Genomic DNA, 262,269 nt, shown 5'->3' on the forward strand with positions numbered 1-262,269 from the left:
TTGATTCTAGGCTGTCTTGGAATGAACAAGTTGGACATGTTATGCAGTCATCGTTTTATCAACTGAGAATATTGATGAGATTGAAATCGATGCTCCCAGCTTTTGAGTTTAGGATTGTGGTACAGGCTTTAGTGTTTAATAGACCAGATTGTTGTAACATGCTCCATTTTGGGGGGGATGGGAAAAATGAAATCGAAAGCACTGCAGATCATTCAAAACTTGGCAGCCAGGATGATTTTGAGCCGCTGCCAATTTGATCATATTTCAGCAAGGTTGAGGTAGCTTCAGTGGCTGCCGGTGGATTTCCATATACAACTTAAAGTCCTTGTGTAAATGTATCAGTGTCTGTATATGTTGGCTTCTGCTTGTTTACAACATCTAATTCAGTTGCATATGCCAGCGTGCAGCTTGCGATCTGTGGCAGAGACAACTGGCAGTGCCAGATTTGTGTATAGTGCAATAAGTGGACACAATGTCATGTACTTTTCCTGTTGCTGGCCTACGTTTGTGGAACAGTCTGTCAGGATATGTTCATTTTAGTGCATCTTTACAGCAATTCAAAAAAAAGTATTGAAGACCTATTTATTTTTGCATTCTTTCCCTTGTTCATGTCACCTTTGAGTGTTCGGTACTGAGGAATGAGCTGACCAATGTGCAAGTCTTGTAAAACATAGTAACATAGTAGATGACAGCAGATAAAGACCCGAATGGTCTATCCAGTCTGCCCAACCTGATTCAATTTAAATTTTTTCTTCTTAGCTATTTCTGGGCAAGAATCCAAAGCTCTACCCAGTACTGTGCTTGGGTTCCAATTGCCGAAATCTCCGTTAAAACCTACTCCAGCCCATCTACTCCCTCCCAGCCATTGAAGCCCTCTCCAGTCCATCCTCCCCCAAACGGCCATATACAGACACAGACCATGCAAGTCTGCCTAGTACTGGCCTTAGTTCAATATTTAATATTATTTTCTGGTTCTAGATCCTCTGTGTTCATCCCACGCTTCTTTGAACTCAGTCACCGTTTTCCTCTCCACCACCTCTCTCGGAGCGCATTTCAAGCATCCACCACCCTCTCCATAAAGTAGAATTTCCTAACATTGCTCTTGAATCTACCACCCCTCAGCTTTAAATTATGTTCTCTGGAAAAGATTTTGTTCTACGTTAATACCCTTCAAGTATTTGAACGTCTGAATCATATCTCCCCTGTCCCTCCTTTCCTCTAGGGCAGTGGTTCCCAAACCTGTTCTGGGGGACCCCCAGCCAGTCAGGTTTTCAAGATAGCCCTAATGAATATGCATAAGAGAGATTTGCATATAATGGAAGTGACAGGTATGCAAATCTCTCTCATGCATATTCATTAGGGATATCTTGAAAACCTGACTGGCTGGGGGTCCCCTAGGACAGGTTTGGGAACCACTGCTCTAGGGTATACATATTCAGGGCTTCCAGTCTCTCCTCATACGTCTTCTGGTGCAAGCCTCCTATCATTTTCATCGCCCTCTTCTGGACCGCTTCAAGTCTTCTTACGTCCTTCGCCAGATACGGTCTCCAAAACTGAACACAATACTCCAAGTGGGGCCTCACCAATGACCTGTACAGGGGCACCAACACCTTCTTCCTTCTACTGACTACGCCTCTCTTTATACAGCCCAGAATCCTTCTGGCAGCAGCCACTGCCTTGTCACACTGTTTTTCACCTTTAGATCTTCGGACACTATCACCCCAAGGTCCCTCTCCCCGTCCGTGCATATCAGCTTCTCACCTCCCAGCATATATGGTTCCTTCTGATTATTAATCCCCAAATGCATTAATCTGCATTTCTTTGCACTGAATTTTAGTTGCCAGGCATTAGACCATTCCTCTAACTTTTGCAGATCCTTTTTCATATTTTCCACTCCTTCTTTGGTGTCTACTCTGTTACAAATCTTGGTATCATCTGCAAAAAGGCACACTTTTCCTTCTAACCCTTCAGCAATGTCACTCACAAACATAAACAGGATCAACCCCAGCACCAAACCCTGAGGGACTCCACTACTCATCTTTCCTTCCTCTGAGCGACTTCCATTAACCACCACCCTCTGGCGTTTTTCTGACAGCCAGTTTCTAACCCAGTTCACCACTTTGGATCCTTGCTTGCCCTTGGTATCATGTAAGTTGTTACGCTGTTTTATAATAGCCTTTACTTTAGCTAGATTGTATTTTTGATTTGTTTTGGACTCCTTAACTCAAAAAAGCTATAGCAGCACTAGGAAAAGTTCAAAGAAAAATGACCAAGGGGATGGATATCCTCTCGTATGAGGAAAGACTAAAGAGGTACTCAGGATTTTGTAGACTTCAGTCATATGTCACCTCAACCATCTCCTTTCCAAGCTGAAGTCTACAAAATCCTGAGTGGTGCAGAATAGGTACAAGTGGATTGATTTTTTACTGCATCAAAATTTACAAAAACTAGGGGACACTCAATGAAGTTAGAGTAATACTTTTAAAACCAAAAGGAGGAAATATTTTTCACTCAGAGAATAGTTAAGCTCTGTAATGCATTGCCAGAGGATGTAGTAAGAGTGATTAACGTAGCTGGTTCAAAAGAATAGTTTGGACAAGTTCCTGGAGGAAAAGTCCATAAACTGCTGTTGAGACAGACATGGGAGAAGCCACTGCTTGCCCTGGATCGGTGGCATGGAATGCTCTACTATTTGGGTTTTTGCCAGGTACTTATGACTTGGGGGGGGGGGGGCATCCACTGCTCCATGGGATGGTGGATGGCCTTGTCCCCGTGTCCGCAGTGAGCACTTTTTCCCCCCATTGAAATTGTCATTTTCTACCTGGTACAACAAAATAGTGGTGCTCTCAATAAAGAGGCTGACTAGGAGTCTAGTCAACCACAGAAAAGTTAAGCTGTCTCTTGCCCAACATCATGCTGCAAGTTATGTCTTCACGGTGATGACATCATACATGCTGATGTCACTAGGAACTCTCTAGAGTTAAAATTAAAATTAAAAATCAGAAAGTTGAAAGAATGCACAATTTACAAGTGGTTCCAGACTTTTGCACAACACTGTAAATAAATATGAGTATAGATAGATATATAAATATATATTACTGCCTATGAACTTCATTTAAATTACTCATCTTTTTGAATTCTCTTTCCAAGCACATATGTCTCTGTGTGCTTTGTAGTTAATCAGATAAAAAAGTTTGAGTCAGGCCCTGATTTTACTATACTAGCAGTAGTGTGGAGATGGGGAGCAAGGGGAAGACCACCCCAGGGGCCATCTCCACCTCTCTGCCCCCCCCCCCCCCACGTACCTTTTTATATGTTCACTGGCGCGAGCAGCGTCTTCTAACTGCTGCTCACACCGGCTTTGGTTCCCTTCTGACATCACCTTCTGGTTGCGGGACCAGGACGTGACATCAGAAGGAGGCTGAAGCCAGCATGAGCAGCGGGTGGAAAATGCTGCTCACACTGGTAAATGTTTCAAGAGGTATGCAGGGGATGGGCGCTCGAGCGGCAAGGGGTGGGGCGCTCAAACATCGGGCAAGAGCATGGGGGTGCCTGACAGCCGGGTGCCAATCTTCCTAGCTATGCCACTGTATACCAGGTTTACATCTTCATACTGCTCCATAGAGCAAACCACATGACAGCAATTAGTCATATCCACTGAAGGTACCACACGAGATGTTATAGTTGTCTAATTGCTTGCATTAGCAGATGGTTTGTCTTATGTCTGCCAAGATCGTCCTTCCTGTGAAATTCCTTTGATGACAAACATTTTTCATAATTAAACTAAATGTCAAATAAACTCTGATGACTTATTTGCAAATCAAATTTGGTACTTGTAAAACAAAGTCCTAATTACAGTGCTAAGAGCTGTGAAACGCTACTTCTGGCTGTTTTGTGTAGTGCAAGATTTTCAGGGCTTCCTAACTAAGATTGCCAGGGACAGACTGGTATGCCAGTCCACTACATATGCTTTGGTTCTTTTCTTTGGAACATGAAATTGTTAAATCCATTACAACTTGAATGAATTGTGATGATACTTTAGAAATATGACTTGTACACTTCATGTAGACTTTTTGGGTAAACTGGCTAGCAATGACAGGAAGACAGGAGGATGGGGAAATACATGGGAGGACAAGAAAGCACAGTTACTTACCGTAACAGGTGTTAACCAGGGACAGCAGGCAGATATTCTCACATGTGGGTGATGTCATCCACGGAGCCCAGATGCGGACAGCTTTGCAAGCATAATTGCTTGTAGAACTTCAGAAAGTTCGCGACTGCCGCACTGCGCATGCACGATTGCTTTCCCGCCCTTGCCTTCTCTCCTCAGTTCAGATAGCTAGCAGAGAAGCCAACCAGGGGAGGTGGGTGGGTTGTGAGAATATCTACCTGCTGTTCTTGGATAACACCTGTTATGGTAAGTAACTGTGCTTTATCCCAAGACAAGCAGGCAGCATATTCTTACATGTGGGTGACCTCCAAGCTTACCAAAATGGGATGGTGGGAGTGTTGGCAACTTAGGAGAATAAATTTTGTAAAACTGTCTAGCCAAAGTGGCCATCCCATCTGGAAAAAGTATCCAGACAATAATGAGAAGTGAATGTATGAACCGAGGACAAAGTGGCAGCTTTGCAGATTCCTCAATAGGAGTAGATATGAGGAAGCCTACTGATGCTGCCATGGCTCTGATTCTATGGGCTATGACTCGACTCTGTAGATGCAGTCCAGCCTGAGCATAGCAGAAAGAGATGCAAGCAGCTAACCAGTTGGAGATGGTGTGCTTGGAAATGGGATGTCCCAACTTATTTGGATCGAAGGAGACAAAAAATTGAGGTGCAGATCTATGTGGCATTGCAAGTAGAAAGCCAAAGCACGCTTACAATCCAGAGTATGAAGAGCTGTTTCTCCAGGGTCAAAATGAGGCTTTGGGAAAAACACTGGAAGTGCAATGGATTGATGGAGGTGAAATTCTGAAACTACTTTAGGTAAGAATTTAGGATGAGTATGGAGGACCACCTTGTCATGATGGAATAAAGTGAAAGGTTGGTCTGCAACTAAAGCTAGTAGCTCACTGACCCTGCAAGCAGACATGAGAGCAATGAGAAAAATCACTTTCCAAGTGAGATATTTGAGATGAGCCAAAGCCATTGGTTCAAAGGGAGGCTTCATCAATTGAGCAAGAACAACACTGAGATCCCTAACCACTAGAGGAAGTTTGAGAGGTGGTTTGACATTGAAAAGTACTTTCATAAATCTGGAAACCACAGGATGAGCAGAAAGGGGTTTCCCTTCGATAGGCTGATGAAAAGCAGTAATTGCACTGAGATGGACTCGAATGGATGTGGATTTGAGGCCTGAATGAAACAAATGGAACAGGTAATCTAAAACTGAAGACAAGGTGGTAGATTAAGGCTCCTTGTGATAAATGTTGCACCAAGCAGAAAATCTAGTCCATTTCTGATTGTAGCATTGTCTAGCAGTAGGCTTCCTAGAAGTCTCTAAAATGTCCTGTACAGATTGAGAAAACTGTAGAGTGGCAGTTAGGTTGAGAGGTACCAAGCTGTCAGGTGTAGAGACTGCAGGTTGGGATGAAGCAGAGATCCCTGACTCTGTGTAAGCAGAGAGAGAAAAACTGGTAGAAGCATTGGCTCCCTGCTGCTGAGTTAAAGTAGAAGGGAGTACCAAGGTTGCCTGGGCCACCGAGGAGCTATCAGAATCATGGCGGCATGTTCCTGCTTGAGTTTGACAAGTGTCTTGAGAATGAGAGGGAATGAAGGGAACGCATAGAGAAATTGATTCGTCCATTCCAGTAGAAAAGCATCTGCCTCCAGTCGGTGAGAAGAGTATATCCTGGAGTAGAACTGGGGCAGGTTGTTGTTGTGGGGGAGACGCGAAGAGATTTATCTGGAAGTCCCCCACTGAGAAAAAAATGTAATGAAGAGGCGAGGAATTGAGTGTCCATTCATGAAGCTGTAGAAGATGACTCAATTTGTCCGCCAGACAGTTTTTCTCTCCCTGAATGTAGATAGCTTCGAGGAAGGTGTTGTAAAGGATGGCTCAATCCCACAGCTGTAGAGCTTCCTGGCAAAGAGGGAGAGATCCTGTTCCTCCCTGCTTGTTGACATAGTACATGGCGACTTGGTTGTCCGTCCAAATGAGGACTACCTGGTCGTGAAGAAGATGCTGAAAAGCTTTGAGAGCATTGAAAATCATTCTGAGTTCCAACAGACTGATGTGACACTGACGATCCATGCTGGACCAATGGCCTTGAGTCCAGAGACCATTGAGATGAGCCCCCCAAGCGTAGGTTAAAGAATCTGTCGTGAGAACCTTCTGATGAGGGGGTGTTTGAAAGAGTAAACCTCTGGAGAGATTGGAAGAGAGCATCCACCAGTGGAGATACTGTCTCAAGGAAGAAGTCACTCTGATGTGTTGAGAGAGTGGGTCGCAAGCCTGTGCCCACTGAGACACCAGGGTCCACTGAGGAATTCTGAGGTGAAGTCTGGCAAAAGGAGTCACGTGACTGAGGAGAATCATCATGTGTCTTGCTGAAATTGTAGTCAAGGAAGATACTTTGTGGAAGAGATGAATGAGAGCAGCCTGACGTTGTTGAGGAAGGAATGCTCTGAGTCAGACAGTTAGAACAGCTCCAATGAACTGCAAAGTTTGAGAGGGCTGTAGCTGGGATTTGGGAAAGTTGATTTCGAATCCCAAACTTTTTAGGAACCTAGTAGTCCATTGGGTCACTACAATAACCCCTTGAGATGTTGAATCCTTGATGAGCCAGTCGTCCAGGTACTTGGATGCCATGGTTCCGTAGTGCTAAGTGCTGCCACTACCACTAGGCACTTAGATAACACTCTTGGAGATGAAGCCAGGCCGAAAGGTGGCATTCTGTACTGAAAATGCAGATTCCCCCATCCGAAATCTGAAGAATTGTCGAGAGGCTGGATGAATGGGAATATGAGTGTAAGCCTCTTTGAGATCTAGAGAACATAACCAATCGTTATGATCTAGAAGGAGGTATAGAGATGCCAGATACAGCATCCGAAATTTCTCTCTGACCAGAAATTTGTTGAGGGCTCTGAGGTCCAAAATAGGTCACAGATCACCCGTCTTCTTTGGAACTAGGAAGTAACGGGAGTAAAAACCCCTGTTCTGCTGTTCCAGCAGAACCTCCTCGATGGCATGGAGACGAAGCAGAGCTTGAGCTTCTTGAAGAAGAAGGGTGGTCTGAGATGGATTGGAAGGATACTCTTTTGGAGGCAGATCTGGAGGAACCTGGATGCAATGAAGAGAGCATCCTTCCCTGATGATGGATAGCACCCAGAGATCTGATGTAATGATCTCCCAGCGGTGGTAAAAATGATGGAGACGACCTCTAATAGGAAGGGGAGAGGACAGAGGCAGAATGATGGAGGTTATGCTCTGTAGTAGATGGTCAAAAAGGCTGAGAGGCCTTAGGCGCAGCAGGAGTCTGAGGTTTCTGTTGCCTCTGCTGCTGCTATGGTTGTTTCTTAGGAGATGCTCTTGTATAAGGAGCTTCTCTCTGTGGAAAACACCTCTGATAAGATGGAAGAGGTCTGAAGCCTTTAGAAGTAGAAGTCTTAGGACGAGTGATGGAAGCAAACGATTTTTCATGTTCAGACAATCGTTTAGTAGCTGCCTTGATGGAGTCATCAAACAATTCATTGCCTTGACAAGGAATGTTGGTCAGATGATCTTGAAGATTACGGTCCATGTACATAGTGCGGAGCCAGGCAATCCTGCGCGTCACTACTGAAAAGGCAGTGACCCTCGAGGAAAGCTCAAATGCATCATAGGAAGATTGAAAGAGATGCATGTGGAGTTGAGTCAGAGTGGTGATCGTCTGCTGAAACCCTGGAAGACGATGTTGAGGAATATATTTGAAATATTCAGGCAGTGTGTCAACCAAATGCTTGAAATAAGAAATGAAAAAACAAAGTTGTAATTCAAAACTCTAGTTGCCATGAGAGAATTTTGATACAACTGGCGACCAAATTTGTTCATGGTCCTGCCAGTGGCATAAACTTTGGCAGGATTGGTCTTTTTCAGAGAAGACTCCGCAAGAAGGGACTGCTGGGATAACTGAGATTTCTTGAAGCCCTTGAAGTGGACCATCCAGCTTTCCTGGGACAGCAGGAATAGAATAAGGTGTCTCGAGGTTTCTCTTGAAAGTTTGAGAAAGAAGTCTATTAATGGGTAATTTGTGTGACTCCGCAGGAGGGCGAGACATACCCATTTCTTCTAAATACTCCTGAGAGTACTTGGAATCAGAGTCCAAAGTAATATTGAGTTCCTTACTCATTTGAAAAAGGAAAGAAGAAAAAGATATCTGCACCAAGGAAGGTTGACCTCGAGGAGAAGGTGATCTTGAGGTGCCTCGCAAGACAGAGAATGAAGGTGAAGCTTTACTTGAGTACTGATATCTGAGGTCTGAATATGCAGGTATAGACGACTCACTGAGAGAGTGGACAGAATCCCTCGTAGGAGAAGAAGCAGCGGTATCTGAAGTGGTGTCCTTGATTTTGGAGTTGGAGGCCTTGAAGAGTCTTGCCTCAAGAAGAGGACCTGTGCCTCGATGAATGCCTCAACTGGTGTGGAGAACTGTGCCTTGAACCAGGCAGGTCTCGAGAAAGTCGAGGAGTCTTTGCCCTATGCCTCAGGAAGGGCGATGCCTTATACGAGGAGGGAGGGCTGGAGGCTGGAGATCGAGATCGAGATACCAAAAGGGATTGAAAGCCTGGTGTCGAGGTATCTCGAGGCACTGACAAGGACTCAACTCCTTGAGTAGCATGTGTATTCTCCAGACGAGACACTCGCAAAGACTTGACTCTTTGCATAGAGTGTGAAGAGTCCTCTTGAGGCACTCCCAAGGACTCGACTTCTTGTGATACTGCTAAGTACTCAGGCTGGAATGCAGGAAGCAGAATCAAGGTAGGAACATGTTTGGCAAGCATATTACCAACTGATGATCCAAGATGGTCTGGATCATAGTCTTCAAATGTGACACTGAGACTTGAGGATCTGGTACATTTAGTGTGGCTATAGTCTCCAAGGAAGAGGAGGAAGAATGACTCTTCAACTTGGAGACCTGCTTCTTTGGTATCTTTATAACCACTGCTGGTACCTGACCTGAAGGAGGCAGCAAGGCAAGAGTCTCTTCAGGAGAAGACTTAACAGATTTACTCGAGGACGAGGACCTGCTGAACGAGGATGGCTTGATTAAAGTTGAAGCCAAGGTCAAGGCAGAAGAGGGAACTCCTGTAAGCTTGATTGGATTCGAGGTCGAGACCGGGGCAAGTGGATCCATACCTCCGAAGAGTTTTTCCACTTGAACTCGATGATGTTTGCGGGCATGAGGTTGAAGGGTAGCACAGCGAACACACGACTCTGGACGATGGTCAGGTCCCAAACACGGAATACACCACCGATGTGGATCAGTGAGGGAGATTGCGCGCTGGCAATGGCTACACTTCTTGAAGCTTGTTACTGGCCGGGACATATATGGGAAGTCGAAACCCGCCAGCTGAGGCCGAGATGTAGGCCCTGCTGTGACTGAAAGAAAAAATAAAGTCTCTTTTTTAAATGAAACGCGCAAGAAATACACAGCGACCCTAAAAAGAAATAAACACGAGCCGTGGTGAGAGAAGGCACAAAGTAGAACTGAGTCTAGTGGACGTCGTATACCTAGACTTCAGCAAAGCTTTCGATAGTGTCCCGCATCGCAGGCTGTTGAGCAAGATGAAATCAATGGGGCTGGGAGAAACACTAACTACATGGGTCAATGACTGGCTGAGTGGCAGACTTAAGAGGGTGGTAGTTAACGATACCCTCTCTAAAACATCAGAGGTGACCAGTGGAGTGCCGCAGGACTCAGTCTTGGGCCCGCTCCTTTTCAACATATTCATAGGGGACCTAACTCAGGGGCTTCAAGGTAAGATAAAGTTATTCGCTGATGACGCCAAACTATGCAATATAGTGAGAGACGGCAATTCACCCGATAGTATGACACAGGACCTTTGGTCCTCGACCTGGCAGCTGGGCTTCAATGCTAAGAAATGCAAGATCATGCACCTCGGCAGCAGAAATCCGTGCAGAACTTACACCTTGAATGGTGAGACCTTAGCTAGAACTTCAACAGAACGAGACTTGGGAGTGATCATCAGCGCAGACATGAAAACTGCTGATCATGTGGAGAAGGCTTCATCTAAGGCAAGACAGTTGTTAGGTTGCATCCGCAGGAGTTTCGTCAGCCGGAAGCCTGAAGTCATAATGCCATTATACAGAACCATGGTGAGACCTCATGTGTGCAATTCTGGAGGCCACACTACCGAAAAGATGGGCTGAGAGTAGAGTCGGTGCAACGGATGGCCACCAGGATGGTCTCGGGGCTCAAGGATCTATCATATGAGGAAAGGCTGAAAAATTTGCGGCTGTACTCACTCGAGGAACGTAGGGAGAGAAGAGACATGATCGAGACGTTTAAGTATATTACCGGCTGTATCGAGAAAGAAGAAGAGATTCTCTTTCTCAAAGGACCCTCAGCCACAAGAGGGCATCCGCTCAAACTCAGGGGCGGGAAATTTCATGGCAACACCAGGAAATATGTCTTCACTGAGAGAGTGGTTGATCCTTGGAACGAGCTCCCGGTGCAGGTGATCGAGGCAAACAGCGTGCAAGAATTTAAGAGCAAATGGGATGCCCATGTGGGATTAAGGGTTAAGCCAAGGGAACCTGTCACCAGGAGTGGGATCCCTAGGATAGTAGACTTGGGGGTAGGTCAGTAGAGTGGGCAGACCTGATGGACTATGGCCCTTATCTGCCGTCATCTTCTATGTTTCTATGAGCGTCAAATATAACAGAAACATAGAAACATAGAAATTGACGGTAGAAAAGGGTCATAGCCCATCGAGTCTGCCCATACCAATGACCCACTCCCTGACTTTTACTCCCCTATAGATCCCACGTGAATATCCCATTTTTTCTTAAAATCTAACACGCTGTTGGCCTCAATCACCTGCTGAGGCAGCTCGTTCCAATGATCGACCACCCTTTCGGTGAAGAAGTACTTCCTAGCATCACCTTGAAATTTCCCTCCCCTGATTTTCAGCGAGTGTCCTGTGGTTACCGAGGGCCCTGTAAGACTGAAGATATCATCTTTCACCTCTATACGCCCCGTGATATACCGTATTTGCCGGCGTATAAGACGACTGGGCGTATAAGACGACCCCCCCAACTTTTACAGTTAAAATATAGAGTTTGTTATATACTCGCCGTATAAGACTACCCCTTCTTCCGCACACCTTCTCTACCGCCCCGGGTGCAGCACAGCCGGCCAGGTCCCCTTACTTTTGTGGCACTTCCCCGACCGACCGACAACAGCCCCGGTCCGACAAACCTCCCTGCCCTTAACCGCGAATCTAAATTACCTTCTTACAGCTGCTGTAAGAAAGTAATTTAGATTCGTGGCTACAGGGCAGGGAGGATTGTTGGACCCGGGCTGTTATCGGTCGGTCGGGGAAGTGCCACAAAAGTAAGGGAACCTGGCCGGCTGTGCTGCAACCGGGGCGGGGCGGGCCGCCCCTCTCCCTTGGTAGCCACTCGAACCGCGAGGCTACTCTCCTTCTCCTTATCTGCCCTGCCTGCAGCACAGAGCCGAACGGAAGTCTTCCCGACGTCAGCGCTGACGTCGGAGGGAGGGAGGGCTTTGTTTAAGCTTTGTTTAAGCCCTCCCTCCCCTCCGACGTCAGCGCTGACGTCGGGAAGACTTCTGTTCGGCTCTGTGCTGCAAGCAGAGAAGGTAGGGAGAAGAAGAGCCGCGTACATCCAGAAGACTGAGTACATCCAGCCCCGCAGGAGCCCCGCGACCCTCGGAGGCGTCCCCATGGGATCCCCGCGACCCTAGGGGGCGTCCCCACGGGATCCCCGCGACCCTAGGGGCGTCCCCGTGCAGCTCTCTAATGTAAAGTAAGGGCATGTTAACAGTACCCAGCGTATAAGACGACCCCCGACTTTGGGGAGGATTTTAAGGTACTGAAAAGTCGTCTTATACGCCGGCAAATACGGTACTTAAAGGTCTCAATCATGTCCCCCCTCTCTCTTCACTCCTCCAGTGAGTACATCTGAAGTTTTTTTAGCCTTTCTTCATATGTGAGATCCCTGAGCCCCAAGACCATCCTGGTAGCCATTCGCTGAACCGACTCAATTCTCAACACATCTTTCCGGTAGTGTGGTCTCCAGAATTGAACACAATACTCGAGATGAGGTCTCACCATGGATCTGTACAGTGGCATTATGACTTCAGGTTTTCTGCTGACAAAACCCCTACGGATGCAGCCCATCATTTGTCTTGCCTTGGACGAAGCTTTCTCCACATGATTGGTAGCCTTCATATCATCGCTAATGATCACTCCTAAATCACGTTCCACCGTGGTCCTGGACAAGGTTTCACCATTTAGTGTGTAAGTTCTGTGTGGATTTTTTTTGCCTAGGTGCATTACTTTACATTTTTTAGCAGTGAAGCCTAGCTGCCAAGTTGATGACCACTGTTCCAGCTGCCGTAGGTCCTGCATCATAAAGTCAGGCACACTGCTTTTGCCTACTATGTTACATAGTTTGGTGTCGTCGGCAAACAGTGATACTTTTCCTCCGCAGAAAACTGAGAATTGAGGAGAGATGCACAATACGCAGAGCAGGAAGGCAATCGTGAACTTTCTGAAGTTCTACAAGCAAGTCTGCTTGCGAAGCTGTCCGCATCCGGGCTCCGTGTATGACGTCACCCACATGTGAGAATATGCTGCCTGCTTGTCCTGGGATACACTGTATTGTACTGATGGGCTACATCTTACTACAGCAGGAAAAAGAATCCTTGTGGAGAAATTTAGACAATATAGGGCTCATAATCAAAAAGAAAATACATCTAAAAACCCGCCTAAATAGGCACTTGGACAATCAAAAAGACAGGTCGTCCAAGTACTGATAAGAGTAGCCTTGGTATCTTTACAAAGGCCCATTTCAGAGGGAGGGGTAAATTTTCTCAATTTTTATAGGTATCATCAAGCCTATATTTTGCGCCAGGGTATGTATTGGGTCCTCCCAGAGCTCATGGAAAAACTCCCAGATTGGTTGTGGCTTGAATGGCAACTCATGTCTCCTTTGCGCCTTTGTCATGTGCTCAGTATCAAAATGCCTAGTTACAGTAAAGATAACAGAATATTAGCTGATACATGGAAAACATTGCGTTATGTAAGTCATTTAACAACAATTCCAGTTCACAAATCTACAAATCAATCTATATGGCTGAACTCCAAGATTCAAATTGGCGGAGAAAGGCTCGCCTGGAAGCATTGGATGATAGCAGGAATATGTTTATTAGATGATTTTATCTCTAATGGTAAAATGCTTGAATTTTCACAGTTGCAACATAAATATGGTCTTAATAAATCAGAATGTTTTAGATGGTTGCTACTGAAGCAGGCCATTCAGGCGGGGTTCCCTGAATGGAAAAACCTTAGTAATCATTTTAGTATGGAGTTCTTATGCTTTCAGGTGGACTTCTTGGGTCACCAGGCCGCCCAGTGGTATAAATTGCTGACTGGATTTATTAAAAAGAAACTAAACACTGGTCTGAGAGACATTTGGAGTATTGAGATTAAGCACCAAATTACTGTGTCTCAATGGCCACGAATTTGGACTTGGAGGATGAGATGTACAGTGTCGGCATCTATGAGACAAACTTGTTTTTTTCTGTTACATAGAGCATTATGGATGCCTGTTCGATTACAAAAATTGGATAGCTCTAAGTCTAATAAATGTTGGCACTGTCATCTCAAAGCAGGGACTTTAGATCATTTATTATTCTATTGTCCATTTATAATGAATTTCTGGAAATCAATTTGGGACCAAATTAATTGTTTATTAGACAACCCAGTGGCATTATCATATGATACTGTGCTATTTGGTATGGCAATAAGAGCAAAAAGTCAGATTTCTACAAATAATAACAAATTATTACTTATATTGTCTGGGGTTGCCATTCAACAAATTACGTATAATTGGAAAAATTGGAGTAGATTAAATTATAATTTCTGGTGGAATTCCTTATGTCATGTTTATAAAATGGAAAGATTTATTGCAATACAGCGCGGTTTTTCAGGAAATTTCAGGATGTGTGGGAGCCATTTACAAAGTATTGTACCGATTAGATGACATTTTATTTTAATGTTTTTTCCCTTAAATTTACAAGTTTGATTGTGAGGGGGGAGGGGAAGGTAAATTTATTGTTACATATTGTATAAGGTATTGATTATATGATAAGAAAGGGTGGGAAGTGTGGGAGATAAGAGCATATTATTTGTTCCATTGATGATTATTAAGTGTTATATTTATTGTTAATTTGTTTGGATATATTGTTACACTTATTGTAAATTTGAAAATGAATAAAGAATTAAAAAAACAAACAAACAAGTACCAATAATCGAAACGGGTTTTAGATGTATCTAATAGCAGCTTAGGCCTTTTGACTGCCACTGTGCGCCCAGAGTGAAAAGGGGCGTTTCTCTAGGAGTGGTTAGGGCAGGAGGTAGGCAGGATGTGGGCCGACCTAGACTTAGTCGTCTGGAAGCGATAATCAAAAGTTTAACAGGTTGCTTTTACGGAACTTATATGTTTTGACTTAGACCAAGTCAAAACAGTTATAAGTTCCGGATTGGGCCGCTGAGCTGATCTCAGCGGCTGCGATAAGTTCAGTGGCCCAGGCAACCCATCCCCCCGCCCATGTAACAATTGCGGCAGGAAGGATGCCTGTTTCCTCCTGCCAGAACCTGCCGTGACCCCCCCCCCCCAGCAAGCATCATGACAGGAGGGATGCCCAATATCTCCTGCCGACACCCCACTGAAAGTTCACTGGCAGGAGGGATGCCCAGTTCCTCCTGCCAACACCCAACACCCCCCATAGGTAGCCCACCAGGACCCTCCCATGCCCACCCACACCGAACCCCCCTAATCTTCTTTACATGGCTGGATGGATGGATGCACTGGGGAGGGGCATAAAGTCCTGATTGGCCCAGTAGGAGGGGCCTTAGGCACCTGGGCCAACTGGAATCTTAGTCTCGGGAAGGGGCAGGTTCACCATTCCAGCGAAGGTGGGCCTATCGGCTGGACACAGGAAGGACCCGTCGGCCCGCCATCTAAAAAAGGTTAGGGGGGTCCAGGTATGGTGGGCTACCTTTAAGGGGATGGGGGGTGTAGGCAGGAGAGACTGGGCATCCCTCCTGCCGGTGAATTTTCAGGGGAGGGGAGGTGTCCAGCAGGATGGACTGGGCATCCCTCCCACTGGTTGTATTAAATAATTAACATTATTTATCATAAAGAAGATTTGATGGAATTTTGACCTATAGATGAAATGAAAAATTTAGTTTTTTTCTGGGTTTAGTTTTAATTTGAATTCTAACATCCATTCTTCAACAATCCTAAATATCTCCTCTATCATATGTTTAATGTGTAGAATAGATTGAGAAAAGAGCAAGATGATAGTGATATCATCAGCATAGATGAATAGTTTTAACCCCAAAGAAGTCAACTTTGAACCCAGAGAAGAGAGATACACATTAAACAGTAAGGGAGAGCGTGGGGAGCCCTGCGGAACGACACTTGGGCTTTTCCATTTTTCTGAAAATTTGTTATTAAATTTAACTTGATAAGAACGGGAGGATAGAAATCTTTCAAACCAGTTGTATACTTTTCCTTGTATTCCAATTGCTACCAAGCATTCCAAAAGTTTATCATGATCCACTAAATCAAAAGTGCAACTCAAATCAAACTGCATAATCAAGGCACTAGAACCCTTGCTTAACAGCTTATTCAAGGAATCTAAAATCAAAGCTAAGACAATTTCTGTACTATACATGGTCGAAAGCCGGACTGAGAATCGTGCAAGAGTGAATGAAATTCCAGATAATCCAAAGGCTGAGAGTATACCAGACCCTCCACGATACTATGGGTCTATAATTATTAACTGACAAAAGAGAATCTTTTTGATTCTTAACTATCGGTGTGATTAAAATATGACCCCCATTTATAGGAAAATACTTCCTCCAGACGATAAGACAATCAACTGAATAGATCAACTTTGAAATCCAGTGGAGTAGCTTTCATAATTTCTGGAGGACATTGATCTAGATGGCTGAATGTCTTTCCATATCTGCTACATAATTTTGTGAAAAGGTCCCAATTTGGTTCTTCAAATTCTTTCCAAAGCAGATCTGTATGAATTGCATTAGTTAAAGATGGTAACAATTGAGTTTCAGTGAAATTCTTTTGAGTGTTTGATACTCTTAAGTTATTAACTTTCGCACTGAAATAATGAGCTAAATCAGTCGATGTTGGAAGCTAAATGTGTGCTGATTGTTTGAGTTGAGAAAGATTAAATATATTAGATACTAAATGGAACAATTTTTTAGTGTTAATTATTGGAGACCCAATTTTAGCTCAGTAGTAAACTTTACGTTTTTCCTTAATTAATTTTTTATATAGATGAACATTTTGACCATGATTCTATAAAGGGCACCTAACGCTGAGCGGGCCTTAGGCATCCAAACTAAGGGCTAGATTCACAAAGCAAACTGATTGTATACCGATCGGTTTGCGACCCCTTAGCGACCAAATTCCCCTCCGGCCCGATTCACTTACCTCTCTGCCGACCATCCTCTGATCCGCGCATGCAAATGAGGGGAGTGACATTCAAAAGTAGGGAAGGCAGTGATTCACTACACAAAATTCTCGATCCGATTGGGCTGGCCGATCAACTCCTACAGCGACTGGTGGGGACTAGTCACACATCTCTCTACATACTCTCTTGCTCCATTGCCGCTTTGCACTCTGCTCTGCTCTCTGCTGCCCCTATCTCGCTGCCTGTTCCAGGGGCTGCAGAAGCCCTGGGGCAGGGGGGAGAGCAGTGCCTGTTGGCTCCCTGACTTCCAATTATGCTGCATCTAGCAGAAATCAGTATTAGCAATATTAGCAGCCTTCCCTGCTGTGTGAGCCTCTGGGTTTAAAGCGTGGCTGCACACCACAGTGCAGCCCCGCTTTAAACCCGCGGGCTTGCACTGCAGGGAAGGAGGGAAGAGGCTGCTGCTGCTGGAGATAGGAGCAGGAGAGTTGGACCCAAAAAAACCCAGTTAAAAAAAACCCAAAAGGACACAAAATGCATGCAGAGAAAGATGCTCTGCGCATGCGCGGGGATCGCACACCAGCGATCTGGGCAGGCAAATTCCTCTGATTGCCCTCATCTGCATATTTTTCTTTTGTAAATTTGTCAGACCTGCCCAGATCAGGCCCTATCGGGCAGGTTAGTGAATCTGGCCCTAAGTAGTTAATGAGTCATTTAAGGATCTTAACGAGCGATAATTGGCACATTGATGTCCAAAGGATGGGATGTCACTTTGTAGGTGCAGCCACAATTTCATGGACACCCGTTGGGAAAACTCACACCTAACGGAATGGGCGTGAGTGTGGAATGGGTGTGGTCTGGGTGAGGCATCAATATGGGTATCCTTCAATTCATTTGCTTAACACTGAGTGACCTAGGGCGTCCATCTCATGCCTACATTGTAGACGAATAAAACCAGGTCTACTTTTGAGCACAGTTTGGGCTTCAGATAGATCTGAGTTCTATGGACGGAACTTAGGCACAGTTTGGATGTCCTTAATGTGATCTACTAAATAATAATAATAATTTATTCTTATATACCACCTAGCCATAAAAGTTCGAGGTGGTTTACAGTAAGAAGTACCAGACAATCAGAAGAAATTTACAAATCGTTTTTATTTTTGCTTTATTAAGCTGAAAATACATTTAATAAGGCACTAAGAGATTGAAGGAACTAGGCAAAGAGGGTGACCTGCAATCAGATGGCTGGACACTTTGAAAACAGCCATGGGGATGAGGCTGGAGGACTTTACCGGATTAGCATCTGTAATTCATCAAGTTGCTAGGATTCAAGCACGAGTCGATGGCACCTAAGAAGTTACATAATACAGCAGATCCATGCCTAATTAAGGTGTGGGGATTTATACCAGACCTCACTTGGTGTAAATCCTTGCGCCTAAAGGTTAAGTGTAGATCACAGCACTAGATGTTATTTCTATAAAAGGCACTCAACTTGGAGTGCCATTTATAGAATAGTGTTTAGTGTTCATTTTTTCTTGGCACTGATTTTTCCAGTGATGTACTGGGAACAAATTTTCTTTTTCTTCCTTTTTTGTTTGGTTAATACTAAATTGCAGCTGTTTTTCTGCAGTGGTTTCAGTTAAAGGGAAAAGTTGTCATCGGTGGTGATGTCATGATGCTTCGTGCAAGAACGCTGTGCTTGGCGTGGTGAATGCCTGATCAGGAGAGTAATTTAACTGAATGATGCACGAGAGCTGCAAATTGCTGGTGAGCCTTTTCTGGGACATTTTCTTTCTTTTCCTTTTATTATTTTTTTTTCTCTTGCTTTAGTTGTGTGCTACTATGAGCAGAACAAATACCAGAACTCTTGAGACAGTTGTGGGCAAAACAGGGCCACTGTTGAGTCTGGCTGGTTAAACTTCGGTTTGTGAACTGATTTCTTGCAATGGAGAGTATTGCTTATGTTGAGATTTGTCCTACAGTACTTTTGTGTTGAAGAACATTGTTTTGCAATCCTTTTTGAATGATAGTTTTGGATATATGCACTTTGTGGAATTTTTTTTGAGAGAAATGACTGCATTGTAGCCCCCATTTGCACGATTTGATGTGCTGTGATATGTGGGGGTCATTTTTCTGAGGTCTTTTTCTCCACTTTTATGTGTGATTCCAATAAATCTCTCATAGGGGGCATTTACTATATAAAGTGATTGGCTATTCTGGTATGCATGTATTTATATATATATAGTTTAGTTCTTTTGATATTCACTGATTTTTCAGTACCGTGTTTAGAGTTTAGTTCATAGCACACAAAATTCTGCTTGCAGGTTATAGAATACCTACAGTTGCACGCATAACTAATTGACAAATTAGCTGTTAACTGGCACTTACAACCAGTTATTGGTGATAATTGAAGTTAATTGGTACGAATTGGCATTAATTTTGTGCATAACGACACGTAGTCTGTATTCTCTAACCTTAGCGTGCAAATTTTCTAACCTAGGGCTAGATTCACTAAACTTACCGATTCTGTAACGACGATCGCATAACCAGTTCCTGATCAATCTCCTATCTGATCCGATCCACCCATGCAAATGAGTAAAACCCTCCATGCAAATCATTTGTATGCAAAAAAGACAGTGAATCAATCGCTGTTTCAAAATCGACCAGGAATCGGCCAACAGCGATTGAATCGCTATCTTTAGTGAATCTGGGCCATAGTGTGTAATTGCAAGGGAAGATGGATATAGGAAGAGCATGGGTGAGTCGGGGCATATCCAGAACTTACATGTTAGATAATACCGCAAACACCTGTAGCAGCTGTTCTTCAAGGACAGCAGGCATATATTTTCATATGTGGGTGATGTCATCCACACAATCCGGTGCAGACACTGCCAAGAAGAAGGAATCTTTAATATATTTGAACCTTGGTCTCTGTAGCATACTTGACAGGAACACTAGCAACTCCTTCAAACATCAACCAGTCATTTATAAAAATAAATATTGCTGCGCTGATGAACTACCTCTTAAGTAGAGGTAACACTCATCAACGCAGCAATATTACTTCAGGTGAACATTGCCATCCAGTGGCAAAAACTGGAATCTATCCTCCGTTAGTCTGAAACACTGATGCAGCAATAAATCTGCCCTTTACTGTCCAGTAAAATCAATCACATTATTAACTTGAACAATAATGAATCACACAAGTTACTGTATATCAGTTTATTGCAAACTGTGCCGCCAGACGCTGGTGAGGAGAGGTGCTGGCTGACTGCTTACAGGATATGCCTCTCACGGTTACTTTGTGCAGCTAGCCTGTCCCTTCCCAGTCCACTGCAGGTCTACCTTAGGTCCACAGTGGTCCAGCGGTGATGCGGGGTAGGAGTGATCCCTTTACGCTGCTGTCCAGCAGTCTCCATAGTGAAAAAATGACTGCCACAAGATCCCACAGCAAACTTCACCGGTTTATTGACTTTTAAATATAATACAACAAAGGAATGGGTTTCACTTTTATTTATTTCCAAAACAATCACATGTGTACTTGGGGTGGCTGGTCTGCAGATAATAATGGTAATCTTTATTAATTTGTTTAGCTATCAGTATTGTAAAAGAGCGCCACCTGCTGGGTATGAAACACATGCATGTACAGTAAAACGTTTGATAAGAACATAAGAACATAAGAACTGCCATCTCCGGATCAGACCTTCGGTCCATCAAGTCCGGCGATCCGCACACGCGGAGGCCCTGCCAGGTGTACACCTGGCGTAATTTATAGTCCACCATATCTTTATATGCCTCTCTTAAGGAGATATGCATATAGTTTGCTCTTGAAGCCTAGGACGGTCGATTCCGCAATAATCTCCTCTGGGAGGGCATTCCAGGTGTCAACCACTCTCTGAGTGAAGCAGAACTTCCTGACATTAGTCCTGAACCTGTCCCCCCTTAGCTTCATTTCATGTCCTCTAGTCCGTGTCAAATTGGACAATGTAAATAATCTTCTCTGCTCTATTTTGTCGATTCCTTTCAGTATTTTGAAGGTCTCGATCATATCCCCACGCAGTCTCCTTTTCTCAAGTGAGAACAATCCTAGTGTTATAAGTCTATCCTCGTATTCCAGTTTCTCCATACCCTTCACCAGTTTTGTTGCTCGTCTCTGCACCCTCTCCAGCAGTTTTATATCCTTCTTTAGGTAGGGAGACCAATGTTGGACGCAGTATTCCAAGTGCGGTCTGACCATTGCCCTATAAAGCGGCATTATAACTTTCTCCGATCTACTCGAGATTCCGTTCTTTATCATGCCCAACATTCTATTTGCCTTCTTTGCCGCTGCCGCGCATTGTGCCGACGGCTTCAGGGTCCTATCTATCAGTATACCCAGGTCCTTTTCTTGTTCACTCTTCCCCAGAGTTGCACCTGACATTGTATACTCGTATTCCTTATTCTTATTGCCTAAATGCATTACGGTACCTTGCATTTCTCCACATTGAACTTCATCTGCCATTTCTCCGCCCATGTTTCTAACCGACACAAGTCGCTCTGGAGTTCCTCTCTGTCCTCCTGCGATCTGATTGCCCGGCACAGTTTTGTATCGTCTGCAAACTTGATGATCTCACTGGATGTTCCTTCCTCCAGGTCATTGATATAAACATTAAAAAGGATCGGCCCAAGTACCGAGCCCTGGGGTACACCACTAGTCACTTTCTCCCAGTCGGAGAACTTCCCATTTATGCCCACTCTCTGCTTTCGGGTTTCCAGCCATTTTCCTATCCATCTTTGTATATCTCCCTCTATGCCATGGCTTTGTAGTTTCCTGAGAAGTCTTTCGTGTGGAACTTTATCGAACGCTTTCTGGAAGTCCAAGTATATTATGTCCACTGGCTTCCCACTATCAATTTGCTCGTTCACGGTCTCAAAAAATTGGAGTAAATTCGTCAAACATGATTTCCCTTTCCTGAATCCATGTTGACTGGGTTTCATCAAGTCGTGTGCGTCCAAGTGCCGGACTATGCTATCTTTGATCAGTGCTTCAACCATCTTGCCGGGGACAGACGTAAGACTCACAGGCCTATAGTTGCCCGGTTCCCCTCTCGATCCTTTTTTGAAAATTGGCGTGACGTTCGCTATCCTCCAGTCGTCCGGTATCTGTCCAGTTCTGATTGTCAGGTTTGCAAGTTTTTGCAATAACTCTCCGATTTCAACCTTCAATTCCTTTAAGACTCTCGGGTGAATTCCATCCGGTCCAGGGGATTTGTCACTTTTAAGTTTGTCGATCTGATAGTATATCTGGTCTAAGTCCACTTCAACTGTGGTGAGGCTATCTTCTATTTCTCCTGCAAACACTTTCTCCGCTTCAGGTATTGTTGAGGTGTCCTCCTTCGTAAAGACGGACGCAAAGAAGGAATTTAGTTTGTCTGCGATTTGTTTATCTTCCTTGATGTACCCTTTTCTTCCCTGGTCATCCAGGGGTCCCACTGCCTCTTTTGCAGGTTTTTTCCCTTTCACGTATCTAAAGAAGGGCTTGAAGTTTTTGGCCTCCTGGGCTATTTTTTCCTCATATTCCTGTTTTGCATCCCTCACCGCCTTGTGACATTTCTTCTGATCATCTTTATGTTTGTTCCAGGCTTCGGTTGTCTTTATGCATTTCCATTTTTTGAAAGAGTCCTTCTTTTCTTTTATGGCTTCCTTCACCTGTATGGTAAGCCATGCCGGTTCTCTTTTGCTCTTTGTTCTCTGATCTTTGGGAATCCTCGGAATGTAGAGATCTTGTGCTTCTGTGATAGTATTTTTCAGTAGGGACCATGCCTGATCTACCGTTTCAAGTTTGTCCACCATCTTCTCAAGTCGTTTTTCTACCATGGCTCTCATGCGATCGTATTTACCCTTTTTAAAGTTTAAGGTGGTGGTTAAGGTTTTGGCATGTTTCCCTTTTCCGATGTTAAGTTTAAAGTTGATTACATTGTGATCACTCGTTCCCAGTGGAACCATGACTTCCACTTCTGTTATCGGTCCCGTGAGGCCATTTAGGACCAAGTCCAAGGTGGCGTTGCCTCTTGTCGGCTCTTTTACCATTTGTTCCAGGAAGCAATCCCCTAGCACCTCCAGGAACTTGGCCTCCTTGCCGCAGTTGGAGGTTGCTAGTTTCCAGTCTATCCCTGGGAAATTGAAGTCTCCCAATATAATTACATTGCCTGTCTTGCATTCTTGTTTGATTTCTTCCATCATTTCTGAGTCAATTTCCTCCGCCTGTCCTGGGGGACGATAGTAAAGGCCAATTTTCGTGTCTGCTCCATATTTACCAGGAATTTTGATCCAGAGTGACTCAAGCTTCTCTTTCATTTCTGTTGTAACCATTTCAGCAGAATCTATTTCCTCCTTAACATATAGAGCAATACCTCCACCTTTCTGCCCTACTCGATCTCTTCTATACAGTTTGTATCCCTGTAGTACTGTGTCCCATTTGTTTTCTTCATTCCACCATGTTTTTGTTATGCCAATGATATCCAATATGTCATGTCTTGCTATTGTCTCTAGTTCCCCCATTGTTACCTAGACTTCTAGCATTCGTATACATACATCTAAGTTCCCTTCGTGTTACCTTTTTGGACCTTCTACTCTTGGCCATTCCTATAGTTTCAATTACGGTATCCTTTACTGCTCCTGTGTTATCACCCTTGTTTGCTGTGTGGTCATCCCCTTCTGTGTCTGAGTTGTCCCTTCCTGCTTTTTCTCCCTTATTGGCTGTGAGGTCGTCTTCTCTTGTGTAGGAGTAGTAGTCCTTGGCTTCTTCGTAAGTAAGTAAGTAACTTGGTTTGCAAGACAAGCAAAAAATTTTATTTAAATTTTAACTTGATATACAAGCAATGTCTTGTAATACAAGTACATACAGTATACACACATCACAACTGAGCCAATGGTTCTTTTCTCTCTGATGCTGCGAGAGTTTAGTGACTGTTCTAAACAAGCAAAGTCTTGCAATACTGTACATACAATATACACGCGTCACATCATCGCAACTAAGCCGATGGTTCTTCTCTTTCTGATTCTGCAGGAGTGTAGTGACTGTTCTAAATGAGCGAGGTCTTGCAATACAAGTACGTATAGTATTTTGTATTAAAGTTTTTGGGTTGTGGAACGAATCGTCTGAGCTTCCATTATTTGCTATGGGGAAATTTGCTTTGATATATGAGTGCTTTGGATTACAATTATGCTCGCAAACCAAGGTTTTACTGTACATTCTTTTATAAGCAGTGTTTTTTCTAGACGTACTTTTGTTTTTGAGTTTGTTTTGAGTGGACCATATTCAAAACATTTTAAACTATTTTTATATAGTTTTTTATAGTTTGATATAGTTTTTATGTTTAGCAATCTTTATTGCTCTTCTCTTTTGAGTTCTCTGCTAAGAGAATCATGAGATCCAAGGAACATTTATTTATTATAGCGCACCATTTATCTAAAAAACTTTGGTTATCCAAAAACATGTTTGGTGCCTTCCTGATCCTTAGATCTATTGGTATGTTCTTTGAGCGACAGTAATCGATGAGTCCAATGAAATGTTCATAATGGACATTGTTTTTTTTGAGTTGTATAAGCTCTGACCATTGTTCTTCTATTGAAGTTTGATCAATGTCTAAGTTATCATTCAGCAGCAATGATTCTTGTAAGAGTCTTTGCAAATATTCCTCATTAAAATTCAAAACATTATCTCATGGTTGGAAAGACATGTTCCTATCCATGCAAAACTAAAGGGTCCTTTTACTAAGGAGCGCTAGCCATTTTAGAACGCACTAAACGCAACGGGAAGGGGCAGGCGTGCCATTCAGATGAAGGCAGACCTATAGACCTGAAGGCATACACGTCCGTCCATCAAAAAAGGTTAGAGGGGGGTCCTTGTGGGGATGGAGGGGGTGTCCAGGGGTGTTTGGCAGGTTGGTTGGGGGGGGGGGGTGTCCGGCAAGAGGGAATGGGCATCCTCCTGCTGGTGAAGAGCGCTTTGGGGGAGGTGAGATTGGGGGGCATCCTCCTGCCGGTGAAGAGCACACCAGTGTGTGTGTGTGTGTGCCGTCACCCTTTGCATTAATTTCAGGCATATTGCCTTACACAGAAATCTTAAAAATAGACAAAAAAAAAAAAAAGCTGTGTGTTAAGTTTGTAAGAATCTAGTCCAGATGTTTTACTTTTTTAGGCTCATGAATATACCTAGTCGGCCGCTTCCTACTTTGTAAAAACACTGTTGGTATTCGCTCATTTCCCCTTAGTAAAATACAACTTACAACTTGTGAAATTCTGATGATCAAGGAGTCAACTGCTTTTATTAATGTCGAATTCCACACAAGTAAAAATTAATAATTATTGACCTGGAACCACTAAGAATAAAGCTCATAAAACTTATTAACATGGATCAGCGGCATGGAATGCTGCTACTATTTGGGTTTTTGCCACTACTTGTGACTTAGTTTGGCATCCGTGAAGCCGGGATACTGGGCTAGATGGACCATTGATCTGACTCAGAAGGGCTATTCTTATGTGCTTATTTTGTACAGAAGCAGCTTACGCTTGTAATAACTTACAAATAAACTCACTAAAACATTTGCTTCGTCTAACTGTAACATAATCCCAGCCAATTTGCTTGTAAAAACCCTAAGTAAATCTTAACCGGCGCATGCGCACTCTACCGTACCGCCATGACGTCTTACTTTCAGACGCGAGCGCTGAGAGGAGGAGCCTGGCGGCTCCTTGCTAGATAGATAGGTTAGAGTTCAGAGGTGGTCTGTTTTCAAATATGGCGGCGCCCGTGCTGGAGGTGTGTCACGTGGCTTGCTGCGCAAACCGGACGCCGGGTGCCGTTTCCTGGGGCAGAGGAGAGGGGGCGCGCGTGGCTGTGGCCTCGTGCCACTCCATAGCCCTCTACGATCCTTGGGTAAGGGCGCGCTACACGACTTCACAAAGTGGCGTCTAACAAAATAAACTGCGGACGGTGGGAAGTAATGGGAAACAACGGGGATGTTTATTCCACTGATTTCAAAAGCATAGGATTTGGAAGGTGCTTTATTTGGGATATGAGCTGTATCTTGGATAGGTGGTTGGAGTGTAAACATCCAGAATAAAGAGAAGGGAAGGAGAGACATTCCTCCTTAGTTTTGGATCTATGTATAAGAGAGTCCAGAGAGTTGTTGATAATCATAGGCGTTTGGAAGGTTGGTTCCTATGCATATACCCCCAAATTCTGTATATGACGTTTTACATCGTGCATGCAAATTGGTACACAGAGCCGATTTGCATGCACAACTTAGGGCTAGATTCACTAAGCAAACCGATCAGTTTGCGAGCCCTTTACAACCAGATTTCCCTCCTGCACTATTCACTAACGCCTGTACCAATCCGATCCTGATCGTCCCATGCAAATTAGTAAAACCCCATGCAAAATAGCCAAGCGATTGATTCACTAACAATTGCTTGGCTATTTTGAGTCGGGTTTTACTATTGACAAACCAGACTGCTGCAGACCTGTCCTAACTGAGTTACCGTCGGGTCTGCAGGCTTTTTGACAGGCCTGCCTGTCTTTTTTATTCATTTTTTCCATGGCACAGATATTTTGTGTGTGTTACACACGCAAAATATCTAACCCATAAAAAAGTCAGACAGGCCTGTCAAAAAAATATGTACCCTCTCACTAAAACACCCCCCAAGCACAGCCACCCCCCCCTCCGACCTGCATGGCCCACCCCCGGCACCAAAAAGCTGGGAGCAGGAGGGGTGTTTGGTCCCTCCTGCTCCTAGTCCTCCCACCCTCCGGCCCACCCCTGGTTGGCCCATGCGGTTGGGCCCAGCCCATCCACCCTGGTACCTTTGCAATAGTAAAGTCTTCCTGCTCCCCGGGGACGCCACTGCCCAATAGTGGCACATCATCTGATGCACAGGGAGAGGCCTAAGGCCCTGATTGGCTGAGGTGCCTCAGGCTCCTCCATTTGGAGGGGCCTGGGACACCTCAACCAATCAGGGACTTCCTTAGACTCCTCCCTAAGGAAGATTTTACTCCTGCTCCCGAAGATCGTCGTAGGAGCAGGAGGGTCCGGACACCAGTATTCCCTCTAAGCGGGCGGGTGTTGTGAGCAAACTTTTTTCACTGTGAGCTAAAAATATCGGGCGCCAGCAAGTTATGAGCCAAATAAATATGTTGTCAAAGTTGCTGATACATGAGGACGAGGTATTCAAAGGAATTTTAGGCCTACACGCTAAATTAAATAAGTATAAATACATTAAAACACCCCCACCCCGACGTCCGATTCCTCCCCCAGCCTCCCCTTACCTTTGCGACGCGTTACATGGACTGCCAGCTCGCCTGCCTGCAAGCACGTGTGTGCGCTGTGACGAGAAACTTGTGCGCTGCGATGTAATATTTTGTGCGCCAGCGCACGCCAGCGCAGCTTAGCGGGAACACTGCCGGACACCCCTCCTGATCCCAACTATTGGAAAGGTACCGGGGTGGGTGAGTCAGGCCTGACCCGACCCCCTGGGCCGACCAGGGGTAGGGTTGGAGGACTAGGAGCCGGGGGTGGGTGGGCCGTGCAGTTAGGGGGATGAAGGCCAGTGTCGAGCAGGGCTGGTGTGTCGGGCCAGTTCCCGATCTCTCTTCCCTGCTCGCCGGATTCTCCTACTCTGCTGCCATTCCCCGCAGTGCAGGCCTGCTTTAAAACCACGGGCTTTCACTGCAGGGCACGGCGGCAGAGAGCAGGAGAGTCTGGGAGTAGGCAAGAGAGGGCAGGCAGGAGAGATCGGGGCCTGGGGGGTGGTGTCGGGCAGATCTCTCTTGCCTGCTCTTGGACTCTCCTGTTCTCTGCCGCCGTTCTCCGCAGTGCAGGCCCACTTTAAAACCATTGGCTTGCACTGCAGAGAACAGCGGCAGAGAGCAGGAGTGTCCGGGAGCAGGCAAGAGGGATCTGGGCTGGGCTGAGCCCTGACAGCAGTGACAGGAAGCTGCTTCTCCTGTCACTATTGTCAGGGTGTGCGAATGAGCGGGGATCGCTCTGGCTGTGGGTAGGGGGGGCGTGTTAACAATCATCTCCATTTGCATGTAGGCCTTTACTGAATTGGTCGGCCGGCTTCAAACAGATCGCATACGGTTTGGAGGTTTAGTAAATCCTGCCCTTAATTGTTTAACAAGCCTAATTGGCAATTAACACCTCATAATTGACAAAAATTAAAAGTTATGTGCTCAGCTTGGAAAGCATGATTCTATAAAAGGTATACACTTCTCCCTCCGTATTCGCTGTGATAGGGGATTAACAGACCCGCGAATGCAGAAAAACCACGAATAACTTTTTCATATGTTATTCGCTGTTTTCTATTAAAAACCATCGTGAATATGGTGAAACTGCGAATAACATGGTGGGAGACCTGGCCTATTCCTGAAGGAGAGGCAAAACATGGTGAAGAAAGTGCCCGTAAACGCTTGGAATCAGCAATTTCTCTATGCAAGCTTTTGTAATTTGGGGGGGAGGAGCCAGCAAGCTAAACACCGTGAATAATCGAAACTGCGATTGCTGAATCCGCAAATACGGAGGGAGAAGTGTACATGCGTTCTAGTTTATGAATCTGAAAAGGGGGCAGGGCCAGGGGAGGAGTGTGAGCAGATAGTGGACATTCCTAAAAGTTAGGTGCATTGTCAAAAAATATGCCTGGTGTGCGCACAAGTTAGGCACAGGTACTCAGGCCTGGTTTTTCAGAAGTATGATGCACACTGGTGCTTAGCACAAGTCTATAAAAGGTACATACGTCTTGTAGAATGGCGCAGTTGCCGCAACCAGAATTGCGGCCAAGGACCGTAGGTGCCGGAAATGTAGGCAAGGGTTTTGCAGGCCTACATTTCTGACACCTAGGGTCCTTTCCTGAATCGTGGCTAGCATCGCCTAGTGACACCAAAGCCCAGTGCCAGCCTTAAACATGCCCATTTTCAGGCTTCAACATCACTAGGTGATCCTAGGTGCCAAGGACCTAGGTGTCTGTCTGAGAAGCCACCTAGTGTCACTTAACTTTTTTTTTTTGATTAGGTATTAATTAGTTTTTAGTGGTGTGACCAATTAAACCCCTTAAATTAGTCAACGGTAGCTGTGATCAAAGTGCCTGCTGGCGACTAATCTTTGGCCAAATATAAACAAATATAAACAGACTTGAAACAATTTCCAAGAATGAGTGATAAAAAGACGTATGTTGAAATAAAGAAATCACTCAATGATTATGTTTGTAAGTGAGCTGTGCTGATGATATAGATGAATCTACAAATTTTTATGCTCAGAATCATGGAGGGGGGTGCTGGGGATAAACCCCAGGACCAACCACCTCACTGCCCAATCATCGCATGTGAAAAGTAGACAACATTTTATATCATGTAAAAATGTTTTTTGTTGTGAACGTCTACTAAATCAGTGGTTCCCAACCCTGTCCTGGAGGAACACCAGGCCAATCGGGTTTTCAGGCTAGCCCTAATGAATATGCATGAAGCAAATTTGCATGCCTATCACTTCCATCATATGCAAATCTCTCTCATGCATATTCATTAGGGCTAGCCTGAAAACCCGATGGCCTGGTGTTCCTCCAGGACAGGGTTGGGAATCACTGTACTAAATTATTAAGAGACTCAGCAAACTTATCTGTTAGCTTGCAGGTCCCGACGCGCACGTTTCGCCCCTGCCTCAGGGGACCAACGATAGTATATGAAAAAAACAATCATGCGGTGGGCTCAGAGATTCAAAAACAGCACTTGCCTTGCGCAATGAAGCGAAAGACAAGTGTCACAGCTTATATCTTCAATGTAGATCCACATTGAAGATATAAGCTGTGACACTTGTCTTTCGCCCACGCGTGCTCGACTTTAAGAATAAATGGGACATCCACGTGGGATCCCTGCGAGGGTCGAGTTAAGGAGCTGGGTCATTAGCACTCAGACTTAATGGGGTGGGTCAGTAGAGTGGGCAGACTTGGTGGGCTGTAGCCCTTTTCTGCCGTCATCTTTCTATGTTTCTATGTTTCTATAATCTTGCCTAATGGTTAGACTGCTTCTGGCGATCTTTTTCTTTTTCCAGTCTTCCACAGATTTATACAACTGTTTCAAAACGTAAAGTGTCTGAATTTTTTTCACAATTTAGTCATCCATAGCTCTCCAATCCTCCCTCTTCTAGTGCAGAGACTGTGGTAAGATCTAACTCAGTGGTCTTCATTGCAAGACCCTCAAGCCAATGGTGGCCCTCCAAGATCTGTGTTCCAGTCCATAGAGCCTGTGCAGAATATCATCCCCCCCATTGGACTGTTTCCAGCACTTGCAGTCCTTCACTCTTCTGGCCACGGGCAGCGTGAATGAAGTAAACATGCTGCCTTTGGCGGCCCCAGAAGCTTTCCCTCTGCTTTAGCTTCCTACTTGTGGAGACAGAAAGCTGTAGCAGAGGGAAAGCTTCTGGGGCCACCAAAGGAAATTTGTTTACTTCATTCATTCTGCCTGCAGCCCAAAGAGTGCAGGACTGCAGTGCTAGAAACAAAAAGTTCTGGATCCCAATGAGGGATTGGGGGAAGGGAAAGCGGAAAAAGATGCCATCTCTGAGAGAGGAGATGGTGCACATGGATGGAGAGGAAGGGAAACACAGAGAGGAGATGGTGCACATGGATGGAGAGGAAGGGATGGGCAGAGAGATGGTGCACATGGATGGAGAGGAAGGGAAGGGCAGAGAGAGAGGAGATGGTGCACATGGATGGAGAGGAAGAGAAGGGCAGAGAGAGGGAGGCCTAGGTACTCAGTGGGAGAATTTTCTGTGCCAGAAATTTCAGCAGAAGCCGAAGAAAGTGGACTTTGCGTCCCCGACGAAGTACAGCTGCATGCCAGTGGACAAACACCATAAGCTAGCATGGAAGACCCTGCCAGGACCCTCTGAGCAACATGGACAGTGGTTTGCTCCCAAATTCAAACACATGTATGAAGCCTTTTTAGGTTTCAAAAGCCAACCTAATCCTGCAAGAGTCTCAGCAAAGGTAGAAACATAGAAAAAAGCGGCAGAAAAGGGCTATAGCCCACCAAGTCTGCCTATTCCAAGTATCCCCTCCCCTGAATTTACTCCCTTAAAGATCCCACGTGAGTATCCCATTTTTTCTTGAAATCCGTCACGCTGTTGGCCTTTATCACCTGGAGTGGGAGTCTGTTCCAATGATCCACCACTCTTTCGGTGAAGAAGTACTTCCTGGAGTCGCCATGAAACTTCCCTCCCCTGATTTTCAGCGGATGCCCTCTGGTGGTCGAGGGTCCCATGAGCCAGAAGATATCATCTTCTGACTCGATGCGTCCCGTGATGTACTTATATGTTTCAATCATATCTCCCCGTTCTCTTCTTTCCTCAAGTGAGTACAGCCGCAATTTTTTTAGTCTTTCTTCATACGTGAGATCCTTTAGCCCCAAGACCATCCTGGTGGCCGTTCGCTGAACCGACTCGATCCTCAGCACGTCCTTTCGGTAGTGTGGTCTCCAAAACTGAACACAGTACTCCAAGTGAGGCCTCACCATGGCTCTGTACAACGGCATCATAACTTCAGGTCTCCTGCTGACGAAATACACCCCATCATTTGTCTTGCCCTGGAGGAAGCCTTCTCCACTTGATTGGCAACCTTCATGTCCTCACTAATGATCACCCCTAGGTCACGTTCCGCCGTGGTCCTAACCAAGGTCTCACCATTTAGTACATAAGTTCTACGTGGGTTTCTCTTACCCAGGTGCATTATCTTGCATTTTTTAGCATTGAAGCCTAGCTGCCAAGTAGTTGACCATTGTTCCAGCAGCAGTAGGTCGTGTGCCATATTATCAGGTAATAAGCTTTTGCCTACTATGTTGCAAAGTTTGGCGTCGTCGGCGAACAGTGATACCCTTCCTCTTAAGTCCTTGTGTCATATCTCTTATGAATAAGTTAAATAGAATCGGGCCCAGGACCGAGCCCTGCGGTACTCCACTGATCACGTCCGATGCTTCGGATGGGGTACCGTTCACCACCATCTTCTGAATTCTACCGCTCAGCCAATCCCCAACCCATGTAGTTAGAGTGTCTCCTAATCCTATCGATTTCAGCTTGTTCAGTAATCTTCGATGAGGGACGCTATCAAATGCTTTACTGAAGTCCAAATATACCACGTCCAGTGACTCTCCGGCGTCCAGTTGTCTAGTAACCCAATCAAAAAAGCTAATCAGATTAGATTGGCAGGATCTACCCTGGGTGCCAAGATTTTTAGTGAAAGGTTCAGGATCCACCTCAGGGAGCCATTTAGATTTCATGGAGACCCAAATTCTGGTGGAGTCAAGAGGGTGAAGGTTCTGAGTCCATGCCTTTAATTTCTGATTCAGGGTCCTCAGCTCTGGGAGATTCAGCATCTCTGCTGGGAGGGTCTGTCCATGATCAGATGGCAACCCTGGATCTTGGAGAGGATCTGAGGGTGTGAATGTTATTCAAATCCTCTGATCTGCAAGGTTTGATTTGGGATGCGATAGAAGCCTCAAGCCTAAGTGGTTCACAATAAGAGGCAACTGACAACCAGGGAAGTACAAATGACGAGAAATGCAAAAGCAGTTATAAAATAACAGGGAAAAGAATACTAAAGGAAATTATGAAGGGAGAAATTTATCAAAAAGGTAGGTCTTTAACAATTTCCTTAAAGATTGATAGGAAAAGGCCTTTGAGATTGTTTCACTTAACCAAGTATTCATTTTGTCATCAGGAATGCCATTGTCCTATTTAAAAATCTCTTAAAGTACAAAGCAGCACAGAGTATGTATGGTTTTTTTAATTCTTTTCTTTTTAATTAATATCCAATAATGTCTTCCACAGAAGAAAACAGTGATTGCCACTCTAAATGGTCACACGGGAAGAGTTAATTATGTACGTTGGATTCAGAAAAATGATTGCAGTAAGTATACTGATCCTTTTAGTTATAGTGTCTTTTATGCTTCCTGCATAGATTTTGGGATATGTGGGATATAAATGTTTTAAAATAAATAAATGTTGGAAATAATTATGTAATGGGGATCCATATCTGTGAGAAGTTGGCACATAAGATTTTGCAAAAGGTACATCAAACTCAGTCTCCTGTTTTTATCAGTTGTCAATTCAGGCCATAAAGACTTGACAGGATCACAGAAGGTATATAAATTTCATGCTGCTTACCTCCAGGGATAAGTTGTAGATTTCCACAAGTCTATTGTAATGTTTTATGGACTTTTCCTCCAAGAAGTTGGCCAATTTTTTTTTTACCCTGCTATGCTTACTGCTTTTACCAAGGTAGACAAATCAGCTGCTCTATGGCTATCACGCAGAGACCATGTTCTAACATCTTCCTATATTACAGGGTAAATCTATACCTGTAACTTTAGGTTTTCACTGTGGTGCTTTGTTAAAATTTGCTGAGCAGATTAATTTAGTACCAAAAGCTAGCTACTTTCACCTGAATCTGATAAGGCAGTTGAGGCCTTTTCTGATAAGAGCAATTTAGTTAAACTAATTAATACATTTGTTAACAGCAGGTTAGATTATTGCAACTCTTTATTTCAGTAGTGAAGACATAGGATTCTGTACAGTAGCTGTTGCTTTCCATTAGTCATGAATATGCAGAAGCGTGTCACTCTGCACGCCTTTCCTTCTGTAGTGGAGAACAGCTCCTTCTTCAGTTTTTCCTTCTGCAAGCAAACTCGGAAGGTGTGTTCTGATCTGCTCTGCTTCTTTTTATTATTTTGGGGTATTTTTGCTGTCGGTCTTTGATTTTTCTCTGTGGTTTTGGTGCTTGGAGGTTCTCTTCTTGGACTTACTCTGCCGGGGAAAAAGGCAGTCCCACATGGGTGGACTGCTGCACCCAAACCAATCTCTTTGAGTACCCGTATAGCCAGCCTGCTTGGTGTCCCTTCAAGAACTTGGGGTCTGTTTCTCTGGGAGCCTGCTCACCTGCTGATTTATCAGAGGTTTGAGCATAGGCTGTGGGTCCCCTGTGAAACAATCCTCTGGGTATCTGGGAGCTAGCTGCAAAGTTTCTCCTCCCTCCCCAGTGCATCGTGTGGACTTTCGGGGGTGTGAGTTCATGGTTGGGGTCCTCCTGACCAGCAGCCAGAAAATCTCAATCAACAGACTTGGGCTGTCTATCTGAGGCAGAAATCCTTTCCTTGCAGACAGGCTGATGCAAGCTGTCAGACACCAGAAGTCACAGTGTGTACACCCATTATTCCATATGGGGAAAATCAGGGGGAGGTCTAAAAAACCTAGTTTTGAGGGTTTTGGGGATTAGGTTCCCCCACTTCCAAAATCTCTTTATTGTTATGTTTTGTTTCTCAGTTAAGCTCCCAATAGGCCGTTTTTGGTGTTAATTTTCTGGCAGCAGCCATCTTGGTTTTTTAGTGATTCCCCCCCCCCCCACAAGTCCTTTTTTCTGCCTCAGAAGCACATGTTTTGCCTAGAGATAATCTGTAATGGATGCCCCAGTTCAATCCCTTCATGCCCCAATTCCTTCATTTTTTGTGCAGCTTTACTGGCTGAGGAGTGGCCATGTTCCACATACTGTAGAGCATGTGAGGAAGAGGTGGGATCTTTGGGGACAGCCTTTAATCAGTCCTCCTGGGCCTTGAAACTCCATAAACCTTGGAAAGCCTGGTCTGCGTGGAAGAGATCCCTCTCGGAGACAACGAGAAACGAGGAGGTGAAACGCAAGCTCGTGGTGGAGGAGGCCCTAAATCCCCAGTCTGGGGTCAAGTACCTCAACAAGTTGATACTATAAAGCCTAAATGGAGGAAAAGATCTCAGATGCACCACTTAGGGAACATGTATGATTCTCCCTAAAATGTTTGTGGTGTTAGATTTCTTTCATTGATCAAAAAACCTCCATCCTATCCTAAATTGCTAATCATCAATGGTATATAATTTTTTAGTATTTTTTCATTTTCTTTTTCTTAAATTATTGATAGCATACGTAACAATGTTTGAATGAATTTGAACACAGGGGCCACCAATAATTCAACATATAATGCTCAAAAAAGGCTCCCTTCAATATATCGTAAGGAAATGCAGAAAAAAGACAAACACTTATCTGCAATTGATGAATCAAAATGGAAAATCTCTGAACGCTCTCAATGTCCGCACTGCATAGAGATAAAGTGCTAAGTGATGTATTGCTCGACGGGTCCCGTTTCGCCCTTGTCTAGCAATACAGTATTTAGGCTTTATAGTTGAGTATCAACTTGTAGGATTATAGGATTTCAAGTGTATTTGAATGCTTAATTGATAAATGTCAATATTGTACTTGATTTAAGATTTGAAATGAATAAAGATTAAAAAAAAAAAAAAAGTATCAACTTGTTGCGGTACTTGTCTTTTGATTGTTGATACATATCTTTCATCAAGTTTTCAAGTTTATTATATTATTTGATTAAACGCTTTTCAGGATACAAAGCGTTTTACAAGAAATAAAATTGGATTTCTTAAATCACAAATACATCGTAAATAAAAATAATTACTTTAAAATTAAAAAAAAACGAACTGGGGTAACAAACACATGAAACAGTAGGAAAGGAGGGAAAAAGAAAAAATACAATCAAAAAAAAAAAAAAATGTGTTAATCAGATTAGGTTAGAACATAAGGATGGTGTGAGGAAAAGAATTTAAGAACAGGAAAATCTAAAGAAAGGGGGTAGATAATCTGAATTTAATTGTTTTTGGCTTGCAGGGGTTCTCAGGGCCTCCGGTACAAGGCTTTTACTATTTTGTCAGCAATTTATGGAAAGCCTAGTTAACGGGCCCGGTTAGCACTGTACCTCCTCAGGGAGATCCATCAACATAACTGGATTGTTTCTGTAATTTCTATTCACATCTAGAGTGGGTGGGAGGATGGAGGGAATACTTTAGTATTATATAAGATTAAGATATTGAAAGTCTAAATATGTATTCATTATTGATTATTAATTACTTAATAGAAGGGTGAGTGAGATAAAGATACTGAATGTGCATTTTGTGCTTTATTCTCTGATTGTTAATATGTGTATTGCACTGTTATGTTTTTTGGAAAATTAATAAAATATTTATAAAAGAAAGGGAGATCCATGTCCCAAGCAGTCCTCTCCACCTCATACCACGACGGCTCCTAGTGTCAGTGACCTTTCAGAGCAGAACTTGGATGATTGGAAGTTTCTTTCCACGCCCTTATTGTCACATGGATCCTCTGCATCTGTGGGTGATTTGGGATCCCTTTCGGGGTCTGGAGGTCAAGATGCAGGAGCAACTACGGATCACGGTGATGATCCCTCAGTGCATCACCTTTTCAAAATCAGCTTCTGTTTCAAATGTCGTTTCTGACACCCTCTCTGCATTGAAGCTTGATGCCCAGCAGCCCTCCACCTGTTCCATTATGAGCAGTACTAATGCACAGACGACCTTATTTCCTGCTCATCCAGACATCATCTTCTTGGTCACTGACCAATGGGAGTTGCCTGAAAACTCTAAAGGTGGCCAAAGCTATGGCTAGGCTCTATATGGTAACTCCGGGCTTCCAGCAGCTATTTTTGTAGCTGAAACCTTGGCTTCTAATTCAGCCACTCTCCTTCACTCGTGGCTTGTCATCTATGAGTGGATTCACTTCATCCTCCATGTTCCCATTTCTGTTCTGTAGCTCCTGCAGTTCAGTATTAAGAGAAGTAAATCTCTTTTCCATGCTGTCCAGCTTATCTAAAATCAATAGCAACTGTTTCCCAGTTGAATGTTCCATTTCTGCCTTGACCTCCATCATTATCTTTGCCACACATGCTGGGCTAGGTGTGGGAGAGGGTGGTGAATTTTTATCCATCATTTTAAGATTGATTTGGAGGCCATCTTCCAAGTTTGTTGATGATCTCCAATACCTGGTAGCTATCGAGAGCAAACTCAATAAAATTAAGGTCAAAGTGGAGTCCAGTCGTGCTACCTAAATGCAGATTATATCGGGAGTAAAGGGAGCAGCAACCTCTGCAACCTTACTGCTGCATGCCGCTACTGGAAGTTCACCATTTATATTCTTTGTAATGGCCTTACTGTCCCTTAGTGCTCCTTTTGCCCATTGATCATTTAATTGTCCATCTGACTTTCTCAGAATTTTCTGGTTTTGAATGTACATGAAAACAAGTTTTGTCTCTAGCAGGTTATTTTTAAATTCTTACATAGCTATGTTTTGAATGGTACACCGTCAAAAGTGTGCCGGACAATTGCGCCCCGTCAAATGCGCACACCGACATGTGCATGCATGAAGGGAGCGGGATTTTCAGGGCGGAATTGTAACTGTGTTGGGAGAGTTAGCGCAATCGAGCACATTGGCATGAACCTGAAAGAGGGCGAGATTGTAGTGGGGCGGGGGTTCCCCCCACACCCCCCCAGAATGGAAGAGCAGAAAATAAGTTTTTGCAAGGAGAGCGGGAGTTTTACTGTAGTGAGGGGGTTCCCACCCACACCCCCCCTCAACGGGAGCGTGAGTGTATTAGGAGGGGTTCCCCTCAAACCCCTCCTCAGAGCGCAAACGGACAGGCCTGGAAGCGGGTACAACGGCGGCGCGCATTTGACCTGCACACAGATGTCGGCGCGCCATTGTCCGGCACGCTTTAGATGGGTCACCGTTTTGAATGCTGTGTCAGTTCAAACAGACTCCTTCAGCTCTGAGTTGCTGTCCTTAGCTCCTTTTCTGGACTGGACTCTGAAGGAGCTGAGGAGAGCAACTCAGAGCTGAAGGAGTCTAGTTGCCATGTTGGCAAATGGCTCTCCCATGCTGAAAAGATAAGTTTTGCTATTTTTGAATTAAAGGACAAGAATTACAAAACTAATTTTTTAAAAATATCTTTATTCATTTTAAAACCAAAAATAAGTGCAATATATTTTACAGACATTTTACACTTTAACAACACTTAACTTCTATCAAATTATATTTATGACAAATACATATATCATCCCCCCCCCCTTTATACATATCCAACAATTGCACTCTAATTAAAAATATCTCCCCACCCACCCTGGACGTGTATGATCAAAGGGCAAAGTCAACAATCACTCCTTACAGAATTCTGTCAATGGCTCCCAAACATCCATATATCTAATATAATAAAACCCTAAGTGCGCATGAGCACTCCCACCTGCGTGTTCCGTTTTCCATGAGCTGTAGGTCTCTTGCAAGTAGGAGTGCACCAGGATGGTCTCAGGACTCAAGGATCTCCCGTATGAGGAACAGCTGGGTAAGTTACAGCTTTACTCACTCGAGGAACGCAGAGAAAGGGGAGACATGATATCACGGGCGGTATCGAGGTGGAAGAAGACATCTTCTTTCTTAAAGGGCCCACGGCAACAAGAGGGCATCCACTGAAAATCAGGGGTGGGAAATTTCATGGTGACACCAGAAAATATTTCTTCACCGAAAGGGTGGTTGACCGCTGGAATAATCTTCCACTATAGGTAATCGAGGTCAGCAGCATGCCAGATTTTAAGAAAAGATGGGATTGGCATGTGGGATTTCTTCATGGAGGAAGTTAGGGGGTAGGTCACATGCGTGGGCAGTGGGTAGACTAGATGGGCCGTGGCCCTTTCCTGCCATCATTTTCTATGTTTTTATGAGTGCGCATGTGCGCCTAGCTGTGCCAGTGGCCTCCCTGCTTTCCACCTTGCGCAGTCCGGAAATAATGCCCTACAGCCCGAAGTTTATTTTCAACTCAAAAGACGCCACAACAGCTCCTCCCACGAGCCGCTCCTGCGTCGGAGAAGGCTTCAGACACAGGCGCGATCGTGAGAGAAGCCACCCGGCACCCTCAAACCCCAAAATAACATCTGACCTAGGAAACTTAAATGTATCAACGGGTCTGTGGGAAGGGGGGGGCGGTAAGGGACTAAGGGAGCCACGGCGCTATCCTATCGGCTTCCAGACACAACCTACTCCTCCCACGGCCCGGACACCGAGCTCCACAGATGCAGTGTGGGCAAACCAGCTCCCCGCGGCCCAGCAGAGGCCCCACGCCAGAGTGCGTCGGCAACCAATGCAGAAGTCAGCTCCCCCGGAGCCCAAATCCCACCAACGCCAGAAGGAGATAAGCTAAAGGGGAAATGGGATCTTGAATATGGTTAGGTAAAAGGAAGGGAGAAGGGCTACTGCTGGACAGGGGGAGCAGGGAAAGGGTACTACTGGACAGGGGGGGAGGTAAAAGCAAGGGAGAAGGGCTACTGCTGGACAGGGGGAGCAGGGAAGGAGTGCCGCTGGACAGGGGGGAGAGAAAGAAAAAGAAAAGCCTAAGTCTACACATCTATTCTAGCACCCATTAATGTAACGGGCTAAAAAACTAGTTTCTTATAATGTCCCTGTTGTAAGGCCATCATACGCTCCATTTTAAAAATGTGGCATAGAGATTCTCACCAGAAAGTATAATTTAATCGATCCCAGTTTTTCCAATTCCTCAATATAAGTTGTATGGCAACCCCTGTCATAATACAGAGAAGTTTATTATTATGGGAAGATATTTGGCTTTTTGCCCTCATTAACATGCCAAATAGCACGGTATCGTACGTCAGTGCCACTGGATTTCCAATAATTTATTCACTTAATCCCAAATGGATCTCCAAAATTTAAGTATCAATGAACAATAGAACAGTAAATGATCCAATGTCCCTACCAAGCTAAGCAATGTAGTGAACAAGAGCACAACAGACAATAATTCAATGGCAGATGACATGATGCATGACCTACTTCTACTGGAGCACTGGTCTAGGTCCTGGCAACTCAGTTTCAATGCCAAAAAATGCAAAGTCATGCACCTGGGAAGCCGAAATCCACGCAAACTTTACACCCTAAATGGCGAGATCTTGACAAAAACTGAAGCAGAAAGAGACTTAGGAGTGATTGTCAGGGAAGACATGAAGTCTGCAAATCAAGTTGAGCAAGCTTCATCCAAAGCAAGGCAAATCATAGGTTGCATACGCAGGAGTTTCGTCAGCCGTAAACCGGAAGTCATTATGCCACTGTATAGATCCATGGTGAGACCGCACCTGGAGTACTGTGTACAATTTTGGAAGCCACATTACCGCAAGGATGTACTGAGACTGGAATCGGTCCAGAGAATGGCCACCAGGATGGTCTCGGGACTCAAGGAGCTCCCGTACGAGGAGCGGTTAGGGAAGTTGCAGCTCTACTCACTCGAGGAACGTAGAGAGAGGGGAGATATGATCGAGACATTCAAGTACCTCACGGGTCGCATCGAAGTAGAAGAGGATATCTTCTTTTTCAAGGGTCCCGCGGCAACAAGGGGACATCAGTGGAAAATCAGGGGCGGGAAACTGCACGGTGACACTAGGAAGTTCTTCTTCACAGAAAGGGTGGTTGATCGCTGGAATAGTCTTCCACTTCAGGTTATTGAGGCCAGAAGCGTGCCAGATTTTAAGGCCAAATGGGACAAACATGTGGGATCTATCCGCAAAGATAGATAGGGAGGGTCATTGGAGTGGGCAGACTTGATGGGCCGTGGCCCTTATCTGCCGTCTATTTCTATGTTTCTATGTACCTCGAGATGACAGTGCCAGCCTCTATTAGACTTAGAACTATCCAATTTCTGTAAATGAACAGGGGGTCCAAAAAGCTCTTTGTAACAAGAAAAGCCATGTTTGTCTCATTGATGCAGTTGCTGTACATCTCATCCTCTAAGTCCAAATTCGTGGCCATTGAGATGCAGAAATCTGCTGCTTTATCTCAATGCTCTAAATGTCACGAAGACCAGTCTTTGGTTTCTTATTCAAAAATTCTGATTAATTTATACCACTGAGCGGCCTGATGTCCAGGAAATCTGTCTGGAAGCATAGGACTGGCAAGTTATACTGATTTTTTAGATTTCGTCAATCAGGGAACCCCTTCTGCATGGCTTGCTTCAACTGCAACCACTTATAATTTTGAGACTTTGAAATACCAAAAGATTGTTGCAGTTGTGAAAAATCAAGCATTTTCCTATTCAGAATAACATCATCTAGTGTACGTATGCCTGCCTTCATCCAATGCTTCCAGATGACCTTAAATAAAATGTACATGACTAAGATGAACTCACTGTGCTTTTTGGATTGATGAGGAAGTGATATTTGACCAGGTTTGTCTGTATGAACTTTTACTGACAATGGTCTCATCTGAGAAGTCCTTAAAGAAAGAGCATTTAAGTTAGTATAGTAGGATATACTTGTGTGGGTGTGGCTATAGTTAAGAGTGATCCTACTCTAAGAAGTTTTCTGACCTTCAACTGGCATTTCTTTTTTTAAAGGCATCCATCTTCCTGTTGATTCACAATTTGGTGTGTTATATTCCCCAAGGTTCTGCCCTTATGTTATTCAATCACCAGTTTAGTGAAGATCACATATGTGTATTCAAACAGCTTAATTTTAAAACATACTTGTTATTTTGTGGTCATAATAGAGGTGTGATTTGGAGTACAGCAAGGTGTGACAGTTATGTATTGTATTATTTGCTCATATTACTGTGTTTTTTTTACATGATGACCACTTGCTGAGCAGCTAATGCTTCAAAATAAATATGTGATATAGGAACACTACGGTACAACCACATTCAATGTACTCTTTAGGTTGTTTTTTTTCTGCTTTATAACTGTCTGATGTTCTCTTCTGTTTCTTTGTGTCAGGTCCTGAGACAGAGCTTGTTTCCGCAGCATCTGATAAAAAAGTCATCCTTTGGGAGATCAGAGAAAGTCAGGTCAGTGCACTCCATTTATTCTGTCTTGACTCTTGTAATTATTGCTACCTTATTATATGTACTGGACCAGTCCAGAACCTATGGAGATGGAGCAACAGATGGAGGCAGAGAACAAGAGCTTTGAGCTCTGCTTTATAAGAGCATTTTGCAGTATTTCAGAATTTCTTTGTCTCCAACAGATGGTGATGTTCTAATCATGCAGCCTCTGGACTGAGCTTAAACTATTGAACTAATATAGTTGAAGAAGTGGGAGTTCAGTAGAGCTAGGGGGTGATACCATCAGGGAATAGTGCTCCATATTTAATTAAAAAAAAGAAAACCTGAAGATTTAACTTTTTGAAAGAGTTAGAGCAGTCTGAAGAATAATTCTACTCTCGCTCACCTTTTGTCTTCCAAAATAACATGAGTATGTTTTTCTTTCTCTGGAGAGCACTTCTTCTTTTCTCTTATTTATATTTTTCGAATTAGAAGACAGTTCTTACACTGTCGGCAGCAAAGTTCTCGGAAGGAAGAATAATCCTTTTCAGGAAAATTTGTTGCTGCTAGAGTTTAGACAAATACTGGGGGCTCTCTTCTGTGCCTCTCCGAGGGAACTAGGGTTTGCGCCGGCTAACCGGCAGTAAATCGCATTTTCATTCCCAACAGCTTACCGTATTTTTCGGACCATAAAACGCACCCACCTGTAGAGGAGGAAAAACCAAGAAAAAAATTTGGTTCAGAATTTTCTTCTTGGTTTTTCCTCCTCTACATGTAGGTGCCTCTGGTGGTCTGGAGTGTCTGGTGCTGGGAAGCCCGCAGCCTGCCACCCAAAGCTGCTCACAGTCGCCAGAAGCCACCAGAAGTCCTAAGCCACCCACAGCCATCCGCAGCCACCAGAAGCCTGAAACTGTCTGCAGCCGCCCGAAGCACCTGAAGCCACCCGCAGCCACCCGAAGCCTGAAACCGCCCACAGCCACCTGAAGCCTGAAACCACCCGAAGCGCCAGAAGCCCCCCCGGTACCTTTTTTTAGTGTTGGTCCAGCGTGGTCTCCGGGATGGCCGCCTGTGTCTTTAGAAGAACGACGCAGGAGCACGACCTGTGCACTTCCTGCCTGGTCCCGCACCGCTCTGTGATTGGCTGATGGGAGAACAATGTTAGACCCATGTTCTTAACAGCTGTGTGGTCTTACAAATATGGCAACTGTTCTATCAGACTGAACAAGAAGTGGGGTGGGCTTAAGCTCTGTGGTTGCAGCCTACCTCTCTGGAGAAGCAAAGCACTCTGGGGATTTAAGTCCACAGGACACACTTTACTCATGCATCTTAGCATAAACACTTATACTAGTTCTTATACAAGAAACTGAGTAAATGCCCCAATAAAATGGGGGCAGAACAGACATTGTAGCTGTGAGGAATTTTTTGCACAGTTAAAACCAGGAATGTGGCATTGTTTGGTGTCTTCAAATCCTTCAGATGATAGTATATTGTAGAAGTTATTGATAGCTCCATTTGTACAATAATTCCTGATTTAAATTTTGTTGGAGCATTGTTCTGCTTTAAAAAATTTCCTTGAATATATGTCATGTTTCAAAGTAAGCTCTCATAAAGAGCAAATCTGATAATACTGGATGTTATGCAATTAACATAGCTTTAAGGGTGACTGACCTGTATCTCCAGATTCTGTGCTCTCACAGTTCTTTTCTGTGGTAGAAATCTACACTGTGTTTGTTTGTGTGTGGGGATGTTAAATTGAAATATATATTTTTACATTTTCATGGAAGTTTTTGGTTTTTTTTTAGTGTGTTCAAGCCACTCATCTGGAAGGCCATTCTGATGCAGTTTGTGCTGTAAATGCTGTCTACTTGAAGAGTGGTTCTGAGGCAGATCTTCTGGTAGCTTCTGCAGCCTCAGACTATACTGTTAAAATCTGGACCAGACGCAGTTCAGCAGGTGAGTGACAAGGTTGTTACGACACTGTTTGTGACATGTTTTACAAAGAACTAATGTACATGACGAGGTAGACCCTGAAATTGTGGGGTATGCACGGCTTGCTTAGGTCAAACAGTTAAAGCAATGACAACTGCAGAACAATGTTCCTATAAGTGTAGGGAAATCGTGGGGGGGGGGGGGGAGGGAGAAAGAGAAGAGAGGGTAGGTTGAGGGATCAAAGAGGTGTAACTGACAGGTTTGATAGAAAAGGTCATGGGATAAGGGGGGCAGTGAAGTGAGAGCAGAAACTAAGGAAAGGTAAAAATGGTCTGACCAGGAAAGTGCCTGGCTAAAAAAACTGGTAGGTAACGACGAAAAAAAACAATAGCCATAATATGTCAAGGATGTGTCAAACCTATGACAACCTGAATTAGAAAGGAAATCAGCATCAGAAATCAGGATGGACATTGGAGTTTTGAGATAAGATAGCAGTATATTCTAAACAAGATAGATCCTACTCTAAACCCTGATAAGAGAGGGAGAGAACCCCAATGAATAAATGACACAATGCAAAAAGGATACTGTATATTTCATTACTTATTAAACAAAAGGATTCTATATTAAGTATTCTTGTGTGAAAAAAATATGTGAACTCTTTATTCTGTAAATGGTGGCACCTCCTTGAGCAGCAATAACTTCACCCTAAACTAGTCTTATAACTGTATCTCACATCACCATTGAAGTACGTATTTTGGCTCGTCGTTCTGTGTAGAACTATTTTCACCCGCCATTTGGGACCTTCCTTACATGAGCAGCTAGCTCGTTATAGATCTTGCTAGGGTTACCTTATGGCTCCAGAAAAAGGAGGACAGATTGAGACATCTGGGCTTTATTTCCATTGTAACATCTTAATTGATTTTAGATTGGTAGTTTAGGTTGGCCATTCAAATACACAAATGGGTTCATTTTGAGCCAATGGCATTTCAGGTTTATTAAAAGAAAAAACACAAACAACAACCCCCCCCCTCCACACACACACACACACACACACACTGCCATCAGCTAATTTAGACCCAGATGTTTAGTACTGGGCCTTATCAGGTATTGTGTCATTTATCAGGGCACTAACGTACTGTTCCCTCTAAGCCAGTGGTTCTCAACCCTATCCTAGGGGACCCCCAGCTAGTTGGGTTTTCAGGATATCCCTAATGAATATGCATGAGAGAGATTTGCATATAATGGAGGAGACAGGCATGCAAATATGTCATGCATATTCATTAGGGATATCTTGAAAACCCAACTGGCTGGGTTGAGATCCACTGCTCTAAGCGGAATGTGAGTCATCCAACAGCATTGTTGCCAATGGAGGGGTGGTGCTTCAAAATTATGTTTTCAATCTCTAGGGACAGGCATGGTCTATGAAGACCTGCAGAGCTTTCTTATCTCTCACTATTGAAAATGTGAAGGTGAAACAGCACCCTCCGCTGGCAGGGCTGTAGGTGGAGGACACTTTCTCAGCTTAGAAGGAACAGTGCAGCAGTGATACCTGGGAATTATGCAGTCACGGCCAATATTTAGTGCTCTATCCCCATAGCTAATCAGACAAAGATAGGACTGGTGTTTGCCTGGTGAGCTATGCGGGTGCCAGCATGGAATATTACCAATACCAGCTTAACTTTTGGCTTTGCCTCTGCACTGTCCCAGCATTGCTAGGCTGGTGTAGAGGGCAGTCAGAGAGGATATTCAGCTGCACTGAACATCTCTTTAACCAGGTAGGAGCCTCTTCTACCTGGTTATTGTTTTGATTTCTGGGCCCCAGTCATTCTGTAATAGATTTGTTGCATGACTTGCTTTCAGCTCTCAGTTTGGTAGCCTAGTATTTTGTAGAATTTTCTGATATAATTTTATATCAGAGTTCATTGTTTCATATGGCAAGCTGTCAAGATTTTGATGCGCTAAAGCAGGGGTGTCCAACCTTTTGGCTTCCCTGAGCCGCATTGGCTGAAAAAAATGTTTCTGGGGCCGCGCAAGCGCTGCAGCAAGGCAGAGGAGGGAGCCGGTAAGATGGTAAACACCCGAGGGCAGCAGAAGAAAACACTGCATCGCCCTCGACCGGGGCTGCACAAAAATACTTCATGAGGCCGCAGGTTGGACACCCCTGCGCTAAAATATCCCTATCCAGTGATACCTTCAGCTGCATGTTTGACAAGATGAGGTTCTTTCTTTTAACATCAGTATTTGGTTTTTAACAAAGCATTTATTATGGTGATCAGAAAGTTCAGTTTTGATATTTTATGTTAAGGTGTTGGTTCACAAATCATTTTTTTTCCAATTTTTTATTGAAAACTTTTCAAAATACAGCCAAAAATATCATATAACAATATTTCTGTTATCCCCCTCAGCAATATTCACTAACCCTCCCCTCACTCCCATCTCCCTGAATTTGACCACTAAGCTAAGTACTTTTATACTATTATAAATAACTAGTATTTTAGCCCGTTACATTAACGGGTGCTAGAATATATGTCTGTCTGTCTTTATTTCTATCTCTCTCTCTCTGTCCCGCTCTCTTTCTTTCTGTCTGTCTCTCTCCCTGGCCCCCTTTGTCTGTCTGTCTTTCTGTGTCTCTCCCTGTCCCTGTGTCTTTCTTCTTTTCTTTCTGTCTCCCTTCCTCCCGCTGGTGGTAGAATATATGTCTGTCTTTCTTTCTGTTTCTCTCCCTACCCCTGTCTTTTTCTTTCTGTCTCTCTTCCTCCAGCTGAATTTCTTTCTGTCTCTCTCCCTCCCTGGCCCCCTTTGTCTGTCTGTCTTTCTTTCTCTCTCCCTGCCCCTGTCCCTGTGTCTTTCTTCCTATCTCCTTCCCTACTTCCCTGTGTAGCAGCCGCATCATTCCCTCTCCCTCCATTTACTGTGAGAGGAGCCTACACGGATTGAACAGCCCGAGCCCCGACCAGTGTAACTTTCTGGCGGCTCCTCTCACGATCGCCGCCTTCTCCGACGCAGGAGCGGCTCATGAGAGGAGCCGCTGCAGCGTCTTTTAAGTTAAAACAGAAACTTCGGCCTGGCCTGTAGGTCAGGGGTTTCTCGGGCTGACCACCACCCGCTGCTGGTGGCTCCGTGCTCACCCACCACAGCCTGCATTCACCGGCAGCCGACAGCCGCCACGGCCTGCAGCCGCCGACAGCCACTGCGGCCTGCAGCTGCCGACAGCCGCCGTGGCTGACATCTGCCTCGGGGGAAGAGAGAAAGAGAGAGAGATTTGCGCACATGTGCACTCCTAGCTGCGGTGCTCTACAGCGCACAGAAAACGGGAGCACGCATGCGCGGCTTAGGGTTTTATTATATTAGATTAAAATTAAAAGGGTCTGATGAAGAGTTGACACATAAAGCCTTGGACTATGAAAGTTTATTGAGCCAAATATAAGCAAACACTTTTCTGTTTAACAGGCGAAAAAATGCCCGGGCGATCACAATTGGCAATTCCATGAAATACTAAAGTAATTTGGGTAATAATAATATTTTTATGGCTGCAATACGTCCCATCCACCCAAGTGTCATCCCCTCCCATCAGTCTAATTCTTGAAACAACTGATGCTGAAGATCCGGGAAATTGGCACTGAATAAGTTAGCGAGATCCGCTGTCAACTGAACACCCAGGTATTTAATAGCTTTACATGCCCACCTAAAGGGGAATTAAGATTATACCTCTTGAACCTGCTGCAGATTTAGGGTAAGATTTAAGATTTCTGATTTTTTCATATTAACACGGAAACCCAAGGCCTGGCCATAGTCTGAAAGGACCTATGTCAAGTGGGCTAGAGATGTTGTCGGGTCACTGATAAACAATAAAACATCGTCTGCAAAAAGTAGAATCTTATATGATGAATCATTCACCCTTAAGTCGGGTATTTCATCATTGTTTCATATATAACCAATCATAGTCTTAGGCCAAACACAGTGCATCCCAGATGCACTAGGAAGGGGAAGGCTCGCCATTTTGAAGAGGCGGGCCTGCCGGCAGGAGGGTGTAAGCTTCCCTCCTGCCGGATAGTTATGTAAAAGCTACGGGGTGTGTGTGTGTGTGTGTGTATGTGTTGAGGGGGTTTCAAGGGTAGGGTGTTGGGTGTTTGAGGGGGGTGTTGAGAGTTTTGGGAGGTCCCGGTGGAAGGAGGTACTACTCGAAAGGGTCCAGAGAAGAGCGACTAAGATGGTTAAGGGGCTGGAGGAGTTGCTGTACAGTGAAAGATTAGAGAAACTGGGTCTTTTCTCCCTTGAACAGAGGAGATTGAGAGGGGACATGATCGAAACATTCAAGGTACTGAAGAGAATAGACTTAGTAGATAAGGACAGGTTGTTCACCCTCTCCAAGATAGGGAGAATGAGAAGGCACTCTCTAAAATTGAAAGGGGATAGATTCCGTACGAATGTAAAGAAGTTCTTCACTCAGAGAGTGGTAGAAAACTGGAATGCTCTTCCGGAGTCTGTCGTAGGGGAAAACATCCTCCAGGGATTCAAGACAAAGTTAGACAAGTTCCTGCTGAACCAGAATGTACTCAGGTAGGGCTAGTCTCATGGTGCTGGTCTTTGACCAGAGTACCGCCGCGTGAGCGGACTACTGGGCACGATGGACCACTGGTCTGACCCAACAGCAGCAATTCTTATGTTCTTATGTGGGAGTGGGCATCCTTTCTGCTGCTCTGTAAAAGGTGGGGAGTTTGTGAGGAGCCCCAGCGGCAGGAGGGAGTAGGCATCCCTCCCGCCAATTTTTATTTTTTTGAAGTTTGTGGGGTGGGGGCCATCATGGAGGTAGATCCCAGCATGTGGTTTGTTTTTTTAAAAATTTATAATGGGAACAGATATTGTGCTTATTTTAACGCTACTCGCACCTCCAGACGTGTCAGAGATTCTGAAGCGATAAAAATAGTGCTTTATTTTGTGCATCTTGTGGGCATTGATTGGAGTGCTCATTTTAATATTGATGAGCCCGTTTAATATAGTTCCATACGATTATTGGACGCTGCTACAAACCACGGAAAAGACCATGATTACCATTTTGTGCATCAATAAATACAACATTTCATCACTAAACCTGTTAAAACTGGTTTACTGCTACTACTACTACTACTACCATTTATCACCTATATAGCACTGAAAGGTATAGCAACAATCATTAAACGCACGGTCACTTTTATGCATATAGGCTTGAATGAGAGAGACATATGTTTCTTATGATCAAATATATTTTATTGAGCAATCCAGAAAAACAACAGAATGACACAACAAAGTCAAAAACCCAGCTCAAAAGAATTTGAAATATCCCCCCACAGAACCTCCCTCCCCCACCCCCAACCCAATACACCCCCCTCCCCCTCCCAATCCCACCCCTGGGTCCTCCTTCCAATTACCAAAAAGAAACAAAGAACAAGCTATACACAAAAGAAAACAAACAATATACACAACAAAAAGCATCAATTAAGTATCCGGATACGAGCCAGAGGGGTCAAAGTAGTCCAGAAGGGTTCCCAAGTAGTCTGGAAAAGGCGACCCTGACGAGAGGACAAATCAGTCACATCCTGTCGCTCCCACATCAAAAGAGCAATCATACGGCTCCTCCAAAGGGAATAGTCTGGAGCCTCAGCTTCAAGCCATTTCAGCAAGATGCATTTCAAAGCAATCATGATAGACCACTTGAGAAAATCTGAAACTCCTTTGGAACATGGAAAATAGGGAGGAACAGTCCCAAACAAAAGCAAAGGGGAGCTGCGGATTTTAACATGCCAAAGATTCTCAACAAAAGCAAAGATGGTAATCCAAAAATGCTGCACCTGAGGACAAGTCCAAAACATGTGTCCTAAACTGGCTTCCAGAGCCTGACAGCGAAGGCAGGCTGCGGTTAGATGAAAGTGAGCCAAATAAGCCCTTTTAGGAGAGATATATAAACGAAAAATCAATTTAAAATGTTTTTCCCAAAAGGTGGTATAGTTACGAAATGCTGGTAAACGTCGGACAGCCTGAATAAGTATGTCCGAAGGCAAGTCTACAGCAAGATCACAAGACCAAGCATCTCGCAGCCGAGAATGGTCAAACAAAGGGCATTCATCCTTCAAGTGGCGATGATGGAACTTGAGGGGGACCGGCTCCTGTGAACCAATGGTAAAGGCCGTAGACAACGACTCTTGGCAGGAAGCCTGTAAAGAACTAGGAGGTAAGGAAGAAATGTAATGATGGATTTGCATATAAGCAAAAAAGTCGGAAGGGGGAATATCAAATTCGGTTTGCAATTGAGCAAAAGATTTAGGTGTACCATCATCATTAACCAAATGAAATAGATAGTGAATGCCCTTTGCTTCCCACCGAACAAAACTCGGCCCATCAATCCCAGGCAGAAAAGAACCATTAAAGCGAAGAGGTAGAAAGGGAGAGACAGAGGAAGAAAGAGTGTGAAATTTACAGACCCAACGCCAAACCTTCTTCAAGGGTCGATGCAATACTTTCATAGAAAGAGATTCAGGTAGAAGAGAAGGGACAGAATGTAGATAGGCACTAAAGTGAGCAGAAGAAAAACAAGAAAGTTCTAGAGAAGTGTTAGTGAACGCTGAAGTACCCCTAAAAAGGTCATTAATATGTCGCATGCCACAACCAATTGTCAGATAACGGAGATTCAATAAGCCCAAACCACCTCTATACCAGGGAGTCGCCGCCCGCTTATAAGACAAACGAGGTCTCTTACCCGCCCAAAGAAATTTCTGGACTAGGTGCTCCAGTCTACGCTCGTCGCGAAAAGTCAAATAAAGGGGAAGGACCTGAAAAACATAAAGCCAACAGGGAACTAAGAGCATGTTATACAAGTGTACCCGGCCCAGAAGCGAGAAAGGAAGAGATTCCCAAAGGTGCAACTTATTTTGTAAAGCCTGAAGCAGCGGCGATACATTCAACCGGTACAGATCAGATAAATCTAGCGGAATGGTAACCCCTAAATACCGTAAAGTGGAATCAGCCCATCGAAGAGGGAAAACCCCCCCTCCAGGAAGTGCGTAAATCCGGTGGAAAAGGTAAGGCCAAGGATTTATCCAAATTAAGAGAGAGCCCGGAATAAAACCCAAATTCAGAAATGAGATCCAGTGCTGCCGGGAGAGAGTCTTCAGGGCGGGTAAGAATTAAGAACATATCATCGGCATACGCCAGGGTCTTAAGTTCGAGGTCTCCAACTGAGAGACCTCTGACCTCCGCGAACCCCCGAAGAGTGCATAACAAAGGTTCCAAAGAAAGAAGAAACAGAAGAGGGGAAAGAGGGCAACCCTGTCGGGTTCCACGAAGAATAGGGAAAGAATCAGAGCGGGTCCCATTAACAAGCAAAGAAGCATGCGGATTAGAGTAGAGTGAACTCACGGCAACCAAAAAGAACCCTCCGAGCCCCACAAACTCCAAGGTGCGAAACAGAAACGACCAATGTATGCTATCAAACGCCTTGGATGCATCCAGGCTAACAAATAACGTCGGAATATGACGAGATTGGCACTGAGCAAGAGCAAGAAGAACCTTACGGATATTGTGGACAGACTGGCGGCCCCTAACAAAACCAACCTGATCGTCGTGTATAAGCTGTGGTAAATGAGGAGCAAGACGATCAGCCAGCATGCGGGCAAAGAGCTTTAGGTCAACATTTATGAGAGAGATGGAGCGATAGGACCCGGGCAAATCCGCATCCTTACCCGGCTTCAAGAGTAAGGTAATAAGGGCCTCATTCGCAAAGTGCGGAAAAGAACCACGGGCAATCGCAGCATTAAAATAGGCCAACAATGGTCCATAAAGAGAAGGAGAAAGGATCCTATAGAAGTCACCCGAGAATCCATCTGGGCCCGGAGCTCGATCAGAGCGGAGTGATTTAATAGCAGACTCCAATTCAACCGCCCTGAACGGACTATTAAGAGAAGAAATCGCAGCCTCCGACAAACGAGGAAGTCCAGAAGAGTGAAGATAGTCCGTCACCATCTCCAGAGAAGCGTCGTCCGGAGCGTCATATAACCGACGAAAAAAGTCAAACAAAACCCCGGAGATTTCAGAAGTTTGAGACACCACCCCACCGCCCTGGGTCCGCAAAGACAAAATCGGTTTCCTCCCAGTCGTAGCGTTAACCAAACGAGCCATAAGGCGTCCGGGTTTATTCCCATAACGATGAAAACGATGCTGATAAAAGGCTTTACTCTTTTGAAAACGAGAATGAAGAAGGGAGTTCAAGGCCACCTGAGTAGACAGATAACAGTCTCGAGTCTCCTGAGAAGGGTGAAGAGAAAAGGACCGCTTCGCCAAACGCAAGGCCCGTTCGAGAGTAACGATCCCCTGGTTAATACGCTTGGTACGAGCACACAGAAATGAAATGATATGACCTCGGATCACCGTCTTCCCAGCCTCCCAAAATAAAATAGGATCATCCATGTGGGAAGCATTATTCGTGGAATAGTCCTCCCATTGGGCCTGCATAAAGGTACGGAATTCCGTATCCCGTGCAAGATAGAAAGGAAACCGCCAGGACGACGCTCGGAGATACGAAGAATCTAAGAAAACATCTATCCAAATAGGGGCATGATCCGATATAGACAAAGGGCCAATCTCAGCCGATTGAACGGAAGGAAACATAGAGGAAGACAAGAAGATATAATCCAAGCGAGACCAAGTGCCATGGGCACGAGAAAGATGAGTGTAATCGCGAACTTCAGGGTGCAGGAGGCGCCAAGGGTCCACAACCGAAAGAGAGTCACAAAAGTCCGAAAGAAGGTGACCCTTAGAACCCAAGGAAGAAATGGGAGATCCGGATTTATCCTGATCAGGAGTCATGACCAAGTTAAAATCTCCCAGGAGAAATAGAGGATCACCAGGAAAACAGCTGAAAGTCAGAAAAGATGCGAGAGAAGAAAAAGGAAACCAAAAGAAAGCCACCCCAAGGGCCCAGCCCCCCCCAGAGTAGCAGTATCCGCTTAAGGAACACAATGCAACAAATGAGAATCAGTAAATCACAGCAAAAATAAGGCAAACATAGCGAAGGAGGACCCCCCAATACCAATCCCACCCACACCCGAACCTCCCCCATCCCAAGCCTCCCTCCCGTCCACCCTCCCTAGACCCCCCAAAATCCCCAGAAAGTCCCACTACAAACATACACCCCAGTCAACGGACGTGGAGTGAGAGAAAGTCACACAAAGATGGCAACAGGGCCCCCAATCCCCCCACCCCCCAAAGCAGTAAAGAGCAAAATCCCCCCACACACACTGGGAACAACCCAGCAGAACCACAACACAACAGTCCCCCTTCACAAGAGCAGAAGGTCCAAACAACCCTAAAAAGGGAGAAACCAGGCAAAAGAATACCTGAAAAAAAACCCCTTCCCCCCCAGCAATCAAGTACACACTCAATCCCAGGCAAAACAATAAGAAAAGACAGAAAACCCCGTTCCACAGGAGACAAAGAGCCCAGAAAGAAAGATACCCTGTAAAAGCCCCAAACCCCAAACAACCCCCCATACACATCGCAAACATCCAAAACAAGCAACTGTCTCCTCCAGATATCAGAGCTCCCCACCAGAACATCAAAAACTCTCATACCCTGTACATCCATGAAAGAGAAAGATGGGGAAGTTTTTATTAGGATTTTATATACCGCCTATCAAGGTTATCTAAGCGGTTTTTACAATCAGGTACTCAAGCATTTTTCCCTCTCTGTCCCGGTGGGCTCACAATCTATCTAACGTACCTGAGGCTATGGAGGATTAAGTGACTTGCCCAGGGTCACAAGGAACCAAATTGGGTGCCAATAACAAGTAAAAGCAAAGCGCCGTAGGGGCGGGCAAAGATGGCTAGGGCACATCATAAACTCCCCAACTTTAACAATCCCCAAAACAGACCCTAAACCCCGTCAAGGGAGTCCACATAAGGCAAGCAAGGTATAGGGGACACCCAAAATCCAACAGTAAGCCCAGGCAAAGCTAGAACTGTCAGCCTGGCTCAGCAGCCAGGGTGGCCCAAAACACAAAGTCAGCGCCCCAGTGCTCCAGGGAAAAAAGGTCACCGCACAGGAATGTCAGAGGCCAAATCTTCGGCCGGACCGGAGATGGGCTGAAAACTGTCTGCCCGGCTCCGCAGCCAGGGTGTCCCAAGGCACAGGCACACCGCCCCAGAACCTCGGGGAAGGAGAACACTGTACAAGAGTGTAAGGGGCCAAACCTCAGGCAGGACTCCAGGTGAGATTAGAACCGCCTGTCTTGCGCAACCTCCAGGACGGTCCAATACACAGGCTCACTCCGCAGCACCCCAGGAAAGAGGGACACAGTACAAGAACGGGAGATGATAAACCACAGGCAGGATTGTAACAAAGATCCCATACAGGAAGCAAACTCCAAGTAATCCCAAAAGAACCAATGCAAACAGAAACCATCACCAGGACTCCCAAAACCTCAAGGCGCTGATGACGGGCCAGATTCCCCAGGTAGGGCATCCAGATAGGCCTGTGCTTCCTCTGCTGTGGCATAACTCTTCCAGCCGTCGTTCGTCCAAATCTTCAGGAGGGCAGGATAGGAAAGCTGGAACCGATGTCGACGTTCATAGAGGGCCGAGCAGATCCTGGAAAACTTACGACGCCGGTCCTGCAGTGCAGGGGAATAGTCCTGGAATAAGCGGACTGTGGCCCCGTCAAAAGCAAGCGTGTTTCGTTTCTTTCTATAATGTCGCATCAATTCAGTCTTATGTGCTGAATTCAGCACTTTGAAGATAGTCACCCGCGCCCGGGTATGGTTGTCAGACCGCCGCCCCAGGCGGTGCACACGCTCCAATCTGAGGGGCCCCATCCCAGCAGGGAGCGGCAGTTCCGATTGCAGCCAGGCCTCCAAGGTGGTAAGTAAACCGGCATCCGAGACCGTCTCAGGCAGCCCAATGAGACGCAAATTATCCCTTCTAGAGCGGTTTTCTAAATCCTCCAGCTTTTCTTCTTGGCGCTGAAGCAAAGTTTTTAAAGAGGAGAGTTCCGCTGCCGAGACATCGTGGGCGTCTTCCACGTGGGCCACGCGGTGCTCCAGCTCCCCAGTGCGTCTGGTAGTATCAGCGATTGTAGATTCTAGGGAGGCTAACTGAGAGAAAAGTTGGTCAAATTGAGCTTCTAACGCCCGCACCACGGAAGCCGACAGTTCTTCTATATGCGCCGCAGAAAGCGGGAGTGTGGAACCCGGCTCAGCTCCCGCCGCCATCTTGGTGTCCGTGCGCGAGGATCTCACCTCCCGATCTTTGTGAGCACGACTAGATTTCCCGCTCATAATAGGGCTGCCCGACAGAAGAAAACGGTCCATACACCACAGAAGCACGAGCCACTACCAAAATTATGGAAGTCCAGGAAGAAACGGGTGTAGGGGGATCTAGGGCCCCGGAGCTCGAGCAAAGCACGTCTTGCCCGGCTCAGCACATCACGTGACCTCCGACATATGTTTCTTATATGTTCACTATAAATTTTAAAGGCACTTCTGAAGGTAAAACCTCTTTACCTCCTGGAAGTTATCCAAACCATTTGTAAACCTTGCTATACTAATTGCTTTTAGCATATTCTCTGGCAAGGAGTTCCAGAGCTTAACTGTATATTAAGTAAAAAAAAATAGTCATCATGTTTTTTGAACAACTGGCCCAAAGTTGCATTACTAGGCTTACTCTTGTGCTTGCTTTGATGTGCATGCAGCTGTAATTCAGTGGCTTCATCAGAAGCCCTATGGCACTTCCGAGCAGGTAGCAGCCTCTGTTTAATAGTTTCAGGAAGTTTATGGAGTCACTTGAGGATGCATGTTAAACTGGCTTGATATGCACATTGTTTTGTGGTACATAATAAAAAATGACACAGGAATACTACGGCTGAGTGAGTAGATTAATTTTCTGCCTGTAGTCAACACTTTTATCTAAGACTTCAATAGAAATAATGCTGCATGTTAATTTAGCAGTGTTTGGGTGCCAAATTTATTTCTCTCTCCTTTTTTTTTTTTCTTCTTTTAATCAGTAGAATGCCTTCAGACATTGCTGTTTGGAAATGGATTTATACTGGATGTCTCCTTATCCTTTTTACCTGAAAGTGGTGGTAAGTGTCTAACTCCATTTCGGGAGAAATCTATGGCCAGAGAATATATGAACTATCAAAGAAAGGTTCTAAATTCACAAAGTGAAACACAAAATGAAATAAGAAAAGATTTAGAACTAATACTCTGTACATAAGCCGCTTTTCCAATCCCAAATGAAAGCCACAGCAGCCATATTCAGTGAGGAAGACAGCATGAGCAAGAGCGTGTGAGAATAGCTCCTGTCCTGACTCTCTATTTATTTGTTATGTACTGTATTTTTTGTGCGATAAGACGCACCTGACCATAAGACGCACCCATCTAGAGGAGGAAAAACCAAGAAAAAAATATTCTGAACCAAATGATGTTCCCTGTAACCTGTCCCTCCTCTGGTGGTCTAGTGGTAGGCTGGGACAGGGTACAGGGCACAACTAGTGGTGGTCACGTCTAATGGTAGGCAGCCCCAAGCCAGCCCGCCAGCCACAAACCAGCCCACCGGCCAGCCAGCCCCCAGCCAGCCAACCCCAGGCCCAGGCCCACCAGCCCGAAGCAAGCCAGCCAGCCCCAAGCCAGCCAGCCAATTCCAAACCAGCCAGCCCGAAGCCAGCCAGCCAGCTCCAGGCAAACCAGCCAGCCAGCCCCAAGCCAGCCAGCCAGACCCAGGCCAACCTCGTGCTGCTTTCTGAATGGCTGCTGTAAGTTCTCGCAAGTCCTTCGAGAACCTACGGCAGCTATTCGGAAAGCAGCGTGGGATCGAGCGGGAGATCGTAAAGCTTGCTCCTGACGTCCGCGCTGCTGATTTGTTTCGCCGCTGGCCAGGAAATAAGATGAGGGAGCTGGATTACCAGGTGAAAAAGGGGAAATGGCGATGACAGACGGATGGACGAGGGGCTAAAAAATGGTGGTGTGGCTGCAGGCAGGCGAGTGGGTTTAAAAAGGTGGTGCAGCGGGCGGGTTTTACAATGGTATGGGGGGAGGGTAACAAAATTTGTACCTTCGCTTCATAAGATGCACCGAGATTTCCACCCACTTTTGGGTGAAAAAAAGTTTGTCTTATGGAGTGAAAAATACGGTATATATCGCCTACCAATGGATGTTATCTAAGCAGTTTACATTCAGGTACTCAAGCATTTTTCTTTATCTGTCACATCAGGCTCATAATCTATCTTAACCTGGGAAAATGGTAAGCTGGAGGGGGAGGGTGGCAAACAGGCTTATGGGTGTGTCAGGAGGGGCTTCTCTCTCTCTCTTTCTCTGTTCCAGGAGGGAATTCTGGAAAACACAGGAGAAGCTGAAGACTACTTGAGTGTGGCTCAGAGGTTAAAGCTAAAGCCGCAGCACCCTGAGGTTTTGGGTTCAAACCTGCACTGCTCCTTGTGACTCTGGGCAAGTCACTTAATCCCCCCATTGCCCCAGGTCCATTAGGTAGATTGTGAGCCCGCTGTGACAGACAGGGAAAAATGCTTGAGTACCTGAATACGTAAATCAATATAAACCATTCTGAGCTCCCCTGGGAAAGCTAATGTCAAAGATAGACGCAGGGCAGAAAGTGAAGAAGAAGAGAAAAACTGTCAGTGGATAAGAAGGCCCCGGAACACAGTTAAGGGCACAGACAGAAGGCAGTGCAACCAGAGACTGGGAAAGGATGATTAGAAAAATAAACCACCAGTCAACAAAGGTAGGGAAAATGATTTTCTTTTCAATTTAGTGATTGAAATGTGTCGGTTTGAGAATTTATATCTGCTGTCTATATTTTGCACTATATTTGTCTACTGGTTGACATTACATATTTTAAAGTCATCTGCTTTGATCTCTTTGAAAAAAAACAGAATGCTTTCTGTAGTTTAGTTTTGGGGTTATTATGTATTGTTAATAAGATTATATTGTATGTATATGAAAAATGAATGGAAAAAATTGCATTACAATTAGTACTATTACTGTGGGTCTGGGGTGGAGCTTGGGCAGGGGTACTCAGTTGATATTTGTTAGACCTAGGGGGTACTTGGCTTAAAGAAGTTGAGAAACACTGTTCTACAAGATTGTTTTTCAGCTTTTAGGGCGTCTGTAAATCAAGGTGAGGAATTAGTTGATTTTTTTTTTTTACGACGTAATGTTGCAACAAAGTTGAGGGTTTGTTCTAATGCGTTTTTCCAGCTGTTGAGTAAAGCTATGAGACTGGTAATAGTAGTAGTTATAATTTCAGCAGCTTTGTTCCAGAATTGGCTTGTGCTAATCTTACCTCTTTTTAGAGGTTTCTCAGTGGTAATCTTGATAGTAGCTTTTTTCTTGTGGCGGTTGAGGTTGAAGGATGATAAGTAGTGGTGTGACCAAGGGACTGTTGTTCAGTTATTTTCTGTTATAAGCATAGGGGGTTTTGAAGATATGAAGTCCAGGGTGTGACCTTTGTTGTATGTTACACGGAAATACTTTTAAAACCAATAGGAACTCGGACCCAAGTGGGAGCGTGTAAAGCTTAGCCCTGACCGCCGCGCTCCTGACTCGTATGCCTGCTGCCGGGAATACAGAGCCGGACACTAGACCACCAGGCTTGGAAAAAGGTTTTGTGGTGGCAGCGACGACAGCAGCGGGGGATTTGTTTAAAAAAAAAAAGGTAGTGCGGCTGTGGCGCGGGGGGGGGGGTCTTTTGGAATTGTACTCTTTTGGAATTGTACGAGAGGGTCGGCAAGCGGTGTTGAAAGGTGGTGCGATGCGGGGAGAGGGGCTTGCAGTTGTACTGGGGGGGGGCAGTGGGCAAGGTGATGCTGCTGGTGCATGGGGGGGGGGGCTGATGCAGCTGTGCGGGGGATTCAAATTTTGCACTTTCGCTTCATAAGACACACCGAGATTTCCACCCACTTTTGGGTGGAAAAAAAAGTGTGTCGTATGGAGCGAAAAATATGATAAACTGGATGGAGTCGGTTCAGAGGAAGGCAACTAAAATGGTTGAAAAGAAAAGTAGAAAAGAGAATGTCATAAGATGTACGGGGACAGACTTAAAGATCTCAATGTGTATATGTTGGAGGAAATGCGGGAGAGGGGAGATATGATAGAGACATTTAAATACCTATATGGCATAAGTAAAGGAGGTGAGTCTCTTTCAATTGAAAGGAAACTCCAGAGTAAGATAGCATATAATGAGGTTAAGAGGTGATAGGCTCAGGAGTAATCTAAGAAAATATTTTTTACAGAAAGGGTGGCAGATGCATGGAATATTATCCCAGTTGAGGTGGTGGAGACAAAGACTGTCTGAATTCAAGAAAGCGTGGGACAGGCATGTGAGATCTCTTAGGAAGAGGAGGAGATAGTGGCTTCTTCAGATGGGCAGACTGGATGGGCCATTTGGCCTTTATGTGCCATCATGTTTCTATGTTTTTATTTTTCTAATAGCATTACAAGGAATCAAATACATCCAGTCTGCTCGTCTTCATCACCTGCTCATTTCTACAATTGCTTTGAGTATCCTCTGTGCTGGTCTCACATTTTCTTGCATCCTTATCCTCCACTGAGGGGGTGACACGGAAAGCTATCATGATCAGAAGTGTACCTTTACAGCAAGGTGTATATATTATGAGAATTTGATATACTGCCTTATCTAGCAGGTCAAGGTGGTTTACAAATACAGTATAAATATTAGAAAAGAGAATGGAATGCCATAAGATTCAATAGGACAGTGTCTTTGAAGCATACAAGCTAACAATAGAGAAAGGATAGATATTAATGGGTACAGAATATAAAAATGGGTTAGAACATAAGCATTGCTGTACTGGGACAGACCAAAGGTCCATCAAACCCAATATCCTGTTTCCAACAGTGACCAATCCAGGTCACAAAGAACCTGGTAAGATATCAAATTTTATGCTGCTTATCCTAGAAACAAGCTGTGGATTCTCCAAAGTCCATCTTAATAATGACTTATGGACTTTAATTACACATTGAGTGAAGATATATTTTCTTCAATTTGTTCAGATTTACTACTTAATAGCTTCATCGCATGTCCCCTAGTCTTGTATTTTTGGAAAGAGTAAATGAGCGATTCACATCTATCTGTTCAGGATTTAACTCTCACAGTACATATGAATGCACAGTATATTAAAATGTATGGTAATGAGGCCATTAGATCATCTGCTGCAGTGCACATTGTGTAACAAATTTACTGCCAGGTCTGAGGCAGCATAGAAGGGTTGTTTAAGAGGATTTATTGCCAGTTTCGAGAATTAACTATTGTTTTTTTCTCTTTTTCTGTGACCATAGCAAGTAGCAGCAACTTACCTAGAATTCTGGAAGGAACTAAAGATATTCCTATTTTCACTATAGTCACTTTCTTACCCTTCACCCCTCCTTCCTAAACCAATATTATCCCAGGACAAGCAGGCAGCATATTCTTTACGCATGGGTGACGTCACCGACGGAGCCCCGGTACGGACCTTTTTAACTAGAAAGTTCTAGTTGGCCGCACCGCGCATGCGCGAGTGCCTTCCCGCCCGACGGAGGAGTGCGTGGTCCCCAGTTTCTTCGTTTCCGTGGAGCGAAGAAGACGCGTGTATCTCAACGACCGTTGAATCCACCTTTTTTGCCTTCCCGCTCGCGATTTTCTCCTATTTTTTCTCATTTGCCCTTCGGGTTTTTTCTTATTTCATTTCTCAAAAAAAAAAAAAAAATTTTTGCTTTTTTTTTACTTTGTTTTCGATTCAGCCCCGGCGGGGCCTGTTGTCACCATACAGGCCTCCGGGTTTGATTTTGCGGAGGCCGTGTTTCCATTCATGCCCCCGCAGCCGGGTTTTAAGAAGTGCCAGCGGTGTGCACGCCCGATCTCCCTCACTGACCCACACAATTGGTGCCTACAGTGTTTGGGTCCTGAGCATCGGGCGGACTCCTGCACCCGCTGTGCCACTCTTAAAAAACGTACTCTGAAGAATCGACAAATCCAGCAGAACATCCTCTTCGGCACCGCATCTGCTATTGAGCCGATTCCGTCGACTACGGTACCGCTATACATGCTGTACGACTAAGTCTAAGCCGGTCCACGTCCCGCCCAACTCCTGCCCTCAACACACCTCCCAAAACGCCCCGTTTAGCTTTGGACGTTGAGCGGCACTATGAAGGCCTAGGTCATTTAGAAATACATCCAAAACCCGTTTTTATTTTCGGCACTTGGACGTTTTTAAGAAATGTTCGTCCAAGTGCCGACTTAGGCCGTTTTTTGGACATTTTTCTTCTTTCGATTATGAGCCCCATAAAGTTTGGAGACAATGAGAGCTTTTAGAGTCTTGAGTTGTGTCGCTGAGGTCTTGCAGAAATGTTAATGAATGAAATGAAGGAAGCTATTTAACTCTTCCAGCCGATAAATTGAGAGAATATAACATAGCATAATCATGAAATACAATCTAAGCACTGCAATAATAATTTAGATATATATATGAGGAAAAGTTTGGTTAAAAAGCAAGTTAAACAACGTGGAGGGGCATAATCAAAAATGTGCCTAGGTCTGAGGTTGGACGTTTTGTGCAAGATGTCCACAAACCCAGCAGGAAAAATGTCCATTTTCAAAGCTGCCACATATCTTATCTTTTATTTTTGAAAATGAGCCAGGTATAAGTTTTGGTCCTTAGGAAAGCTACCTTTTTAGTCCATTTTCAAAAATAAAACCATCCACTTGAAAACGTACAAAAGCAAGTTTTGTAGACGTACCCACCAGCTCTTCCAGGTCAGCTTCAGTGCAGGTGGAGGGCAGGAAGGAGGGCATGGGGTGATTGAGGAGAAAGGGAGTTGGGAGAACCGCACAGTGCCGCGTACCCCCCACAATCAGCTCACGTACCCCTAGGGGTACGCGTACCGCATGTTGAGAAACATTGTTTAGATTGACATATAAAAGGTTAAAAAAAGCAGCATAGAAGCTAACTCTTTGGATGCTGTGAGTGCTTCAGTATTCCTAATTTTGAGCAAACTGCTTGACAGTGTCCAGGGAGGAATAAATAAATTCCATTGGGTTTAGGACCCCCAGTTATTTTAAAAAGTTGGTTTATATGAACACAATTTATATATAGTGAAATAACTATATACCATCATATTGTACTTTTAAGTATGTTTGATCTCATTTTACAATGTTTATGTTTTGTTTTCAGTACACTGAATTAGCACCCAAGAAAAGGATCTGGGTATCATTATAGATCCTTCTGCTCAATGTGTGGTGGCAGCGAAATAAGCAAACAGGATGCTAGGAATTATTAAAAAAGTGATGGTTAACAAGATTAAGAATTCTTTAACGCCTCTGTATTGCTCCATGGTTTGACCTCATCTGGAGTATTGCATTCAATTCTGGTCTCATTATCTTAAGAAAGATATACCCCCTCTTCTACGAAACTGCGATAGCAGTTTCAAGCATGGGGAGCCGCGCTGAGTGGCCTCGCTGTTCCCGACGCTCATAGGAACTCAATAAGTGTCGGGAGCAGCGCGTCTCTCTGCACTAGAAACTGCTATCACAGTTTCGTAGAAGAGGGGGGATAGTGGCGCTAGAAAAGGTTCAAAGAAGAGCGACCAATATAGTAAAAGGGTTGGAACTTCTCTCGTATGAGGAAAGACTAAATGGTTAGGGCTTTTCAGCTTGGGGGAGATATGATTGAAGTCTACAAAATCCTGAGTGGAGTAGAATGGGTACAAGTGGATTGATTTTTCCAAAAATTACAAAGACTAAAGGACACTCGAAGCTACAGGGAAATACTTTTAAAAACTAATAGGAGTAAAAAAATTTTCACTCAGAGAATAGTTAAGCTCTGGAATGCTTTGCCAGAGGATGTGGTAAGAGCGGATAGCATAGCTGGTTTTAAGAAAGATTTGGACAAGTTCCTGGAGGAAATGTCTATAGTCTGTTATTGAGAAAGACATGGGGGAAGCCACTGCTTGCCCTGTATCGGTAGTATAGAATATTTCTACTCCTTGGATTTTGGCCAGGTACTAGTGACTTGGATTGGCCACAGTGAGAACGGGCTACTGGGCTTGATGGATCAATGTCTGACCCAGTAAGGCTATTCTTATGCTCATATAACATCAATTGTAACATCAATTGCGCATGTATTGTAACAGCATTATAGAAGCTCATATTTGCACCTCAGGTGTAGTAACACCATTACCAAAGCTCATGAAACGTAACACCTTATACAGACTGCTCTGAATTGACTATCCTGTCATTAGTATAATATAGAGCACAGGCTAGTATTTTTGTTTGATAACTTTGACCTTATGTTTTTATTTTTTTCAGTCCCAATATTAGCTTGTGGAGGCGATGACAGCAAAATTCATTTATATGTGCAGCAAGATGCAGAGGTAATTTATTGCTTTCATCTGAAATAATTCCTAGTATCTGAGTGTAGCTCTTCTCAAGTAGAACATGTTGCTTGTACTGGTTCACCCTCCTGTGCTACTGCTTTTACCAGTATCACATCATGATTTGTGGATGTTTTGTTTAATAGTGTGGGCTTTGATATTTTATTGTGCATGCTCTTCTGTAATAGGTGGATTATATGTTTGTTTATATAGTTTAGAAACTTATCTCCCTTCTGAAGACCACCAATATCCATTATAACTTCCATTACTGTTCAGTGTGTTGGCCACTGCTTAAAGATGTCCTGTTAAGTTATGCAAATATATTTAAGCATATTTTGAGATGATTGGAAAGTAACGAAACTGTTTTTTTTTTTTTTAAATTCAGAATCAGAAGACTCCACAGGATCTGAACATTTCTCCTTTTCAAAGTAGCATCTATTACATTCTCTCTTAAAAAAAAAAAATATTGAATTTTCATTCTTTATATCAAGAAAAAAACACTTGTACGGAAAAAATAATATAGTCAAATACATATCAGGAAAAATATTTTTTTATGAGACTAAATATTTGCAAGTCCTCCATTTTGGATCCAAGATTACAAAGAGTAGAGTTATTTAAGGAAATTACTAGATTACCTAGAAAAGAAAGAAAGGAAATATATCATCTGAGGCCTAAAAAACAGAGAAAAACAAACTTCTAATTCTAAGAGCTCATCTATCATACTCCTTCAAGACGTTTCGTGGATAGAAACACAGGTGACATGGTTCAAAGAAAACATATTTCAAAGATTGATATCTCACTACAATCCTCCCTCCATATTCGTGGTAGTTAGGGGCAGAGCCCGCCCATGAATACGGAAAAATCACGAATAGGTACTTTCCAAGACTCAGAACTCAGTTATGTCCTCTCACTTTTCTGGAGTGCGGCGGCGAGTGAGATGGGTGCACTGTTTACAAACAAGGCAGAATGCCTGGGGTTCCTGCAACACCCGATGCACATGCCCGAGCCCAGATCGCGGGTTGCAGAAAGCTCCTGACCGCGGTCTATGCATGGCAAGGATGATCCCCCACACGGCAATGGTAAGCAGCTCTTCCACTCTGGTGAGTCTCATAGCCGCCTCAGGCGCTCTGCTCCTCCCTGTCTTGCACGTTTCCTCTCTGATCTCCAGGTGTGTGTACACTCCACACTTTCCCACTCTCAGATCTCAACCCGGGCGACTGTTTTTTTGCTTTTTTTATCTGCATGCTGAAGGATGACTCTGGGATGATGTCATTTGGGGGAGGAGCCAGCAAACTCAAAAAACGTGAATATTCGAAACCACGAATATGGAGGGAGAAGTGTATACATTTGCATGGTTATCTTAAATAAAAAGTTCCACCAATCCGAGTACCTGGTTTCAAAAGCAAAAACTAACTTCTTCACTTTTGTGTATCTCGAGACACATCTGGGAATATCTGGATCTTAAAACCGCCAAATTGTCTGTTTTTAAAGAACATTTTTAGAATCCACATCTTGTCCAGCAAAAGTGCCACAGAAGCCACTAATGTTGAGGATTTAGCCACCTTTCTATCAGAAGTTTCCAAAATAGTTGAAATATCAGGAGATGCTTCATCTTGATTAAGATTTTGTTCTTGCAAACTTTTTATTGGTAGGTAATAAACTTGAGATAAAAGAATTGTTTCTTCAGGAACTAAAAATTTCTGAGACATATCTTTTCAACATTTCTCTAGGCCAGGGGTCTGCAACCTTTAAGACATAAAGAGCCACTTGGACCCGTTTTCGAAAAGAAAAAAAAAACTTGGAGCCGCAAAACAAATCTAACACTGCATATATTGTTTCTTATCTTAATGCTATATACAGGATCACTAAATTGAAAATAAAATCATTTTTCCTACCTTTGCTATTTGGTGATTTCATGAGTCTCTGGTTGCACTTTCTTCTTCTGACTGTGCATCCAATCTTTCTTCCTTTCTTTCAGCCTCCTGTATGTTTCCTCTCCTCCAGACCTCATTCTCTCCCCCAACTTTTTCTTTCTGTCTCCCTGTTCCCCCTTCTTTCTGTCTCCGTGCCGTCCCCCAAGCCACTCGGTTTGCTGCCACCGCAATCGGGGAACAGCCCCCAAGCCACCACCGTCCCAAGCTTTCCCTGCAGAAGTGTTGCGCTGACCAGCATTCCGCTCCCTGACGTCAATTCTGACGTAGGAGAGGAAGTTCTGGGCCAACAAGGCATTTCTCCTCATTCCATCCAGCCTGAGCCCCATCTCTCCTTGATCCAGCATTTCCCTTCTGTGTCTGTCAGAATTACCATTCCACCTATTTTCCAGCATCACCCTTCTTTGTGTCCATCTCACCTATATCCCTATCTCACCACTTTTTCAGAATCTTCATTTGTCTCTGTCCTTATCTTTACGCCATGTTCACCCTTTGCCCTTTCAATGTCTTTATCTCCCCCCACACACTTTTTCAGCATTACTTCTATGTCTCTATTTCACCTCCTCTTCATGTCCCCTCTGTATCTCTATCCTTATTCAGTAGGTCCTGCTTACCCTTTCTCTTCTTTGTGTCACTATCTCCATTTTCAGCTTTCCCTTTTCCTTTGTTAATGCACCCTGTAGCCAGAATCTTTCCACCCTCCCTCCACTCCGGCCCAGCCCAGTATGAAATATTTCCTTTTGTTTCCCTCCCCTCTCTCTTTCTCTCTCTCTTCTGCTCCCTCACCCACGAGTCCTGCATCTGGCCCTCTCCCTTCTACCTGCACCTGGCAACACCCCCCTGCTCCGCGGCTCTCTTCAGCAACTCGTCAGCAGCAGTGATCAAGACAAGCTGCCGACATCGAGGCCTTCCCTCTACGAGTCCCGCCTTTGTGGAAAAAGGAAGTTGAAACAAGCGGGACTCACAGAGGGTAGGCCCCGACGTCAGAAGCTGCTGCTGAGTTGCCGAAGAGAGCCGCGGAGCAGGGGATGTGGCCGGAAGCAGGTAGAAGGGAGAGGGAGATAGGAAGGCTGTAGATCTCCGGAGCATGACACCGACCCCGGCCAGGATGATTTCTTTTTCAGGCACCTTACAAGCCCAGCGTCGCGGCGGGAAATAGCCATGCTGAGCAGTGAGCTCAGCACTACACAGATGAAAGCCTTGCTTGCTGATTGGTCCGGCGGCACGGCGGGGCGGGGCCGCCGGACCAATCAGCAAGCAAGGCTTTCATCTGTGTATGTGCTGACTGCTGAGCTCACTGTTCAGCATGGCTATTTCCCGCCGACGCCGGACTTGTAACTGCATGCCTGCGTGACACACTACCGGAGCCGCAGCAAAGGTGGAAAAGAGCCGCATGCGGCTCTGGAGCCGCAGGTTGCCGACCCCCGCTCTAGGCATTACTGAGAACACCTGAGGAAAATTCAAGAAATGTAAATTATTATTTTGAGAACTATTTTCTAGTGATTCTATTTTTCTCCTCCAGTTAATATTATCTTTTACCATAACTTCTTGTATCTGATGTGTCTCACTTAAGTCTTTATTAACATTGTCAATTTGAGATTTCAAAGATCATATTTCAACTTTCACTGCATTTAAGTCTTCTTCATGCTTTTTTGTTCTTTCCTCCAGACATTGGAATTTGGGGACACAAAGATTTCCCCAGATTTACAACTAAATCCCATAGTGAGTCTAGTGTTACTTCTGAAGGTATAGTCAAGGAAAATTTTGGCAGGCAATTGTAAAGTTGTAGTTTGCTCATCACCCTGTGATTTCTCAAATACTTCCAGTAAAGTCCAATATCTCCCTCGGATGCTTGAAACTTCACAGATTCCACAGATGAAACAATATTCTCCAGCTCAGGAAACTCCAAACCCGCAGACAATTTTACTTGAACCTCCGGATCGGAAACTTTCACCAGCCTCGGTGTTTCCTGAACCTGCTGCAGGAAGCTAGCATTCTGCGGCTGAGGGGGAGGAGCTCTATAATTGGGGCTTAGCATCATATCCAGCCCAGTGAGATCAACTGTGCCTTCACTCTATGCTGGCGTCTCCAGCAGGCCACTGATAAAATCTCTGTTTGTAGTCTTCTCAAAAAAATTCTCAATCGAATCTGAAGCCGCAGGTTCTGGGCTTCATAAGTTGCCAGCAACACTCTTTCTTTGCCGCTTCGGCATAGGAAATACAGAGTGGATGTGGCAGCTCGAGAGGATGCTGCTTTTGGGACCTCGGTACTGTGGGCAGGCTCATCAGTCCCTCCCTAGATGTCTGGCACTGCTCTAGTACGTTGGCTATGGTACAGAAACCTGTGTCTGCTACAGAATGGAAGATTAGGTTCTTACCTTGCTAATCTTCTTTCTTTTATAAGGCATAGGATTCTGTTTTTATGGCTTCTACTAGTTGCAATTAGCCGGTTGGTTCCTAGCTACTTATGTGCTTAATTTGTTATTCAGAGTTGTTGTCAATTGTTGATAATCATTGTTATTTTCTCATAAGTTACAGAGCAGACCCCCTCCCTTCTCCCCCTCCCCCTCCCTTCTTCCTCTCCCTCATATTTAAAGGAGGCAGAGCTTAGCAAACAACTTGCTTTTTCAAAAGCTGCTGTGTTCTGCCTCTCTAATGAAGGTATTTTTGTGTCCTTCCTTACAGACCCCTCATCTCCTGCTGCTGGACTGAATTCTTCTGATAACTTGGCAGTGGAAGTTGAAGTGCTCAAGCATTTCCCCGGCTGCTAGGAGTTAGGCGAGAGCGCTTTTATTATAAATCTTTATTCATTTTCAATTTGAGAACAGTGCATTAAAATATACATACAATTAACTTTATAGACAGCACTTACAACCGATCAAAGAATACTACAAAATATTCCCCCTCCCTCCCCCCCTAATTCGAGAACAAAAACAAAGTGCTTTAAATTATGCATACAATCGAATGCATACTTGCAATCGATGAATACATCAAAATATATTACCCCTCCCTGGATGTGCAATCAAATAAGAAATAAAGGCATAATCCAACTAATCAGAGTTATTGGAGGGAAAGTGGTATGGCAATTTTAAAATAAAAAATAAGTCATGATTGCTGCATTCTGTCTCTGCACTGTGTAGTCACTGAGGCTCCCTTCTACTGTGGGAACTGCTTGGGTGTCATTTGACATCACTGCCAATAAGGAATAATCTTACAGTCAATTCCATAATAGCAATGGTGATTTCAAGTTTCTACAGCACACTAATTTTTCTCAGTGCTAACAGGTTATAAGTCAAGTTAATGGTTCTGGTGCCTCTACTGGATCTCTGTACTCATACTCCTGATTCAGTGTGTCATTGCTTAGTTTAGTGCATACTTCTACCCAGCACTTCTCCATGGATATCCTAAATCTATATTTAATGAAACAGAATGCAAAACACAGTTAGTTGTATGAAGTTTTCATCTTCTATTTTAACTTGTTCTTAAACAGGCTGTGTTCAGTTTTCTCAAGGTTCTTTAATACTCTGGCTAGGCAGTCTCCCAATGTTTAGTTGGCCCATCCTCCCTGGTTACCATCTGCTATCATGATATTTCCCTATGCACAACCTTTGAAATGTAGAAAGCTGTATTGTCTGATGGCAAGATGGATGAGGAGAAGTGGTGGGTGGAAAGGGTTTCCAGAAACATAGAAACATGATGGCAGACAAAGGCTAAATGGCCCATCCATCAGCATCCACTATCTCCTCCTCTCCCTAAGAGATCCCACATGCCTGTTCTATGCTTTCTTGAATTCAGACACAGTCTACCGGGAGACTGTTCCACACATCTACCACCTTTTCTGTAAAAATGTATTTCCTTAGATTACTCCTGAGCCTATCACCTCTTTCCTTTCAATTGAGAGACTGGCCTCGTGTGTATTTATACCACCTAGAGGCACTTAAATATCTATCATATTTCCCCTTTCCCGCCTTTCCTTCAAAGTATACATATTGAGATTTTTGAATCTGTCCCCATACGCCTTATGATGTAGAACACTGACCATTTTAGTAGCCTTCCTCTGGACTGACTTCATCTTGTTTATATCTTTTTGAAGGTGTGGTCTCCAGAATTGTACACAATATTCTAAATGAGGTCTCACCAGAGTCTTATACAGGGACACCAGGGTCTCCTTTTTCCTTCTGACCATTCCTCTCCCGATGCACCCAAGCATCCTTCTAGCTTTTTTGCCTTTGCCTTTTCAACTTGTTTGGCCACCGTAAGATCATCACATACTATCACACCCAAGACTCACTCTTCTTTCTTGCAATTAAATTCTTCATCCCCTAAACTGTACTGTTCCTTCGGGTTTTGGCAGCCCAAATGAATGACCTTGCATTTCTTAGCATTAAAACCTAGCTGCCAAATATCAGACCATTCTTAAAGCTTCACTAGGTCCTTCTTCATGTTATCTAATCTAATCTATTCTGGTATTTGTGCGTTCACAATACCTATATAGGCTTTCCATCAGGGGTGTCTACTCTATTGCAAATTTTGATATCATCTGCAGAGGCAAATCTTACCAGATAGCCCTTCAGCAATATCATTTACAAAAATGTTAAGGAAAGACTAAGGGCTCCTTTTATGAAGGTTTTTAGTGCACGCACCGGATTAGTGCGCGCTAGCCGAAAAACTACCACCTGCTCAAGAGGAGGTGATAGCGGCTAGCATGCGGGGCATTTTAGCGCGTGCTATTCTGCGCGTTAAGGCCCTAACGCGCCTTCGTAAAAGGAGCCCTAAAAGATGAAGAGACTAGTCAAAGTGTTCTTGTCGAAGTCTTGCAGGGCTGAATTGATTGAAATATCAGGCCCTTAATTGAGGACATTTTTGTTCATACTGTTGTGCTCCAGGTGCATTTAATATCAAGTGTGTTTTATAACAAGAGATTTCATTTTAGTTTCAGAAAGCACAAATTCTCCATGGACATGAAGACTGGATAAGAGGTGTTGAATGGGCGATATGTGGTCAGTATATGAATCTACTAAAGTATATTGAAGTTAAATGAAATTGCTGCAGTTTTATCTTTTTCAGATTGTATCTACATGAATTCTTGTATTTTGTCTAGTGACCTTCCTCCTTTGCTTGTGCGAGTCCATTCAGAAGAGAGCTGTAGTTGAGCTTTTTCATTTCAGAGAGTTATACATTCAGAACTCATCTTTGGTTTGGAGAGCAAAAGTATTTGCTTTACTCCAGACATTGTCACTTCCATTCCAGCCTGATGTTATGAGCTATATCTTAATTTGTCCGAGATCTTTGTCAGGATAGACAGCTCTACTGCTCGAGTGCATCAAATGGATCTAAATTTTTTCCAAATATATTTGGTTTACAAACACAGGGGCGGATGCAGAAAGCTATCCCAGGCAGAAGTGTGTAGTTAATGAGCAGGATGTGTACATGCTAAGGGGCACATGATGCAGAAATGGGTTCAGTGCAGGGGTTAGCTCACAGCATATTAAAATGGCTATCAGCTGTTCTGTCCCAATGCAGGGAAATACAAAGAAGATTTTAAGAGAAGCACAATCCAAGAAATTTATCGCCGAGTCTGAGGTGGCATAGAAAAAATTAGGGATACTTTTACTAATCCCCCTCTTTTACGAACACATAGCGCGGGTTTTAGCGCTGACAGCGGCAATAACTGCTCTGACAGTCATAGGAATTCTGTGAGCGTCGGAGCAGCTACCGCCGCTGCTGGCTCTAAAACCCGTGCTATGCGTTCGTAAAAGAGGAAGTAAGTTTGGTAAATGCTAGCACACGCTTACCATAGTGTAAAATGCTGTTCTGAAGGACATGTTAAATCAGCATGCGCTAACAGCATACTAAAAAATATTTTAAATTTAGTGGAGCATGTCTTGGGGTGGAGAGTGGACTTATCTGCAGTAATCGACTACCAAGTGAGACCTTACTGTCTGCAAAATAGGTGTCAATAAATGCTAATGTGGCAGTTTTTTTGTTTAATGGCTGTGTATTAATGATAATAGTAGTGTATGACCATTAATCCCCCCGCCCGAAAAAAGAAAAATCAATCATTTTATTGCTGTAGTAAAAATGGCTTAGTACGCAGGAAAACCTGCATAAGGACGCTTTAAGGTCATATTATACTACAACTTAGAAAAGGGACCCGATAGTTTGGCCTTTTGCATACTGCAGTAAAATTAGTAAGCCTAACCCACCACACCACTGGGCCCCTAGATTCCCCCCCCCTAAAAAAATTTTCCTGGTGTCTGGTGGCATACATAACCCCCACCTCCCAGTGTACCTTCAAAAAGAGGCAGGAGCGATGCCCACTCGTTCTTGCTGCTGTCTTTGAAAAAATTGGCATCTGGTTCTGCTCAGCACATCCTGGGGCTCACTTTGTAGGGTCGCAACCCCTTATGCTGTATTGGGTTTTTTCCTAAACATCCCTGTTTGTCAATGCACGAGCCAATCACTGCTCACACACTGATAGAATGAGGAACATTTTACAATGAGTTGCAGATTACCGCTGTAGCGTACACTGTTTTACTCTGACAAATCACATATTTTAATGCATCAGGAATTTGTATGCCCATTGGCTATTGCATCTCAGCAGTAAATTTTGCAGAAAGTTCATGATAGAAACGTGTGGTCAGTGCTCTCGCACGCATCATGCGTCAACCCCACAGTTAATTTGGTGATGCAAAGGAGAACGATGACAGAGTTCAAAAAAGCATGGGATGAACACAGAGGATCTTTAATCAGAAAATAATGGGTATATATTGAAGAATTAAGGCCAATGCTGGGTAGACTTGCATGGTCTGTGTCCCGTATATGGCCATTCAGTTGAGGATGGGCTGGGGAGGGCTTTGACGGCTGGGATGAGCTTTGATGGAGACTCCAGTAGATGGAACCTAAGCATGATATTGGGCAGAGCTCTGAGTTTCTGGCCCAGAAATATCTAAGAAAAAGGACAATTTAAATTAAATCATTCATTTATGGAGCATGTACGGTTGGGCAGACTGGATGGACCACTTGGGTCTTTATCTGCTGTCATTTACTAATGTTACTAAGTTAATTTGTTTTTTCATTTCTTTCCAACCCAACAAAAGTTGGAAAGAATTATACAAAATTAAAATTAAATGCAATGAGATGAGATGAAATTTGGAATATGGGGAAAAAACTGGTGGAAAGAAATATTGGGTTCAAAATGGGCCAAATTAGACTGGGAGTTCCAGAAAAGTAAACCCCCCTTCCTAAAAAATTGCCCAAGGAGGAAGTGACGTCATCCCAGCGCATGGCTGCCTAAATCGGGAGCTCCGTAGGGGCTGCGGCGAAAAAGTGCTTTTCAAGCTTCTAACGCTAAAACGCGCTTCTTCACTGGATCGCATTTCGCGGGTGAAGCTATGGCGACGCGGAAAAAGTTAAACAAATTCAAATATTTCGGCGACGGAGGGGAGAAAACAGCGAGTGAGGCGCAGGGGAGTGCAGGAGACTCGCTCAAAATGGCCGCGGGGCCGTCGGCGCCGGCGGAGCTGCTTGAGGCTGGGACTGTGGCGCTGTCGGGGGAGCTCAGTGAGACAGTGAACAAATCCTTCCAAACGTGGTTCCAGGACCTGAAGGATGAAATGGTAGGAGTGAGAGTGGATGTGAAAGCTGCTCTGGCAGAGCTCCGTGCAGATGTGGGGGAGCTGGGAGCCCGAGTGTCAGCCTCTGAGGAGCACGTGGAGGCCTTGTCTGCCACGGTAACCGGGGTTAAAGAATCCACAGCCCATTTATCATCTGAGCTACAGGAGTTACAGGCACAAGTGGAAGATCTTGAGAATAGGTCACGCCGGTGTAATCTGCGCTTTAAGGGAATCCCGGAGGGAGAGGCATATCGTGATTGCAAGAGTGTGGTGCGAGAGTTCTGTCGGAGCCTACTAGGTGTGGATGGAGCTGAGATGCCTGAGGAGATTAAGCTGCAGAGAGCGCACTGGAGCTTGGGTCCTGTGAGAGGTCCTGGCTTTAAAGATATCATCGCCTGTTTTGCGGATTATTCCCTTAAAGAGAAGATTTTGCAGCTGGCACGGCGCCATCCCTGTTTTCGCTGGAATGAGTTGGAAGTGGGCGTCTATCAGGACCTGGCTTGGTCTACACTACAGAAGCGCAGGGCGTTCAAGGAGGTCATGCAAGTGCTGAGGGATGGTGGCCACAAGTACCGCTGGCTGTTCCCCTTTTGGGGTCTGGCTTACTGTCAATGGGAGGTCTCGAAAGGTGGCTACGGTCACGGAAGTCTGGTTGGCTATGAAAGAGCTGGGTTGTGTGAATGTTCCAGAGACGGTGCCGGTGCCTGCTACAGCTAGCACTTCGGGAGTACCTGGCGCTTGGTCTACAGTTCTGCGCTCTGGCAAGCGAGCAGCTAAACAGGGGACCTGATGATGAAGAAGACTTATTATCTCGACTGTTCTTTACCAGGGCTACCTTGAATGGCATGGACTGGGAGAGGTACTGAGTGGTGTGCTATCTCCGGTCTGGCTCTTGGTAAGAGACTCTGCACTTTCTAATGTTTCTCTTTAACTTTACTGGCGGCTTGTTTTGCTGCAGTTTTTGGTTCTGTGTTGCTGTCATGGGGAGCTGCTTGGGTTAGTCGCCTGGGGTACTTTTCACTTTCTAAGGGCTGGCTAGACCTTCATTGAGGGGGTCAGCTTTGGGTACGGGGGTGGGGGGGGTGGGGGGGTTTGGGAGGGAGTAAGAGTAAACTTCTCACTATTGGATCATGGAATGTAAACGGTTTGAACAGTCCGGGTAAACGTAGTATAGTATATTGTGAATTGAATAGATTAAAATGGGATATTTGTATGCTTCAGGAAACCCATTTGAGACCCAGACATGTGGGGGTCTTGCGGTCATCTCACTTTGAGCATGTATGGACGCATCAGAGTGTTCAGTCTGCTAAAAAGGTGGGTGGACTGGCAATTCTTATCCGCAAAGGTTTGGGTTTTACTGTTCTGAGGGTATATAGAGATTCTGGGGGAAGGTGTTTGGCACTGCAGGGTACATTGCAGGGCCGTCTTATTACTGTGATTAATATTTATGGTCCTAATGGGGGTCAGGCGGCCTTTTATGGCTCTCTTAAAGAAGATTTAGTCAACTTTGTTGGGGGGTCTGTATATTTGGGGGGGGGATTTTAATGTCACTCCTGATGTGCTGCTCGATCACTCTCAGGGAGGACTTCGATCATCTTCCCGAGCTTCTCGCAAGGCTTTTCTTGCCCTGATGTCCTCCTTGGGCTTGATTGACGGTTGGCGCTTGCAACACCCTTCCCAGAGGACGTATACACATTATTCTTCTGTTCATTGTTCTTATGCTAGGATTGATAGTATTTGGACTCATCGTAATCAGTGGGGGGGAATCAGAGCTGCTGAAATTGAAGCTATACATATCTCTGATCATGCGCCTGTCTGGATAGCTTGTGAAGGCTATTGAGATGTGGGGCATCATCGGGCCTTTTGGAGAACATAAGAACATAAGAAGTTGCCTCCACTGGGTCAGACCGAGGTCCATCTCGCCCAGCGGTCCGCTCCCGCGGCGGCCCATCAGGTCCGCGACCTGTGAAGTGGTTTCTGCCTACTTCTATAACCTACCTCAAGTTATATCTGTACCCCTCTATCCCCTTATCCTCCAGGAACCTATCCAAACCCTCCTTGAACCCCTGTACAGAGTTCTGGCCTATCACATTCTCCGGAAGCGCGTTCCATGTGTCCACCACCCTCTGGGTAAAAAATAACTTCCTAGCATTTGTTCTAAACCTGTCCCCTTTCAATTTCTCCGAGTGACCCCTAGTGCTTGTGGCTCCCCACAGTTTGAAAAATCTGTCCTTATTCACTTTCTCTATGCCCTTAAGGATTTTGAAGGTTTCTATCATGTCCCCTCTAAGTCTCCTCTTCTCCAGGGAGAACAGCCCCAGCATTTTTAACCTGTCAGCGTATGAAAAATTTTCCATACCATTTATTTGTTTAGTTGCCCTCCTCTGCACTCCCTCGAGTATCGCCATGTCCTTCTTGAGGTACGGTGACCAGTATTGAACACAGTACTCCAGGTGCGGGCGCACCATTGCGCGATACAGCGGCATGATGACTTCCTTCGTCCTGGTTTTAATACCTTTTTTGATGATGCCCAGCATTCTGTTTGCTTTCTTTGAGGCTGTCGCACATTGCGCCGATGGTTTCAGTGATGTGTCGAGCATCACCCCCAGGTCCCTTTCAAGGTTACTCACCCCTAGCAGTGTTCCCCCCATTTTGTAGCTGAACATCGGGTTCTTTTTCCCTACATGCATGACCTTGCATTTCTCTACGTTAAAACTCATTTGCCACTTTTTTGCCCAGTCTTCCAGTTTCGTTAGGTCCCTTTGCAGGTCTTCACAGTCTTCCGTGTTTCTAACCCTGCTGCAGAGTTTGGTGTCATCAGCAAATTTGATAACCTCACATTTTGTCCCTGCCTCCAGATCGTTAATAAATATATTGAACAGTAGAGGTCCCAGCACTGACCCCTGTGGAACTCCGCTCGTGACCCATTGCCATTCTGAGTATTGGCCTTTTATTCCAACCCTCTGCTTCCTGCCCGCCAACCAGTGTTTGATCCATCGGTAGATATCCCCTTGCACCCCGTGGTACCACAGCTTTTTAAGTAGCCGTTCGTGAGGTACCTTGTCGAAGGCTTTTTGGAAGTCAAGGTAAATGATGTCTATGGATTCCCCTTTATCCATCTGGCTGTTTATTCCCTCAAAGAAGTACAGCAAGTTCGTGAGGCATGACCTTCCCTTGCAGAAGCCATGTTGGCTCGCCTTCAGTTGTCCATTGTTTTCTATGTATTCGCATATTGTGTCCTTTACCATTGCTTCCATCATCTTCCCTGGAACCGAGGTCAAGCTCACAGGCCTGTAGTTTCCCGGGTTACCCCTTGATCCCTTCTTAAAGATGGGCGTGACATTCGCTATTTTCCAGTCCTCTGGGATCTCCCCTGTTTTTAGGGAGAGGTTACATATTTGGCGAAGTGTCTCTGCTATTTCGTTTCTCAGTTCTTTTAGTACCCTTGGGTGGATGCCGTCCGGGCCTGGTGATTTGTCGCTCTTTAGTCTGTCTATCTGTCTGAGGACATCCTCTTTGCTCACCTCTAGTTTTACCAGCCTTTCATCTTGATCTCCGTTTATAGTCTCCTCGGGTTCCGGAATATTGGTTGTGTCCTCTCTGGTGAAGACTGACGAGAAGAATTTGTTTAATCTGTCAGCTATCTCTTTTTCCTCCTTTATCGCTCCTTTCCTGTCTCCGTCATCCAGTGGTCCCACTTCCTCTCTGGCTGGTTGTTTCCCTTTCACATACCTGAAGAAGGGTTTGAAGTTTCTTGCTTCTCCTGCCAGTCTTTCCTCATATTCTCTCTTCGCTTTCCTGACCTCTCGATTACATTCTTTCTGGTGTCTTTTGTGCTCTTCCTGGTTTTCCTTTGTTGGTTCCTTTTTCCATTTCTTGAAGGATGATTTATTGTCGCTTATAGCCTTTTTAACTGCAGTTGTTATCCATGCTGGGTTTTTAGTTCGATTTTTTTTGCACCCTTTCCTAAACCTTGGGACGTACAGGTCTTGTGCCTCGAGCACTGTGCCTTTAAGCAGTGTCCAGGCTTCCTTTACGGTCTTCACCTTCCCTGAGCTGTTGCTGAGCTTTTTTCCTACCATTTTCCTCATGTTCTTGTAGTTTCCTTTTCTGAAGTTGAGTGCTGTCGTTGTGGTTCTTTTCACCTTGGATGTTCCCATGTTTAATTTGTACTGGATCATGTTGTGATCGCTGTTTCCTAACGGTGCTAGTACCACCACTTCCTTTGCGGGTCCCTCTAGCCCATTGAGGATTAGGTCTAGTGTGGTATCCCCTCGCGTTGGTTCCGTGACCAGCTGCTCCATGAAACAGTCCCTTATTGCCTCCAGGAATTTAGTTTCTCGCGTGCAATTTGAGTGCCCAATGTCCCAGTCTATTCCCGGATAGTTGAAGTCCCCCATAACCACCACTTTTTCACTTTTGCACACCTATCTCAGTTTGGCCTCCAGGTCCAGGTCGTTTGTTTCTGGCTGTCCTGGTGGGCGATAGTACAGTCCCAATTTGATGTCAGCTCCTTCCCCTCCTGTCAGCTTAACCCATAGTGACTCCAGACTGTCTGCCCTTATTGTTGTTTCAATTTTGGATGAAGTAATGGAGTCCTTTATATACAGTGCTATTCCTCCCCCCTTCTTGTGTGCCCTGTCCTTCCTGTAGAGTTTGTACCCTGGCAGGGCCACATCCCATTTGTTGTCCTCTGACCACCATGTTTCTGTGATTCCTATTATGTCTATGTCCTTATTTCTGGCTATAACTTCTAGCTCCCCTATTTTAGTTCTTAGGCTTCTAGCATTTGTATATAGGCAATTTAAGTCCCAGTTTGTTACCTTTTCTTTTGGATCTACTCTTGATTTGTTGCTCCTGCTGGTCTCCTCGCGTGTTGCCTCCTGCGGTGTGTCTATTCCGTCCTCTGCCCGCTTCTTTGTTCTTTGATAGCCCTCTGGTTCCGGCTGTTTCCTCCTTGTTTTGCTTTTTAGCTCTAAATGCCCCTCGGTTCCCTGTGCTGCATCTATGGGTTTATGTCCATAAAGTGTCCATTTTGTCTCTAGTCCACTATTGCCAGTTCCTGTCTCAGTATCTTTGCTCGATACTGTGGTCCGATGTGTCGAGGTCAGATCGACTATCGGCTTTCCCCTTGTTATCAGTTTAAAGTCATGTCTATGCAGGTCTGGATGTTACGTGCCAGCATCCTCGTCCCAGCCGTGCTCAAATGCAGACCATCTCTCCTGTAGAGCTTGTTTTTCCCCAGGAAGGTTGACCAGTTCCGTACAAAGAGGAAACCCTCCTCGTCACACCATCGCCTCAGCCATCCATTTGTTGCTTGCATCTCGGTCTGCCTCCTCGCATCTGCCCTTGGTACTGGCAGGATCTCTGAAAAGGCTATCTTCCCTGTCCTCAGCTTCAGCTTCCTCCCCAGGATCTTAAACTGTTCGGTCAGTGTAGTCATGTTGAAATTCCTTCTGCTGACGTCATTTGTTCCGACATGGATTATCACTGCTGTGTCCTCTGTCTCAGCTCCCTCCATGATTCTCTCGATTCTGTCGGAGATGTCCTTTGTCCTCGCCCCTGGGAGACATGTCACTAGGCGATCCGCTCTGCCTCCTGCTATGTGACTGTCCACCTCTCTCAGGATTGAGTCTCCCACCACGATAGCAGATTTTCCTCTCCTCAGCTTCCTCCTGGGTCTCAGGTCTGTGTCGATGATGATTGGGTCCTCCAATCCTTCCTTCTCCTGGTTGGTTCCTCCGCAAGGTTCCTCTCCCTCGGCTCCTGGTGGGTCCTGGTGGCTCCTGGCGGGTCCTGTCCTCCATCCGTTTGTTCCCTTCTGAAGAGCGGGTGATCCTCCTCGATGAATCTTTCGAGCTCTTTGACCTGTTCATTGAAGTGGTTTTCTCTGGTGGTGTCCTCAGTTGGTTCAAATTCCCCTGGTTCCTCTATGGAGCGGAGTCCCTCTAGCTCCTGTACTTTGATCTGCAGTCTCCCGACCTCCTTCTTGAGGCTAGCCAGTTCCTGACATCGACTGCATATGTAGGCCTGCCTCCCGGAAGGGAGGTAGACATACATACGACAATCGATGCAGTATACTGGAAAGCTTTGCTGGCCTTCTGCTGCCTCCATTATTCCTTCCTTGTGACTAAAGTTGGAGCGCTGGAATGTGCCCGATGTGTATCTGAAGTCCCTTGGTGTGTAGGAGTGGTACACGGTGTGCAGCTAGCTGAAAAAAAGATAGATAAGAGAAGAATGAGTACAGAAGAAAATAATTTTTTTTTTTTTTGAGTTAGTTAGAGTTTGAGTTAGAGTTTGCTGCTGGGCTGCCTGTGCTTCTGGCTCCTTCTCTAGGCTCCTTCGCAAAGGCGCTCTCACTAAGGCGAGATGAATGGAGGCTTAATGAATCACTGTTAAAGCATACGGAGGTGGACAGGGAGGTGGGGGAGGCTATTACTAATTATCTACATGATAATGATAATGGCATGGTGGGTGACTCCATATTGTGGGATGCTCTTAAGGCTGTGATCCGTGGGGTCTTTATTAAATGGGGGGCACGCCTTAAGCGACAGCGGGAGCGCAGAACTATATCCCTTCGGGAGACTTTGATTTCTCTGGGGAGGCAACACCAGTGTTCTCCTGATCCAGAAGTGTTTGCACAGCTTTTGAGAGCGCACCATGAGCTTTCTCTTCTACAGATGGAGGAGATTGACTTTTATAGACTAAGACTGCTCCAGACGATATATGAATATAGCAATAAAGCTGGCTCGCGACTTGCTCGATACATTAAATTGAAACAGGCCCGAATCGCTATTACCCGGATTAGGGATATGGAGGGGAGAATGCAGTGTACTGATGGGGCTATTAAGAAGGTTTTTCTTTCCTTTTACACCAAATTATATGGGAAAGTGGAGGGGGTACAATTGGACTCTATCATGGCGTATTTAGATAAAGTGACGTTGCCACACCTGGGAGACTCTGACATAATATATCTTAATAGTCCTGTGTCCTTGGGGGAGATACTGGGGGTTATTGCTAGATTGAAATTGGGAAAGTCCCCGGGTTTGGATGGGTATACTAATAGTTTTTACAAACAGTATTGGGTCGCTCTAGCTCCTCTATTGGTACGGGTTATTAATGGGGTGAGGGGAGGGAATTCACTACCGCCATCGATGGGAGATGCGGGTATTTCGATATTGCTCAAGCCGGGGAGAGATTCTGATAGCTGTGGTGCATATCGGCCCATTTCATTATTGAAAAAATTACCCAATATATTCTAAAGGAGAAGGAGTTCCAGTTTCTCTAACAGTGAAACATAGCAGTTAGGGAATTCTTCTTTTCACACCGCTTCTCCTTTTCACTGTTTTCCTACCCCTCCCCCCCCCCCCAAAAAAAAAGTACCTCTATACAAACTGCCCCACCTTCAGATATTCATCACAACTGCCCTGTCATACCACACCATGCTATGCCACATCATTAACTGCTGCCACATCCTAAAATATCCACCGCAACTGTCCCACACCTAAAAATGAACCCTTCAACTGCTGCTCTAGGTTGCCAACTGCCCTATTATCCCAGAAGTTACCTCCACAAACTGTCCCCTCTCTCTGTTAACGTTTTCTGACACATTCAAGTTTTCTTTCATTTTGCATGAATATTCAGTTGATCCTTTTTGGGAACTTGAGACATTCCAGTTAGGCATGCTTCAAAATAGTCATTTGATTTCACTGCAGCCGTTTATTTTTTTTGATAGGTCCCAGAAAATAGTTCTCATGGCTTTTAAGAATTGCAGTAAATGTGAAAAGACCATATCTGGGGTGGATACCTACAGTTGCTGCATAGAAGGGTATTACAACCAGAACGAAAGAAGTTATCCTGCCGCTGTACCGGGCAATGGTGCATCCGCATCTTGAATATTGCGTCCAGTATTGGTCACCGTACCTTAAGAAGGATATGGCGTTACTCGAGAGAGTTCAGAGGAGAGCGACACGACTGATTAAGGGGATGGAAAGCCTCTCATACGCTGAGAGATTAGAGAACCTGGGTCTCTTTTCCCTGGAGAAGAGGAGACTTAGAGGGGATATGATAGAGACTTACAAGATCATGAAGGGCATAGAGAGAGTAGAGAGGGACAGATTCTTCAAACTTTCAGAAAATAAAAAAACAAGAGGGCATTTGGAAAAGTTGAAAGGGGACAGATTCAGAACGAATGCTAGGAAGTTCTTCTTTACCCAACGTGTGGTGGACACCTGGAATGCGCTTCCAGAGGACGTTTATAGGGCAGAGTACAGTTTTGGGGTTTAAGAAAGGATTGGACAATTTTCTGCTGGAAAAGGGGATAGAAGGGTATAGATAGAGGTTTACTACACAGGTCCTGGACCTGTTGGCCCGCCGCATGAGCGGACTGCTGGGCGCGATGGACCTCAGGTCTGACCCAGCAGAGGCATTGCTTATGTTCTTATGTTAATGCTGTAGAATAGATCACAAACCCTTTCAGTACCCTTGGTACTACTAAATGACAAAAAAAGAGGATTCGTGGTAATTATGAACAATGTGAGAAATTTGGTGCTTTAAGGTATGTTCCATTGACATCAGCATCATAAGCATCAGTTTTTTGTGATCCAGAAGCTAAATCAGATTCTTGGTATGTATCAACATTGTGAGTGCATCAGTTATCCTTAACAATGAACATTGATTGAGCCCATCAGGACCGGACATCGACCAAGTCCTTTTTGGAGAAGAGGAAGGACATTAGAGTGGGAGCCTTCCAGGACAGTTAGAGAAAAATGCTTGAGTACCTGAATAATTTGTAATTCGTATAGAATTGTAGGATATATGGAATATAAATTATAGAAAAAAAATTTTCCTAATTGACACAGGGGTATGAATCCAAGCTTTCCCCCATATAATTAGTACAGGCCTGCATAGTTTATTAAGGGGAATGGGGCTCTGCTGGCTTATCATCTGAGTTTGCTCCTTCCCATGAAAGGAAAAAGTCTCCACTTGAGGAACTTTCATTTATTGAGTTTGTTAAGGAAATAGTAGAAGCCGTTATATTTAAGTTGAAATCATAAGAGGAACCTGGGGCAGAAATATTGGATGTTTTCTAATTTCTTGACCTCCCAACAAAGTTGTGATACAATCTATTCACAGAAACTTCAAAAATGCACAGATAAGAATGTGGGAGACAATCACATATCCACGTATCCAGTAAACATAGATGGTGAAGCCTATATACAGAGTTCAGAAAACTGCCTGATTCTAGAAGCAGTAGCTCTCTTGCCACACTGTAGTTTTCAAAAGAGCCAAGAGTTCCAAGTTCCTCAGTGGCTCCATAGGGAGGCCTGGACATTGGACACTTTTTTGGGGAGGAAGGTTTTTCAGAATGCTGTGGTCACTTCTTCAATTACTTTTTATCAGCTGATTGTGAGCCAGTACATATGAAATATCATTCACCACATAGAGAAATTCTCAGACTTTGCTGCACTGGGTATTGGAACTCAAAAGCTCTCATGTCTATATGCTTCTGATCTCAGATATGATGCACAGGAGAAACTTGCTGGTTTTTTGTTTTTTTTTAATATGGATTTGTATACCACCTTTTTATAGTTTTACAACTACACTCAAAGCGGTTTACATACAGGTATTTCAAGCATTTTCCCTATCTCTCTCAGTGGGCTCACAGTCTATCTAATGTGCCATAAAGAAAATATCTTTGAGATAAGGAGGGCAGTTTTCCTCATTATGGAACACTGTAAGACCTTTTAAGTCCCTCTCCTGGTCTAATTCCAACCCAGCTACCTCTTCTTCCAGGAGGTTTACAAGTAGGGGGAAAAGGAGAACCTATTACTCTTGCAGATGTAGGTACCCTCCTCTTCCTCCTTTCTCCAGCCAGACACAACAGTGATTTTCTCTTGTACCAGACTGCAGGGAACACGGAAACCACAGTATGTACCCTAGGGAAACATAACCAGCTTTCTAGTGACCTTGCCAGACAACCATCCAGTAGGAGGGAAGCTGAGGATTTTCACAAACTGTTGGCAGCATTGCAGTTCTTATATATGGTGCACAGGCATTATATGTGTGGCAGCAACCTTGTGGAACAACTTACCCGCTGTTCTCGGGATGGTGGGGCCTGGGAATGGAATATGTACTTAGAGCCTTGCATGCATTTACAAATCTATTCTGCTGCCCGTGGGCCTTGAACAAAGTCTATTTTGATAGGAGATAGTAACAGAGAGGGGGCTGTTGGGAGGTTGCCAAATGAAGGGAACATGCACCATTGTGTCATACTAAGGAAGCTATAATAGAAGAATCTAGACCTGTAAATGCAACATATACAAGTCAAGATTGCATATATCAGCAAACAGCGATTTTAGAGTGTCACTATACGCATATGTAGAAACCTCTGGGCACAGAGATTTAAATGGGGCATGATAGGTGTGGTTTAGGTGTGCTGAAAAAAGATGTATGCTTTTCATTTTATAATTTGCAAAACATCTTGTTTTTAAAATCCATATTGGCTTTTACACCTGCTCTGAGGCATACATAAGTGTCAGTTCCCAGTTGAGACTTCAGGTCTCAGTCAAGGTGCAGTTATAAGAGCTGATGGCACTGTGCTCATTCACATTCTTCTTATGTGGCAGCTTGACCCATCATGGTACTTCCATAGTGCTGTTACAAGGTCAGAGAGACACTATTTTTTGAACCTGACACTCAAATGACCAGGAGTAATTGGGGTTTACTCCTGCTCCCCATTAGACACTAGGGATACCTCTAGTGTCCCAAGGTTTCCAGAGAATGTGACAGGTCTGCTGGATGTTAGGCAAAGGGGTGGAGTTTTCAGGGGAGGTATAAACCGTTTTGAACTTATGGTATAGCGGTATCTAATATAATAAAATGCTTGGCCGCGCATGCGCATTCAAAAGTCGTGTTCCCTGATTCGTCGCGAAAACACGACTGCGCATGCGCGGCCCCGGCTGTGGCGGCGGCTTTCAAAAAAAAAAAAAAGTTACACAGCTGCGGCAGCCTTCCTCACCCCCGCCTCTCACTCTACATGGTAACATAGTAACATAGTAGATGACGGCAGATAAAGACCCGAATGGTCCATCCAGTCTGCCCAACCTGATTCAATTTAAATTTTTTTTTTTTTTTCTTCTTAGCTATTTCTGGGCGAGAATCCAAAGCTTTACCCGGTACTGTGCTTGGGTTCCAACTGCCGAAATCTCTGTTAAGACTTACTCCAGCCCATCTACACCCTCCCAGCCATTGAAGCCCTCCCCTGCCCATCCTCCTCCAAACAGCCATACACAGACGCAGACCGTACAAGTCTGCCCAGTAACTGGCCTAGTTCAATCTTTAATATTATTTTCTGATTCTAAATCTTCTGTGTTCATCCCACGCTTCTTTGAACTCAGTCACAGTTTTACTCTCCACCACCTCTCTCGGGAGCGCATTCCAGGCATCCACCACCCTCTCCGTAAAGTAGAATTTCCTAACATTGCCCCTGAATCTACCACCCCTCAACCTCAAATTATGTCCTTTGGTTTTACCATTTTCCTTTCTCAGGAAAAGATTTTGTTCTACGTTAATACCCTTTAAGTATTTGAACGTCTGAATCATATCTCCCCTGTCTCTCCTTTCCTCTAGGGTATACATATTCAGGGCTTCCAGTCTCTCCTCATACGTCTTCTGGCGCAAGCCTCCTATCATTTTCGTCGCCCTCCTCTGGACCGCCTCAAGTCTTCTTACGTCTTTCGCCAGATACGGTCTCCAAAACTGAACACAATACTCCAAGTGGGGCCTCACCAATGACCTTTACAGGGGCATTAACACCTTCTTCCTTCTACTTACTACGCCTCTCTTTATACAGCCCAGAATCCTTCTGGCAGCAGCCACTGCCTTGTCACACTGTTTTTTCGCCTTTAGATCTTCGTACACTATCACCGGCTCCTCTCTCGAACTGCACCAGACTCTGCTGTTCTTCGGTCTGCCCTCCTCCTTGCCTTATTATATTTTTAAGTTGAAAGACGAGGCAGCGGCTCCTCTCAGGTTCCCCACCTGCGTCGGAAGTCCAATGCAGTTGGGGATCTTGAGAGGAGCCGCCGCCACCGTGTCTTTCAAATTAAAAATATACTAAGGCAAGGAGCAGGGCAGAACGATCTTCAAAATGGCGGCAACTCGATCTCCTTTCCTCCGGGGGGGAGGGGGGGTCTGGGAGGAGAGGGATCGCGGCCACTCAGCGCACCCAGCGAGGAGCCCAGCGACTTTCCGCTGCCCGGGACCCAAGTCATTTGCCGCCCCCCCTCTTCCCTTACTGCGGGCCCGACTGTCGATTTAAGCAGCATGTGCATCAGTCTTCACACGCTGCTTCGGGCCCTTCTACTGCCCTGATTTGCTCCGGATGTGCCAGAGTAAATCAGGGCAGTAGAAGGACCCGAAGCAGCGTGTGAAGACTGATGCACACGCTGCTTGAATCGCCATGTGTAGTCGGACCCGCGGGAAGGGAAGGGAAAGGAGGGGCGACAAAGGACTCGGGTCCGCATTTGTAGTCGCCACTGTGGGAAGGGAAAGGGGGTAGAGGAAATGCTAATGCTGCTGCACAGGGAACTGGTGTGGGGGGAGGGAAATGGAAGGGGGAGGGAATGCTGCTTTGCACAGACAGACAGAGGGAGGAAGGGAGACAGAAAGACAAAAAGAAAGGCACAGGGGCAGGTGCACAGGGAACTGGTGTAGGGGGAGGGAAATGGAGGGGGAGGGAATGCTGCTTTTGACAGACAGATAGAGGGAGGAAGGGAGACAGAAAGACAAGAAGAAAGACACAGGGCCAGGTTCACAGGGAACTGGTGTAGGGGAGGGAAATGGAGGGGGAGGGAATTCTGCTTCAGACAGACAGACAAAGGGAGGAAGGGAGACAGAAAGAAAAGAATAAAGACACAGGGGCAGGGAGATATACAGAAAGACAAACAGACAAAGGGGGCCAGGGAGAGACAGAAGGAAAGACAGCGGGAGTCGCGTCAGGAGGGGTGCGGGATGCCGCAGAGGGAACTTTTCCAATGGGTGCAACTGGGCGGCTGTCGGGAGCCTCTGATCAGGGGCAGAGCAAGGTAAGTGTATCATAGGGATAAGAAGGAGGAGGGGGGGAGAAAAAGGAAGGGACGCCTACTGCTGGACAGGGGGAGAAGGAAAGAGGTGCTGATGGATAGGGGGGTGAAGAAAAAGGAACGGAGACCTAATGTTGGACAGGGGGAGAAGGAAGGTGCTGCTGGACAGGGGGGAGGTAAAACAAAGGGAGAAGGGCTGCTGCTGCATAAGGAAAGCTGTGAAGGAGTGGTGGTGGACACAGAGAAGGTAAAAGGAAGGGAGAATGGACAGGGGGAGCAGGCAAGGGGTGGTGATGGACAGCCAAGGAAAAAGAAAGACAGAAAGAAAGAAAGCGGCTAAGGAGAGAGAGAGAGAGAAAGAAATAAAGAGAGACACACACACATATATTCTAGCACCCGTTAATGTAACGGGCTTAAAGACTAGTATAAGAAATAAAATTATTATTGTTACTTGAGATTGAAGAGGGAGGAGTAATGTGCATTTTACCCAAGTGAATAGCATCTACCTGCCTGCCTATTTATCTTTCCAGACACACAGGCACAAAGACACAGATGCATGCAGAGATGCATTTTCCTGTATATTTTTACACACAGATCCCATACAGACAGATATACAGGTACTCGTCGACTTACGACCTATTCAAGTTACGACTGTTCGACTTTACGACGCGTTTACTACAGTTTCCCTTGCCAGCTGTTAGCAGTCCCAGTCTCCCGCACTCCCAATTCTCGCTACACAGCAGTAATAATATAAAGAGGAGGAGGCGCCATAACGAATGTTCACCACAAAGGGACTGTGCTGTACTTGACTTAGAAAAGTATGAAAATGTTGATAAAATATTACTTTAAGATGATTACAATATCATTACCCAGTCTAATACAATATTCTTACCTTAGTCTAACATAGGCCGACTTACGTCCCGATCAACTTACGACCTGTCAGTCAGAACCAATTACGGTCGTAAGTCGACGAGTACCTGTATATGAATTTGCAAATGAAAGAAGAGGAAACTTGCCATTTTGTCACACTGTAAGTGTGCACTTTTCAGCTTGTGTCTGCACATTGTCCTAATGTGTTTAACAAGAGGTTATGCATTTGGTAGAACCTTTTGTAAATTACCGGGAGAATTGAGCATGTGCTGATCTGGATGTCTCGATTCCTCTCTTGGTGTCTTATGCAAGATGAGGCTTTATGAATATATGTTACAATTTGGTTTTCTTTACTTCAGACAGAGATCTGTTTTTGGCCAGCTGTGCACAGGATTGCACGATAAGGATCTGGAAAGTTTATACAAAGCCAGTGACACTTTCTGAAACTGAAGATTCTGCTTCTGATGACAGCACTATCAAACTAAAGGAAAAGCTTCTTACTGCAAGAAGTCAAGGTAAGTGATAGAGAACATTCAGTATTTTCTTGCTTTCACACTGTGGCACTTGAATTGCTTTAGAGTTAAAAATGTAAAGGTAACAAGAAGCTTACTGGGAAAATCCCTTCTCTTCAAAATCACAGGTCTTTGGAACGACCTCACCACCCCGCTGCGGAACCTGAGCTCCCTTCAGTTATTCCGCAAAAAACTGAAAACCTGGCTTTTCAGCAAATTGTAGCTCTATCCTTCCCCCCTTTCTCTCCCCCCTTCTACACATAAGTTCATGTAATCCTTTTTCTTCTTCTCTACCCACTATTTTAAGTTCTTGTAAACCGTGTCGAGCTCCATTCTCATGGAGATGATGCGGTATATAAATTTAAGGTTTAGATTAGATTAGATTAGATTATGCCTGTGCTAGCTATTCTCTTCAAGGAAAAGTCAATGAAAATCCTAGTCCAAAGAGAAATAGAACATAAGAATAGCCTTACTGGGTCAGACTAACGGTCCATCTAGCCCGGTAGACCGTCTTCACGGTAGCCAATCCAGGTAACTAGTACCTGGCAAAACCCCAAATAGTAGCAACATTCCATGCTAACTGATCCAGGGCAAGCAGTGGCTTTCCCCATGTTTCTCTCATTAACACATTATAGGCTTTTCTTCCAAGAAATTGTCCAAACGTTTCTTAAAACCAGCTACATTAACTGCTCTTACCACAACTTCTGGCAACGCATTCCAGAGCTTAATTATTCTCTGAATAAAACGTATTTCCTCCTATTTGTTTTAAAAGTATTTCTCTGTAATTTCATTGAGTGTCCCATTGTCTTAGTAATTCTTGACATAGTAAAAATAATCAATCCACTTGTACCAATTCTATATCACTCAAGATTTTGTAGACTTTAATCAAATCTCCCCTCAGCCATCTCTTTTCCAAGCTGAAGAGCCCAAATCTCTTTAGTCTTTCCTCCTATGAGAGGAGTTCTACCCCTTTTATCATCTTGGTCTTTCTTCTTGAACTATCATATTTTTATGAAAATAGATGTGATTATGCTTAGTGTGTCAATCTTTTTGAAATTACTAAAATACTGCAAAAGGTAAAGTGGGGAAATATAAATATAATACTACAAAAAATCTCCACTTAGGTAAAGCTGAGAGCCTGCTTTAATGGAAGAAAAGCCTAAGGTTTTATCGACAGAGCTCAAGCTCAAACCACCACATCATTGGCAAAAAACTTCCATAGAGTGACAATCTGCTCAGGTTTAAAATTGATTGGGGGTGGTTGGTTTGGTGGGACACCACTGTGTTCCAGAGCCCGCTTGCTGGGACGGTGCTCTGGAGTTCCCATGGATTTTTTTTCTCTTAGTTTGGTGTTTTTGTTATCTGTTTTTCCATGGTTCGAGTGGTGACTTGGAATGTTGGGGGGGTCATGTCCCCGGTGAAGCGTACTAAAATTCTTCAAGCTTTACAACGCCTCAAGGCAGATATTGTCTTGCTACAGGAGACGCACCTTACTGCGGTGGAGCATGCTAAACTCCAGCGGGGTTGGGTGGGCATGTGCATGGTGGCTGCGGGTTCGAGTCGGAAATGCGGGGTTGCTATTTTGGTTCATTAGGGGATTGCTGCTCGTTTGGATACTGTGGTGGCTGATTCTGAGGGCCGATATATCTTTTGTAAGGCCCAGATTGCGGGGTCGGGGGTTCTTTTGGGTAGTGTTTATGCTCCAAACACATACAATCGGAGATTTTATATGCGTTTACAGGCGATTCTTTCACCCCATCAGGGTCTACCGCTGTTGTTGGGGGGATTTTAATTCGGTTTGGGACCCCTCTCTGGATAGATCTACTGCGATCCCTAATCATCGGGCTCAGGATGGTAGGGGGCTCCCTTCCTTCTGTCAGTTCTTGGAGTTGGAGGATGTTTGGAGGATTTTACACGCGACTGAGAAAGACTTTACTCATATGTCGCGGGCGCATTCCACGCAGTCCCGTATTGACTACTTGCTTCTTTCGTGGGCTGTTTTTTCTCAGGTGGAGCGAGCGGAGATCGGTCCCTACGCGATTTCAGATCATGCTTGGGTGTGGTTGGAGTAGACGCCCCCGGGGCAGTCCTCGCAGTCCCATCAATGGAGGTATCCTCTTTGGCTTGGCCAGGACCCCCAGTTCTATGATTCGTTGGTGGCGCGTTGGAATGACTATTGCTTTCATAATGATCAGCACCGGGAGGACCCTGTTCTTTTTTGGGAAACCGCTAAGGCGGTTCTTCGCGGTCATATTATTAGTTATGTCGCGCAAGCCAAGAAGAATCGAGATCGGGAAATTTTTCGTTTGTCCCGGCATCTGGGGACTCTTCGTCGTGCGTATGGCCGTCAGCCCACGGATGTCAACCGGCAGGCTTTGTTGGACGTGCAGGTCGCTTTGAATGAGAGGCTTCATCAGTGGGCTTCTAAGAGTCTGGCCTATTACAAATATCGTCTTTATGCTTATGGCAATAAATGCGGTCGTCTTTTAGCTCGGTTGATTTCTCACAGAGAGAGCAGACAGAAAATAGTAGCCCTTACCTCTTCGGACTCCAGGCCTCTTACGGCTGATGCGGATATTTGCCAGGCTTTTCGGGACTATTATGCTGAGCTATATGCAGAGCCTTCTGCGCAGGGTCTCCCGGGGGAGCTGTATTTGGAATCTTTGGATTTACCTGGTTTGGACCCGGCCCATTTGGAGACACTGAATACCCCGTTGTCGGAAGCGGAGGTGGATTCGGTTATTCGTCAATGCCCGACTTTGAAGGCGCCGGGCCCTGACAGCTTTCGGGTGGAATTTTATAAGTTGCTGCGGGTAGATATTGTTGTGCTGCTTACGGCTATGTTCAATGTCATGGTGGATGCGGAGGCTATGCCAGCCTACCTTAACTTGGCTCAAATTATAGTTCTGCCTAAGCCGGGGCGAGACCCCGCCAGGGTGGAATCTTATAGACCTATTTCCCTGCTCAATTGTGAGGTGAAGATCTTGGCTAAGGTTCTGGCCAATCGATTGGCTGGTGTTCTTCCTGAGCTTCTGCATGAGGCTCAGGTTGGGTTTGTGCGGGGCCGTTCGGTCGAGAAGAATTTGAGACGCATTCTTGCCTCTTTGGAATTTTGTGCACGTCGCCAACAGCCCTCGCTTCTGGTCAGCTTTGACGCAGAAAAAGCCTTTGACCGGGTGCGTTGGGACTTTTTATTTGCCACCCTGGCCAAGTATGGGTTTGTGGGCCGTTTTGTTTCGGCGTTGAAGGCCTTATATGCTTCTCCATCAGCGGCCCTTATGGTGAACGGTTGCAGCTCTTCGTTGTTTGCTATCTCCCGCGGAACGAGACAGGGGTGTCCTTTGTCCCCGCTTTTGTTTATTTTCACTTTAGATCCCCTGTTGCGTGCGATCCATTTGACTCCTGAGGTGCAGGGGGTCCCTTTTGGTTCCCTTTGTTTTAAGGTGGCGGCTTTCGCGGATGATTTATTTGTTCATCTTACAGACCCACAGAGCTCGTTGCCGGCGTTATTAGAAATGATTCAGGAGTATGGGGACTTTGCGGGTCTTCGCCTGAACTTGGGGAAGTCGGAGGCTTTGTCTACTTCGCCGGCCTTGCGGAATAACTGGGGGGTTTCGTTTCCGCTGCGTTGGGCGACTGATTCTTTTTGTTATCTTGGGATTCGGCTCCCGGCGTCTCTTGGTCGTCTTTATTCTCTTAATGTCGGGGCGCTTTTGGATCGCACGTCGCAGCAGTTAGATCGTTGGAGAGATCTCCCCCTTTCCTTGTTGGGGCGCGTGGCGGTGATTCGCATGGTCATTTTTCCCCAGTGGCTTTATGTGCTCCAGATCCTCCCGTTGCGCCTTCTTAAGAAAGACTTGAGGATCCTGCGACACGTTTTGGCTTGGTTTTGTTGGCATGGGAGGAAACCTCGGTTGCGTTATGATCTGCTGGAGGGGGGGTGGCAGCAGGGTGGTTTGGATATCCAGCATTTTGGTTTGTATAATTTAGCTTGTCTTTTGCGGCACCTTAAAGATTGGTTGCTTGGGGATTCTCAATATACTCCCACCTCGCTTGAGACTGTTCTGTATGCCCCGTATTCGCTTCTTGCTTTGCTCCACATGCCTGGTGGGGCCTTGCCGTGGGAGGTTCGGGGCACAGTAATTTTGGCTTCTATGCGTGGGGCGTGGGAGGGCCTTGTTAGGCGCCTGGGGGGAGACCCGCGAGTGTCTTCTTTGTTGCCCTTGATGGGCAATTCGGATTTTGTACCTGGCTCGGACAATTCGAGTTTTCGTCGTTGGAAAATGTTGGGCTTTTTTCTGGTGGAACATCTGCTAACCGTTGATGGGGACCTGCGTACTTTAGAGGATCTGAGGGATCGGTTGGGGCGCTGCTGGGGGGACACTTTTGCTTATTGTCAAGTTAAACATTATATTCTCAAGCTTCCCCGGCTTGCCCTTCAGCACCCGTTGGGGGCTCGCATCCGGGATCTGTATGCCCAGATTGAGCCTTATCAGACTTCGGTGTCCGCCTTATATCGGGCTTTGCTTCAGTTGAGGCCCCTAGAAGCTGTCTGAGGGTTCGGGACGGCTGGGCCTCGGAATTCCATCTGGACCTAGCTTCTTGGGAGGTCTCCCGGAGTCTGGCGGGTTTGCCGCGTTTAGTCCGAGGAGCCGTGCTGCAGGAATGTTATGCTCGTATTTTGTATAGAGGGTATAGTACCCAAGCTCAACTATTCAAATTTGGTGGTGTTGACTCTCCCCTGTGTCTCAAATGTGGTCGGGATCCGAACACGTTTGCGCATGCTTTGTGGACTTGTTGGTGTATTCAGGCTTTTTGGGATGAGGTAGTCTCTTATTTGAGCTCCCTTTTGGAGACGTCTGTAGCGGGCACGGTTGAGCAACTGGTGCTGGATTTACCGGGAGCTTTTCGATCTTTAACTCTGGCAGCTCGTTGGCTGTGTCGTAAGGTGTGTCTCCTGGCCCGGCGTTGTATTATGCAGCAGTGGACCTCCCCGACTCCTCCGTCTTTTTGGCATTGGAGAGCTCTTCTTCATGAGTTGGTTCTTCAGGAGGCCCGGGAGGTAGGGGGTTCTTTTAAGCGTCGTCGGAGCTTCTTGTTGATATGGGATCCTTATTTCAGTTCTTTGTCTCCTAGGGGACGTGGCCTTCTTCTGAACACCTTGACTTGAAGCGGCTTACTCCTGGCTAGTTCTGGATCTCGACATCTCTGTGCTCTGCGGTCTGGGGTAGGGGGGGGGACTGGTGTGGGGGGGTTGGAGGGGTTCTTTTTTTTGAGGGGGAGTGGGATGCTTAGATTGGTTTGCTGTCCTAGGGTCATCAGAGTCCAGACCCTGGGGGGGGGGGAATTAGGTTTGTGCCTTTCTTTTTTCTGCCTGGCGTTCCACTTCCTTAGGGGGGGTGCTGGTGGGGGTGGGTTGGGGGAGGTGGGATTTTGGGGTGGTTGGGTGTTTTCTGGGCAGTTATATTTGACATGCTGGTGTATGGTTGTCTTTGTTTATGCAACCACTGCTTCTTCTTTCTGTGCTGATAGTTGTTGCTGTGTTCAATTTTGCGAGTTTTTCTTTCATGTCAATAAAAAATTGTTACAACCTAAAATTGATTGAGGACAGAGATTTTTGTGCAAACTGAAACCACTGTGATTAAATTAAAACAAGTTTGTAATTCTGCCGACGTTTCACGGCACTAAGCCCGTGTTCTCCCTAGCGCCTTTTAGCTGGGCGCTCCACCCGGCTAATTTAGGTGAGCGCCCAGCTGTCATTTCGGTTGCAAATTCGCCTAAGCCTGACTTTTTTTTTTTTTTTTTTAAGCCCAGCAAGCTGGTTTTCAGCTTTACTTTAAAAAAAAAAATTTCCTACTGCTGGTTAGTTTTTACAGTTGCAGTTAGAGGCAGGGACTGCAGGCTCATTATGACGAGTGCGCCTCTTTCTGATTGGTTTCATTTTATTCTGATTGGTTTTGCTCATTATGATCGAGTGCGCCTCTTTCTGATTGGTTTCGCTTTATTATTCTAATTGGTTTCAGTCATTATGACCGAGTGTGCCTCTTTCTGCTGCTTATCCTCCAAGACAGGCTGGACATTGGTTCTTCAGAAAGAGGAGAGGCGGAAGCTAGTAGCTGCGTGTTTCAGTAACTGCTGCTGGCACACAGAAAAGGAGGGAGAAGGTGCCTAAGAGGAATAAAGCAGGTCTGAGAAATAGATTCGCTACAGGATAAGGCGGAAGATAGATCAGTGATGGAGGGAAGCTTGCTTGCTTCGGGCCTTCCTCACTGCCGGGTCCTGCCTATTTTCTGTTTCTCTGAAGGCAGGATCCGGCAGCGAGGAAGGCCCGAAGCAAGCCAGCTTCCCTTCATCGCTGACCTATCTCCCGCCTTAGCCTGTAGCAAATCTGCCGACCGGTGGGGGGGGGGGGGGGGTGAAGAAGATGCCAGAACAGGGGAAAGGAAGGAAGGAGGGCCCTTGCTCATGTGACGGTATTTTGCGGCATCTTTGGAAAAACTGTGGGAAAGTAAGAAGCTTTTCAACTTGGCAGGGCTATGGCAGCGTCCTGGGCAGAGGATTTGCAATGCTCTGACAGCACAGCAGGTGCAACAAGTGTTAAAAAATATCAAGAAGATATCCATTAATGTTAATCACTGGGAATTACAATTAAAGATTGTTTTGAGACTATATATATCATCTGAGCGAGCATCCCGGATGGGAATCACTCCCCACCATAATTGTCCAAAATGTGCTCAAGCACACGCATCTTTGGGGCACATGTTCTGGACTTGCCCCCATATTCTGCAGTTCTGGCATAGTCTTGGACAATATACTACAACTATCTGGGGCAGGCGATGGTCTCCTATGCCGAGAGCACTATTTGGTTATTATAACATAGCATCGCCAAAGCCTAAAGGGATGACAGCCTTTGTGACAAGAGTGTTGCTGCTGGGGAAAAAAGCTATATTGACTAACTGGTTGTCCCGGGACCCGCCCACTTACAGTCAATGGAGATCCTTGATGATTGTACATGCCTCTTTGGAGAGGAGACAGGTTGGCGATCTGAACCGTGGTCCGGGCCGCCGCTTCTGTCAGACTTGGGAACATTTTTGGAGAGACCTTACTCCCCATGCTCGAAGTAGATTATTGAATTTGTGAAGCTGACCACATGCTTCCTGAGATGATACTGGACTTTATTTCTATACAGGTTGGGGGGGAGGGGGGCTGGGGGGAATGGATTGTGCACATGTGGGAGATTTTGCTGAATATTTCTGTATATTTTCTTGCACTTTGTTGGAAATTTAATAAAAATATTTAAACATAAACTTGGCAGGGCTAAAACATTATCCAGTGTACCAGTCTGATGAATCAAATTATTTATTTCTTACACGTTAGTATCTCGTTTAAGCTGAAAGGGAAAAAACAAAACACCTCAAGAACAGTAGAAAAACGTGCAGGCTGTCAGTCAAGTCAAATTCTGTAGCTGCTGGGATATTATTTCTATGGTCGTCTTAAATGTGGTGTTTTTTAAATTATTATTTCATTTACTATTTTTGCTCTGTCTTCACCGGGCTACACTTGAGAGTCTGAGTAGGTTAGCAGCAGAAGAAATGGGACAATGCCTTGATTTCTCTCGGGTCGATACAGTATGCCACCTCACAATGACATTTTGTGTTAAGGTCACAGCTGTGCAAGGAATATTCCTGGGGAGTTTATGCAAAAATAAAAGTACTGTGTAAAATCCTGTATGTTTTAATTGTAATAATTCTTAAGCAGAATTCTCCCATGTTCTTCCCTGCCCTAGATTTGTGCCATACTCATTATTTTTCATCCTTTTCCAGCAATCAGTCCTTAAGGGCCAGTGTAATAAAATGTGGGAGGTTATTCTGAGTTCTATATTAGTATAATAGGTGTCTACTAATTTTGCACAGTGGGATTGTGTAGTTTTTGCCCATTCTTGGCAGAATAGCCCAGTCTTGTTCAATTTGACTGAGGATTATAGCAATCTTGCAGTCCTAACACTGATTTTCTGTTAGATTCAGGTGTTATGACTGGGCTATCCAATGACATTCACTTATGGTCTTTGACCTAAGGGCCGCTGCACATGCAGACTGCTGGGCACGATGGACCACTGGTCTGACCCAGCAGAGGTAATTCTTATGTTCTTATAAATAAATGGCTAGATTGAACCTAATGACTTCATTAACGTATTTCCCTTTTTTAAACCTCTATACCAGTGTTCTTCAACCGCCAGTCCATGGACTGGTGCCGGTCCACAGGGCTGGCACATGCATCAGGTCCCAGACAGTGCTCTTCAGCCGCTGGTCCACGATGCGATCGATGTGGCGTTGTCTTCGGGCCTGCTCCCTCTTCCTCAGTGCTGCAGTGCACAGAGCCGTGGGCAGAGGCTCCTATGCGCGTCCTGTGCCTGAACTGGAAGCCTTCTCTCTGAAGTTGCAACGTCAGAGGGAAGGCTTCCAGATGAGGCGCGGGACCTGCGAGGAGCCGCTGCCCAAGGCTTTGTGCACTGCAGCACTGAGGAAGAGGGAGCAGGCCCGATGATAACACCGGGGAGCAGAACAGAAAGCAAGGCACAGCAGGGAGAGAGGGAGACAACAACGGTAGGGGGAATGATTTTATTTTTTAATTTAGTGATTGATTTACATCTGCTGTCTGTTCAGGAAGAAATGCATTTCTTTCTTTTTCTCTGGGGTTGTACTGCAGGCAGAGTCTTGCATCTTAGGGTTTGTTTGTATATATTAGTACTTTTAGTTTTTTGTGTTCTGGTAGGAATTAATATTGAGAAGCATATAGTGTGCTTTGTGTAGTTTAATTTAGTGGTTAACCATTATGTGTTGTTAGTACGATTATATTGTGTGTGTGTGTGTATATATGAAAAATTAATGGAAAAAAAATGGTGTTACAATTATTTTATTTCTGCCGGTCCATTGGTGTCAAAAGGTTGAAGAACACTGCTTTATACCATTTGAAAGAGGGCAAATATCTAATTATTCACTTCTAGAATTGGATACTTCTTAAATTTTATAAAAATATTCTGGCACAAGTGTCAAACCTTAAAAAAGGAAGTCATATTGAGCATTGGAAAATAATTAATAAAAATTAACTAGTAAAATAGTACACATTTAATTTTCCCCACCACCAAATTTCCCCGTCCCGCCCCACCCGGCTACTTTTTTATGCCACCCGGCTGAAAAAAAATTTCTGGGAGAACACTGAAGCCGTTTCTTCAGGGCTATTCTGACCTTGCTTAGATTTTCACAGAGTGACAGCGTTGTGCTCACAATCTCACCAGTGTCTTACATACTGAACCTCAGAGACGTTGAGGTTCAGTATGTAGGACACTGTCAATTCTTCATCTAATTAAACTTTATGTTTAAAAAAGACTTGATTTTATTAAACTTTACATTGGCTGGAAGACATTGTGTCAGACCGCTACTCCTTTGCTTCTTTAGCTCTTCAGCTTGGAAAAAAGATGGCTCAGAGGAGATAAGAAAGAGGTCTACAAAATTTTAAGTGGAGTTGAACAGGTAAATCACTTGTTTACTCTTTCCGAATATATTAGGACTAGGGGGATGTATAGAAGTTATTAAATAGTAGTAGATTTAAAACAAGTAGGAGAAAATATTTCTTTACTCGACATGTAATTAAACTTTGGAATTCGTTGCTAGAGAATGTGGTGAAAAAAGTTAGCGGGGTTTAAAAAAGGTTTGGATAACTTCCTAAAAGAAGTCCATAAGCCATTATTAAGATGGATATGGGGAAATCTACCAATTATTCCTAGGATAAGAAGTATAAAATATGTTTTACTCTTTGGGATCTTGCCAGGTACTTGTGACCTGGGTTAGCCACTGTTGAAAACAGGATACTGGGCTTGATGTTCCTCTGGGTTGTCCCAGTATGGCAGCTCTTATTTTCTTAAGGTTCATCAAGCTCAATATCTTGTTTCCTATAGTGGCCAACCCAGGTCACAAGTACCTGGCAAGATCCCAAAGTGTAAAACACATTTTATGCTTATTATCCTAGAAATAAGCAGTGGATTTTTCCAAGTCCATCTTAATAATGGCAACTCTTAAGTTCGTATGTTCTTATTCTGATTCTCATACCATCTGAATAATAGCACCGTAAATTTCTCTAGTACCAGGCACACTGAGAAATAATATATAGAAACATGATGGCAGACAAACGCTTAATGGCCCACCCATCTGCAGTAACCATTATCTCTTTCTCTCTCTAAGAGATCCCACATGCCTATCCTATGTTTTCTTGAATTCATAAGAAGTCACAAAAACCCGAAAATAATGGAAGGTGAAAAAATCAACACAAAGAGCGAAAACCTCCCAAACCCCAAGAACTGTAACTAGACAAGGGGGAGAGACAAGAACGGGAGCGGCAGAGCTGCACAACACAATCTACAAATAATGATTATATGTGCACGGGAGAGCCCTCAGTCACACAGCCACCCACTGGAACTCCCAGCGGTACAGGCTGTCACTTGGCTTACACCCAGAAGAGTGTTAACTGTGAAACATCCCCAGGCTCTACCCCGTGTTTTTTGTGATAAAGTGCACCCAACAGTGCTAAGTGTGAAAAAAGATATAAATAAATAAAAAAAACACACTCTACCATTCACAACAATTGTCTCTATCCCTTGTCCAGGGGGCCAAAATATCAAACGTCCATATCCAGCAAAGCAAAAAATACCAACAGGAAGTACTTAGCTTCTCCGTGGAAACAAACAGCCAGCAGAGATCTTGTTCGTCCGACGGGACTCCGTTTCGGGGGTGCACACCCCCTTCTTCAGGAACGGCTGGACTGCGCTGTGACCATCCAAATCATCCGGCACAGCATAAATTGACAGAGCGGGAAATGGCGCTGAACCGAACAGAACGCCTCCAATTTAAACTGCAGACACTATGATATGATTGGATAAATAAAGCACATGACTCCTAGGATGCATAAGGAGAGGTATGGCCAGTAGGAAAAAGGAGGTATTGATGCCCCTGTATAAGACTCTGGTGAGACCTAATTTAGAATATTGTGTACAATTCTGGAGATATAAAGATATGATGCATGGTCTTTGTCATAAGGCGTATGGGGACAGACTTAAAGATCTCAATAAGTATACTTTGGAGGAAAGGCGGGAGAGGGGAGATATGATAGAGATGTTTAAATACCTACACAGCATAAATGTGCAAGAGTCAAGTCTCTTTCACTTGAAAGAAAGTTCTGGAATGAGAGGGCATATGATGAAGTTAAGAGGTGATAGGCTCAGGAGTAATCTAAGGAAATACTTTTTTATAAAAATGGTGGTAGATGCATGGAACAGTTTCCCAGAAGAGGTGGTGGAGATGGAGACTGTATATGAATTCAAGAACGAAAACCTCCCAAACCCCAAGAACTGTAACTAGACAAGGGGGAGAGACAAGAGCGGGAGTGGCAGAGCTGCACAACACAATCTACAAATAATGATTATATGTGCACGGGAGAGCCCTCAGTCACACAGCCACCCACTGGAACTCCCAGCGGTACAGGCTGTCACTTGGCTTACACCCAGAAGAGTGTTAACTGTGAAACATCCCCAGGCTCTACTCCGTGTTTTTTGTGATAAAGTGCACCCAACAGTGCTAAGTGTGAAAAAAGATATAAATAAATAAAAAAAACACACTCTACCATTCACAACAATTGTCTCTATCCCTTGTCCAGGGGGCCAAAATATCAAACGTCCATATCCAGCAAAGCAAAAAATACCAACAGGAAGTACTTAGCTTCTCCGTGGAAACAAACAGCCAGCAGAGATCTTGTTTGTCCGACGGGACTCCGTTTCGGGGGTGCACACCCCCTTCTTCAGGAACGGCTGGACTGAGCTGTGACCATCCAAATCAGCTTTTGCCATCACCTTTTCAACCTGTTTGGCCACTTAAGATCATCACATACAATCACACCCAAGTCCCGCTCTTTTGTCGTGCACACAAGTTCTTCACCCCCTAATCTATACTGTTCCTTTGGGTTTTTGCAACCCAAATGCATGACCTTGCATTTCTTAGCATTACATTTTAGTTGCCAAATTTCAGACCATTCTTCAAGCTTCGCCAGGTCTTTCTTCATGTTATTCACACCATCCGGCGTGTCTACTCTGTTGCAGATTTTGGTATCATCTGCAAAGAGGTAAATCTTACCCGACAATCCTTCAGCAATATCATTTATAAAAATGTTAAAAAGAACAGGCCCAAGAACAGAACCTTGAGGCACACCACTGGTAACATCCCTTTCCTTAGAGCAATCTCCATTGATCACTACCCTCTGTCACCTTCCACACAACCAGTTCCTGACTCAGCCCATCACTTTGGGACCCATCCCAAGGGCACTCAGTTTATTTATTAGATGACTATGTGGAACACTGTCAAAGGCTTTGCTAAAATCTAAATACACCACATCTAGCGCACTCCCTCTATCCAATTCTCTGGTCACCCAGTCAAAGAAAGTGATCAGATTTGTCTAACAAGATTTACCTCTAGTGAATCCATGTTGCCTCTGGTCCTGTCCACTGGATTCCAGAAATTTTACCATTCTCTGTTTTAAAAGCATTTCTAATAATTTGCCTACCACAGAAGACAGACTTACCAGCCTGTAATTCCCTACTTCTTCCTTACTTCTACTTTTATGGAGACGGACCACATCCACCCTTCTTCTGCCCTCTGGTACCACTCCCGACTCTAGAGAAAGGTCAGTCAATGGAGCCACCAGAACTTCCCTAAGTTCCTTCAGCATTCTCGGATGTACACCATCCGGCCCCCATCTCTTTGCCTACCTTTAATTTAGCTAGCTCCTCTCGAACATAACCCTCTGAAAATTGATCAAGGTCTACCACTCCTCCATCCTTATTCACATTTGTCTTCTGCGGTTCTACTCCCGGCGCTTCAGCATTTATTAAGCAATTCAGCCTTTTCTTAATCAGCTTCTATTTCTCCCCTTCACCTTTGAGTCTCACAATTCCACTTTTGCACTTCTTCCTATCATTGATATATCTAAAAAAATGTCTTGTCTCCCCATTTTACCTTGTCAGCTATTTTTTCTTCCATTTCCATCTTTGCTTTCCTGACTACACGACCAGCCTCTCTTAACTTTTCTGGATATTTTTACCTATCTTCCTCTTTCTGCAATCTTTTGTAGTTTATGAAAGCTAACCTCTTATTCCTTAGCTACTACTTTTGTAAACCAAAATGGCCTTCTTTTCCTTTTAATTTTAGTTACTTGCCTCACAGAAAGGTTTGTCACCCTTGCATTTCTACTCCTTCCAGATATTCACATCTAGACAACAATTCCTTGACATAATCCCCCATCCGAACAAAGCTAGTTTTTAAAAAGTCTAGAACCTTTACTTTTGAATAAGCCCTCTTTAAACCTGGATGCCAGATGATTACCTACTGTAACATCAGAAACACTTTCCCCTATATGAACAAGTTAACTAGTGATACTGAAGAAACAGCGGGGTGACATGATCAACAATTTTTATGTCCTAGCTAATTCCAAAGCAGCGTTTTCTAATGTCTGTATATTAAAGTTGGAGATCCCAGTATAAACAATATTGCAGTAATCCAACTTAAAAAAGCATAAATTAATCTATGAAAAGCTGTCTCTTCAAAATAATGTCTAATGGAACATAACCATCTAAGCGTGAAGAATTTTCTTTTCATTATCTCTGAGACCTGATCAGTGAACGTCAGTTGAGAGTTGATTAACATTATTAAATATTTAAATTTATCTACATAAAGAATTTATTTCCCTGCTATTGAAAGTGCCAATAAAGGCTGGGGGCATTGTCCAGTAATGCAAAATAAGGAGCATGGTTTCACATTTTCCCCACAATCTGTCATGTTCCCTCTCCTCAGCCCCCAACCCACACATTCTATGGTCTGAGATGTTCCAGAGTTCCCATCCTCATTCTCATCTCATGTCAGACCATGGGGGGGCACATCCCTCCTCTCTTCCCTGTTCCTTCAGCCAAGGTCTGGAATCTTTCCTGTTCACCTCCCCCACACACCCAGCACCTCTTATTCTGCATTCCCCCATCTCCTCCCCATGGGTCCAGCACCTCTCTTTTCCCTTCTATGTGAGTCCAGCACTTTTGCTTGTCCTTCTTGAGAGCTCTGGTTTAGAAAATCCTATATTTTGTGCTTGTTCCAGCAGCAGCAGCAGCTGTAATAGACTGCCTGGCTAACCCAGCTCCTTACCTCTGCAGTGTTCCGCCCCTCTGATGTAACTTCCTAATTACATGCTGGCAGGATGCTGCAGAAGGAAAGATCCAGGTTGGCTCTGGAACTTTGCTACCACTGCTGGCTCAGGCAAAGAACATAGGATTTTGTGGGCTGGGACACTCTGGAAGGACAAGGAAGAGATGCTAGATCAGGGGGTAGACTCATGTGGGAGGGAAGGGAAAGGTACTGGATCCACTGCAGGATAGGAGAGAAAAAGCTGCTATGTGTACTGGCCACTCGACACACCTCTCTTACATTACATTACATTACATTAGTGATTTTTATTCCGCTTGTACCTTGCGGTTCAAAGTGGATTACATAAGAAGAGAACTGGACATTTCCAGGATGGTACATGACAATAGAGAATACAGTTTGAGGATAGAGACTTAATAACAGAATGATAGTAAAGACTTAATAACATCGGAAGATGTTTTGGACGGCAGTGTTTTGGTTTCTTGGGGGATGAGGTGAGGGAGGTTAGGTAGATTGTATCCACAACACATTGGAAGAGAACTACCGTATTTTCACGCAGATAACGCGCACCCGTGTAAAACGCGCACACGGGTATAGCGCGCAGAAACCACGATTTTATGTACAAAAACTTTTGTATACCGCGCTCACGCGTATAACGCGCGAGGGGTATGCGCGGTAGGTAAAAACGCGTATAACGCGCGCGTTATATGCGTGAAAATACGGTACTACTTTAGAGTGTTTGACTTTGAAAGTACGCTTCTTCATGTTGGCCTTGTTTAACACATTGTAGTCAATACATATACATTGTGAAACAATCTTGTTTTAGCATGAGCTACCAGCTGAAGCATTTAGACTATATTAAAGGTTCATATCACCCAAATATTTAGCCTTTGAAGGTCAAAAGTAGCTTTAACATAAAGGACAATTTTCAGATTTGGAATTAAGACCATACATACTTTTTATCAGTTCTTTTATCAGTTTATTACTTCTGCACTTTCAACCTAAACCCACCGGCGGGGAGTGCCTCCTCTGAATACAATTAAAATTACATGTTTTACTTCTGGAGGAATTCTGTGCAAAAATATATTGGCCCTGATTCTGCAAAGTGCTCCCGATTGTAGGCAGCTGTATGCATCCTACAGCTGTCTAATTAGCCAATCGGGATGCACTTTTTCTAAAAAAAAAAAAAAATGCTTCCCAGGCAGGCCGTCTATATTGAAGGCGCCTCCAGGGAGCCTAGAGAGGCCCGAAGCCGCCTAAGCTCGCCTAAGGCTAGGCGGTAGCCTTAAGTGAACCTAGGTGGCCCTACACGTCTCCCTAGCAGAACGGGAGACGCTTACAATGTAGGCTAGCAAAATGCTGGCCTACATGGTAAGTAGACGCAGCCGCTGTACCTAATCGCGGCAAGGATCTCCCTGCAGTGATTAGTATAGCAGCCGTGGCTAAGGCCACAAAAGTCCCCAACCCCTCCTGCCGACCCCCCAACAGCCCTCCCGATGATCGTGGCAGGAGGGTACCCAACCCCTCCTGCCGAACCCCCCCAACGGCCCTCCATAAGATCGCCAGCAGGAGGGTGCCCAACTTCTCCTGACGGACCCCCCCAGCGAACACCACCACCCCAGAACCCCCCCCCCCCCTTGACCTTACCAGCAAGTTGAACTGGACAGCTCCTCACACATCCAGCCAGCAGGCCCGCCTCCATCCAAATGAGGCAGGCCCACCCCTACCCTGCCCAACCCACAGGATCCTAGGACCTGATTGGTCCAGGCGCCTAAGGCCTCTCCCGCTATAGGACGTCGGTTACAGAATTGGGTTAACTTTGGGCGGGTGTAGACCCGATTACATTACATTAGTGATTTCTATTCCGCCTTGCGGTTCTAAGCGGATTACATTAGACGATAGCTGGACATTTCCAGGAGATTACATTACATTGGAAGATGGCTGGTTTCAGCTTACATTGAGGTTTCAGGACGCCCAGGATCGACATCTTATACAGAATCCGGGCCATTGTGCACAATATTTTAAAATGACAGCAAAATTCTGCATTCTTTTTTGTAATTTTTTGTGTAGATTTCTCCAATCTTAAGGCCTGACCACCCCCATCTCATTCTCCCTTCCACTTAGGGCTCCTTTTACAAAGATGCACTAGCGGTTTTAGCGCGCGCTAGCCGCTACCGCCTCCTTTTAAACAGGTGGTAGTTTTTCGGCTAGCGCGCACTAATCTTGTGCGTGCGCTAAAAACGCTAGCGCACCTTTGTAAAAGGAGCCCTTAGTGTCCAACACCTACTTCTAACTCCTAACTCTTTCTCTTCCAAACTTTCAGCTTGCTTCGGTTCCCCACTTCACTCTGCTACATACAGCCCCAACTTGCTCTGACCTTCCTGTGCATGCACTATCCAGCTTGCTCTGGCTTTTTCCCTCTACCTGCACCCCCACACACACAGCAGACAGCTCACTTGTGGCCTTTATAAAATATGTACATTCACTGTAAAATATGTACATTCACTGTATGCATGTACATTTACCCCCCTCCCCCCCAAGGTTTGTGTAAATAATACTTGAATGAATTTTAGTCATCCTTTCTGCAGCATTTTGGAAAAGTGTTATAAAGGCAAATGGGCAGCTACTTGCCCTCCCAACCCACATGACCTGTGGGATCTCTTAGGGCGAGGAGGAGAAAGTGGATGATGTGGATGGGTAGACTGGATGGGCCATTTGGCCTTTATCTGCATCATGTTTCTATGTAAAATTGCTCTGTGCCTGTTTCATGTTTTAATATATTAGACAACTGTATTAGTGAAAATAGCAGGAGCTTCTTTGGAAATTGAGAAACATGTAGAATTCTGTGTCTTCATTTTAATTTTCTAGGTTCGGAGACAACATATGCGATTACTTTGGAGTCTGTGCTAGCTGGCCATGAAAACTCAGTATATGCAGTTCACTGGCAGCCTTCATTTCTGAAAGGTAGGAAATGCAAAAAACCTGAGTAACTCAGACAGAGAGAGAAGCTGACCAGCATGCGATTTTGACTCTGGATGTAAAATGAGATACTACTTTGTTTAAATCTTTCTTACATTCTTTATTCAGTCTTAAACAGCCACTGTAGTATTAATGCTGATAATAGACATGTATACTTCGTATATTGAAATACTTTGACTCCTGAAGCAGGTGGTCCTACTACCAAAACACATCTCCATGTTGAGTAATTTTTTGCACTTTTATTGTGAGATATTTTTATACCTTATTGATTAAACTACTGTGAGCTGTCAAAACTCAAGGTTAACAAAGCAATGGGACCAGACAACCTACACCCCAGGGTGCTCAGGGAGTTAAGGGACGTCCTGGCAGAACCACTATCCGCGCTCTTCAATCTCTCCCTTAGTACAGGTAGAGTCCCGTTGGACTGGAAAACAGCTAACGTCATTCCACTCCACAAAAAAGGTTGCAGTTCGGAGGCTGAGAACTACAGACCAGTGAGTCTCACATCAATAGTGAGCAAACTAATGGAAACTCTAATCAAACACCAATTAGATAAGATCCTGGACGTGGAGAATCTATGGGATCCCCGTCAACATGGATTTACCAAGGGGAAATCCTGCCAATCCAACTTGATCAGCTTCTTTGACTGGGTGACGGGGAAGCTCGATGTTGGAGAGTCCTTGGACATTGTATACTTGGACTTCAGCAAAGCATTTGATAGTGTCCCACACCGCAGGTTGTTGTGCAAAATGAGTTCTATAGGATTAGTTGACACTTTGACAAAATGGGTTGGAGACTGGCTTGGTGGTGAACGGCACCCCCTCCGTAACGACGGCAGTGATCAGCGGAGTGCCGCAGGGCTCGGTCTTGGGCCCGATCCTTTTCAATATCTTTATAAGGGACTTGGCTGAGGGGCTCCGGGGTAAAATAACGTTATTCGCCGATGACGCCAAACTATGTAATATAATAGGTAAGAGCACAACGACAATATGATACACGACCTACTCCTGTTGGAGCAATGGTCTAGGACCTGGCAACTGAATTTCAATGCCAAAAAATGCAAAGTCATGCACCTTGGCAGTCAAAATCCATGCGAGACTTACACCGTAAATGGCGAGATCCTAGCAAGGACTGTTGCTGTGTATTTCTATTTTATCCCCCCTTTTACAAAACTGTGGAGCGTTTTTTAGTGCCAGCCGTGGTGGTAGCAGCTCTGATGCTCAGAATTCTGAGCGTCAGAGCTGTTACCACCGTGACTAAAATCCACACTACAGTTTTGTAAAAGGGGGAGGGGTTAGATTATGATGACATATTCCATACTAGGCGAAGGTGTTTTCTGTGTTCTGTGTGTTCGAAAGACATGATTTTCTGTTAGGATTGACGGTGTAGGATTGATCTGTGCTGGTCTGGCTTGTTTAGTTTTACAATGGGTGTATTGATATACTGCTCACTGCAATATGTAAGATTCTGCCTTTTCCTAGGTATTCATGTGTGACGTGTGCCTTGTTACTAAAAATCATGTTTTTCGTACAGATGGGGGGGGGGTGCCAAAAAATGATGGGCCCCGGGTGTTACATATGCTAGGTATGCCACTGTATATAAAGATACCAGAAAGCTGGCGAAGCAAAAACTTTAAGTAAATTGTTATTCTTCTAAGTTTTGAGTATTTAACCCTCCCACAATCTCACGGGCACTCGTTTCAAGTTTCAAGTCTATTGAGATTTTGATTTAAACGCAATATCAAATATTTTCAATCAGGAACCTGGAGGGAAGGACGTTTCTCACAGCAATGGTGTACCTAGCATATGTTAATTATGATAAGATAAACACTTTCAATATTAAATATGGTAATGTCCAATGATATCAAACTAGTACAGTATAGGCCAGCTCAATCAAAAAATGAAGGAAAAAGCCTCAGAACGGGCCCTCCCACCTCACCAAAACGGTTGGAGATGTTTTGGCGTCCGCTTTGAAAGAAATCTGATGTGTCCTTCCTTCACCATTTCTTCAGGCTTCCACTGCCCTGCTCCGATTTCGAGCGTGTGAATCAGGAGGATTTTTCTCGCTGATCTTCACATCCGGAGTCGCCGAAGCCCACCGATTGGCCTGGACTGCTGCTCATGCCCACCTCTCCTCCTGATTCGCACGCTTGTCTGCTCCCCGCTGTGGATTGGCCGTAGCTCTGCTGTTTCCGCTGCCCCAAAGCTTTCCCTCTGCTGCAATCTGCCTTGGCGGAAATGGGAAGATCCGGCCCTGGTTTTCAGCAGCACGGGAGGTTCCGGACCCGGCCAGCTGTGCACCCCCTAGAAGCGGGCACCCGGGGCGGACCACCCCCTCACCCCCCCTTGGTACGCCACTGCCTCACAGAAAAGGGAACTGAAGGCTAGGAGCTCTATCTTACTGCCTTCTGCTAAGAAACCTGTCCCACAGCGCTGCTATTCTGATAGAACTCTGTTTCTTAAGCAGAGGCTAATTGGAAGGGAAAAGCTCCATGAGCAGGGCTGGCCCAATGCTGCTCCAACTTTGGTATCCCAAGTCCACAAAAACTCTTCATATCTGGCATCCCAAATCCTCTAAATATTCTTCATACTTTTACCTCTAACCCTTTGTTGTAGTTCCTTCCTATTTCATCTACTGTAAACCGCGCCGAGCTCTACGAACGTGGAGATGATGTGGTATACAAACCTGAGGATTAGATTAGATTAGATTACCGAAGGCAGGTTTCCAGTTTGTGCTTGTTGCCTATGTTTTCTGTTGCCTGATTATAATTGTTAGAATAGAATCAGTTTGTATAGTGGAGAGATTCCCTGTGCCCCCTTTGTGTCGAACAGAAAAGTTTGTGGATTTCTGGAAGACCCGATGAAAGATGAAAGACCTCCAGGGGGGGGGGGCTAACAGAAAGAAGATTACCAAAGATAAGAACTTAATCTTCCATTATCAACAGTACTAATTATATATATAGATAAAATGTATTTGTGTATATACACATAAATGCAGGCACATTTCATATGTATTCCCTAAAAATCTGATCTACTGATTTACCTGGGAACAGGTTTGTGAATCACTTGTACACAAAACGTGCTTCCAGGTGTCTCCTAGTCGTAGTATGTTTGCCCTTTGTTCTTATTAAGTAAGATTTTCCAGATCTAACAGTAAATACACTTGGTAGATACAGAAGATTTCATGCTAAGCAAATTGTATCAGAACATGTTTATACTGTAACAGAAATAATGTATATTGCCCTGCAGATGGCAGAATTCAACAGCCAATGAGGTTACTGTCTGCATCCATGGACAAAACTATGATCTTGTGGGCTCCAGATGAAGAGTCTGGCGTTTGGCTAGAACAGGTAATTTCTAGCTTTAATTTACTTACATAAGGTGAAAGTATATTAACTAAATTATTATTTTTTCTTTGTTTTAGCTGCTGGGTGATTTAAGGTAATATGTTAAAGTAGAGCATAAAACGGTTTAACTGTCTTCGGATCATTGCAGTTTTTAGAGCATGAAAGGTTTTGCTTTAAAATGGAGCAGTTTTGTGCTCAGATACACAGCATATATTTAACCGGTCCTCAGACTGTGTTGTTAATTGCATGTAGCTCTTGAGGCTGCAGTAAATGAGCTCTGATGCAGATATAATACTGTATGTGGAATGGAGGTCTGGAACTCAGCATGCCACCAAAATAATGACCTGAGTTTTTGTAAGGGGAGCAGCATACTCAGTCAAGCGTTCATTTCAATATTGCAAGAAATCTGTAGGGGTTTTCCATCCTGACTGAAGTTAGAACAGCATCCATGAAAATGTAGAGTAGATTGCTAAGAGAAGCAAGAATGTAGCGCTTGCAGAAATTCAAAAGCAGTCTAAAATGCTTGGTTTTTAAAGATGCCTATAGCTGATTTTTTACACACAGATTTACTTTTGCACTTTTCCTTTCTCCTATTGTATTTCCCTTTTATGTATTCTTCCTTTTTTTTTTTTTGGAAATAATTTTTATTGAGGTAGCAGCCAGCACCATAACAAGGAAACATAGGCTACAATTGTAGTTATTCCCTTTTTTCCCCACTGTTTTCAGGTCATAAGTATGTTAATTGGTGTATGTCTAATAATTTAAAAACGTTCGTCTCCCAGCTATTTTTAATTACTTTGTACAACGCTTTTTACCTTTGGATAAGTGTTTAATCAAAATGTAAATAAACTATGAAACTATAAACAAAAATAGATCTCTGCAAACTTTCAGCTTCTAGAGCTAAGACATTTCTGCTTCTAAAGTCCTCATAAGCTGAAGAAGGGAAGCTTTCTCTGGGTGCTAGAGAATGACACGGGAAAAAAGTTTGTCCCCGTCTCTGTAAACTCTGCCCCCATCCCTGCAAGCCAAATAAAAGAGTCATGAGGAAAAGATGTTGATCACTCAGCAGGATACACTTTATTTGGTAACGGCACAATGCAGACTCAACACTAAGGGCTCCTTTTACAAAGTGCGAGACTTTTAATCACGCTCTAACCCCTGCGCTAGCCGAAAAACTACCGCCTGCTCAAGAGGAGGCGGTAGCGGCTAGCGGGTCCGGCAGTTTAGCGCGGGCTATTACGTGCGTTAAACTGCTAATGCGGCTTCATAAAGGGAGCCCTAAGTGTTTCGGCAATTATACCTTTATCAAGAGTCTCCAATTAGAGTTCTTTTTTAGCAAGAACTGCATGGAGCGTGCATGAGAATCCTCTGGTGACCAAAGCTACATCAGTTGGGAAATACTGTTTTGGGGTTTGGCAGTACTTTAATCTTCAAAAAACAGCAAGGGAATTTGTTTATCCAAGGTGATACTTATAAATCACTGTTGTACTAATCACCTTTGTTTTACTTCAAGCATTAATTTCAACACAAAGCTGATGTGGTTAAGTGAACACTCAGACCCGCAGCTGAGGTCCGGTGAAACAAGTTCACGGAGCAGCTGTTAAGGAGACCATCATAGTTGTTCACAGTCTCCTCCACCAAACAAAGACTAAATAACAACAAATCAAACTTAAATAAAAATAAAATAATAAATTTAACAACAACTTAACTTTGAATGGTGTAGATGATAAACATAACTGCTCCGGGCTCCTCCATTATTCACAATACCGACCCCCCAACCTAGGTTTCACCCGCTGGCTTCTTCAGGAGGGGTACTAAAATTACAAGATGACTCAAATCAACACTACACCACACAGCTTGCTTACTTAATAAACACTACATTTTGAAATACTCAATGTACACACTCTCTCTGCGACTTACCGGCACAAACACTCCATACTGCACACACACGCACTACTGACGAGAGGAACTTCCCAGCAGGCCACGCTTTAAATACACTCCCCTTTTACTACCTACTATGTCATCACTCCTTACATCATGAGTGAAAGATTATAATTGAAACCATTCAATATCGTTATTTAATCCTGCGGGGGCCAGGGTATGCCATTGGAATATAAACTTCTGCTCCAAATAAAGAAGATGTTGAGTGATATTTCCAGAATCTTTATAAGCACACATAAGAACAGTGTATTGTAATTCCTCAATAGAGTGCTGTTGCTCAATCCAATGGCTCATGTACGTTGTCATCAGTGCGTGTATTGCCCTCATGTCCTCAACACTGACCAAGTGGTAATTCCTCACACAGGGGGTAAGAAATTCTATCTAAGAACAGGCACCAATTGTTTGTCATCTGCAGTAATATATTGCATTATTTGCCCTTGTAGGCTATATTACATAGAACATACTCGGTGTGCTATTAAAATTTGCATTGCCGAACATTTGAGCAATATAAGATGCAAACGAGTAACTGCCCCCCTGGTGAGCCATTGGATTGAGCAACAGCACTCTATTGAGGAATTACAATACACTGTTCTTATGTGTGCTTATAAAGATTCTGGAAATATCACTCAACATCTTCTTCATTTGGAGCAGAAGTTTATATTCCAATGGCATACCCTGGCCCCCGCAGGATTAAATAACGATATTGAATGGTTTCAATTATAATCTTTCACTCATGATGTAAGGAGTGATGACATAGTAGGTAGTAAAAGGGGAGTGTATTTAAAGCGTGGCCTGCTGGGAAGTTCCTCTCGTCAGTAGTGCGTGTGTGTGCAGTATGGAGTGTTTGTGCCGGTAAGTCGCAGAGAGAGTGTGTACATTGAGTATTTCAAAATGTAGTGTTTATTAAGTAAGCAAGCTGTGTGGTGTAGTGTTGATTTGAGTCATCTTGTAATTTTAGTACCCCTCCTGAAGAAGCCAGCGGGTGAAACCTAGGTTGGGGGGTCGGTATTGTGAATAATGGAGGAGCCCGGAGCAGTTATGTTTATCATCTACACCATTCAAAGTTAAGTTGTTGTTAAATTTATTATTTTATTTTTATTTAAGTTTGATTTGTTGTTATTTAGTCTTTGTTTGGTGGAGGAGACTGTGAACAACTATGATGGTCTCCTTAACAGCTGCTCCGTGAATTTGTTTCACCGGACCTCAGCTGCGGGTCTGAGTGTTCACTTAACCACATCAGCTTTATGTTGAAATTAGTGCTTGAAGTAAAACAAAGGTGATTAGTACAACAGTACTTTAATCTTAGAAACATAGAAACATAGAAAGGTGACGGCAGAAAAGGGCCATAGCCCATCAAGTCTGCCCACTCCACTGACTCACCCCAATAGTCTAGATGCTAGTGACTCGACCTACGTAGGGATCCCACATAAGTGTCCCATTTTCTCTTAAAGTCGAGCACGCCGGTGGCCTCGACCACCTGCACCGGAAGCTCATTCCAGTGGTCCACCACCCTTTCCGTGAAAAAATACTTCCTGGTGTCACTACTAAATTTCCCCCCTCTAAGTTTAAGCGGATGCCCTCTTGTGGTCGAGGGTCCTTTGGGGAAGAGAATGTCATCTTCCACCTCGACACGTCCCGTGATGAACTTAAATGTCTCAATCATGTCCCCCCTCTCCCTGCGTTCCTCTAGAGTGTAGAGCCGCAGTCTGCTCAGTCTCTCTTCGTACGAGAGACCCTTGAACCCCAAGACCATCCTAGTGGCCATCCGCTGAACCGACTCGACTCTAAGCACGTCTTTACGGTAATGTGGCCTCCAGAATTGCACACAGTATTCCAGGTGAGGTCTCACCATGGTTCTGTACAGCGGCATTATGACTTCTTGTTTCCGACTGACAAAACTTCTATTGATACATCCCATCATTTGCCTTGCCTTGGATGTGGCCTTCTCCACCTGTTTGGCAGCCTTCATGTCTGCACTGATGATTACTCCCAAATCTCGTTCTACTGAGGTCCTAGCTAATGTTACTCCATTTAAGGTGTAAGTTCTGCACGGATTTCTGCTACCGAGGTGCATGACCTTACATTTCATAGCATTGAAGCCTAGCTGCCATGTCGAGGACCAGTTTTCCAGAGGCTTTATTTTTATTCTGTCCCTTAGTTAATGCATTGTAGCTAGAGCTATAATTTGAAATCAGTTTTATTTTTGGTGAATAATTATGGGAGATATTGTATATCAGGACATAAGAATAGCCTTACTGGGTCAGACTGGCCAAAACCCAAGGAATAGCAATATTCCATGCTACCAATACAGGGCAAGCAGTGGCTTCCCCCATGTCTTTCTCAATAACAGCCTATGGACTTTTCCTCCAGGAACTTGTCCAAACCTTCCTTAAAACCAGCTACGCTATCCGCTCTTACCACATCCTCTGGCAACGCGTTCCAGAGCTTAACTAATCTCTGAGTGAAAAAAAATGTCCTCCTATTGGTTTTGAAAGTATTTCCTTGTAATTTCATCGAGTGCCCCTAGTCTTTGTAATTTATTCAAAAATTAATGGCCACTCATTATAATTATGAAATACAATTCTCTTGTGCAATTAAAACAGATCTACTTCTACTACATTTTCTACTACTACTGTGTTTTCCCTAAAATAAGACAGTGTCTTATATTAAAAGTAACCTGTGGAGGGGTCCAGGAGGTGGGAGGGAGCTAGGGGGTGAGTCAGAGTCAGTCCTAAGTAGGTTGTGGAAGGGTCCAAGAGGTGGGAGTATGTTAAAAGTTGGCCCTAAGCTGTAGAGTCCAGGGGGGGAACACACGAATAAAGAAGTCGCACGTGCCGAACCTGCTAATATTGAGGGGGAAGTGTATAATATTCGGTACAGCTCTGTGTGTGTGAATGGGTATATAGAGATACCATTCTAGGCACACCTTATATTTAGGTATCTGTTTACCTCGGAACCTTGTCAACATCCATGTTCCCCTCATGCTCTACCCCTTCAATCTTCTATTATTTTACTTAAGACGCTTACACATGTGCTAATTATTATGTAACTGTAAGTGCCTCATTATAGAATTATCCTTTAAATATCTAAGCCGTAAAACTGTTAGAAAAGGAGTCAACCAAATTGAAAGCAGTCAATTTTGTTCTAATCTTCCTACATTTTTAAAATTTTATCAGTGACCATCTTGTAGTGATCTTTTAACCCAAATAATCAAATTTCCAATGATTTATGTCTAGTAATCATGTTTTAGAATGCTTGGAATTCAACCATTGGCTGTAATAATTCATTACTACCAGTGTTGTTATTTATCTAAAATACCTCACCTTGAAAGTGCCTCAGTTGTCAAGGTTTAGAATTTTAGATACAGATTTGAAACTACCAGTTAGCCTCAGGGGTGCCAAATATAGACAACCTGAAGAAAGCAATTTGTGGGGGCCTAATGAAGATCATAGTTTTAAACTTTTTTTTCTTTTTCTTCCAGGTTCGTGTTGGAGAAGTAGGAGGAAACACACTAGGGTTTTTGGGCTGTCAGTTTGGACCTAGTGGATGTATGATTCTTGCCCACGCTTTCCATGGAGCACTGCACCTCTGGAGCCAGAATCCATTGAAAGAAGTAAGGCAATTGCATTTTTGATATTGCTGCCTTTGTGCTCATTCATCCCAGTGAGACTTTATTAAATAAATGTCTTATACTAACAAGAAAATAAGAAAACATTAAGCAGTTGCAGCGCCTAAGTTTTTTACACCCTTGTTTATCACATTCTGCGGTATAAAAAGTACAGTTCAAATAGGGTTAAAGTAGGAGTTTCCCTGATCTATAAAATATGCGTACTTTACATTTCAGTGTAAAAGAGCAATTATAGAAATACTTAAAGAAAAAAAAGTATTTAAGAAAGCAAGTCTCTTGATTGCTTAGGCTTACACCTTTTATGTAGAATATAAAGATTAACTCTGTTTCTAAAAATTATCTTGACAAGACCCGTAATAAATTAAATGGAAGAAACTTTCATCCAGTCACAGTAGCTGAGTTAATTTGAATACTCCTGGCTGAAGAATCAAACTATTTCATTTTACTGTTTTTTATTTTTTTCTGGTTTAAATTTTGTGTGTGGTGAGATTCTACCTTTTAAAAAATATTTTAGTTGCATGTTGAATGTACAGCACTGCGTATGTTTTTCAGTGCCTTAGAAATTATAAATAGTAGTACACTTCCCCCTCCCGATTTGCGGTTTTAGGACTCGTGATTTTGATTTTTCATGATTTCCTAAAATCGGAATCACCCCCACTTCCATCCCACCTCCTGGACCTTACCTGGTGGTCTAGTGGTCTTTCAGGGCAGGAGTGATTTTCCTACACTCCTGTCCCATGCAGATCACTCATCCAAAATGGCTGCCGTGAGTTCCTGTCGTAGTCTCGAGAGATTATGGGAACTCATGGTAGCCATTTTGGATGAGTGATCTGCATGGGGCAGGAGTGTAGGAAAATCGCTCCTGCCCTGAAAGACCGCTAGACCACCAGGTAGGGTCTAGGATGCTGGGGAGAAGGCAGTGGTGGGTCAGAGCCGGCCCAAAAGTTATTCACAAATTTTCAATATTTGCGGGCCGACTCTGCCCCTAACCCCCGTGAATATTGAGGGAGGAGTATAGTAGATAATTTGTTTAATGTTTTTTTTTTAATCACTTCAGATAGCAGCAGGCATACAGCTGCTAATGAAAATAATAGAATGGGAAAGACCACAGCTTTCAGGATAGCTTAGAAAACGCTACCCAGTTCAATGTTCCTGACCTGTTTCCTGCCCCAGAAAATGTCCATTAGAACGTCACATTCCTGAATGTTTGGCACCTGGCTTTCCCAGTTCATTGGGGTTTCCAGGGAAGACACTTCCTCAGGCTGGGACTCTCCGTGATCCCCCTCTGCATCCAGCATTTCCCCCTCAGACTTGGTTGTGGATCTGGTGCTGCTAATGTCTGTTCATCTTGTTTTGTTTAGTAAGCACAATGAATATTTAAGATGAAATTGCTAAATGATAAATTATGCATGTTTATTACACAGATGTACTTTTTAAGTGTATAATTTGGTTTGTTTATGTTTTTAGGGGCAATGGACTCCTGAAGTAGTGATTTCAGGACATTTTAACAGTGTGCAGGGCCTCAGGTGGGATCCAAATGGAGAATTTATAATCACTGTGAGTTCTGACCAAACTACTAGGGTTTTTGCTCCATGGAAAAGAAAAGATCAATTACAGGTAAATATTTGAGAAAATCTTGAAATTTGATCAAAAGTGGAGTAAGAATAGACTAAATACAAGGTCTGAGACATCATGCAAGAGTAGTGCTTCCCGATTCAAGAAAAAAAAATTCAATTTGATTCAGCCTATTGAATTGATTTTTTGACTCGATTTTCCTGCCCAATCCGTTCTAGGAACCCCCGCAAATCTCGAAAAACCACAAATATGTTTTTTCATGGGGGAGCCTGAAGAGGGCAGCAGGAGAGCAGCCGGAGCGCTGCGAGTGCAGGAAATCACTCGCGGTACGCTCGGACCACCTCTTCCTGCACTAAGTCAGGCCTTATCCATTAGGAGCTGCATCTCAAAGCAGCTCCTGATTGGATAAGGCTCGACTTAGTGCAGGAAGAGGTGGTCGGAGCATACCGCGAGTGATTTCCTGCACTCGTGGCGCTCTAGCTGCTCTCTCCTGCTGCCCTCTCCTTGTTGGCGGTTCGCGGTCGGAAAATACCACGAATGACCGGGACCGCGAACCGCCGACCGCGAATGACCGGGGGAACATTGCACTACAAATGTCATTCAGGACCTACAGAGCAATTCCAACATACCATAATAGCAGTAACTTCCACAAGTCACACAAGAAGCAACTGCTTACCTAGGAAAAGACTGTGCCACAAATACTGCCATGAGCCCTAGATGTCACTAAACTTCACTAGAACATTGACACAGCACTAAACTTCGATGCAGTGAACTATAGAATATCAATACACCCATTGTAAAACTAAACAAGCCGGATTAATACAGACCAATCCTGCACAGTCAATGCCATACAGAACACAGATACACCCTCACCCAGTATGGAATAAGTAATTACAGACTAAAAGTAGAAATATGCAGACAGAAGTTTAACTGAACCACCAAGAAGCCAGATTTATACCTGCTCTAAAGAAGATGCAAACATGTGCATATACTCTTTGTATACCTGTGCATTTTATAATATACTAGAGTTTAAGCCCGTTACATTAACGGGTGCTAGAGTAGATGTCTGTCTGTTTTTTTTTCTTTGTCTCTCTCTCTCTCCTTGGATGCTGTCTGTCTGTCATTCTTTATGTCTGTATCTCTCCCTGGCCCTCTGTCTGTTTGTCTTTCTGTCTGTCATTCTTTCCTTCTCTTTCTCTTCTTGGCCGCTGTTCGTCTGTTTTGTTTTGTTTTCTTTCTCTCTCTCTCCTTGGACGCTGACTGGCTGTCTGTCTGTCTCTCTGGCCCCCTGTCTGTCTGTCATTCTTTCTTTCACTCTTTTTCCTTGGCTACAGTCTGTCTGTCTGTCTGTATTTCTTTCTGTCTGCCATTCTTTCTTTCTCTCTCTCTCTCCTCGGCTGCTATCTGGTTGGGGTTTTTTTCTTTTTGTTTCTCTCCTTGGACGCTGGCTGTCTGTATGTCTTTTTTTTCTTTGCCTCTCTCTCCTTGGCTGCTGTCTGTCTGTCTTTCTCTCTGTCTCTCTCCTTGGCCCCCTGTCTGCCTGCCTGCCTGCCTGCCTGTCTCTCCGTGGCCCCCTTCTGTATTTCCCCCCAAAGCAAAGCTGTCTGCCCCCCAGCACACCTTTCCCTCTCTCTGACTGTCTCTCCGTGGCCCCTTTCTGTCTTTCCCCCCCAGAGCAAAGCTATCTGCCCCCCCAGCCACCCATCCCCCCAAAGCAGCCCCCTTTCCCTCTCCCTGACTGTCTCTCCATGGCCCCCTTCTGTCTTCCCCTCCACAGAGCAAATTTATCTGTCCCCCAGCACACCCCTCCCCCCAAAGCAGCCCCCTTTTCCTCTCCATGACTGTCTCTCTGTGGCCCCCTTCTGTCTTCCCCCCAGAGCAAAGCTAAATGCCCCCAAGCATACCCCTCCTCCCCAAAGCAGCCCCTTTCCCTCTCCCTGATTGTCTCTTTGTGGCCCCCTTCTGTCTTCCCCCCCCCCAGAGCAAAGCAGTCTGCCCCCAAGCACACCCCTCCCCCCAAAGCAGCCCCCTTTCCCTCTCTCTGATTGTCTCTCTGTGGCCCCCTTCTGTCTTCCTCCCCCCCAGAGCAAAGCTGTCTGCCCCCCAGCACACCCCTCCGTCCAAAGTATCCCCCTTTCACCTGCAGTACCGGCACAACAGCTTCCAGCCGTTTCTAAACCGCCATTCAAATTCCTCCAGTGCCGACAGCCATCCAAGCTAATGCAGGCGCCTCAAGCCACCGCTTGCCACCACCGTTGTAAGCCACTCCGCACGCCTCAAGCTGCCGCATGCCTCAAGCTGCCCCGTGCGCCTCATCAAGCCGCTAAATACAGCCATGGAGGGACACAGCGCCCGATGTCAGCTGAGCACGTGCGCACACGCCGCACATGCTCCCAACGTGCGCACGAGTCGAACGCACCACACTCTCCAACATTTCTCTGCTGGCCACGGAGCTACAGACGCATGGAGCCACGAAGATTGAAGTGTGCATGCGCTCTAAGGGTATTATTATATAGGATGCCCATAAATCACAATTCCATCACTGCTCTGCCCATACTACACCCCCCCAGGAATGTCAGTGCATAGTTTGTTTTAAAGTATTCAATTTTATAAGAGCCTTTTTCTTGGTATAAGACAGACAGAACAAATTTTATAAAATCACCCCCTATGGTATTTGTCTGTTCTTGCAGAAATTTTTTTGTTTACCTCTAAATATTTTGTGTGTATTTTGCCTCTCTTCTTCCTTGCATTGATTTCCCCCTTGATCAAATTGCTGAACTAGACCTTGGAGAAACAACAGTGTTTCTTGGATTTCTTACCTGACTAGAGGTTGTCTTATGTCAGCTGAGGTCTAATTGGGAAGATAATATTGTTTATCCCAGGACAAGCAGGCATGATATTCTCACATGTGGGTGACGTCATCTACGGAGCCCCAGCACGGACAGCTTTTCAAGCAAACTTGAGGGCGCATCCCCACCTCGTGGTCCTCAGTTCAGTCTTTTCCGCGGAGCCAGAAGCCCTGTGGAATTTGTGCTCTTCTATTTTGCCTTCTGACACCGCGGCTGAGTGTTTCTTTCTTGGTCGCTGTGCTTACTTTGTTTTTTTATTTGTTTGTGTTTAGGTTTTCGTCGAAAAAAAAAAAAAGATTTTTCGTTTGGCTCCCGGTAGCCGCGGCCGCGGGACCTCGTTCGTTCCCGGCCGTTTTTTGTGTCCATGTCCCGTCCCTTGACGGGCTTTAAAAAGTGCACCCGGTGCGATCGACTCCTTTCGATCACCGATCCCCACCGGTGGTGCTTACTTTGTCTGGGTCCTGAGCACCCGACCGACTCCTGCACTCAGTGCTCTACTTTTCAGTAAAGGGCCCTCCGCCGCCGTCGCGCTCGTATGGCAGAGCTCTTTGCTGTGGACCCCGTGGCGGGGAAGGCCTCAACGTTGGCCTCGGCTTCGGCCCCGGCCTTGACCTCGGCCTCGACTCCCTCGACCTCGCCCCGACAGCCCGCTTCGTCGAAGCCTGTGTCCTCGACCCCAAAGTCGACGACGGGTAAGTCCTCACTTCCTTCTTCTGTTCCAGCCTCGAAGAAGCCATCCTCGGGCTCATCGACGGGGGCGGGTGGGTCATACTCGGCCCCGACCCGAGCGTCAAAGTCGGGTGCCCCGCGGGAATACTCGAGACCGAGGTCGCCCTCGAGGGAGCACCCGCCGGCCCTGGATCTGCCGACTATGATGGGGATTCCCGCCTTTCAGGACTTACTCTGTGCGCTCATTACCTTGGAGCTGTCCGGTGCCCTTGCGCACCTCCAGCCGCCTTCGGCTGCCCCGGCGTCGGCAGCCTCGGTCTCGGTACCCTCGACTTCGGCCCCCGGGGGGGCTTTGGCCTCAGCCCCGACCTTGCCCTCGACCTCGGTTGACCAACCTGAGCGGAGCGTGCGGCCTCGGGACAAGGTGCGGAGGGTTCGGAGGATCTCTCCCTCTTCGTCCTCATCGAGGTCCTCCTCGGGCGAAGCGTCGGTCGAGGAAGCCCAAACGTCAACAGGCCTCTCCTCGACGACGCGGTCGCTCCTCGCCGACCGGGGCAGAGACCCTATGGGTCTCCGAGCACCGCCTCGATAATCCGAGGCTTTTCCGTTCCTCCGAGGTTGAGTGCTCGAGGGACTCTTCGCCGAGACGGAAGGGGCATGACTCGGTGCCCCATACCCCGGGGACTTCCCGCAGGGGTTCCTCGGGGCATGGGCGGTCCCCGACCCCATCGAGGTCGCTTGGTGCGGCTTCTTGGGGTTCGGAGTCTGGCACGGGTAAGGAACCTCGTTACTCCCGTGAGGCTTCCCCTTCCTTCTTGGCGATGAGGGCTTCTCGATCTCCCTCTCCGCCTTCGAAGCCCTCCTCCTTTTCGAGATTTGTGCTTGATATGGGGAGGGCTTTGGACCTTGATCTGGCGTCAGGTTCGCAATACACAAAGGAATTTTTGGAGGAGCAGGATTTGCCCTCTCCCCTCAGAGAGACTCCTCGGCTGCCTCTCAACAAGGTTCTCCACCAGACCTTCCTGAGGAACTTGGACTCCCCTCTTACAGTCACAGCGGTTCCATCAAAGATGGAGTCTAAGTACCGCACAGTCCCTTGCAAGGGCTTCGATAAAGCACAGCTGTCCCACCAGTCGTTGCTGGTGGAGTCGGCGTTGAAGAAGTCTCAGCCTTCTAGGGTCTCTGCTGCGGTCCCCCCCGGGCGGGAGGGACGGACCCTGGACAAGTTTGGTCGTCGCCTCTATTCCAACTCCATGATGGCTGCCAGGGTCCTTAATTACGCATTCACCTTCTCATCCTATTTAAGGCAGATGGTGAAGGCGTTGCCCAGGTATTATAGGGTCATGCCGGATTCCCATAAGGGGGATTTTGGTACCTTTATGGCCAATTTGTCTCAGCTGCGTCTCTACCTTTTTCACGCAGTTTACAATGCGTTTGAGTTGGCCTCTCGTGTATCCGCCTTTGCGGTGGCGATGCGCCGTCTCGCATGGCATCGTACCCTGGATATGGACCCGAACTTGCAAGAACGTCTGGCCAATCTTCCATGTGTTGGCTCCGAGTTGTTCGATGAGTCCTTGGAGGCGGCGACCAAACGCTTGTCTGAACATGAGCGCTCTATCGCCTCATTGGTCCGTCCTAAACCCCGGGCCCCGCCGCAGAAGCCGTTTAGACCTCCTCCGCGGCGATACCCGCAGAAGTCGATGCCGGCTTTCTCGAGGCCTCCGCCCCGGCGTCCCCCTCAGCAGGGCAGAGCGTCCCAACCAAAGCCTCAGGCGCAAGGGGCGTCTAAACCGGCTCCGTCTTTTTGACGTGATGCGCGGTTGGGGGCGGGCTCCCTCCGCACTGTCAAAGGACCCCCTTCCTATCGGGGGCCGATTGCAGGCCTTTCTTCCAGCCTGGGCCGAGATCACGTCGGATGCTTGGGTGCTCCGGATCATCTCCGAGGGTTACTCGCTAAACTTCTTAGCCATGCCGCCAGATCATCCGCCGGGGGCTTCTCTTGGCTGTCGAGACCAGCTTCCTCTTCTCCTGTCGGAAGCCAGGTCCTTGTTGAGCCTTCGGGCGGTGGAGCCCGTGCCCCCGAACCAAAGGGGACGGGGGTTTTACTCCCGTTACTTTTTGGTCCCGAAGAAGACAGGAGACTTACGCCCCATTCTGGACCTCCGGAGGCTCAACAAGTTCCTTGTCCGGGAGAAGTTCCGTATGTTGTCCCTTCCAGTCCTGTACCCTCTGTTAGAATCGGGGGACTGGATGTGCTCCCTGGACCTGAAGGAAGCATATACTCATGTTCCGGTGCATCCCGCCTTCCGCAAGTTCCTCAGGTTCCAGGTGGGGGAGTTGCACCTCCAGTATCGGGTCCTCCCCTTTGGACTGGCTTCGTCCCCTCGAGTCTTCACGAAGTGTATGGTGGTGGTCGCGGCAGCCCTGAGATCTCGGGGGCTGCAGGTGTTTCCCTACCTGGACGATTGGCTGATCAAGGCGTCCTCCAAGGAAGGGGTTATTTCAGCGACCCGACAGACTATCATCTTCCTTCAACGTCTGGGGTTCGAAGTGAACTTCCCCAAGTCTCAGTTGTGCCCGGCTCAATCCCTTCAGTTTATTGGGGCCGTGCTGGACACGGTTCGCCTCCGTTCGTTCCTCCCCCCGCCACGGTTGGAGGTCCTGCTTCGATTGAGTCGCCAGGTTTCGTTGCTGCCCTCAGTTTTGGCGCAGCGCATGATGGTTCTGCTCGGCCACATGGCGTCGACGGTCCATGTCACTCCATTCGCCCATTTGTACCTGAGGCTTCCTCAGTGGAACTTGGCCTTCCAGTGGCGTCAGGATCCGGGACCCAGTCTCCTCCCCTATAACAGTGACTCCTTCCTTGAGACGCTCGCTCCGTTGGTGGACCAACTCTTCCAATCTTTCCGGGGGTTTGCTCTTTCTCGTTCCTCCGCATCGCAAGGTCCTGACCACGGACTCTTCGGAGTACGCGTGGGGAGCTCATCTGGACGGTCTGCGGACTCAAGGTCTATGGTCGGCAGAGGACCGGAGTTGTCACATCAATGTTTTAGAACTTCGTGCCATTTTTCTGGCTGCTCGAGCGTTCTGCCACCTGCTGCACGATCAGGTAGTCCTCGTGCAGACGGACAACCAGGTGGCCATGTATTATGTGAACAAACAAGGGGGAACGGGCTCTTGGTCCCTGTGCCGGGAAGCCCTGCGCCTTTGGGAATGGGCGGTCTCCCAGAACATCTTCCTGCGGGCGGTTTACATTCAGGGAGAGAAGAATTGTCTGGCCGACAAACTCAGTCGTCTTCTCCAGCCGCACGAGTGGTCGTTAAACTCCCGAGTTCTGCGTGAGGTCTTCGACCGCTGGGGGACTCCTCAGGTGGATCTGTTTGCCTCCCCGGAGACTCACAAACTGCCCCTCTATTGTTCTCGGATGTACTCCCCGGACCGTCTCGAGGCCGATGCCTTTCTTCTCGACTGGGGAGGGAGGTTCCTTTATGCGTTTCCTCCTTTCCCTCTGATCTTGAGGACGTTGGTTCATCTCAAGTCGTCCAGAGCCACTATGATTCTCATTGCGCCTCGTTGGCCTCGTCAGCACTGGTTCTCCTTGCTCCTTCAACTCAGTGTCAGGGAGCCTCTGCTTCTGCCTGTTTTTCCCTCTCTGCTGTCTCAGAGTCGGGGTTCGCTGTTGCATCCCAATCTTCAGTCTTTACATCTGACGGCTTAGTTCCTTTCCCCATGACTTCACAGGTTTCTCAGTCTGTGAGGGAGGTTCTGGAAGCCTCGCGCAAGGTCTCGACTAGGCTTTGTTATTCTCAGAAGTGGACCAGATTTTCTTCCTGGTGTTCCTCGAATCATCTGGATCCGAGTTCGGTTCCGGTGTCTTCGGTTCTGGAATATTTGTTGCATTTGTCCAAGTCTGGGCTGAAGACGACTTCCATTAGGGTGCATCTCAGTGCGATTGCTGCTTTCCATCGGCATCTCGAGGGTCGATCTCTCTCTCTTCATCCTCTGGTGATTCGTTTCATGAGGGGTCTAGTGAATGTTAATCCTCCTTTGAAACCTCCTCCTGTAGTTTGGGATCTTAATGTGGTTTTGGCTCAACTGATGAAGCCTCCCTTCGAGCCTATTGACAAATCTCATCTTAAGTTTCTCACTTGGAAGGTGATCTTTTTGCTTGCGCTCACGTCCGTTCGTCGGATTAGCGAGCTGCAGGCTTTGGTTGCGGACCCGCCCTTTACTGTGTTCCATCATGACAAGGTGGTTCTTCGCACCCATCCTAAATTTTTACCTAAGGATGTGTCTGATTTCCACCTCAATCAGTCCATTGTTCTTCCGGTGTTTTTTCTGAAGCCCCACTCTCATCCTGGGGAGGCGGCGCTTCACACGCTTGACTGTAAGAGAGCGTTGGCCTTTTATCTTCAACGCACCAAGTCTCATCGGAAGGTTCCTCAATTATTTTTGTCCTTTGATCCTAATCGGTTGGGACGTCCTGTTTCCAAGCGCACCTTGTCCAACTGGTTGGCTGCTTGTATTTCTTTTTGCTACGCTCAGGCTGGTCTCGCGCTTCATGGTCGGGTCACGGGACATAAGGTCTGAGCGATGGCAGCTTCTGTGGCATTCCTCCGGTCTACTCCGTTGGAGGATATCTGCAAGGCTGCCACTTGGTCTTCGGTTCATACTTTCACCTCCCACTACTGCCTGGATACGTTATCCAGGAGTGACGGCCGGTTTGGCCAGTCAGTTTTGCGTAATCTGTTTTCCTAAATTGCCATCCTCCCACCTGCCCTTTTTTGGTTGGCTTGGAGGTCACCCACATGTGAGAATATCATGCCTGCTTGTCCTGGGATAAAGCACAGTTACTTACCGTTATCCAGGGACAGCAGGCATATATTCTCACAACCCGCCCTCCTCCCCGGGGATGGCTTCTTTGCTGGCTATGGAACTGAGGACCACGAGGTGGGGATGTGCCCTCTAGTGGGCAAGAAGGCATGCACATGTGTGGTGCAGCATAGCAAACTTGAAACTTCAATCAAGTTTGCTTGAAAAGCTGTCCCCGCTGGGGATCCGTAGATGACGTCACCCACATGTGAGAATATATGCCTGCTGTCCCTGGATAACACCTGTTACGGTAAGTAACTGTGCTTTCTGAGAAGTCAAATATTGGTGTATCATATCTTATAAAACTTTAAAAACATTATCTCAAAACTGACAAGAACACTGTCTTGACTATATTTTTTAAATTAACTTTTCCTTAGTAAGCTTTCTTTAATTCTTGTTACCAGGTGACATGGCATGAAATTGCACGACCTCAGATACATGGTTATGATATGCAGTGTTTGGCAATGACTGAGCGCTTTCAGTTCGTTTCTGGGGCAGATGAAAAAGTGCTTCGAGTCTTTGCTGCCCCTCGAAACTTTGTTGAAAACTTTGGCAACATTTCTGGTATCTCAATAGAAAAACTTTTTTTCAGTGTGAGTATATCAATATTTGCTTGTTAATCTTTGATTTCCTTAACTACAACAAACAAATGGCATAAATGGAGAAATACAAAAAGAAGAATAATTTTATAACAAGTCACTTAGGTTTGGAGGTCAGCATGTGCCTATTTTTAGTCTACGTCTATTTTAGAAAGATACATGGAAGGACATTTTAGAAAGGATGTCCAAGTCTGAATAGAAACACCTAGCTCATGATTACATAACATAACATAAAAAACCACTTGTATACCGCTATACCTTTCAATTCAAAGCAGTTCACAAAGATTTTAAAAAATTATACAAGCACAACAAATTATAAACTCATCTATGAAATTTATCAAACAATTGAGTCTTCAGTACCTTTCTAAAAACCTGGTAAGAGTAACTGAAGGAAATGTAAATATACTAAGGGGCTCTTGGACAAACATTTCTCAAAAACGTCCAAGCGCCCCGATAATAAAACCGGGTTTTGGACGTATTTAAAAATGGCCTAGGCCTTCATAGTGCCGCTCAATGGGGTGTTTCGGGAGGCGTGTCGAGGGTGGGAGTTGGGCGGGACTTGGGCCGGCTTAGACTTACTCGTACAGCATGTATAACCGAAAGTTATACAGCCCACGATCGACGGAACTTGGACGTTGTGACTTAGACCATGTAAAACATGGTCTAAATCACAAAAACCCACCTAAACTCACCAGATAAGCACTGAAAATACATAACACAGACCCCCACACACTACCCCAGTGATCACCAACCCCCCCACCCCCATAAAAATTTTATTCACAACTTTAAATTTCAGCCTCCAGACCATCATCACCTGGCCGCCTGGCATAGGAAAGCCTAGTCGTCCAGCACAGAGGCAGCTGAAGTCGTCTTGGGGGTGGGTTAAGGACCCATAGAGAGGAGGACTCATGCCCATAAGCCCCTGCATTGATACTGAAACATGTGCACTGCCCTATACACCCCCAAAACCCTTTTTTATTGGCATATAAGTGGCTCCTGCAGCCATACGGGCTATGGGTGGTAGATAAGTGGGTCTAGGGGATTCTGTAGGTGGTTTGGGGGGCTCACCGTCACCTATAAGGGAGCTGTAGTAAGGAGAAGCCATGGCATCCTTTTTGTGAAGTTCACAGCGGTGCCCTGTAAGGTACCCCACTATTTAGGTGGCATGTCTGGGTGTGCAGTCCATCACTTTGCAGACCCCTCCCACGTCCAAAAGGGCTTGTTCTAGGCATTTTGGACTTGGACGGAATGTTGGACGGAAATGTGGTATAAAGATAGACGATTTAGTGGTTTGGACGATCAGTTCGTCAGGACGTATAATTAGATGATTTTCGAAAGTAAAAAAAAGTTGGACGTATCTTTCGAAAATGTGTCTTAGGCTCTTTTTAACTTTGGACGACTTGCGATATGGATGTAAACGGACTTATACGTCCCTTTCGATTATGTCCCTCCACGCTTGCATAATGATAATTTCCTAACAGTAAATTTAATATGATCAATAAAATAATCTGGCACAAGATCAGATAACATTTTAAAACAAACGCATCCCAATTTGAAAAATATCCATGCCTCAATTGGGAGTCAATGTAATATCCAATAATACTTTGTCACATGGTCTGATATTTTTTCATCTTAAAAACCAATTGGACAGCAATATTCTGGATGAACTCCAGTCTTTTGATATTCCTTTTGTGTGAGGCTAAATAGAAAATATTACCGTAATCCAGATCCAGATCAGAGACTGCACAAGAAGCCTAAATGCAGAAAAATCTAAATTATCTCTAAACAAACCAGATTAAAACAGATCAATCCTGCACAGTCAATGCTAATGGGAAAACAATGTCCTTTTCATACATACAGAACACAGATACACCCTTGCCCAGTATGGAATAAGTAATCACAAATTAAAAATAGAAATATGTAGATAAAAGTCAAACTGAACTGCCAAGAAGCCGGACTCTATACACAGTGACACATGGCCCCTAATATTGTGCAAAATATAAAGATAGCAGATGTAAATTTGAAAAAACCTGACATAAGAACATAAGCAGTGCCTCTGCCGGGTCAGACCAGAGGTCCATCCCGCCCAGCAGTCCGCCCCCGCGGCGGCCCAACAGGTCATGACCTGCCTTAATCACCAGAAGGGGCCCCCTTGCCCCCTAGGTTTCTCATCGAAGTCCTATCTTCCCATCAATGTCCTAACCCTCCGGCCTTGCACCTGCACGACCTGGTGAGCTGTCTATACTTATGCAATACCCCAGCACCTCCCTCAGTACCCCACGATCCCCTTTTCCCTCAGGAATCTGTCCAATCCCTGTTTGAATCCCTGTACTGTACTCTGCCGGATCACTTCCTCCGGGAGCGCATTCCATTTGTCCACGACCCTTTGGGTGAAGAAAAACTTCCTTGCATTTGATTTGAACCTATCTCCCGTCAGTTTCTCTGAGTGCCCCCTCGTACCTGTCGTCCCTTTTAGTCTGAAGAACCTGTCCCTGTCCACCCTCTCTATGCCCCTAAGTATTTTGAAGGTCTCTATCATATCCCCCCTGAGCCTCCTCTTTTCCAGAGAGAAGAGCCCCAGTTTATCCAGCCTCTCAGCATATGGGCAGTTTTCCTGCCCTCTTACCAGTTTCGTTGCCCTCCTTTGGACTCTCTCAAGAACTGCCATGTCCTTCTTGAGGTGCGGCGACCAATATTGAACGCAGTATTCCAGATGTGGGCGCACCATCGCTCGATACAGCGGCATGATGACTTCCCGCGTCCTGGTTGATATGCCCCTCTTGATGATGCCCAGCATCCTGTTGGCTTTCTTCGAGGCTGCTGACAAATAACAATCACCACTTTACAAATTAAAAAACAGAAATAAAACAAAAATGAAAAATAAAAAATACCATTTTATTGGACTAATCTATTTTTCAATTAGCTTTCAGAGGTCAAAGCTTCCTCCTTCAGGTCAGTACAGTATACTGCTGTTGAAATACCCTGTCCCGAGGAAGAGGATTTGGACTCTGACAGTTAGTAAAAAAAGTATTAAAATTAGTCCAATAAAAAGATTACCTTATTTCCATTTTCTGTTTATAAAAGTTTATCAACACAACTGGAATACTATTTTATTCTAAAGCAACAAAAAAAAATATTTTTTTCTATCTTTTGTCATTTCTGCTTTAATCATCTTCTCTTCACTCTCTTTCTAGCCAGCATCAGTCTTCTCTCTCCCTTCCATGCAGCATCTGCCATGTTCATCTAACCTCTGCCCTCTTTCTCTGCTCCTTCCATGTACTGTATGCTCTTACATATGGCATTTTCCCTCTTTCTATGTCCGCTCCATAAACTGTCTATCCTGTGCCCCTTCTCATTTTTGTACATGATTCATTTCAGCTTCACTCCATCTCCACTTTGCTCTCTCTGTCTCCACCCCATCTCCTATTCTCTGGCACCTTGCTTCTTTTCCTTCCTTCCTACCCCAACCCACAGTCTGTCATCTCTGTCTCCTTCCCTTTTCTCCCCCATTGCCCTGACATCTCTCTCCTTCCTCCTCAAAGGGCTGGCATTTCCTCTCCTTCCTTTCCTGTTGGTCAGGTATCTGTCTCCTTCCCTTCCCTCCATCGATGTCCTGGCATCCCTCTCCTTCCCTTCAATCTCCCCCTCCCTCTCCATGCTCTGTCATCTTCTCTCCTTCCGTTCCCTCTCTCTCTCCTTTCTCCTTGGTCTGGCAACTCTGTCCTTCCATGCCCTGGCATCTCTCCCTCCCCCTCCATGGTCTAGCATATCCTTTCCTTCCTTCCTTTCCCTCCCTCTCTTCCTTCCTCTCCCTCACTCCCTTCCTTCCTCTTCTCTCCTCTCTCTTCCCTGGTCTTCCTTCTCCCTTCCTCTCCCCAGTGATGTGCAGCATTTATCTCCCGTTCCCTTCCTCCCTCTGTCATCCCCTCCCCAGTTGGCTGCGCAGCATTCACAACTCGCTGCTCTTGTCTGCTTCAGGCCTTTCTCTCTGCCTGGTCCTGGCTTCATGGAAACAGGAAGCAGGTAGGACCGGGCAGAGAGGAATGCCCAAAGCGGACGAGCAGCAAGATGTGAACGCTGCTGCCTCCAAAAGATGTTCGACACCTGCCTTGGAACACCTCTATATGGGCTGCACCCAGGGCAGACCGCCCCTCCCCCTTGGTACGCCAGTGTGGGAGGATGAGGTCACATGAGGTCCCAAAAAATTGGTGGTGCTTGAGAACCCACAGCACACAAAGAGCTGGTGCCTTTGCTCTTAGTTGCAGTCCACTGCAATAATCACTAGGCTACTTCTCAGACTTGCTTCCTGCTTTGTTAATAATGCCCACAATACCTGGGGCTAGATGCACTGAAGTGTCTGATTGTTGCTAAACCGGTTTGACTGGTTTAGCGACCAATCATATTGCCGTCCCAGTGCCCAAAATGGCTTACCGCGTGGTTTTCCATGTGGTCCTACATTCTCAGATTCTGGCATGCAAATGAGATCATTAATATTAAAACCAGGCATCTTATTTATGTCCTAAACTTGAATGCCAGAATTGGGTCAGTAGGACAGACATGGAAAAGTCAACAGATCTAGTCAGTAACTGTTACTGATCGGTTTGCCTGTGTTTTTATTTTTTTTTTCTATGGGCACAGATGTGCACATTAAAAAAAAAATGCCGTGCCATGCCAGACTCCCCCCAATAACCCCATTACCAAAAAATTAGCAGGAGGGCTACCCATTCCCTCGTGCAGCCGCAACCCCCTCCCCATGCTGACCCCCTCCCTCTGTAAGGACCTCCTGAACCGACCCCCTCCCCTCTCCTTCCCCCAAAATCAGCAGGAGGGATACCCCACTGTGAACCACCCACCCCCTGCACTGACCCCCCCTACCATGCTCCCTTCAACCGACCACTCCCCTTCTCCGCTTCCTTTCCTAAAAAAAAAATTGGCAGAAGGGATTCCTCTGGCCCCCTCCGAACCATTCCCCTAACCTCTCTTGTATCTTAAAAATTGATGACAACAGTAGGGATGCCCAGTCCCTCCTGCTCTCCAGGCTTGCCACTCCAAAATGACAGGCCTTCCCCTTTCTGGTGCATCCTGGGATGCACGGGGTGGGGCCTAAGGACCTGATTGGCTCAGATGCCTAAGGCATTCCCCAGGTGCCTTAGTTGTCTGAGCTAATCAGGGCCTTAGGCTCCTCCTTCTGTATCCCAGGATACAGAGGAAGGAGACTAAGGCCCTTCCCTGTGCATCCCAGGATGCACCAGGAAGGGGAAGGCCCGCCATGTTAGAGAGCTTTGAGAATCCGGCAAGTTTTGAGAATCTGGCCCTTAGGATGTAATTTTATAGCTATCCACACAGTAACACAGTGAATGACTGTAGATAAAGACCAGCATAGGCCATCCAGTCTGCCCAACAAGGTGGCCAGAGCCACAGCTGCCACTCTGGCAGTTTGTATTGTTTATCAGAGATGATTGCTCTCTTTATCTTTTTAACTTCTGTAAACTGTACTAAACTGTTGTGTAAGATGTGGAATATAAGACCTTGTATTGTATTGTTACAGTCACTCATGATTAAATACTGGCACTTTGCCATCATGTTAACCACAGATAGGCAGTTAAATATGATGTTGTCTTTTGAAATGAAAGTACCTACAAACTGTCACATTGAAAATTATCCTGAGGAGAATATCCATATATCTAAAACTTCTGCATGTATTGTTTCTAATTTAAAATATATGTATCCCTGTTAAAATTCAAAGGTATATACATATTTTTGAACCCTTAGCCCAATAACATATCTTCTTCAGCCAGTAAGAGTTGTTTTAAAAAAAATATTTTTATTTATAAATTTTTCAATAACAAACATGCATAAACAAGTACTTGAATACAGAAAATAAGTATCTCATTCGTGGTTGGAGAAAATTTTTTTTAAAAAAATAACCCCCCAGCAATTAAAAAAAAAGAAAAAATAGTTACAATTATTTAGTCCACAATCAGAGCAGTGTTCTTCAACCTTTTGACATCTATAAACCAGTGGAAATAAAATAATTATTTTGTGGACCGGCAGTTGAAGAACACTGGGCTGTCATGGGCCAGACCCCACCCATTTCTACCCAAACTCCGCCCCAGACCCTGCCCCCATAATAGTACTAATTGTAACACCATTTTTTCATTCATTTTTCATATATATATACACACACACACAATATAATCGTATTAACAACACATAATGGTTAACCACAAAATTAAACTACACAAAGCACATTGTATGTTTCTCAATATTCATTCCTACCAGAACACAGATAACCTCATGCAAATATGGGACCAAAAACTAAAAGTACTAATATATACAAATAAACCCTAATGTGCAACCCCAGAGGAAAAGAAACAAATGCATTTCTTCCTGAACAGACAGCAGATGTAGATCAATCACCAAATTAAAAAATAAAATCATTCCCCCTACCATTGTTGTCTCCCTCCCTCCATGCTGTGCCTTTATCTTGGAGCTGGCTCCCTCTTCCTCAGTGCTGCAGTGCACAAAGCCGTGGGCAGCGGCTCCTCGCACGTACTGCGCCTCATCTGAAAGCCTTCCCTCTGATGTTGCGACGTTAGAGAGAAGGCTTCCGGTTCAGGCGCAGGACGTGCGTAGAAGCCTCTGCCCATGGCTTTGTTCACTGCAGCACTGAGGAAGAGGGAACTGGCTCGAAGACAACGCCGCATCGATCACACCGTGGACTGGCGGCTGAAGAGCCCGATGCACGTGCCAGCGCTTTGGACCGGCAGGAAATTTCTGCAGACCGTAGACGGTGGTTGAAGAACACTGAATTAGAGGCCAAGAAACAGTAATAACAGGAAAAAAGAAAGAAAAAAATGTTATCTAATGGGGAAAACAAAGAAATGATGCTGTGCAGAAAATCTTATGAAAGCCTGTTACATTATGAAAGACTGTTTTTGCTTATTGAAATGGCTTTTAAATTTGCTGTCCCTATGTCTGATCTAGTGAACCATTTAACCCCTCTTATACAAAGTTGCACTAATGGCTGCCATGCGGCAAAAGTCCCGGAGCTCTTTAAATCCCTGTGAGCTTTGGGGCAGTCACTACAACAGCAGTCACTAGCGCAGCTTTGTAAAAGATGGGGTTAGTTTGGAAACAGTCATTATAAAAGTTCTTTTTATTGAACTAGCAGAATCTAATCTAATCTAATTTTCCATTTGTGAGTCGCACAAACTTATACAAGCTTAAGGCGAATATACTCTCATAAACAGATCACAAATGAGTTTCTGAATATTATGCTGAGTTTACTTCTTTTCATTTTTATTTTTGGTTTGTTTTTTTTTCCAGAAAAAATTTGACCTTCCAGAAGGAGCCACTGTACCTGCTTTAGGTTTATCCAATAAAGCTGTATTTCAAGGTAATATTTAATTGTAACTTTATTAATTGTTCAATTGTATGCATTTTTGTTTCAATCAGGTAGCATCCTTCTGTCTCTTTGGATATTCAATTAATTCCAAGCTCTCTCTAATCCTACTTGCTACCATTTTTGGCAAGATAGCAGGAAGGTATCTGAGGGTGAGATACAATGTGCTGTCATATGTGGCTACCACTAGGAATTAGCACATGTGTGTCTTTAAGTTAGCCAGTAGGGGTGTAATTCAGGATAGATCGCCTAAAATTAGGTGCCAGGATAATCTGTTTCATTTATTTATTTATTTATTTCATTTTCTATCCTGCCCTCCCTAAAGAGCTCAGGATGGGTTACAGGTTAACATACATAATATATGGTTAACAGGTTACAATATGCCATAGATACAGTACAAGTTTGTTTTGGGGGTTTTTCTGTTTCAAGTTTTTATCCTAACTCGACACATACCAAGGATCTTGTATCAATATACATTTCTGATGTAATCTATCAGTTGTGGGAGTTAGGTGAACAGGTATGCTTTTATTGCTTTCCTAAAGCTGAAGAGTCCTTCAAGGGATCTTATCCACGAGGGCAGTCAATTCCAGTGGGTCAGTATGAAGTGGGAGTAGGAATGTCGTTTGGTAGTTTGCAGTTGAAGGGCACAGCCAGGGGGCATTTTGAGGCATATTTCATCCTGGGAGCAGAAGGACCTGTTCTGCACGTATGGAGGAAGCTTGGCCGTCATGTATCTTGGTGGCAAGTTGTGCAAGAATTTGAATGTTAGCATCAAGCCCTTGAAGACAGCCAGTGAGCTAACAATAGAGTCTGAGAAACGGGTCATGGGAATGGAGGTTCTTTAGAAGTCTGATTGCTGCATTTTGTACATGCTGGAGATGTCGTACACCGTGAGACCGTTGACTAGCTCATTGCAGTAATCCATGCGGGAGAAGAGTCTTCTCCCGCATGGATTACTGCAATGAGCTAGTGTTCCCTCTAAGCGGGCGGGTGTTGTGAGCAAACTTTTTTCACTGTGAGCTAAAAATATCGGGCGCCAGCAAGTTATGAGCCAAATAAATATGTTGCTTTCTACCACAGAACTTCCTTACGTTTGTATGGAATCTATCCCCTTTCAACTTTAGAGAGTGCCCTCTCGTTCTCCCTGCCTTAGCTACTAAGTCTATTCCCTTCAGTACCTTGAATGTTTCTATCATGTCCCCTCTCAATCTCCTCTGCTCAAGGGAGAAGAGGCCCAGTTTCTCTAATCTTTCGCTGTACGGCAACTCCTCCAGCCCCTTAACCATACGTGACAAAAAATCAATTCATGTAGCAAATGCTACATTTATCTTTTGGCATGGCCCATCATGTAGCAAATGCTATAACTGATGGGCCATGCCAAAAGATAAATATATATATACTAAAAAATAAAAAATAAAAATAAATATATACTAGGAGTAAAGGGGCATGCAATAAAGCTTTTAAGTAGTAGATTTAAAACAAACCTGGGAAAATATTTTTCATTCAACATGTAATTAAAAAAAGATTTGGATAATTTCCTTAAAAAATCTGCATGACATTATTAAGATGGACTTAGGAAAGCCCACTGCTTATTCCTAGAATAAACAGCATAAAATCTGTTTTACTCTTTTGCACTGTTGTGCTTTCAGCAAAATGTTTTAAACACAAAAACAGAAAATCACATGCACAGGCATTAGGTCACCCAGGCATCTAGAATTAGCAATCTTGCACAGCCAGCCTATGATTGACAGGAGCTGCCAAATCACATTGAAAAGGATGATAAGGAAGGCAGATAAGAGATGGTGGAAGGAAGACAAAACGAAAAGGCAAGAACAAAACTGAAGTAGAAACGAGCCAAACATACAGTATAGCATACAAAAAATGTATGTTTTCCTTTGGCTTCCAAAAACTGATTGGCATCCAAGTTCCCTAAAGTTTCACACAGTCATCTTCTAATAATGTCACCATATACAGTTGGCTTGCCAGAAATATGTTTAGGATGCCACTGCAACTCTACCAACAGCATATTAACTTAACAGTGTAGCTTCAAAATAATTGCATCTCTATCCTTCCCTCCCCCCTGTGGTTTTTAGCATATCTCTCTTCTCATTTCCTCCACTCAGATCTGATCATTCTCTGCTCTCTCTTCCCTTTTCTTCTCTGGTCTTCCTTCTCTATTTTCTGCCTCCATCTAAATTAAATTCTTTCTTACTATTTAGTCCCGTTTCCCTCTTTTCACTGTGTCTACACACAGCTTGTCACCCCTTTCCCTCACCCCTCCATTATCTTACTATTTTCTTCCCCCTTTATTTATCTCCTCCTTCCATCCAGTATGTGTTCTTTCCCCACTTCCATTCAGCATCTGCTCTCCCTTCTCAACTGACATCCATCTGCCTTCTGCTCTCTCTCCCTTCTTCTCACTTCCATCATCTGTCCCCTTCTCTCTCTCTCTCATCTCCTCCATTCCATCATCTGCCCCTTCTCTCTCTCTCTCTCTCTCCCCCCCCCAACTTCCATCATCTGCCCCCCTTCCCCTCACCTTTGTGGGTCACTTTCTTTCCCCTGAGGGTGGCTCATGTCACAGGGGAAGCTTTGGCCGAGCAGAACCGCTTGATTGACAGTGGAACTTACTTGATTGATGTCGATGCTGGGGCCCGTTGCCGTTTGAAGGAAAAAAAAAAAAGGTGGAAAAAAGGAACCTGTAAAGGCGAGAGGAAGGGAAACCTCCAGGACAGCTGCTTTTTGCCCTCCTTCAGCGGCCCAAGAGTTCAGACCAGCAGCGGCAGCTCTGTATGCTTTTAACTTCGGCACAGAGCTGCCCCTAATCAATAGTTTAGCGCGGTTTCATGAGGCAGCCTCGGGGCCTTTGATAGCCGGCCCGCTTCGATGATGCGATGTGGGCCGGCCTAGCAAAGGCCCCGAGGCTGCCTTATGAAACCGCGCTAAACTATTGATTAGGGGCAGCTCTGTGCCGAAGTTAAAAGCATACACAGCTGCCGCTGCTGGTCTGGAGGTGCGGAGACAAGGCAGGAGGCAAACGCGGTGGAAGGCAGGAGTCCCGGCGAAGGCAGGAGTCCCGGCACAGCGACTACAACAGGAAGTTGCAAGTCAGCTGACGCCGGCCTTTCGTTGCGGCGGGGACCGAATCCTTCGCGGACCGGCAAGATTTTGTTTGCGGACCGGCGGTTGAAGAACTGTGCTCTACACTGTGTGCGCTGTGACGAGAAACTTGTGCGCTGCGAGGTAATATTTTGTGCGCCAGCGCACCCCAGCGCAGCTTAGCGGGAACACTGGCGGCATAGAGTAACTGGGTGAAAAGTAGTTTCTTATTTTTCAGAGTTGTTGCAGGTAGTAAAATGAGGAAGCTACCACCCGAGCGATAGGTTGGAGTCAAGGAATAGTCTTATGCTGCGTGCTTGGTCTTTCGCAGTTATGGTAGTTGAGTCCCAATGTAGAGAGGGATGGATGTAGTTGCAGTGTTCTTTGTGGATCCAAAGGAGTTCCGTCTTGGAGGTGTTCAGTTGTAATTGTTGAAGGACATCTAGTTTTTGATTTCCAAGAGGCAGTTCAGGAATTTTGTGATCTGGGCATCATGGGTTTCTCCTAGCGGTAAGTATAGTTGGATATCATCCGCAAAGAAGTGAATCTGTATTTGGGCTATGTCTAGGAAGGTCTAAAGTAGAGATTGAATAATAGGGGGGATAGAAGAGCCCTCTTCGGAATACCGTATTTGATCAGTTTTGGTTTCGATAACACATAGTTGAGCAGTACACTTTAGGATCTGTTATTCAGGAAGGAGGCAAACCATTGTAATGCAGCGTCTTGAATACCAATTTCAGAGTGTCAAATAAGAAGGCGAGGATGATCAATAGTGTTGAATGCTGCACTGAGATCCAGCAACATCAAAAGGACATCATTACCCTTATCCATGAGTTTCCAACAGTCGTCAATGATATTGAGAAGGATGGTGTCAGTACTGTGGAATTTCCTGAATCTCAATTGGAAGGCTGATAGGGCTCCTTGTTTGTCGATGAAAGAGTGTAATTGGTGTAACACTGTTTTTGCCAAGATCTTGGAGATGAAGGGTAGGTTGGAGACACGTCTAAAGTTGCGGGGCACATTAGGGTCAAGTGTGGATTTTTTCATAATCGGCCTAATAACCACTGACTTCCAGTTTGGAGGCATTACGCCTGTTTGTAAAGAGGTGTTGAAGAGAGGAAGGATGGAGTCTACAAAGACATCTTTCACAGCCACAGGGAGATGTGGCAGACAGAGGTCTAGGTTTGAGCCAGAAGGATGAATAGTGTCTAGTATTTTGGTGATGTCATTGTGGAAGACAGTTTCAAAGTGAGTTAATAATAATAATTTATTTCTTATATACCGCTATACCGTGAAGTTCGAAGCGGTTTACAATAAAGATACATTTAGTCAGTACATAGGATGCAAGTGGGTTACAATACAAGTGGGTTACTATCAAGGTGCATTTTGTCAGTGTAAGGGATACAGGTGGGTTACCATAAAGATACATTTAGTAAGTACAGTGGTGCCTCGCATAACGGACGCCTCGCACAGCGAACGCTGCGCACAACGAACTTTATGTCTTGATCCGTACAACGAACTTCGTTTCACACAACGAAGTCGCCCGAGCTGCATCCTTCCGCGCAGGCACTGCGCTTAACTGCCCTCTCTCCGCCTGGTTCCCTCTTGCCCCCCCCGACTCCCCGACACGATCGGGGCAAAAAGGAGCCCAAGCCCTCTTGCCCCGCCGATTCCCCAACTCCCCACACAATATCGGGCCAGGAGGGAGCCCAAGTCCTCCTGGCCACGGCGACCCCCTAACCCCACCCTGCACTACATTACGGGCAGGAGGGATCCCAGGCCCTCCTGCCCTCGACGCAAACCCCCCCTCCCCCCAACGACCGCCCCCCCCAAGAACCTCCGACCGCCCCCCCAGCCGACCCGCGACCCCCCTGGCCGACCCCCACGACACCCCCAACCCCCTTCCCCGTACCTTTCTGCAGTTGGCCGGACAGACGGGAGCCAAACCCGCCTGTCCGGCAGGCAGCCAACGACGGAATGAGGCCGGATTGGCCCATCCGTCCCAAAGCTCCGCCTACTGGTGGGGCCTAAGGCGCCTGGGCCAATCAGAATAGGCCCGGGAGCCTTAGGTCCCTCCTGGGGGCGGGGCCTGAGGCACATGGGCCCAACCCGACCATGTGCCTCAGGCCCTGCCCCCAGGAGGGACCTAAGGCTCCCGGGCCTATTCTGATTGGCCCAGGCGCCTTAGGCCCCACCAGTAGGCGGAGCTTTGGGACGGATGGGCCAATCCGGCCTCATTCCGTCGATGGCTGCCTGCCGGACAGGCGGGTTTGGCTCCCGTCTGTCCGGCCAACTACAGAAAGGTACGGGGAAGGGGGTTGGGGGTGTCGTGGGGGTCGGCCAGGGGGTCGCGGGTCGGCTGGGGGGGCGGTCGGAGGTTCTTGGGGGGGGGCGGTCGTTGGGGGGAGGGGGGGGTTGCGGAGAGGGCAGGAGGGCCTGGGATCCCTCCTGCCCGTAATGTAGTGCAGGGTGGGGTTAGGGGGTCGCCGTGGCCAGGAGGACTTGGGCTCCCTCCTGGCCCGATATTGTCGGGGAGTTGGGGAATCGGCGGGGCAAGAGGGCTTGGGCTCCCTTTTGCCCCGATCGTGTCGGGGAGTCGGGGGGGCAAGAGGGCTTGAGCTCCCTTTTGCCCCGATCGTGTCGGGGAGTCGGGGGGGCAAGAGGGCTTGAGCTCCCTCTTGCCCCGATCGTGTCGGGGAGTCGGGGGGGCAAGAGGGCTTGAGCTCCCTCTTGCCCCGATCGTGTCGGGGAGTTGGGGGGGGCAAGAGGGCTTGAGCTCCCTCTTGCCCCGATCGTGTCGGGGAGTCGGGGGGGGCAAGAGGGCTTGAGCTCCCTCTTGCCCCAATCGTGTCGGGGGGGCAAGAGGGCTTGAGCTCCCTCTTGCCCCGATCGTGTCGGGGGTGCCAGGGACCACACGGAGTCACCCACCTTACCACCCGATTCGGGTAAGCGCAGGTATCGGTGGGTGGCTTATTTGCGGGGGGGTGCCTTATTTTACATTTTTTTCTAAAAAGGGGGGGCTGTCTTATTTGATGGCCCTGCCTTATCATCGGGGAAACACGGTAGAAAAAAAAAAAAAATGAACAGTTAAGTCCCAGTTTTTGCCGCTGAGACTCTGCCCTCTCACTGTAAAATTAGACTCTACTTAGTCTGTCTTTAAATTTAAAAAATGTGTGTTGTTTTAAAAAACAATTATGTTTTTAGATGTATCTAAATAAAAATAATAACCAAAAATTTATCTTTTTTTATGTCATCTTAGCATATTTTATGCTACAGAACGAATTATTTTTTTTAACATGTATTGTTATGGGAAAACGCGTTTCACACAACGAACGTTTCACATAACAAACTTGCTCCTGGAACGGATTAAGTTCGTTGTGTGAGGCACCACTGTATATGGATTACAATAAAGATACATTATGTCAGTACATGAGATTCAAGGTGGAAAGTATAATTAGTTTTGGGCCTTGGAATTAGGGGGCGAGGTGGAAGGGTCATGGCGAGGAAGAGTTGGGTATGGGAATTTAGAATTTGTTAAAGTCGAGTTTTCAGGGATTTTCTAAAGTCTGCGTATGTAGTGGCCTCAAGTATGGGCTTTCCAAGCCATGTGTTCAGCCTAGCTGCCTGGAATGATAACATTCTATCTAGAAACTTTTTGTACTGGTAAGATTTCAAGGAGGGGTAATTAAATAGGTTTGTTCTGCGAGTGCTCTTGTTGGACTCGGGGGAGAACTGGGAGATTAGGTAAGCTGGAAGAATCCCAAAGACAGCTTTGTAGCAAAAACAAGCAAACTTGAAGAGGACTCTGGATTCTGCGGGTAACCAGTGGAGTTTCTGATAATAAGGGGAAATGTGTTCCCATTTTTTTAAACCGTGGATTAGTTGGATCGCGGTGTTCTGAATTAATCTCAGCTTGTTGAGGTTCTTTTTATAAGCTCCTAGGTATATGATGTTACAGTAATCTAGGGTGCTTAAGATGGATGATTGTACTAGTAAACGGAAGGACTTTTCATCAAAAATTTTTTTAATAGTGCGAAGTTTCCAGAGGACCGAAATACATTTTTTAAACAGTAGGTTTGTGTGGTTTTCCAGGGTTAGGTGTTTGTCAAGTGTTACCCCCAGAGTTAGGTTCCCCGTTAGGTGGCATGTCTGGATGTTCAGTCCATCACTTTGCAGACCCCTCCCAGGGCTTGTTCTAGGCGTTTTGGACTTGGACGAAAAGTTAGACGAAAAGTGGTATAAAGATGGACGATTTAGTGACTTGGACAATCAGATCTGCAGGACGTATAATTAGTCGATTTTCAAAAGTAAAAAAATTTTAGACTTATTTTTCAAAAATGTGTCCTAGGCCATTTTTTACTTTGGACGACTTGCGAGATGGACGTAAACGGACTTAGACGTCCATATCGATTATGCCCCTCTAAGCGGTTTACATTCAGGTCCTCAAGCACCCACAGAGATCTTTACCAGTTTTTTTGTAGATACCATTACCTTTCCAAACAACATGCAGAGTTTTGAAAATATGAAACTACTGTATATGCTTTCTACCACTCCTGTTGTAATCCGCCACAGGGAATGCGTCTGCTTAGTTCACATACTTTACCTCAGAAAAGATGGGCAGTTTTTGTAAACAGATTTCATTTTATCTAGGTAAATACCTTTTGAAAATTGCTCTCATAATGTAACATACTTGCTGATTTTTGCAGAATATATACTGCATAATTTAAAAAAGACTTTTTTTTGGACAGGAGATTTGTCTACACAATCTGTTGATGAAGAATACAAGTTCAGTAGTCCTTCAGACCAATATTCCCAGGTTTACTTTCAACCAGTGAACCTCACAGGTACAAAATGGGACTTTGGTATTTCTTATATAGTATAATAAATGTTTCTGAGTATGTATTTGTCTCTCTCTTTCTCTTAACTCATTCTCTATGTACGAGTATATCTATATAGACAGACACACACTTCTTTGAAAAATGTTATGGGGCTCATAATCGAAAGAGAAAAACGTCCAAAAACCGGCCTAAGTCGGCACTTGGACGAACATTTCTCAAAAACGTCCAAGCGCCGAGAATAAAACCGGGTTATCCCAGGACAAGCAGGCAGATATTCTCACTAATGGGTGATGTCATCCGACAGAGCCCCGATACGGACGTCTCACAAGCATGTGTTGCTTGAAGAAACTTAGAAGTTTCGAGATGCCCGCACCGTGCATGCGCCAGTGCCTTCCCGCCCGATGGACCGGGCGTGTCTCCTCAGTTCTTTTCTTTCCGCGGAGCTGAGAAGTTTTACTTCAATTCTGCGCTGACTGAATTCACGTTTAATTGCCTTCTAATTCCGCGATTTTGGATTTCTTTTCCTCTTTTCGTGTGTTTTCTTTATTTTATTTTAAAAAAAAAAAATTTTTTTCTTCCGGCGAGTCGGCCGGGTCGGCCACATGGCTCAGGCCCAGCTCCTTCGATCTAGCGGCGGAGCTTTTTCGGCCTATGTCCCGGCCAATCACCGGTTTTAAAAAGTGTAGCAAGTGCCAGCGCGCGATTTCGCTGACGGACCCGCATCGACGCTGCCTGCAGTGTCTTGGTCCAGAACATTTCCCGAAATCGTGCCGGCCTTGTTCCACTCTAACAGCGCGAGCGTTTAAGCGGCGCTGCCTGTTGTGGGAGTTGATGTTCAAGATGGAAGCTGCTAAGGAACCTTCAGCTTCGACTTCATCGGCCGCTTCGCCTGTCCATGCGAAACCAGCGAATACTCCTGCTACTCCAGGCCTTTTGAAGCCGGCTTCGTTTACCCCGACTTCGGCCACGAGTTCGACGCCGGTGCCTGTTCCCGTCTCCTCGGCTCAGGTACCGCCTTCCACTATTCCACCGGTGGTCATTAAAGTGCCAAAGGCTTCCAAGCAGAAGCACTCGACCACGAAGGAGCGCGAAGACCGTGCAGGAGGACCCCCTTTCGGTGTGGATCCCTCCATATCGGCTTCGCTGCGGTCCCTGCTGGAAGCTCAGTTCGTCGAGCTCATGCAGAATATGGGACCCAGGTTAATCGCCTCCATCCAGGGTGACCTCCCGGTCCCGATCCCAGGGGGCAGGCCGCCCCCTCCTCCTCCTCCTCGTCGATCGATCTCATTGCTTGACGAGGAGGAGCGGCGGAGGCGGCTGGTTCCTCGAGGCGGGCCTCCTTTAGCGATATGCCTCCTTTAGAGCCCATTACGCCTCTGCGCCATCACGGTGCCGTTCCTCCGACTGATAATTGAAGTCCTGGGCATAGTAAATCACAGGAAGAGTTCTTCCGCACTCCATACCAGGCCTGGGCTGCATCGCGTGAGGCGGCCTCCATTCTGCCCCTTCGCTCTACCGCTTCCAGTCCCATGCATTCACTGGAAGCTTCGGGGGACCATGCAAAATATAGGCGTTCCCGCTCTCCCTCCCGGCACCGGGAGGGACATCGATCCAGACACTCATCTCGGCACTCCTCGTGCCATTCTGAGGTTTCGCCGCAGAAGAAGCTGCCACGTCTGGGGTACTCCTCATCGGATTTATCTCCCCCGGAGGGGCCGGAGTACGAGAAACCATCTACTTCTTATTCTCCTTGTCGATCCCAAATCTCTCTGGATCCTGAGGCTTCTACTTCCTCCAGTCCGTCTCGAAGGCCCATACTGGCGGACCAGTTGTCCTTTTCTTCATTCCTCAGGCAAATGGCTGATGACTTGGATGTGACTTTGGACACTGGGTCTCGGTATTCTAAAGAGTATCTCGACACCATGCACTTGCCTAATCCTCCTGCGGAATCTCTTCGGCTTCCTCTACATAAATTGTTGGATCAAACATTCATGCGATGTTTTGAAACGCCGTACTCCATCCCTGCGTTCCCGAGCAAATTGGATGCCAGATACCGCATTGTTCATCACAAAGGGTTTGAGGGCGCTCAACTCTCTCACCAATCCCTGCTGGTCGAGTCCTCTCTCAAGCGTTCTCATCCCTCCCAAGTCTATGCCTCTGTGCCACCGGGACGAGAAGGGAGAACGATGGATAAGTTCGGTAGGAGGATCTACCAGAATTCTATGATGGCGTCTCGAGTGCTCAATTATAATTTCTTTTTTTCTTCATATTTGGAGTTCTTCTTGCCGGTTCTCCGCAAGTTTACTCCTTACATTGATTCTCAGGCTCGATTCGAGTTCGAGGAAGTGGTAGCCTCCCTTTCCCAGCTACGTCTCCAGCTGATGCAGTCCTCGTACGATGCCTTCGAACTCTCGACACGTACTGCCGCCTGCTCCGTGGCCATGCGTCAATTGGCATGGCTTCGAACGATTGACATGGATCCGAACCTACAAGACAGACTTGCCAATGTGCCTTGTGCGGGCGCCGATCTATTCGACGAGTCTATCGAGACTGTTACCAAGAAACTTTCGGATCATGAAAAGTCTTTTCAATCTATTCTTCGGCCTAAGCCCAAGCCTCAGCAGTCTCGACCTTCTAGACCGCCTTTGATTTATCAGCGGCGCTACACCCCTCGTCAAACTCCTGCTGCGAGACAACCGGCGAAGAGACAGCCTCCCCAGAAAGCTCAGCAGAAGCCTCAGCCGCTGGCTGCACCGAAGGCTACTCAGCCTTTTTGACTCTCTTCCAGGGAGCATAACCGATCTCGTTCTGCATCCCCCTATTTTTCCCATTGGGGGTCGCCTCCATCATTTTTACCATCGATGGGAGGCTATTACCACCGACCTCTGGGTCCTTTCCATCGTAAGAGAAGGATACTCCCTTCATTTCCATCGGATCCCTCCGGACCACCCTCCAAGAGAGTATCCTTCCAACTTGACGCAGACCGCCTTTCTCCTTCAGGAGGCTCAGGCTTTGCTCCGGCTTCGGGCCGTCGAGCCGGTCCCGATGGACCAGCACAACCGGGGGTTTTACTCCCGGTACTTCCTCGTCCCGAAGAAGACGGGCGACCTGCGGCCCATTCTGGACCTTCGAGTCCTCAACAAGTTTTTGGTAAAGGAGAGGTTTCGCATGCTGACCCTTTCTTCTCTCTACCACCTCCTCGAGCGGAACGACTGGTTATGCTCTCTGGATCTCAAGGAGGCCTACACTCACATTCCCATTCATCCGGCCTCCCGCAAGTTCCTCAGATTTCGGGTGGGACATCTACATCTGCAGTATCGAGTGCTTCCTTTTGGCCTGTCCTCGTCTCCCAGAGTCTTCACGAAGTGTCTGGTGGTGGTGGCCGCGGCACTCCGGAACAGAGGTCTTCAGGTATTTCCCTACCTCGACGACTGGCTCATCAAGGCCCCGTCAGCTCCAGAGGTCATTTCAGTGACCTTGACCACGATCTGCTTCCTGCAGAGCCTGGGCTTCGAGATCAACTTCCCCAAATCTCATCTGCAGCCTACCCAGTCCCTTCCCTTCATCGGGGCGGTACTGGACACCATTCAGCTTCGAGCATTCCTTCCTCCGCAGCGCATGGATGCTCTTCTTCATCTCTGCCAGTCTGTATCTTCTCGCCAGTCCATCTCAGCGAGACACATGATGGTCCTCCTGGGCCACATGGCCTCTACAGTTCATGTGACACCCTTTGCCAGGCTCCATCTCAGAATTCCTCAGTGGACCCTAGCTTCACAATGGACTCAAGTGTCAGACCCGTTGACTCGACACATCATAGTCACTCCTGCTCTTCGGCAGTCTCTACTTTGGTGGATGACCTCTTCGAATCTATCCAGAGGTTTGCTGTTTCACACTCCTCCTCACCAGAAGGTTCTCACAACCGATTCCTTGACCTATGCCTGGGGAGCTCATCTGGATGGGCTTCGCACTCAGGGGTTCTGGACCAGTGCGGACCGCCTCCATCAAATCAATCTTCTGGAGCTCAGAGCCATCTTCTATGCTCTTCAAACTTTTCAACATCTGCTTCACGACATGGTGGTCCTCATCCGCACAGACAACCAGGTCGCCATGTATTATGTAAACAAGCAGGGGGGCACGGGATCGGCCTCCCTATGTCAGGAAGCTCTCAGAGTCTGGGATTGGGCGGTTCGCCACAATGCCTTCCTCAAAGCTGCTACATTCAGGGGAAGGACAATGTTTTGGCAGACAACTTGAGTCGTCTCCTCCAGCCTCACGAATGGACTCTCCATTCCAACCCCCTTCATCGGATCTTTGCACAATGGGGGACGCCTCAGATAGACCTCTTTGCGGCTCCCCACAACTTCAAACTGCCTCAGTTTTGCTCCAGGATCTACACTCCTCATCGCCTCGAGGCAGATGCCTTTCTGTTGGATTGGGGGAATCGCTTTCTGTATGCGTTTCCTCCATTTCCTCTCATTCAAAAGACTCTGGTCAAGTTGAAATCAGACCAGGCCACCATGATTCTGATAGCTCCTCGGTGGCCCAGGCAACCTTGGTTCTCCCTTCTACTTCAACTCAGCAGCAGGGAGCCGGTGCTTCTTCCAGTGTTTCCTTCTCTACTTACTCAACATCAAGGATCACTGCTTCATCCCAACCTGCAGTCTCTCCACCTGACAGCTTGGTTCCTCTCAACGTAACCCCTCACCAGTTTTCCCAGGAGGTGAGGGATGTGAAGCCTGCTACTCGACAATGCTACTCCCAGAAGTGGACTAGATTTTCTTCCTGGTGTGTGTCCAATTCCAAGGAGCCTCAGCGAGCTTCACTATCCTCTGTGTTGGACTATCTTCTACACCTGTCTCAGTCTGGTCTCAAGTCTACATCTATAAGAGTCCACCTGAGTGCTATTGCGGCTTTCCATCAGCCTCTACAAGGGAAACCTCTATCTGCTCATTCTGTGGTTTCCAGATTTATGAAAGGACTTTTCCATGTTAATCCTCCTCTCAAACCTCCTCCTGTGGTTTGGGATCTCAATGTTGTCCTTTCTCAGCTCATGAAGCCTCCGTTTGAACCTCTCAACAGGGCTCCACTTAAGTATCTTACCTGGAAAGTGGTTTTTCTGGTGGCCCTCACGTCTCCTCGCAGGGTCAGTGAGCTTCAGGCCTTAGTGGCGGATCCACCTTTCACAATATTCCATCATGACAAGGTGGTCCTTCGCACTCATCCGAAATTCCTGCCTAAAGTGGTTTCTGAGTTTCATCTAAACCAATCCATTGTAACATAGAAACATAGAAATAGACGGCAGATAAGGGCCCACGACCCATCTAGTCTGCCCACCTTAATGTCCCTCCCCTACCTTTGCCCTGTGAAGAGATTTGTGACATTGATAACCTCAAGCAGTGTCTGACTGAAGTGTGGGCAACTTGAGTCAGGGTGTCTTTGATGCCGCTGTCGATCAGTGTAGAAAACAACTCCAAGCATATGTGTATATCAACAGTGGCCATTTTGAACATTTGCTATAGGCTTATTGCAAATTTATCCAGGATGATATATCCTAAAAGTTATTGAAATTGGTCAAGTTTTGACAGAGTTAAGCTTTTTATAGTTTCTTTGAAACACAGTATATATGTATTTATATAGAAAATCAGAAACAAAAATACGTAGAGAAAGAATTATATTTTTATTTTGTGAAATTAGTTTCATCACAAAAACTGTTTTGATTGGAGAAAAAGAATAAGTTGTGTATTAAGTGTTTTTTTTCCCTGAAACCATAAATTGGTATTTTGTTATCTTTGTAGTCTTGCATAAATAAGTTTGAAGGTCTCAGTTCAAGCCTCATTTAACTGGAATCCTCAGATATGTCCCTGCATACATGGGCAGAATCTTGAACTGTTTTGCTACAAGTGAATCAGGACTATGAGTAAAAATAAAGCTTGTGCCCCTATCACTGCCAGACAATACTCTTCACAAATATAAATGTTGATTAACTCAAAATGATGCAGCAAGAGTAAACAGACAGACAAAGCTAACTAAAAACAAGTTCCTGAAAAAATAATTCTAAAAAAATGTTTAAAAACCATCTATAAATGAAATGATTTTTGTATTATAGAACCTCCCACGGAAGATCACCTCTTGCAAAATACACTCTGGCCTGAAGTTCAGAAACTGTAAGTTATGGTACCAGCATTATATATTTGAATGTATTCACTTAGTTAATGATGTTCTTTATCATTCCATTTTATTATGAATTATCCACTGATGTTGTGTCTGCTTATTTTAACTACTGAAGGAGCATGTTTATACCTTTTTCCTGTCAGTACCTTGGTATACTATAGCAGGGAGGGAGGATGCCATCTGCTAAGTAAGAAAAACTGTACTTTTCTCCATTGAGAAAAATGACCATTTAACCCTACCCTCTGTTTTCTATCCGATAACCAATTCCTAATCCATAACTGAACTTTGCCACCTATCCCATGACTCTTAGCCTCTCATGAGGAACTTTGTCAAAAGCTTTCTGAACATCTAGATACACTTCATCAACCAGCTCACCTTTATCCACATGTTTATTCACACCTTCAAAGAAGTGGGGAAAACACCCTCCAGGGATTCAAGACCAAGTTAGACAAGTTTCTGCTGAACTGGAACGTATGCAGGTAGGGCTTGTCTCAGGGCTCTGGTTGTTGACCAGAGGGCTGCCGCATGAGAGGGCTGCTGGGCACGATGGACCACTGGTCTGACCTAGCAGTGGCAATTCTTATGTTCAAGCAAATTGGTGAAGCAAGATCTCCCTCGGCTGAACCCATGCTGACTCTGTCTCATTAAATTATGTTTGTCTATGTGTTCCACAATTTTATTTTTTATAATTGTTTCCATCATTTTGCCTGGCACTGAAAGGCTTACTGGTCAGTAATTTCACGGATCTCCCCTGGAACCCTTTTTAAAAATCGGCGTAATATTGACTACCCTCCAGTCTTCAGGTACTACAGATGATTTTAGCGGCAGGCTACAGATCACTTACAACAGGTCAGCAATTTCATTTTTGAGTTCTTTTAGTACCCTGGGATGTATACCGTCCAGGTGATTTATCACTTTTTAACTTGTCGATTTGGCTTAGTACATCTTCCAGATTCATCGAGATTTCTTTGTTCCTCCATATCATCACTCTTGAAAAACATTTCTGGTTCAGTTAAATCTCTTGCATCTTCTTCTGTAAAGACCGAAGCAAAGAATTCATTCAGTCTCTCCACTATGGTCTTATCCTCCCTGAGCGCTCCTTTTGCTCCTTGATCATCTCAACAGTCCCATGGATTCTCTTACAGATTTTCTGCTTCTGATGTTCCTAAAACAATTGTTATGAGTTTTTGCTTCTTTTGAAAGTTTATCTTCATATTCTTTCTTAGCTTTCTTTATCAGTGCTTTGCATCTAACTTGCCAGTGCTTGTGTCTTTTCTTATTTTTGTCATTCAGATCCTTTTTCCATTCTTTAAATAATTTTTTTTGGTTCTAATAGTCTCTTTCACTTCACCTTTTAATTATGCCAGCTCTAGTTTCCTCATCTTTCCACCTTTGCTGATATGTGGAATACATCTTGTCTGGGCTTCCATGATGGTATTTTTAAATAACATCCACGCCTGGGTTATAGTCCTAACCTTTGCAACTGATCCTTTTAGCTTCTTTTAAACTATTTTCTTCATTTTATCATAGTCGCCCTTTCGAAAATTAAACGCTACAGTAGATTTCTTTTGCGATGTCACTCCCGGTATCAGCTCAAATTTGATCACGTTATGGTCACTGTTTCCCAGCGGACCCAACACAGTTAACTCCTGTACTATGTATTGCATCCCACTAACGATCAAATCTAAAATAGCTCCCCTCCTTGTTGGTTCCTGGACTAGTTGCTCCAAGAAGCAGTGATTTATGACGTCTAGGAATTTTACCTCCCTAGCACGCCTCGATGTAACATTTATCCAGTCAATGTTGGCGTAATTGAAATCAATCAACAAATCACAGCCTGTACCCTCTTCTGAAGGGATTCAAATCCTTGCCAAATGTAGATAAACTATGGAGAGAAAAGACCTCAGTGTCTACATTGCAATGTTCAATTCAAGCAAAAGCCTAAAGTAGTCAAGCATATACACCTTAAACATAGGCCAAAAAACCTCCACACTGCTTTAAACATCTTGTCCACAAAACAAAAAATTTGAACCCTTCTTCAGGAAAATTGGTCATACAAACATTCTCTCAACTGTACCAGTGTGGCAAAATATCACCAAAAAACACAAATTGAAGTGGAGCTATAGCAAAGGCAGTCATGCATTGTTAGTTATACCAAAAACTTGGAACAATTCAAAAAAGAGTCTCACAGTTTAAGTGCTAAAACAATAACCCAAAAACCTCTGCTTAAGCAAAGTTCAAAGATACCACTACACTTATCTGTCCAACGTGCTCCTCTTGATCCAACGCTCCACACCCGATAATCCTCTTGCTGTGCAGAAATCATCCAACCGCTTCTGCCTCACAGTTGTGCATTTAAATACTCTCCTTGAATGTCAGCCAAAAAAAACTACACACCTCAGCCAAAAACCTCAAACAACAGCCAACCAGCTTTACTACTCCCTTCAGGAGACCCTGTTTCACACGTCCATCTTCATGGGAGAATTTGAAAGAGAGAATTTAATAATTTGGTATAATATTTTGCCACACTGGTAACAATTGAGAGAATGTTTGTAATACCAATTTTCATCTTGCTGTTTTGAAAATTGTCTCTGGGTAATTGTAATCATTCATTATTATACCGTTGCCCAATTCTCCAGCTTTCCTAATCTCAGAAAACATTTCTTCATTTGTCTGCTCATTTTGTCCCGGGGGATGGTAGTATAGCCCTACCTTTATATTCCTTCCCTCCACATATGGAATTTCTATCCATATGGATTCCACACTGCTATCCATGTTATGCAGAATGTTTATTTTATTTGATTCAATTCCCTCTTTAACATATAGCGCAACCCTCCCCCCTCACCGATCCAATTTGATCTACTCTATCCTTGCAATATAATTTGTACTCAGGTAATACAGTATCCCATTGATTGTCCTCCTTCCACCAGATCTCTGAGATGCCTATTATATCTACCTCATCATTTAGTGCTATATACTCTAACTCTTCTATTTTTATTTTTTAGGCTTCTAGCATTTGAATACAGACACTTCAAATTGTGTTTTTTCCTTGTCTGCTGAGAAGACAGGGAGAATTTGGGTCTTTTACTCTGCCTTCCTCTTAAACCCTGCTGGCTTTCTTTCACCATTATTGAAACCACTCTACTGGGACTCCCTAAATATCCTGTTTCAATAGTATCCTTCAAGGATACCTCACACAGAACCATCCACTCCTGGGCCACTGTCGGCTTTCCCCTGCATCTCAGTTTAAAAGCTGCTCTATCTCCTTTTTAAAAGGTAGTGCCAGCAGCCTGGTTCCATCCTAGTTAACGTGGAGTCCATTCTTTTGGATCAAGCTCCCCCTTTCCCAGAAGGTTGCCCAGTTCCTAATAAATCTAAGTCCCTCATTCCTGCCACAATCATCTCAACCACGCATTAAGACTTTGGAACTCTGCCTGCCTCTTGGGTCCTGCGTGTGGAACTGGGAACATTTCTGAAAATGCTACCCTGGAGGATCTGGATTTCAGCTTTCTACCTAAGATCCTAAATTTGGCTTCCAGAACCTCCCTCCCACATTTTCCTATGCCATTGGTACCTATGTGTACCAAGGCAGCTGGCTCCTCCCCAGCACTATCTAAAATCCTGTCTTATATACCGAATCATCTCCTAAAAATAGGAGCTCGATTCAGTTTATATGATTAGATCACAAGAAAAGATCCATTAATATTCATTGGAACTATTGCCTAAAAAGCAATGAAACATAGTGGTTTTTAAGGTTTTGCGAAAGATCTGAAGAGATAAACACGGTTTAATTTGAGGAGGTAGTCCATTCCATATCGCAGTTAGTAAGTATGGAAAGGAGTGTGAAATTTTACTAATAGACTTGATTGCTCTCGATGAAAAAGAGAGCTTATTCATATGAGTTGTTCTCGTACCTGAAGATCTCTTGGTGTTTAGAGATAAAGGCATCAGAGGAACAAATAATCCATTACAAAACTGTGCCATTCATCTACTCTGTCATGTTGATAGATACTCACATGTTTCGCCATTACTCAAGGAAAAACACTGTCTACCTATCATGCAACGTATGAAGTTTAAGATTCTTTTTCTGGGAGTCATGTAATGCTGATAAGCTGAGCGGATGCCTGCCAGCTCTGCTCCCACCAGAAGTTTTCCTGTTATTAAAGCCTGCAATTCAGACCTTCTGCCATGATAGAATAACTAGATCAGGGCTGGCCAACTTGTGGAAATAGTATATTTATTTATCTTACATTTCTGTATCTGTGTCTGTGGTTTATTAATGGTGCTATTTATTTCTGATTTAAGCCTGCTTTCTTGAGTGCTGGGCAAACCTATTCCAAAGGGTTCTTCCCATTTCTAGGATATCCTCTTCCACAAGATTCCTTCCAGCAGGGAATCTCTTCCCTGTAATATCTTCTTCGGTAGTTGAGCTTTGGGTTGGGGCTTCTCTCATTTCTTTGCTGGCTTGGTTTCAAGCCTCAAGCTCACTCCTTGCATTAGCAGTTAGGTAGAGGAGTAGCAAATCCTCTGGCTTTTAATTTCAGTTTATACCAAGACACTAACTAAAGCTTGAGATAACTCCACAGTAAACACAAAATCGAGTTTCAAGTTTATTAGGTTTTTTATATACCACCTATCAAGGTTATCTAAGCCAGTGGTTCCCAACCCTGTCCTGGAGGACCACCAGGCCAATTGGGTTTTCAGGCTAGCCCTAATGAATATGCATGAGAGAGATTTGCATATAATGGAAGTGACAGGCATGCAAATCTGCTCCATGCATATTCATTAGGGCTAGCCTGAAAACCCGATTGGCCTGGTGGTCCTCCAGGACAGGGTTGGGAACCACTGGTCTAAGTGGTTTTACAAACACCAAAAAGTAAATCTACACAACAATCAACACTGCACCAAAGGGATCTCTGGCTTATATGGGACTAGGAAGGACCCATTACAGTTATCACAGCAAGGAATGCTCTAACACAGGCATGTCCAACTTCGAACAGGTCGTGATCTATTTTTTCTGGCCAAAAGTGCCAGTGATCTACCACCATGAAAATTTAGTTTCAAATTAAATTTTTACCCAATAAAGTTGGAGGATTCCCCCCCTTCCCAATTTTTAATGAACCTTCTGTCATTTACTTGGATGTGATCAGCTGTTAAGCAAATTAAGCAAAAACAAAACAGAGATGAAGATCCAGTAAGAACTGCGAGGGGAAATGGAAAGTACATTTTTTCTTAAAGTTTTATTGAGTAATAACTTTTTTGAACTTTTATTGAGTAATTTGTGATAAATTTAGGTCGAGTATTGATCCAGGCTGATCTTGCACAATCTTAATATTTCGCTCTTGCTCATTAGTAAGACATCTAAGCCATTTCATCCACCAGTGAGACGTCTGAGACGTTGCATCCACCAGCTTTTTGAAGTTGAGTGAATATTGCATGAGAGCCAGTCTCAGGGAATCCTGGAGATGTTAATCTGTCATGTTGGAACATTGTGTACTCTTTGTCATTTTCAGATGGGAAAACGCAGATTCACACAAATAAGTTGAACCGACACAGTGTAAAGCTTCACTGCATGTTCTCGAGCTGGGAAATTTGTCTGTAGGCACTAGCTTCTAAAATGATTCTTGCTCAGCAAGGGTCTTGAGAAAAATGTCATTTTTAAGGGTTAATATTTCATTTTCAAGAGATGGTTTGTTCAATGAGTATTTTTTTACTGGTAGCAGCTGCAGTTTCTTTAATGTCCACATCTACTTTGAATGGGTATGACAAGTACTCCACAACTGTTCCAATTTTTTGGAAATCACAGAATTTATTTTTGAATTCCTGGATAACTGAACAGATTTCTGTACATACTTCTTGTTCTGAAAAACAAAATTTGGATATTGTCTCAGATGGTCATTAGGAAAATGATCAAAAGTGTTGTTTGCAACATCAGTCATCATTAGCTCAAATTTGCTCTTGTAGGATGAAACTACTCATCATCTCGCCAATGCGTTTGTTTTTACCTTGTAGTTCAAAGTTCATATCACTTAGTTTGCCTGTAAAGTCAACGAGAAATGCCAGATCACATAATCACTCTTCATCTTCCAACTTTGCTTGGTCATCTCCCCTCTCCTTCAAAAAACTTATTTCATTCAGCAAATCACAAAATCTTTGCAGAAATTTGTGCCTACTTAGCCACCTTACATCTGTATGCAAAATGATTTCTGCTGCCCCTTCATCAAGAGTAAGATTGAAAAGCCGTCTTTGAAGTGATCTTCCACGAACTGAATTTACAGTTTTGAAAGTGATGTCCATGAAAGTCTTTGTATTGAGTCTCTTGCTTGCCAAAACTTACTGGTGAATGATGCAGTGGTAAGAAAGGAAATCTGGGAAGTTGTCATGCTGTCTACAGAGGGCTGTGAAACACTTAATCTCATCTGTCATTGCTCTTGCTCCATCAGTAGTGATGGAAACAAGTCTATGCAATGGAAGATTACACTTTGTCATAAAAGAATGGAAAGAACTGAATATTTCCTAGGCCGGTAGTTCTCCCTTTTAAAGAAATCATTCCAAGTAGTTCTTCTTTAACACTGAAGTCTTCAAAAACCATCCAGATAAAAACTAGTATCTGGGCTATGTCTCTTATGTCTGAAGATTCATCCAGTTGGAGTGAGAAATCAACACAATTTGAAACATCCTCCAACAATTGTTCAGTTGTGTCTCCACACATCTTTTCTATTCGCTTGCACGACGGTGTTTCTTGACAATGGTACCTCTTAAACTAAACTAAACTAAACCTTAGGTTTGTATACCGCATCCTCTCCACAATCGTAGAGCTCGGCATGGTTTACAGGAGCTGGGATAGAAAAGGAACTCCAATGAAGGGTTATAGGCCTTAGTATAAAGAATGTTTAGAGGGGCTTGTGTACCAGAGAGGGAGGAAGTATTACATCTTTGAGAATAGCCAAGTTTTCAGATGTTAACAGAAAAGTTGGAGGGAGCTCAGATTCTGAAGTGGGGAGGTAAGGTTGTTCCAGAGCTCAGTGATTCTGAAGGGGAGGGAGGTCCCTAGTTTTCCTGCATGGGAAATGCCTTTTAATGAGGGGAAGGATAGTTTTAATTTTGGGGTGGATCTGGTGGTATTAGGATTTGAAGAATTCCAAGAAAGTGGAATAAAGGGAGAAAGGATGCCGTGTAGGATCTTGAAAGTTAGGCAGGCGCATTTAAAGTGGACCCTGGAGATTACTGGAAGCCAGTGAAGCTTGGACAGGAGCGGTGAGACATGGTCAAATTTACTTTTTGCGAAGATAAGCTTAGCCGCGACATTCTGAATCCGCTGAAGTCTTTGAAGGCTTTTCTTTGTTAGGCTTAAGTAGATAGAGTTGCAATAGTCCAGTCTGGAAAGGATGACGGATTGAACAAGGACGGCAAAGTGTTTTTGATGGAAGCAGGATCTCACTTTTTTACCAAGGAATTGAGGTGGTCGTTGAAAGACAATGTAGAGTCAATGATAATGCCCAGAACTTTGCTTGAGAACTCAGTGTGGAGCCAGAGGACAGTGGGATGAAGGTGGGTAGCAGCTATGATCTCTTTCTTATTTTTAAATCCTTCAAAAAGATTGTCAGCTGCTTCAAGAAAACAATCTTTTACAAATTCCCCTTCAGTGAAAGGTTTGCATTTCTTTGCGATCAGGTTTCTGACCTTGAAGGATGCTATGGTTGCATTGACCGAATGTGAGCTTGGCTTCACTATCAACTGTTGGTGAGTAGCCAATTTTGATTTAAGGTCTTTGAGCTTCAGTTTACGAAATTCCCTTTTGGGTGGAAAATAAGCATCAAACTTATTCCTATGCAGAGCCTTATAATGACGTTCCAGATTACCCTCTGTGGGCAAGGATCCTGGGGCGTTACAAATTAGACAACAACACTTGTCTTTCACCATGATGAAGAAGTAGTCCATTTCCCATTCATCATGAAAGTGGTAGATTTTGCTCTTCTTTGTAACACTCATCTTCGTTATACTGAGGTGGCTGGATGTAAGAAGGCCAAATCTGCTAAGTTGGTATAAACACTGGCTGAATCTGGTCCAAAACTGTCACTGTCCCAAAGTATTAAAGATCAACAGGAACTGAAGACCTCTGGATGATGTGCAATACAAGGACTGGAGATGCCAAAACCACACATGCAGTTCTAAAAGTAAAAATAAGAATTCATCATACTGGCACCAATAATCAAATACTACCAAACAATCATCAAAAAACCTCAAACACCTGTCTAGCAAACCAGATAAAATCAAATACCGCCAAACAAGTTCAAATACCACCACACGCCATTTAATAAATTCTGCACACAGTGTAGAATCGATACAAAGGCAAGGCGAAATAAAATTGCAGTGTAGAATCAACGCAAAGGCTAGGCAAAATAAAATTGCAGAGGCAAGCAAAAGTCACAGTGGTTCTGTGATGGGAGACTGAATTTTAAGAAAATGTTGAAAATGCAATTATTTGTCAATGCCTTCATGTGCTAATGCTATTTTCTGTTAATGCTTTCCTGTCCTGTAAATGTTTTTAAGGGATTTGTCTTTCCATTTTGTAAGATGAATTTTAAAGAAGGTTTTAATAATGATATTGTCAGTTAATGTTTTATTGTGTTTGTCTTGTTTAAACATGTTTAGCATTTTTAATATGTATGTTTGTAATTTTTGGAAACCGCATAGTTTTATGCGGTATATAAATTTTTAAATAAATAAAATAAGTTAGAACAAAATTGGAAAAGCCTGCCAAAATCACCAAATTCTTGACACTTTGGGTTCTTTTACTAGGGTGTGCTAGCGCTACAATGCCACGCGTGCTAGACGCTAACGCCTCCATAGAGCTTTCATTAGTATTTTTCATTTAGCGCGTGGTTTGCACGCGCTAATCTTCAGCATGCACTAAAAACGCTAGCGCACCTTAGTAAAAGGAGCCCTTTGTTGTGTCTGCCGAGAAGGTTTAATGAAGGCGAACTATAAAGCAACCAACGACCAGTACATGACACAACTAATACAGTAAGTGTATTCAGGTAGAGCCTGGGCGAATGGATATTGCCTGGTATATAACAAACTTCTAAGGAGTGTTGGGGTGGGGGCAGGAATGGGTAATTCTGAGAGGCAGGAGACCAGGTATGACGCCAGGCCTGTGGCTTATCGGTGCAGGTGGCGGCCCCCTGGGGTACCCACAAATTGTTGGCACGAAAACAAGCGCCCCCAATACACCTGCAGGCAGGGAAAAAAGACAGGCAAAGGATCAGCGGCGGCAAGCCCTCGGTAGACAACCTGCTGGCACAAGCTCTCTCCTAGCGATGGGGTGAGCTGCTGGAGAGATGGAGCTAAGTGGGGCTGGCGCTCTACCTCTGACCCCTCCGCGATCTACAGGTAGATTGCGATCTTCCTGTTGGACATGCCTGCTCTAACACAATGGTATACATCTTATTACACTAAGGGTTCCTTAATGCTCGGAATAGCGCGTGCTAAATTGCCGCATGTGCTAGACCTTAATGCCAGCATTGAGCTGGCGTTATTCTAGAAGCACACAGTAATTTTGTGCATGCGCTAAAAACGCTAGTGCACCTTAGTAAAAGAAGCCCCAAGTTGGTATGGTCCTGAAACATGTCGATGGCCCGGACACCAGGATATCCTGAGGAGGAAACTTCAAGCAACCGAACAGATATAGAGGAGGAACATAATGAATCTACAAGAGGTAATGAAAAAGATCAAATGGATATAAGAAGGGATGTGAGGACCACTAAATCCAGGGAATTAGCACGATCAGAACTTAAATGTATGTACACGAATGCCAGAAGCTTAGGAAACAAAATGGGCGAACTGGAAGAACTAGCAAAAAGAAAGCAACTGGATATCATAGGAATAACGGAAACATGGTGGAATGAAGAAAATGAATGGGACACGGCATTGCAAGGATATAAACTATACAGAAGAGATAGGATTGGGCAAAAAGGGGGAGGTATTGCCCTGTATGTCCAAGAGGACATAGAGTCTAACAGAGAAGGAGAGTCGGAAGTAGATTGTAAACTAGAGTCCCTCTGGATAAAGATTCCTGGACAAAAAGAAGCAGACACAAAAATTGGCCTCTATTATCGACCCCCGGGACAGTCTGAGCAAATCGACAAAGCAATGATGGAAGAAATTAACCATGGATGTAAATCAGGAAATGTGACGATCATGGGGGACTTCAACTTTCTGGGGATAAACTGGAAACTGGGAACGTCAATCTGCGTCAGAGAGACAAAATTCCTGGAACTGATAGGAGATTGCTTCCTTGAACAAATGGTAGGAGAATCGACTAGAGGCAGCGCAATCCTGGACTTGGTCATAAATGGTATTACTGGAAGGACAGCAGATGTAGAGGTAACAGCCCTGTTGGGGACAAGCGATCATAATATGATCAATTTTACCATTTGCATCGGTAAGGGGAAACCAATCAGGACTAAAGCCACAACCTTTAATTTCAAAAAAGGAAATTACGACAGTATGAGAACCATGGTTAGAAAATGGCTGAAGAAGGGAAAAGCAGAAATCCAAACAGTTGATCAAGCATGGTCTCTGCTGAAAAAAACCATCACAGAAGCACAGAATCTTTACATACCAAGGATATCCAAAGGAAGGCGAAAAAAGAACAAAGGTGAACCAGCTTGGTTATCCAAAGAGGTGAAGGATGCAATGAGGGAAAAGAGGAACTCGTTTAAAAAATGGAAACGGGAAAAAAACGACGGAGGCCTGGAACTGTCACAAAACCGACCAGAAAAAATGTCATAGAGTGGTAAGAGACGCAAAAAAAGTCTATGAAGAAAAGATAGCCCAAGAAGCAAAAAACTTCAAACCCTTTTTTAGATATGTGAAAGGAAAGAAACCAGCAAGAGAGGCAGTGGGCCCTCTCAACAACCAAGGAAGGAAAGGGACAATTAAAGAAGACAAACAGGTAGCCAATAGGCTAAATTCATTATTTGCTTCTGTCTTCACGAATGAGGACACAACAACAATGCCAGACACAGGGAATATATTCACCGGCGACATTGAGGAAAGCCTAACAACAGTAAATGTGGAGTTGGACATGGTATACTTCCAGATTGACAAACTAAAAAGTGATAAATCCCCTGGACCGGATGAAATTCACCCAAGAGTATTAAAGGAACTTAAGGTAGAAATTGGGTAACTATTACAATCCTTGGCTAACATGTCAATAAAAACCGGGCAAATACCAGATGACTGGAAGATAGCAAATGTCATCCCAATTTTCAAAAAAGGAACAAGAGGGGAACCAGGAAACTACAGACCTGTGAGTCTCACCTCGGTTCCTGGAAAGATAATTGAAGCACTAATTAAAGATACCATTGTACAACACTTGAAGGATCACAACCTGATAAGAGCTAGTCAACACAGCTTCAGGAAAGGGAAGTCATGTTTGACAAATTTACTACAATTCTTTGACAAGGTGAACAAACCAATGGATAGGGGAGATCCAGTGGACATAATTTACTTGGACTTCCAGAAGGCATTTGACAAGGTCCCGCACGCAAGGCTCATGAGTAAATTACAAAGTCATGGAATAGGAGGAGAAGTGCACAGATGGATCAGCAAATGGTTAGAAAACAGAATGCAGAGGGTGAGCATAAATGGGAAATTTTCGGACTGGGAGAAAGTGACTAGCGGCGTGCCTCAGGGCTCGGTTCTTGTGCCTATCTTGTTCAATATTTTTATAAATGACCTGGAAGAGGAAACAACATGCAATATAATCAAGTTTGCAGATGATACAAAATTATGTCGGGCGGTTGGCGCTCAAAGAGACTGCAAGGATCTTCAGAAGGATCTCAACCAGCTGGAAACGTGGGCGAAAAAGTGGCAGATGAATTTTAACTTAGACAAATGCAAGGTGATGCATCTGGGAAAGAAAAACAAAGAACATGAATATAGGATGTTGGGGGTGACATTAACCAAATGCAAACAAGAAAAGGATCTGGGGGTAGTGATTGATAGAATCCTAAAACCTTCGGCTCAATGTGTGGCGGCGGCGGCGAAAAAAGCAAACAGGATGTTGGCCATGATTAAGAAGGGGATCACGAGTAGATCGGAAGAAGTTATAATGCCACTTTATAGAGCAATGTTCAGACCACACTTAGAATACTGTGTCCAGCACTGGTCTCCATACCTTAAGAAGGATATAACTCTGCTGGAGAGGGTGCAGAGGCGAGCCACGAAACTAGTCAAAGGTATGGAGAATTTGAGCTACAGAAAACGCCTCGAGAAACTGGGACTGTTCACCCTCGAGAAGAGAAGACTGCGAGGGGATATGATAGAGACTTTTAAAATATTAAAAGGATTTGACAAAATAGACCAGGAATCAGCATTACTAATATTTTCAGATGTGACACGGACAAAAGGTCATAGCCTGAAACTGAGCAGCAGCAGGTTCAGGACTAACGTCGGAAAGTTCTGTTTCGTACAACGAGTGGTGGGCACTTGGAATGCTCTCCCAGAGGAGGTTGTGATGGAGATTACTGTTCTGGGTTTCAAACGCAAGTTGGATGCATATCTTCTTGCTAATCATATTGAGGGATACGGGAAATCCGGGTCTCCATAAAGGAGTACCTAAATGGGCCTCCGCATGTGCGGATCGCCGGACTAGATGGACCTAGGTCTAATCCGGAGAAGGCATTTCTTATGTTCTTATGAAACCAAGCTCTTAGTGAGCTATTGAGGGTCTTAAAATGATCCTTACAGTGTGATTAGTAGTTATAGGAAATATTAGTTTGAAGGGTTTGGTTCTTGAAGAATGAAAGGTTCACACATTTTTCTACACAAGGATACTTATCGATGAATCTTTGTTTGCATAAATAATCAAAATACCATTTTTTTTTGTTTTCTGTTATTTATTCATTGGAGTTAGTTTTTTCAATATTATGATTTAGATAAGAATCTAATCATATTTTGAATATCAGTTGCAGTAAAACACAGACCAGCCAAAATGGTTCACAGACTTTCTCTATGATCAATTTGTAACTTAATATTCTTGAATTCTCTTCCTTAACTAGTATTTGTACTATAGATAATGAATAAAAAAGAAATAATTAAGGATGCTTTGTCTCCAACTTCATGTCTTACTATGTAACTGCAGGGGGTAATTTTAAGATGGCCTACATAGTGGTAAAATACATGGGCTCATTTAGTACCCATGTACTTTATACTAATTTTCAGCTACTCAGATAGTTTCTTTGTTTATTAAGATTTTTGATATACCGCTCCCGCATTTTACTGACCTAAGCGGTTTACAATGTAACAATTGAATACTGAAAGGAAATCCATTAAACATATTCAGATGGAAAAGATAGAGATAGAGACAAGATATGTACATCCCAACAAATATTCAGTGAGTAAATTAAATTTAAAATATAAATTAAAAAAAAAAAAATCTCTATCTACCTATCTATCTAAAATAAAGTAAATTCCAGTCAGACAATAGGATCAGATGTTAGAAGTTCATAAAGATGACATACCAAGGAGCAAAAGCTCTTTAAAATTATCTCTTTAAAAATTAACATACAATATGCAGACTAGATGCATCTATTTATTTTGTATTTGCTGTTTTGAGTAGCTGAAAAAGAGCAATAAAATAGCACACACAAGGGGTTATTATTCATAATTCCCTTGTAGAAATTCTGACATTTACGCATGGAATCAACATCCATATTTAAATGTCAGTTTTAGAAAAGGCTCAGTTTACATCCATATGTCCACCATGTATAGAGATTACAAGGGTTCATACTGGGAACATGGCCTGGATAGGTCAAAAATCTACATTTGTAGTCCCCATTTATAAAGAGAATATGACCACTAGTGGTAGTAGTGTGAGATTATTCCTAGGAGTGCCATTTTGGAGGCAAGGCTAGCTGAGCAGGAGCAAAGGAGGATTGTTCCTGCCTGTCACCCACTGGATCACCAGGAAATGAACCTGAGACCTTCGCTGAATGGGGCAGGCCTTGGGGGTTGAGGTTTGCTGGGGGGTGTAAAGAATGGGTTAGCAGTAGCCCCATAGCCCCTTAAAGATTGGGCCACAGCTTTGAGGCCTGATGCTCCAAGCATGGCAAAATAACCCCTGCTTTTGGCTAGACTTATTTTACCATGATTTTAGGACTGTGATATGACTTGCAGTGTGCACTTTTCTGTTTTTTTATGTAGTAATGAGCTGCTTTATATGCATTTGCATGGTTTGCATCTCATTAATATGGTAACCCCTGACAACCTAAATATCAGAACAGTAAAAAACACTCAAGCTACTTTAGGACTCTTTAAGTCAGTGGTCTCAAACGTTTGGCCTGGGTGCCACATGCGGCCCACCAGGCACTATTTTGAGGCCCTCGGTATGTTTATCATAATCACAAAAGTAAAATAAAACAGTTTCTTGATCGTTTGTCTCTTTAGCTATAAATTACAATATTATTATTATGACTTAGCCAAAAGAAAAGATTTACTGTATTTTTCGCTCCATAAGACGCACCTGACCATAAGACCCTAGATTTAGAGTAGGAAAAAAACCATTCTAAACCAAATTGAATATATACCAGGCTCTGCACCCATCCCCCCATACTCCCTGCCAGGCTCTGCACCCAATCCCACACTCCTTGCAAGGCTCTGCACCCTGTCCCCCCTCCCCTACTAATGCAATTTTTTCCTTTCGTTATTCATATACACATAGCAGATATAAATTCTCAAAACTGACACATTTCGATCACTAAATTGAAAATAAAATAATTTTTCCTGCCTTTGTTGTCTGGTGATTTAATTAGTTTCTGGTTGGACTTCCTTCTGACTGTACATCCAACATTTCTTTCACAATCCAGCCCCATCCCCTTTGGGTCCAGGTTTCTATCTTTTTCCCTCTGCTTACCCTCCCCAGATCCAGTGTCAGTTCTCCTTTGTACCTACCACCACCTTTGGTCCAGGCCTCTCTCTCTCTATCTTTCTTCTGTTTACCAACCTCCCCCCATGTCTAACATTTGTTCTCCTTTCTTCCAGGTCTTTCTCTGCTTCTCTCTCTCTCTTTCCTTCCTTCCTTCCTCCCTCCCTGGTCCAGAATCTTTCCATCTCTCTGTAGTCTCTCTCTTCCCTCTATACACCCCCCAAGTCCAACATCTGCCCCCTCTCTTCTGCCTCCCCTTTGTTTTAGTTTTCTCCCTCTCTCTATCTTCCTTCTGATAACATTTTGAGTCTTCCCCTCTCTACCCCTTCTAGTCCAGCATCTGCCCTGTCTTCAAGCCTGTTTCCTGTCCTTTTCTGTCTCTCTCTCCCCCCCACCTCATGTCCAGATCCAGCGTCCTGCTGGGGCCCTCACGATGGGCGGGGCCTTACCTTCCCTGCTTCCTACAAGGTCATTGTCTCCGGCTCCCAGACGGTGCTGGGTGGAGCTGGGTTGGTTGGTAGAAGCCCTCACAGTGCAGGGCTGCAGCTTCTGCCCGGGTCCAAATTCTTGTCCCGGAGTTGGCAGGCCTCGCTTCCTCAACAGTTGCTCTTCTTGCTCGCTACCTGGGGCAGGAGATTGGAGGAGACACAGCTGTTCTTTTCTTTGTCGCTGTAACTGCCGCTGAGCTAATTACGGCAGCCTGCAGAGTGAACCTATCAGGCTGCCGTTGGCCTCCGAAGCACATTTCCTCTACTGCAGTCCCGCCTCTTCTCTGACATCAGAGGTGGGACCGCGGCAGAGGCAATGTGCTTCAGAGGCCAATGGCAGCCTGCTAGGTTCACTCTGCTGGTTGCTGTAATTAGCTCAATGGTGGTTACAGCGCCGAAGATGACCTCTCTCGCTGGTTGCGGGAAGCAGTTTGGAGGTAAGGACACCACCCCCCACCCATCACGAGCCTAATTAGCTTTAAAGGGGGGAATCCGGAGGACGCTGTGTAGGAACACAGATGCTAGGGAGAGCCGTATTTAGCGCGGGCCTTTAAAAAGGTACGATGGGGTAGGTGTGGGGTGTTTTTTAAAAAAAGTATCTTCCCTGCATAAGACGCATCGACATTTTCACCCACTTTTGGGTGGAAAAAAAGTGCATCTTATGAAGCGAAAAATACGGTATAAACTATAAAGAGTTTTATCTTATGCAAAATTGTCATTTATTTAATAAGACATTAACTAACATAAGAACATAAGAATTGCCGCTATTTTTCCTGAGGCCCTCCAAGTACCTACAAATCCAAAATTTGGCCCTGCAAAGGGGTTGAGTTTGAGACTTTAAGTCATGTTAAAGGGCAAATAAAGCCCTAACACAGTTTACCAGCTTCCCCCCCCCCCCAAGCCTTTATAATAAAGCATGCCCAAAAGTGCCTGCAAAGTTACATCTACTCTGAGGCAGGTGCATGTTTGTGTGCTAGTAAGAATGGGCATTTAAGTACATATTACATGAAATATAAAATAGTTAGCAATCCCTACTCCCATCAATACCTGTGCATAATAAATTGCATAAAAGTTGATGCTGTGTTTCTGAATGCCTATTTCTGTGCACATATAACCCTCCAGCAATTTTATAAACACTTGAGTGTGTAAAATGCTGTTCCAAGCTGATTATAAAGTTATCCTTTGAGGATGTATGGGTTATAATTGTAAATAGAGATTTATTACATTTCTCTTCTAGAGTAAAAATCATTAAAAGAGCATGGCCATAAGTGGACTTATAAGTTATTCTGTAACCATTGTACAGATGTTATCCCCTTATAACAGATTTACAGAGTGTCTAATGAGTGCATTCATTTTGTTGACTTAATTTTTGTTCTTTTTAGGTACGGACATGGTTATGAAATATTCTGTGTCGCCTGCAATAATGCAGGCACCGTGGTTGCCTCAGCCTGTAAGGTAAAATGAGTTTTGTGATAAGAGAAAGCTTCAGTTTACACTTTACCAGTTACATCATTTAGTCCGTTATAGCCAAAAAAGCAGTTCTTAGCGGATAACAGAACTGGAAAGTGTTGCATTAGCGTATAAGAATCTTCATTGGTTATCAGTTGGGAGGCGAATTAAGTTTAAATCAGCTTGCATAGTTCATTGTATATTACAGACTGACTCTTCAGATGATCTGATGAGATTAATTAGTCTACATTGTATTTGCCCTTTTAACAGCTATTGTGAGGTAATGACCTCAGAGTTAACTCTAAGGTACAGTTCCCACTTACTCCTTCACTTAACATTTTCTACAATAGTGTTTCCCAAGCCAGTCCTGGAGTACCCCCTTGCCAATCAGGTTGTCGAGATATCCTCAATGAATATGCATGAGATAGATTTGCACACACTGCCTCCATTGTATGTAAATCTATTTCATGGATATTCGTTGTAGATATCCTGAAAAACTGACTGGCAAGGGGGTACTCCAGGACTGGCTTGGGAAACACTGTCCTACATTATCTGTTTAATAAAGACAGTTAGCATGCACTTGCTGTTAGCCTTCACTAAAAGCTGTGTAAAATGGCTAGCTAGCTCACTAAATAGGTCGCACAGTGCTGGCAAAATATTTCTGATTGGTAGTACAGTGGACTAGTCCTCTGTAAAAGTAAGCCCATCCTGATTCCAATAAAATAAGCACCAATAATGTAATGCATAAGCATTGATTTTCAAAAGGTTTTATCTAGATAATTTATGGAGTTCACTAAACAATACTCTAATAGTTTCCTTATAGTTTGTCCCATTTCACAAAGTGCACACATTTAGCTTGTCATGAAAGGGGGCAGCTTTGGAGGCTTTCATGAGGCTGGTTTTCATGTAGAGAGTCAATGTAGATTTTCATTACCAACTGTGTTAAATTTAATGGACAAATCACCTAAAAAGACAGCAGGCCTGAATCTAGATCATCAAATTTTGCCTTGCTCAGTTTAGATGAATTGTCATCATCAAACCTAGCTGTATAGATCTGGCTGAAATTTGGCTCAAACTATCCAGATAAAATTACTGCTCAATGGGTTTTTTTTGAAAATGGACTTGTTGGGCCCTTGTTCACTGTGGGGCTCATAATCAAAACTTAAACATGTCTAAAATCCCGCCAAAGTCAGCACTTGGACGATCTAAAAGACAGATTATCCCAAGTGCCGATAATCAAACCAACTTTCTGGACATGCCGTGGGAGTTTTTATGCCTCTGAATGCCACTGTGTGCCCAGAGCTATAAGGGGCATATCTGGAGGAGTGATTAGGGCAGGATGGGGGCCGACCTAGACTTAGTCATCCTGCATGGATAATCAAATGTTTTACTAGACATCCTGGATAAAACTTGAACATTGTGAGTTAGACGATGTAAAAACAAGTATAAGTGCCAAAAAGGTATCCAAAGTGACCAGATAACCACTGCAGAGACAAAGTAAACACCCACACACACTCCCCCAGTGTTCACTGACCCCCTCATACCCCCACAAAGATCAGAATAAAAAAGTACATACCTGTCTCCAAAACATCAGCACCTGATATAGGAAAGCCTAGTAGAGCTACACACAGGTGTCTTAAATAGCCTGGGGGTTGGGTAGTGAACCATATAGAGGAGGACCCAGGCCCATAAGACACTCTAACCACTACATTTATAGTGGAACATGTGCCCCCACCAAACCCCCCCCAAAATCCTACTCTGCTGCCATATAGGTGTCATGTGCAGCCATAAGGGCTATTGGGGTTGTAGACAGGTGAGTATAGTGGGTTTTTGGGGTGTTTTAGGGGGGGCTCACCATAACCTGTAAGGGAGTTTTGGTGAGATGTTTACCGGGCACCCTTTTCTGAAGTTCACAGCAATGCCTTGTAAGTTGCCCCACTGCTCTGTTGCCATGTTTTGTTGGCCAGTCCATTACAAGATTGGCCCCTAATGGTCTTGTTCTGGATGTTTGGGACTTGGGGAAAAAAATTCATGTTTCTCTATAGCTGGCCATTAATGTGGAATGCATTGTCTGGTACCTTACGGTTTTGTAGAAATCTATTGCAGTTTAGAAAGTTATTTAACTAATTTGTTTGTTCAAGCTTTTTTAAGCTAATACTCTGCTTCTTGAGTTAATATTTTACTTTCTGAATATCATCTTTTTTGCAGGTTATTAGATTTGTGCTGATTGAAGTAATGTAGTAAATGAGCGGTTGAGATGTAATTTATAGGCTGAGATGACATAATCTTATGATTTTTACTGATGTAGGGGATTTTTATGTTGTGCAAGTCCTGAAATATGTATGTAATACTGTGAGCCACCTTGGATAAAGGCAGATTAAAATAAATAAAATGTGGTATAAAGATAGACTTCTGGACTTTCAGATAGCCAATTTTCAGGAAAAAATATTCTAGATGTATTTTTCAAAAATGGGCATTTTCCCACTGCCAACTTTGGGCGTCTAGTGCCAAACACCCAAATCAGACTTCGACTTATGATTTGATTATGCCCCTTCACATATATTACTACTATTGTGCCATGAACTTACTCTGTGAAGGGTACAGAATAGCTAACGTGACCATTTATTTTTTTCATCAAAACGGGACAGCTATTAATATTCAGTCCTGCCCCAACCCCACCCTAGCCCCGCCCCAAATTTCTTCCATTCATTTTTCATGTACACATAATATCTTATTCATAATGGTAACCATAACATTTTTTAAAAAACACAAAGCACACTATACACAGAGAAAATGTTAATTATCATTTATATTTGAGGGGTTTTCAAAGATGTCAAGGCAGATGACTTTAAAATATGCAGTGTCACCTCAATAACTATAAAAAAATAGACAAATATAGTGCAAAATATAGACAGCAGATATAAATTCTCAAAATTGACACATTTTGATCACTAAATTGAAAATAAAATTATTTTTCCTATTTTTGCTGTCTGGTGATTTCATGAGTGTCTGGTTGCATTTCCTTCTGACTGTGCATCCTTTTTTTCATTTCTTTCTCTCTGCACTCAGGCCCAACAGTTGTCCCTTTCTATTCCCTCCCTCCCTCCTTCCTTCCTTCCTTCCTTCCTCAGTGCCTCCTTCCTATGTCCCTAGTGCCCTTTCCTATATCCTTAGTGTCCTCGGTGCCTCTTTCCTATGTCCCCCTCACTGCCTTCCGGCCTTTGTCTCCACCCCCTCCCCTATGCTCTGGCATCTCTCTCTTCTCCTTTCCTTCCTTCCTTCCCACTCCACGCCAAGGTCTGGTATCTCTATCTCCTTCCCATCTCTCTCCTCTCCTTCCATCTCCCCTTCCCACTCCATTATCTGGCATCTCTTCTTCCTTTCTCTCCTTCCTTCCTCCTGGTCTGGCATCTTTCTCCTCCCCCATATTCCCTGACATCTCTCCCTCCCCCATGATCTGGTAGCTTCTTTCCTTTCCCTCCCTCCCATGGTCTTGGCATCTCTTTCCTCTCCTCCCTTCCCTGGTCTTCCTTCTCCCCAATTGGGTGCAGCAGCAGCACTTCTTTTCCCCTATCCGCTCCCCAATTGGGTGCAGCAGCAGCACTTCTCTTCCCCTATCCCCTCCCCAATTGGGTTCATCAGCTTTTCTCTTCCCCCCTCCCCCCTTGGGTGCAGCAGCAGCAGCTTTTCTATTCCCCCCTCCCCCTTGGGTGCAGCAGCAGCAACTTTTCTTTCCCCCCCCCTTAGGTGCAGCAGCAGCATTTCTCTTCCCATCCCTCCCATCGGCAGAGTCTCAAGCTTCCCTCCATCGCTAACCTATCTTCCACTTGCTGCTCTTCCTTGCTTCGGGCCTTCCTCGTTGTCGGATCCTGCTTGCGCGGAGACAGAAAGTAGGCAGGACCCGGCAGCGAGGAAGGCCCGAAGCAAGTTGTAATCTTCCCTCTGTCGCTGACCTGTCTCCCTTAGCTTCCCTCTCTCGCTGCCCGTAGCAAACTCTTACTCCGGGGCTCGAAATGTGCGTGCCGGCTTGACGTAACTTCCGGTTTTGGAGGGAAGAGAAGGGAAGCTGGCACGCACACCATTATAGGTAGCCTGAAAACCTGATTGGCTGGGTGTGTCCCAAAGACTGGTTTGGGAACCCCTGCTCTAAAATGATGTGTATATAAACTTCTGCCAAAGTAAATGATGCCTATAATAAGATCCCTGTAACAACTGGCATACTTTTAAATTTTTTTTTTTTTTTTATTGTGACACCACTTTTATCTTTAGTTTTAACACCCTGTAAGAAAACACAGCAAATATTTTTTTCCAGGAAAAAAATGTATATGTACAGTGAGATTATTTATGTTGTCTCTCACCTCAAGACTTACTCATTTAGGGGTCCTTTTACTAAGGCGCACTAACTGATTTATCGCACACTAATTGATTTAGCACATGCTAAATGCTAAGGCACCCATATAATATAATGGGCGCCTTAGCATTTAATATGTGCTAATATTTAGCGCATTCTAAATCAGCACGCTTTAGTAAAAGGACCCTTTAGATATTTATAATCATAGTTATAAGAAACTTTTTCCCCATACTGAGAATTACTTAATCTAAATGCTGGCTGTAGCTGGGACTTAATTTCTGGGGGTAATGGCCTAGAACGCTATTCCTCCACTTTTCAGATTTAAGAGCGCGAGTATGTTCTGCTCCAGCACTTCTCTTCCAAGCAGCCTGTAGGGAAAATATCCTGAAAGGTGAGCGTGGAGAACAGCAAAGAACAATCACTCCCTGATCCTGCCCCTCTTCTCCTGTTGCTCCTGCCCCTGGCCCACCTGCCCCTTTCATCCACTCCACATTTCTACTTCCTTTTCATTTACAAATTAAGCTCTAGCTGTAATTAATGATGTCATATACCCCTCACTTTTGGAGAGGTGGTCAGAATAATGGAGGGGCTAAACATCTGTTAGAATGATGTTTATAGGTAAACATCTTGCAGTTGAATTAAGTTTCTTTTCATTTCATTAAGTATGCAGTTGAGGCCCATTAACTTCTGCTCACGACTTGGAAACTATGGGGCCTGTTTTACTATTAGAGATTCCCATTTCTAACTTAAGTGTTTAACAAAAACGTCTACGTGCCCTATCAAGTTACTTGATGATCCGTATTTTAATATGGAACTTTCTAGCTTCTTTTCTTCTAAAATTGGCCAAGATTGAAAGTACTTTAATATAGCTTTTGAGAAAATACCAGTATTTGCTTGAACAACAACTTATGTGTAGTTTTTATCATTTTTCACACATTTATACATCAGTTACTTTTCTTTTTATTAAAGAGTGAGAGCCTAACTGATTGAGTAAGCACTTAGAACTTAAAACTAGGATGTACAGTCCTTTGTAAAAATGTACACTTTTTATATATTTTTCATGTTCTGCTGTCTAAAAAAAAAAGCACTAAAATAGCAATTTGTTTCACTGGTCTTCACAATATACTTTTTACATTTAAAATGAAAGAATAATTATAGAAATAGTCAAGAAATGATTAAGAATATGGAACCAAAAAAAATCTAGATTGTATGTCTTCACACCTTTTGTCACAAGAAACGTGAATAAACTTATTTTCTAAAAACTGCCTTAACAAATCCCAAAACATAGAAACATGATGGCAGATAAAGGCCATGGCCCATCTAGTCTGCCCATTCACAGCATCCATATCTCCTACTCTCCCTAAGAGATCCCACGTGCCTGTCCCACATTTTCTTGAAGTTAGACACAGTCTTTGTCTCCACTACCTCTACCAGGAGACTATTCCACGCATCTACCACCCTTTTTGTAAAAAAGTATTTCCTTAGATTACTTTAACCTATCACCTCTTAACTTTATACTCTCATTTCAGAGCTGCCTTTCAAATGAAAGAGACTCGCCTCATATGCATTAAAGCTATGTAGGTACTTAAAACGTTTTTATTATATCTCCCCTCTCCCACCTTTCCTCCAAAGTATACATATTGAGAACTTTAAGTCCATCCCCGTACGCCTTATGACATAGACCACCAACCATTTTATTAGTCTTCCTCTGAACCGACTCCATCTTTTTTATATCTTTTTGAAGATGCGGTCTCCAGAATTGCACACTGTATTCTAAATGAGGTCTCACCAGAGTCTTATATAGCAACATCAATACCTTCTTTTTCCTACTTGCCATACCTCTCCCTATGCACCCTAGCATCCTTCTAGCTTTTGCTGACACCTTTTCAACCTGTTTGGCTACCTTAAGATCAAGTTAAATGAATCTATTTGTGTCAAATCACAGTAACTGAGCTGATATGATTATTCCTGGATGAAGAATCAAGTCATTTTGATACATGAAGTGAATCCAAAGCTAAACATATCAAACATGGAGCTGCTGGTAAAACACCATGAAAAATTTATTTAAAAAACAGATTAGGAGAAGACTATAAGAAAACTACAGTGTATCTGAATATCCCTTGGAGGAGTGTCATGTCCGTCATTGTAAAGTGTATTAGCTGGCATCATCAAGACATTGTCTCAGTCAAGCAGTCCCCCTAAAGTCAGTAGTTATAGGTTATGAAAACAAGCCAAGCACAAAGAAATAGTATAGAGTGGATCAGCAAGAAGAAAGTGAATTCCTTAACAGTAGTCCTTTCAAGGCTCAGATCTCAACCAAACAAAATCTAGGACAAGACTTGAGACCTCAGTCCACAGGAGATCTTCAACCATTCTGCAAGATCTTGTGCTTTTCTTTAGTAAGAAGAATGAGCAAAAACAGCTCCATCACATTATGCAATGTTGAACAATCATTCTAAACAACTCATAATTGTAATCCCTTCAGAAGGGCTTCCTCCAGGAATGAGCCAATGGGAAGGCATAAGCAATCAAAATTTGTGATTTTAATTACTTTTTAGATATATCTATAGTTGTGTATAATTGTATATCTGAGTTTTCTAAAGGCATTTGACAATGTTTCTCATGAAAGACTCCTGAGGAAATTAGAATTATGGGATAGGAGGTAGTGTCCTATTAGATTAAGATAGAAAACAAAGAATAGGGTTAAATGACAGGGAAAAGTCAGAAACCAACAAAATGCCCGAGTCTCAGCCTGAGAATAAAGAATTATGCCCTGTCACTGAGGAGAAGCACAGGAATAATATCACTCAGGTTTAAGAAAAAGGCTACAGGAATCAAAAATATTCCTGTCCTAAAAGCTTATTTGCCCTTGTTTGACAATTCTGTAAATCAGAATCCATTCCCATGTACTACATCTCCTGGTCTAGGTAGGGACAAGAGAGGGGATGGAGTGGAGAAAACTGCACTAGAAAACACAGCGGGAAAAGCTTTAATGAAAACAGGCAGGCAGCCTAAGGAACAGCCAAAGAGAACCTCAGCTTTAATTTCTGGGTGCAGTTAAACAGGTGAAGAGTCTGAGATCAGGCAGAGAGAGAGAGAGGAAGTTCACTCCGAGGCAGAACTTCATTCTTAACAGCGAACAGAAGCAGCAGGGCAGTTGCCAAAAGCCCACAGCATTTCCAGCCACTGAAGGAAGAAAGGCTAACAAAAGAGACCAGGCTAAGAAACTTTCAAGACCCAGTCCAGCAGATAAGCCTATCCAGGGTACAAACATTACCAGACACTCAGGAAGTAGACATGCTATCAATATGTGGGGAAAGTATAGTTGAGCCATGGTTTAATGAATGTATGAGTTGTGATGAATGTGCTTCGATAAGCTCTGAAGGAAATAATGAAATGCAGTGGAAGCCACAAGTTAATATACGAAGTGTGGTTGTGTTCTATATGAATGTTATATAATAATGTTAAGCTATGAGGAAGTAAGGCTAACACAGTTCCAGAAGTGTTTCATTTTTGTGACTGCAAGCTACGGGGGGAGGAGGGGAAATCCTTAACTCTTTCCTACCTCTAGTTTTCTTGTGCTAGCTGTAGCAGTGCTAAGGCTTAAGAATACAGACCCTAACACTTGATTCCTAATCTCCTTAGCAGGGATTGGGAGGGATACAATCTTTGGAAACTTGCTGAGCTTTATTTGATCCTGGCGATGTTTTGGTTCTCCATTGAGACGATTGAGCTTTGGTTTCCACATCATAACCGTAGACTCATGTTCATCACCAGTTATCGCTTTATCAAGAAATGTTTTGTCATCATTTGCCTGCTCAAGAAGATTCTGACAGATCATGATACGGTTTTTCTGGTCGTTGGTCATCAACCGTGGAACAAACTTTGAAAATAATGCAAGATATCCCCAACTTCTTTGTTAGAATGTTGTGGTATCAACCAATGGAGTTATTGCATTCCTCTGCCAATTCTCTAACAGTTAATTGCCGATTAATAATAATAACTTTATTCTTATATATCGCCAGACCATAACAGTTCTAGATGGTTCACAACAAAGTAAGGCTGGACATTCAGCGAATATGTACAAGTCATAAAAGAAAACAAAAAAATGGAGGAACTGGAAACAAAATCCACAGTCAAACAAAAGAAAACAAAGTTTCTAGTACACACTGGTGAAACATGCTCAATACCTTCACCCCTCTTAAATATATAGCTATAAGATAACTTCAAGCCAATATAGCACAGTCATAAAAGATATATTAATTTTTTTACGAGTCATAAGAGATACATAATTATAATTGATAAGACAGTAGAAAACTTAAATTACGAATTTGTCAAATAGCTGTGTCTCGACTGATTTTCTAAAAGAATAATAAGATGAGACACCTTCCATAATTTTACCAAACCAATCATTCATTTTGGCTGCCTGAAAAGAGAGTTCTTTCAAGGGAGTGGTGAAGGAGGAAAAAGAGGTGGCTGGCAGACTAAACACGTTCAATATATTCATAAACGACCTGGAAACAGGGACAAAATGCGAAGTTATAAAATTCATGGATGACACAAAACTCTCCAATAGAGTCAGAACTATTGAGGATTGCAAAGAATTACAAGGAGACCTGAAAGACTGAGTGAGTGGGCAAAGAGATGGCAAATGAGCTTCAATGTAGAAAAATGTAAAATCTTGCATGTGGGGAAGGGGAACCCAATGTACAGCTATACGATGGGAGGGAGGGTACTGGGGGAAGGCAGCCTAGAAAAAGACTTGGGGGTATTGGTGGATAGAACAATGAAGCCAGCGGCGCACTGTGCAGCAGCCTCAAAGAAAGCGAACAGAATGTTGGGCATAATCAAAAAGGGTATCACTACCAGAATGAAGGAGGTTATTCTACCATTGTATCGAGTGATGGTTCACCCACATCTGGAGTACTATGTCCAGTACTGGTAGCCGTACCATAAGAAGGATATGGCGATACTCAAGAGGGTCCAGAGAAGAGCGACAAGGATGATAAAGGGCATGGAAATCCTTTCGTATGCTGAAAGGTTGGAGAAACTGGGGCTCTTTATCCTGGAGAAGCGGAGACTTAGAGGGGACATGATAGAGACTTATAAAATCATGAAAGGCATAGAGAAGGTAGAGAAGAACAGATTTTTTAGGCTGACCGGGCTAACAAAAACAAGAGGGCATTGAGAAAAATTGAAAGGAGACAGATTCAAAACAAACGCTAGGAAGTTCTTCTTCACTCAGAGGGTGGTGGACACCTGGAATGCGCTCCCAGAGGAGGTGACAGGGCAGAGTACAATATTGGGCTTCAAAAAGGGATTGGATGACTTCCTGAAGGAGAAAGGGATTGAAGGGTAAAGGTACAGGTACTAAATGAATAGGGGATGAATAATTTAGGTAAGGACCAATTACAGGTCACGGACCTGGAGGGCCGCCACGGGAGCAGACTGCTGGGCACAATGGACCCCTGGTCTGACCCAGCAGAGGCAATGCTTATGTGCTTAAATCTCTTAAAACGACAAGATTTTATAGTAGGATATGTAAATAGGTGGACTCTGCATGTAGGCTTATTGGAGTAGTTCAAGGAGAAATGGGAAACAAGGTAACCTAGAGACATGCCGAAGATTGATTTAAAACAGATACATGCAGATTTGGGAATAAAACTCTGGCCTCCATTGGCAACAATGTAGTTTTTGGTAATAGGGGCTGATATACTCCCATTTTTTCAGGCTGAAAATCAACCAAACTGCAGTGTTTTGTACCACTCTTAATTTTTTTAAAGATTTTCTTATAAGCGCCCAAGTAAATTATGTTACAGTAGTCAAAAATACTTAATATAGATGACTGAACTAACAAGCGGAACGATACTTCGTCGAAATATTTCTTAATGGTTTGGAGTTTCCATAGAACTGAGAAACATTTCCTAAGTAACAGATCTGTATATTGTTCCAGAGTATGGTGCCGATCTAATGTCACTCCCAATATTTTTATAGAGTGATCAATAGAATAATCAAAACCATTCAGATGGATCAATGTTTCTTTAATCTTATTGTTGGGGCTTGCTAGGAAAAATTTAGGGCTCCTTCTACTAAGGTGCGCTTGCGGTTTTAGCGCACGCTACAATGCTGCACGTGCTAGACGCTAACACCTTCATAAAGCTTGCGTTAGTATTTTTCATTTAGCGCGTGATTTGCGCAAACTAATCTTTAGCACGCGCTAAAAATGCTAGCGCACATTAGTAAAAGGAGCCCTTAGTTTTTTCAGGGTTCTATTTTAGTTTGAAATCAATCATCCAAAGTTCAATCTGATTCAGAATGGTTGCTATATAATTTGTTATCTCAACTGTTAGACAAGTTAACGGAATAACTATGGTGATATCATCAACATAGATATAAAATCTTAATTTTAAACTTTGCAATAGGTTTCCCAATGATGCGAGGTAAATGTTAAACAAGGTGGGAGATAAAGGCGAACCTTGAGGAACCCCGCATAGATTATCCAACGATAAGAAAATCTGCCATCAATAAACACTCGGTACAATCTATTACCCAGAAAACCCCAAAACCAGTTCAAGACATTTCCCAAGATGCCAGTAGATTCCAGACAATCAATTAAAATAGCGTGATTGACCAAATCAAAAGCGCTACTTAAATCAAGGTAATCTAACAAAGAAGCCATAGCACACAAGAACTTTCACTTGATCAACGTGATCATCATCAGTTGACGTTGATGGTCTTCCAGTTTACAAATCATCTTCCACTGATTCACGGCCACTTTTGAAGTATGAATCCCATTCAAAACACCATGACTCATGATATATTCCCCATAAGCCACTTTCAACATTTCATAAGTTTCTGTAGCAGTCTTACCCAAATTTAAAACAGAACTTCACGCTGTAGCGCTGCTCATTGAAGTCGCACATGATGAAAAATAGCTGATCATGAAAACACACTTTCACAAAGCTAAGCTCGGGGATGAAGATATCAACAAACAGAAAAAAATAAGGTTACTTGTGAGGTTTCAAGTTACTCAATGCCACCTAGCGCGTCTCAATAGAACTTCCCATTGGCACACAATTCAAACTGTCCTGGAACTTTTTGAACAGACCTCGTACAGTTCCAGTACAGGAGGGACAGGAGTACTGACTTAAAGTCCTAGGTTTCAAACGTACGGACTTTAATGCTATGGGAGAGTACCTGAAGAAAGAGCTGTTAGGATGGGAGGACATAAGAGAAGTGGAAAGACAGTGGTCTAAGCTGAAAGGAGCGATAAAAATGGCTACGGACCTTTATGTGAAGAAAATCAATAAAAACAAGAGAAAAAGGAAGCCGATATGGTTCTCCAACCTAGTGGCTGAGAAAATAAAGGCGAAAGAATTGGCATTCGTGAAATATAAAAAAAACCAAGAAGAGGAGAGCAGAAACTCAGGGTGAAACTGAAAGAAGCCAAGAGAGAGATACATCTGGCGAAAGCACAGGCGGAAGAACAAATGGCTAAAAATGTAAAAAAGGGAGACAAAAATTTTTTCAGATATATTAGTGAAAGGAGGAAGATGAAAAATAGAATTGCTAGGCTAAAAGATGCTGGGAACCAATATGTGGAAAGTGATGAGGAGAAAGCGAATGTGCTATACAAATACTTCTGTTCTGTGTTCACAGAATAAAATCCTGGAGAAGGACCGAGATTGTCTAGCAAAGTTACTCGAGAAAATGGAGTAGATTCTGCGCCGTTCACGGAGGAGGGTGTTTATGAGCAACTTGAAAAACTGAAGGTGGACAAAGCGATGGGACCAGATGGGATCCATCCCAGGATACTAAGGGAACTCAGAGAGGTTATGGCGAGTCCTATTAAAGACTTGTTCAACAAATCTCTGGAGACGGGAGTGATTCCTGGGGATTGGAGGAGAGCGGATGTGGTCCCTATTCATAAAAGTGGTCACAGGGATGAAGCAGGAAACTACAGGCCGGTGAGCCTCACTTCAGTTATTGGAAAAATAATGGAAGTTTTGCTGAAAGAAAGGATAGTGTACTTCCTTGAATCTAATGGGTTACAGGATCCGAGGCAACATGGCTTTACAAAAGGTAAATTGTGCCAAACGAACCTGATTGGATTTTTTGATTGGGTGACCAGAGAGCTGGATCGAGGACATATGCTAGATGTAATTTACTTGGATTTCAGCAAAGCCTTTGATACAGTTCCTCATAGAAGGCTGTTGAACAAACTTGAAGGGCTGAAGTTAGGACCCAAAGTGGTGAACTGGTTCAGAAACTGGCTGTCGGACAGACGCCAGAGGGTGGTGGTTAATGGAAGTCGCTCGAAGAAAGGAAAGGTGAGTAGTGGAGTCCCTCAGGGATCGGTGCTGGGGCCAATCCTGTTCAATATGTTTGTGAGTGACATTGCTGAAGAGTTAGAAGGAAAAGTGTGCCTTTTTGCAGATGATACCAAGATTTGTAACAGAGTAGACACCAAAGAGGGAGTGGAAAATATGAAAAAGGATCTACAAAAGTTAGATGAATGGTCTAATGCCTGGCAACTAAAATTCAATGCAAAGAAATGCAGAGTAATGCATTTGGGGATTAATAATAGGAAGGAACCGTATATGCTGGGAGGAGAGAAGCTGATATGCACGGACAGGGAGAGGGACCTTGGGGTGATAGTGTCCGAAGATCTAAAGGTGAAAAAACAGTGTGATAAGGCAGTGGCTGCTGCCAGAAGGATTCTGGGCTGTATAAAGAGAGGCGTAGTCAGTAGAAGGAAGAAGGTGTTGATGCCCCTGTATAGGTCATTGGTAAGGCCCCACTTGGAGTATTGTGTTCAATTTTGGAGACCGTATCTGGCGAAGGATGTAAGAAGACTTGAGGCGGTCCAGAGGAGGGTGACGAAAATGATAGGAGGCTTGCGCCAGAAGACGTATGAGGAGAGACTGGAAGCCCTGAATATGTATACCCTAGAGCAGGGGTGCCCAACGCGTCGATCGCGATCGACAGGTCGTTCGCTCAGGCGACCCCAGTCGATCGCACAGCAGGTTCCCTTCTTCCCTTCTCTTTTTTTCCCCTCCTGACTGGCCCGCCTCTTAAAGAACGCTGGCCAATCAGAGTGCTGGAAGGGCGGGGTGAAGGTCGGTGGGGGACGGAGCTCAGCGTATCACAAGAAACAGAAGCGCCTGTAATGATTGAGGTAAGAGCGAGGCCTAATGCTGCCCGATATACAATTTTAAAAACCCCAAAATCGACCTCCCAATCAGTGGCGTACCGAGGTGGGGCGGTCCGCCTCCGCCCCCGCCCCGGGTGCACGGCTTGGAGGGATGCACAGCCATCCGGGTCCTCCTGCCCTTCCTTTCCACCGGTCTGCGCACGGGGCTCGCACCCGCCGCCCAAATGGTGCTGTTGGTTATCGCGAGACTCGCGGGAGTTGACGGCACCATTCGAGCGTCGGCGCGGGACCAGGCAGGCACAAGCCCCGAGCGCGGACCGGGGGAAAAGAAAGGCAGGATGAGCCGGACCTGGCCGGCTGTGCACCCCTCCAAGCCGTGCACCCGGGCGGATCGTCCCCCTTCTAAATCCATTGTACTTGTCTTTTATTCAGTTCCACTAATGAGCATTGTGACAGGCAGTTCTTATGGGGCAGTTCTTGGAAGTATTTCTTTGTTTTTCTGTGCCTAAGTATTCTATTAATTTAACTTCCTTATTCCTGTGGGGATCTCCAAAGGGGACGAATGGGAGACGGCCGTTGGCAGGTGGTACTTTAGCAATTCTTACAGGTTGCCATAGGCCTCAGGAGCTGTCTTCCCTCTGCCGTGGTCCTGCCCCTCCTCTAAGTCAGAGACAGGCTTGGGGCAGAGGGAAGACAGCTCCTGAGGCCTATGGCAACCTGCAAGGATCGCTAAAGTACCAGCGATCCTCTCTGCAGACTGCTCCCTGCTGGAATTAGGTAAATGGATGTGGGGAGGGTAGGCCTTCGGGGGGGGGGGAGTGCAGTCCTTCAAGGGGTAGTGCAGGCCTTCAGGGGGGGAGTCAACCTTTGAGGGGGAATGTGAAGACCTTCAGGGGGGGTCAGGCCTTCGGGGGAGGGGGGCTGTATAATAAAAAAATATTTGAACATAAATACAAAGTACACTCGGTGTGTGTATATATATATATATATATATATATATATATATATATATATATATATATATATATATATAAGAGATATGATTCAGACGTTCAAATACTTGAAGGGTATTAACATAGAACAAAATCTTTTTCAGAGAAAGGAAAATGGTAAAACCAGAGGACATAATTTGAGGTTGAGGGGTGGTAGATTCAAAGGCAATGTTAGGAAATTCTACTTTACGGAGAGAGTAGTGGATGCCTGTAATGCGCTCCCGAGAAAGGTGGTGGAGAGTAAAACTGACTGAGTTCAAAGAAGCGTGGGATGAACACAGAGGATTTAGAATCAGAAAATAATATTAAATATTGAACTAAGGCCAGTACTGGGCAGACTTGCACGGTCTGTGTCTGTATATGGCTGTTTGGTGGAGGATGGGCTGGGGAGGGCTTCAATGGCTGGGAGGGTGTAGATGGGCTGGAGTAAGTCTTAACAGAGATTTCGGTAGTTGGAACCCAAGCACAGTGCAGGGTAAAGCTTTGGATTCTTGCCCAGAAATAGCTAAGAAGAAAAAATTTAAAATTTAAATTGAATCAGATTGAGCAGATTGGATGGACCATTTGGGTCTTTATCTGCCGTCATCTACTATGTTACTATGTTATTATGTTTTTCCAGTCACCCATGAGCATACAGAAGGCATCATCTATATTTTTCTTCAACTCTGCATCCTTGGATCACTGGGCAGTTCCTCGGTCCCTCAGTTTTTCCTTTGGAATGCGAGTTGAGAAGGTGTCTATTTTTCATGTGAAGTGTGAAGTCTGACTTCCAGCATTTCATGCCTCAAGCATTAGGAAATAAGACAAAGTATTAGCATTGCTGGGTGTGAGGAGAGTTCTTTTCTGTTATCTCGAGGTGACAATTGAGTTTCATCTTTCAAACCCCCTTTTCGTATTGACCAACATTAGCAAGCGGGGAAATTAAGCCTTGAAGGCAACTATTTTCAGGTGGATTTCCATGGCTGTGGTAAAGAGCCACCAATCTCTTTAAAGCACATTCTACCAGAGGCATGGCTTTGTCATGGCCCAAGGAAATCTGTAGGGCAGCTACATGTTCCACTCTCCATACTTTTACCAAGTTTTACAGAGTGGATGTTGTGGCACAGATGGATGCCGCATTTGGGTCCTTAGTTCTCTCAGCAGGCTCATCTGCCCCACTCTAGACTCAGGGGACTGCTTTGGTACATTCCACTAGTCAGGACTCCTGTCTCTCCTGTACTGGAAAAGAAGATTAGGTTCTTACTTTGATCATCATCTTTCCTGTAAGGAGACACAGGAGTCCTGACAACCACCCTGTCAGATGTTCAGTTAGCCTGATTCCCGGTTCGACAGGTATGAGTATCCTCATGTTTCTGCTTTCTGCATCAGATATGTCTACGTTTCTTCAGATGTTTGTCTGGGATTACACAGCCAGTACTGAAGATATTTAATGTGCCGCCATAAAACAGATAAGATGAGTATGCTTTAGCCCTTTGGTGGCATAACTATTAGTGCTGGTTGCACTCAAGTAAGTGGCTTGTTTGGTTCCACCTTGTTGTTATGTGATTTTTCTTTGAATTAAGTTTTTCTCATTGCAGAGTAGAAAAGACTTAACATATCAGGGAGATTTTCTGTTCTCTCCTTCCTAGAGGTTATCCATTGCTTTGGAATGAACTGAGGGACTGAGACGCTGCCCAGTGACACAAGGAGGTAGAGTTGAAGAAAAATGTAGATGATGCTTTCTGCAGTCTCACTGGTGAATGGAAAAAACTTACTAGTCAAAATTCCCGTCCCTCCTTATAGGAATGAAGATTATCAAGGTAAGAACCTAATCAACTATCTGTATAGCATAATCTTGGGGAATATTGATATATAATGCTTGCATCCATTATAACTAAATAACCTGCTCATTAGGGGGGGGCACATATAATGTTGAGAATCTCTAACATATGAGGTAGCCATAGAAAAGAACGCAAATAAAAATTGATGTATTGAGACAGAGCACACATATATATTATATTATTTTATATTTTCTTCTATTTAATTATAATTTGTTTAATATTATTACTGTTTTGTACAAAATTTGTACCTTTTATAAATAGATACGCAAGTTTTGTATAACTTTAGGGAGCTGTTTCTTCCTATTTTCCTATTAGAAAAACTCAAGCCTAATGGTTGTCTGTGAACTGTAGTCTTCAAGTCTTGTCCAAGATTTTCTGTTTGGTTCAGATCAGAGGAGGTCATTCACTTTCTATTGCTTTGTGCTTGGGACCACTGTCCCACTGAAAGATGTTGTTGCCAGGAACACAGTGTCTGAAATTGTATTTTGATTTGATTTATATAGAATCAGTGAACTTCAAGTTGAACCTTTATTAAAACTGACCTCCTAAAAAAATTATTAGGCATCATCTGCATAATTACTCCAGCTTCTAATTAACCATTGCCTTGTATTATGTGAAAATCTCCTCAAATATTGCAGGACCCTTGTGCGTTATTCTTCTAGCAATAACAATGAAATGAATTTCACTAAGAATATAAAAAAAGAAGAAAATGACAGATTTTACCCCCTCCTTTATAAAGCCACATTAGCGTTTTTAGTGCCAGCTGTGGCGGTAACGCCATGGATGCTCATAGGACTTCTATGGCAGCTGGCGCTAAAAACACTAGCGCAGCTTTGTAAAGGAGGGGGTAAAATCTATTCAGGGCTGAGCACAAGCAAAGGATGGTTCTTTCATTTTATTTTATTTTTTCTTATCTGGTTGCAAAATCAGAAATGAATTGCCAAATTGTAGAAGTCCAGCATGAATCCAGTTGTGTATCATTTCAAAGCTAAAGTGACATTGATTTCTTTTTTTCTCTGTCTCCTTTTTTTAGGCCTCAAAAAGAGAACATGCAGCAATTATATTGTGGAGCACCACGTCCTGGAAGCAGCTGCAAATATTATCATTCCACAACCTGACTGTTACTCAGATGGCATTTTCTCCCAACAATAAATTCTTATTAGCAGTATCCAGAGACAGAAATTGGTCACTGTGGAAACAAGATGATGATAATCAAGCTGAGTTAGGTAAGTTTTATTTATTTTTTATTTTAAAATATTTTATTCGGCTTCAAGTCTAAATTACATATTAAAAGTTCACACACTTTTTAACAGATTTAACAAACATAATGGACTGTTAACTGCAGTTAGATTACCCAGATAGAACATGGAAATTCATCGGCTATTAAAACAGTTGTCTGCCTAGCCCAGGGGTGGGCAACGAGGGCCGGAATCCAGTCAGGTTTTTAGGATTTCCATAATGAATATGCATGAGATTAATTTGCATAAAATGGGAGGCAGTGCATGCAAATAGATCTCATGCATATTCATTGGGGAAATCCTGGAAACCTGACTGGATTCTGGACCCTCGTTGCCCACCCCTGGCCTAGCCTCAGTAAAATATATACCCAGAGCCCTACATGTATTTATTTAGTTTTATAGCCCATCCTCCCCAGGAGCCCAGAACGGGTTACAGTGATATATTCACAGTGTTTTCAAAGCATACGAATAAGGGTACAATCACATATTTGCATAGGACTAAGGGTACATTCACATTTTAGTAGAGATGGAGGTAAGGAATATAGCAGCTTATTCATAATATATTGGTGGCACAACTTACTGTACTCGACATGTATTCAAATCTAGGCATATAGAGATGCCATCATAGTGAATTGGAGGCGTTTGGTTAGAGTACTTTCTCCACATATTCAAGTCAAGGATTGGGTTGACACACCCAACCACATTTGGGATTGCTTGTTCACAGAGAGGGCAACATTGCTCACCTGTAACTGGAGTCTCCATAGACAGCAAGATAAGTCAGTCACTTATAATCTTCCCCTTGGAGTTCAAAAATTCTGGCTTCTTTTTATTAAGCTATATGATAGTAATTAGAGGACCTAGCAGGTTGCGTTCCTATAACATGCCTGCTGTGCACAACCACAAAAGTCTTTCTTGTGTGTTTATGCTAAGCAAATTCATATTTATGGCAGCATCATCACCCTTGTCCTGCTGTCCATAGAGAACACCAGGTACATGTGAGCAACTTTCCTAGCCTTATACCAATAATGTTCTAAGTTCTAGAATTTTTGAGGGCTATAGAGCTCCTATACGAGCCCATATGTTTTACTAGTGGCTGCAGGTACTCTTATGATACCTTCCAAATGCTTGCTGTCTATTAGAGCTTATGTAGTTTGAATAGCTCAGTGTCTCAAACTTTCTCGAGCCGGGGCATACTAAAGGTAGTGGCCATGGCTCAAGGCACCCAGAAGTACATGGATGTCACCGTGATTACATCATGCGCATGCGTGACATCATCACATCGACATTCACGCATGCACAGAGGCCCTCCAGACAGGCCCTGAAATGTCAGTATGGCATGCCAGCAGGGAAGTCTAACAAATATCAATTGAGTACCCCAACCATAGACCGCCCAAGCTCCACCCTACATCCATCCAAGCTCTTCCCCAGATCCCGCCCCTTTACTAATTGTAATACAATTTTTTTCATTCATTTTTCATATACTCAGCAGATATAAATTCTCAAAACTGATACATTTCTATCACTATATTGAAAATAAAATCATTTTCCCTACCTTTGTTGTGTGGTGACTTTATTTTTCTGTGCTTTTAACTATGTTTCCAGTGCCGCCTTATCCATTGACCGTTTTTCTCTCCTTCTTCATTTTCTGCCTTGCATCCATCTTTATCATAGGACAAACTGGTTTCAATGAAAACAAGTCTATAAAGTGTAACCCAATTGACTTGTAAAAAAGCTCAGAGATATGAAACTCTGAAGGGAAGGCTGTTAAACCTCCCTGAGAAAGAGTTCACCTTCCAGTCATAGCAACTTAACAAGTCCGTGGTCACACTTAAAGACTCAAAAATATGTTGTCTTTTAAAAAATCAAAATTCTTAGAGTCTTTCCACTATATGAAGTAAATATCTTCAAGTTTCAAGTTTATTCATATTATTTGATTGAACGCTTTACCAAAATACAAAGCGTTGTACAAAAAGTAAAAAAATGATTAAAAAAAAAAAAAATCACTTATACATAATTTGTTACCAGACGTACTTGGTATTTGCTTTTAAAACCACAGGAAACAGTAGGAAAGAAGGGAGGAAATACAATTTTAAAGAAAAAGTACATATAAGGGAAGTACATAAGGAGGGAAGGAAGAAGAGGATTGCTGGCAGAGATGAGGTCGAATAAGAGAACTGTTGAAAATCTTAATTTAGGAGATGGCTGAAATCATAAAGTTTTACATCTTGGTTGGACATTGTAATTTCAGTTAAAAGCATCTTTAAAAAGAAAGCTCTTTAAACTGCTTTTAAATTTCTGCAAATCTCGTTCAAGTCTTAGATATAAGGGAAGAGAATTCCAAGTCATTGGAGCAGTTACGGAAAAAATAGAAGCACGGCGTGTTCCGATAATTTTCAAAGAAGGAACATTAAGGGTAAACTGTGAAGTAGATCTAAGAACTCTTGATGAGTTCTGTGGAATCAAAAGCCTATCTATAAATGCCGGGGCGTTGGTTTGTATAGTCTTTCCACTATATGAAGTAAATATCTTCTCTTATTTGACATAAAGAAACTGCCACCACTATGTTCACTTAGCTCTGAACATAGTGAACATAGTGGTGGCAGTTTCTTTATGTCAAATAAGAGAAGATATTTACTTCATATAGTGGAAAGACTCTAAGAATTTTGATTTTTTAAAAGTCAACATATTTTTGAGTCTTTAAGTGTGACCACGGACTTGTTAAGTTGCTATGACTGGAAGGTGAACTCTTTCTCAGGGAGGTTTAACAGCCTTCCCTTCAGAGTTTCATATCTCTGAGCTTTTTTACAAGCCAATTGGGTCACACTTTATAGACTTGTTTTCATTGAAACCAGTTTGTCCTATGATACCTATAACTTTTTCTGGTTTTCTTTTGTTTGAAACCTCATAACCCTGAACTACTCACAAGGAAATAAGTTTGCATCCATCTTTGGCATTAACTTAACATTCAATTTTTCCAATTTTCTGCTGTAATCTACTTTCCATGTCTTACCTTTCCTTTCTCTCTCTCCCCCCTTCCCTCACCGTTTCCATGGTCTGACATCTTTCTCCTTCCCTCCCTCCTCCCAGTAGTCCAACATCTCTCTCCTTCCTTTCCCCCTTCTCACTCTGGCATTTCTCTCCTCTCCTTCCCATAATCTGGCATCTCTCTCTACTACTGCTACTATTATTGTTATTTCTATTGTGCTACCAGACTCCCTTCCCTTCTATTCCCTGGTCTGGTATCTCTCCCTTCCCCCCTCCCTAGTGTAACATTTTTCTCTACTTTCCTTCCTTCTTCCCCCTTCTCTTCCTCCTTTCTGGCCCTGCTCCCAGTCCAACATTTCTCCCTCCTTTCCACCAGTCCAACACTTCTTTCTCTTCTTCCTGCATGCTTCTTCTCCTCCAGTCCTCCTTCCCTCCCCTAACCAACAACTCTCTCTCTCTCTCTCCCTCCATGAGTCCAACTTTTTACTCTCTGCCCTCTCCTCCTTTCTCCACTGAGTGTGACATTTCTCCTTCCCTCCTTTCTGTCCTCCCCATCCATCTCACCCTTTCCATGAGTCTAACCCTTTCTGTCTCCTGCATACTTTTTCTCTCTCTCCTTGCCTCTTCCCTCGCGTGACATCCTTCCTTAGCACCCCAAGTTCTTTCCCTATGCATCATTTCTCTCTCTCCTCCACCCCATGTCAATTTCTCCCTTTCTTATTACTCACTCCTCCTGTAACAATTTTCCTTCCTTCCCTCCCCCCAACCCCACTCCCCATCCACCATCTCACCCTCCCCTCCAATGTGTGGTATCTTTCCCTCCCCTTCTACCAGGTCCAGCAGCACCTCTTCTCCCTGCAGCACCTCTTCCTCTCCCCATGTCCAGCAGTACCACTTCTCCCTTCCATCCTCCCCCTTCCCCCTGTCCAGCAATACCCCTTCTCCCTTCCATCCTCCCCCTTCCCTCCTCCCTTGTCCAGCAGTACTTCTCCTGTCTCTGTCTAGTGGCAGCTCACTGTGTGCTTTTAACTTGGTCACACAACTGGTGCTAGGATTAATTTAGACGCGGTTTCATCCGGGAGCCTTGGGGCCTTTGCTAGGTCAGCCTCTTTCGATGATGCTGGCCGGCCTAGCAAAGGTCCCGAGGCTCTCGGATGAAACCACGTCTAAATTAATCCTAGCGGCAGCTGTATGACCAAGTTAAAAAGCACACGGAGCTGCCACTGCTGGTCAGAGAGGGGGGTGCAGAGAGAAATGCAATGGCAGCAGGAAGGTCCTGCAGGTGGGGTTTCGCGTGCAGAGAGAAACACGACAGCAGTAGGAAGATGTAGCGCCGGCACTACAGGTGGTGCCTCGCAGCAAGAGGCAAGTCAGCAGGCCAGTGCTTCTCTTCCTCCTGTGTGAGCCGCGGCACACTTGGAATCTTAGGAGGCATACTAGTGTACCGCGGCACACAGTTTTCGATAAACTGGAATAGCTCTTCTGAATTTGCATAATAGAGTATTCCCTGTTCTACAGTGAAAGAGATGCAGAATGATATTTAAATGTAATCATTTCATTTTTTCCAGGACCAGTGTTTAGTCTATATGCGCACACAGATAAAAAAACAGCCATGCATAGCCGAATTATTTGGTCATGTGATTGGACCCCAGACAGCAAATACTTTATAACAGGAAGTAGGGACAAGAAGGTAATTATTTCAGAAAGAAAATCAAAAAACAAACATGTGACCATCTCTGGGAAAAGGTGATCAAAATCTTTAGAAAAAAAAAGAGGTTTAAATTAATTCTGTTGGTGCAAACGATTTGTAATACAATTCAAGCCCAGTCCTTTTAGGTGAAAAAAAAAAAAAAAAGTTACAGAACTATAACTTTTGCAGACTGCTTAAGGATACACAACATGGAAAATCAGTCATTCACAACAGTTTGGATCTGAGACTTTAGTCATCTTTTCTAAGATATGTTCACATATTCAATGAAAAATCAAAAATGCTATTTCACTCTGCAAAGGTCTGTCCCTATGCATAACTATGGAAAATTCATTTAATCACTATTAATGATCAAAACTGTTAAAAATATTTTTGACTTCTGTATTTGTTTGCAAGCAGACCAGATAGTTCTAAGGGATTTTATATTAATACTAGCTGATCACTCGGCATTGCCCGGATATTTATTGATTTTGATAATTTTTACATCTCACCCCCTTCTCACCTCCATAGTATTTTTTTTCCAGATAGTCGGATATTTATTGATTTTGATAATTTTTACATCTCACCCCCTTCTCACCTCCACAGTATTTTTTTTCCAGATAGTAAGTCATAAGTGTACCAAGTTTGGTTGAAATCTCTCCATGCATTTCAGAGTTATGCTGAATATTAATCTCAGCAAGCCCAAAAACTATAGATTAGACAGTAAAATCTGTCATTTTGGAAAATTTTTACATATTACTCCCTTCCCACCCCCACAGTATTTTTTCCCAGATAGTAAGTGATATGTGTATCAAGTTTGGTTGAAATCTGTCCATGCATTTCAAAGTTATTCTGGAACATATGTACATACACACACACACAGATACATCTGATTTTATAGAGAGAGATTTTTTAATGATATAAAGTAGAAAAATGTTCAAATTAGCTCCTTAAAGCCAATAGAGAAATGATAGGAGAAGGGTCTCGGTTCCATGATTAGAATGGAAACCAAATTGATAGGGGTCAAGGATAAGAGTTATTATTAGAGATTGACACGGTGGAAGTTTACCCGCGGCTACCGCGTTTAGCCGCGGGTAACCCGCCAAAAACGGGAAATGAAAATTAGCAGCCTCTGCGGGGATGGGGACAAGGCCATCACCGCCCCGTGGAGCAGTGAATGGTTTTGTCACTACAGTGAGGCATAAAGGATCGTGCGGTCCCCGTAGCCCCCACCCGCATGCCGGCTCGATCATTTAACCAGCTTCCTCTCTCCACCTCACCTTAGTTTGCCGGCTTTCTTTTTCGGCGACCGGAACGCTTTCAAAAGAGCCGCGCACGCGCGGCTGCTCAGTATTCAATCTTCTGCTCTGACCCAACCGGAAACAGGAAGTTGCAGCAGAGCAGAAGATTGAACTTTGAGCAGCCGCGCGTGCGCGGCTCTTTGAAAGCGTGCCGGTCGCTGAAAAAGAAAACCGGCAAACTAAGGAGAGCTGGAGAGCAGTAGCGTACCAAGGGGGGGGGGGGCGGGAGGGGCGAAAAAGGTAATGGCGCCAGGCCTTGGAGCACCGAGGCAGACCGCTTCTCCCCCCTCCCAGCCGAACCCCCCGCTGACCCTCCTATCTCCCCCCCCAAGTGAACCTTTCCGACCCTCCCAGCGAAAGCAGCATACCTCCCTCCAGTAGCGTCGGCTTTCTCCTCCCTCTGCAGCATCACTGATGACGTCATCAGTGACGCGGCAGAGGGAGGAGAAAGCCGCAAAGGAGGTTTGCTGCTCTCGCTGGGAGGGTCGGAAAGGTTCACGGGGGAGGGAGATAGGAGGGTCAGCGGGGGTTCGGCTGGGAGGGGGGAGAAGCGGTCTGCCTCGGTGCTCCATTACCTTCTTCGGGCAGCAACAGCATTTACAATTCGCTGCTGTTGCCGGCTTCAGGCCTTGTTCTCTGCCGGGTCCTGCCTACTTCCTGTTTTCATGAAGACAGGACCCGACAGAGAGGAAGGCCTGAAGCGGGCAACAGCAGTGAATTGTGAATGCTGCTGCTGCCCGATGAAGTTCAGGACATCAGGACATCGGGGAAGGAGCAGGGAGAAATCGGCTGCTGGCTTGGGGGTGAGGGTAGGGAAAGAATCGTGGAAGTGGAGAAATTGGCACAATGGCTTTGTGGGGGCTAGGGGGAGAGAGAAAGAAAGGAAAAAATAAAGAGGGGGGGCCAGGGGGAGAGAGAAAGAAAGGCAGAAATAAAGAGGGGTCAGGGGGAGAGAGAAAGAAAGAGGGGGACCAAGGGGAGAGAGAAAGAAAGGCAGAAATAAAGAGGGGGTCAAGATGGAGAGAAAGAAAGGCAGAAAGAAAGAGGAGGGCCAGGGGGAGAGAGAAATAAAGAGGGAGGCCAGGGGAAGAGAGAAAGAAAGGCAGAAATAAAGAGGGGAGCCAGAGGGAGAGAGAAAGAAAGGCAGAAATAAAGAGGGGGTCAAGGGGGAGAGAAAGAAAGGCAAAAAGAAAGAGGAGGGCCAGGGGGAGAGAGAAAGAAAGGCAGAAATAAAGAGGGGGGCCAGGGGGAGAGAGAAAGAAAGGCAGAAATAAAGAGGGGAGCCAGGGGGAGAGAGAAAGGCAGAAATAAAGAGGGGAGCCAAGGGGAGAGAGAAAGAAAGAGGGGGGGGGAGGCAGGAGAAAAAAGAAGAAGGACCAGAGACTCATGAAATCACCAGACAAAAAGGTAGGAAAAATGATTTTATTTTCAACTTAGTGATCAAAATGTGTCCGTTTTGAGAATTTATATCTGCTGTCTATATTTTGCACTATGGCCCCCTTTTACTAAAACGCAATAGCGGTTTTTAGCGCAGGGAGCCTATGAGCGTCAAGAGCAGCGTGGGGCATTCAGCGCAGCTCCCTGCGCTAAAAACCGCTATCGCAGTTTAGTAAAAAGAGAGGGGGAATATTTGTCTATTTTTGTATAGTTGTTACTGAGGTGACATTGCATAAAGTCATCTGCCTTGACCTCTTTGAAAACCCGCGGAATATAAATGATAATTAACATTTTCTCTGCGTACAGCGTGCTTTGTGTTTTTAAAATTTTATTGTTGGTAGATCATTTTGACTTGGCCACAAAGGTAAGGGGGGAGGGAGGGGAGTTGCTGAAAGACATCTAGTAATCCTTGCAGGCTTGACTGTGCAGGGAATTATTTTTGTAAAATCATGTTTTGTTATGTGACTGGCATTATCTAGACTTTAATTTCTATGAATGAATAGAATGAAAATGATATAAAATTACTTGCTTGCGGGGACCACGTGTTCCGGCTCACACAAGGAAGGAGGGGGTGAAAGGGAAAAAGTTTCTCTTCCTTGGAAATAGATTCTGAAGTGACCTCATCAAAGAAGACCAGCACCAAATGTACAAGAAATCCCTTAAACAATGTCAAAAGAGACCAAAATAGAAAACTGCTACTGCCTTGAGACTCCATTATTGAAGGAATCAACTTGAAATCACAGAAGAGACAGGAAAAGGTTAAATGCCTCATGGAATCCTCAGGTACAAAACACAAACCAAATTGTGAATGAAATCAGAGCAGACAGTAAGAATTATAAAATTGATGTCATTATCCATCTGGAAAAAAAGGCGTACTAGAAATAATGCCTCAGCAATACAATTTTCAGAAGTTCTATTTGCTCATGGTAAGGGAGAAGAGAGACTGCTAGTGATGGTGGGGGGACTGATAGAAGATATGAAAGAAGGATGGTAGAAAGGAACAGATGGTAAAGGAGGGAGGGAAGGGTGGTGGTGGAAAGGAATAGAACAGACATTGAAAGAGGGTAGAGAGGAACAGACCCTGAAAGGAAATGTGGAAGGCAGAGTGGGGAGAAGACGCTGGAAGGGAAGAAGACAGATGCCAGACTATGGGAGAGCGGAGGGAAGAAGATGGGTGCTAGACGGGGACGGTGAATGGGATGGCAGTGGCGGTGACGGGGCGGTGAAAGGGATGGCGGTGACGGTGATGGGGCGGTGAAGGGAACGGCGGTGACGGGGCGGTGCAGAGGATGGTGGGCCGGGGATGGTGCAATGACGGGGACAGATTTTTTCCCCGTGTCATTCTCTAGTTATTATACAAAAATTAGAACTGCAAGATTTCTTAGCAGTTTATGAAACTTTGACTGGCAGAAACCGGTATCAATGGAGTAGTACTTACATGGTTCAGATCCTATCTATCAGACAGACAACAGTTCGTACTGTTTGGTAGTACCTCATCACCACCATGGGCACTGACCTGTGGGGTGCCACAAGGATCAATACTGTCACTTATTCTGTTCAATATCTATCTCAAGCCACTAGCCAAACTGATTTCGTCAATGGACACTCAGTTCTACATCTATTCGTATGATATGCAGCTACTCATACCTGTTGAATCTGATTTATCCACAGTCCTGAATAAAATGACTACCTATCTAACATCAATTCAAAAATGGGCTAGAAACAATAAACTTTGAACCCCAGTAAAACCGAGCTACTGTGGGTCCCTAATAGAAAATGACACGGGGAAAAAATCTGTCCCCATCACAGGACCACCGTCCCCTTCACCGCCCCGTCCCCGCAGCATCCTCCCTTCCCTCTTGCCACCTCACCCGCCCTTCAGTGGCCCGAGAACCTCCCTCCCTCCCCCATTACATTTGCGGTGTAAAGAAACTTAAGGGAGGGAAGGCGTGCTGTCACTGATCATACGTGCGGCCCCTTCCCTCCCTATCTCCAGCCAAATCTATCTCCCTCCCCCTTACCTTCACGGCGCTTTAGAAAAGAAACTAATGTTGGTGAAGCCTGCCTGTTACGCCCTGCAGTCGTGTGTGTGTGGGCGGAAGCTTCTCCTCTGACAATTGTCATTTTATAAACACAAATAAAACAGAGCAAGGTTCAACAAAACCCATCTCCCCTCCCTTTCACAAATATCCCCTACACTATTGTGAAAACTGAACAAACCAAATTACTACAGAATGCTACATAGAAAAATCAAGCTAACAGAATACTTTAGTCACACATGGCAATAATAATGTTAGGGGAGTGCACCTAGGGCAACTGCCCCCTGGTCAGAGAGAGAGCCCTAAGCCAGCTGGAAGCTAACAAAGCACAGCCTGGACTTTGTGGTCCCCAGTTATGTCTAATTTCAGCTCTAGCAGGATACAAATTTCAAATCTGAAATATTGTAATCACAAAATATAAAATAAATTTATTTTTTTTATTTTTGTTGTCTGGTAATTTTATTCTTAAAATCACATTGGTCTCAGGCTTTGGTTTTAGGTTCCTTCTGTTTTCATCGTGGCATGGCTTGCTCCTGAAGGTAAAATAGGCACAAGAGGAACTGGGGAGAAGATGCAGAGTCTGACATGGGCACAATTTTTTTTACTACAGGAGTAAGACATTTCACTGCTCCCACAGGGCAGTAAAAGGTCGTGTCCCTATTCCTGTGGGGCAGTGAAAGGTCTTGTCCCCATTCCTGCGGTAAACCAGTTGCAAATGTCTCCATTCCTGTGGATTTACTGCAGTGACCTGCGGTAAACGGTCCCCGTGTCATTCTCTAGTCCTTAACACAATTGGGTGCAAACCTGACATCAAAATCTCTATTGGGAAATACGAACTCCCACACCAAATCACAAGTAAAGAACCTTGGAATACAGCTAGATTCAACAAATCCAAGCAAATCAAGAGCTGCTTCTGTCATTTGTGACAACCATGCAGCCTCTCTCCTTACATTAGGAAGGCAAATCTTGTCTCAGTTGTGCATGCCATTATAACATCAAGGTTAGATTTATTATAGGATTACCATATGGCTCCATGAAAGAGAGAATGGATTGAGACATCTGGGTTTTACTTCCATTGCTGTCAACGGAAGTAAAACCCAGATGTCTCTATCCGTCCTCTTTTTTTTTCTGGAGCCATATGGTAACTCTAGATCAGGGGTGCCCAAAAGATCGGTCGCGATCGACCGGTAGATTGCGAAGGCAACGCGATTCGATCACGTTGCCTTCGCGTTCTACTTGCTTACTAACTCAGAAGCACCGAGCCGACCAACTTCCCCCACCCGACATCAATTCTAACGTCGGAGAGGAAGTTCCGGGCCAGACAATCACTGCCTGGCTGGCCCGGAACTTCCTCTCCGACTTCAGAAATGACGTTGGGGAGAGGAAATCTGGTCGGCCCGACGCTTCTGTGTGGGGATGCAGGGAGAGCTTGGGGTGGCGGTGGTTTGGAGGCCTGTTCCCCGATGGCGGCGGCATTGGCTTGGGAGCAGGCAGGGAGACAGAAGGAAAGAAGGGAAAAGAAAGGGGGGGACAGGAAGACAGAAAGAAAGGGGGCATGGAGAGAGAAAGACAAACAGAAAGAAAGGGGGGCAGGGAGACAGAAAGAAAGAAAGGGGAGGGGGGCAGGGAGAGAGGAAAAAAAAGTTGGCGGAGGGAATGAGGTCTGGAAGCATACAGCAGGCTGAAAGAAGGGAAGAAATATTGGATGCACAGTCAGAAGAATAAAGTGCAACCAGAGACTCATGAAATTACCAGACAACAAAGGTAGGAAAAATGATTTTATTTTCAGTTTAATCAAATTGTGTCCATTTTGAGAATTTATATCTGCTGTCTATATTTTGCACTATGGTCCCCTTTTACTAAACCGCAATAGCATTTTTTAGCGCAGGGAGCCTATGAGCTCGAGGGCAGCGCAGGGCATTCAGCGCAGCTCCCTGCGCTAAAAACTGCTATCGCAGTTTAGTAAAAAGGGAGGGGGTATATTTGTCTATTTTTGTATAGTTGTTCCTGAGGTGACATTGCATAAAGTCGTTTTCCTTGACCTCTTTGAAAACCCGCAGAATATAAATGATAATTAACATTTTCTCTGTGTACAGTGTGCTTTGTGTTTTTTAAAATTTTGTTGTTGGTAGATCATTTTGACTAGGTCTTTTTAAAAGTAGCTCGCAAGCCCAAAAAGTGGGTACCCCTGCTCTAGATTATTGTAATGCACTCGGCACTGGTCTGACTACATAGGGTCTGCACCAGTTCCAATTGATTCAGAATGCTGCAGCAAGACAATAGGACAGTACAGTGGTACCTCGGTTTACGAGTGCACCGGTTTGCGAGTGTTTTGCAAGACGAGCAAAATATTCGCAAAATCGGCGCCTCGGAAACCGAGCATGGCTCGATTTACGAGCACTCCCCCCACCGCGATCCGGCACCCTCCCCCCCGCTGTGATCGGGCACCCCCCCGCCGCTGCTTATTGTCAACTGGGCACCGACATGTCCTGTGCGTTGGTGCCGGTGTCCGAAGATCGGCCTCCTCTTCTTGCTGGGCCTTGAGCATCTGCGCATGCTCAAGGCCTGCGAGTTCACAGAGAGAACATACAGGACATGCCGGTGCCGGTGCCCAGATGACAGTAAGCAGCGGCGGGGGGGTACCCAATCACAGCGGGGGGGTGCCCGATCACGGGGGGGGGGAGGGTGCCGGATCGCAGGGGGGCCTTCGGGGGGAGCAATGCCGGTTCTCGTGGGGGGGGGGATAGAGCAGCGCTGTTAGCTTCAGGGGGTGAGAACGTATCAAAGCGAGTTTCCATTATTTCCTATGGGGAAACTCGCTTTGATAAACGAACATTTGGATTACGAGCATGCTCCTGGAACGGATTTTGCTCGTAATCCAAGGTACCACTGTATATACATTTCTTCCAAATCGTACAACAAAATGGTTCACTTATCTTCCATCACAGTCATCTGCTGCCAGTCTCTTCACCAATCTGACCTCAAGTACAACTTTCTTCAAATTAATCCCCTTATTTCCTAGCCTCTGTTACTCTATCTCATCTATCTATATACTCCTTCTTTGCTTACACTCCATGCTTAAAGCCCCCTTTTGGAAGCTGCTTTCAATTTCTAACTCCAACCCATCTGCTAGCATCCATCTGTCTTTTATTCCTTCTGTAATTCCCCTTCTGAGCACTGTGTATAGATGCACCTTTTTTGTCCAGTATGTCAAAATCAGATTGTAAGCTCTTTTGAGCAGGGACTGTCTATTCCGTCTATAATGTGGTGCTTTGTTTCATATTAGTTTAGGGTTTGTCTGTGTTTTGTGTGCATTACCAAGGTACGGAATTCTGTTAGCATAGGGTGGGGCAACCATTAAACACAGAGGGCTGCATGACTGTCAGTACTATTCCTAGTGGGCTGCACACACAAAATTAACAAATGCTACTCATGGGGTGAAATCTTGAAAATTCTGTGCATTTATTTGTAATTTTCTTGTGCAGAATTCTCTCATTATAAGAACATAAGAAGTTGCCTCCACTGGGTCAGACCAGAGGTCCATTGCGCCCAGCGGTCCGCTCCCGCGGCGGCCCATCAGGCCTATGACCTGTGAAGTGGTCCCTGACTATTCCTATAACCTACCTCTACTTCTATCTGTACCCCTCAATCCCCTTATCCTTTAGGAATCTATCTAAACCTTCCTTGAACCCCTGTAATGTCTGGCTTCTCTCTCAGGCATGAAATACCCCCACTATCACCACAGTAACTTTCCCTCCTCAGGTTCCACATCCATTTCTCTCTTTTTGTATCGCTTCTCCTGTTACGTTTAGTTCCTGGCTTTCTCTACTCTTCTTCAGGGTGAATACTTCCAATTTTCCCCCCTCCTTCTTTCATTTGTTTTATGCCATATTAACTTCAGATCTGCAAAACAATAATAATCAGGCTACAATTATGGAGCTTGGGTCAGACATATACAAAACAATAAACTTTGATGTAATGAAAGTATTATTAATCTAAAAGTAGATGAAATAGGAACATCCAAAGACTTATCAGCATCCTCTTGTAACATTGCCCATGATACAGAAATTCATTTTTAGGTACACATGAAGGCATTACCTGTAGCCTAGTTATGGATGGGCAATCTTGACGAAGGACCACCCAGGACTGCACTACAATGAACTCCTCTCTGTAGCCTGTAAATTGCACGGGGTTCTGAGATAAGAGGGCAAATGTCAGGAGGCCGTGGAGGAGGGAGGGGAGAGATGTTGGATGCTGGATAGGTATAAAAAAAACTATTTTTTCATCTCTGTGGGGAGGGAGTTTGTAAGGTATGAGGCCATGCAAGTTAACTGTGGGCCCGTCCAAAATACTGGGTTTGGCTACTCCACTGGGCATTACTTTTCAGTAGGATGGCCTCAGTCACTTCAACACTGTGCCAAATTTATATTTCAAACATACAGTACCACAAGAAAAACCATCTCTGTTTGAGATGGGTCACAGTTGGCACCTCTGCACGTAGGTTTGGCATCTTCTTTCCTCCTTCCCTTTCCCTGGTCCGGCAGTTTCCTTACCCCCCACTTTCAGGGAAAAAAACACACCAAAAAAACAGTATAAAGGTATGGAACTACTGTCTAGGTCATAGCGCTGATGATTTGCTGGTCCTACCCCCTTCTGACATGGGCTTCCTGTTTCTGAGGGCAAAACCAGCAGAGCCATCAACTGTATAACCTAGGCTAGTAGTTTTTAACCCAGTCCTCAGGGACCACCTGACCAGTTTGGTTTTCAAGATATCCATAAGGAATATATGCATTTGCATACCAAGAAGGCAGTGAGTGCAAATCTATCTCTTTGTTCATTCACTGTGGATATCCTGAAAACCCGAGTGGCCAGGTGGTCCCTGAGGACTGGGTTGAAAACCACCAGTCTAGATAGTTGCTCTGCACATTTGTTTTGTTTTTTAAGGGGAGTGGGCAGAAAGTGGCTTGGTTGGCAGGGGGCTAAGAAAGTTGTGCTACTGTGTTGGCAGGGGGGAGGGTATAGAGGGTGCCCATCCACAAAAGTTTACCCAGGCCATAAGTGATTAAAGCGGCCCTGGGGTCTACACCAGAAGAATATGCGAAGAGACTTGAATACCTGAATATGTAGAACCCTAGAGGAGAGGAGGGACAGGGGTATTATGATACAGACATAGTATTAATAAGCAAATAAATCTTTTTCAAGGATGAGGAAGCTATAGCATTAGAGGGCATGAAATGAAACTGTGAGGAGGTAAACTTAAAATCAACATTGGGAAATACTTTTTAACCAAAGAGGTCTGTGTTATGAGCCTCTGTGTGCCTAAGGATACAACCGCCCAGATAAGCATCATTCTTTGATGTGACTGGTCCTTGAAAACTAATAACAATTAATTTGATTGTTATTTTTTTATGAAGTAGTTATCCTAACTTGAGCAACAAAGCAACCAAGACCTTCTTACCGTTTAGATCTTCTTATTTTTGCAAACTTGGATTTTCAGCACTGACAGAAATTAAATCGAAAAAAAAAAAAAAAAAAAGAATGACTGCAGATGAAATGATGAATGTTGAAATGCGTGTGTGCTTGTCAATTATTGAACCGCATTTTGAGTTAATTTGCACTCAAAAATAAGTACATCCATTGCACTGATTAGCAATTCTATTCTATTTACTTTAGTTTCACCATTGTTCACCCATACATAGCTTAAAGAACTTTAAATAACTCTCAAATTTAATTTTTTTATTGGTTTTGCAATTTTATAATTTCAATTATAATGTGCCACGAAAAACATTTGCTCTGTTTAATATGCCGGAGCTAAAAAAGTTTGAGAGACACTGCTCTAATGGATTCTCTTGTGTTGAACAGGTCATTATCTGGGGCAAATGTAGCACAGCTGCAGCCAACAAAGAGAATGGATCAGGCACCATTAGGCCATGTTCTTCCATCCTGGATATGGGAGATGCTGTCACCACTGTCAGCGTGAGCCATGTGCTTGCCCCTGATGAAAGGTATTTGTGTGTTTGCCTGCATATTTTCCAATTCATTTATTGTCTGCTTTATCCTCAACAGCAGCAGGGGAGCCATTTTTCACTTTTCACAATAATCTAACCAGTATGCTGATTTTATAAACAGAGATGTAGTTATTCATTCTATCATTAAACTTATTCTAACAAATTCTAAATGTATTTCTTTTATGCTTTTCACATCAGATGCAGACGCAGATTTGTATTTCAGATAAATTTGTATATGTGGGGTATTTTTTGTTTGTTTTTATTCTCCCTTACTTTTGTGAAATTTTAGCTGCATCTGGTTAGCATAATCATTAGAAAAGTCTACAACTGGGCTTTTTCTATAAGAAGCTTTCTACTCTGGTAGCACCTTTATTGGTGTGGTTGTTTAATAATCTAAGAGGGAGCGCAATTGCCTTTTTTTAGGCAGTTGGCGGGCATTACGATTTTGCCTAAACTAGGGAAGGATAACACTCAGTGTGGGAGCTGTTGACCTGGGCATCGATACTAAAATCTCAGCGCATGTATTAGCAGACAGATTGTCCACTCATATGCCTTCGCTTATTCACCCGGATCAGGTAGGATTTATAGGAGTGAGGCAGGCAGCTGATGGGATTCACAAGGTTTTGAATTTGGTATGGAGGCCGGAAGAATTGGGACACCTTGGGTGGCAGTGGCGGTGGATGCCGAAAAAGCTTTTGATCGAGTGGATTGGAAGTTTATGGCTGCGGTACTCGGACATATGGGGATGGAGTCTCACTACGTGTCTTGGATTTTACTCTTGTACAATACTCCAATGGCCTGTGTTATAATCAATGGGGTATATTCTACCCCTTTTGAGCTTCGGCAGGGGACACAGCAGGGCAGCCCGCTGTCGCCTCTGCTATTTGCTTTGGTGATAGAACCTCTTGTGCAAAAGATCCGATTGTCGGACAGGATTAGGGGTTTAAACATTCAAGGTTGCGAGCATAAATTATCCCTATTTGCTGGCAATATCTTGGCTATTGTGGAGGGTTTGGAGCGATCACTTAAGATTCTTCAGGATCTAATGTCGGAATATGGCATGTTGTCAGGGTTCAAAACTAATATGACTAAAACGGAGATATTGAATATTTCGGTTCCTGAAGTGGATATCCCGGGGATAAAACGCATAGAGGGGCATAATCGAAAGGAACGTCTAAGTCCATTTTTGTCTAAGTTGCAAGTTGTCCAAAGTAAAAAAAACAGCTTAGGACACATTTTCGAAAAATACGTCCAAATTTTTTTTCGTTTCAAAAATCGTCTAACTATACTTCCTTCCGATCTGATCGTCCAAGTTGCTAAATTGTCCATCTTTATACCACACTTTCGTCCAAGTCAAATACACCTAGAACAAACCCTGTTGGACTTGGGAGGGGTCTGCAAAGTGATGGACTGAACACCCAGATATGGCACCTAAATAGTGGGGCACTGCTGTTAAATTCACAAAAAGGGTGCCATGTCTTCATCTCACCAAAACTCCCTTATAGGTCATGGTGAGCCCCCAGACCACCTCCAGAATCCCCTAGACCCATTTATCTACCACCCCAATAGCCCTTATGGCTGCAGGAGCCACTTATATGCCAGTGAAAAAGGGTTTTGGGGGTGTATAGGGGAGTGCACAAGTTTCATTATCAATGCAATGATTCCATGGGCATATGGACATGGGTCCTCCGCTCCATGGGTCCCTAACCCACCCCCAAGAGGGCTTAAGACACCTCTGTGCAGCACGACTAGGCTTTCCTATGCCAGGCTGCCAGGTGATAATGTTCTGGAGGCACAGTTTTCAAGTTGTGATTAATATTTTTATGAGGGTGGGGAGGTCAGTGATCACTGGGTAGTGTGGGGGTGTCGTTAGTTTGTGTTTGCAGTGCTTATCTGGTGACTTTAGGTAGGTTTTTGTGATTTAGACCATGTTTTAAATGGTCTAAGATACAACGTCCAAGTTCTGTCGATCTGTGCTGTATAACTTTCGGTTATACATGCAGTACGACACTCCTCCTGACACGCCCCATTTAGTTATGGTCATTCAGCGGTACTATGAAGGCCTAGGTCATTTAGAAATATGTCCAAAACCCGGTTTATTTTCGGCACTTGGACATTTTTGACTGATGATTGTCCAAGTGCCGACTTAGGCTGGTTTTTGGACGTTTTTCTCTTTCGATTATGAGCCCCATAGTTCCTTTCAGGTGGGTTAGGGGCCGTATTAGCTATTTGGGAATTCAGTTGAGGGTAGATTGTTCGACGTTATTTCAGCTCAATTATATTCCTCTAGTGTTGGCACTCTCTAGGGATATGGATCGATGGGATAAATTATGTTTCTTGGATGGGACGTATGGAAGTCGTACGGATGATGATTCTACCTAGATTTCTGTATTTCTTTCAAGTCTTGTCTATTGAAATTCCTAAGAAGTTTTTCCAGTGCTGGCATAGGAGCATATTATGATTTGTATGGGGGGGGGCAAACGTCCCAGAGTGGCTAGGTTTGCCATATTTAAGGCAAAAGGGGGTCTTGGCATTCCTAATTTAGACACACAGCGAGGGAGTTGTGAGAGAACAGCCAAAGGTGTATGGGTCAAAAAATTACTTTATTGATGGATATGCCACAATGGCTCAAAAGACTCGACACTGGCAGTGTTCCGGCATCTGTGCCTTTATCAAGAGTCTAAAGGACCATGTTAAAACAGAATAAAACATGTTTACAAACTAAAACATAATAAAAACATTAATCAAAAGACATATAAAACATCACATAATCAAACCATAACAGGGAAATACTTTTTAAAACCATAGGTGGATTTTTTTTTTTTTCACTTAGAGAATAGTTAAGCTCTGGAACGCGTTGCCAGAGAATGTGGTAAGAGCGGATAGTGTAGCTGGTTTTAAGAAAGGTTTGGACAAGTTCCTGGAGGAAAAGTCCATAGTCTGTTATTGAGAAAGACAAGGGTGAAGCCACTGCTTGCCCTGTATTGGTAGCATTGAATATTGCTGCTCCTTGGGTTTTGGCCTGGTACTAGTGACCTGTATTGGCCTCTGTGAGAACGGGCTACTGGGCTTGATGGACCATTGGTCTGACCCAGTAAGGCTATTCTTATGTTTTTATGAATAAAAACATAGTGTAATTAAAAGCGTGTTCAAAGACATGTGTGGAAACAAAAGCATAAAACTTATGTATATATATGTGTTCATTCAATAGAAATAGGAACTTCTTCCTTATTCCAATTAGCAATCTGTTATATCACTTATTATTATTAGACCCTCAGCGTCACCACTCAGAACTCAAACATATCACCGTTCTGAGCTTTACGTGACCAATCCTCACTGGGTCCAAGTTTTACTTATTTTCACTTATTCAAGAGTTTTATATATTTAAATATTTATAACTTTCTCATATATTTACTTCATTTTAGTTAGCTTATTTTACTTAGCTTTAATGTAGTTGTCTCTGGTAGAGATATTTTTAGATCAAGCAGGGTGACATAGCCGACATGTTTCGCGGGAAACCGCTTTATCAAGGCTCCACCCCTTTTAGCACTATCGACCTCCTCAACTGCAGTTTTAAAGCAGTTGAGGAGGTCGATAGTGCTAAAAGGGGTGGAGCCTTGATAAAGCGGTTTCCCGCGAAACATGTCGGCTATGTCACCCTGCTTGATCTAAAAATATCTCTACCAGAGACAACTACATTAAAGCTAAGTAAAATAAGCTAACTAAAATGAAGTAAATATATGAGAAAGTTATAAATATTTAAATATATAAAACTCTTGAATAAGTGAAAATAAGTAAAACTTGGACCCAGTGAGGATTGGTCACGTAAAGCTCAGAACGGTGATATGTTTGAGTTCTGAGTGGTGACGCTGAGGGTCTAATAATAATAAGTGATATAACAGATTGCTAATTGGAATAAGGAAGAAGTTCCTATTTCTATTGAATGGATATTTAAATAGCCATCTGAAAGTCTTATATGCTATTAAGTTGATATATATGTGTTCATAGCATGCATAAAACCATAACATATTCAAAACATAACATAAATAAAAACATAGCTTAATTAAAAGCATGTTCAAAGACATGTATAATAAAGCATATAATAAAGGAGAGCTAAGCTATTAGAGGCAAATACAAGAACGATAAAGAAACCATAGAGGTAAATCAAAATAGAGATGTTAAACATAAAAGATATATATCATGGCATAATAAAAGCATACTTAAGAATATGTGTATAAAAGCAAATAATGGAGAAGAGCTTATAGTCCATGGCATCATTCAAAACATAATTTAAAGCATAAATTTAGACATGTAGATAAAATCTACCCAGATATTTATGCATGAGTTATAAAAAATATATACAATAACAGACAATACGAAGCAGGTTGTTTAAGGCCTAGGGGATCTGGCCAGTCGGAATCTTAGGCCACTCCAGTGCATCCCAGAATGCACTGGGAGATGGGCCTAGCATTTCTGGTTGGCCAAGGTGCCTAAGACCCCTCCTACAGGAAGGGCCTTAAGCTTCTTGGCTAATCAGGCCTTTAGGCCTCTCCTAAGATGCACCAGGAAGGGGCAGGCCTGCCATGCATTCGAAGGCGGGCCTGCCGGCCAGACACAACCAGGAGCTGGCCAGCTAAACAAGGTTAGAGGGGGGGGTATGTGTGGGGTCCTGGTGGTAGAGGGTCCGGGGGGGGTGGCGAATTTTCAGGGGGATGGTCCAGGGGGTGGCAAACTTTCAGATGGGGTGGGTGCGAACTTTCTGTAGGGTGGGGGTGAGCTTTCGGGGGGTGTCGGCAGGAGGAATTGGTTATCCCTCCTGCCGGGGAACATTGGGGGGGATCGCAGCGGCTTCGGACAGGAGGGATTGAGTATCCCTCCTGCCATGATTGTTGCCGGGGGGAGAGGGGACGGTTCCACGATTCTATAACCGGTACTTATGACACACGCCGATTAGAGAATCGTGCTTTTAGGCGAAGGACTGGTCCCTCCCACACCTAAAAGGTCTTGTTTTAGGCGTGTGGGACTTGGGCCCATTTTTTTTTGAGAATAGGGCTTAAAGGTAGATGTAGTCGTGTTTGGGTGATTAAACTCCTGAACGTACAGGTAGGCCATTCTTAAGAAAAACCATATTTTGGATGGTTTTTCCCGAGAATGGATATTTCCCTGCTGCCTACTTTGTGCACCTAGGGCTTTAGGCCAAAAGGGGACTTAGACTTTGTTTTTTATTATGCCACTCCACGTATGTAAGTTTTGATACAGATACTTTGTTAGTAGTTCATGTTTACATTTTAATCTTAAAAACATTTTAAGACAGATACAGACCATATGGTCTATCCAGTCTGCCCAATATGCTTGTAGTGTTGCATAAATATGGGATAAATATTTGATACCTGACAGCCTGATTAAAATCCTGAAACAAGAAGCCATGACTATAGCATTATCAGTAGCACTGTCAAATATGACAGTCAGTATTAAGTGAGAATTTGTGTTCTTTGAGTGACTTGATTTCATTTTCTTCTCAAACAGCTACATCATTGCAATAGGACTGGAGAGTGGAAAGATTCATCTATATAAATGGAAATTGTGCGAACAGCCTTCAGCTTGTGCTGACTGGACAAAATGTTTTGAAACAAACCTAAGGTATTTGTAGCACCTCTTCTGGGTGTACCACTAAGACTCTCCACAGTTTTGTAAAAGGGGGATAAAATAGAAATACATAGACAAAGGTTAAATTGAACCAGCAAGAAGCTGGACTCTGCATAAAATGCAACACCACAGAAACAGTGACACATGTCTCCTAAAGCAATAAATAAATAGAAAATTTTTGTTCTACCTTTGTCTTCTCTGGTTTCTGCTTTCCTCATCTTCTTGTTACTCTCTTCATTCCGTCCACTGTCTGCTGTCTCTCTGCCCCTCCCTTTATGGCATCTTCTCTCCTTCTATGCCCCTTCCAGAAACTGTATGCCTCCCCCTTCCATCTCTCCTTTCACCCCAACGTCATTGGTCTGGCATTTCTCTCCTCTCCTTCCCTCTCCCACACCTCTCTTCTGCAATCCGTTTCTTCCCTCATTTTCCTTTTCAATTTATTTTCTGCATCCATCTAGATTACGTTCTTACTGTCTACCTACAGCTCGTCACCTCTTTCCCTCACCCCCTCCAGTATTTCCCTAACTCAATCCTTTTCCCTCATCATCTGTCCTCTTCTCTTTCCCCACTTCCATCATCTGCCCCTTCTCCCTACTTCCATCATCTGCCCTCTTCTCTCTCCCCTTTCTCCCCACTTCCATCATCTGCCCCCTTCTCTCAATCTCTCCATCCACCACAGGCCCATCTTTCTCCCTTCCTCACCTTTCCCATTTTGGCAACAAGATCTGCAACCCCCCCCCTCGCGCGATGACACTTAAGATCGGCAACGGGCCTCCTTCTACCCCTGGCATCAACAGAACTTCAGATCGGCAATGCGGTGCTCAGTCAAAAGCGGAAACAAGAAGCTGAGTCAGAGGGAAGCTTTTGACGTGAGCACTAGAGAATGGCACGGGGAAAAAAATCTGTCCCCGTCACTGCACCTTCCCCTTCACCGCCCCGTCACCGCCATCCCATTCACCGCCCCGTTACCAGCCCCGCAGCATCCATACAAGCCTCTGTAGTGCAATATTTAGCTTATTCCTTCCTTATAAATCAAAGTTCTGGCTGCTGAACTGGAGAAAGAGATGTTCAGCTGGCAGGGCTTTGTTTATAAATTTTTATCAACACAACTAATATACTACTTTATCCTGAAGCAAAAAAAAAAGAAAAAGAAATAGAATTTTTTTCTACCTTTGTTGTCTGGTTTCTGCTTTCCTCATGTTCTCATTCAATTCCTTCCATCCCCTGTCTCTCTTCTCTCTGCATCTTCCATTTGCTGTGTTACTGTGCCTCTCCCTTTCTCCCCCCTTCCAAATTGGTCTGGCACCCATCTTCTTTCCTCCGCTCCCCCCATAGTCTGGCATCTCTGTCTTCTTTCCTACCAGCGTCTTCTCCCCACTCTCTCTTCCCCATTTCCCTTCAGCGTCTTCTCCCCACTCTCTCTTCCCCATTTCCCTTCAGCGTCTTCTCCCCACTCTCTCTTCCCCATTTCCGTTCAGCATCTTTTCCCCACTCTCTCTTCCCCATTTCCTTTAAGCATCCTCTCCCCCCGTCTTCCCCATGTCCTGTCAGTGTCCTTCTCCCCCTGTCTTCCCCATGTCCTGTCAGCGTCCTTCTCCCCCTCTGTCTTCCCCATGTGCTTTCAGCGTCCTTTTCCCCCTTCTGTCTTCCCCATGTGCTTTCAGCGTCCTTCTCCCCCCTCTGTCTTCCCCATGTGCTTTCAGCGTCCTTCTCCACCCCTCTGTCTTCCCCATGTGCTTTCAGCGTCCTTCTACCCCCTCTGTCTTCCCATGTCCTTTCAGCGTCCTTCTCCCTCCTCTGTTTTACTCATTTCCCTTAAGCGTCTTTTCCTCTCCACCTTTCCTCCCTTTTTCCTCCCCCCCGCCCACCCGACCGACCGACAAACTTCCCTGTGGCCGCGAGTCTAAATTACCTTCTTACAGCAGCCGAGCGTTGTAGTTGCATATGGCTGCCGTAAAGGTCGTCACTGACGCAACTTCCGGTTGCGTCAGAGATGACCTTTACGGCAGCCACACGCAGCTTCAATACTCCAGCTGCTGTAAGAAGGTAATTTAGACTCGCGGCCACAGGGCAGGGAGGTTTGTCGGACCGGGCCTGTTGTTGGTCGGTCGGGTGGGCGGGGGAAACACCACGAAAGTAAAGGGACCTGGCCGGCTGTGCACCCCTCCCTAAGGCTGCACCCAGGACGGACTGCTCCCCCGCCCCCCCCCTTGGTACGCCACTGCTGGGGACCTCCATGGAGCATTTCATACTGCATCCTCTCCATTAGTCACCATCTTGGCTCTCCGCTGAGAGTATAAATATACATTGAATGAAAATTTTTTTTTCCCAATTTGTTTGAAATATGCTGCTTAATAATTTCATAGTATGTCTCCTGATTTTTGTACTTTTTGAAAGAGTAAATATAGTAACATAGTGGATAATGGCATATCAAGAAGGGCATTTTCAAAATGCCATCCAAATCTAATTTTGGACGTTTTGCAAATATGTTCAAAATTAGTGCCAAGCATATCATTTTCAAGATAAAGTTAGACAAGTTCCTGCTGAACCGGAACGTACGCAGGTAAAGCTGGTCTCAGGGCACTAGTCTTTGACCTAGGGGCCGCCAAGGGAGCAGACTGTTGGGCATGATGAACCACTAGTCTGACTCAGCAGTGGCAATTCTTATGTTCTTATTTTAGATTTTTTATGGTCAGTTTCAAATAAAACGTCCAAGGGAAAAACACACAAAAACAAGCCATTGGACTGTCTGGGTACAAGTAGTCCTATTAGACTGGTCACACAGACATTGTAGCTTAGGGAGCACTGCAGCTAACTTCATATATAAGGTCCCAGGTACACATCATATTATAACCCCAATATCTTGTATGTTGAGCCCTCCAGGAATAGCAAAAAATGTACTCTACTCAACTGTACACCACTACAATAGCCCTTACACCTGCAGGTATCACTTATATGTGGGTTCAGTAGGTATTTTGTGGTTCTTGGGACACTCACAAGTGTACCAGTTAGAGTGGGATATGGGCCTGGGTCCCCTTTTCCTACAATCCACTGAAATGATCACTAGGCTGCTCCACAGACCTGCTTACTGCTCTAAGAGGAATGGCCATTATATCTGTAACTCTCATAAAGCCTGGTATTGTCATTGTCACCTCTTAGAAGGGTAGGAGGGGTCAGTGACCACTGTGGGATTAAAGGAGGGTTCATGTCTTTATTCCTTCAGTTGTCATCTGGTCAATTTTGCCACCTTTTAGGCATTTAGTCATTATTGAAACAGGCCTAGCTAGAAATATCCTATTGTGTGCCCTGGATGTTTTTACATTATTCCATTATTGTAGAAAACCATCCAAATTGTAATATCATCCAAAACACACCTCCAACACATCCCCTTGAGATTTAGATAAACTGCGTAGCAAAACATTTTCTTAGGCTTCCATGACTGGCATCATGCTTGTTGCAGTTTTCCAGATATCGCCGCATCATGGTATGAAAAACTGACATTTCAGCCATCATGCTGAGGCTTTCTTCAGGGCATGCTGTGAGGTCTGCAATTTGTCTTTTTCCCTCCAAAATTCTAATTGGTGACCAATAGACTTTCCTGCCTCATTCACCTCAAATCCCAGCCAATTAGGTTTGAGGACACACTATATATAAAGACAAAATGCAGACCAGACAGCATACCCTGAAGAAAGCCACAGCATGATGACAAGACTTAGAAAACTGCAACAAACATTCATAGAAAAACATCTTATAAATGAGTTTCACTAATATTGTTTTGCACATTTTTCCAAATAAGTTAAAATATCCATCTGCTGCTTTGTGCTTGGTTTTTTTTTTTTTTACATTTTTCTGTTTCAAAAATGAGCCCCAAAGACTGATGTGGCATCCATTCTACCCATTAAAGCTGCCAAAGGCAGTACCTGCTGTGCAGTGCAGGTTAATTTCTCAGTGGTTTTAGTTTAAGCACAACAGTCATTTCACAGTTGTTTTGAGTTGAGCCTGTAATAGGTAAGATAAATGCGAAGAGTGGACCAGAGCTCTGGAATGGGATGATTTGTCAAGGGTGTTTCATCGTGTCATCATGGCTGCAATGAAACAGCTACGATGAATTGTCTTCTCTATGATGGCTGCAATGAACCATGATGAATCATGGCTCTCCTTCTCCCCCCCCACCCCTCCCCTGCTGGTGCCTCTCTTCCTCCTCCCCCTCCCCCCCCCACACATACCTCTTGAAAAGTTTTCTGGTGCGAGTAGCATCTTCCCCCCTTCCCCCGCTCAGTTGGCCTTGGCTCCCTTCTAATGTCACTTCCTAGTCATGGGACCAGGACGTGAAGTCGGAGGGGAGCCAAGGCTGGCACGAGCAGGAGATGGAAGATGCTGCAAACTTTTCAAGAGGTATGTGGGACGGAGTGGGGTGGCGCTCCTACTTTGGGGGAGTGGAGGGCGCTCCTACTTTGTGGGGATAAGGTCATGTGCTGCCATGGACAATTGTGGCCGATTTAGTGATGAATCGTCCTAGACCTCCAGAGCTCTTTCCACAGCCAGCGGGGCGTAATCCTCCGAATCCAAGAGCCAGTGTCCCAAGTGCTGAAGTAAGCATATATTTTTGCAGTCCCAAACCTCCCCGTTTCCAGTTTCCTAGCCTCCCCAGCAGAAACATGTCACTGGTAAAGGTTCTTGAGATCTTTCTTCTACAAGCAAAGAGGAAGGATTTGCAGAAGCTACAACTATCTAGGGAAGGTAATCATATAGAATAGGCTAATTGTACAAGATAAAGATAGAGGAAACTCAAGACCATTTCAAAAGACATTGTTTAGTGGAACTCAATATCTTAGTGACATTAAGCTGATAGATAATCAAGTCACATTCATACAAAGTTGTATTTCCAAATATGTAAAAGAATCTTGAGCCCTTTTTAATTGACAGCCCAGATCCCAACCCTGTACATCTAGAGGCTGAGAAAATAAGACCTCAGATTTTGAGAAATTCATTTTAAAATCAAAGAAGTCCTCAAACTCCTTTAAAATTTCCAATAGAACTGACAAATAATGATCTGGATCTACAATATGAACCAGTAAATGCAGAGATCTTAAAGCTAGTGGACTCCAACTGAATCCCCCTAATATCCAGATTGTTTATAATATCCCTTATCAGTAGTTCTAAAGTTAATGCAAATAGTAGTATCCTTGTTTCATCTCCCTAATATTTCAAAAGATTTTGAGGAGATCCCATTGACCCCCAACCTCAGCAGAAGGGGCATGATATAAAGCCTGAATTGTTGCATAAAAAGGCCTAGTAACACCATAAGATATTAATATCTCATAAATGAATTCTTAGTTCATTCTATCAAATGCCTTCTCTGTGTCAAAACTAATGGGTAGAGAAGGCATTTCCAGGTGCTGGGTTTTTTCCACTGAGGCTGTTTATAATCAGCCATAAATTCCCAGCAGCATGATGGGATTGCATGAAACTCACCTGTGTAGAAGCTACCAAACTGGGCAGAACTTGAGCCAGTCTATTAGTCAATATCTTTGCAAATAGCTTTGCCTCATAATTGATGAGAGAGAAGTCTATAAGATTCTTCCCTTGGAGGATCTTTATTAACACATTTGCCATTTAAATGCCTAGTGTTCCAGTCCAGCAAAGTCTTTTCTGCAGTTCCTTTAAGTCAGCTGCTCTGCAAATTTCCACAGCATTAATGAATAAGTTAAACATCAGTCCTAGTACAGATCCCAGAGGTACTCCATTATTTAACTTTTTCAACTGGGAACAGTGGCCATTTAATCCTGTCTATAATTGAGATGTCTGACTTGATGCTAAGTGCTGAAAACTTTGGAATTGATGACATTTTTGTGGTTCAAAGTGCTGACTAGAGGTCATAAAATTCCATTAGTTAATAACTAGTTATTTTAGCATGTTGGATACCTGATGGTTGTGATAAATCAATTTTTCACAGCAGTAGTTGAGACGAGTGTACTAATAAAATAAATGATGGCATTTGAGTCTCAAATTTCAGCTGTTTGACATTTTAATGCTGGAAACGCAAATTCTTTTCTTGTGATGTCTTAAATAACTTATTTTGCAGTCAGAGCCACGCACTCACTGTTAAGCAGCTGAGCTGGAGAAGTCGTGTGGGCAGAGCTGGACGAGATGATGTGGACCCTGACAAGTGGCTGCAATTGGCGAGCTGTGGGGCTGATTACTCTGTAAAGATATTTGATGTGAGCAAATACGCTCTCTAATTCACTAACCCCCTCCTTTACTAATGCGTAGCGTGGGTTTTAGCGCCAGCATAGGCGGTAACTGCTCCGATGCTCATAAGGATTCTATGAGCGTCGGAGCAGTTACTGCCGCTGCCAGCGCTAAAACCCGTGTTACGTGTTAGTAAAGGAGGGGGTAAGATTGTTCTGGGACTTGATCAGACTTAAAGCAAAAACAGAGGAAGAAAATATAAAGTACCATTGGTATAAAAAGAAAAAAAAATTATAGTTTACAGTCATTTTATATATTCAGTTTGTTGTGTGGTTTTTGTTTGTTTGTTTTTAAATTTAGGAGGTCTCTTGTTAGATCCTGCACTGAAGTCAGAATAATTATTTATGCCCTAACATTATGTTACCATGCAGATACAGTAAATGTAATATCACAAATTCTTTTTTGAGACTATTATTTGCCTCAGTTCCACCGATTTCAAGATAATGCTTCTAAAAAGGATTATGTACCTGTAAAGAATTATGATGTTTCCGATGCTACAAAGAGAGAGAGGGAGGTTTCGGGCCCTGTGTGAAACTGCTTGCTTTCAGTGCAGCGGCAGTCAAGGCAAGTTACTGGGCCCACGAGGGGCAGGAGAGGGAGCTGCCGAAGTACAGGGAGAGGTAAGAATAGGTATTGGGAGGAAAAAAAGAAGAGAGAGAGCAAGATTGTATCGAGGGAGGGAAGGAAGGATGAAAGAGATGGGGGGTGTTCTCTGGAGATCTATCCTGAGATGGCGAAGAGAAGCAGAGAATGGTTCCCCATGGAGGAGAGGAAAGGAAAAGAGGAGAGAGAGTGAGGAGGAGATGGTGCCCGAGTTGAGGACAAATGGTGACCAGGGAGGGAAGGGGAGAGATGAGATGGTGCCCAAAAAGAGGGGCAGTGCAGAGTGTGGAGAGAGATGGGAAGAGATTGTGCCCATGGAACGGAAAGGAGGGAAGATTATAAAAATAAAATCACCAGATTTTATTTTTAGTAGGGCTGTACATGCTAAATTTACAGTATTTCAATTCTTTCATTTGGATCATGTGATTAATCACACAATTATAAAAATTTTTAACTGATGCACAGCCCTAGAAATAACTATACAAAAGAAGTTGAGAATGTCTGCCTCTTTGTGTGGAGACAAAATAACTGAAAATTTTAATGGAATGGAATGAAACTTAGCTTGAGGGAAAACCCAGTGAAAGGGCAAAATGAGTTTGAAAATGGCCCAAATTGTACTGGAGGTTCCATTAAATAAAAAGCCCCTCCCCTTATAGGGAATGGAATTCAGCTTCTCTACACAGAAAAAAAATTAATAGAATGGGATGAAATTTGGTGAGGGAAAATGGTGAAAAGAGACACTGAGATCAGAAATGGTCCAAACTGGACTGGTATATAAATAACCCAATGCATTTCTGTGGGAATAGGAGTTCCATTTTAGATAAAGTAAAATGTAGCAGTTAGAGAACATGCAAGGCAGTTTAAAAGGTATAATTTGCTACTCTTCCAAATCTCCAAAACTACCTCATTTGCAAATTGCTAAACCTCCCTCCCCCATCATACACACCAATCTGCTCCCACAGCCCAAAAACTATCCTGCAATTGCTTCACTACCCTATGTACTGCCCTCACACAAAACCTACTCCACACAAATGCTACACCACCCTATAAGCAATGCTATCTCCCCAAAATACTTACTGTAATTGCTCCACACACCCAAAAATATGTCCTATGACTACCACATAGTCCCTGTACTGCCCACCACCCACCAAACCCACTGTTCCATCCCAAAAACTAACCCTCTGCAATTTCCTCATCTTGCCACAAACTTCCCACACTCAAAACCTATTCTACCCTCAACTGATGCAGTGCTTCCCAAACAAGTTCCCTATAACTACTCCCACCTCCCAAAACATGCTTCCCTGCAAGTACCTGCTACCTACCCAGCATACATACAACACAAAACAGATATACACATTCAGACTCTACAGATATACAGATTTAAATAATTCTCTGTCCCTTTATTTCGTTTTCTATTTTTGTCAGTTCTCCTATGTAAACTACATAATCCTACACTTTTCTTATTGGTTGCTACTGTGGGCAAGGGCAGATTAAGCCACTGGCAAACTTCACTGTGGGAGTCTCTAGGATGCTACCACTCCTCTTGCAGAGCCACCTTAATTAAGTTCAATAATGCCTCCAAAAGGGAAGTGACATGGTTGGGTGGAACCAGAAAAGCAGCTGCCAGGAAGAATAAAAAGCAGGGCTAGGATTGGGTTAAGAAACCCTAGTGTGTGCACTTTCACTACCTGTAACTATTGTAGCCTGGCTGAGTTAAGCCAATCCTTGATTTAATACTGGAGAGAGAGACTAACCTGTGTGTGGAGCCTATCAGCCATAGGCCCAAACTTGGTCTTCTTTAAGAGTAAAGAGACTTAATTACTTCTGTTCTGAACCTGTGAAGTAACAGTCTTTATGCTTTTGAGTTAATAAAGAGTTTTTATTTACCTTTATGGCTGTCTGGCTATGTGTCCACAAATCCATCTGGTACCCTTGCTCACATTATCACATTCACATATACTTTCTGCCCAAATGTTTGTAGGGTCTATGAGATGTGCTCAGAACTAGAGCTGCCTCATTCGCCAATTCGAATGGTTTATGCTTTAATTTTATTTATTTTTATTTTTTATTTATTTATAATTTTTACAGCACTTCTACATCCAGAACAGTTAGGAATGAAATTTTTCAATCTCAATAAGATCAATAAAGAAAAAATCTTTACATCATAAACTAGCCCACATTAAGGGAGGGCTAACTACTTTAAAAAAAAACAACAACAACAAAGTTTTAATACAGGTAAACAAGAACAGTAATTCCCTATGCTGAAAAAGAATATAAACTTTATCCAGCCCAGGGAAAAAAAGCAGGTGTAGCAATTTTAGTAAATAAAATATGTAAGGCTTTATTTAATATGATTGATGCTGATCCTTCAGGAAGGTGATTACATGTAGACATGAAACTGGGAAATACTACGCTGGCGCTTTTTAATGTATATGCACCTAATTCGAACCAAATTGAATTTTTTTAAATCTCTACAACAATTTTTACTATCACTGGCTGCTTCTAATTTAGTTATGGCAGGGGATTTTAATGCTGTTATAGATCCTTTAATGGTTAAAAAACCTAGTAGAATTATGAAGTTACTAGGATTAGAAAATTTGATACAAAATTGTGATTTGAAAGATATATGGCGAATATTTCATTTTAATGATCGGGAATTTTCGTTTTGCTCTCATGTTCATAAATCTTTTTCAAGAATAGATTATATATTTGTTTCAAATAAATTAGCTCAACAAGTAACACAAGCCTCCATAGATCCAATTATTTTGTCTGATCATGGTGGTGTTTGGATTAAAATGAAAATAATTGATCAAGATGATAATAGACCTATATGGAGATTTGGTAATACATTGCTAGCAGAACCAAATTTCATTGAGGAAATTCAGTTAGAAATAAATGATTACTTTCAAATTAATAATACGGAAGATATCTCCATGAAAACTCTTTGGGATGCTTTTAAGGCAACCATGAGAGGGCAAATTATTTCTTTTTTGGCATACATTAAGAAACAAATTAAAAAAACAATTTTCCAGTTTGGAACAAGACATAAAGTTATTGGAATCAAAATTGATTGATAAATGGGAATACTCTACATTACAAGATCTCTTGAAAGCCAAAGGGAAATATAATGAGATTTCTTCTAAACTGATAAGAAAAGATTTATTTTCTCAACAGGCATTGTATTATGGAAATTCAAATAAGGCGGGAAGATTATTGGCAAATTATCTAAAATCAAAAAAATGAAAAACAAAAATAGTGGCGATAAAAAGATGAAAAAGGGAATACATATTCTCAAATTGGATCGATTTTAAAACAATTTTTTAATTTTTACAAAGACCTGTATTCTTCTGAGCCTTATTTAGATAAAGAAAAGGATGGATTGGAATTTTTAAATTTAATTAAAGGGCCGAAAATTCCTGAGCATATAAAAGAAAGCTTAGAAAAGCCAATATCAATAAAAGAATTGCAAACAGCATTGAAGTCCCTTAGAGTTGGATCCGCTCCGAGTGGAGATGGTTTTACAAATCATTCCAAATTACCCTATTACCATATTTGTTAAATTTATATCAGACTCAACTAACTAAAGGTTGTATTACGGGTACCATAGCGGAATCTTTAACTATAGTCTTGCCAAAGCCAAATAAAGCTCCCACACTGGTTTCAAATTACAGGCCTATTTCTTTAATTAATGTAGATGGAAAACTTTTAGCTAAAACTTTGGCTTTACGTTTGGCTAAAGCTCTCCCTTTTATTATTGGAATGCACCAAACAGAATTCGTTGCTCAAAGACATTCTTCTAACAACACTAGGCTTGCCTTGCATATGTCAAAAGCCTTAAATGATCCGGTTTTTTCTGTATCCCTCGATGCAGAGAAGGCCTTTGATCGTGTTGAATGGACCTTCATGTATCAAGCATTGGAGTGGTTTGGTATTGGTTCAGGATTTATACAAATGGTTCAAACATTGTATAGCTCCCCTGTTGCTAAATTGTATATTAATAATAATTTTTCAGAAGGATTTAGGTTGCAAAGGGGGGTTAGACAAGGCTATCCCTTATCTCCTCTGCTCTTTGATATTGTATTGGAACCTTTGTTATTAACTTTTCAGCAAGCGGAGGAGATTCAGGGTATTCCTCGTAGAGATCGGGGATGATATATTGCTCTATTTGAGAAATCCTGAGACAACCATTCCTTGCTTACTTGAAATGATTGAGAAATATGGAAAATTTTCAGGTTACAAGATAAATTGGAGTAAATCAGAAATTCTTCCACTCAATGTCCATTGTACAAAAGGTTTGTTTGATTCATTTCCCTTTCTTTGGAGAGAGAATGGAATAAAGTATTTAGGCATTTAGATTAAAAATACCGTGGAAGAAACAATGAAAATAAATGAAAAATCTTTATTACAGAAGGTTACAGAAATGTGTGAGCAATGGAATCCTTTACATCTTTCATGGTGGGGGAGAGTCCAAACTATCAAGATGATGATTTTGCCTGTGGTTTGTTATCAGATGGGTATGTTGCCAGTTTATTTTCAAGGGTTCTTTTATAAAAAAATTAAATAGTATTCTTATAAAATTTTTTGGCTGGGTAAAACTAGAGTGGCCTTGGTATCTTTACAAAGATCAATTTCAGAGGGAGGGGTAAATTTTCCCAATTTTTATAGGTATCATCAAGCCTATATTTTGCGCCAGGGTATGTATTGGGTCCTCCCAGAGCTCATGGAAAAACTCCCAGATTGGTTGTGGCTAGAATGGCAACTCATGTCTCCATTACACCTTTCAAAAACAACCACACTCTCAAAATGTTTGCAGCACAATAAACACACACACCACGTAAATGCTAAGGATTGATCCACAAATAGTTTCCCAAGAGTCTACATAGAAACAAAATAGTGATTAGCAAGCATTAACTAAATGGCTTAATATTATGAAAATTATCATGAGGTAGGAAAAAGCCTTATATCCCCTCCTTCAACTCAACAATATGTTAAAATTGTAGATAAATAGGAAGCTTTGTAGGGGTTGATACAATCACTGGCATAAAAAACCTCCTCTATAATCTTTCACTATATAAAAGCCTTATGCAATGCAGTAGAATTCCTAAGTTGTTTAAACTACATTGAGAGACTACAATGATTAAGCAGCTAATGCTTCATCAGAGCAATACTGATTGTGTCTGAAAGAGATGTGCCACCCGTCGATGATGGCCAGCGTTTCGCTTCAAAAAAGCTGCCTCAGGACGTACAGGTAACCAATCTCTTAGTGAAGCCACCATGTTTTTTGACTCGGAGCTTCACTAAGAGATTTTCCATTGGAATGGCAAGAACTTTTTGAAAGTATTTTCTTGTCATCTCTACTGGTGAGATGACGGGACAATTCAAAAATCTTAAGTTGCATTTTCTGAGTGAATTTTCAATGGGTTCACCCCCAAGGTAGGATGGTTCTCCTCAGCTGAGCGGGCAAAAGCGCTCAAAATTGGGTCAAGCACTGAGGGATCCCAAGCACCGGAGGGTTAGGGCGGGTGGTCACTTTTCTCTTCCCCATTTTGGGTAAGAGTTACACTGCAGAGGAAGTGGCGTCACTCTACCAAATGGCAGCATAAATCTTGAGCTCCGATGGGGCTTGATGATAACGGCGCTTAAACAACTTCCCAAGAGCAGCATTGCTCCCGCTTGAATGCGCATCGGTGGTCGGAGTGCATGGGGAGTCACCGACAGTTGGAAAAGTTTCGCTTTAGTGAGACTGTAAGTAGCAAACGGACGGCGAAAGTGCTGTGGTATCCGGCGGCAAAATCCAAGATGGCGTCTCCGGGACAGTCTCCGCAGCTACTGGCTTCAGCTGCTCTAGAAGATAGTGCTGTGGCTTTGAAGACGATCTTGGAAGCCTGGTTACAGGACTTAAAGGCTGAGATGAAAGGTGTTCGGGAGGATCTTAAAATGGCACTGGCGGAAGTGAGCGACTTGGGCGGTCAAGTTGAGGCCTCAGAACAACACATGTCGAGACTGGATGGGGAGATGGCGGAAACTAAGTCGGTGATGGCCCAGCAAGTACAGGAGCTTGCAGAACCCCAAGCGCAAATCGAGAACCTGGAAAACAAGTCCCAGAGAAGTAATTTGCGCTTCAAAAGCTTACCGGAGAATGATCAACACAGAGACAGTATGGTAGTGGTGAAAGACTATTTTAGTCAGTTCCTGGGGCCTGAGGAGCAGGTGAATACAGCGAATATTGTCATTTTGTGAGACTACCGCAGCCTAGGGGGTGGGCAGACCGAGCACCCTGAAGGATATTATAGCCTGCTATGGGGATTACTTATTTAAAGAAAAAATTCTACAAGCGGCTTGGAGACGACCACAATTCCAAATGGAATGGAATTGTAGTGGGAGTTTTTCAAGATCTGGCTCTCATGACCCTGCAGAAGCGAAAGGGCTTTTTGAGAGGTGACCCAGGTATTGCGTGCGGAGGGTCACTGTTATCGCTGGTTGTTCCCTTTTGGACTATGGTTGACTGTGAATGGAAAGTCATGCAGAGTGGATACTGTGGGAGACACATGGCTCGCCTTGAAAGACCTGGGCTGCAACAATCTGCCTACTGTTTCAGCTGGGGCGACACCAAAGAAAGTGGGAAGACCAGTGGAAGCTTGGCGCACGGTTACCCGGTCGACTAAAAAGCTGCCTCTGATGGAGAACTCTGGTTGGCGCACTGGAGCGCATACATTGATGGAATTACTGGGAAAACTTCAGAGGAGTCTGGGGGACTTTATGTTTGAGGACTTGGTTGTATGATGAGTATGTTTGGTGTGGGTATCTGGTTCTATAGAGGGTTGGGTACGGGGTGCAGTTAAGCTACTGAGGAGTGTGTGTGGATGTGTATTATGGGATGTGTGAGTGCCAGGTATCTGGTGATGGGGATAGGTTGGGCCTGGTGTGATGACTGCGGATAGGGTGGGAGAGGGGTGGAGAGGTGGGAACTTATACTATTAAGGTTGGGAGATGTTGACAATGTTGAGGCATGGGCGTGGATGGGAAGTGTGGGGTGGCAGATGCCTTTTGGGGCTGGTCTGGCGGCTGCTGGATCAGCAGGTGGGGGGAGGGGGGATTTGTGGGAAAAATAGGGGTGGGGAGGTAGGTATAGGGTTTGATCATGGATTTGATCATGGAATATTAAACTAAACTAAACCTTAAATTTATATACCGCATCATCTCCACGGAGGTGGAGCTCGGCACGGTTTACAAGAATTTAAAATATAGGACAAGAAGGAAAAAAAAGGTTTACATGAACTTATATATAGAAAATAAGAGTAATGAGTTGAATAGTCTGGGGAAGAGGAGCATTGTATTTAGGGAATTGAAGAGACTATGCTGGGATATCTGCCTTCTGCAAGAGACACATTTGAGGCCCAGGGATGCAGCTTTCTTAAATAATCCAGCATTAGAACACGTTTGGACACATCAGGGACAGGAATCGACTAAAAAAAAGGGTGGGATTGCGATTTTGGTAAAAATGGGATTGGGATTGGTGGTTGACCAGGTATATAGGGATCCTAAGGGGAGATGCTTAGCGTTGAGAGGGACATTGCAGGGGCAGAGAGTGACGATAGTGAACATCTATGGCCCTAATACTGATCAGGCAGAGTTATATCGTACTTTAAAGAATGAGCTGATATCGTTCCTTCAGGGGGTGGTACTCCCAGGGGGAGGGGAGGACTTTAATGTGCTTCCAGATGGACGCTTGGATCATTCTAAGGGAGATGGTAGTTCTAATAGGGGGAACACTAGGGCTTTCCGGGTATTCATGCAAGCTTTGGGGTTGGTGGACTGTTGGCGCCTTCTGCATGGACTCATTATTCACATGCTCAACAAACATACTCCAGGATTGATGGGTTCTGGGTTCATAGGAATCAATGGGGACAGATTAAGGGGGCGGAGATTGGGAGCATTCAGGTGTCAGATCATGCTCCAGTGTCCGTGGAGTGTACTGGGGTGGTACCAGGGGGTGGTAACTGCTATTGGAGACTTAATGACTCATTGCTTAATGCTCCTGAGGTGGAAGTATAGCGACCTATTTGGAGTTTAATGATACGGGGGAGGTATCTGATGGGATTCTGTGGGATGCCTTAAAATCTGTTTTGAGGGGGGTCTTTATTAAGTGGGGAGCTTGATTTAAACACCGGCGAGCTCAAGCTCGGTTATATCTATGTGAACGCCTTCTTTCTTTGGAAATGTTGCATAAGCGCTCACCAGACCCTCAGACGCTGGCACGTTTACGCCAGGTGCGGGGGAACCTGTCGCAGCTTCAACTAGAAGAGTATAATCATGTGAGGGAGCGCTTTTAGTCCTATTTGTATGAGCATAGTAATAAATGTAGTGTGCAATTGGCTCGTTACATTAAAATAAAGCAGGCCAGGGCATCTATTACGGCAATTCGTGACAGTGGTGGAATAGTGCAGGTTACGGATAAAGATATAGGTAATTCCTTTTTGGAATTCTACCGGCGTTTGTATAGTGATGATGGGGATGAGAGGACTGAGGGGGTGCATAACTTTCTGGATAAGGTCTGTTTACCTGAATTGTCTTCTGATGACTGGGTGCAGCTCAATGGGCCGATCATGTTGGGGGAGATTTGGGGGGGTCATCTGGGATACGAAGCCTGGCAAATCCTCGGGGTTGGATGGATATACGAGCCATTTTTATAAGAAATTTGGTGCTCAGGTGGCTCTTCTGTTAGTGCGGGTCGAGAATGGGGTCCAGGAGGGGGACAAGTTGTCGGGAACCATGGGGAGGTGGGTATCGCGATACTTTTAAAACTAGGGAGGGACCCTTTGATGTGTGGTTCATATAGACCTATTTCCCTATAGAATGTGGATGTTAAAATCATTGCAAAAGTCCTTGCTATATGTTTGGGTAAGTTTCTTCCCAATTTGATACATATGGATCAATCTGATTTTATACAATGGAGGCAGGTGTGCGATAACATACGACGTAATTTGCATTTGATGTGGCATGTGAGGAGGGGTAGGGAATCGGTTTTGATGGCAATAGACACCGAGAAAGCTTTCTACAGGGTATCTTGGGAATTCTTGTGGACAGTTATGAACAAGGTGGGATTGGGAGGACCCTTTTGTGACTGGGTCAGAGCGCTCTATTGTGAGCCTCGATCATGTCTTCGGATTAAACAGACATATACTGAGTTTTTCTCCATTGCGCGTGGTACTCGAGACTTTGATCCTATAGTGCTTATTAGCAGAGGGGGGGAAGGGGGATTGGGTTGTTCATACGGGGGTTCCTTTTGCTACTGTTAGTTTTGCACTTTTTTTTTTGTAATGCGGTGTTGTTTCGCCGCCAGTTTTCCTGTGTATCTTTCGATGCTTAATTGTGCTATTCCTTTGTTAACTTTCAATAAAAATTTTAAAAATTAAAAAGAGTTACACTGCAGCGCTTAATTTTAAAGAGGAAGAAACTCTCGCGGTTCGCTGCAACCCGCTCACGCGTCCATCCTCGACGCCATCTTGATTCGCATGCTTCTGTAAAATTAATTTTTCTAACTAATTTATTCACCCTTCACCCCAGTTTCTTAACTGGGTTTGGCATACAATAATAGGCCTTTGTGTTAGCTAGAAAGGAAATTTGATCCAAATGCAAAACATCAAAGAAATATCACATTCACATTTCTAAAAAAGAAATCATATTAGAACCATAAAAATTTAAAAATCAAGTATTATTTGAATGGATAATATTTCATGTCCTCTCTAATTATTCAATATATTGTGGAAAGCTTCAGTTTTCTTATTCAGTTCCTGAAGAGAGGTTTCGCATTGCCCCAAACATTCTTCAAAGAGGCAATCTTAACTATGGTTAGATTGCCTCTATCTTAGCATCCAAACCAAATTGGAGACCTCCATAGGAGGTGTTAGAGGAAAAGAATCTTGAGACCCTCTGAGTACATATCCAGTTACCACCACCCCTCACAGATGTTTTCTGCAGATGTAACAAATATTTCCTGGATCTGCTGATTACTTTCTGCCATTCCTTACAAATCTTGTTTAGAAGGAGGCATGCAGTAAGGAACAGGACTCAAATCTCTTCCTTCAGTAAACCCCACTCTGCACCCAGAGAACACTCCACTTGATGAGCTTGAGACAGGCCCAGTACAATGAAATTGCATAAGACCCTGAACACTCAAGTGTCCATCTTAAATTTAATTATCCTTTCCTTTCCTTCATCCAAGGAAAGGCAAACCAAACCCAAACAGGCTTTCCTCTTCCAACTCCTCGCTTGCTCCAAAGGGGCTCCAGAAGGGTATTTCTCTAGCCATTCCTCTTTGAGCACACACCGATGGCTGTACCATAGTTCTTTCAGAATTTTATATATAGCATGGTCAGATGATGTCAAAGGTGAAGATGGGAGGCACCAAATCACCAGATGAAATAACCACATGGAAAAAGTCCAGTAAGCTCCATGACGCAAGCATTCTTTCTCATGGCTCCTTCAAGTTTTATGTATGGCTGTGGACGTAGATGACATTACTTAGGAGGCTAAAAGACATCAAATTGGCAGCTGAAACACATTCAAACAGAAGGGGAAAGTCCAGTAAGCTGTTCCATGGGCTCTTGCAGGGGTCAAGCTCCTGTTCTGTCCTCCTGGGACTGTTTTCTTATCCCTAAGTATGTGAAAGCTAGCTGTTCAAACAAAGCACAACTTCCAAAAACAATACGGTACTTGTCTTATTTACTCTGTATTTTAAACAAAACCACTAGATGTCAGTATAACAAAAGGATAAAGACCACAATGCCTAAAATCTGTCGGTAAAACACGATAGTTATGAAAGTCTGTGAAATATAAATTCAATGAAATATCTTACAAAATGGAAAGGGGTAGAATCTCGGAGAGGGTGAGAGCCAGAAGGCCTTGAGCATGCGCAGATGCTCAAGGCCCAGCAGCAGCCTAGCAAGGAAACCGGCGTCAGATACTTTCAACACCAGCGGCGCACGGGTAAGGACAAGGCCATTCAGTGGGGGGAGGGGAAGCGATCGCGAAGGGAGGGAGCAGCGGTGGTGGCCTCGGGGAGGCAACAAAGCTGGTTCCCGGGGTCGGGTCGGGGGCTCACAAATCGAGTCAATGCTCAGTTTGCGAGTTACAGTTTGCTCATCTTGCAAAACACTCACAAACCGCATTACTCGCAAACTGAGGTTTGACTGTATATATATATATTTTTTAAAGCTGTTATATACGTACATATAGGAGGAGATTGTTTCATAAAGAAGGCATCAGCATTTAGGTGCCAAGAATATGTTTGTGTGTGTGCATTTTCAAGTTTCCAAGTTTATTTAGCTCTTGTTAACCCGCACATCAAGGGGATATCTGAGCAGCTTACATTTCTAAAGGATAGTATAATATAGAAGAAAAGAGAAAAGAAAAGGGGATGAATGGGTATTATAGCAGATGATTGGGGAGAAGCTAGAGCTACATAATTTGATGGAAAAGAGAAAAGTAAAGAACAGATGAGGGAAAGTGGGGGTACATCTAGGGTTACCATATGGCTCCAGTAAAAGGAGGATGGATTGAGACATCTGGGTTTTACTTCCATCTCTAAACTACCCCACAGGTCCATTGAATTAGAGGAGAAAAAAATCAAATACGAAGGAAGGAATCCTCAAAGAGTAAGATTTTAAGGTTGGTTTTAAATTTCTGCAAGAAGGTCAATAAATACAAATGAAGAGGTAAAGAATTCAAGAGAGCAGGACCGACAGTAGAAAAAATAGAATTATGGATGTGGTCATTTGTAATCTTGTCTATAAGAGAGAACCACCAAATGCTACTGTTGTGAGGAGCGGAGGGAGCAAGAGGGCTAGTAAGGTGTCAAGACCATTGCCATAAAGAGTGGGAAGCCTTTGGTTTGGATCTTAAAAACAAAGAGAAGGATCTTGTATGTAATTCTATGTGTAATTGGAAGCCAGTGTGCATTTTTCAAGGAAGGAATAATGTGGTCACATTTCCGTCAACATCATCAGAAAGTGTATTTCTGGGGTCAGGCGCCTCGTTTCCGCTGACATCATCAGAAAACTGTGGGAGCTAGCATGGTCAATAAGTCCAGAATCTAATGCCGTAGCTTCAGTTAGCGAGGCTCTGGAAGAAAAACATAGCTCTCTGCCAGCTTGAAGAGAATTCTAGGGATTGGGTCTGCTCCAGATGACTTCTGGAAATTGATGATCCACCCCAAGTTCTGCAACAGCTGCAATACTTGTGTCACTACTTCGCAGCCTGCTGCCTTGGACAGGGCTCTGATTAGCTCAGGGGTGTCAAACTCAATCACACTAAGGGGCCGAAATCCAAAACACAGGCTAAGTCACAGGCCAGACTCCGCCCAATCTCCGCCCCCAGATCCCACCCCCATAATAGTACTAATTATAACACTTTTTTTTCCATTCATTTTTCATATATATACACACACACACACAATATAATCTTATTAACACATAATGGTTAACCACAAAATTAAACTACACAAAGTACACAGTTTGCTTCTCAATATTCATTCCTACTAGAACACAGATAACCCCTATGAAAATACAGGGCCAAAAACTAAAAGTACTAATATATAAAAAAGAAATCCTAAGATTCAAGACTCTGCATGCAGTACAACCCCAGAGAAAAATAAAAAATGTATTTCTTCCTGAGCAGTGCAAAAGAGAGCAGATTAAAATTCTCAAAATCCACACAATTTAAACACTAAATTGAAAATAAAATACTGTAATTACCCCTACCTTTGTTGTCTCCCTCCCTCACCACTGCGGCTGCGCAGAATATTACTAGAGGCAGGAGAGGTACTCTTGCTCCCCTACCCCTGCACACATTGAACCGATGGGCCAGACCAGTAGGGAGGTGGAGCTAGAGGAGGAAGTCAGAAGGGGAGGTGGAGCTGGAGGTGGAAATCAAGAGGGCAAGCCTACGGTTATAATCAGCGCCATGCCCCTTCCCTCTCACTGCCTCAATTTTCCTCTTGTGGTCTGGCTTCCTTCTCTCTTCTGCAATAATTTACACCGCCATGTGGTTGGCAACTCATGCATGCCAACAGCGCACCACAAATGAATTTAACTGTGCCAGCCCCAGCAACTCATCCTGGCTGGGGCCGGCACAGTTAAATTCATATCTGGTGCGCTGCCAATCACATTGGTGATGTAAATTACTGGCCGGCAATGGGGTGCGTCGCTGGGGACGGCCAAAACAGAAACCAAGGCGACATCTTGAAGCCCTGTTTACTAACCCCTGACACTGGCCCTGAACTGCGGACGGCATAAAACAGCCAGGCGGGACATGTTCAGCCCGCGGGCCTTGTGTTTGACACGTGGATTAGCTGGTCATCCAAGTATGGGTATACCTGAATCCCTGCCTTGCACAGATATACTGCTACCACCACAATTACTTTGGTAAGGTTACAAAGTGCCATGGCCAACTTGAAAAGTAGTGCCGAGAACTGAAAATGCCTTTCCAGTACATGGAACTGGAGAAACTTCCTGTGTTCCGGAAAGATGGGAATATACAAGTAAGTCTCTGTCAAATCCAGCAAGTCTAGGAACTTCCTTGGAGAAACTGAGGCACTGACTGAACGTGTGGCATCCATCCGGAATGAACCAAGGCACTCTCAGGCAAGCATTGACAGACTTCAGATCTAGAATTAGTCTGCAGTTATATGAGTCTTTCTTGGGCATGATAAAGTTTATAGAATATCTGCCCAAGCTTTTCTGCATCTGGAACAGATTCCAGGGCCTGAATTGCTATTAGGTGCTTTACAAGCATGCAGAGTCCTCAGGAGCTTGTCTCTTCAGGCTGCCTTTTAATCAACCTCAACCTCACTGTCTCTTGACATGTCTTTGTGGGAGAGGATGCAGCGAGCACCCACAAATCCCTCAGGACCAATGGGAGGGCACTCAAGTGCAGGGCAGAATTAATTATTCGAGGGTCCCTAGGCACACAAATACACCTGGCCCTGCCCTGCCCATGCCCCACCCCCATTTATTTACCTGTTTTCTTATATACTTCTTTATTTCCAATTGTATTTCTTTTTTTTATTTTAAAATTCAAAACAAACATCAAAGATTACCATACAAGTAGCAGTGTACAGTTTTTCTTCTATGCAACCTCCAAATATCTCTGAACAAATCGCCCTTCCTTCCCTTCCCACCTACTTGCCCAAGACTTAAACTCTAAACTCTTTCCATATGTATATAAAAGTGTACTTCAACCTTGATTCATCATCAGGTGAGATTTCCATTTGATTTCACACTTCCCATTAAACAGAGGCAAGTGTTTGGGGGAGTGTTGAACCCAGTAAAGTGTCATAGGGAGTTGACAAATCATATAGTGGGGATATTATACTTATAAATATGGAATATTACAGTTACAGTGAGTGACAGTAGATATCACTGGAAGAGAATTGGCAAAATAAGTATCTGTGAAACACAGCAAGTTGTCTTTGGCTGCTCCTGTAGAAAGAAGGGAGTATTCTGTGGGACATACCCAATGAAGGTTGCTAGGAGAGGAAAGCAGAGGTCACTTCTGCTGGAATAGCAGAGCTGAGAGAAATAAGCTCAGGGCTGAGAAAGCAGAGGAGAGCAGAGCAGAGGAAAGATTGCTGCATTTGGGGGCAGGTGTCTCCTGGAAGTGAGGGTGGACAGGGAGGTCTGATCCTGAATGTGAGTCTGGCAGCCGGGAAAGAGCCCAGCGGGACCCTCTGCTTGGAAAAGAGTCCAGGCAGATTAGAGCCTTCAGCTGCGCTGCCAGATGGGATGAATGGAGGAGAGATGGACTACTTGAATTTTTGTAAATTGTTACCTATAGAGACTTTCAGACCTATTCATCATCTCAGAGAGATGTCATAAAGCAAATATCAACAATCAAGGAGTAATTTGCTTAAAGAAAGACATTGTTTTGTGATTGCTGAAGTTTGACAGTAACAATTCCCATTTAAAAGTATTCCTGGATGGTTGAAGTACAAAAGCCCTTCTTATTAGGTGTGATGTAATTGTTTTCATACTTTGATGTTGTTGGAACAGAAACATGCCAGATAAAATTTAAAATGTAAAAAAATTTTCATATCTATCTGGGAAATATGCATTCAGTTGATACTAGGAAGAGCTAGAAGCCTTGCTCTAAATTCCTTTTAGATTTTAAGTCTCTGTTGAGGGGAACATTTGCAGCACCATTCCCCTGTGATTTTTTTTTTCTCATTCCTGGGGAAGGAGGGGGAGGGCTTATTTTGGACATTACGGAATTGGTTGGTCCTTTGATTGGGAGTGGCAATGAGTACAGTTCTCTCAGTAGTATATTTTTACCATGTCCAGGGACGTAAGGGAAGCAAATGATCTGCATTGCAAGAACAGCAGAACAAACATATGAATCAAAATAGTTTAATTTCAACAAAGCATGTGCCTGACAGGGCCACGTTTTGCCTGAATGCTGCATCAGAGGCAAATCTGCTGGAAACACTTGTAGAGAATTGCTTCAGGGCTACTGCTACTTATCTGTTTCTCTAGAACAGGGGTGTCAAAGTCCCTCCTCAAGGGCCGCAATCCAGTCGGGTTTTCAGGATTTCCCCAATGAATATACATGAGCTATTAGCATACAATGAAAACAGTGCATGCAAATAGATCTCATGGATATTCATTGGGGAAATCCTGAAAACTCGACTGGATTGTGGCCCTCGAGCAGGGACTTTGACACCCCTGCTCTAGATAGAGGCAAAACAACTGCATAATCCTTTCTAGTTCTTGCCTCTGACACAGCCTTCAGGTGAAACATAACCACATCAGGCACATGCTTGGTTGAAATTAAACTATTTTGCTTCATATGTTTGTTTGGTGTGCTGTTTTTACTATGTTACGTGATTTGGTTGTTTCTACCATTACTTTCCTAAGTTTGGTTATATAATGTCCAGTGTTGTAAAGTATGCTTAATGATGGTTTTGGACTTATGGAATTTGTGATTGTTATATTCTATTCACGGATAAAACGATTTACATATGAAAGCATTCCTGGAGTGTGAATGCCTTTTTTTTTGGGGGGGGGGGGGATTGTGCTACAGCAGGGATCTCAAAGTCCCTCCTTGAGGGCCGCAATCCAGTCAGGTTTTCAGGATTTCCTCAATGAATATGCATTGAAAGCAGTGCATGCACATAGATCTCATGCATATTCATTGGGGAAATCCTGAAAACCCGACTGGATTGCGGCCCTCAAGGAGGGACTTTGAGACCCCTGTGCTACAGGGACAGATAGGGTAGTACCTTAAACCCCCTTGGCCTACTGGGATTTAGCCCGGCCCCGACCTGTGTCCAGTTCAACAACTTGAGCTCTGTTTTGTGATAACCTGGTCCTGGATACTCATGCCGAAGAACTTAGCCAATGCTCATGAACTCTGTGAGCAGGAAAGGGTTACAGGCGTGCTCAACAATACTTTAAACTTAATAAAACTTCCTTCTGCTCTTATCTCCTTAGGGAGGTTATTCCACAATGAAGGTGTCAACCAGTAAAAAGCCTTTCAACGATTAGCTATTAATTGATGTTAATGACCAATTACAGTTAGGAGATGAGATTTGATATACCATCGTTCTGTGGTTACAGTCAAAGCAGTTAACATATTATATATATATATGTTATTTATTTATTCAATTTTCTATACCATTCTCCCAGGGGAGCTCAGAATGGTTTACATGAATTTACAATATGAGGACTGAGGTCATTGGCACATCTAATGTTCACCCCTGGGGCCAAAGGGTTGCTGGTCAGTCAGGTTCAGCAGCTCCTGCTCTCGGCCTTGCTCTAGGACAGGGGCCCCGTGAAGTATTTTGAGCGGCCTCGGTCGAGGGCGATGCAGTGTTTTCCTCTGCTGCCCCGGGGTGTTTATCATCTTACCGGCTCCCTCCTCTGTCTTGCTGCAGCGTTTGTGCGTTCATGCGGCCCCAGAAACATTTTTTTCGGCCAATGCGGCCCAGGGAAGCCAAAAGTTTGGACACCCCTGCTCTAGGACAATGTCTCTCAAACTTTCTTGAGCCGGGGCACACTAAAGGTAGTGGCCATGGCTTGAGGCACCCAGAAGTGCGCAGACGTCATCATGATGACATCATGCATATGTGTGACATCATCACATCGACGTCCGTGCATGTGCAGAGGCCCTCCAGATGGGCCCTGAGACGCCAGTAGGGGGTGCCAGCAGGGAAGAGGGCTGGAATAAGCTATCCGAATCCCTAGGGCAGGCTCCATCCCTGGCAGTGTTCAAGGCCCAGTTAAAAGCCCACTTCTTTGAGACTGTCTTAAACTGCTAACTCCTCTCGCCTTGGGTTCTGCATCTTTAACCTTATATGTCACGTCTGTTTGTCCAAGTTAGATTATAAGCTCTTCTGAGCAGGGACTGTCTATAAATGTCAAAATGTACAGCACTGTGTACACCTTTCAGCACTAAATAATCGATAAGCAGTAGTAATAGTAAATGTGTTTGTATTGAAAAACATCTAAGAAAACACAAACTCTGTACTGTAACACCTTTACAGAAGCTCTTGTAAACCGTTCTGAATTGACTCCCCAGTCATTAGAACGTAGCTATTCCAAATTTGCGTTTAGGGGAAGCTTTTGCCTCTTGTGCCTCCCAGTTGTTGTACCTGATTCCTCCAGTGTCAATATCCTGGTGCTTTATCACTCACCCAATGTTGTAGGATATTCTTCGTTGCAATAAGATTCACCTTCTGTCTCAAGAGAGTGCCTTTTCTAGACAAGTCCCTGTTTTTTATCCCAATGTCTAATAATAAAGGTTCTGAAGAGTGCAGAATAGTGAATCCCATTTTATGACCCAATCCTTGTCCAAGAGCCTCTCTACCCAATGAACAAATATTGTAAATTCACTTTTAATTGAGAAAAATCAGCATTTTGATTTTATACAAGTGTGGATGAAGCTTTTTGTTCTGTTCTTTAATAAAATCCCTTGCAGTACAATAAGCTTGTAGCACGGTGTTCTTTTTTGTTAGGAATATAGACTAGAGTGTGGTATTGTGAATGGCTTAAAATATAATCCCATATGTTTAAGAGGGTTTATGACGTCAAAGTCTTTCAGCCCACTTGCTTTAACCAACTGCCTGGAACAGCTGACTAGTTTGATAAGAAATACAGCACAGCTAATTAATTTTAAAAAATAGATTAAGCAAAAACAAAAAAAAAAAAACATTAGAAGAAGTTGGTGTTTTAATACATTTCATGCCGTCATCTTAAATTCTAGCTTAATTTTTGGCTCGTGAAAGATAAAACATTGTAAAAGATATTCAACTTTATTTCCTCCTATTGATACCAGGCCACATGTTCTGAAACCTTGCCAGAAGGTCACAACCATAAAAATCTGATGAGTCTGATTAGTGTAAGGCAGGGGTGCCCAATACGTCGATCGCGATCGACAGGTCGCTCGCTCAGGTGACCCCAGTCGATCGCAGAGCGGATTCCTTTCTTTCCTTCTCTTTTTTCTCCTCCTGACTGGCCTGCCTCTTGAAGAACGCCAGCCAATCAGAGTGCTGGAAGGGCGGGGTGAAGGTCGGTGGCGTACCAAGAGGGGGGCGGTCCACCCCGGGTGCACAGCCGGCCAGATCCGGGTCCTCCTGCCCTTCCTTTCCCCCAATCCGCGCTCGGGGCTCGCGCCTGCCTAGTCTGTGCCGCTGCCCAAATGGTGCTGTTGGTTCTTGCGAGACTCGCGGGAGTTGACTGCACCATTCGAGCGGCGGTGCAGGACCAGGCAGACGCGCTCGGGGCTCGCGTCTGGATTTCACTTCCGGCACAGATGGGGGAGCCTGCCGAGCTGACACCATTCGGGCAGCACGAGACCAGGCAGGCACGCTCGGGGCTCACACCTGCCTATTACTGCCGCTGCAGATGGAGACTTGGGCGGCTGTCCAGCAGGGAAGGCTGCCGATGCAGCGCAGGACCGCCAGGATTGCATCAAGGTACCGGGGGTGAGGGGATGTTTAAAATATCAGGATAGCCATCTAGGGAGGGAGGGAGGGATTTTAAAAGGTACTGAGGGTGAGGAGATGTTTAAAATACCAGGTTAGCCGTCTAGGGAGGGAAGGAGGGATTTTAAAAAGTACAGGGGGTATGATTAAAAAAGGTACTGGGGGTATGTAGGGGGATGGTTTAGGGTACGAGAGGGGTATGGGGCCTGCCTGTCACTAGGTCTGCCTGCCTTCCCTGTGCCCTGTCCCTGCCTAGCGGCAGTGGTTTGGGGGAGGGCAGGGAGACAGAAGGAAAGAAGGGAAACAGAAAAAAAGAAATGGGGCATGAAGAGAGAAAAAAAAAGGGAGGCAGGGAGAAAGAAAGGGAAGGGAGAGAGGAAGAAAAAGTTGGGGGAGGGAATGAGGTCTGGAGGAGAGGAATCATACAGGCTGAAAGAAGGGAAGAAAGATTGGATGCACAGTCATAAGAAGAAAGTGCAACCAGAGACTCATGAACACCAGACAAGGTAGGAAAAATTATTTTATTTTAAATTTAGTGATCAAAATGTGTCTGAATTTATATCTTCTGTCTATATTTTTCACTATGGCCCCCTTTTACTAAACCGCAATAGCGGTTTTTAGCGCAGGGAGCCTATGAGCGTTGAGAGCAGCGCTGGGCATTCAGTGCAGCTCCCTGCGCTAAAAGCTGCTATTGTGGTTTAGTAAAAATGGGGGGGGGGATATATTTGTCTATTTTTGTATGGTTGTTACTGAGGTGACAGTGCATAAAGTCATCTGCCTTGACTTCTTTGAAAAACCCCCGGAATAGGAATGATAATTAACATTTTCTCAGCGTACAGTGTGCTTTGTGGTTTTTTTAAATTTTATTGTTGGTAGATCATTTTGACTTGGTCATTTTAAAAGTAGCTCACAAGCCCAAAAGGTGTGGGCACCCCTGGTGTAAGGGATGCATCTCCAGTGATATTGATGCTAACTCTGCAGGGGGACACTCAGTTTCACAAATCATGATTCTTGGGGCTCAGTTTAGCACATTAAAATTTCTCTTCCACATGGGGCCAGATTCAGTATATGGTGCTTGAAGTTAGGTGCCGTTAGAGTCCATGCTAAGATAGTATTCTATAAAGGGCACTTTGTGCAGTATACCTTTTCAGTGGCTTCGTAAGGGGGAGTGCGGGTGCAGATTGCCCCGAGCGCCGTCTTGGTGGGGGCTCTGGCACCTCTCCTCTTCTCCACCCCCTGCTCTTTCTCATTCCTTCCCACCACACATGTACCTTCATTTCTCCCCCCCCCCCCAATATATCTAGCTCTTTCCCGGCGCAAGCACCAGCTTCGGCTCTCCCTCTGATGTCACTTCCAGGTCAGAAATGCCGCTCATGCCAGGGAAGTTAAAGTTTTCAAGTTTCAAGTTTTATTAAAATTTTGATTAAATCGTAATATCATAATTTCAAATCGATTTACAAATAAAAGGAGGGGGTCTATCCTATTTAAAATAATTGAAGACAAAAAAACATTACAAACTTCATGTGAGGAGAGTGGGAGGAACTATAATAAATATAGAAAAGAAAGACAAAGAAGGTCAGAACATAAGGGGGTAAAAGGTTTCTTAGTTCTTTTTTTTAAAGAAAGCACATTGAATTATCTCGCGTAAGTCAAGTTTTGAAAGCATCCTTATATAACCAACATTTTAGCATTCCTTTGAATTTAGCAAGTGTTTTTTCTTCTTTGATATAAGTTTTTTGGAGTTATAACTGAAAAGCTAGTATCTCATTGTATATTTATGACTTGTAGGGACGAGACCACGAGCAGATTTTTTTCTTCAGATCCTAGAGTTCTATTTGGAATGTATGGGGGAGAGGGAAGGGCGCATGGTGGGAGGGCAGGGAAGGAGCAGGGCAAAGAGGTTGGAGGGGTGCCACCACCCTTGCTACGCCACTTTACCCTTTACAAAATGCAACTTGGTGTGAGCACTTCAATCTGCCAAAAGCTGCTGTAAATGTTCATGCCCAACTGATGGCAGTTAAATGGGCACGTATAAGTATTCTATAACAGTGTTCTTCAACCGCCAGTCCGTGGACCGATGCCGATCCGCAGAAATTTCCTGCCGGTCCACAGGCATCAGGCCCGAGACAGTATTATTCAGCTGCCAGTTCGCGGTGAGATCGATTCGGCGTTATCTTCGGGCCGGCTCCCTCTTCCTCAGTGCTGCAATGTACAAAGCTGTGAGCAGCGACTTCTATGTACGTCCTGCGCCTGAACCGGAAACCTTCTCTCTGACATCAGAAGGAAGGGTTCCGAGTGAGGCGCAGGACATGCGAGGAGCCACTGCCCGCGGCTTTGTGAACTGAGGCACTAAAGAAGAGGGAGCCGGCCCGAAGATAACTCCGGGGGTGGCATAAAATGGTCAGAAGTTAAGGCACAGCATGGAGGGCGGGAGACAACAAAGGTAGGGGGAATGGTTTTCATTTTGAACTTTCTGATTGAATTGTTTCAATTTTGAGAATTTTCATCTGCTGTCTATATTTTGACCTGTTCAGGAAGAAATGCATTTTGTTTCTTTTTCTCTGGGGTTGTACTGCATGCAGAGTCTTGAATCTTAGGGTTTCATTTGTATATATTAGTACTTTTGGTTTATGATCCTGTATTTGCATAGGGATTATCTGTGTTCTGGTAGGAATTAATGTTGAGAAACATACAGTGTGCTTTGTGTAGTTTAATTTTGTGGTTAACCATTATGTGTTGTTAATAAGATTATATGAAAAATGAATGGAAAAAATGGTGTTACAATTAGTACTATTATGGGGGCGAAGTCTGGGGCGGAGATTGGGCAGAGATGGGCGGGGTCTGGCCCACGACTTAGCCCAGTGTTCTTCAACTGCCGGTCCACGGACCGGTGCCAGTCCACAAAATAATTATTTTATTTTCGCTGGTCCATAGGTGTCAAAAGGTTGAAGAACACTGTTTCATAGTTTCATAGTTTATTTAAATTTTGAGTAAACACTAATCCAAAGGTACAAAGCATTGTACATAGTGATTTAAAATAGCTGGGAGACAAACATTTTAAATAATTAGACATACACCGAGAAAACAAACATACTTATGACATTGAAACATTAGGAAGAAAAGGGGAGAACTACAATTTCTGTGAATGCTATTAACCCACCCAACCACACCTCTCCCATGGCCACACACTCTTTTGAGTTGCAAGCTGTGAAATCTGGGCACATGTTAGAGAATAGGGTGTAGAGTAGATCTGCACATAACTCCTAATTACTGTCAATCGAGTGCTTGATTAAGTGTTTGATTTTGCTTAAATTTTTTTGACCTCTTAGTTGGAAATTGTATCAATTGTCTCACTCTATCACTCTCACTTTGCAGTTTTCGAGTGGCCAGTCACATCCTGAGGCAGCAGAATTGGGAAACGCTGGCCATCATTGCTGTGCCGATCGTCTGTTGGAGACAAGTCAAAAATTTCCTTACCGATCTCAATTATTGCACCGCACAGAGCCTTTAGATGTTTCAGGGGAGGTTTTTTATGCCAATGAGGTTTTTGCCAGAACACCTTGAACCAGTATTATGGGGTGGGAGGGTTTGTTTTGGAGGCTTTTTCCTCCCTTTGGCCTGTGCTTGTGTTTCTTCTCTTCTTCTCCTTGCACTGTCCATGTGAAAATGTTGTATAATATAATTAAGTGCTTCTTCACTTACCGGTAATTGATTAATTAGTTTATGCACTGAGCTGGGATTCTTGCCCAAATATGAACAACCTATATGGAATCTGAGGGATAAGGGGTATCATGGGGAAATGTAGCCAAGTATAAAGTACAAATATGCTGGCATATCAGGAGATGCTTAATGCCACTGAAAGGAACCAGTGGTCAAATTGTGAAGACCCGTAAGCCTCTGTATTTTTTAAAGCAAGAGATGAGACTCCAGCATCCAGGCAATTGCTACTACGGCTCTGGAGATGAAAGGTCTAGGCTGTCCCTCTTTCTCAGCCAACCCTTCCTGATCCATTCTAGCATGGAAATTTTCTCTTTCATGAGGCTCAACATCTTTCACAACTTCTGTAAAAGAGGCAGGTTCATCTCAGATCCACAGATACTTTTATGAAGGGCAAGTCTTTGCCATGTTGGCAAAGACTAGCAGAAAGAAAACCAGATCCTGCGATCTGGTCTCCTCATATTTGATTTCCTTTTAGTAGAATCCAGTCTCTCTCCATTTGTGACAAGCTCTCCTTTAATATTTTAAGAAAAGTTTGGACAATTTCCTGGAGGAAAGTTTTTGAGAAAGATATGGCGGAAGCCACTGCTTGCCCTGGATCAGTAGCATGCAATGTTGCTACTCTTTGGGTTTTGGCCAGGTACTAGGGACCTTGATTGGCCACTGTGAGAGCGGGCTACTGGGCTTGGTGGACTATTGATCTGACCCAGTAAGGCTATTGTTATGTTCTTATAAACCTGATTTACTACTTGGGATCTAGCTATGACTTGAGTTGGCCACTGTTGGAAACAGGATACTAACTAGGCTTGATGGACCATTTGTCTGACCCAGTAAGGCTATTCTTATGTTCTTACTTTCTTAAAATCAGAGCCATTGGCTGGCATGCCAAGCAAAGCTCTTTTATTTGCCTTCCACTGACAATGGCAACAAAATCCTTTCCTGATGCCTCAGCTAAATAAGTCTTTTGCTGAGTTTGTAACAAATGATAACTGCTGAATAGTTTATTTTTTGGATACCTTTGTTTAGTTTATTGTTTGATACATACTTGATATACTACCTTTCAGGATAAAATAAAAAGTGGTTACAATCTCAACAAAATGAATGTTTATAAAGGAAGAAAAAGAAATACAATTTTTAGTTTATTTTCTTTAGTTTATATATGAACACCTGGCTTCCAGTGACCACCAGAATAAGATATAAAATTTTGATGCTAGTTCATTAGTTTACTGGCGACCCCAGTTTAGTTTTGAACCTCTTAGTTCATTCCTTGCCGATTGCGGATGTCACCTCAGGCTCCATTGTTGCCATAGCTCATAGACCCTTGTTTGAAATATAGATTGCAATTCCTTCAGAACACAGGGACGCATCTGATATTCAAAGCTGGGGCCTTCTGTGTATTGCTGACATCATCAGTAACGTGGCACACAGAAGGCCCCAGCGAGAAGGCCGCGAAGCAGCCTGTGAGTTCTGCTGGCCTGACGCTCCTCTGCCGGGAGGTATTTATGGTTGCGATCAGCGGGGATTGGTTGGGAGGGAAGGATGGAGGTCAGCGGGGATTAAGTGGTTCAGCGGTTTGACTGCGCAGCGGGGGCGGGGGGAATGGCGGCTGCCTATGACTAAGGCTTAATATCGGGGGTAAGGCTTATATTAAAATCTACCCCAAAAATCATGCTAGGGCTTATTTTCGGGGTTTCAGGGAAACATGGTAGTTACATTTACTTAGCAGTCAGGCTAACTTTCTGAGGTCAGACCTACTTTCTGGGTAAGCTTTGAACTAGGGTTGCCAGATTTTCCAATCGGAAAAACTGGACCCCCCTAGACCCGCCCCCCCAGGCCTGCCCAGTTCCCCCCCATCCCCACCCTAATCTCGCCCCCAATCCCACCCTAGCCCTGCTTCCCGTTGCCTGCTCTTGTCCACCCCATGCTTCCCGCTGCCTGTTCTTGTCCGCAAATCAAGCCGGATAAAGTGCCAGTTTTTGAAAAGCCATCCGGACTCTCACACAAGTCCTCAAAAGGAGGATATGTCTTGGGAAATCCGGACATTTGGTAACCCTACCTTGATAAGCATTGTGTTATGCTGACAATAAATACTGCTCACTGCAACAGGTCTTCCATCTGCCATCAGTTAGCATGGGTTCAATATTCAGATATTTCCTACCCACTTGAATTGTGCTCAATGGGCCAGTCACTGATATCCAGTTGTATTTAACTGGGCAGTGCTGCTGCATAACAGCACTACCTGGCCATCTTAAATCTGTATGCTTCTCAACATTATGGGCATTATGAAAGCAGAGTTGGGGAAGAGTTATGCAGGTACCTTGCGATATTCAGCACTGGGTCCAGCAATGATTGCTGGTCTCCAAATGCTAAACTAGCAAGTGATAATGGCTCTGTGATAGGTTTGGGAAAATGGAGTTCATGGTATTAAAATGGCTGCCATAATTGTTCAAATCCTGGTACGTGGCCTTTTATGTGGCCTTTTCATAACATGGATGTTCATTTGCTGCCACATTGTTGTCCATGTCCCTATTGTTCTCCTGTTCATATGTTAGACATTCCAGTTTCTAAAATGGATGCTCTTGCTGGATGTGGACGTCTATGGCTCCTATAATTTAGAACAGGCCTTCTAAATTTCTTCTTTCTAAATTATAGGTACCGCTGACTACATAGCAGCCTAGGTGTCTCTATTCCAAGTTGAACATCCTATCTAAACTACCCTTCCGCATTACATACTATCAAATTCACTTTAGAAAAGTACAGTATAACTGCAATCAGTGAAGCCCAAATCTTTTTATGCTTATAAGCAAACCTTTTTTTCTGGTATCCCAGAACCTCAGCATTTGAGACAACCTTCCTCCTTTGAATGAGGAATTGTCTGACTCCATTAGTAAAAGATTCATTTTAAAGACATCCTAAGTTGGACACCTAAATCGGCACACCTAGCCAATCTAGGCACCTAACTTATGTATTTAAAAAGCTTAATCGGCACCGATTACAAGCAATTAGCACCTCATAATTTGCCTAAATTAAAATTAACTGGGTGGTAGGCACCTACCACTTTCAGATAGGCGCCTAGGCCAAGGCACCTACAAGAAAGTAATAATAGTAATAATTTTATTCTGATATACTGCCTAAGCCATAATAGTTCGAGGCGGTTTACAACAAGAAATACTGGACAAGTAGAAAGATACATATCATCCGAAATGCAGTATTAAAATAAGAATGAAAATGAGTTAAAAAGTTAAAAACAATAAACATTCAAATTATAAATTGATCAAACAGTTGGGTTTTCACTAATTTTCTAAAGGTGAGATAAGAAGATGCATGCATAAAGATATTACACAACCAGTCATTCATTCTGTCAGCTTGAAAAGCGAGGGTTTAATCAATAAATCTTTTATACCTACAAGCTTTTACTGTTGGAAGAGTGAACAAATGAATTTGATGTGTAGATCTGTTAGAACAGTCCAAGGAAAAATGTGAAACCAGGTAGGCAGGTGCCATACCAAATAGTGATTTAAAACAGATACAAATAAATTTAAATAAAACTTGCCTCAATTGGCAACCAATGCAATTTTTTAAAATAAGGACTAATTATGTTCCCCTTTTTTCAAATCAAAAATCAATCTAACTGCTGAGTTTTGAACAACTCGAAGTCTATTAAGGGTTTTCTTGCAAGTTCCTAAATAAATATTTCAATAGTCCAGCATACTTAGGGGTCCTTTTACAAAGGCGCGGTAGCGGTTTAATGCGCGGAATACCGCACGTTAAACCACCTGCTGCACTAGTACCTAACGCCTCCATTGACGAGGCGTTAGGATTTTAGGCTGCCGCGGGGGTTCGCGTGTGATGTAATGTCCGACGCGCTAACCCCTGTAGCACACCTTGATAAAAGGAGCCCTTAATATGGAAGACTGAACTAACAAACGGAATGAAAATGCATCACAATATTTTTTTTATGGTTCAAAGTTTCCATAAAACCGAAAAGGTGTGGTTGGGGCAGGTCTTGGGCGTGTTTTGTGCATAGGCACCTATAATGGACTTAGGCACCAGTATTAGGCCAAGAAAACCCTGGCATAAATAAGATACACCTAAGGTTCAGGTGCCTGTTCACTTTAGGCACGGCTAGGTGCAATTCTATAAACAGTGCCTAGCTTAAGATTGATCCATAGTCCATAGTCTGTTATTAAGACCTGGGGGGAAGCCACTGCTTACCTTGGATTAGTCCAACAAAAACCTGACTTCAATAGAAAAATAGTCTAGCACCAGCTTACGGTTTTCTGGCAGTTGGAATCTTTCAGAACGAACATTTGGATCCAGCAGCGGTATGTATTTTAACTGTGCATCTCCTTTTCAAGGTGTCAGGTCAAAAGCGTGCCGGGACAAAGGTGCGTGCAGACAATTGAGCGCAGCACGGAGGTGTGCGCCACAGAAAATTACTGTTTTTAGGGCTCCGACGGGGGGGGGGGCATGGGGGGAACCCCCCACTTTACTTAATAGAGATCGCGCCGCGTTGTGGGGGGTTTGGGGGGTTGTAACCCCCCACATTTTACTGAAAACTTCACTTTTTCCCTGTTTTTAGGGAAAAAGTTCAGTTTACAGTAAAATGTGGAGGGTTACAACCCCCCAAACCCCCCACAACGCCGGCGTGATCTCTATTAAGTAAACTGGGGGGGGGGCTCCCCAACAAAAACCCCCATCGGAGCCCCTAAAAACTGTAATTTTCTTTGGCGCGCACCTCCGTCTTGCGCTCAATTGTCGGCGCGCGCCTTTGTCTTTCGCGGGGTTGTCTATGAACCGTTTTCAATGCTCTTTGCCTAATGATTGAATTATAAAACTGCAGTTACGGCGCGAGTAAGAGGTGTTACTCACATGTGATTTGATAACTTTTATGCTTACAGATTTGACTGAACATCACGAAGCGTACAACATCATTACTATTTCACAGCACCAAGCTTTGAGAATACCAGCAATCGGGTCTCCTGAAGCAGAGTTCTAGGCGGTTCACATTCAAGAGAGACTGAACAGTTCAGTGATAATACATTCTTAGAGAATACAGAGTATAATTGATGTTTAATTTACAAATTTTTCAAAAAGATACATTTTCATAGATTTTCAAAAGGTGTAATACGACTGAGTCTGGGAAATTATTATACTTAACCAATTGTTCAATTTGCCTGCCCAAAATGCAAACATTTTAACAAAAAATCTTTTATAACGGCAACGTTTTAGTGTAGGATAGCCAAGTCATAGAAACATAGAAATAGACGGCAGATAAGGGCCACGGCCCACCAAGTCTGCCCACCCCAATAACCCTCCCCTACCTTTCTCTGTGAAGAGATCCCACTGGCGATCCCATTTTGACTTAAAATCAGGCACGCTCCTGGCCTCGACCACCTGCAGTGGAAGATTATTCCAGTGATCAACCACCCTCTCGGTGAAGAAGTATTTCCTGGTGTCACCGTGTAGTTTCCCGCCCCTGATTTTCCACGGATGCCCTCTTGTTGCCGTGGGGCCTTTGAAAAAGAAGATATCCTCCTCCACCTCTATACGGCCCGTGAGATATTTGAACGTCTCGATCATGTCCCCCCTCTCTCTGCGTTCCTCGAGTGAGTATATTATTTAGCTGCTCTATAATAGTTCAGAGTTGTCCAGGCACCAAGATAAACAATGCACCATGTAATTATTGGAAAGTCTGACACCTCTCGGAGATTACTTACTGACTGCGATAGTGATCCTGACCATGATATGCTCTTATATTCCGCAATAACCTTTTAGTTCAGTGCGAATTACATCTATTAAAAAATTCAGATAAGCCTGAAAAATTAAAGACATAGTAAAATAGCAGTTCTAATACAGTAGACTCTCTGTTAAGCAGAACTCAATTGGCAAAAAAAGAATTCTCCCCTTCAAGATCACTTCACTGCTTCTCTATACTCCAAACCCATCCCCCGAGGCCACCATCGCTGTTACCCTCCAATTCAAATCTCCCCTCCCCAAGTCACAGGCACTGCTCTCCTCCCTTTGCACCCAAGATGATCGGCGTTGCTGTCCAGCTCCGCCCCCCACTTATCAGCATTGTGCTTACCATACACATGTCAGTACTGAAAGAGTCTGATGCTGATGTTCTACATTGGGCCACTGTGAGGCCTTGAGCGTCTGCACATGCTCAAGGCTTTCTGGCTCCCGCCCTCTCCGAGATACTCATGAGATTCTTGGAGACGGCAGGAGAAAGATAGCCTTGAATATAGGCAGATGCTCAAGGCCCTGCAGTGGCTCAGCGTAGAACATCGGCGTCAGGCTCTTTCAGCACTGGCACGCGTATGGTAAGTACAATGCCAGTCAGTGGGGGGAGGAGGTGGACAGCAGCACTGATTATCTTGGGTGCGAAGGGAGGAGAGCAGTGCTGGTGGCCTTGGAGGTTGGGCTTGCAGTAGAGGGTAGCAATGTCAGTGGCCTCAGGGGGAGTTTGGAGTGAGAGGACAGCAGTAACAGTGGTCTTCAGGGGGGGCTCCCATTTTAGACCCCCCCCCCTTTTTGGCCCATTTTAAGGGCTAAAAATCTTTTTCCCGTGCCATCCCAGATAGTTCTTTTCCTGTCCCTGTCCCTGCCCCATTCCTGCAAGCTCTGTCCTCAACTGCACAAGCCTCAAACACTTTAAAATCAAAAGTGTTTGAGGCTTGTGCAGTTAAGGCAGAGCTTACAGGAATGGGGCAGGGACAGCAACAAAACCCATGCGGATAGAATGTGGAAATTGTGTTCCTGCAGGGACGGGTCATTCTCTAACTGAGAGTCTATTCTAGTTCCATAACTTCTAAATGCTACACTTCCTAGGAGCAAAGCCCTTTGCTGTAAAATCTTATTTTTCTTTCATATTTTTAAGTAATCCATTTCTAACCCCAAAATAAATATGCATGGGTTCAGGAAGGGTAATTATACCCTGGATTCAAGAGTTAAATGTTGAAAATACCAGAGAATTTGTGTTTAGCTGTAATACACATGCTCACATATGATGCAGAAAAATAACTACATTATAATGCTGATGGATGATATACTTGTCACCTTTATTGATGATATTTGGAGGATGACTACTCGACACTCTCCAGTTATACTTTTTGGTGTTATACCAGCTCATCATCCGAGATAGCAGGGAACGACTACTTTTTTCAAATGGTCCATTTTGCTAGTGTTGAAATGTATCTTCTTGCAGTGGTTAGAGGCAGATGCTCCCACGTTCTCTCTTTGGAGGACACAGTTAATTTCTTTCTTGACCTGGGAACGCAGAGACATTACTGATTTCTCCTCTGTGAAGGGCTCTCACTTTCAGGTGGCCTGGGAGCCTTTCTGGAACACTATGACTCCATTGGTGCGCAGCCGTCTTCTAAATTGCTGATTGAAGTTTTGTTTTGCATTTATGTTTCTGAATTTGCCTTGAATTGTATCTTTTAGTTTCTTTTCTGGTTCACCTTTTTGGGAAGAGAGACTCCGGAGTGGGGTGTTGGCAGGGGGATTGGAGTTCTTTTTGAGCGAGATAATTTCTCTTTCTTTGATAACTCAGAGCCTTGTTTAGTCCATCTGTACCATCATTATTTTTGTAAATTTGTCTCAATAAAAATCATTTGAACATAATGCTGATGGATATCTCGGGACTAAAGCCTGAGGCCTCAGCAATTTGTACTAGAACTCGGTACAAATAGCTGACTGAACTCCAAGCCTGGGCAGATTTAAAATCCTTGCTTCTCCAGCTTCTGATTGGCCAAGTTACCTTCTGTGCTTCAACTGGTTTGTAGAATCATATGACCAGGAAGGGACATAATGCAGTTCCAAGAGGAAATAATGGCCACATTCTTAAATGGCACCCTATTTAGACACCACAAGGCGCCCTAATTACAGCCACCTAGCAACTAAGTTCAGGATCTGAGCTGAACTTAAATTTTTTTAACTGGCGTCGTAATTGACCATTCCAATTTTTAGACAATCAAAAAAATCCAACAAAGCCAATTTAAGAGTTCAGCACTGAACTCTTAGGACACCTAGCAATGCTTAAGTGAAGGCACCATCCAGCGCCTATGGACACCTATGTTAAAAAGTAGGCATGGTTCTGGGCGGAGAATAAGTGTGGTTGACTTAAGCATCGTTAGGTGTCCACCATAGATGTTGCCAAATTAGAAGCGTGAAAAGCTGGCCTAATGGAGCGGCGCCTGTGTCTAGGATGCATGATTATATAAATGGCACTGTTTGACAACCATGCCGAGTGGCGAGCGGTTTATAGAATCTGGCCCTAAAAGACTGAAGCAGCCATGTGGAAAAGGGCTGCAGATCTCCAAAAGCCACAGTTGCACAGTGTCGTGGATGCACGTTTGTGACAGACATAAAGGTATGGGTTGGGTTATCAGACGTCCGGGAAAACCTTTTTTTTAGAGAACTGTCTGGGTTCCTGGATGAACGTTCCAAATCTGGCAGTTTTGGAAAGCCCCAAACGAGCTCCGGCCGCCTCTGAGCATGCAAGGATGACGTCACACACATCCGCGCATGCTCCAGACCCTTCAGACGCAGCAGAGCTCGTCGGGAAAGAAGGGGGGCGGAGCTTGGGCAGAATAGGGCGGGGCTGGAGACTGGGCTGGCTGGGGCTGGAGGTGAAACAGTGCGGGGTCACGTGTCTGGGCTTTTGCGGAAGGAAATATGATAAACCCATGGGGGGTGACTGCTCAAACAACATGAAAGATTACATGCATTAATAGAGTGCAGCGTAAAAGCAAGATGGAAATGATTTTCATACGGATACTGTGTCCATGGCAACTAATGAAGAAGCAAAGCTGCCAGATGCATCATGTGACTCCAGTTTAATGCTTTCAAGAAACAGTCGGGTCATATCACTGTTAGCAGAGCTATGTTCAGAAAAAGGCTCACAAAAGCAGGAGATAGCAACACTGCTCGTTCCGCCTCGTGCGTTCTCAGTGAAACTTGTGGCCCAAACCGATAACAAAGTTAAAAACAAAAGCACATTCTTGGACTCTTTTCTTTTCTTCACATGCACTGCAGTTTTTTTTTATTGAGTACTAAAATACCTTAAGCAGAAGCCAAAATGTTTTAGTGTGTACTAAAAATGAAATGGAAGCCCCTGCCAACAGAACACAAAACAAAACATTTCCCTATCACGCGCCTAACAGGTTTTCTCATAAATGGTCTCGCTGGTGTCCTAACTGTTCAAGAAAGGCAGAAGCGACGCTAGTCAGTTTCAAAGATATTGGTGCTTCCGGGATTTCTTCTCAAACATAACATTTACAGTAGAGACTGGTGTATTCAGAGTCCTACCAATTAAGCAGGGCAGGACCATCATTAAGGAGACCTGCCCCCCTCCCCCCATAGCCGTATCTCCTGCTACCAGCTATAGCTTCTATGTTGGGATTTGTAGCAGTTTGGCATGTTCTCTGGAGTAATACTACATAGAAATTACATGTTTAGAAAATACCCCACTATGGTCACATATGCAGAGCATGAATACAGCTTTTCCAATTAAAAAAAAAATGACCACAAAAATTAGAAACAGAAATGTGCAGATGAAAACTAAACTGAATCCTCCCCCCCCCCCCCCCCAAAGCTGGATTCTTCCAGCAGAAAAAAAAAATCCATGGAAAACAGAGATACAGTTTTATGATCTAGATGCCCACACTTACCTACGCCTTGTGTCTATATGACTAGCACATATGCACTTAAGTGTACACTAGAGAATGTCATAGGGACAAATTTGTCCCCGTCCCTGTGGAATCATTCCTGTCCCATCCCTGCAAGCTCTGTCCTCATCTGCATTAGTGGAGCTCAGACTAAAGAAGAATGCGAAGAATTGCAAAGGGACTTGAACAAACTAGGGGAATGGGCGACGAGATGGCAGATGAAGTTCAACGTTGAGAAATGTAAAGTATTACATGTGTGAAGCAGAAACCCGAGGTACAACTATACGATGGGAGGGATGTTATTGAATGAGAGTACCCAAGAAAGGGACTTGGGGTAATGGTGGACATGACAATGAAGCTGACGGCACAGTGCGCAGCGGCCGCTAAGAGAGCGAATAGAATGCTAGGTATAATCAAGAAGGATATTGCAACCAGGACGAAAGAAGTTATCCTGCCGTTGTATCCGGCGATGGTGCGTCCACATCTGGAGTACTGCGTCCAATATTGGTCGCCGTACCTTAAGATGGATATGGAGTTACTCGAGAGGGTTCAGAGGAGAGCGACATGTCTGATAAAAGGGATGGAAAACCTTTCATATGCTAAGAGATTGGAGAAACTGGGTCTCTTTTCCGTGGAGAAGAGGAGACTTAGAGGGGATATGATAGAGCATAGAGAGAGTAGAGAGGGACAGATTCTTCAAACTTTTGAATAATAAAAGAACAAGAGGGCATTTGGAAAAGTTGAAAGGGGACAGATTCAAAACGAATGCTAGGAAGTTCTTCTTTACCCAACTTGTGGTGGACACCTGGAATGCGCTTCCAGAGGACATAATAGGGCTCTCTCATATCAAGCTAGCAGATGGACAAACTGCCTGACCACCCTCATCTCATCTGCCCCATCTTATTCATCCTTCAGGAAATCTCTCAAATCTTTCCTCTACGACAAATTTCTTGAACCCCCCTCATCACCAAATAATCAAATACTTCCATCCTGTAATTGATACTGGTTGTCTTCTTGACATTCACCACCCTGCATTGTTTTGAACACTGCTTTGTTCTTTATAAGCCTCTCGCACTGCCTCTCCACTATATATATATCTCTGCTGTATATGTACAGTCTCCTGCATGTTAAATCTACATTGTTCTTCGCTGGATAAACACCTTTACTAAATATGTACAGTCCTCATTGTATCTTCGCTGTAAATGTACAGTCTTTTACACTGTAAACCGCTCTGAACTGTTTGTGGTACTGCGGTATATAAAATAAAGTTATTATTATTATTATTATTATTATTATGGTACTGGGGTTTAAGAAAGGATTGGACAATTTCCTGCTGGGAAAGGGGATAGAGGGGTATAGATAGAGGATTACTGCACAGGTCCTGGACCTGTTGGGCCGCTGCGTGAGCGGACTGCTGGGCACGATGGACCTCAGGTCTGACCCAGCAGAGGCATTGCTTATGTTCTTATAAGCCTTGAATACTTAGGGCCAGATTTTAGAAACAGCACAGTTTGACGTGGTTGTCAATCAAAAAAAGGGTGCCTTTTATAGAATCACTTAAGTGTTCAAGGCTTGTGTAGATGAGGACAGAGCTTGCAGGGATAGGTACAGGGACTGAACTCACGGAGACGGGATGGAGATAGATCCTGCAGGGATGGGGACAAATTTATCCCCTTGTCATTCTCTAGTGTACATGTCAGCAGGGTGCCTAAGTCCTCTGCTGGCCTGCTTAAATCGCCGATCCATTGACTATCAGCTCTGACCAGCCCCCAAAAAGTGGGCCAGTCAGGGGGTGGTGCTGAGGAGGAGTTGGAGCTTATGTGGGCTCCAGCGATATTCAGTGAGGCCTGCATAGGATAAACAGGTGAATTTAGGATAGCTCAAAAGCTATCCTAAATTTGCCCACTTATTTTATGCAGGCCCTGGCTGAATATCTCTCTTGCAGCGATCCACTCCTCCTCTCGACATGATCCAGGCAGGAGGGAGCTCAACCCCTCCTGCCCCGTGACCCCCCCCCCCCCGACAACGATCTAGGCAGGAGGGAGCCCAAACCCTTCTGCCCAGGCGACCCCCACCCCGCTGACTACAATCGGGCCAGGAGGGAGCCCAAGCCCTCCTAGTCCAGCGACACCTCGGCCGATCCGATTGGGCCAGGAGGGAGCCCAAGCCTTCCTGGCCTGGCGACTGCCCACCCTGCTGAAATGATCCTGGCAGGAGGGAGCCCAACCCCTCCTGCCCAGGTGACCCCCCCCCTCCCCACACACACACTCAATCCGGGTAGGAGGGATCCCAGGTCCTCCTGCCTTTGACGCACCCCCCTTCCCATGATCGCCCCCCCCGAACCCCCGATCGGCCCCCCACCTGCTGACCCGCGAGACCCCCCACCCCTAATCCCCCTCCCCGTACCTGTAAAATTTGTTGGACGGACGGACGTGTCCCAAGCCCGTCCGTCCAGCAGGCCCGCCATCCCTAGAATGGCGGGCCTTAGGGCCTGATTGGCCTAGGCTGCTCAAACTCCACCCACAGGTGGGGCCTGACTCACCTGGGCCAACCAGAATTGGCCCAGTAACCTTAGGCCCCTCCTGTGTGTGTGTGTGGGAGGGGAGGGGTCGCCTGGGCAGGAGGACTTGGGCTCCCTCCTGGCCCGATCGTTGCTGGGGTGGGGGTGGGGGTGGGGGGATTCTGTAACCGGTGTCCTTTTTGACAGACACCGGTTACAGAATCCAGCTTTTAGGCGAAGGGCTGGCCCCTCCTTCTCCTAAAAGCCCTTGTTTTGGATGGTTTTTTTTTATAATGGACATTTTCCCTGCTTCTATTTTCAACGTTTAGGACCTTAGGCCAAAAGGGGACTTGGATGTTTTTTTTATTATGCCCCTCCACATCTATAGATAGTGTAACTGTGGATGCCTAAGATGTACTGTTCTATGTGAAATAGTATTTATTAAATATCATGTCAAAATAAACAGGCGAACATCAAAAACATTTTAAGAGAAAACCACACTCTTCCAAATCCCCAACCCACCCAATCCTCCCCCCACCCTCATCCCTCCCCATCCCACCCTTCCCGGGCAGCAACAGCGGAAGAGAACAGAGTACTAGGATAACATATATTATCAAAATGGTATTCAGATCAGGCTGTCCATAGTTGTTGTTGAATGGGTGTGACAAATGTTAAACTAAACAAGTACCAGCATTGGCGGAACAGCCTGCCCTTTTTTGTTTGCAAATCCACAATGTCCCTTCGTTCCAATAACATTTGCTGCAGCATAAGTGATCTCCACTGCTGTAGAGAGGGAGGCTGAGGTGAAAGCCACTGGGTCAGAATGCATTTCCTGCCCATAAGCACAGTCTTGCGGAGAAATGCCGCACATCCCGGTTTAGGCGGATGAAAACGAATTTGTGAAGTAAGGAGAAAACTGGGGTGTAACCTCCACGAGCATCCCCATAGTGCGGCCAACGTGGATATTAAAGTCAACCAAAATGTAGACACCAAAGGGCATGTCCAAAACATGTGTCCAAAGGATGCCATAGGAGAGGAGCATTTTCCACAACCAGAAGTCGCACTAATCCCCATGATCATAGCCCTCTTAGGTGGATAGAACGCTCGCAGTAAAAACTTGTAGTTGCGTTCTTTCTCCGTCGAAGACAAGGTAGGATCGCGTCCCACTCGAAGTCCCCTTCGAAGCATATCCTCGGATATAGGTATCTGTAGGTCAGCCGACCATTTCTGAGCGAGAGAAATAAAGTCCAATTCTCCAGACAGTTCTTGCAAGAATTTATGATAAAATTTGAGGGGTACATGGTCGTGTGCCGTTAGATCAAGAGCTTCTCGTAAGCTGGATTGAACCTCGTCTCTTAACAGTACAGGAGTCAAAGTCTGTATGTAGTGGCACAGTTGTCGATGAGCAAACCAGTCCCCGAGTACAAAAGTAAACTCGGTCTGTAGATCAGTAAGTGGGGTCGGAGTACCCATATCCTGTACCACCTGGAACAGGTATTGAAGACCTAGAGAAGTCCAGCGTCCAAAAACAGCAGAGTCCATGCCAGGCGGGAACGCTCCGTTGCCCGCCACAGGAAGGTAGGAAGTCGTTTCAGAAGAAATGTGCAATAACCTACATAACTTTTTCCAGGCTGATCGCATGACCTGCAAAAAGGGATGATTGTATATAGATGGCAAATCAGGCAACTGTCTAATATGTAAAAGGTAACTGAAATGATACGGTCTGAACTCAAAGCATTCATTCTCAGGCCGGGAAAACCAGGAGGTATTACAAAACCAATCATGTAGGTGTCTAAATTGACATGCAAGTGCAAATCGAGATATATCCAATAAGCCCATCCCCCCCCCGGTGTTTTGGCAGCATCAACTTAGACAGAGCTATCCTAGCCCGCTTTCCCTGCCATAAATAGGCAGAGAGGTGGGAGTTGAGCCGCGTTAAGTGTTGTGGTGTAAGCATAATAGGCAACATTTGCATAATATAGAGCCATTGCGGCAAAAGCATCATATTGTACAATGCTATGCGACCAGAAAGGGACAGGGGGAGCTTCCTCCAACCCGTCAGAGTAGACAAAGTACGCTGTAGTAGGGGTGTGACATTAATGGAATACAATCTGTCCAGGTCCTGAGGGATCACCACCCCCAAATAGGTCAGCTGAGATGAGGCCCACTGTAAAGGAAATTCACCCGGCCAACCCAGACGCACCCCAGGTGACGTAGGCAACGCTATGGACTTCTGCTTATTAAGCACCAGACCTGAATAAATGTTAAATTCATCCAGAAGTTCCAGAGCTCGGGGCAAAGAATGGTGCGGATCGCCCAACGTAAGCAGAAGGTCATCCGCGAATGCCAGCACCCGCAACTGTGCGGAGCCCTCAGGTAACCCCACTATTACATCGTCTCGTTGCAGGGTGCGTAATAGAGGATCTAAGTATAGAAGAAAAAGGAGGGGCGATAGTGGGCATCCTTGTCGCGTCCCCCTGCCCACCACAAAAAAGGAAGAGCGCATTCCATTCACCAAGACCGATGCCCTGGGTCTCAAGTAGAGCGAATGGATCAACGCCAGGTAACTATCGGGGAACCCCATGTAATGTAACACCTGAAAAAGGTAATGCCAGTGGACTTTGTCAAATGCCTTTGCTGCATCTAACCCAACCAACAACCCTGGCGCATGGGTCCGCTGAGCACGAGAGAAGGCCAAAAGCACCCGGCGTACATTAATTACCGATTGGCGAGATCGTACAAAGCCCACCTGTTCCGGCACAATCACAGCTGGAAGTAGAGTGGCCAGCCTGTCTGCCAAAATACGTGCCAAGATTTTCAGGTCTACATTCAGCAGTGATATCGGGCGGTATGATTCAATATCCGTCGGCGGTTTAGAAGGTTTTGGGATCAAGGTTATCAAAGCATCGTTTGCATACCGCGGGAGGGCACCAGAGTTTTGTACCGCAGAGTAATAATTTAAGAGAGACCCCCCTATTGAGGACGATAAAATCTTATAAAACTCAGGAGAGAAGCCGTCCGGACCCGGAGCTGTACACGATTTCAGGGTTTTAATCGCCTGTAACACTTCCTGGAGCTGCAATTGTCTATCCAACCGAGATATTTGAACCGCCGATAGTTTGGGCATCCCAGCGTCCTCTAGGTAATCCCCCACGTCCGGGCCTGTATAGGGACCAGGGGATGAATAAAAGGCCTCAAAATAATTTTTAAAACAGGTGGAGATATCAGCCGCGGACGTCAGTATTTTTCCCGACTTCTCCTTCAACATAGCTATATATCGAGAGCCCTTCCAACTCTTCGCGACGGAAGCTAACAACTTCCCAGATTTATTGCCATATTTATAAAAATGATATTTGCGAAAGAATAATAATTTCTTAGTGCGCTCATGAATTAGAGAGTTTAGCTCCGCCAAAGCGGCGGTGTATGCCTCCCTAGCAGTCACAGAGGGAGAATGCAGTAACTCCCGTTTCAATTGAGTCGACTGTTTCTCCAGCAATACTATACGATGAGCAATTCTCCGAGTCCTAGCGGCCACATAAGCAATCACCTCCCCGCGCAATACCGCCTTAGCAGCGTCCCAAAATAATATGGGTTGATCTAAATGTGGAGCATTAAAAGAACAGTATTCCTCCCATTTCCCAGATAAAAACTCCCGAAAGTGAGGATCAGAATGCAAGTAAGAGGGAAATCTCCAACCCGACCCCACACCCACCGCACCCCCCAGTGCTACATCTAGCCAAATCATATGGTGGTCAGAAATTTCAAGGGGGCCTATTGTTGCCTCAGAAACCCAAGCAAATTTGTGTTCAGAAATCAAGGTGTAGTCAATTCTGGAAAAGGTTCCATGGGCCCTGGACTGGTGCGTATAGTCCCTGTCAGTGGGGTGGAGCAACCGCCAGGGATCCACCAACCCCAAAGTCCGACACAGATAGGGGACACCCTTTGTCTGTCTCGCCGTCGTGGGTCCCAACCCTCCAGAACGATCCACACCAGGATCCAGAACCTGATTCAAGTCACCCACTAGTATCAGTGGGTCACCTGAATACTGCAAACATATATTAACCAGATTTTGGAAGAAAGAGTGCTGGTAGCCATTAGGGCCATATCCCACTAGTAACCTGAATGACCCACCCGGACCTGTCACCCTCACCAGCAAGTATCGACCATCGGTGTCACGCCTCAGGACCTGGACAGAGCATGGTAAACCCCTTCTGATCAATATAGCCACCCCTGCCCTTCTCCCTGATGCTGATGCATAATGTAGGTCCCCAACCCAACCTCTCTTCAGTTTTTGGTGTTCTGCATCGGTAAGTCTAGTTTCCTGTCAGGTAAACAGGGTGGCCCCGGAGCGAGTAAGGATGCGTCCTCACACGCTCATGGCATCACGTGACCCCCGATGTACTGTTCTATAAAGGAATCTGGGCTCTTCGATGTCGATTTATGACAAGACCTCATCACATGGCACTGGAGCTCCTAGAAGGAGGCAGCTACTTAATGAATTGCCTCATTGGTGTGAAAAAGGATTATAAATAAATATATGAGGGTCCTTCAAAAGGTTTCTGCACTTTCATATTTTTGTGGGCTCAGCCAAAAACATTCTTTTCTGATGGCACTAAGAAGTTATTAGAATGCTGGGAAAAAAGTATCGCAAAACAGGGTGATTATGTGGAAAAGTGATCTAATTTGCTTTTGAGATATTTAATAAACTGTTTAAAAATTAAAAGTGTGGAAACTTGACAAACCCTCACATATATACTGTACATACACGGTAGTAAGACAAGTAGAAGTTAAGTAGAAACCAGTATAAATATAAATATACAATACTGCAGGTTATGTTGTAAAATAAACATAAATCTTTCTCTTGGTATGAGTATGATTGAACAAAAATGTTGGCATTTCAATCTCACGCAATTTTCACGGGGTGTGAAAGACTTATTGCCTCATAAAATATCCTCCAGTCTTCAATTCATCTCCTTGCTTCTCAGCTGCCGTATGCCCATATGAGAATATACAATAAATTTGAATGATACAACTTGGATCTGAAACGACCTACTTCTGAGAGTTGAGACCCTAAAAGGAAATACTTAATAACTAAATTGTCATCAAGGTCAACGTCACAATATTTTTTGTACACTTAGTTCATTGGTTCCTTTAATGTCTCAATAAATTGACAGATGACAGGACAGCGTTGTGTATTTTAAACAATGCGCCTGCAAGCCATTAAATATTTTCTAACTAGACCAAAGTGGGAACAGTGAGAACATTTTTCACCATGTCACCATACAAGTTAGTAAATATTGTGCCTTGTTTTTCCAAACATGCATTTCACATCCTGATGAAAAGTCATGTCTTAAATTTTGTAACCACTTGAAGCATGAAACTTGGCGATCCGAGAACTGAGAAATGATTGTTGGACATGACATGTAGGCACCTCTGTCAAGCTGGATTGAGACATTGAAATAAAGATTACAGATGTGCTTTTTTTTAAATGAATGAATAATTAAAATATTTCAGGTTTGGTTTTAATTAATTTGTACAATAAAATGAAGAAAAAAATAATGTATTTCATTTTAAAAACTTAGACTGACCTCCTTTACGACAACTCCCCCCCCCCCCAAAAAAAAACAACAACTCATAAAACTTCCTGGGTCCTCCCAGGGCAGGATTAATTTGTCGAGGGCCCATAGGCACACAAGTACACTGGGCCCCCTGCCCCGCCCCACCCCACCCCACCATGCGCCCAGATGGAAACAGGAAGCTGCGTCAGAGGGAAGCTTTGGGCAAGCAACACCGCTTGCACAATTACAGTTTCCGTTGCCTTTTTTACCCGCGTTGCTTGCTTGTCTTACTTTCCGTCGATGGGGGGGGCCGTGTTGCCGATCGGGGAGGGGCCCATGTTGCCGATCGGGGGGGCCCGCATTGCCGATCGATGCTGGAGGGGCCCATCGCTGTTTGGAAAAAACAATGTTGATGCCCTCCTTCATTGGGCCCCCCTGACCATTTTGGGCCCTAGGCACGTGCCTACTTGGCCTATTGGTTAATCCTGCCCTGGGTCCTCCTCCAATCTCCTTGTTTCCATGCTGCCCTATATTTAAGAGGCAGGAGTGATTCCTCATTGGTGTAGCCATTGCAGACGACGGTAGTAAACTGAAGTCAACATCATTATTCATTTTTGCCCTGTTAAGAAAATGGTCCAGGCTGCCTCCACCATTTCTCAGCTTTAGACCCATCCTTTTCAAAATGAATAAAAGTTCCTGCACTGTGAAATAGCAGAGGTACATTTTGGGAAGCAATTTTCAGCTGCATTTTTTGACCTGCATTGCTTATATGGCTGGTTAAATAATTAGGTTTTAGTTCTGATTTAAAGCTTTTAAATTATAGGTTGCTATGGATTGTGACAGGGATATTACTCCAGGTATATGGTGGCAAGAAATAAAAGGTGCTATGCCTCATTGACTCAAATACTAGCTTTTACTAAACTGGGGTAGAGATTCATATCAATAGCTGTCAAGGTAAATGCTCTGACACTCATAGGAATTAAATGGGCACTGGAGCATTTACCTTGCCAGTCCATAGTAAAAAGCTCTACCACAGTTTAGTAAAATGATTCTTGTGCTATCATGGGATTTGGTAGTACTGTGTTGATCATTTAAGGAACAAAGAACCCAACTAGGGCAATAAGGAATTGTAAGACTTCATAAATATGAGAGGTGAGTACTGCTGCTTTGTAGATGATTCTCTAGTCTACAGGAAGCATGTGATGGTTTTTTAGAAGGTACTAGTGCTGTCCTATTCACTTTGGCTTGAATTTGATGAATCAATTTGAATCGATTCATTTTCTAAAAGAATCGGACTCACCAATTCAATGAGTCCTGAGTCTCCTGCCCCCCTCTCCATTTTTCTGTCTCCACCCTTTCCCCTATGCTCTGGCATCTCTCTCTTCTCCTTTCCTTCCTTCCTTCCCTCCCACTCAACCCCATGGCCTGACATCTCTCTCGTTTCCTTCTCTTCTCTCTCTCCCTCCCCTTCCATGCTCTGGCATCTCCTCTCCTCTCCCTTGGTCTTCCTTCTCCCTCCTTCCCTCTCTCTCCCCAATTGTGTGCAGCAGCATTTCTCCCCCCCCTCCTGACTTCCTGGTGAGGTCAGCTTCCGCCCCTTCCACTTCCTCGCTGCCCTCTTGCCCACTGCCCATAAGCGAACTGAACCCAGGCCCCGGGGCTGTTAACACTGTGCAAACTGGCTTCTAATCTCTTCCGAAACAGGAACTTACGTCATTCTTGTTTCGTCGGAGAAGGGAAGCCGGTGCGCGCAGTGTTAGAGCCCTGCGACCTGGGTTCAGTTTGCTTGTGGGCAAGAGGGCAGCGAAGGAGTGGGAGGGAAGCTGACCTCACTAGGCAGTCGGGGCCCCTGCCCTGTTTGCACCCCCCTAATGCTGGCCCTGGGGCCCCCCTGATATTTTTGGGTCCGAGGCACATGCCTACTGGGCCTACCCTTTAATCCGGCCCTGATGGCTCCCAGTTGGCTAAGAACATAAGAACATAAGAATTGCTGCTCCTGGGTCAGACCAGTGGTCCATTGTGCCCAGCAGTTTGCTCCCGCGGTGGTCCCTAGGTCAAAGACTAGTGCCTTAATTGAGACCATCCCTACCTGTGTACGTTCCAGTTCCGCAGGAACTCGTCTAACTTTGTCTTGAATTCCTGGAGGGTGTTTTCCCCTACGACAGCCTCCGGAAGAGGGTTCCAGTTTTCCACCACTCTCTGAGTGAAAAAAATCTTCTGTATGTTTGTACATAATCTATCCCCTTTTAACTTTAGAGAGTGCCCTCTCGTTCTCCCTACCTTGGAAAGGGTGAACAACCTGTCTTTATCTACTAAGTCTATTCCCTTCATTATCTTGAAGGTTTCAATTATGTCCCCTCTCAGTCTCCTCTTTTCAAGGGAGAAGAGGCCCAGTTTCTCTAATCTCTCACTGTACGACAACTCCTCCAGCTCAACCATTTTAGTCGCTCTTCTCTGGACTCTTTCGAGTAGTACTATGTCCTTCTTCAAGTATGGCGACCAGTGTTGGACGCAGTATTCCAGGTGAGGGCGTACCATGGCCTGGTACAGCAGCATGATAACCTTCTCTGATCTGTTCGTGATCCCCTTCTTAATCATTCCAAGCATTTTGTTTGCCCTTTTCACCACCGCCACGCATTGCGCAGACGGCTTCATCGACTTGTCGACCAGTACTCCCAAGTCTCTTTCCTGGGGTGTCTCTCCGAGTACTGCACCAGACATCCTGTATTCGTGTACAAGATTTTTGTTACCAACATGCATCACCTTACACTTGTCCACATTAAACTTCATTTGCCATGTCGCGGCCCATTTCTCGAGTGTGTTTATGTTGCAGGTCTTCGCAATCCTCCTGCGTCTTCACTACTCTGAATAACTTTGTATCATCTGCAAATTTAATCACCTCGCTCATCATTCCAATTTCCAGATCGTTTATAAATATGTTGAAGAACACAGGCCCAAGCATCGAACCCTGCGGCACTCCACTGGTGACGCTTTTCCAGTCCAAGTATTGTCCATTTACCCCCACTCTTTGTTTTCTATCTGCCAAACAGTTTTTGATCCACGTGTGTATTTCACCCTCAATCCCATGGCTTGCAATTTTTTTAAGTAGTTGTTCATGCGGGACCTTGTCAAATGCCTTCTGAAAATCCAGATATACAATATCGACCGGGTCACCTTTGTCTATCTGCCTGTTAACTCCCTTAAAAAGTGCAGCAAGTTCGTCAAACAAGATCTTCCTTTGCTGAAGCCATGTTGGCTGGTTCTCATCAGATTATGTCCATCAAGGTGGTCAACGATGCGATCCTTTATCAGTGCCTCTACCATCTTTCCCGGTACCGAGGTCAGACTCACCGGCCTGTAGTTTCCCGGATCTCCCCTCAAATCTTTCTTGAAGATTGGCATAACATTCGCCACTTTCCAGTCTTCCGGAATCCTTCCCGATTTGATCGACAGTTCCAATAAGCTGGCTAACCACTGATATTGAGTAGAAAAGAGCCAGCTAAATCCCACTGAATATCCCGTTCAGCAACATACTTACTTTTGATGATCTAGTTACTAGAGTGGACGGTATTCAAAGAGATTTTTTTTTCCAATATATGCAGCTCTGATACTTTATGCTTTCTGTGGGATGGGGGGAAATTTCTCTTCAGGCTACAGAGCATTTTGAAAATCTTTGGGTTCTTTTGGGGAAAGTGCCACAGCCAATTTCGATCCTCTATCGCTATTTTAGGGGGCAGGATTTAATTCAACACTCTTTTCAACAGCAAAGGGAACTGATTTACATTGTGTATTTACAGGAAAGGAATGGACACAGATATGCCTAGAGGTTCAGAAAGCATCTCACTGTATATTATATAGGCAGGAGGAACATGCCTATAAAATTCTGAAGTGTTTAAGTAATATGTACCCTCAGCTACTTAATGTATGTTGGAGATGTGGAAAGAGTGGAGGGTCCTTTTTTCACATCTGGTGGAAATGTAATGATATAAAATTATTCTGGTTACATGTAACTTCTGCTTTAACTCATTGGATTCAGGACCCGGTGCAATTTTTGTCACAAAGCTGTCTCCTGGGAGTTCATAATATCAGGAGTTCTCCAGGGCAAACTAAACTGGTTCGTAGGGGCTTGGCAGCCGCCAAATGCCTTATTGCGAAGCTTTGGAAAAGTAAAGTGGCTCTGACAGGGGCGTAATGGAACATGCTGCTCTGTCAGCAGGCACAGATGGAATGTCTGGCTGCCAAACATTTTGGATATTTTGAATAAGAATGGACTTGGTGGAAAATTTATTTATCTTCTCTGAACTTGGTTATGAGTCATTAGCGGGGAAGGGGGGTGGGGGTTATTGAGGTGCAGAGGGCACTCAAAAGATACAACAGGGGCCCACACTGGAAGGATTCTTAGGGTGTTGGGGGGGGGAGGAAAGGGGGGGACTTTAGGGGACTAATCTTGAAATGGGCAATATTTTGTTTATGAGGTGTGGCTGTATTGTATGGCATTTGGGGTGTGGAGAGTTATTTTGGGTACTTAAAAGTCATTTATTTAAAGAAGCTTTTAACATTTGAATCTATAATATACTATAATATACAGTATCTTTCTAACTCCCTTAAGGAATCAAGCAGCAATGTGACCTTTCCTTTTGTTTTTTTCCTTATTTGGCTTTCATTCGTATCCAATTTGTATTTCTAGCCCAATTTCCTTTTGTCTCCCGTTTGTCTGTCACTTTTGTCCCCTTTAATATGCCATGTATTAGTTGATACTTTTTTTAAATTTTATTTCTTCTGTATGTATTAATGGTATTGTTAATGGCAATATATATATTTTTTTCTTTTGTATTATGTTTGTGTTCTATTTTATATTGTAAACTTGCTTAAAAATTGGATAAGCAATCAAATCAAATTTTAATAAAAACTTGAAACCTGAAACTTGTGGGTTGATATATTGGCATGATGTGACATTGATTTTGTTGTTTTATTATTTTCGGCTGTATTGTTTCCAGCCTTGGTGCCTGAGTGCTGCGGTTTGCGAGTGTTTTGCAAGGCGAGCAAAACATTTGCCAAATCTGCACCTTGGAAACTGAGCTTGACTCAATTTGCGAGCCCCCCTCCTGCGATCCGGCATTCCCCCCCCTCGCTCGCATCGCTCCCCCAGTCGTGATCCTGCATCCCCCCCTCACCCACCCAAACACAATCGCTTACCCCGATCTGGCACCAGCACCAACACACAGGACATGCCGGTGCTGGTGCCCGAAGATCCTCCCTGTTGCTTGTGCTGGGCCTTGAGCATCTGTACATGCTCAAGGCCTTCTAGGTCTTGCTCTCTCTGAGATTCTTGGAGATCTCCGAGAATCTCGGAGAGAGCGAGAACTAGAAGGCCTTGAGCATGCGCAGATGCTCAAGGCCCAGCACAAGCAACAGGGAGGATCTTCGGGCACCGGCATGTCCTGTGCGTTGGTGCTGGTGCCAGATTGGGGTAAGCGATTGTGTTTGGGTGAGTGGGGGATGACACTCGTGGCAGGGGGGGGTGACACGAGCGGGGGGGGGTGTGGAGCAGCGCCGGTGGCCTCGGGGGTGGGGGGAACGAATCAAGCGAATTTCCCTTACTTTCTATGGGGAAACTCGCTTTGATATACGAGTAAATTGGTTTATGAGCATGCTTCTGGAACGAATTTTGCTCGTAAACCAAGGTTCCACTGTATATTGTATTATAACTTTGAATAAAAATGTATTAAGAAAAAAAAAAGAATATCCCGTTCAGCAGATTGGCCAGTAATTGGCTATATAGCATGACATAGAGAGTCACCATCAATATTCATTGGCTCACTGGCTAAGGTACAGACAAATAGACCCGCCTAAAAAGTAGGTCAATCTGGCCACTATACCTTAGCTGGCCAGTCAATGAATATCAGCTTGGCTAGCTAGGTCCATGGCAGCTAACTTCAACCTGGAAATTCAATGCTGGTGGTCAGATACAGCCCCAGCATTGAATATCCAGGTTTACTGCCTCCCGCTGTCTAAATATATACTGTGGAATCCGGGGGTAAATGCTTAACACAGCTTAGTAAATGCCCCTTAAAGTCTATTTTTCTTTTATGAGATATTCTGGAAGTGTGGAGATTTGTTGCTTTATGCTTTGAGAGGGTTACACTTTTCTGATATGAGCCATGATCTGAATAACTTGATTTTAAATAGCAAAAATGGTAATGGGGTAAGCATTTGAATACACATGCCAATTTGCTGTACCTTATGGACATAACCATCTGATCACAGTTTAACAAATCAGTTTATTCTATGGTCAGAGTCCTAATGTTTCATGAGAGCGGCTGCTGCATAGACTAATGGCATATGGATACCTGTGATCATCACTAGGAAAGGTGATTAATATCTCAGATCCAAAATGTGGAGAATGGCCAGTTTTTCACGTCATGGGTCCTTAAGCAGTCTAACAAAGTAAAATGGGGAGACCCAAGATCTAAGCTGCTAAGCTTAGGGGAGACCCAAGATGCTAAGCATTTTTTTTGCTACTTCAGCTTGTCTGCGGTGTTCTTTGCTCACAGGTTTAAAGACAATAGACTGTGTTCAGTCCAATTCTTTATATGTGAGGTTTCAAACCATTGGACCCCTGAGGAAGGCGTGTTCGCCAAAACACGGACCGTGTAGGGTCCGGTTGGATTTTTATCACAGTATTTTTTATCATTGTACTTTTTTAATTGAATTTTTATGGTTTTATATGTCAATGTTTAATAAATTATCTCCAGAACATTTGTATCCACAGTTTTTGTTTTTGTTTCCTTAAGCAGTCTGCAAGTGTTACATGTTTGAATTTCTGTAACCTTTTTTTTTTATTATATAAAAGGATGGGATTTGGACTGTAATATTAGGAATAGCTTGCTCTAATAAAAGGGTCCTTTTATTAAGGCGTGCTAAAGATTAGCTTGAGCTAAATGCTAATGTGCCCATTATATTCTATGAGTGCGATAAATTGGTTAGCTCGCCTTAGTAAAAGGACCCCATAATTCATTAAAACCTCATTTTTTGTTCTGGTGACTTAGACACATATTACCAATCTCTTAAACATAGAGTTCCGGCAACCAGCTGTGGAAGAGTGATTTCAGTAAAGCTTACCGTATTTCCCCACATATAGGCTGCCCCTCTGCATAGGCCGCACCCATATATAGGCCGCAGAAAAGGGCGGCCTATGTTTAAAAACCGGAAGATAAGCTGCCCCATGGTATTAGCTACGGCTTATCTTCCAGTACCTCCCTTGCCTTTTAAAATCTTTCCCCCCCCCCACCCCAGTACCTTTTTTGGAGCCCCCTGGATGGCGGACGGCGAATCTCCAGCGGTGCAGGGCAGCCGCGATCTCTTCGGCATCGGCCTGCCCCCGCACTGCCCGCTGAATGGCCGTCAGCTCTTGCGGGACTCACGAGAACTGACGTCAGCCACTCAGTCAAACGGTGTGGGGGCAGGCCGGATGCCAAAGAGATCGCAGCTGCCCTGCAACGCTGGAGATTCACCGTCCGCCTTCCAAGGGGCTCCGAAAAAGGTACCGGGGGGGGGGGATGATTTACAATCGCTGCATAGGCTGCCCCATATACACAGGTTTGTAAAACCCATGTATAAGCCGCGGCCTATATATGGGGAAATACGTTATACTAGCTATGGTTTTCTTGCACATTTCACACTGTCACAAGAGTAGATTTAAGCCCTTACTATGCCTCTTTTTCTCCTTGTATTTTAGGGTAAAGACACACATTTTCTTGTAATCTAGCGTGTGTTTTGATAGCAGAATAGCATGGCATTGGGAACTTGGGCCCTGCTGAACAAATCCTTCAACGCCTGCTTTTGGATGTCAATAAGACAGCATTAGCAAATTAGGTTTTCAATATTTTATTCATAAAAACAGATTTGCAACGATTTATTAAAAATTGATATCATGCAGTATAAGGGTACAAGAAATTATTTCATTTACATTTTTCTTTTGGCAGTTCCAGTCTAGTTTAAAGCATTTGTGCACTAACATGGTTGGAAAATGCCATCGGGGCACAGCCTCTTCATAAATTTACAGTAAGTTTTTGCTGCAGTATAAAAGAACAGAAACATTAAATAGCTATTGTCACTTGTGTGTTATTTGCAGGAAAATAATAAAAAAAAAAAAGTATGGGAGAAACTACAGTACTATCGAGACAGAGAATGTACTGTCTGGTTTAAACCTAATAACTGCACACAGTCGGTATTCACAAAGAGTTACAGACACACACTCACCTCCAACAGTCCAATACTTTTGATTTTTTTTTCCTGCTATATTAGGATATTATTTTCTACAGAGATGTTTTGTGTGTATACATTATATACAGCATTGTCATCTTTCCTGTTTTTCCCCCCAACGTGTTCTTTAATCTGAATCTCTATGAAATGAAAAAAGGAAGAGAATACTGGAAACGATAACTTCAATGCTTAGTGCTTGGACAGAATACATGATCTAGAATGTATGTGTTATTGTTACTAGGTGTTTTTATTTTCCTAACTGCTATTTCCACACACTTGTCTCATGTCTAGTAAAATATATATTTTTATGTTGTCAAGTGTAAAATTCAAATGCACAGTGAAACCTGTACTTAAGACTCCTGGATACCAAGACTGCTTATTGGTGCTTGATGTACTACACCAAAAAGTTTACCTGCTTAAATATAATGTATATATAAAATTTATACAATAATAACCTATGAGAACCTTTTCCAGTACTCCCCCCAATCCTGATATTTATGTCTCAATAGTAGTTTTAAAGGTCAGGTTTTATGGTTTACCCCTATGTTAGACGAGTGATTGTGGGTTTATTCTATCAGCTTGCTCCAGTTACTCAGTTAATGAGTAAACCTCTGGCATCTTTCATTGGGCAGATGGTGCTGAAAACTTCAATGTTGTCTGGCATGTCTTGATCCTATGATTTGGATATTTTTTTAATTGGAGAACACTAGTATAGCAGATAATAGGAAGGGAGATTTTTAAACCTTTCCACAGGTAAAACAGAGCTCTACTCATGGAAATAGGGTTTTAAAAAAAACTGTCCTCTCAATAAGTGGGTTATTTAACCCTGCATATTAGAAAGGGGGAGGGGGTGAAGAACAGGTATAAATGTGGGTGCATAATTTTCTTGGTATAAACTGCAAGACTTGAGTACAGTACATCAGTGTAAGAATCTGGCCAAGCTTGCACAAAGAAATCTATGCAAACATTTGGACTTTTAAGAATTTGCACATCCAGGGAGGGAGGGGGGAGGGTGGGAGGAATATAAGGGTTATAATCAACTATGGATGGGGGCAGGGTGGTTTATAAGTTTAAAATATGTCTAAGTGGATAAATGTGTAATTTTATGTTTAAAATATGTAGTGAATTATGGAATTATGATAAATTTATAGATACTTGAATGATAAAGAATAGTTAGGGTGGGGGGGTTATTGATCTGTAAGAATCTTGTAATATTTTAAGTGATGTCTATAGTATAAATGCTTTATTTATTGTTCTTCACTTATTGAAATTATTTTAAAATGAATAAAGATTATTTAAAGAATTTGCACAGTTATGAAATTATTTAAGCATACATTGTGTGTAAGAAGGGATTTTAGTGACAGAGAGGTATGTGCTTCCATCTCCTCCAAACCCCCGTTATTCTAGCACCTAACAGATTCCTAGGGACTGAGAATGGCGGCATCTTTGCCCTTTCAAATTCCTAATTGAAAACAGAACGTGTAATTTTTAATGTTCATTGGTAGATTAGCTGGTGAGCTGCCACACTTGCCCATAAAATAATTTTTGTCCCTTCATGCTGGTTCATTTTTGTGTTCTATCAGCGAATGTTTTGAAGGGCGTCGTTAACGCAGATGTATTTACCACATATTAATGTTAATGTGTCAGATGATGTAGTGAGGATAATGCCACTTGAATAGGTGCAACTGACTGAGATTTGTTATTTGTAAGGCATTTCATCTGCATTAACTGAATAGGAAACTGCTACAGATTGCCCAGCAGTTAGTGCATTCACTTTTGGCATTTAACTGCAAACTCTTGCCACATCTAAGGGGGAGTAGGAGTTATCAACAGGGGCTACCATTAAGATGAGTTATTTTACCACTAACGTGTGCTATTTTGTCATTTAAAGCAACAAGACCTACTGTATATACTTTTCTATAAGTTGATCTTATATAGAGGTTGAGGGCAGTTTTAGGACTAAAAATGGCCCAAAATGCTGTAACCTGTTTATAAATCGAGGCTGGGTCTCACATTGCTTCCTCTCTCTTTTTCCCTCCCACCTCCAGGTCCAACATTGCTCCCGTTCTCTCTCCTTTCTCTCCAGTATCTCTCCTGCCTTTCTCAAACTCACCCCCCTCCCATAACTTCACAGATCTCAACCGAGTGAGACAAGACTTAAAGCCAGAAGAAAACAACTACCTAAATCATCAGATTGTAGTACGAGAGGATTATATATTTATTCCTCACCGATGAAGTCTCTCACTTTAAACTTTGGCAAGTTCACCAAAATGTGTTTTCATAAATCACAAACCCTTCCTATCCAAGGAGATTGTTTTAGAACATAAGAGTTGCCGCTGCTGGGTCAGACCAGTGGTCCATCATGCCCAGCAGTCCGCTCACGCGGCGCCCTGAGACTAGCCCTACCAGCGTACGCCCTTATTTAGCAGGAACTTGTCTAACTTTGCCTTGAATCCCTGGATTTATTCAGGAATCAGTCTTCCGTAGCACCCCCACCAACTCAACCCCATCCCAGCTAAACTTCTTTAAAGCTACTACTTATGCCACGAGCCAGTCAAATGAATTTTAGCTGTAGTTGTCACCTGATAGTTATGCATGCTTCCCTGCAGGCATGCCTTTCTCTCAGTGTACATGCTCAGAAGAAACTTTCAACCCGCCAGAATATTTACAGATTTTAAACAATCACTACCATTCATTTTTTCACTCTCCTGTCTTACTTGTCCACCTCCCTTCAAGCCTCTCTTTAATTTGAACATTGCTCAAGCACACCATGAATTAAGAGGGTTTCTCACAGCAGGGATATATATAGCACTGGTTATGCTTTCTCAAGCAACTTCAGCACTGCTGGAATGTATTCACCCTACTTACATGAAATTAGCAGTAAGTATGAGTGCTATAGCACAGATGAGAATAATCCACAGATAAGACAACCCTGGTTTATTGATTGGATTTTGAAGTCAAAACAGTGAAATACCATCTTAACAGTGACCCACATTGATATCTTCCCCTCTTACTATAGTTTGATTAAAAAAACAAACTTAAGAATCAGGAACAGATAATTTTCCGGAACAGCTCCTAAATTGTGGAACAAACTTGCAGGGAGATGAAAAATATTGTAGAATATGCCCAATTCTGTCATAAAATGAAAACCGGACTAGTGTACATCGTAGACTAGATGAAATCTGATTACCAGTTACCAAGTTTATCACTGAAGTATTGCTTAAAAGTGGCAGGAGGATTAATGCTAGATTGTTCATGTTGGGTTGATACAGCTGTAGGCAAAGGTTTAGGCCAGGGGTGTCCAACCTTTTGGCTTCCCTGGGCCGCACTGGCAGAAAAAAATGTTTCTGGGGCCGCACAAATGCTGCAGCAAGACAGAGGAGGGAGCCGGCAAGACGGTAAACGGGGCAGCAGAGGAAAACACTGCCATCACCCTCAACCGGGGCCGCACAAAATACTTCAAGGGACCGCAGGTTGGACACTCCTGGTTTAGGCATTGTGGTCAAATTGTTATGTTTCAGTGAATCCCTAAATGAAAAGCAGCTGATACAACCACTTTTCTTTTCTTGTTCTCCCTCATCTTTTTCTTATATATTCTTCACACGCAGTTCCAATACTTGGAGCTTTTCTTACTACTTTGGTCCTCTACAGTTGAATATAGACTTTATATAGAAAGCTTTATTTTGATTTTATGTATTTGAACTGCTTCCTGTACTTTTCAAAATACTCAATAAAAATTATTGAACTAAAAAAAAAAAAAAAGGAAACACTACCTGCCAAATTCTATAAAAGTGCATGCCCAATTTTACACTTACCCCCAAATTCTGTATATAGGTTGTATGTACACATTGGTGTATGTAGCCAATGAGCATATGCAACTTAATTGATTGGCACTAATTAAAAGTTACAGCACAACTCAGAAAGCAAGAGTCTATATAAAGTACATATGCGCTAGCTGCAGTGTGTGAACAGGGGATGTGGCCAGAGGCAAATTGTAGACATTCCTAAAAGTTATGTGCACACAACTTAGGCACAGGCATTTAGGCCTGGTTTTAGCTGGCCTACAAGGTTACACCTAAATTATGCAACGCACATAGGCGCTATGTGTGATTCTATAAAAGGTATGTGTACCTTGTAGAATTGTGCTAAGCACCGTTCCAGTCAGTGCTGATTTAAACCACATCAATCACATTCACCATTGATCATCAACGGCTTTTCTACCAGATCTTCAGAAGTGCCTCCAATGGATATACTGTAGCTTAACCAATCGGAGATTTTGCACTATAATTCGTCATTTGATCTGTTCTGCAGTTTATTTTTAATTATTTCTTCTACTAAGCAGTATTCATACTAGTTCTCAAAATCTTACAAAAATTCACACTTCCTGTATGTGCTCATTCATTGCAATCTGTCAGCAGGAACATTAACTAACATGTTTTGCCCCTCGGCCGTATCAAGGATGCCCCTTCAACATTTTCTGCCCCTCTGTCTTGAAGGGCAGATCCTTGACAAAGCCAAGTATTGGCGAAACATTGTGGATATGTTCTCCCTGGCTGATGGACTAGAACAGTTCTAAGATATGTTGAATGTTTAAGTAAATACCAGCTACCGGTATTTATTTAAAGTTGAAAACTTAAATGAAAGCATTTATGAGCAGTTTGATGAATTTGAGATTAAAAAGGCTAATGATGAGGTGGATGCATTAATCTTAGAGCAATGAGAGCTATTGAGCTCTAAGTGGCACCGCTGAAGCCTGTTTAAATTTAACGGAGGGAAAAAAAAGTAATGTGTCATCCTGAGAGCTTTTTGAGTATGTTGAAGTGAGAATCTTGGGCTAAAAGTTTGTACATGTGATGTTTTGATTGTATATTGAAACACTTAGGGGTCCTTTTACACTTAGGGGTGCTTTTACACTTAGGGGTCCTTTTATCGCACGCACTGGATGAGCGCGTGCTAGCTAGAAATCTCCCGCCTGCTCAAAAGAAGGCGGTAGCGGCTAGCGCGTGTTACAGCCCTAACGCGACTTTGTAAAAGGAGCCCTTAGTAAAGGCAGACAGAATAAAGTTTCATACCTAGGGAGGTCAAACACAAGGCATACTCTGTATCTAAACATCTTTTTTAGTAAAATTTGAACATTTTTCTCAGCAATTTTAAGTGATTCTGAAAGGGCACATTGTAATCTATTAAGAACATAAGCAGTGCCTCTGCTGGGTCAGACCAGAGGTCCATCACGCCCAGCAGTCCGCTCATGCGGCAGCCCATCAGGTCCAGGACCTGTATAGTAATCCTCTATCTATACTCTTCTATCCCCTTTTTCTTCAGGAAATCATCCAATCCCTTCTTGAACCCCAAAACCGTACTCTGTCCTATCACACTCTCTGGAAGCGCATTCCAGGTGTCCACCACCCTTTGGGTGAAGAAGAACTTCCTAGCATTGGTTCTGAATCTGTCCCCTCTCAATTTTTCCGAATGCCCTCTCGTTCTTGTAGTTTACGAAAGTGTGAAGAATCTGTCCCTCTCCACTTTCTCTATGCCCTTCATGATCTTGTAAGTCTCTATCATGTCCCCTCTAAGTCTCCGCTTTTCCAGGGAAAAGAGCCCCAGTTTCTCTAATCTTTTAGCATATGAAAGTTTTTCCATACCTTTTATCAGTCGCGTCGCTCTCCTCTGATTTTGAGTCTTTTCTATTTTTAAGGTGATCCGACAAACGGCCCTTTTTTTTTTTTTTTTTTTTTTTTTTACTGTACATGCAGTTTTAAGGTTTTTCTAATTAAGATTAGTGGTTTTATATTATTTTGTGGAGTGACTTCTGACCCTCATCAGCCATATAAACCTCCTGGTTAGGAGAGTGGGTTGATTTGTTAGAGATACTTGTGGAGATCTATTGCGGAACTGTATCTTATTTTTTTCAGAATTATTTTTAAAGGCTTTTTGGCAAATGACCTGGTTTCTAATTGAGGTGCTGGACTTTTTCAGACTGCTACCGACTTGTTTTTCTTGTGTTTGACCTCTCTAGGTATGTAATTTTATTCTGCCATCCCTAAGAGTTGCTTTTGCAGATGTTCATGTTGTTAACTTATGTGTTGGACTTTTTTCAGACTTGTTGTTCTAGAGAGAAGTGTGTTATATGTTTGATCTCTCTAGGTATGTCATTGATGTGAGTTTTGATCACAGTTTTAGTTCCCTGCACCTATTATTTTTTGATTGATATTTTAGATTTGAATTTTTGAGCTCACTTACT

The 262,269-nt window shown here is 44.1% G+C and overlaps 1 protein-coding gene across 3 annotated transcripts; it reads left to right on the top strand.

Moving 5' to 3' along the window:
* Positions 1–18,352: 18,352 nt before the first annotated feature.
* Positions 18,353–207,380, top strand: ELP2 (elongator acetyltransferase complex subunit 2). Of its 3 annotated transcripts, none has more exons than XM_033929590.1 (22): positions 18,353–18,460; positions 32,542–32,620; positions 41,361–41,431; positions 43,210–43,360; positions 55,364–55,441; positions 62,674–62,738; positions 69,602–69,668; positions 86,599–86,754; positions 103,851–103,946; positions 107,210–107,310; positions 112,730–112,861; positions 114,344–114,493; positions 123,246–123,434; positions 130,770–130,839; positions 138,693–138,788; positions 144,889–144,946; positions 161,756–161,828; positions 179,173–179,365; positions 183,931–184,052; positions 194,689–194,831; positions 200,361–200,474; positions 206,566–207,380. In XM_033929590.1, the coding sequence occupies exons 1-22, from the start codon at positions 18,434–18,436 to the stop codon at positions 206,720–206,722; spliced, it is 2,388 nt and encodes a 795-aa protein (XP_033785481.1). In that variant the 5' UTR covers positions 18,353–18,433; the 3' UTR covers positions 206,723–207,380. The 3 variants fall into 3 exon arrangements, with proteins under 3 accessions (XP_033785481.1, XP_033785478.1, XP_033785479.1); XM_033929587.1 differs by lacking the exon at positions 18,353–18,460 and adding an exon at positions 25,464–25,607; XM_033929588.1 differs by lacking the exon at positions 18,353–18,460 and adding an exon at positions 25,464–25,607 and having other exon boundaries at positions 55,367–55,441.
* Positions 207,381–262,269: the final 54,889 nt, after the last annotated feature.

Source organism: Geotrypetes seraphini, chromosome 2 (assembly GCF_902459505.1).
Source record: "Geotrypetes seraphini chromosome 2, aGeoSer1.1, whole genome shotgun sequence".
NCBI classification, from domain to species: domain Eukaryota; kingdom Metazoa; phylum Chordata; class Amphibia; order Gymnophiona; family Dermophiidae; genus Geotrypetes; species Geotrypetes seraphini.

Coding starts and splice junctions, on each gene's coding strand:
- ELP2 (XM_033929587.1), top strand. CDS start 25,470: ATGGCGGCGCCCGTGCTGGAGGTGTGTCACGTGGCTTGCTGCGCAAAC. Junction 41,432..43,209: donor GGGAGATCAGAGAAAGTCAG/GTCAGTGCACTC, acceptor GTTTTTTTTTAG/TGTGTTCAAGCCACTCATCT. Junction 161,829..179,172: donor TGGTTGCCTCAGCCTGTAAG/GTAAAATGAGTT, acceptor TCCTTTTTTTAG/GCCTCAAAAAGAGAACATGC.